Source organism: Dermacentor silvarum, chromosome 3 (assembly GCF_013339745.2).
Source record: "Dermacentor silvarum isolate Dsil-2018 chromosome 3, BIME_Dsil_1.4, whole genome shotgun sequence".
Taxonomy (NCBI): Eukaryota; Metazoa; Arthropoda; class Arachnida; order Ixodida; family Ixodidae; genus Dermacentor; species Dermacentor silvarum.
In genome coordinates, this window is record NC_051156.1 from 114,849,039 (window position 1) to 115,105,172 (window position 256,134).

The following is a 256,134-nucleotide window of genomic DNA, read 5'->3' on the forward strand; positions in this document are numbered from 1 at the left end:
TTCACCAGCTTCGAATGGATAGAACAGTAGGGCAACATGGGCTTTTTTTTTTCTCGTGGCTCATATTTCCAACAAACGTGTGAACCGGAGAAAGTTAGCTTTAAGTCGAGAAAACGGATAGATCTATCTTCGATTAATTCGTTAGTTAGGATCAACATACTCGGGCCTGACCTAAAGGTCTCCAGTACCTCAGCTACATCACTTGAACTGCGAGTTCCCCCCTCCTGCCATGACCATAAGAAATCAACCACGTAGCGGAACCATTTTTTTCACGTGGGATACCTCCAAAAAGTCGGAGAGGGTTCTGTCATATTGTGCCAACAGGAGATCACTCAATACAGGTGCTATGCACGAGCCAATACACACCTCTTGCTTTTGTGCATAGCACCTTTTGTATGCAACACAGTTTTGCGCATACACCATCATCATCAGCCTATAATTATGTTCACTGCAGGACAAAGGCCTCTCCCTGCGATCTCCAATTACCCCTGTCTTGCGCTAGCCGATTCCAATTTGCGCCTGCAAATTTTCCAACTTCGTCACCCCACCTAGTTTACTGCGAACACAAGCAAGTTCTTCACTGGCCACAATGAAGCCGGATTAGTGCTACTAGGCCTGCTTACTCGCAAACATACAGCTTTATCGCAGCCTCAAATGCCCTTTGGAGCACTGCCTGAGCGCTCTAAAAAGACCAATCGAATGTGCCGCAAGTACACTATTTCCCTGCTCAGAACGAGACAGTCGAAGGGGCAACTGACGCAAGAAGCGTCGTCCTAATGAATAGCAAGCACTGCGAAGATGTCCCGTGTGCATGAAAATAGGTGAAATTTGCAATGCAAGATTGCTGCCAGGAAAAGACGTCAGAATACAATGCTTTTGTCCAGATAAATTTGGTGCCCGACACCGGACCCGTGCTGCGGTGTTTTTGTTCGTTGCGCTGTTTAAGATTAGTTCAACAGGTGAACCAACTAAGCCCTCCTAAAGATGCTATAAGGAGTAATCATGTGTCTCGCACCGCGCTTGATGGCAGGGCAAAACTAATTTCGCGTCAAACTGAACACTCATGCAGAGGCGTGCAGTACATATATACAGGGGTTCTACGTCCTCAGTGACAGCTGTATCGTCACGCTTTCCAATTGGTGCACTCAAATAACCTTGATGTATGCCGATCGTTTTAGACGAAAGTATGAAAGTTCAGCGTCCGCCTACTTGTGAAAGTGACGTGCGAGTATACCACCTCCATCCCGTAACCCCCCTATATCGCACCGGAACCTTCAAACTAACATTGAAAGCAAAGACCATTGCCTTCGGCGGAGCTCGCAGATTTCAGTTATCATTGGTCTGAGTGGTCATTGACCTGCGAGAGGGGTACTGCCTCTTTGTAATCGTCACCCATCATGCGCCTCTTTCTTCCCTCTTTCTTTCCCTCTTCCCCTTCCCCCAACGCAGAGTAGCTGGCTAGAGGAATTTACCTCAGGCCGACCTCTCTGCATTTCGCATCATTAAACTTATCTCTCTCTCTCTTGTAGTCGCCCGACTCTTCCGTAGAAGCGACGATATGTTCACCCCTGGAATGGGAACAGCAGTGTACGCTGTAAACTAATTTACACCCTTGTGCTCCCTTAAGGGTGTAAATTAGTCTACAGTGTGAAAGATTTTGTACACGTACGTCACAGAAAAACAAAAGATTACAGTTACTTCTCTTAGAAATGTAATTGATTACAGTTACCAATTACTGTCCCACGAAAGTAGCTGAACAATTAGTAAACAAAAGTAATCGATTAATTTAACTTTACTTTTCTCCATACTTCGCGAACATTACACGAATACACTATAAACAGATCGAGCTGGTCTGGCTCCTTCAATACGTCATCTGCAGCCCTTCACACGTTGTTTACTTTCAGTAACAACGGGTTTTCGAACTTTTCTTCGGTAATCTTTCCTCGTTTTCTTGGTAAGTTGTCTGCGGGCAGCGACAATGAAAATTTGCTCGATTTACGCGCTCTAGTGAAGGGCTGTGTTGCAACGTAGCAAAACCTTGACCACAAGGTTGCGGTGACCGAATACAGCGCTTCCTTTTTGCTGGGGTTAGGGGAAGGCGCTACCGATAGGGCAAGTGAAAAACTGACAAAGTCGCTGCGATTCCCTGGCATCAGCGCTATCAAGCCATAGAAGAGCCGTTTATGTTTGTCGGCCGACATCCTGCGGACCTCCTCACGACGCCCTTAATTCGTCAGCCATTGAGACAAACTAATTGTGAGGGCGCCGGAAAACGTTCGTTTCTTGAAATGTTAGTCAAATGTGCAACGTAATTCGATATAAAACTACGTAATATTCAGTCCTGGAATAGTGCTCGTTTGTTGCGTCCGCCAACATAGGTGTATGTGAGTCACGTATACAGCGTGTCCCGGCTAACCTTTAGCCAAGCTGTTCAAAAAAAAATAATAATAATAAACGTGGTGCAAGGCACGATTTTAAAAACTATGGTGTTCGGTGGTCACAATTCTCACCACCGAACACCGAAGGTTCTATATTTGCATCTTGCAGCGTGTTTTTTCAATATTGTGTTTTGCGTTGACCAGCTTGCATAACGTTAGGTGGGACACCCTGTATATCAGACAGATAGCAGCACGTGGATATAACGGCCAAGAACTTCTTTCGATATCAGAGAAGACATAGAATGCACCAAACGAAGAAGAATTAAGAAGAAGCCCTTGCTGCTTATATGAAGGCTGCTTAAAAACGCTTTGAGGAGAGAAACTGAGAGGTAGAGGTAGGACTTCTAAGAGAGGTGTGCAAATCTGCAAGCCTGCCATGTTCAGGTGATTGAAGTGTAGTTGCAGGACGTTCATGGTTGGAAACAGGTGACCCAGGTACCTGGTTTCATCCCTTTGGACACCGTATAGTTAACGACAAATTAAAGTGCTCGAAGCAGCGTCGCCCGCTATAACTTGTCTTGCGAAAAATATAACTGGTTACGCGTAATTGTTTACTGAAAATTTAATTACTGCGAGCGTTACGGAGTAAGCACGGTGATCGTTCAATTACAAGATTAACAAAAGAAGCGTAACGGATTACAAATAATTACGTGTAATTCGTTACGTACAAGTCTGCCGGGTACGTATACACCAGTGGCCAAACACGCGCACCCCGCCCGACGGTGCACGTTCTGTTCGCCGAAGGAGTGACAGAGTGCAGACGTGGTGGGATGGGCGTGGAAATGACATGCGCATGATTTATTCTTTACGAACACAGCGATGAGGCATCCCAACTCGAGCACAAGAAGCGGCAGCGACAAAGTGAAAATGATGGAACAAAAGTGGGTGGAAGGAGGACGGTGGGGGCGCGTACACAAAGGGAACACACACTCTCTTCAGGCATGAATCTGGACGTCTTCGTCGTCTTGGGCGAGCTCCTGCTCCTTGGCGAATCCCAGGAACACCTGCGCGACAGGAGACATGCGCGTACATCAGGGGGCGATGTCGTCCTTGCTGCAGCGTCGACTGCAACGAGTACCGGTGAGTATGCTGGGAACGCAAAGAGAACTACGACGATACGGGCGTTTTAGCGTTATTTGGACACTAAATGTGAATATGCGGTTAACTTGTGTACAAAAACAAATCGTGAGCCATTCCACTCTGCGAAGGTGGATGACCAGCGAATTCGCTGTTTAGCACAGGACACAGAGGTGACACAGAATGGGGAGGTCGTGTATAGTCCGGACTCCCGAGGAGCAACGCGCCTATGCGAAGAGCGACGGTATAGCAAGAAAGACCAGAATGCAATCGTCACCGGGAGTGCGCACTACACGCGGCCTCGTCATAACGACGGGAGAAGTGAGATTGAAAATGGAGAAGGGCACCTTGGCCTGTATTTTGTAGCGATGCCTTTCCGATGCTAATGCTTTTTCGCGCTTGGTCAGTGGTCAGAGCGACGGTCCGCTCGCGTTGTCAACGGGATCAGCCGGCTGTGAGCGGTGGATGATAAGACTAGTATAAAATAAAGCGTAACGCATCGCTACAAAATACCGGCCCTTGTCTTGTATACACGCGCCACGGTGCCGCCGTGCGGGGAGAGTGGCAGGAATTAAACTAGGGTCGCAAGCGGTTGGAACGCCGACAAAGAGAGGGCGGTGCGAACGTAGACATGGCCGACACGGGTCGGCCTTTTGGGAGATGACTGCTTCCCGCGATCTGCTTTCCACGATCTTCCTGCGATAACTGCCTTGTGAGGGAGGTGGATAACTGCTTCCCGCGAGATCTACCACAGCCATGTGGCTCATCGGTAGATGCCACCCCGGTCGTTGCCTCGACTACCATCAGACCGGCGATGCCAACCATTTTTGAGCCCTGCTCGGCCCTTCTGGTGCCATTGCCTGTGGACTTTTTACCCATACCATCTATGTACTCTCACTCACTGTTCACTGCCTTCATGCCCTTTAGCGTTTCTTGCCCTTCCTGTTTTTTATGAACATGCGAATAAAACCATCTGTTGTTGCCCTTGTTCCTGGGACCTCCTTGGGTCCCAGGTGTGACAAGTGCAGTTCAAGGGTGCGTTACAGATCCGAGAGCCCACCACCTGGAGTCCACAGGGGTATGTTCCATTGCGCTTTGACCCTTTCTGCACTATATCACCAGGATCGGCCCACATTTTTGCACACGCATACGAAAAATGCACGGAAGCCTAGCCATAAACAGCTTCGCTGTTATAAAAAAAGACAAAAAACTACGAAGCGTTTGCAATAGCAAAATGGCCTCCTAGTGTGAAAGGAGCCTTGGCAAGCCGGAATAGCCGCAAAAAAAAAAAAAGAAAGAAAAACGGATGGCGGCGCCCTCCTATACATCTACCGCGCGAACTCGCCGTGATGTCACGGATTTTGACAGTATTGCCAAGTCTTGGCAGTTGTTTAGCGGTAATGAACTATGTTGCATTTAGAAGGAACTAAATACACCGCCATTGGCCAAAGTATGCCCAAAAATGACCAATACGTAGAAATTCGTGACGTCACACTGACGTAAGTGGCGCAGGGCTTTCGGAGCGCGATTCACGGAAGTTTCGGCCTTTCTGCGACCCTTTTCCGGTAAACGAAGGAAATGATAGTTGAATTTTTTTCTGAGTCTAAACAGTATGTAGCTTTTTTAAAAGAACGTCTCTTTTAAGGTGCGACAACGTGGCAGTGTGTTTCTGCTTGGCCAAACTAAAAGGGCCGTTATTTCGCACATTGAAGAGCAAGCGTGCACTGGCTTTTGCGTTAAGCTTTCTCCGCCATACGAATTTCCGCGAAACTCACGTTTTCCTGCTCAAAGCTTTTGCGGTTCGAAGAGGTCGATTAATAGCGACATTGCGCTGTCGTATTCAAGCTTACCAGTTAGCCCAGACGTATATACCGGGTGTTATTTTTTAGGTCCAAATTTTTTAAAAAATTGCCTGTGGCCGATAGCACAATTCTAACCCTCGATCTAAATTACTCGATAAGGCGGCCATTAGTTCTACGCGAAATCAAAATGCTTCATTGAAGAATTAACATAATTACGATAATAATATCTCATTAATTACTTTAGGGCACATATTTCAATCTACGAATTACAGCCAGTAAGTTCGCAAGGCGTATCCACTTGGAACGAATTCTCGGGACTGCACCAGTTTCTAGATATTAATTTTCAAAGTGCCCAACGAAATTCATTGACGTTCCAGTTACTTCTTTTAAGAAAATGTTGTTTTATGCATTGAAGCACAAAAGTAACTGGAACACCAACGCACTTCGTCGGACACTTTGAAAATGAATATCTCGAAACTGGTGCACTCCAGATGATTCGTTCCAAGTTGATACGCCTTGCGAACTCAGCGGCTATAATTCCTACATTGAAAGATGTGCTGTGAAATAATTTAAAAGTTAATTGGCGTAATTATGTTTATTATTCAATTAGGCGTTTTGATTTCTCATGGAAGTAATGGCCGCCTCATCGAGTAATTTTGATCAAGGATTAGAATTGTGCTATCTGACATAGGCAATTTTTAAAAATGTTTAACCTTTTTTTTTAAAAAAAAGGTCGCAGTTTGGCCTGAAAGGCGAAGCATCGATTGGCGATAGCAAACTAGTGGACAGCTATATGAAGTAGGGATAGCTGTTTTATCGGCCGTATAAAGTTTTAACATAGGCATACTAACTAAATTAACCTCACGGCGACGGCGATGGCAGAAATGATCCGGGAGGGTCCATATAATTGCTATCGCAAAAAAAAAAAAAAAAAACCTGTAATACAGCGACTGCTCAGTCAGGCTGTGGTTCCGGGCATGAATGCAGCAAGGTGGATGGGAAATTTTTATCTGTGTGAAAACTTTCTCCGGGCCTTGCCGATTTCCGCAAACCTCCTTTAGACATTCGTCTCGTCCGAATGTATCGTACAATGTCATGCTTCGGAAAAAACTTCTAATTTCATATAAAATTCTTGAGCGCAGCGCAGACGTGCGTGCTTTTTATAATGTCCTGCACTTTTGTGCTAACGAGTTCGAAGTAAATTTTGCGCCTAGGGATGGGCTTCTTGTCGCTCAAATTTTGCTTGCACGTCGCCCTTGGTGAAGTGAGCTGTTGCACAAACGTGGGCTGCTGCTGCCGCTTGTCGGCAACTATGAGTCCGAACGAACGAGCAAACAACTTTGTTATTTATCGAGCGACGCAGACTGAGAGAGGCACCCATTTTTGCGAAATTTGAGCGAAATAATGTATCGGTATACGCATAATGTTTTTGTCAAGTTGTTATTACGGGGAATAATAAAAAAAAAGAATGCAGGAATTGTACGCGTGAACACATATGCGAAGGCTGGGAAGTCGCATTGGCGGAAATGACCGCCTTCGCTGGCTTCACGCAAAAGTCTTGCTGGGTGGTTTAGTCGTAAAAGTACGCCCATAAGCATCTGTGATGGGAGACATCGTGTGACATTTGTGTTGCGTGATACCAACGGTCCACGACGCATGGCCACGAACTTAATGAGAGCACCGTGCTCGTTGAAGCCTCACTGCGGGCCTCCGTTCGGCAATCGCTACGAATAGCATCGGGCACACCTGCAGTATTGGCTTACCTGTTCTAACGTCGTTTGGCTGAAGCTGAACTCTTCTATAGAGAACTTGGCTTTGGCTGAAATGACAAGCAGACATGGGGACATGGCCGTGTAAGCGAGCTGCTTTGCCTGTGCTTTTGGGATTTTCGATACGAAACTGCCGCTGTAACGAGCGAATTTCGCTTTGCACTTAAAAAAAAAAAAAAAAAAAAAAGGTACACAGACTTGTGGCTATACAGTTTAAGTTGACCAGCGGACTAATTTCTGTCCGTTTACGGAATGTATGACGAAAAAAAAAAAAAAAAACACAACGCCAAAGAGATGCGAGACGAGAAACAGGAGCGAGAGGCCATCCCTGGTGAAAGTACATTTCTATGTAGTCCTACAGAAAACAACGCTTTAACGTTGCGCGTGTATAGCCCAGGTGCTTCGAAATGCAATTCATTCGGGGCAGGCATTAACTGGCTACCTTTCCGATTCCATTTCTACTGAACATTCTATTCTGCACTATCGATACCGTACAATTAACAACCGTTCGACCCATTGTCGTCGCAGTATAGTCGAAGGTATGACATTTGTACGCAAACATAGTAGGCAACAGCACGTGTATACTACAATTATGGCCGCCGTATATATATATATATATATATATATATATATATATATATATAGAGAGAGAGAGAGAGAGAGAGAGAGAGAGAGATGTATACCTTCGTCCATGGCGACGAACACGTTGGCCAGCGACGTGACGCCGGCCTGCGGTATGTCGTAGGTGAGCCGGTCCTGGAACCCCTCGCGTAGCGTGGCCGAGGGGAAGACCCGCTTGACGTGCCCCTTGAGGTCCCCCAGGTTCTTCTCCCAGGCGCCCTCGTGTCGCTGCATCTTGATGTCCAGGGTGTAGCCGGCGCCGTACTTGTTCTTCAGGTGCTGCGTGGAGCCCAGGCAGCGCAGGGCGCCCCGCACCATGATGCCCACCTTGGTGCACAGGGCGTCCGCCTCCTCCATCGAGTGGGTGGTGAGCAGGGCGCCCCGCTCGCCGCCCTGCGGGAACGTCGAGCAGATGGTGTCCCAGAGGAAGCGCTTCGACTGCGGGTCCATGCCCGTCGACGGCTCGTCCAGCAGCACGATCCGGGGCTTGCCCAGCATGCTGATGGCGTAGCTCAGCTTGCGCTTGGTGCCACCCGACAGCTGCTTGGCGCGCTTGTCGGCGTGCTCGCGGATGTTCAGCTTGTCCATCAGCCTGCATGCCGGTCGACGATTAGGTTTGTTTTGGCCCGAAAGGATGCGCCCCTGATGAGTGGCAGAAGGCTCTTTCGGCTGCTGTGTGGATAGTCCGGCGGTAGTGTTCAAAAGCAATAGAACCGCGACTGTATGAACATAACGCAACGTGACAAACGAAAGCCACAAACTAAAAAAAAAAAAGCTACACGTTGGTTGTGATGGAAGGCATCCTGAATAATATCTGACTAGGTAGGGTTCTTAATCTCGCGCCGGTCTCGTGCAATTTTCTTATTCCGCCGTTCACAGGAAGGTGTATACTGGCTATGCGTACTTGTAAATGAAAAAGGGAAAAAGAGCAGGCACGGTACAGACACGAAGAGTAGCAGACTACGTTAACGCTTCTGCGCTTTTCGCCAGTTCTAGCAACAATCGGTGACAAGTAACGAGCGGAAAACTTGACTCCGCGCCTGTTAATATTGGCTGCCGAGAAATTACACGCTAGTTGAGCCCGTCTATTTATTCTTTTGCCCGTACAGAATGTGACAGCACATAACGCTACGCGACGCTCTGCAGCTTGCCAATACACGCATTGTACAGCGATATATATATATATATATATATATATATATATATATATATATATATATATATATAACCCTTTGAAGTGAGCTAGTATATGGCCTTCTTTCAAACACGGCTGCTTTTCAGCGCATTTCACTCCACCCATTTACCTATTCATATACACATACGCTTCATCCGATACCGACATCTAATGCTCTAGTTGCATCCTTTCTCACCAGAGTGGCTATAGAGCATGGCGTGCGGGCTTACCAGTCAGTGACGGCATCGATCTCGTTGTAGCGTATGCCCCTGAGTGACGCGAAAAGCTGCAGGTGCTCGCGGAGGGTCAGGTTGTTCCAGAGGGCGTCGTGCTGCGGGCAGTAGCCGAGCATCTTGAACGCTCGGCACAGGTTGGAGGTGATCTCGAAACCTCCTACGGCGACCTGCGCAAAGCCACGGTAACGCTGTAGAAGCAGACGACCGCCAAATTTCGCCAAGTTCTTCGCTGCTCATTCCTAAACTGCCAAGATTATAGGTTATGCCCTGAGGCGGCCATTAGACGCGGCAGTGTGGTTGCGATTGCTGCAGTGCTGCTGGCGAGAAGTATACGAGGTTATATCCGAGGGGCTCGATTTTTTCGTTACTGACAACCGTTTGAAGACAACAGACAACGAAGCTATATATAGAGAAAGTGCAAGAAAAGCTAATTGCAAGGTTTAAATGAAATGTAGAAATCATAATGAAAAGGGAAATTAAAGCAGACTGATAGATCCGCAAGTTGAAGCTAGCCGAACCCACACCTTGAACAATAACGCTTGTGATGCTTTACCAATTCATATAACGCTGCGGTCATCCTTCCGTACACTTTCTTGAGTATTTGTGTACCTGTACAAGGAGATGGCCATTGGGGTTCCTCGGCCGCAAGAGGCACTGACTAACACTCCAATCGGAAGGTACAAGGTGGCAGTTTTGACAGTATGGCGAAACACTTAATGTCCTGGGGCCGGATTCCCAAAAACGTTATTACGCTAAAACTGTTCGTAGAAGCGAATCGTGGTGTTGGATATATCATTAGCGAATGCGGCTGGCCAATGGCAAGCAGCACTTCAGAACGAAAAGCTTTGTGACTTCGGCCCCTGGGGCCCGAATTCACAAAAACGTCTTACGCTGGAATTTTTCGTAAGAAAGAATTTTAGCCAATCTGCACGCCAGGCATACCATTAGCGAAGATGGTGAGCCGATGGTAAAGCGAACTTTTGAAAGAAAACCTTTGTGAATCTGGCCCCTGATTAGCAACCCCTGTCTATATATATAGAGGGTCTGGGTCCGCCCGACTCGATGCGTGCTCTGCCCGCCAAGCCGTGTCGACCCGCTTTTGTCAGATTCATGTAAACATCCTGATGCGCGAGAAGTGGCGGGAAGCAGCGCTCTCTTTCTTTTCTTTTCCTTTTTTTTTTTGAAGAGCGCGTGGCCTTTCCGTGCACGGCGTGCGAAGTAAATCAAATACAAGCGTATAAGCATGTAAACTTGGCGACCGGGCGAGTGGTGGTGGTCGTGATTACCCTTCCGCTGGAGGGGCTCTCCTCGCCCACGATGACTTTCATGGTCGAGGTCTTGCCGGCGCCGTTGGGTCCCAGCAGGCCGAAGATGTCTCCCTTGTCGATGGCCATCGACAGGTTGCGGATGGCGATCTTCACGTGGTTGCGTGGCCGGCACCGGGCCCCTTCCTCGTACACCTTGCGCAGCTCGTGGACGTACACCACGGGAGGCTGCGCGGAACAATGTGATGCCGCGCTCGTTTGTGCCAGCCACGGTGCCAGCACGAGCGCCGAGGAAAAGCGAAGGCAGCGCGTAGGACACATGGGAAATTTGGGAGACGCTGCTATGCGTTAAGCTCAAGCGGGCAGTGGTTCCAACTTCTTGACATCGGCACACGGTGTTCGTAATCCTCAAGAACTCGCCACGGTGAGTCAGAGGGTACATGGCGTTCTGCTGCTAAGCAGGAAATCGCAGATTTCGATCCCGCCCGTGGTGGCCTAAAAAAGGTCGCAGTTTCGCCCGAAAGTGGACACATCGATTGCGATAGCAAATTAGTTGACAGCTATACGAAATAAGGACAGTAGATTTATCGGCTGTATACAGTTCTAAATATTCGCTTACTAACTAAATAAACAAACACGGTGTCACGCGCGCGCAGGTAAACATGAACACATCTCGTTCGATGACCGCGGGAGCTCGTCAAAACGCTGGAGTGATAAAGCGCGCCAGCGGCAGCGAGAAAATTGACCTTAGCGCTGGCTCTCGCTTCAACGCGAACTAAACGTCGAAAGCGAAGCGCATACGAAGCTACCGGCACTCGGCGAATGCACTTTGTCCCATCGCAGATCGCTTTCAATCAAGATTGGCGCCCGCGCGGCAGCTCCCTGAGAAGCAGCCGCAAGAGCAGAACGATTCACAGCCATGTGAAGGCGCGTTGCTCTGCTGGCGACAACCGTGGTCAAAAGAGGAGCGCTTCTTCTTCAGTTGCAGTCATTGCGGAATAGGCGCGCTGATTTCTTTCGCTTCATCTACAAGTGTCCGTTTAAGTGTCGGCGCGGAGCGTCACAGGGGCGCGTCACTGTACGATCCGCTATGATCCGCCTCCTTGACTCGCGAAGTTACGTACGTTAGCAATGGCTAGAACAGGCGGACACTAGCGCTTGTCCCCGTCGCTCGTTGGGTTCTCCCGTGTCCTACTTCTGCGCTGTTGCTCAAGTGGAGTGGGAAATCAACTAACTCAACCCGTCACACTCCCATATTCAATCGCTTGTCGTCGAAACTAGCTACGACGATCGGCTTCACGCACTTGTACCAATAGCAGCGTATATAGCGTACCTTGCGCGTCCTGGGTTGAGTTCCTTGTGCCATAAAGAAAAGGTACGGGCGAGAGCCCAAAATTGTTTATGCATTTTGTAAATGCTTGTGCCGAAGCTGTACAAGAGGTTAAGCAGGAGCAGAGAATGCTGCGCGAACTATTGACCCAATATGCACGCGCGTTTCTGATGTGCCCTAACATTTTTTTTTTTAGAGCGCAGCTCTTAATAACCCGTTCCTGCGGCGAACGTTAGCGCCGGCGTAACCGAGCGAACGAGCACAAAAGCGAAAGACGAAAGAAAGACGCAAGCCGCGCAAGCCAATGAGAGTGACCCCTTCAGTGACGTGCGCCGGGAAACTGGTTTCATGCGGACCCGCCCGACTGCTCGATGCGTACTCGTATCTGGTCTCAGCCGGACCGCTAGTTTCGTACCTATCGTCTCCCCGCGTCGACTCTCGCTCGCGCTTGTTTGGTTTGCTTGGTTTGGTCTCGTTCGCGCTTGTTTCGATTGTCATGGTTTGCGATTGTTTTGTAATCCGATTGTATGCGCGACGCGAATTGTGCAGTACTTTCTGGAAGCCAAGCAGCACCATCGATTACGCTGGAACCTTCGACGAGTCACGTATAAAAGCCGACGCGTTTGACCCGCTGATCAGATACGCGACTATTGCCGACTCTGCGACATGTCTCTCTCAAATTCTTTTGCCTCATTATATCGCGAAATGAAAACACGTATAGAGCTGTGCTCAAATTTCGCATTAGGAAGTATCGTAATCGCCGGTGAAATTTTCTTTCGTTTTGTTTCTGAACAGGCGAAAACAGTAAGTTATTACGAACTGACAATAGTAATAACAACACACGTGTCTTGCGAACTTCCCAAAAGGAACAATTAGAGGCTCTCAGATTTCTGCGTACCTTTATCGGTTTTTGTTCGGGGGCCCCTGCGACCTCCGATGCAGGCTTTGGTTTTCGCAGAAACAGAGACAGCAGCCTTGAGTTAGGGAGCTATAAGGAACACAACAATGACAATCCGTTGCGGCGCGTACGCGCTGGAAACTTACATGCGCTGCAGTCGCGCAGTTTGCTCTCGAAATTCTTTCTACGTATATGAAATGCATTCGCGCAGGGCAAAAGTCATTCTGCTTGACTCTCCCTCTTTTTAGACTTGAAATTATTTAAAATTTCAAGATCACGCTCATTATTGTTGTGAGATGCGCGTCATTTGTTTCGAAGCACGATTTATACGCAAGTTAAGCTCTTGCTTACGGCTTCGCAGGTTGCGTTCAAAGCAAGCTGTACCGTTCAGCAAAGGCGAATGGGCATGAAAACAGCATGTCGACGAGGCGTGGTGTTCAGACGTTAATTACTAGTTATAACTGGCAGGCATACAGAATAATACTGTCGAAACATTAACAGTATGGGAATATGGTATTGTTTCGCGCCCGTAAGTATTGAAAGGTTAACCTGCCCAGTGCTCTACCCATTTGACCACGTACTACCTAGTGACCTATTGGCGGGAAACAGGTTAGGCGCGGACATAGCTACATAGAAAAGATACATGGAGATATACCGCAAACTAGGGTAAGTTCCAAGGAATGATAGTTGCATTACAAAAGTCCGCCTCCTTTCCAGTGAAGCTGGTGCGGACGTCAGACAAGTACCATCACCCCAACTGACTTTAGATGACGTCACGCAAGCACCACCACCACAAGCGACATACGTGACGCGCGCATGCACGTGTGTGCAATTAATGTTTAAATGTAAATTGCGTCAGAAAATGGGTAAAGTACGGCTTACACACAAGCTGCAGACACGATAGCTTCGGACTGTTACGCCAATGTACAAGAAAACATAACTCCGTTACCCGGAAACCGAAAGGCAAAGCCCTTTTGCAGCTGTCGTTTGAGGCCCATCCCCATTCCTCCTCATTCTTGTAGACCCTCCGCCTGGCGCAAGTGCGTTATTGAACTTATTGTATTTCATAAAGTAAGATGCGTCAGAAAATTCGTAAATTACGACTTGCACGCAATGTACAGGCATGATAGCATCGGACTGTAATTCGAACGTACGAAAAAACACAATTCTGTTACGCGGAAACTCAAAGACAAGCCCCTTTACCAGCTGCCGGTTCTTGGGTGAGCGCGCCACGAAAAATCTCCACCAACTAGAGGCGAACAGCTTCGCTATAAAATTCAAGGTTATCAAGGCAACAAACCAACAAAACTTGGAGTACGCTTAAGCTTCGCCTTTAAGAGTGGAACACGATAGCGTTATTGGACGCCGTTGACGCCGATACCGACACCGTATTTTCTGCGACATGGGGCCCGATCAAAATTGAGAAAGGCTCGGTTTTAAATATTCCCTTAAATGTTTCCTAGAACCAAAGTACAGCGAGACACCATCAGCATTGGAGGACGCTTAAGCTTCGCCTTTAAGAGTGAAACGCGATAGCATTCAAAGGTCCCTGGTTGCTTATTAGGCTTTTTTCTCGTATATTCAAATTACAATCCGACGCTATCACGTCTGTAGGTTGTGGTTAAGTCGTACTTTACGATTTATCTGACGAATTTTACTTTGAGAAATTCAATTTTTGTTCACTAACGCTTTGCGCCACGCGGAGGGCCTGTGTGGTCGGGGTGGTTCGAGATGATGTGGTTCGGCATGATTATTGCCGCCAGGCGCCGATGCTTAACGCCGACACCGACGCCGACGCCGGATTTTCTGCGACACGAGGCCTTTAACGCTATAGCGTTAAAAACGTGTTTCCACCACACCTCGTCGTCGCGTTGTTTTTCGCCTTCTGATGCGCGCGAGCATAATGTCGTGTAGCAGAAAGCCATAGAGCCAAAGCCGAGCCAAAGCCGAGAAAGCGCAGCGCGTACCTTGGGCATGAGGCTGATGTCCATCTGTGAGACCCGCTGGCGCTCGGCCTTGACGTCGGCGTCCTCTTTCTCGGGCAGGTCGCCGTTAGGCGTGATGTCGATGATTCGGCGCGTGATCCAAAAGGCGTCCGCCATGCGTCCGCCGGCCTTGCCGATGTCGGCCATGCGCAGCAGGAAGTAGTACACCAGCATGTGGATGACGCACGCCACGTACGTCACGAGGATGTTGCTGTCCCAGTCGAAGTACATCCACTTGTCGGCCTCGTAGCCGTTCGACAGCTTCGTCTCGATCGTAACCGACGTCTGCAACGAGAGCGCGAAAAGGCTGTGGGCGTCACGTCGCGAACATATATCCCGTACGGATGCTGCGCCGGGGTGAACTGTCGTTTGTTTGGTAGTCAGGAAATGAGTCGACTCCGGCGAGGATTTAATTGTCGACCAGTTTCAAAAGCTAAAGCGAGCTTAAAGGCATACTAGAGGGGAATACGGGGTTAAGCGGTATTAGGCTTAAGAGGAAGCTTTAGTTCGGCCCCAACACCGATGCGGCCTATTCAAATACATGTAAAACGCAGAAATGTTTTTTTTCTGAGAGAATTCCTGGACCGATTTTAAGAAATGTGTTACATTTGAAAAAGAAAGGTAAATTCCAGCGACTGCAGTGAGTACAGTTCTGATTTAGGGCCTGAATTGTTTATAACAATTGCAGGAAGTTGGTAACATTGAAAAAAAAATAAAGAAGCACGAAGTTTACAAATTCGTAGCTCTGCTGCATGAACAGAAATCGCAGTTTTGTAAACTGTGTCCGTTAGAGCATCTAAAGCGGACAAAATCGGTATATTAGTTATCAGCCTACGTGTATTTCATACAATGTTTATGAGAGCCTTACAAGCGTCCTATTCGCAAATTAGTAACATATTCCACAGGGATGCATAATGTGGCAATTTTGTCCGCTTAGATGTTTTAATAAATGCAGTTGGCAGAACTGTGACATCGTTTTTCATTGCTGAGCTTGAAAGTTGTAACAATTACCGTTTCATTTTTCTAAATTTTGCAATTTCCAACAAAAGTCTAACATATAGAGGGCCTAAAAAATCCACTTAAAATAGACACTAGGTTTAACTTTTTCTTTTAAATGTGACAAACTTCCAAGTTCGGTTCAGTGGTTACCGAGAAAAACGATTTCTCCTTCCCCATGTATATAGATAGGAGGCCCCGAGCTAAGGCTTACGCTTAAATTACGCTTCTTCAATAGCGAAATGCACACTATTACCTACATCAAAGGGTTCGAAAACCAGAAGACAAAAGAACAAAACACGGGTGGCGACGCCACACTTAATTTCTCGCACTGCCTCGCTGTGACGCCATAAATTTGGTCAACAGCTGCTCGGATATAGTTAAATGTTCATCGGTAATGGTAAAAACAAATTGCATCTCAATGGAACCTACGATAGTTGGTCTTACAAGTTTCGGGAACTATTACTGGACAGAAATTTCTCCAAATACGAGAAAATATTTCCGTGACGTTGCTCTGACGTACGTGCGCTGTCGTTAAGGCGGGGAATTTCCACGCAGGGAGATTCGGCCTTCATTTTACTCAATAATAATAACACTTTTTTAACCGTCAAATGAATGTGAAAATAGTTTTTTGAAGGTTACTTCGCTAGCTTGAAGTGGTTTAGTGCTACTAAGGACACCGGTGAACTCCGCAAATGAAGGCAAATTAAAGACGTATTTTTATCGTTTTCTCCATTTGGTACCTCATCAGCAGTGCAGCTTCTAAGCTCTGTTTAGCGAGCTACGAAAGAACCGACGAACCATTTTAGTGAAACAGTGCTACTCTGAATTATCAGATCCACCTGATGACCTGTAAAGCGTGCACCGCCTGCACTACAGCGCGGTGTGCGAAAAAGCCATCTTTACAAGTAGCAGTACTTCTTGTTGCGCTAGTTCGTGATGCATAGCTATTAGAAGAGGCTGCGCACATTAAACAAGCGACACACACTGAAAGAGACAGGCACTTGTCCTTCCTCTCTGTGTTGTTAATTTACGCTCCTCTTCTCTCCTCTTCTGATGGCTATGCATCTTAATTTCTGGCGCTCGTTTCTGTAGTTCCTAGAGTGAACGCACACGTATATGGAATTGTCTGAGCGGTGTTAAATGTGGCTTTTACATGAGCAGTCGCGTCCCCGCCGATTTGGTGGCAAACAATGCATTCATTTCGTTCATGGCGTCTACTGAGCTCGGGTTTTACCGTCTTTGCCAGGCCAGATACTAAAGGCTGGTGGCGCCAGACAAGCGCATATATATATATATATATATATATAATATATATATATATATATATATATATATATTAAACTGCGATTTAGCGGTATATGCGAGACAAATGCGTAAAAATGCGTGAGCATCACGTGGCACCTTTTTGAGGTCCCAGATCCACGATTTAAACCGCGTTCAAGAGCTCACGCGACACACGTCCTGAGCAGAACACTGTCAGTGCCTCTGTGGCACTATCCCCTATCTCTCCCATTCCCCATTTACCCCTACAACGTGATCGACTTCCCGCACCTCACGCACATACTTTTTTTCCACTTTGAGACTCCTAATTTAACGCATTAAAAAAATAACGTTAATGTGCCACGAGAATTTATCGACGTGCGTTTTGTTTTCCACCCGTTAGAGCTCGAGAATCACCCGAGTTTGTTCATCACCCGAGGCCAGCGCGAACATCGCGCAAGGTTCTTCGCTTAAGCGCTCTTTGCACCCAAAAAAAAGACATGGCCGATTAAAAGGCACTGGCCATATTCGAAGCTTGCCAGCGTTCTCTGCGTGCAGGTGTAGGCGCTGAACTCTGCACGTGACACCGTGGTGTCTGCAAGAAGTTCAACTGTTTTATATACCGGGTGTTTTCAGCGAACACTTTCGAAAATTTTTAAAGGTTGCCTGTGGCAGATAGACCAATTCTAGTTCAGAGGCGGACATTACTTGCGCAAAACACTGAGATGCATAATCGACTAATTAACAGAAATGCACTAATTAAGTTCTTAACTAATTACCTTCTGGGCCATATTGCAATTCACGAATACTAGCCGTGGAGTTCGCAAGGCGGATCCACTTGGAAGGAATTCTCAGGATGACAGCAGTTTCGAGACAGTAATTCCCGAATTTTGCGGAGAAATGCATTGGCGTTCCAGTTACTTTCTTAGCAAAACGTTGTTTTATGCATATAAGCAAAAAGTTCACGGGAAACATTATGCGTCGCGGAATAATGACAGTGAAAGTAGTAAAGACGGTTGCCGTTGCCGAGACGAGGGCAGCGAGGCATCACATCTCCTTGTCTGACCGAAAGGGCACGCGTCTTCACTGCACCGTCGCTCGACCTGCCGTTCAGAGGTTGTACGCACCTTGGTGATGTAGTAGAGGCCACCGTTAGGTATGTAGAACGGTACGAGCAGGCAGAGAGTGTAGTGCAAGGCCGTGGCACTTCGGGACGAGCCCATCATGTCCAGGATGGTCACCGGCACGGCTGGAAACATGGAGCACTGCGCAAGAGATACAGAGGGGATGCGGTTGGGCTCTGTACCTGTACCGTCACAAGCACGAGCTACGGCAACGATAAAATTTGCTTTATCATTTCGTTATTGGTTATTCAAGAACTCGACATAAAATTTTGGGGTTTTGTATCAAAACCACTATGTGATTATAAGGCACCCAGTAGTTGGGAGGGGGGGGGGGGGGCTTTGGTTTAGTTTTGACTCCCTGGGAGTTCTTTAACCGTGCACCTAAATCTAACTACACGAGCTTTTTTTTATTTTTTTCTTTCGCCTCCATCGAAACGCAGCCGCCGCGGTCGGGCTCGAACCCACGACCTATATCCCAGCAGCGCAACGCCATATCCACTGAGCTTTCGCGGCGGAAAACAATTTCGAATTTTACCCGTCGTGTTGAAGAGTTGAATCTTTAAGATTGTCTGAGGCGATGAACAAAAAAAAAAAACTTTCATCTTGCAGAAGCTACATATTCTTTAATAGAGAGAAGTGAACGAATGAGACAACAGCTGTAATCGCCGGTGCGATCTACCGGGCGCCTCCCTCACCAGCAGCGCGAGGAAAGGCAGCACCCCCTTGGCCGTCTCGTGCTTGTTGAAGAGGTGCGTGAGCACGTAGCACACGACGAGCGACGCCGGCACGTAGAGCACGAACAGCGTGATGATGGCCAGCAGGGCCACGGGCTCCGTCAGGAAGGGCACCTGGAGCGCCACCAGGGCCAGCACCGTGAGCAGCACGGAGAGCAGGTACAGCGCCGCGTGGCTCAGAAGCACCGTGAACCAGTAGCCACAGAAGAGCAGGCCGGACACGCGAAGCTGGTTCTTCACCTTGTTCTGCACCCCGACAGACACGGTGGCTTGACACGATCATACAGAGTACACGTTGCGCGCGATGTGCCGAAACACGACTTTTAAGGCGAAAGCCTTAGGTCTCTATACGTTTCAGGGTCGCGTTGTGAGGTACAGAAAGTCACGTGACCCAAGGAAGGCCAGAAGCGAACCAAAGCATGTCCAGCCTTGTATAAGAGATGATTAATGATTAGCAAAGTTGATTAATAACGGATTAGTGATTTAGCCCACTAAAGGTTGTTCTTTTGGCTTCAAACGACCTCGTGACTTGGCACGCTGATCATATTCAACAGAGTATTGCGTCATAAATGCAACAATGCGCAGTGATTACGCATGTGTGTGGTAGAGACCAGCGTCGATGCCGTGTTGAGAAAACTAGGAACGATTGGAAATTTTATAAGCGTAATAAATAACGTCACAAGAATGTTTGAAGCCGCAAGAACGGAGATTATGGAAATATGTACTAACCGTAATATTTATAATGGTGGAACAATCGCAGCGTCAGAGCTCCGTCTAGTGATTTTTTGTAGAAAACCGTGGTTGGTCAGAATTATGACGAATAGACGTGTCAAGCACGTGTAGACTTCTGTGGACTTGCAGCACATTGATCCAAGTTCACGAGCTTATACGATGGCAGCAGAGATAAGACTGGCACACGCACTAGCCCCTGTGTGTCGAACTAGCCCCGTTAATACGCGCTAATGTCTCAGACCCATCTTATTGGTAACCTACCAACGCGTTCCAGAGCTCTTGGAATACGACACAGAGTGTAAGTACTACACAAAGCGTAAATGCAACGGCGGACCTGCTACGCGGCTCCGAGACAGTAACGAAACAGTAACTGTTGAAATTATTAACCCTCTAGGCTAAAAACTTCGTTTGAAACCAGCATTCATCCTCTCGTTTGTGGGTAGTTTTCGTTTCCAACGCTGCATGTCGGCTACTGTCCTGTCAGAAGCTCTGTCTGCGTTCATAGCGTTCGTGTTCATGTTGTAACATGAACACTTGCTTTCGCGCCCAGCGCTAGCAGGACCGGCGTCGGTAGGCTAATCACCTCATTTTGTCCTGATCCACAACCAATGCATTGTATTTTCCAAAAAGGAATAAATTAATAAAACGTAAGGAAAGCATTAGACATGCCGCGTTAGACCGAGGAAGCGACCAAACTACAGTCCCACCCCGAAAGAGGAGAGCCTTCGCCAGACGGCCGCTCACACACAATCGCAGATAGTGTCGTCCGAGTGCGACCCACCTGCCTGTCCTCGACTACTTCGACGGCGATGAGCGAGGGCATGTACGCGAGCACGACGCTCATCATCATGGTCCAGGTGTAGAGCTGCGCGTCGAACACCTTTTCGACCCCGCGCTGGGGCCACGGGTACGAGGAGATCCTGAGCCGGCGCTCGTCGAGCACCGACTCGTTCTTCTCCAGGGCGGCGTAGAGCGTATTGAACGTCAGCGACTGGAGGATGGGCAGGGTGTGCACGTGCGAGTCGTTGATCAGCAGCGTCAGGGGGTTCGTGTACTGCGGACACAAGATTCAGGGTTACGGCGCGAATCCACGGACTGTACCCGTTACGCGGGCGAGGAGGTCGATACGTCTATACTTTGGCAGTTTACTCGCTGCATAAGCGGCGTTTCACGAGAAAAGTCAGTGAAGATCACGGACTGTCCCATAAACGCTCTTCTGGAATGAACTGTTGGTGTGCAAGATGCAGAGACATCACTGGCAGTTGTAGTTTAGTCGACCGAGTTTGACTAGTTTTGTGCGGGGCGGCTGACTCACGAGGGAGTTGGGCGTTGCGATGGTTTTCATTGAAATGAAAGCTGTACTCGCATACATGTTTGTCAGAACGAAGAAACACGCCCTGAATTACTAGCTATAGTAGGCCCACCTGTTCTTGCGAGAACGTGGTCCCCAATATGATGACCACGTAACTGTCCTGCGTGTCTATAGTGTCGTTATGCGAAAATGCGCGCGGAAGTCCTGCGCTGTGGAGCGACGAACGTCGTCCAGGCTGAGGTCCCTTCACCGAAGCTCCACTGACGAAAGTGGAGCGCGACCTTACACGGTCGTTTTACGGTGAGCAATGGATTGCGCCTATACTTGACACGTTACCGGTGCAGTTACAAGACAGGCAGTTGGGCTCGTCAGTCACACGTGATGGTCTTGATTCACTTAGCATAAATAGGGACGCTGTGCTCAGCTTTAAAGGTATACGGATTCTACGGACATGGATACACACAAGCTTGAGACTCCGTCACAGATAAGCTAGGGTAGATGTCTATGGGCCGGACGGTGCACTTCCGATTTTAGCCGTTGTAAAAATAAACTTGACCCGTATAGCTGCAGAACGATGACCCTCGACTAGACAGAGAACAAACAAAACAACGCATATCTTTATTTTCAATCTATAGCAATAACTAATTCACTAGTGTGAGCACATAGTCCCCTCATGCTAGAGTTCACTTTGTCTCTGGACCGTCTTCGTTTTCTAGAGGCTGGCATATCCTACGTTCTTTATCGTGTGGTAATATGGGAAGCGAAACATTTATTTAAGATTCACGTATACTAATACGTGTACTAGACATGTACTAAGACACGTAGTACGTACTAAGTACGCAGTACTAAGACGTGTACACTTAAGGAAGGCGAAAGGCAAGTACCTGAAGGTGCCCACCTCCCTACATACAGCCATAGTAGCTGAGACTCAGCAGCAACGCCACATCGCAACAACTGACGAAGTCTGATGCAAGTAATATTCTGCGCGGTGCGTTGCGCGACTGTCATTCAGAAGGAAACTTCGGCATGCATTACGTAATGGAAGCGCTTGGTTCTTGGACCGTCAGTCGATGTCCATGGCATGCGAGCACTATACGCACCTGAATGCCCTCGACAATATACGGAGGACTGACTCACTTTGTAGTCCCCGCCAAGGTTCTCGGGCACCGAGGCGTAGTAGCTGTTCGGGGGGATGTTGTCGAGCGTGACGCTGCCGTTACGCCAAGAGACGTTAATGTTCTGCTTGCGCATGGACTCCTCGTACAATCGAATCTGCTCGCCTGCACGGGTGGGGGATGGCGAATGGGAGAGAGGCAAGGCAACGAAGTATGGGATGATATAGGCGAGTTAATTGTAGTTCATGCGTGTAAACAGCGTGAGAGAGCCGGACATGCAGATAGGCGGCACAAGACAGCGTTAACTATCAACAACTTTTTTTGCAGATCACAAATAGATCTTCGCGTAATGCCCTACGAGCCGTCAAAAAAAAATGCCGATCTAACGCACAGGTAATTGGAATCAATGTGGATTGGAATCATCTTTCGTGAAGCGGTTAATTAAATGCTTTAGAACTAAATGTGGTGCTTACAGGCATCCTTATTGTCATCATATGCAACGTAAATTTAGGTAGCGCGCAAGTCACAACTTTAGTATCATATACTGTTTATGTTAATGCCCTACACCGTTCACAGGCTCCACCGAAATGCAAACAGCGGTTCACGCGAATTCGTTCCATAAACGTCGACATAGCGATATCATGATCACAAAGGCGATGTTTGATGTGAAGTGTATGGCAGAGTGAAATACGACGCGAGAGACAGTGGTAAAGTTTAATGCTATCCGCAAAGCAGTCAGCTTTGCGAAGACATAATCGTAGGGAAGAAAGAGGCACGCTACATTGTCGTTCCAAACAAGATGCCGGTTAAGAAGCCTCAAGTGCACGTCGCGGCGAGAGCATATATGTATATATATGGGCCTCACTCTGTCTGGGTGCCGTGCTGTAGGCCTCGATGACCCTGGCCTCCGGGTAGAAGTCGGGCGTGAACAGTCCCAGCTTGTTGACGGGCACCTCGCTCTTGCTGAGGAAGGTGTAGCTGAGCATCACCATGATCACCGGCAGCACCACCAGCGGCACCACGTGCATCGGGGCGCGCACGAACAGCAGCAGCCGGGCCTGAAACATGCATGCAGCGCCACCGCCGTGTAAGTTAATCGGGACATCCAAGCGTTACATCAAGGGTCCATGACTGTTAGATTTCACTTCCATAATTTTACTGCGGTAGCAATTATATGGACACTAGCGGCATTTCTGCCGTCGCCGTCGCCGTGAGGTTCCGTATAAAGTCCAGGGGCGATAAAATCGTCGCCGCGCGCCGTATGATGTATGTGCGAGTGAAAGCGTGCGAGGGTGAGCCGGCGATCGCGGCTCAATCACGTGCCCGCAAGTGAGGGAAGCAGGGAGGAAGCGCGCCGTCTTCCGTCGTGCACAAGGCTTCGGGGGGAAGGTAGGGAGGGGGGGGCGGTGTTCTACACCGGGCCGCGCGCGCCTGCCCGAGCGGCTGTATATTGAAAGCCATCTGCGACGGGGACAGAGTCCGCCTTGCGCTGTGTTTTCGCGGCTTAGTCCGCGTTGATGCGAGCGGCAGTACGAAGGTGAATTCGCTCACCGCTGCTGCCGCACTCACTGCAGCTTCACTGCTGCTGCATCACTCCTGCTGCCGGTTCTTCGCTCCAGCGATTTGACAACGAGTTTCCGCGGTCATCGAGTGAGATGTGTTCATGTTTGCTTATGCGCGCGTGCACACCATGATATTTAGTTTAGTTATATGCCCATGTTTACAAGTTTATGCCGTCGATAAAACTACTGTCCTTACTTCGTTTAGCTGTCCACTAATTTGCTATCGCAATCGATGCTTCGTCTTTCGGGCGAAGCTTCGACTTTTTTAAAAAGAAATTGGTTGGTTATTACCGGAGAAAGAAAAGGCCGGGCTCTTTCGCGAATTTTTGGGCCATAACGTCAGCGCCTGTACATGTGCGTGATGTCACGGATATGAAGTTACCACTTCGTATTTGAACCGGTATTTGGAGTACGAATAACCCTTCGAAACTTTTCTTCTCCTTTCTGGGGTTTTACATCCCAAAACCAGTTCTGATTATGAGGCACCCAGTAGTGGAGGTCTTCGGATGAATTTTGACCACCTGGGTCAAAATTAATTTTTTACTTAGTTTACTCTCTAGTTTGTGGCGGAATGCAATGTAGTACTTATTTATCGATACGTTCTATAAAGACTGACACCGGTACGTACACATTTACGACATAAACACTGGGTGCCTTAGTAGCTGTCATAAATCTTTTAGCTATGCTGCATTGCACCGTACGGTAGGTAATAGGATGGAAAGCTGGCGTTTTAGTCGCTCCTTCTGCGCGTTGTTGCTCCATGTGGTTTTCGAATCCCGGCACCTGCACAACGTCGCACACGGTTTCCAGACTCAACACACAGACAGGAGGACAGCCGGAAACACGTTAACAATGTGCACCGGGCCACCTGACTTTACGAGACAAACAACTCCGCGTTCCAAGTCGAGGGTTCCCGATCTGGCGCCAGCAAACGCATACGCCACCCCTTCAACAGGAGGAGGGCACGAATTGAGCGGAAACAAGCATCGGTGCAACATGGCGGCGGCCATTTTGTAACGCCGTATAATTTCGACAGCAGAAGTGCGCGCTTTGCTGATGTTGTGGCTGATGCTGTTGCTAATGCTAAGACGGGCTAGCTAGTTGCTTGCATTGTGAAATATCTTACCGGTATAACTGGACGGGACACGAGGATTCATAGATTCGTGGCGTTGAACGTCTCAAAGCCGCTCTGCGTCTATGAGTCACGCCGCCCTTACAAATATTTCTACAAAGCTAACTTCGATTTTTATCGAAAGATTGCGTGTAAATTGACTTTTTATAAAATTTTCTTACTGGGCCACCATGTATCATTAAAAATCACTTTTTTATGTTAGTTGAACGTCTGTTGACGTCAGTCAAACGAAACTTGTAGGCACCCTAATTAAAAAAATAAGGTGACGCTTGCTATATTTAGGAAGAAACGTTGATGTCCCGTATGTTCGACAATAAGTAATTTTTCCTAATGTGGCCAAAACTCGAAAAAACAAACCCGGCGGCGGTTTTTAATGCGTTAGCATTAGGAGTGTCAATAAAAAAAAACGTGTATGTGTGTGAAGTTTGGGAAGCCGGTCACGCAGTGTGCATATATATATATATATGCATGCACGCACGCGATACATACATACATACACACATACATACATACATACATACATAGATGCATACATGCATACATACATACATACATACATACATACACACACACATACATACATACATACATACATACATACATACATACATACACACATACATACATACATACATACACACACATACATACACATACATACATACATACATACATACACATACATACATACATACATACATACATACATACATACATACATACATACATACATACATACATACATACATACATACATACATACATACATACATACATACATACATACATACATACATACATACATACATGTATAGTGCAACTCATGGTGGTCTGTCCCGGACTACCGCCAGTTGTACTGCGCTCGTCGAGCTCCTGAACAACACCAACACTTTGCAATGTGGTGAGCGTGGTTTAAATCATTGATCCGGGACCTCAAAGAGGTTCTCTCGAATTTAGCGCTAAATAGCCACTTAATGCTTTCTTTTTTCCTGATTCACATTATGAGCCGGCCTCGGGTCACAAGTGCACTTTTACGTACGAACACTGTTCGCGCTACCTACACCAGAGACCTTTCGACCGACTTACGTAGCCATGGTGTTTCGACCTAGAAAGGAGTGCCAGCGGGGGGGGGGGGGGGGGATATCTCTGTTCTACGCAATTAAACAATAAATATAATAGGTACACAGTTCTATTAATTTAAAACCTCACTATTATAAACGCCTTTAGATTACGGCGACTAGCGAATCGAACGCCTTTTGATTTTCATATTTTGAAAGTGTTCACTAACTCTTCAATTAAAAGTGTATCGAGTGTGGCTTAATTGATTGTGGCTTAATTGCATTGTGGATTAACTGCGCTCGTGGTGTCGTGTGTGTTTCTTTCGCGTGTCCTCGTTTTCTCGCGCAGTTAAAAAAAAACGTCTAAAAGGCTTAATTGACGCTGTCTTAACTATGGTCAAATGAATCTGCATCGAGTGTGAGTGAATTTAACGCATTCTTGACTTGAATCACTCAAATGCGCATCGACTGTAAGTCAGTTCAGGCCTTCTTAACTTTAGCCAATTACATTCGTATCGAGTGTGAGTCAATTGACGCTTTCCTAAGTTTAGTCCATGTACATTTTGCGTAGTGGAGAGCCTCGGGTTAATTTCGGCCGCCTGGGGTCCTTAATGTACTGCTAGATCTAGCTGCACGGGTGTTCTTGCATTTCACCTCCGTCGAAATGCAGCCGCCGCGGCCGGAAAGCGAACCCGCGACCTTGTGCGAAGCGTGCACTCGCCTTGAAGAAGGCCATGAATGCCTGCAGCGCGTTCGGCTCCACCGTGCTGACGGGCATGGTCTCCTTGTTGGTCTTGAGCAGCTCCATCTCTTCGATCTCCTTCCGGTGGCTTGTCTGCACATGCGCCAGATGCAGGAAAAATTTGTCAACCATTATACTTACGACGTCGCATCCGTCGACTCCTACATTCCACATGTATTCGGAAGCTCAGAGCGCTTAAGACGACACAGACAGGTGACACCAGTTTTCAAAAGTTGCTGGGCATGACGGTGCAAAACGTGACGACGCGGGGATACGGCAGTGCTGTTGGCAGTGGCGGGGTTAGGCAAAAGAGGGCGACAGGAGACAAAACGGTGACAAAAAAAAAAAAAAGCCACTGACGCACCCAGAACGAAAATATCCGAAATGGCTCGGCCCATGCATGACAGCACTGCGTCCACGTTAACATTACATGAAGAAATTATAAATTTGTCGGATGTATAGATGAAGTGATTGGAACATCGACACCGAACGAGCAAACGACGCAACATCCCGCTGTGCGATCACGACGGCGCTGAAGCTGCACAATCTAGACTTTAATGGTATGACTACACCAAGAAGAAAAAAAAAAAGAAGAAAGGAGATTTAGCGAAGTGCCGACCTTATATATTTCGGCCTGTTCTCGCATTCCTTCCATCGCGCATTGACGTATTCTCGATCGAAAGATCTCCACGCAGATCTACGGCAATTATTTGCCCGCAATCTCAGTGCGTATACTTTGCTATATGCTGTCAGTCCAATCGTTTAAGCCCTCCATTTACAAACTTCCGCATGTTTCTGTGTACCTAACGGCACGTTCTATTGATTCGTTTCACAGAACTCTGGCAGTGTGAAAGATCGTGAAAACAGGCATTCGAGCTTCATTGCGAGAAAAAGCGGGTTGTAATGTAGCTAAAATCGCACTTCACTATCGCCGCTTCAGAAAGATCATGCCCTGTGTAAACATTATTCGCTGTTTCACGCGGCCTTGTTATAGAGCGCTGCCGAAACGCTAAAAGAACAACCAGTTGAAGGTGTCGCGGGTACAGAGGCATAGCTACGAGTGGAGCGCGCTAAGCACGCCCCCCCCTCCCTTTCCTACCAACCCCTTATAATCCCTTCCCAAAAATGTTACTGCAGACACTCCAAAGCAGGACTTTTTTTTCACGTTGCTAATAATAAATCTCTATACTCATCCGTATTCATAAGGCACTGTCATACATACGACCCCATGTATAGGTATATATCTATGGAGCGCATTGTGTCACATGTCACAGACAGACAGACGAACGGATGGAAGTATAGTGCTAGAATGCTTCCGCATTATCACATTCCTGGCTACGCCACTACGTAATTACAACTTCCGCTGGTATACGACGTCACACCAGCGAGATTTGTTGAATGTGCAACGTATCGTCCAATGAAAGTCAAAAACACGGACACGGGAAGACGCAAGTGTGCTTGTGCGTCACGATGCAGGAAACGAGTGAAGACAAGCCGGCAAGGTGAGCGCAGATGCAGTCAGCACACTGAAAGTAGCAGCGAGCGTCTTCGGTACTTTTACACGTCGACACGTGACATGAACAAACACATTTGAAGTGACATGCGAGAGAGAGAGAGAGAAGACGCATGCAAAAGTTCGCAGCACAGCATCGCAAAGCAGAAAAGCAGAGACAGGCCGTAAAGTATCGCTTTAATTCGAGCGTAGTACAGCGCACACAAGCAGCACCATCGAAGCTGGGACAGGCTCGCAGGCTCGCAGCTGTGGGAGAGAAAGCGAAACAGAGTTGCATCATCATCACGGAGGTACAGTTTTCGGGCGTAACACAATGGACGGCGTAATTAGTACGCTTGCTAAGGGGTAGTCTGCGGGGACATCTGAACTAGCGTACGTATTTGTACAAGGTTTCACATGTTAACGGAGGCACATTTATTACAGATCTCTTGTGGCACATTCTGTCACATCAGGTGGAAAACTTCAAGAGGCGGATGCTACTCGCAAGATAAATTCTTGAGTAATGTTGGCTAATAATGTTTCACAAATTAACAGCACTTATTTTCTTTAGAGCACACGCATTTTCGAAATACCCGCGTGAAGCCCTGTAGTAATGAAGCAATATCCATTTAGCAGAAACCCTGTGTATAACAGCAGTTTCGAGTATAAGTCCTCAAAATACGTGGCGAAATGCATCCGTTGAAGTTAATACTTATCAGCAATGCAAAAAATGGAGCGCGCATTCGTCTGCTGCGGGGGTCATAGTCCGTTTTGAAATATTTCCAGTACGCGTCGAATCAAACTGCTCTAGAAAAAAATTAGCATAGCTTGCACTGGAGGCGCAATGCTAAACAGACAGCGGAGCTGATGGGCACTTAGCTAGTCCTGTCTTTTGGGCTAGGCTAAGCACTACCAAATCATCCCCAGCATTTTCCGGAATTTATTGATTATTGATCGATTCGCTATTGATCGGCTATCCATTGGCTATCGATGACTCACTAAGCTTAAGTAGTCCCAACCATGCTTAGCTAGACTTAGATAAGCTTAGCTTTGTTAGTTCATAGGGGTATGTGCCATTGTGCTTGGATCCTTTCTACACTACCACCAGAATCGGCGCACTTTTTTTTTCCGACGCATCACGGACTTACGGCCGGCTTAAACAGATCCGCTGTTATAAACACAGTGCAGTGCGAACTGCTACAAAATTTTGCACCGCGTAAGCAGCCAGTTTCAGAGCGCAGGTATATAGATAAGGGCCTCCTCGCAAAATTTTACGCTTGAAATACAAGTACACGCGTGACGGAAAGCCCGCCAAAATGGACGTTTTTGATACCGAAATAAAACAATATGGTCGTTAGTACTGATCGCCAGAAGCGAAGCATTCACCCAGAACGTTGAGAACCAGTGCGGCTCCTAGGCGTGGCCTACAGGCTTCGGAGTCGTCGGCGGCTCGCAAAAAAAAAAAAAAAAAAAAAAAAAAAAAAAAAAAAAAACCTCTAAGGCCACGTGATGGGGATTAGCGTCGCATCCGCCTAACCACCAGCTGCACGCTTCACGTGCTTCTATTTCGTCTCAACTCCGTGTCGTGCAGCGAAAGCTACTACGAGCTGCGTCAGCCAATCATGAAATACAACCAGAAGAAAGGATATCCCGTCCACTGTCCGCCTGTAATCACCCTTCAACGCAACGGCGACGGAATGAAGCTTGGCGGAAGAATTAGCGCCACACAATGGCGTTCCTCCCTTCTCGGAACGCGCAATCGGCTAAATTGAAATTTCGTTGCCGTTCGACTTTACGTGCTGTCGTGCTGATCAACGTCAGTCTGCACCGTTCAGCTTTGCATGCTGCCGCAGCGCAGCTGCAGCCGAAAACGAAGATGAACGTGTTACTGTTCGTTAAGATCAGCCTTATTTTCTACTATTTTCCGAGAACTTCTCGTGCGCGCGCATTTTTTTTTATTTATTTTCCCCTTCCCCCAAATATATATTCTCAGAACAGGGCTGTCAGTGTTTCGAAGCTCCAGAACTGTGAACCTTTTATAAGTTCGTCATTGTTGTCGCAGGGATCTTGCGTTTCTCCGGTTGCATTTCTAACACCTCGTGCGGTGTACTACAACCTCGTTACCTTTGCTGTCGATATTGTGCGGAGCGGGAAAAGGCGCGCTGGCAGCGCGCACTGACAACACAATTGCGAGTGGCTCAGATTGGCATGGCTGCGTGGTTGGATCGTAGACGTATGTAGTACGTGTGAAGACGTTGCACGTATAGTACCTGACACCCGTTGGATGCCGCAGAGCTGGCGGAGGTACCAGAGTGCTGACTTGTTTCGTGCTGCAAGAAAGAAGGATAAAGGTTTCCTATATAAAGCCAATAAGGCGCCGTCGCTCGTGCCTCCCAAAGACACTGATTAGCAAAATAGTTAAAGTTAAAGTTAAATAGCAAAGTTAAAGAGACACTATAAAGAGAAACTCTAAGTCAGTCAAGAGTGGTTGCTCAAGACCCGGTTGCTCAAACACGCATTTCGCTGTAAATAAATGCAGTCTTGATAGTTCCGCAATTACCCAGCCGCAATCTTAGGCAATATTGTAAGTATAATGCCGTCCCTCCTCACCTTTTTTTTAACCATGCTAATATTTCTCTTGCATTACTCTTTTGGCCATTTTCCTGCTGGCCGATGTTCAGGCTGTTACACATATTTATGAATAATTACGTAAATTTCAGTTACGGTCACGTATATTTACGCTAGGGCCAGCACAAAATTTCCCGTCTCTCCGTTCTTCTACAAAAAAAGAAAAAAATTGATAAAATGAATTTAATGAAGTCAAAGGTGATAGTAGGAAAGAATGAACGTAAAAGAAAGAACTACGGTCATTGCGGTCACGTTTATTTTTTATCTTTCGCTGGTCCTTTCAGATTAGCCAGCTTCGCTGGCATTGCAGCAGCTCACTCTCTCTTTAGCTATACCGCCGTCGAAGTATGCGGATTCTAGAAGTCCGGGAGCGCGCCGCCTTGCCTGTGCCGTAGAAGAAGCTCTAGTTGAGCTACTGGTAGTCTTCCAAATTAAGAGCGCAAGAGAACGCCCCTCACATACACGAACGCACGCACTGACACACACAAACACCCAAGAAATGACTCCCTTTTCTTGGGTGTTTCGGTGTGTGAATGTATGTGAGTGTTCTTTTTAAATAGAATAGTCTTTCTTGGCCTACCTAAACTGTCTATCAAAAAAACTGTCTATCACTCGATTCAACCGCTCGGCCAAAACCAACCAAGCTACTAGCACTGGTGGCACGGGGTCATACACGTCAACATTATACAGCGCAAAGGAAACCTCAGGCCTATTTGAGGCAAAATGTATGTACAAAACTGTGATTCGCAGCTTTAATTCATTTAATTAAGAATACACATAGGACTGGTTTTACGTTAGTGCGTTAGAAATGGTGTCAAAGAGACTGAAGCCGCGCCTCTGTAGTCGGCTTTAAGCCAACAGTAATAAAATGTCCCAACAGATGGCGCGAGAGCAGGGCGAACGCGGGAAATTTGAATTGAATTCAGCAATAGCTCCATTGCATCAGACATGGGAGGAGTGAGAGGGGAGGGGAAGAGCGTGAGGGGTGGGATGGGGGAGAAGAGAGGGTGTTACGTATCAGGGGTGGCTGAAGACTATCGTCTTTCGACGTCATTTGCAGCGAAGCAAGCAGATATGCTGCCAATTCTTTACAGCGAAGCTGTTAAGGGCTCAGTCTCCGATGGTCGTGCCCCCGTATAGAAAAAAACTCTCATTGGCCGTATCCTGTATGTGCGAGTGAAAGCGCGCGTCCCTGGGAGCGAACGCATGGCGGAGAGCAAACGCGACTTCTTCCGTCGCGCGAAAGGCCGTGGGGGGACGGGAGGGAGGGAGGAAGGGAGGGGAGGCGACGTTTAGCTACGGCACCAAATGCGTATCTTGCGATCAGGCGCAAAGGTAACTGGCGACTCAATCACCCACACCAAAGGAGGAAAGCGAGAAAGCAGCGCGGGAGGAAGCGAGTGCGGCTTTTGCTCTGCGAGCGATTAACTGCGTACTTGTACTTTGCGCGGCGACGGGCGGTCGCGCGCCCCGTATCTTGAAAGCGATCTGCAACACGGTTCCTACCTTTGTATGCGCTGTGCTTTCGCCGCTCAGTTTCCGTTGAACCGATAGACCGCATGAACTTTCGCTCACTGCTGTTGGCGCGCTTGCTCACGCCAGCGTTTTGACAGCGGTTGTGTGCGGTCATCGAGTGTGATCTATTTGTTTGGCACTTTTGATATTTCAGTCTGAGAAGATTTAACGTAAAAATCATGCGCTGCCGGTGTTTTGTTTCATGACATTTGTTTATGGGCTGTCATTCTCAAAATTCTGAGGAGCTGTATAAACTTGAACATGTAGCAGCACCAGCAACGCAGCATAACTGTTGTCGGCGGCGGTGTTTCGCCCGCGTTGGCACCGAACGCGTGCGGCGTTGGTGAACTGTTTATGAAGAACGTGCCAACCTTTGCCGTACACCCCATGGCGGTGTACCGTAGCGAACATAAGGCCAAGGTTCCTGTGGTCACTATGTAAATGAAAACCACCGGATCATATATATTTCTCATTATTTAATAGCTTAAATAACCAATTACACCATCCCATCTTAATAGTCATAATTGGAAATACATAATTGCCACCATAATACAGCTTCGCTGGTCTTCCAATCTCCACCCCAGTGGAAGGGCTGACAGTTTTTTTTTCTTGCGTTCTTAAGCATTTTATACCAAGATCACTGTGCCGGCTGCGCTTAACAGATGTAAATAATCGGTTCATGACTTTACCCCGAATTCAGAAACGCGGCCAAATTTGAAGCCCATGCGTGACTTGATCTAGACGCCTGGAGTGAAGGTGACCAAGACGCTCATTGCGTTTCCTTCGGCGTATTCACGTCAGGCGGCACCTTTCCCTCCCCTCACTTTCTTCACGTTATTCACACCTCACTACCCTTCCCGTCCTGCCGCTTCATGCTGAGCGGCCGAGGCCAACCTCAACCACAGTATGTGGGGATGCCCTCAACACACATTACCCCCTCCCCTTAATTTAATAACTAGTGAGTAGCCGTGGGGGCTGCCTTGAGCAGCTCCAGGCCCGACGTTCAGGAGGCCATCCTGGGCTGGGCTGAGAAGGTAGCGGAGGACTACCTCGAGTAGACCCCTCCCTCCCGTCTACCCCGCGGCCCCTTTCCTTTTAAGAAGGATAAATAAAGTTGCGAAGACTACTACTACCGTGTCAGGCGTTATTTCCCCCAACTCAAACATGGGTTTCATTTCCGAATGCGGGAGTTCACGTCCCAAAGCAGCAATGACCTTATTAGGGACACCGTAAACACATGTAAAAGTCAGGAGTATTCTCACAAGACAACCGTTCAGCCAAGTTGATTAAGATATTTGTTGCACTCAAGAGGGAAACACCAATTCTGCTGCCCGTAATCAGAATTTGGATGTAGGGGCTCGTAGGTTGGATAACAGCTATCGAAATGTGGTAAGTTCTAAAAAAAATGAAGTACAAGTGCTGCCATAACTCATCCATAACATATCCAAAAACTGTGCATCTGACACAGCAGTGTGTCACGGACAAAAGTGATATATAAATTTACAGCCGGCGTGAAATTGCGACTCACGAATTTGTGGTCTCCTTTAGAACAGCGTACTAATTTGTAACTTCTGTACATTAATTAGTTTGCTTAAGGGCCCATTCACACTTGCGACTAGGCGAGGTCGCGCGACCAAGTTGGTCGCAAAGCGACCAGTCGCAAGTAGTCGCAAATGGTCGCTTTTCTCGAAATGCGACCGTTTCGGGCCAGTCGCTCACTGCTCGATTTTTCAGTAGCGCGACCGCAGTCGCAGAACAGCTGAACCAATCAGATGCGAAGGAACAGGACGTCCGTATACGCAGACGCTTATTTTACGCGGCGATGACATTTAAAGCAGACGTGAACGGCATATCGTGATACATTTCGGTTTAGCGACTCGTTGGTCGCATTTGTAAGTGTGAACATCGTTCGTCTTGAGTAGTTTTCTGGTCGCCAGTCGCAATTGGTTGCGCGACCTCGCTTAGTCGCAAGTGTGAATGGGCCCTAAATGTCTCAATAGGTGTACTTTATAGAATGGTCATATCGTTTTTTTTGTGTTGTTTTGTTTAGTCGGTGAGTCAAATTTAACTTCCTTTCCTTTAATTTTAGAATTTTCAAAAATTGTCAAAAAGATTCGCGGCTTATATAAAACAAAACCTACTCCATAAGTCGTTAGAGTTTTTTTTTATCCTCTTGAATACAACACACTTCAACAAATTCAGTGCAGTTAATTCTAAGTGAAACGATTTCTTTTTTCCCATATATTTATACATAGGGGCTTCACCCCTTAAAGCTTCCGTTGAACCTTCGTCTTGCAACTCTTATTTAAGCTTCCGCTTTACTACATCGGAACAGAGGAATCGCTTCGCTCAGAATCCAGCGCACCGCGATTGCTTAACTTTGTCGACTTCTGAAAAAAAGTTAGAAATCTACCGACAATACGAAGCAAAGAGAAAATTCCAGCCAATCTTCAGCCTGGACATAATATTATGGAAGGCGGCCAGCCAGTGACAAACAGCACTTGCGAACGAAGAGCATTGGGAATTCCTTCCTAGATTTTTGGTCCAGAAGACTAAAGCATTGAGTTAGCGCCCTGTAACTCAGAAATAAGCGATATCAAAATTTTGTAAACAGAACCTACTGAGACGTCTAAACCGGATAGAAGTGATATATAACTCTTAAATATACCATTAATTTGTGAGTGAGACATTTTAAGAAATTCCAGTAGCATTAGCACGAACACGGACACAAGCAGAAGAGACCAAATCACACGCACAGTTCTGTCTTCTCGAGTCTGTGTGTTTGCGCCTGCGCCACTAGAGTACATCACAATGCCGTACCAACGAGCTTATATTGCCACTCTGGTAAGAATGCCGCAAAAATTTAAGTGTGACAGTTTCACGTAATCTGTAAACTCGCCATCACATTTGTCCGCTTCAGATGCTCTTAACAAATGGAGTTTACGGAACTGAGGCACCTGGATTTTGGTGCTGAGCTACAGATTTGTCAACATTGAGCTTAGTTTTTTTTGTTTTAAATAAAACTCACCAGTTTTTCAACAATTCTCGTAAAAAGAATCAAGGGCCTAAATCAAAATGTTGCTAACTAGAGTCGGTAGGATTCAGCTTTCTCTCTTAAATGCAACTTATTTTTATTCAAATTGGTTTATTCAGGCTTTGTCTTGCCAGAGCACATCTGCTTTTTACATGTATATCTCTCTCAAAAGGCAAATCGAAGTTGACGCCGAGCTAACAATACTCCTGTTTAGTTGTATAGATAGACGTATAGAACCTCTTATCCGCGCTGGGGCCAGTTGTGCATCCATGACTCCAGAAAACTTCCGGTCATGCATTTCTGGCAGTCAAGTTAGTCGAGGAAAAAGAAGTATTTTGTCTCATGATATCCTACAGCCACATGTTCGTGATGCCTTCAAATATAAGTGCCCCATCCGTCGAGCTCTCATGTATGTAGCTTACTCACTTATCGAAAATTCCTACTCTGGAGCAAAACTGGTGCCAGCGAGAGAGTTCCATAGAGTTATAGTTTTGTTGCTGCAGAGCACTTGACCGGAAGTATTTGGGGAGCTCCGTTCTTAAACACAGAAAGGGAGTCTATAGACAGAGCCGGTGGCGAGCGCTATACGTACCCGAGGTGTAGACGAGACGGAGCCAGCTGCTTGGACCCGTGGCTCGCCTAGAGACAGCGCTTTCTTCGTAGGCGGGGGCGTGTGGCGCACGGCCGATTTGGCGATGTCCGTCTGTCGCGAACAAGCACATGTAGTCATACTTTCCCGGAAGCACGACAGTTGGCGACAACCTCGTCGGTTTTCTTTCTTTTTTTTTTTAGGCGACATGCTGGCTGCTCGTTGGGGAGGAGGGAGATCCTTGTCGTTCGGTTGCTTTGCGCACGGTTGTACGAATTCTTGTTTTCTAAATTTTTGAATTCTGTTACTGCTGTATGCCTAGTCTCCTTGTGCATGACGAAGCTACAAATGTCGTTGATAAATATTTTTTCCCTTTATTTTATGCATTTGCGTCTTAATTCACTGTGCAATTCGAGCATTCTCGTTACGCTGCGTGCCGCCCATTTGCGAACGATTTAGCGTTCAAATGTTTCTTTAACTTCTCATTTTTTCTAAATTACCTGCGCTGTACGCTTGGTCTCCTATTTGTGCATAACGAAGTTGTGGAAGTATTGATAAATGTGCCTTTCTTTACTTTCATTTCCATTTTGTATTTACATTCTACCGCTGCGTAGTTGCATTTGCATATTTTTAGGGGTGTGGAATATTCGAAATTTTGAATACGAATTGAATAGTCTTGGGGGTAGTTAAGGTCGCATATGACGCGATAAATGTATCCACTCGAAACTTGAGAACATTCATCTGTGGCCGAATAAAACGGGATCAGAATATTTGTGTATCGCAGGTCAAAAAGAAAGAACGCTGCGACGCAACCTCGAGTGTTCGCTCTTAATACATCTCTATATACCGGAAATACTGAGCCGATACTGAGAGGCACGAAGTCTAATACTTTCTTCATTGTAATGACGCGGAGTATTTTGCAAAAAACAAAAAAAAACAAAAAAAAAACACAGCCCAGCTTTTGACGTGCGAGTTGTGCTTCATATTCGCCGACGCATTTCGAACACGCCTTTTCGCAATAACCTGTAAGCGGCGCGGCGCCCCGTTCGCCATTGCACTGTGACCGGTTGGTTGTGCAGAAATAAGCTAAAAGAAAGCAGACTCACCGTGGCGCTTTCACAATACCGCCACAGCTAGTCCAAAACGCTGGTCTCTCGCTGGCGCAGAGAAAACGAAATTTCAATCTAGAGGAATGAAAGGAAGTGGTACGTTGTCGCAGAAGAAAAACTTGTGAAGATGCACACTTTCCCACATAAAGGGAACAACCATGTTGCTATCTTAAACAAGGATGGCAATGCGCTAGATTTGTTGTGTTCACCTTTCTCGGCCCAAAGATGACATCGGCGTTCCTGCAGAGGGCGCCTCGTGAGACTAGATTGTTCTCCATCACATACGAGATTCATGCTGCCTTATCTCCAGAGCGGCCCCTCTCGACCCACTTCCTAATGATCTTTGTTTCTCCGAAGTTAGGTCACAAGCAATCCTCTGCGAGATAATTCAATCAATCAATTGATTCATTCATTCATTCCTCGTCTTAAGGTAACGTTGATCGAAGCGAAATTTATAGCAACAGCTTACCAAACGTGAAGGCTGCTCAGGTGCGCGGGAAGTCAAGTTACAACAAGTGTTCATATGGCATGACCACTCCGTGAGCATGACGTCCGGCACCACAGTGACCTATTCATCTTTTCCTGTAATCATTACCCTGGCTCTTATAGACCTGAAGAATGATTAGCAAGACACCAAGATTAGCGCGGCTGTTACATTGCTAGCGCTCCTATCTGCTCACCTCCTGGTTAGCTGCTCACATGGTTGTCACAAAAGAGCGCGTAATCAAAGCGCGCGCCGTGTGTCACGCAAGCCAGCGAAAGAAGCACGCCCGCACCGCGGCAGCTTCAACAGAGGGGGAGAGCGCATACGCTTCAAACGAGCGACGTGACCAACGGAGTCTAGACGTCGAGGCGACGGTAACCAGAGAGAGAGAGGGGGAGAGAACGCGGGCGCCGAGACACCTTCTCACCCGGCTAGTCGAGATATTGCTACAGTGCGAGCGTGCGCCAACGCGATGAGTCATCACCCCCCCTCCCTCCCTCGACGACGCTCCCACGGCGGCGGTCGAAGTTGCGAGAATTGACTAGAAGATTCCCAGGCTTTGGCCATGCTACGGGATCACAACTCCGACCGAAAGTTCGAGAAGGACCGTCGACGGCTATATAAACGCCGTGCAAAAATCGGGAGCAGTTGAGACCGCTCCGCCTGTCGCGAACAAGCACATGTAGTCATCCTTTCCCGGGAGCACGACAGTTGGCAACAACCTCGTCGGTTTTTTAGGGGCGAAGCTCCTTAGGGCGTGGGTCTGTCCCTCCTCTGTAGTAGTAGTAGTAGTAGTAGGTAGCCACGTTTACGTGGCTACCTTCGTTTAACGATGTAACGTGAAGACTGACCGTCTGCGGAAGAAGGGGATTCCCCGGCAAGCTAGTCGACGAGTTCATCGAGCGTCTGCATTTCCGGAAGAAGTTCCTTCTTCGAGATTTGCCCCGAGCTACGCCGAGATCGTCTGACTCCAAGACCAACACGGGTGAATGCGATTGGACACTTACGTGTTCTTATTCATTTTGTACTTTACGTGTTGGACTCTTAGAGCTTGTCGTTAATTATTTTCTTGTGTTTTGTGAGTACCCATCTGAATTGTATTGTTTTGTGTCTAGCCTAAGTGTGCAAGTGTGTGTGTGTGTAACTGCCTTGTGTGAATAATATATTTTGTTGTGACAACTCCGGGCTCTGACTCAGTCTTTGGACAGCAACCGGCGTTCGCTGGCGCCCCAGAGGGCCCATTCTTAATTGTCCTTGCTTTCGTGGGATTATTTTTGGAAGCTGTTAAGTCGGCTTTGGAATTTGGTCCGGCGTCTGCGCCTCGTTCATGGGGTCTGTGACAATGGTACAGGGGAACGTCCTAGATACGCGTTGGTCCCCTACCATTCATACAGCGGCGCGTCCCAGTCAGCGTTCCTTACGAAAACACCATCCAGATGGCGCTTGCCTCCTCGGCAGCGGCGCGCCGAGGCGAAGGTGCAGAAAAAAGAAAGCTGCAGTTTCCGGGAAGCCTGACAGATAGTCAGGGATCTTTGAATGCTATCGCGTTCCACGTCTTAGAAGCTTAAGCGTCCTCCATTTTTTTTTTCAGTTGCGAAGCTTTCTTTTCAAGAAACCAGTGTGGCTTTCCTTCGCAGCTTCGTGCTATGTACAGGTGAGATACATACTTCTTATAAAGAACATTCTCCATCTTGCGGATTTGAGCAAAACTACCCTCCAACGTAAAAAATTGTGCACCTTTGACAGGGCTCAACTGGCACACGAGTGCACGTAGCAGGGTGTCAGCACCCACCTGGATGTCTCGCAGGTGCATCTCTTCGGGCCTCTCTACCTCGCCCATCTTGAGAAACACTTCCTCGAGCGTTGTCATGGAGATGCCATAGCTCCGCACGCCCATTGTCCCCTCGGCGATGGCCTCCTCGATGGCGGCGAACAGGTTGGCGAAGTTGTACGTCGAGTCCATGGGCAGGATGAAGGCCAGCTCAGTGCTCGTCGAACGGTACACCGTCGCGGTCGGCACAAACTGCTGCACCAGCTGGTTCATGTGGGCCTTGTCTGTGCCCTGGTCGACCACCATACTGCACCGAAAAGGAAAGACTCTTCCGTGACCACGCGGCCCTGCACCAGCGATGGCGCCGTTAAATTGCGCGATGTTTCCCGAAATCACGTTCATCAATTACATCCGTGGTCTAAGAGAAAGCCGTCGTCGCTTGTCACTTGTCGCCTTTGAGTGGTGGCTTTATAATGCACGGTTTGGAAGCGTGTTATGTTAACGTCTTATTCGTTATTTCGAGCCGCCGCTGAAACATTTGCAGGACAAATTGCGTTATTTTTCTTTCACTGAGGTGCTTCTGAGGGTGCTTTTCTCTTTTGTATTAATAAAAATCCATCGCAGTTTCACCTGAAAGGCGAAGCATCGATTGCGGAAGCAAATTATTAGACAGCTATACGAATTAAGGATAGTAGTATTATCGGCCGTATGAACTTGTAAACATTCGGTTACTAACTAAATTAACAAGCATGGGGTCACGCCGCGCGCAGGCAAACATGAACACATCTCACCCGATGACGGCGGACACGCGCTGTCAAAACGCTGGCGTGAGGAAGCGCGGCGGCAGCAGCGAGCGAGTTGCTCTTCTTGCTGCCTCTTGCTTCAGCGCGAACTAAATTAAGCGGCGGGATCACAGCGCACACGCAGCTATCACCCGTCGGCGCACCTAGACTCTGTACTCATCGCAGATCGCTTTCAAGATCGGCCGTGCTCAGACGTGTCTTACGCGCAGCTGCCGCCAGAGGAGCGCATGCTCTGAACAAAACAGCAGGGCAACTCTGAATAGAACATTGGTATTAAAGGTAAGTGCAAGCTCGCTCACGTGAGGTGATAGCCGATGCCGAACCGGTTCTTGAGGAAGAGCGATGTCCCGGCGCACCGCAGCTTGCCCTTGCACAGGATAGCCTTCCAGTCTGCGACATATTTAAGGGACAATTAAATGACAATTAAGCCTCGTAGTTGCTCGGTAACAAACTGAGCGGTAAGAAACTAAACTCAATTGAGCCACGTGCTCCTGTGCGCGGGTGCGTCTATCTATACGATCTTGAGGAAGCGCTGACATGCCGCCGTGACGGACAGCTGGAAGCCCAGTCTGTCACTGTATGTTGACGAATAAATGGTAGTGTGGCTGATTTGTAGGCATCTCTAAAGCAATACACATATGTTTGGCGTTTCATAAGCGCCTTGCCTATATAGATGCTGCCAGAGGGGAACGTCCATATTACAGCACAGGACAACGGCACCGACGAATCGAAGCTATAACAACGGTCTATATAGACTCGTAAGAGCAGCGGCAGTAACTTGGGAAGGCCACTTTCCTACGTAAGCGACTTTCAATTTTGTCGCGAAAGAAACGCGGTTTGTGCCGGGCAAACCATTACAAATGCGGTTTATCTTGATATGTTAAAAAATAATAATGCTTAAAGTACAAGGCCCATTGCTTGCATATTTTATGGCAAAGGCGACTAAACGAATAACTGCCGCCAATTAAGCTTGCAATCGGTGGCAGGCGAGTTGTATACATGCTTTCGTAGATTACTGGAAGCTGCCATAAAGATTTTTTCACGTAAATGACGCACGCAAGTCTCGTGGGACACTTGCTTCTCTAAACAGCTGGAGTGCCTCAGGGCATCTGTTATATTGGATAGGCAAATGAGTTTTGCGAATTCCGCAAAGCTTATTTGCTTATTTGGTGTTCCTTTGTTTCGATTTGTCGAATACTTCGCTCTCGGCCTGCCATCAGCTACCCGTCTGGTTAGGCCTGTTGGCAGAGCGACTGGGCCGGAAAAGCAGGGCTCAGATCTCCGGACCAGAACAAATTTTTCTTCAACTGCGAAGTTCTAAGGAAACCGCGTAGAGCTTTCTTTGTGGCCTCGCGCTGCTTGCGGGTGGATGACAATCATTCTCTTTCAGAGCGTCAATTTTCTGCGACCACGTCTGCGCCGACTGGCTAACACGCAGAGCGGCTGTACACTCTCTCCGATTCGCTCAAGGTCGTCGTGACGGACAGCTGAACGCCCAGTTTGTGACTGTATATAGACGAATGCGCAATTCAGTTAACACTCCGGAATATGACGGTGCGCGCCAGAATAGCGGCGCTGACGACACGCAACATTCAGCCATGGTTTCTTTTCGTTTCTCGGTCGACGGCACACACACCTGCGAGGATGTCGGCCTCGTCCATGAAGTGCGTGGTGAGCACGATGACCTTGCCCTCCTTGCGCTTCTGCAGCTCGCTCCACAGGTGGCGCCTCGAGTACGGGTCCATGCCGCTGCTCGGCTCGTCTAGGAACACAATCTGCAAACAACGTTGGCGTTGACTGATCGATCGCTCGATCGATTGATTGACTGGTGTGGTTTAACGTACCGAGTAATCACACGGGCTGTGAGAGCCACCGTAGCGGCGTAGATAGTAACGGGAGTGGGGGGGGGCACCTAGGGTGAATTTCTTTCAGTTCGTTAACGTTAACAGAAAATCACGGTATACATGACAGTTTCTGCAATGTGACGGCGGTCTCGGGCGGCTGGCAATCAAATCCGCGACCTCGTGCTGGACACGCAGAACGCCTTCCGCTGCCGTGAAGATAAGGAAACGGAGGGAAATGTGGCGACAGGCAAATGCTAGTGTGTTCAGGAGCGCGCCACCTGTTGCCAAAGGTGGCGTGCCGCGTAATTAATTTTTAGGAAGGACTGTCCGTTACGACACGCTCTCCCAGTCCAGTCGTGAAACTATTTTGACTTAACTTTACTGTCGCTCCTGCGGTCACTGCAGTGTTTAAGCGTTAAAAAGTTGCGCCCGCCGAAGCGCAATTGAAGCAATTAATATTGCCGATGACGTAGTCAGCCTCGCACGTTGAAGAAAGCGGCGTGAAGAACGTATAGGTTATCGTCGTTGGTGTCGATGAACGCAACTCGTGCTTCATGGTAAGCAACTCCAACGTATGCGGGAAAATCATTAACTTGTATTGCTACGTTTGAGAGCTACAAAACATATTGCGAGTGTTTGAGGCGAGCGTCCATGTTTTACAGGCGTAACTACTGTCTGTTTATTTATTTACAAGGTTTCTGCTAGCCTTAGAATAAGGCCGTAAGCAGGAGTGGGCAGTGAGACAATGTCTCTCTGGTTGAACAGAATACATTATAGCACACTGTAATGTTAAACAAAAGTGTTGAGAAAAAAAGAAAAACACTGAACACACAATTGGGAACAGATTTAGAGAAATACAAATAAATTACACAATGCAGAACATATACTGAAAGATGTGCCAAAGTCAGAACAGCAAAAGGATTAGAACAGATGCGATGACAAAAAAAAAAAAAAAGAAGGTTGTTACAATTGTTTCAGCTGCGCTACAAAAGAAGGCACTGTTGCTGCATCCACATCACTCGGGAGACCATTCCACTCACTTACAGTTCGCGGAAAAAAAGAATGCTTGTAGGTGTTAGTCCTGCAAGAAAATTCCTTTAATTTTTTTGAATGATACGCCCGCGTGGGTCGTCGCGTAACTTTTTCGATGTATGCACTGGAGGCAATGCCAAGCTTATCATGATAGAGCAAGTACATGTATTTTAATCTTTCGCGATGTCGTCATAGTTGCAAGGATTCCAACTTCGCTGTTTGAAGAAGAGCACTAACTGAAGTATGGCGACTGTACGAGCGAAAGATAACAAAAATTCCTTTAATTTTTTTTAATGATACGCCCGCGTGGGTCGTCGCGTAACTTTTTCGATGTATGCACTGGAGGCAATGCCAAGCTTATCATGATAGAGCAAGTACATGTATTTTAATCTTTCGCGATGTCGTCGTAGTTGCAAGGATTCCAACTTCGCTGTTTGAAGAAGAGCACTAACTGAAGTATGGCGACTGTACGAGCGAAAGATAAAACAAAAATTCCTTTAATTTTTTTGAATGATACGTCCGCGTGAGTCGTCGCGTAACTTTTTCGATGTATGCACTGGAGGCAATGCCAAGCTTATCATGATAGAGCAAGTACATGTATTTTAATCTTTCGCGATGTCGTCGTAGTTGCAAGGATTCCAACTTCGCTGTTTGAAGAAGAGCACTCACGGGCAGTGCACAAACGCGAACGTCGTATACTGTATTGCTGCTGCGCCCCAGACTCGTAATCGCATTATGGCTTGCAGCAGACCTATCAGGTATCTTGTCTTCATTACACGGTCTTACTGCGGCTCTTTCGATCGGTTCCTGGGCTGACCTAATACAGCGAGCGATTCTTGCTCGGTAGCAAATGGCTATTAATTCCGTCATCTGTTGCACCGAAAGATCATACCTCTTTAATGTTTTTTTTTCTTTTTCTTAGGAATCCGACACATTCTGCAACTGCGGCAATTTCACCGCAATAACCAGGCTGCGTTGGTCTGTTTTAAGAGAGGGATCGTTATAGCTACTACACCATTCCAGAGCTCACTTCCCACTGCCATATTAATTCCAATGTAGCCATCAAGTAACCACATCATTGAAGAGCTAACGCTATATCTAAAGATAGTGCAAGGACACACACTAGCCTCTCGCACGTTTTGCATTAATGAAAAAAAAAATCACGAATTAAGCCAGGCGCTGAGGAAAGACTGCGCCCTGTCTGCGTACCTTGGGGTCCCCGATGAGGGCGATGCCGACGGACAGCTTACGCTTCTGTCCTCCACTCAACTTGATGGCCTGCACGTCGGCTTTCTCCGCTAGGTCCAGCTCCAGCAGGATGTTCTTGACCTGCGTGTGCAACAGTGGCACATATATACAGCACACGATTATACGTGGCTGCCCGAAAAAGCAGGCTCGTATAGGCCATGCTCAGAACAGTTCTTAGAATCCTACAAACTTAATTCCTCGGCATCCAGCCTTAATGCATTTTTTTTCGCGTGGTTTACTGATTCAAGCGCACGCGCCATTCTATGCATTCTAGTCGCAGCAGCGCGGGAAACGCGCGGCATGGATACGAAGCTGGCGACACTGCGCCGACGCGTCCACGTCGGATTAACGCTCAGCATACATTGAATTCGCGGACGCCGCTTATTGTCACATCGCGCCGTAACATATGATGAGAAATAACAAATCTGTCTTAGCTGTAGCTGCTCTGTTCCCATCAAATGCTATAGGTTTAATGCGCTACGCTCGTACGCCCACCGCGAATTGATGTGTATCGCTCGTGGGCGCTTTCTGAAAGAATGGGCAGAGATGTCGCTTAGCGCACGCATATTCTTGTCACTCACGCAAACCCTGGGCGTCTCCATAAGCGGGCTGCAACACGTCGAACACTATGAGACAAAGATCCTGTACCGCTGAGATGTCGCGGAGTGCCAGTCCTAAGGTGCCCTGACCGGTAGGTATACGTAGTTAGTGCATTGATGCCGTCCATGTCTATCCGTGGTCTGTTCGACAAGGCGAAACCGCAAAAGCAAATAAGTAGTTCTATATATACTCTGGAAGATGGAATCGGTTAATAAGTATAACTATTCATCCACCCAGAACTACCGCCAAACCATACTGCCACGTTGTAGTGGCGGTGAAGAACCAGTCAGTGGCGAAACTGTATCAATATAAAGGAAACTTATTAAACGAGTTTCTCAGAAAGACGTCTCAGCAGTTGAAGAAAAAGTTCGTTCTGCTCTGCGATAATCGAACCCGATACCGGATATGCCTATACTCAGGGTTGCTGCGTTTTGAGTTGCTAGTTCATTCGCCTCGCGATGGTCTCCTGGTTAGCTCCTGGTTAGCTTGCTGGTTAGCTCAGGTACTAAAGTGACCGCTATGGACAGGCATTGGTCAACAGTTCGATATATCTGAACGGATCTTTTTTTTTTCGACTGCGAAGCTTCCAATCTAAGAAACCCCCGCACGTGTTTCCTTGGTTTGATTCATGTCACCTCCGAGCGAGTGACGCTTTTCTCTTTCCACAAAACTCTACTACAAGGTCCGGCGACGTATATGAACGGAATGCGCGTGCCTCTAGGTCGATGCTGGTCGCCGGGACGCCCTTCAAACGAGCGAAGAAGCGCAGGTGCTGCCGGGCGGTGAGCGTGTCGAACAGGATGTCCTCCTGCAGGCAGACGCCCAGCATGCCACGGATCTGGGCCACGTCGTCGGGGTTGTCGGTGTGCAGGTCGTAGATGCGCGCCGAGCCCGAGCTGGGCTTGAGCGTGCCCACCAGCATGTTGAGCAGCGTGCTCTTGCCGGCGCCGTTGTGACCCAGCAGTGCGGCGATCTGGCCCTCGTGCATGGTCAGGCTCACGCCGTCCACGGCCACCACGGGTTCCTTGCGCCACGAGGTGAACACCTTGCGCAGGTGCTGCACCCTGCGTTGTGTGGAGAAGGAAGCGGACGGCGCCTGTCACACGCGGACCTCGATGACCTTTTTAATGCGCTAGCATTCTTAGAGTACTTGACGCATTATCGCGCGTGCGCCGGCGCGCCGTGCATTTCGGAGGCCACGTCACGCGCAGGCTTCGCAGCGGTGGCGCTAGACCTCAGTGTCGCCCAAATGTACGTACAGTGCAGTAGCGCACCCAGGATCTCTGCCAGGGGGGCCAGGATCTCTGACAGTTTGCCAATACCATCTAAACAGCACTAATTTCAATTTCGTCACGGGAAATTGTCAAAAAATGCGCTTTTTGCGTACTCGCAGACGATTACGCCTCTTACATCTTAGTTGCAGTACTCAAAGGCGCAAGGAAAGAAAAGGGGTTATACAAAAGGGTGGGTTAACTCGGCCACAGGGGGGGGGGGTTACAACCCCCGAATCTCCCCCCCCCCCCCCTGACGCCGAGATGCGGGGAGCCTTGGTCTTGATGGGGCAGAGTTCAAGTTAGGCGTCAGGTGTGCTGCACACACTCTGCAACTGGCTGTTAGTAACGCTTTGAAGGACTCGGGTTCCAATACTCTCGTTGCACAATGTCGTGCACTTGCGAAGAAACTCCGCGCACTAAGTGCAATGGGTTTGATAAGAAAGCTAGGGCTAAGGAAGCTTATTATTGATTGTCCGACACGTTGGATGTCGACGTTGGTCATGCTGACCAGGTTGGTCGAATTGAAGGACTTTGCTAAAGACTTTCTCCCCCATAACGAGACCCCCAGTTGGGCTGAGAGCATATGGGGAAGAATAGAAATGCTCACAGAATCCCTTCAGCCGGCACAAGAAGCCACGGCTGAACAATTGACAATCGGAGATTTCTACGGTGCATGGTTGGCGTGTTCCATGAAGACAGCAACGATATGATCGCCACTGGCACAGGTCCTCGTTCAGTCAATGACGAAACGAGAGGGAAATCTCTGCAGTACTGATATCTTTTGTGCTGCACTGTACATGGACCACCGCTATCGCCTTCTTCTGACGCCTGATCAAAAATATCGAGCGAGAATGCATCTGTGCAAAACCTGGAAGTGTATTACAGGCCTTCAGCAGAACCAGTGTAGCACCTGCATTCCAGAGAGCACCGCTGCGCCAACTTCAGAGGAACCAGAAGATGCCCTTGAGGCGTTTCTGAAAACGAGGGAAGCTGAGGCTGGCGCCCAATAGCATTTGACAAGTGAGCCAGGATCAACGGACATCGGCCTCTTACTGGAAATGCTGGACAAGGAGCCGCGCCTTCCAAGAAGCACGAATGTGTTGAAATTTTGGGACGAGCGCAAATAGCGGCAACCGGAGCTGTACATGTTAGCACAAGTGGCCCTTGGTGTGCCATCTACACAAGTCAGCGTTGAGAGGGCATTTTCGGCACTCAAGTTCGTTTGGTCAGAGCAGCGATCTCGCTTATCGGCGAGTACACTTGATGACCTGCTGCTTCTGAAATCGTGTGCCCTTGACGAAAATTAGGGATTGAAACTCGAGGAAAAATAAATACCAAGTTTTTGTTGTGTCCTTGCTTCGAAACTTCTTGCGACTTCCCTCATACTCACATCGTGGCTTTGGGACGCAAAACCCTAACAATTATTATTGCATTTTTATGTATTAGTTCAGTATATTTTGTTGTTTTTAAAAGGTACTTGTGATATTAAGTATTTTGTTTGTTTTTCTTATTGAAAAAAAAAACGTTATGGAACCGTTACGGAACTTTTTTTTTTTCGTAACGAAAACGGAACGAAACTTTTTTCTGTCGAACGAAACGAAAACCGGAACGAAAAACATTTCGTTCCGACACCCTGCGTACGCATACCATCGACAGTCATCTTAAAATGCGTTCCGCCGAATTTTTTTTTTTTTTTTGTCTCCCGACGCAGCAAGCGAGGGCATGCACTGTTTTATATATAGCGGTAAACACTGCGGAGGCTATATTAAGCGACTCTTCACGATGACTCTGTTTGCGACAAAAACTGCGCATGTCACGTAACCGCAAGATACTACCTGTTACATGATTTACGTAACACTCACTAAAATTATAGTCGCAACGCGTGAAGATGTGGCGTGGAAGTATGAACAAAAAAGTATGAAAGTATGAAAAATATGAACAGATACAACGCGTTGATTTCTTCGTGGGACGTGTGATTCGCTTCAGTTATACGACCGAAAACGCGCAAGGTTGCCGTGCGGCACAGCGGATGTCAAGACGCGAGGACAAAGAAATCGGAAACGACGGAGAACAATACAACGCACCTCCGCTCACGAATTATGACTGCGAGCGAAGCTGTGACGGTTTTATATTCCGGAGGAGGAAGCCCTCCTGAAGCTTGAATTGGGCGACTCATAAAGACGGATACATTGTATCGAAAACACTTGCTCCTGGGCTAGTCAGCTGAAAACTAGGGTGAAAACTAGGTGAAACTAGTTTTAGTTTGTCCGTCAAGTACTTTTAGCGTTTACGGATTACTGGGTTACTGAAGCCGTGGACGGCAATAGAAAAGTTGTTAGCGACACCTTGTGGTGCTTTGTCCAACTACAGTGCTTCTGAAAATTTTGCGTCGCGTTAGTGTTCTCGTCTAAGTAAATTCATAAAATGAGTGCACGTTAACGATGGTGCCACTACCAACTCTTTACACTGCAGCTCTGTGTTAAGCTGTGCGTCGCAAGGTATCACTACCAGCGTTGCTGCTGCTTTACACTTCTCCGGGAGCCCGCAGTATTCCGTAAACGGTGATACGCGGAAGAGCTAAAGCTATCTATTACCGCCAGCTTCGACCACAACGATAGCCATGAATTGTCCTTCACGTCTCTTCTCAGCTCTGATCTCTGTTTTGCGCTATTTTTGTCTTCCCACACATGGACATTGTACCGCTCGAGTTCTAGTCCGTCCGCAAACGGTATACAAACGGTGTTTCACGTAACTTGAGCCAAATTTTAAAAATAGGCAAATGCCATGTAGCTGGACAGAACAAAGGTAATGTTGCTTGCCGTCGCTTGGAGATACTCAGATTATTATTTTTTTTTGCATTCCGCCTAATTACGCAAGTAGTCTGAATTAATTATTCAATTTCTAAAATATTATAATTATATGAGAAGTGTCAATGAGAAAACTGTAGAGAAACATGAGAAACTCCCGATACAGCTTTCTGTTGCTGAATACGGGCTACATAAAAGCGTTTTTCCGAGAGTGAAAGAAGCCCGCGAACACGCGCAAAATTACCGCGCGACTATCCGCTCGCGGTACTTTGCATGTATTCGCGGGCTTCTTTCGCGCTCGGAAAAACACTTTTACGTAGCACGTACTGAGCAACAGAAAGTTGAATCGGGAGTTTCTCACGTTGCTCCACAGTTTTCTCATTGACACTTCTCATCTAACTATAATATTTTAGAAATTGATTAATTACGACTAATTGTGTAATTAGGCGGAATGCAAAAAATAATAATCTGAGTATCTCCAAGCGATGGCAAACAACATTACTTCGGCTCTGTCCAGCTACGTGGCATTTGCATATTTTTAAGGTTTGGCTCAAGTTACGTGAAACATTCTGTACGCACATCGCGTCGCGAGGCCACTCCAGCGAAAAAAAAGAAGAAGAAGAAAAAAAAAAAAAAAAACGTCCGCTCACTTGATGGCTTCCCTTCCGAGCAGCTCCGCAGGTCGGTCCTCGACATCGGGGTTGGGCGTGTTGTCCGGCTTGACCAGGTCATCCGGCTCGGTCGACCTACCACCTCGGCCAAAGCCTAGGCAGTGGAGGATGAACCACGGGCCGCGGTGCTGGCCGAACTCGCCTGCGAGGGGAATTCAACGCCGTCTCGTGCATTCAAACGCGATGACCTGTTCGCGTAGGAATGCTGGTGCTCTAGAATACGTTACTGGACACACTACAAAGATGCTACAGCTATCATGTAATGCTTCACGCGAACAGCGGAAAAACACCCGATTCGGAACAGCGTCATGCAAGAAGACTAATTCATTTCGTGCTTTGAAAAAAAAAAGTATTCCAAACATTAGATTTGAAAGAATTAGATGCGATAAAAAAACTCAGTGCCATTCCACTCTGTGAAGCTGGATGACCAGCGGAGCTGTATATATTGTTACAAGCCATTCCCGTACATTGGAGAAGGCGCCAGCAAGTGGAGGAAGACGACGACCAAAGAAGCGCTAGTATGGTTGTTGTTCGGCCATCTCGACTTCGCTTTGTATATACATTCCGTTAATACATTGTCCCTTTTGTTTTGACTATTCTTATCCCCGTCACATTTTTGGTGGAGGTACGGGGTATCAACTCGAGACAACGGAGCTCCACAGCGGCCGGCGCCTGGATCTTTCCACTATGACCGAAGAGATGGTTCCCACCGCAACTGTGGCAACGTCAACGGTTGTCGTTGCCCAGCCAAGAGACCCAGGCACGTTTTGTGGGACTGATGATGTCGACATCGACGAGTGGTTGGCGATCTACGAGCGTGCAAGTAAGAACAACCGATGGGATGATACGGTCATGTTGGCCAACATCCTATTTTACTTTCAAGGGACAGCAAGGGATGTGGTTCCAGAATCACGAAGAGGAAATCGGAAGCTGGGATACCTGCAAGGATAAGACGCGTGCTCTTTCCGGCAGGACCCTCGGTCGAAAGATCGCGGCGAAGGAGGAGCTAGCATCACGTGCCCAAACATCAACAGAATCCTACCCGCCTTGCATACAGGATGTGCTGGCCCTTTGCCGCAAAGCGGATGACGGTATGGCAGAGTCGGCAAAAGTGGGACACGTCCTAAAAGGAATAGCGGAAGATGCGTTCAATCTGCTTATCTGCAAGGACTGTGACACAGTAGATGCCATCATAAAGGAGTGCAAGCGTTTTGAAAACGCCAAGAGTCGACGTATTGCCCATCAGTTCGCTCGACTTCCCCACACGGCAGCAACATCGTCGTGCGAAGACGTACCTCCGCCACAGCTGCCGCTAAACCGCGGAACACGTGACGAAGATCATACGACGTGAACTTGAGGCTATGTCACTTGCTTCCCCGTGCTCCCGCGCCTGTGAGTCTAGCTCTACCACGGTACCGCTGGTGCCATGGTAGCTGGTGCACGCAAATTATCCCGGTAATTTGCTCTGGCTAACGTCTATGCTGCCAACAAGCAAGCCATTTCTGCATTCGCTGTTGACTAAATCTTGCCTTCCTCTGTGGCCACCACCTCGTCCAATTCACCTGATGTCAGCTTTGACAAAATGATAGGGACTGCCCTCGTCCCAGCACACGCTGCCGAGCTCCGGCACCTGTTGCTGTCCTATCGCGTCATCTTTGACTTTGGTGACCGCCCTTTGGGCCAGACATACGTTGTAACTCATCGAATTCATACTGGAGACGCAAGCCCCATCAGACGACGTCCTTACCGCGTGTCGCATGCTGAGCGTCAAGTGATTCAGCGCGAGGTCGACAAGATGCTCGCCAAAAACGTCATTAAACCTTCCTGTAGTCCCTTGGCATCACCTGTCGTCCTAGTAAAGAAGGATGGCAGTTGGCGCTTCTGCGTCCACTACCGTCACTTGAACAAAGTCACACGTAAGGACGTCTACTCACTGCCGCGGATTGATGATGCCCTCGACTGTCTTCACGGGTCTACATACTTCTCATCCATTGGTCTTCGCTCGGGATATTGGCAGATTTCTGTCGACCACCTGGATCGCGAAAAGACCACATTTGTTACACCCGACGGTCTTTTCCAATTTAAAGTTATGTCCTTTGGCTTATGTAATGCCCTCGCCATGTTCGAAAGAATGATGGACTCTCTGCTTCGTGACTACAAATGGTCTACATGTCTCTGTTAACTCGATGATGTCATTGTCTTTTCGCCAACATTTGAGAGCCACCTGATTCGCCTATCGGAAGTGTTTGGCATTTTCCGACGAGCTGGCCTTCAGTTGAACTCTTCGAAGTGCAGCTTCGGCCGTCGTGAAATTACTGTCTTAGGTCACCGTGTGAGTCCTCGTGGCGCCCGACCTGATCCCGACAAAATTTGTGTCGTGAAAAATTTCCCTGTGCCGCGTTCGGCCAAAGACGTCCGCAGCTTTGATAGCTTGTGTTCTTATTTCCGGCGTTTTGTCAAGAACTTTGCAGACATTGCCCGTCCGCTTGCACAGCTCCTGCAGAAGGACATCATATTTTCATGGGGTCCTGAAGAAGCCGATGCATTCCGCACGCTCAACAGATTGCTTACCCCTCCTCCCATTTTGGCGCATTTTGACCCCACAGCGCCTATAGAAGTTCGAACCGACGCCAGTGGACACGGCATCGGCGCTGTTTTCGCTCAGCGGCAACAAGGCCAAGACCGCTTCATCGCCTACGCCAGTCGCATCCTCTCCCCTTCCAAGCGAAAGTTCTCGATTACTGATTGTGAATGTCTTGCTATAGTTTGGTAAGTCGCAAAATTTCGACCGTACTTGTTTGGCCGAACCTTTTCGGTTATCACGGACCACCATGCGCTGTGCCTGGCTGTCGCCCCTCAAAGACCCGACTGGACGACTTGGTCGCTGGGCGCTAAAACTTCAAGAATACAGCTTTGATGTCCTTTACAAGTCCAGCGCCATGCACCAGGACGCCGATTGCCTATCATGTCATCCCGTCGACCCTCCCGACGCTGCCGCCCACGATTCCGACGCCTGCGTCCTCGTTATCGCTGACTTGAGTGACATACGCTGTCAGCAGCTAAGCGATGCAAACTTGCGATCCATCATCGATCGTACGCGCGACTCACTCCGACCCATCCCTCCACCTGTTTGTGCTCCGTGATCTCACTCTCTATCGTCGCAATACCAAGCCCGACGGTGCCGAGCTCGTCGTACCTACGATCCTCCGTTCTACTCTCCTCCACCAGCTCCACGATGCCCCAACAGCCGGACACCTCCAAGTGTCCCTTACATACGACCGCGTGCGGCGTCGGTTCTTCTGGCCAGGCCTTTACCGTTTTGTACGCCGGTATGTTGCTGCTTGCGAGTCCTGCCAGCGAAGCAAGGACCCGTCCTTGTTGCCCGCGCGTCAACTTGAGCCTATCGACATTCCAACTGTCCCGTTTTACCGCGTGGTTGTCGATCTTGTTGGACCATTCCCGACTTCTTCTACGGGTAACAAGTGGATTGCCGTAGCTACTGACTACACCACAAGATATACCATCACCCGGGCACTGCCAACAAGCTGTGCCACTGACGTCGCGGACTTTCTGCTTCACGATGTCATTCTCCATCACGGCGCGCCACGACAACTGCTGACCAATCGCGGTCGTTCATTTCTTTCAAAAGTCGTTGACGACATCCTTCGTTCGTGTTCCACGCGTCACAAGCCAACCACAGCCTACCATCCGCAAACAAATGGACTTACCGTGGGTATTAGGGTGCATTCACACTTACACGACTAGACGACGTCCCGCGACCCATTGCGACTGGCGACCAGAAAGCTACTCAGGACGAACGATGTTCACACCGGCAAATGCGACCGACGAGTCGCTTAACCGAAATGTCTCGCGATATGCCGTTAACGCCTGTTTGCAATGTTAAAAAAATTTAGTTATGGTGTTTTACGTGCCAAACCCACGATATGATTATGAGGCACGCCGTAGTGGGGGACTCCGGAAATTTGGACCACCTGGGGTTCTTTAACGTGCACCTAAATCCAAGTACACGGCTGTTTTCACATTTCGCCCCCATCGAAATGCGGCCGACGTGGCCGGGATTCGATCCCGCGACCTCGTGCTCAGCAGCCCAACACCTTAGCCACTGAGCAACCTCGGCGGGTTTGCTTGCAATGTCATCGCCGCATAAAATAAGCGTCAGCGTATACGGACGTCCTGTTCCTTCGCACCTGATTGGTTCAGCTGTTCTGCGATTGCGGTCGCGCGATTGAAAAATCGAGCAGCGAGCGACTGCCCCGAAACGGTCGCCTTTTGAGAAAAGTGACCATTTGTGACTACTTGCGACTGGTCACTTTGCGACTAACTTGATCGCACGACGTCGCCGAGTCGCAAGTGTGAATGTGCCCTTAAGCCCAAACCGCATGAGAGCGATTTTGTGCGCGACGAGCGACAGCTTCGAGCGACGAAACGGGCAGTTGCGCGAACAGATCGTTCTTGTCGCTCGAACGCTCGGTTCTGGAAATCTAGAATTCGTCGCTCGTCGCCCGGAAGTGCTATGAGCGACTATAGTGAATAGCGCGAAGCTGGAACAGGATGTACATCTCGCTACTCTGGCCCCTACAAGGTTCTCCGTCAGCTCAGTGAAGTCACCTACGAGATCACTCCGGTTGACATTAGCTCGTCGTTGTCCGTATCTCCTAGTGATATCGTTTACGTCACCCGTCTGAAGCGCTACTTCTGCGATAACGACCCTTCCCTTTGCTAAGCACCGAGACAGCGCTCCCACCGGCGGGGTGTCACATGTTACAAGCCATTCCCGTACATTGGAGAAGGCGCCAGCAAGTGGAGGAAGTTCGACGACCGACGTCTACGTCACAATATGGTGATACATTATACCGATTTAAATAAAGACACACAACACATGAATTGTCATCTTATAGCGTCTTTATGATTTTGTCGCTAAGGTGACTATAGCTTTGTGGTCGCTATGGTAGGCGGCCATGCGTTCTGTAACGATGCTTCATCGCGAATACGCCTCCCGCCCGCCTTCGCGCCCGTTCCCGCTTCTGCCCACGCCTTCGTTCTTCGTAGGCATGCTGTTCTTCCTCGGTGCGCGCAATACGCGGCCTACCCATTACACGGCCGGATCGCAACTGAGATAACCTAATTATACAGTGCGTGACGTCACCAGCCAAAGAGACACACCCACTGGCTAATAAACGCAGCTGGGGCGCGCGCACACCGGCGATACGCGTTTACTTTGTATCGAGGCTACGGTGTTGGTGGTCTACGCGCTCGATCTACGCACTCAGCGTTCCTCTGGAAACTAGCGTATAAGAGCTCCGCTGTAAAACAAAACCACAAACGCGGATTGTCTCGGAAATCTGCGTCGTGCAGATGACATCGTACTGTTCAGAAACAATACGATGACGCAAAACAAACAATTGAAGGCCTTAACCGGCAAAGCTTCATCATCATCATCATCATCAGCCTATATTTAAGTCCATTGTAGGACGAAGGCCTCTCACTGCGATCTCCAATTACCCCTGCCTTGCGCTAGCTGATTCCAACTTGGGCCTGCGAATTTCCTAACTTCATCACCCCACCTAGTTCTCGGCCGTCCTTCGACTGCGCTTCCCTCCTCTTGATATCCGTTCTGTAACTCTAATGGTCCACCAGTTATCCATCCTGCGCATTACATGGCCTGACCAGCTCCATTTTTTTCTCGTAATGTCAACTAGAATATCGGCTATCCCCGTTTGCTCTCTGATCCACGCCGCTCTCTTCCTGTCTCTTAACGTTAGACCTAACATTTTTCGTTCCATCGCTCTTTGTGCGGCCCTAACTTGCTCTCGAGATTCTTTGTTAACCTCCAGTTGCTGCCCCATATGTTAGCATCGGTAGAGTGCAATGATTGTAGACTTTTCTTTTCAATGACAGTGGTAGGCTCACAGTCAGGATTTGGCAATGCCTGCCGTATGCACTCCAACCCAATAAAGGGTTAATTCTTCTCTAAATTTCTTTCTCATGATCAGGATCCCCTGTGAGTAATTGACCTAGAAAAACGTACTCCTTTGCAGACTCTAGAGGCTGACAGGCGATCCTGAAGTCTTGTTCACTTTCTAGACTACTGAACATCATCGTTGTCTTCTGCATATTCATCTTCAACCCAATTATTACACTTTCTCGATTAAGGTCCTCAATGATGTGTTGTAATCCGTCTTCATTGTTGCTGAATAGGACAATGTGATCTGCAAACTGAAGGTTGCTGAGGTATTCGCCTTTTATCCACACTCCTAAGCCTTCCCAGTCTAAGAGCTTGAATACTTCTAAGCATGCAGTGAATAGCATTGGAGAGATCGTGTCTCCTTGCCTGACTCCTCCTTGATAGGTAACTTTCTACTTTTCTTATGGAGAACCAGTGTAGCTGTGGAATCTTTGTAGATATTTGCCAATATATTCACGTATGCCTCCTGTACGCCTTGATTACGCAATGCCTCTATGACTGCTGGTATCTCTACTGAATCAAATGCCTTTTCATAGTCTATGAAAGCCATTTAGAGAGGTTGATTGTACTCCGAAGATTTCTCAATTAGCTGATTGATGACATGAATATGAGCCATCGTAGAATATCCCTTCCAGCTGAAGCCAGCCATGATCTCTTGGTTGGCTGAAGTAAGTGTTGCCCTGATTCTATTGGAAATTATATTGGGGTATATTTTATACAATACTGAAAACAAGCTAATGGGTCTATAATTCTTCAGTTCTTTAACGTCTGCCTTCTTATGGATTAGTATAATGTTGGCGTTCTTCCAGCTTTCTGGTACACTTGAAGTCGTGAGGCATTGCGTATAAAGGGCCGCAAGCTATTCAAGCATGATATATCCTCCATTTTATTGCGATAGCAATTATATGGACACTCCAAAGCAGATTTCTGCCGTCGGCGTCGCCGTCGCCGTCGCCGTGAGGTTCCGTATGACGTCAATGGAGATGAAATCGTCGCCGCGCGCCGCCGAACGCTGTATGTGCGAGTGAAAGGGCGCGAGGGACGCGCGCTTTCACGGGGAGTGAACGCACGGCGGAGAACAAACGCACGTTCTGTGCCGTGCTCCCTTAAGGGCTGCAGAAGTAGGCGTCTCTTTCCTCATTTACAATCACCATATATGTAGAGCAAACGCGAAAGGCCGTGGGAGGGGGGGGGGAGGGAGGGGACGTTTAGCTGCGGCACCAAGTACCTATTTATATCAGAGGCTCCGGCAACAGTCACCAACGCCGCACGCATTTTGTGCGAACGTGGGCAAAACGCCGACGGCGTCGACAACAGTTGTGCGTGTTGCCCGTGCTGCTGCATGTCCAAGTTTATACAGCTGATAAAGCTACTATCATTACTCCGTATAGCTCTCTACAAATTTGCTATCGCAATTGATGCTTCGCCTTTCAGGTGAAACTGCGACAACTTTTTTGATTAAATCGACTGTTATGTCATCTTAAGCAGCTTTTCCCCTGCTCATGTCTTGCAAGGCCCGTAACTTCATCCTTTGTTGTAGAAGGAGCGGCTATATCCTGTTCATCACTCCTTCGTATGAAAGTAGCTTGGCTGCTCTGGGTACTGTACAGGTTAGAGCACTGCACGGGCTCGGGCTTAACCGAAAGCCCGGGCCCGGCCCGGCCTGTGGGCCAGGCCGGGCCGGGTAGGGCTTTTCACCGGCTCGGGTCGGGCTCGGGCACGGTATGTGCGTTTTGACCCGGGCGCGGGCCGGGCTCGGGTATTTTCACGAGGGCCCAGGCCGGGCTCGGACTTTCTGGTGGTGTGCATGTAACGTGCTGCGAGTTATCCTCGCGCCTCTCGACTCTGAAAAATCTGTAGCCCCGGCGCAGTTGGAATCTAGCAGTGCGACTGTGTACTTCCCTTTTCTTCTTCCGCCGTGTTTTGCGCTGTTGGAACAGAATGTAAAAGTCCAGAAAGACCGAAGTCGCCTCAAACCAAAGGATGCCATTGTATTCCTTAGCTAAATCAATGTAATTGATGCTTTCAGCGCGGTGCAAGCGCGTTCGCGACTTGTTGATTCTTCAAAGGCGAATTGGTAAAACGATTACTGGTAAGATAAGATAATTCGTCACGCGGCTCGAATATGGCACTGCGTTCATCCACGATTGCACGCATGTTCTCAACCGGCCGCCTAGCAGCAGCGCATTACGCTGCACTATGGAGAAACGAGAAGCTTTCTTTCTCCATTTAATCCATCCATGCGCTGCGCTCACGACTGGTCGTGGCTGCGCTTCGACTAGAGCGTACTAGAATACGGTTGAGTGGGACGAGCGGCTAGGGCGGCGCATGCTTTGCAATGAGGCGTCCGACGTCGAAAAATACTGCGGCGCTGCGATTGGGCCGCAGTATTGGGCCCGATTGGGCCGAAGTGGATTGGGCCGCATCAAGGTCGCGCCGTTGGAAACTGCTGGCGATACTGCTTAGCAGAGTCATTCGTACTACTTCGCGTGCTGGTATATTTGCGTTCAGACCGCTCAAATGACGTTCATAATTGTACATGCATGACACGTATTTATGCCTTAAGAGAAAATTCCATTCATTCGCTTTCTTATTTTATTTTTTAAATGTCGCTTGATGATCTTTTTCGGTCTCGGGCCGGGTTCGGGTCGGTTTCGAGCCGGGCTCGGGTCGGGCTCGGGCCTAATGTAAAGGGGTGTCGGGCCGGGCCGGGCGGGTAACGTAGATTATTTCCGGGTAAATCTTTTGGTCGGGCTCGGGCGGGCAGCCCAACGTAAAAACGGGCCCGGGCCGGACCCGGGCTGAAAAAATCGGCCCGTGCAGTGCTCTACAGGTCAGTATAGATTTATTCCGCTGCTTTTACTATGTCATAGAAATTGCTGATAATCCGACTACCCCTATGGGTACTTGACCTAGATAAGCGTACTACCGCACAGTTTCAAGGTACTGTCTACTTAACACGTAGCTGCTACCTTAACAGGATAATAAGCATTACCTTATGGTATTGAATATTATTCCCATAACATGCCCGTAAGCTTTGTCCGTAGGTCATCATCAACGGGCAAAGCTTACGGGTATGTTATGGGAATAATAATCAATACATTAAGGTAATGCTTATTACCTTGTTAAGGTAGCAGGTAGGTGTTAAGTAGTCAGTACCTTGAAACTGTGCGGTCGTACGTTTATCTAGGTCAAGTACCCATAGGGAGAGTCGGATTGTAAGAAGAAAATTTTCAGTAGAATGAAAATGGGTTGGAGCACTAATGGCGGGCAGTATTGAGTAACAAACACATACTTACCTATATACTTGAAAAAGGAAGATATTTAGCCAATGGCAGTACAACATTGTAGGGCCGAAACTTGGAGTATAACAAAGAAACTTCAAAAGAAGCTAAGGACCGCGCCATCAGCGATAGAAGAAAATCTATTGTCTCACAAAAAGAGGAGAGCAAAAGAGATTGGCTGGTATTCTACAGTTAAAGGAATGTGCTGTTGGGCAGGCTATGCAATGCGTAGGGTGGATGACGGTTCGTCTGTTATTGGAGCAACAGAATGAGTGCCAAGAGAAGGAAACTAACGACGGCACAGGATTAGGTGGTGTGATGAGTAGAACATTTGCAAGCTTAGTAAGATGGAGTTGGTCGCACCCAAGAGACAGGGGTAGTTTGAGATGGATAGCCTTCGCTCTGCTGTGAAAATAAAATAGGTAGGTTGGTGATGATGAATGTATTGAGATAGCGTAATTTCGGAGGTCATGCAGCGTTACGCGCAAAGCGAAAAAATACGGACGAAACGTAACGCTAGCGAGTCATCTTTTAGTGTGTGTGAGGAAGAATATGAGCGGCCATTGCAACTTCATCGCCAACTGCTCGTGCGGAGCGTACGCCGAGCTACGAGATGACGCTGTTCAGTCGCGGAGCCTCATTTACCGGCTGCTGTTAATGCCCAGGCATCCCCAGCAAAATCTGTCCGTCACGCGAAAAAGTGTAATGCCTTGTATCTGCACAAAAGTACGTTAATTTGCGAAGTTAAGGCATTCAATTCATTTCAAGAAACCCCTAAAGGGGTTTTCTTTCTCGAAAAACAACAACAAACGAAACTCAGAGAGAATGCCCATAGAGGGATACATACGGCTCCTCAAAAAATAAATGAGGAAGCCTATGGGCCAGCATAAATCTGGGGGTGGGCCAATGTAAAATTTGGGGGATGACCAACATGAAATTTGGGGTTGGGCCAACTTGAATGGACGAACGCCGTATTTTTCACTTCATGCGGTATATAAGTCTTTCGCCTTAATACACGCTTCAAATTATCCCGAACTAAATTACAGCCGCTTTATCGCTCCTTTCGCATGCAAAGTGTGGCATGTCGCTGTGACTGTTTCCGCTGTTTGTGCTTGTTTGTCCCTAAGCACTTCTATTTCATTTTTTCTTTACGTATACTTTACACGATGCCGTATGGGCGTCGAATAAGATATGCATCCTAGAAGGGAATTCCGTGTAAATGAAGCAACGAAAACATACATTAGTGCAAGTGCGGAATGGGGGAAATGAAATATAACTGACGTTAAAATCTAACCGGTGCAAAGAGAAAGCAAGGAAGAGAAGTAAATACAAACCAGTCAGCCGAAACAAGAACAAAAAAAAAAACGCGCATGATTGATAAAAAATGTTGATATCTCACGGCTAAATATCGCAACCTCGAGAATGCTGCGCATATCGGCTAGGCACCTTAATAGAACTGCGAATGATTATTTCATCAGAAGGTGTTCCAGTCGACCTCAGACATTGTCCGGTGCCAATCGTACGCTGTATTTCGAACTGTATTCGAGAAGAAACACGGGTTACAGCAGTGCACGCTCTACAGAGTTTCTGCCACATGCACAAATCATCTGTTGCAACAAAGCTCAGATGATAGTCAACCTTGTGCGTGCTCGTCTCCCGCGTTAAGTGATAGCTGTGCTTCGCTGTGTTGAATTCAGTTGACACGAATGCATTACTTCTTAACAAAGCCGCTCAATTCTCGCACGAAAGCGCTTGCTGCTTCATATCGGCGGTGTTAATGACGAATAGGATGGACGGCCTGACATTCGTGGACTTTTCTCTAAACAAAGAACCTGCTTGAAATCATCGTCAAGCACGGGTCTCTCACCGGGCACGATGGCGTCGAAGTAGTAGGCGAGAAATCCGTACAGGAACATGTCCACGCTGAGCATGATGATGGCGCTGCCGACGGAGAAGTCGTCCTCGAACAGGTCGGCCCAGTGCATGGCGCCCCTGACGTCATTCTGGCTCACCTTCTCGATGCCCAGCGTGAAGGCGGCCGGTGACAGCAGCGCCACCACGTAGAACACCCACACGGGGACGCGTCCCTTGAGGAACACGGCGAACATGTAGAAGAAGCTGAACACGAGCATCAACAGGCCCAGCACAGAGCCGGCCACCTTGGACTTGTTGAAGAAGGGCGTCGCCATGAAGCTGAACATGACGATGGTCAGTCCGTACAGCAGCGACAGCACGAACACGATGAAGATGTCCGTGTTGGGCAGGATGTGGAGCACGTACACCATCAGGGTCATGATGGCCGCCACGTTGGCCACCACGATGGCCTCGACCAGGGACCAGGCGGTCCAGTAGGCGGACGGCATCATGCCCATCATGAGCATGCCCTCCTTGATCTTGCGCTCCTTCTCGAGCACGATGTTGACGCACAGCACGGACACGAAGGGCGAGAAGGCCAGCGTCAGGTAGAGCGGCACCAGGGTGCGCCACGTGGTGCCGGGGTCCACGTAGGCCGGCTTGGGCAGCAGCCGCACCACCACCTCGGGCAGCCGCACGTCGCTCCTGGTCCACAGCTGGCACAAAAAGGGGAAGGGAAACACGTGGGAAAGGAGAATTCTCTGCAACCGCTGCACCAAATTTGATGAGATGTCTTGCGTTTAAAAGAAAAACTCAGAATATAGTGACTGTAGGTCGCAAATGTTTTATTTGGGTCGTAAATTTTTTAATAAAGTTGTCAAAAAACGCAATATTTTTAGAAAACGAAACTATGAAGCTTATTACTCCGTAACTCAGCAATGAAAAATAATATCACAATTATGTCAATTGCACCTAATAGTACATTTAAAGCGGACAATATTTATGTATTATACATGTCTCTCAAGTAGACCACTAATGTTTGCGTAGAAGTTTTGCAAAACTCTTGTAAACAATGTGACAAACTAATGTAAGAAATAAACTGACATATCAAATTCGTCCGCTTTGGATGCTCTGATGGATGCTGATTACGGAACTGCGATATCTGTTCTTAGTACCAAGCTACGAATTTGTAAACTCCGTGTTTCTGTTATTTTTTTCAAACTTACCAATTTCTGAAAATTATCTTAAAACAATTCAGGCCCTAAATAGAAATTTTGCTTCCCACAGTCACTAGAATTTAATTTTTTCTTTCAAGTGCACCAAATTTAATTAAAATCGGCCCAGCGGTTATCTCAGAAAAGCGTATCTGTGTTTTAGATGCACTTGAATAGGCGGCATCGCAGTTTGGGCCGAGCTAAAGCTTCCTCTTAAGGGCGCGATTATTTCACAAGCGTGAAATGCGACCCTTTTTAACTCGGAAGATCTGATTTACAGCAGACTGCCATCATGGGGAACTTGATTGTGCCGAATGTGCACCGACCAATTCTCGCAGATGCTACGTCCTGCTGCCTTTGGTGGCGAACGTGCAGAAATATTAGATGTGAATCTTTAATTCCAGTTAGGAGTGCTCCAGTGTCTGTAATTTTTCGAAATGGGCGATATTCGAAGTGCTGTGTGATTAGTCGCAAGAGTCCATGATGAAGGCGAGCCATCGTTTTCTTAAGGTTCTTAAAAGGAGACATACACCGACTGTACCATGTTTTCGTACACGTTACACCTAAGTTACAGAAGGCTCCGTGCACTATGGCGCAAGTTGAAATAAAAGCCAATCAATCAACGTTAATTCGGCGTCCTCCACTAAGACGTCTATCCAAGATCAGATACCACTTTGGGGATGTTAACATCAATCAATCAATCAATCAATCAATCAATCAATAACTTTCAGGACATAACACGTAAGTTTACTCTGTTCAGTGTTTTCCTCATAAGCAGACCCTTCATAAGGTAGACGAAAAAAGGTCCACTAGAAAAATCCGGGCAGAACTCACCGACGATGATTCTTCAAGTACGCGAGTAGCATTTGTTTAGGCGAAAATTAATTCTGATAAATGTTAAGGCATCTTTTTTTTTCGTTGATGAGAGCCGTGAACGAGATTAGGCCCACATATTCAGACTGAACTACCTTTGGAATCGGCCCTCATGTTTAAACTGCACTATGTCTGGGATCGGCTCACGAAAAAGGTTAGGTAGCTATAGCCGAAAAGGAAGCTGGTCTGACAATGCCGAGAATGATATTCGCAATAACAGACCTCCTGCCAGGTGCCAGTTGAGAAGACGTACAACACTGCTGTGCTCGCATCACATCGATACGGTGGCAGGCGTATTCGTTTGTATACCCAACTCACTTTGATGAATGTGAAGTCGACGGCCGCTTGTAGAACGCTGAATCCGCTCGAGTAGTAGGCGCCGGCAGGGCACAGCGTCGTGTCAGACGAGTGCACGAAGTGCTTGATTCGGCACATTTCTGCCATTGGGAAGGAGAAAAAAAAAGATAGAAAACGCAATCATTTCACAAGCGCGACATTGGCCCTTGAACTGCGAAGATGGGGATTACAGTTGACTCCCGCTAAGACGCATCCGGTTACGCCAAATCTTCGCCCCTCTTTCACGGACGAGTCAGCTTTCAAAACGATAGTAGCAGAGCCAATTGCAATGAGCGCGGATATGATTGCTTTGTAGTATAGCAGAGCAGTGCACAATGTGCGGCGCTTGTGAATGGAAGAACAGTTAGACGGTAGTTCCCAAACATACGAGTCATTCGTAGCTTGGAAGGAACAGAAGGCCGTGTATAGCTTCGAAATAAAAAGAAAGCAGTCATGGAGCACACAGACAGACGGTGACACCTACTCTATGTCACGAAATTTGCTAGTTTGTTAGCGCTGTAGATATTTACAGATGCCAATTCGTTCAAACCCTCTTCCATTTCAATGATGTTGATAAGCGTGATCATCATCATCATCATCATCATCATCATCATCATCATCATCATCATCGTGATCATTTGTTTCCCTGCAGGATGAAGGCCTCTACGAGAGACTTCTAAATGCAAATTTATTTCGTCAGCCGACTCTGTCATACACGTAAAATTTTCTAATCTCATCACACTGCATCGACTACACTTCCCTTCAATCGTGCCAATCCTGTTACTGTCTATTAGAGGACCGGTTATTTGTTCTATGCATTAGACGGCCTAGCCAAATCCACTTCTTGCTCTAATTCTCAACGAGAATATCAGATATAGGCCCTGTTTGCTTCGGTAATCCTAGGCGCTGAGCCGTGCTCCCATAAGGGCTACACAATATAGCGTCTTTCCCTCTCACTCATTCTCATACTGGTCGGGCCTCTAAACATTCTGAGGGACTCGAGCCAATGGGAACACCGTAAATATTATCTAAGATGCCCAGACAAAGGCACATTAGTTCTACGTATACGGGAGGCCGATTCAGAGCGCTCCATTTTCCCCAATTTTCACTGCATGCTAGCTTTGCTGGACCGTAATGAACGCGTGGAAACCAAGACGCGCGACGCCCTTATATTCTTACCTATGCCGACGTTCTTGAGTTCCGGCGAGGGCAGGTGCCGAAGGGGGAAACGCAGCTGGTAGGAGCCGTTTTTGGTTAGGTCATCGCCTTCGAAGACCACGCCCACTGAAGACCGCGTCGAGTTTTGCCTGAATGCCTGTGTGCGTATCGGAAGCCGGCGCAGACATGACACAGGAGGGTGAGCGAGAGCGGCAGACAGGCAAGAAGACAGATAGACACACACACACACACACACACACACACACACACGCACACGCACACGCACACGCACACGCACACACACACACACACACACACACACACACACACACACACACACACGCACGCACGCACACACACACGCACAGACAGACAGACAGTAAAAGAGTGTGGCAGGCTATAATAATTCTGGAAATAGGTCGAAAGTCGCGATGCAATCAACTCTCTCCAGACAACTGATCTACCAAATGTTTGAGCAACGACACTTTCTCATAAATAAATACAGGGGACTCGACATACTTTTTTCACAGCTTTATAGCAGTGGCTGACATCAGACAAACGTTTACCATTTACATTTCTAACCAATAACCAGGAACACGTTGCCATTGCAGAACCAGAACTGCCGGTATGTGAAGCATAATCCGGTTTTCGCAACTCCGCCTCATTAAACTCAGTCCGTTGAAACGCGCTAAATCTGTAGCTAAAAGCAGTTCCGCTCTAGTCAACACATGTTTACGCACTGCGCAAAAATACATCACAAAAAATATTATTTGCTACTGTAATAACGACGCATTTTGAGTCCTTAACTCCGTATTTCTCGGAACTGATGCAACTGACCGGGGCTAAATCACTAAATCACTCCGTGAGAGCAAATGCCAGCCAACGGTGACGTCGGGCGCATTTTTAGCTTAACAAGGAGAGTGCACTGAGCAAGTTTGTATTGATTCATGTCGAAAATTTAGCACTAGACAAGACGAGGGAAGAAGAGAAGCGCTCGTGGTGTGTTTTTCCTTTGTCTTGTCTAGCGCTAAATTTTCAACATTATTATTAGCGTATGCAGCCGACCAACGCCAAACAGCACTTAAGGACGAAACGGTTTCTAAATTCGGCCCATGGGTTTCTGGCAACTAGATATGTGTTTAGTAGTAGCCGAATTCAACAAATCTGCATTCACAACAGCCCCCCCCCCCCCCCCCGCCCCTAATGTCACGTGTACTATGTGTGTTGCGAGAGGAAGGGATACGGACGCTACACTCGACTGCTTCCTAACGCGTTCCGACTCGGTTTGTAGCGCTGCGGAGCCGTCTCTAACGAATGGAAGTCATCGAAGGCCTACCTCGGCTTGACGTTCAGACGCTCCCACGCAATCGGAGCAGTCACGTGACCGAAACTGTCAGATCGCGGTCGCGCTGCCAACTGAACGCCACCAAACGCTACGAGTTTGCAGTGCAGCACTCTGGTTCTTCTTCTTCTTCTTTCTGGGGTTTTACGTGCCAAAACCAGTTCTGATTATGAGGCACGCCGCAGTGGAGGGCTCCGGGTTACTTTTGACCACCTGGGGTTTTCTTTTGAACCAAGCGAATGTAAACGCGCCTCCCGAGCGCCATTGCGTAAAGTGTTGGTTAGGGCTGGTTGGTAGCACATGGTAGCAGAGTAACGGGTAACCGCGCAAGCAGATGACAAGAGCGCTTTAGAGCGTTCGGAAGTGAATTGGATTTCGGTACGCGATCACGAAACACATATACGCGCCAGGAGCCTCGCGTTTCGCTTTTTGTTGTTGTTGTTAGTATATATATATATATATATATATATATATATATATATATATATATATATATATATATATATATATATATATATAGCAACGGAGATATGGGCGCACACGTACCGCCTCCATGTCCTTGGAGGAGTTGTACATGGAGAAGTTGAACCCGCTGGTGTACGTGTTGGCGTTGAGGAAGTTGACGACGTCGCGCATGAAGAGCGTGGTCTGCGGCGTTGTCGGCGCCGCCATGATCTCGGTGGTGAGCTGGGCGAGGTGCGACGGCGTCACCAGCCGCACGTGGCCCACGGGCGTGTAGTGCGGGGGCTTCGAGCTGGGCTTGAGCCCGCTCCGGATGCTCATCAGCGAGGCCACCATGAGCAGCGGCATCACCACCTCCTGCCGGGGGCAGACGGCGAAGAGAACGGCGTTTATTTTCTTTCTTTTCTCGGTGGAGTCGGCGACCCACAAACTCTGGCCGAAGAAACACGAACGCAGATGCATACAAAATGTGTTTTCTTTAAGCTTGCGCGTGTGCGCTGTATGGATCGATGAACGATTATGAAGATGTGAAGACGGGGCAACCACGTAGAAATCTGTTCCTTCATGCGAAACTCGTCCAGCAAAGTGTCAGAATTTTGTCCCGATGTCCCGAGTACACTGTAATTTAATTTACACCCTCAAAAGCGAAAAAATGGTGGAAATCGGTTTATAACACACATGTACACCGAAACGGGTGTAATGGTGCGATTTACAGACATACTTTACGCTCGTATTCACCTTCAAGGGTGTGAATTATTTAACAGTGTATGGGTTGCGAATAGTAATTTATGAGGTCGAACCGAATAGAATAAAATGCTAATCAAATAGTATCAAAAGCGAGGGAAATCGAATCCGACACCAAGTATTTTTCGAAGAGTTTTCGAATAATGAGGACCCATTTTATAAAACAATGTTCGCATCTCGGTGTGCTTACAACGTTAGCAATCTTCTGTCATTACATTGCACATTATAAAGGGTTGTTTCTTAAAACGACAAATCGGTGCGAGCGGCAGCGATTTAGCTGGAAACGTCTACGTACTTGAGCGACGTACAGCGTGCTTCGCTGCGCGACTTCTCGCGTTTTATGCCTACAATGGCCGCCAGGGTGAAATCTATCGCAAATTAGCTCCAATGTAATGTTTCATTGCGCACAGTCAACGATTTGAAATGTTTGAAAACTATGTAGTGACTATTAGATTCGACGACGGAGTCGAATCGGGCAATATTCGAGTCGTTATTCGAGAGCGTCGAATATTCGCACACCCCCAATTCCGAGCGTTGGTAATCATCTGAGGAGCTGAGTTTAATACGACGCCGAAGTGGACTGTCAAACAGTCATATATATATATATATATATATATATATATATATATATATATATATATAGGTGTACCGATACAAAACGCGCGCACCATATAATTTGACAGTCTATATATATATCGACAAGTTTGTGAAAAACAATTTGTGCGAAGACAGGAGCTTTGTCTACGTTTTCATTCCTGTGACATCTGTACAATTCTGGGGCTGAAAGCCTGTCATGGATTAATAATTCCATGTCACCCAAATCACTACCTTGTTCTTACCCTCTGCTCTTTAAAATTCCTACAAATACCTTAAGAGAACATTAAATGCAATAACTAATTAATTAGCGAAAGTTAGCGTCCGCAATGATGGCGGCAATTAAGGTGGCTAATTGGTGTCAAAAATTACTGATCGAGCGGTGACGAAAGTTACTGTACTGTGTACCCTGTGCAGCACTTGCACAAGGGCACGTGTGCAAAAAAAAAAAAAATCAGGGCCCGCATTAAAGAAAAAATCTCATACGCAAGAACTGTTCGTAAGAGAAAATTCCAGCCAATCCTGATGCTGGACGTACTATTACCGAAAGGCGGACGGCCAAATGGCGAAGGGAGCTTGCGAACGAAAAGTCTTGCGATTTCAGCCCCAGGATGTTTACATCAATAAGAGCAGGATCGCTCACGGGTGGAATGACGAACCGCAATTTCGGGAAACTTTGATGAGATATTTTTTAAAAAATTGCGAAACGATAACCGGAGGAGGCTTGTCGTCAATCGATCGATCGAAGTTCGCTCACCCAGAAGGTCTTGGCCTTCTCTGTCTTCTTGAGCAAGTAGTTTCGCCATATCAGGGCCAGGAGCTGAGTCCAGAACATGTTACGTCGTGGCACCGCCATCTGCAAAAAAACAAAACAAAAAAAGGCACACAAAGCGGTGAGGCGCGAACACCACGGGCGCAAACGACAAGAGCCCTGTCGGCACTTATCGATGGTAGCATTCGGATATAGTCGATCATCTCTATAACGAAGTCGAAGGGACCAGAAAATTATTAGCGCGTGAACTTGGGCGCTTTGATAATTCACTTTAACTTTCTTAATCACGTAGGTGACGATACTTGCGCCGTGTTTGTCTTCTATGTTTCTTCGCCCAAGTCCCGTGATTATAAAGCGCTTTAGCGAGATAAAATGGACCAGAAAATTATTTCGTTATGTCGAGGACTTCAGTGAAGGGGAGAACGTAGAGCAGCACCTGAGGGCGGAACTGTATACAAGCGTACGAAAAATATTTTAAGGTTGCTAAAGAAAACGTAACAGACTAAAAATAAATGATAATTTACGTTAGAATCTCCTCGGGCAGTTATCTGAATGATGCGTAAGCTTTTCGTAGTAACGACGTGGCGTTGAGTGCTCGCACTCGGCACCGCTGGCAATCCTAGCACTGCTCAGTGGCTGCGGTCGTCTTGGCGCCATTACGGTAAATGCGATGTCCAGCGCTGCGGCGACACTAAATGCAGCGGGAGGCGGCGCAACGTGAACTGACGAGGCAAGCAAACTGTTGCAGGTGGCGGCGCCAGGCGCGCTGATGACGTTCCGATCCGAAGCCACGGCTGCTCCACTGTTCTGGCTTACTAAAGGTGGGCCTAGTGCGTGCCTCATTGCACACGTCACGTGGTCACAGAGACAGCGCTCGCGCCACTGCTCGCGCGCAGGAGACGCCGACAGCCCGTCATCGTCTTCCACAGCTGGCGAACTTGAAAGCGATCGTCTTTACGCGTAGGACGCACGGACTTCGACTGTCGCCGTTTGAATCTCTGAGCACTGTATATACGTACATAAATAACTCGGTTCGAGAATGAAAGACAGATATACCGGGTGTCAAAAAAATTAAGCTTTACGGAATTTTTTAAAAATCGCCTGTGAAAGGTAGCATAATTCTTATCGTTGAGCTGGGTTATTCGAAGAGGCGGCCATTAGTAGCACGAGAAGTCGAAACACACATTCGACTAATTAACAAAAATTCATTACTTAACTTCTTAGTTAATTACTCTACGACACAAATCGCAATTTACGAATTGTAGCCGGTGAGTTTGCAAGACGGGTCCACCTGAAATGAATTTCTAGGATGACACCAGTTTCGAGATAATATTTCCCAAAGTGTGGGACGAAATACATGGGCATTCCAGATACTTTTGTGCTTCAATGTAAAAACAGCATTTTGGTAAAAAAGTAAGTGGGACAACAGTGCATTTTTACGGCGAGTTTGATGGTGCATATATCCAAACTGGTGTCATTCTGGAGAACCATTCGAAGTGGATACGCCCGACAAGCTCACCGGCTACAATTCATGAATTGCAACATGTGTCGTAAAGTAATTACCTAAGAAGTTCACTAGCGAATTTTAGGAGCGAAGCTCCTTATAGCGGCACCCGTTCCGTCCCCGTCGTCGTAGTAGTAGTGTGTAACCAGTCTCAGAAAAATGAGAAAAAAAATTCCGAAGTTGTGTCCGTAGCGCGGAATCGAACCAGGGACCCCTCGCTTCCGAGCGCGCGGCGTTAGCCCACTACGCCACGAAGCGCACATAGACACACGCACCACGATGGCAATAAATACCCAACATTAACGAAAGGCCGCGTTTCTAGCGCGTTTCTAACGCGTTTGTGCTAGCGCGTTACGGCCCGTGTAAGAAGCTGGTGTAAGACGCTGTGGCCTCTCCGCCTTACCTTCAACGCGTTTCGAACGCGCTGCCCAAAGCGGTGGCAAGTCAAGTTCAAGTCGAGGAGCGTTTATGAATACGGGGGGTATACTCTCTCAGCAGTCATGTGATGGCGTCGGCAAACGCGGTGCACGTTCCGGCATGTGTAAATGGCTGCGTAAGACGCTGTGGCCGCTCCCCCTTACTAGAGAGTACTGCACGTTTCTAACGCGTTTGTGCTAGCGTCCCCTTAAGCGGGAGATCCGATGATTCCCTCCGGAGCTTCGCCCACTCATCATCATTCACCCCGTGGATATGCTGTGATATTTTTGTTAATTAGTTGAATATGTGTTTCCATTTCTCGCGCTCCTAATATCCGTCTCATTGAATAACCCAGCTCAATGATAAGAATTATGCTACCTGCGACAGGCGATTTCAAAAAATTCCGTAAAACTTAAAAATGAACACGCTGTATTTAGTTCGTGACAGTTTCTGGTGGGATAACGATTTGGAGCGTGTCGAGTAGTCGTTCGGGAAGGCGTATCTGGATCAGTTTGAAGAGAACGCTGTAGTTTCAGTGACTCAGTGCTGGGTGGTTTTAAAAGAAGTAAACCCAAGCGGCGTTATAGACGAGAAATAAGATGGCGAGAAGTAGCATCGGTATTGATGAAGCGAATATTATTTGTGGATGAACTTTACTATGTTTAGTACAGCACGGCATTCCAGAAGGTGGCACCGCACTCAACAATTGGTCTTATGAGAGATTTGTAAGTTTAATTTGTGTTTCATTTGAATCTATTCGTAACAAGCGACCTATCAACATGCGAGCTTTCTCGGGGCTTTGTTACAAGCGAGGTGGACGCGATTAAACCAAGCCAAGTTAGTGGTGAAAAGGAGGCCGAGATTCTTACGTTCCGATACCCCTTGCAAACAAGAATCACTAAATGGGTAAACAGCAAAGACGACGACCGTCTGCGAACACCAATAGCAACTGTATTTTATGTTCATTGTGTTATGTTCAAAGTTTATGTACATTTGCCCGCTCTCACACCACCCGCAAAAATTGAAAACGTATTGTTAAGTAGGGGATTATTATTAATCGACTTGATCATGTTATCGAGAACGGAGTTGTCAGCCGAAGGACGTTTTTTATAACGGGGACTGTTTCTAGAAAATCATTAATGCACACCCGCACAGTGTTTACCATTTCCGTATTGTATACTTTTTGTTACCAATGAAGCACGGATGCGTGGGCCGCGGCAAAGCCTTTAATCTTCAAGGCACCAGTTCTCTTTGACGCTAACCGACTTTTCACATCAGCCCCGAAAGTATAGAGCTGCTGTAACCACCCATTACGATGATATCGCCACTTCCTAGTGAACGACGAGTACCGTGGCCATTAACCGTGTGGACAAACTGCGCTTTCCGCCCAAAATGGCGATTTTCCCGAAGCGTTCCACGGTTGTTAAATAAACCGCTTTCGTGCTAATGGCTGGCGCAAAACACAGCGGACATTGCATCGAGTAGAACAATTGAGATTGAAACGGAAGTTACAGTAGACCTTAATGTACAGCTTACTGTCTTTATGGCGCAAATAAATCGTGGATCCCACTGTGCACAGGCACATCAAAGGGAATTGTGTGGGCGGTCTCGGCGCATTTTATCGAAATCTGCGAGATTATTGGAAGCAGATTTGCGAGATAAATATGGCGGCGACAAAGTAAGCGATTCAGTTTTTCGTGTTTACACTTAGTCGGTGCATTTACGCCGTAGCGTTGAATCCAGGCACAACAAAATTTTCCGGCATTAGAAATGCATTCATTCGGCCTACAAAGGCAACGAGTGCATTTGCTTCCACATTATTCGCGAATTACGTCAATGACAAACGAATATGGAGATGTGCGCAAACCGACGAGAAGATTCGGAGCTTTCTCATCGTACCAAAAAAACGTTTAAAAAAATAAAAAAAACACACTTCCGACACCGGGAACCGAACCCGGGCCTCCTGGGTGAAAGCCAGGTATTCTAGCCACTAGTCCATGCCGGATCGGGACAAGCGTCGGCAATAACCACTTCGGACGGCTGTGTCTAGTGCGTGATACTTCGGTGTGCTGTGATGCCTTCACGAGTTCATCACCGAGTTAGGCCTACCCGAGCGAATAATCTCCGACCGTGGATCATGTTTCACCTCTCAAAGCTTCGAAACTTTGTCGTGAAAGAGGTGTGACTTGCACGTTGAACTCACCGCCTCAACTAAGGGCAAATGGTCAAGTAGAACGCGCGAACCGAAGACTGGTACAAAACATTATTTCAAAAGTTGATGATCCAGCTCACAAAGACTAGGATCAGCATATCACAGAAATTGAAAGCTACCTTAACATGGCGTACAATGCGTCGACTGGAACAAGTCCATTTGTAGTCATGCATGGGTATCAAACCAGAATGCATGACGCTGTCCTTAGATGGCTCAACACGGAAAACGCATACAAGCAGTGCGTTTGCACTGAGCAACTACAAGCAGCAGCTCGAAGTGACATAATGACGGGGCAAGAAAGATCAAAGCAGTACTTTGGTCGAAGACACTTTGCTGGAAAGAAGCTCATTGTTGGCGATGTGGTAGTGGCACGTTGGTTGCCTGGACATACAGGTGCTCCAACAAAGACTCAGGTGTGGTTCAGAGGACCACTAACTGTCACCGATGTCCTTCCGTCTGACACTGAGTCACTGATATCCACGGAAGGAGTGGAGCTTATTCGAGCACAGCCCATGTGAGTCAACTGAAGCGTTGAAATGGATGTAGTCGTCGGTCCCACGACGAGTCAAGCTGCGATGAAGAGTTGAGTAACGAAGATACCGTTGCTCCAAGACGTAGCAAACGTATGACGAAGAGACCAACGCATTCAGGACTATGTTTCGTGAATTGAAGACAGTTCACTTACAGAATAGCCAAGTGTTAGTGAATTCCAGGAAAGTTGGTCTGGCAACATGCTGGCGGCACCATTAAGAAGAATATGGCGTCCTGTGCATATGGGCGATTTACGTTCGTTCTTTTTTATAACGAAGTGTGTCTTTTTAAAATCAAACCTGTGTGGAAAGTAACGTCAGCACTACGGCTATAATCACGTGCACTGATGAGCCCGAGGTAAGGGTGACTGACCCCGAGGGACTCCACTATAAGTTTGTAGCTTTGGGGAGTAATAATCATCATCGTAATCGTCAACCATTATTTTATGTACACTGCAGATAGAAGGTCTTTTCTAGCGCTTCTTACGACTTTAAATCACCGTTTGCTTAGGGCTCTGTATACATACGCCTGCTAATTTTCTTATGTCATCACACCACAATATCCTCAGTAATCTACTATGTTTCCCGTTGGTACCAATTCTGTTGCTCTAATAGACCACCGGTTGTTTGCTGCTCTACATCATTACCCGACTTCCTCTTAGAATATGGATAGAATATAGAAGATCAGCTACACCCGTTATCTAATCCATACCAACGTATTCCTGTCTCTTAGCGTTACGTACATTTAGTTCCATTGCTCGTGGAGTGGTCTTTAGCTTAGATATGTAGTGTGGATCCCATGCATGTTGAGAATCGATGGACGGAATGCCCAGTGATTGTTTATATTAAGCACTCTATATATGTACGTATAAATGTCACATAAACGGCCAGAAACTAACATACACCACCACTTTCATGCATAAAATACCAGGACGCTGTTGGCCTTGCGGTACAGGCAGTATTGCAAGTACGGGTGTATGTACTGATAATTGCGAAACTTAATGCTTGATGTTAAACCATGTATATACCTGCGCACTACACCAACACCATTTTGTTACATATAGTTTTAGGTCAAATTCCGATAGCTCCCGATTCTTGCACCCCGAGTAAGTTTATGAAAGTCTGTTTAACCAACATTTTTTCCTGAAGTTCACCCCGAAGTGCATTCTCTAAATAATTGGTTTTTAAAAAGGTCGCAGTCTCACCCGAAAGGCGGAGTATTGATTGCGATAGCAAATTATGAGACAGCTATGCTCAGTGAGGTTAGTAGTTTTATTACCTGTATAAAATGCTGTAAACATTCACTTACTAACTAAATTGACAAGCACGGTGTCACGCGCGCACATGCAAAAAATGAACACATCCCACTAGTCAGAACGCTGGCGTGATGAAGAGCGGCAGCAGCGGCGAGCGAATTCCCATTCGTGGTGCGTCTCGCTTCAACATGAACCAGGCGCGCGAAAACATAGCGCACACTAAGACATCAGCTATCTCTGGTCGGCTAGCCTTCGAATCCAGCGCAGATTACGTCCAAGATGGGGCCGCGCTCAGCCGCTGCCGGAGCAGAAGCGGAGACGCACGCTACCCTTCGCCCCCCCCCCCACTCCTAGCGCGCGCACATCTCCCGGCTCCCCACCTCGCGCTCGAAAAGCCGGCGCACACCCTTCCCGCTTTCCTCCCTTGCACGCGCGAGAAGACTCCCACGGTACCAAGCCACCATCCTTCAAGGCTCACCTTCGCATGCTTTCCCCCGCACATACAGCACACGGCGCGCGGCCGCGATCTTATCGCACTTGGATTTTACACGGTACCTCACGGCGACGCCTACGGCGGGAATTCTCCTAGAGTGCCGCTACCCATACGTACCCCCCATATAATTACTATCACAATAAAAATATCTGCTACGTTGAATCCCTGAAAACCGCATTCATGTGCTGGTCTACTTTCAAGACACCATGCACCGCATGCTACCCCTACCTGGCAAACGCAGAACTGACGTTGCTCTGCATTGTAAACAAGTATAGTTGTGATCAGCGTACCTTGCAAGCACTACAAACAACAGTACATAACACGCTACGCCTCATAGGAAGGATCTCCAATAAACACGGAGGGCTTCGAGAGAAGGAGCTAATTCAGCTCATCCAAGCTTTTGTCCTAAGCAAAATCACCTTCGTACTACCACATCTCTCACTCTCTAGGAAGGAAGCGGATACTGTAAATTGCTTGACCCGCAAGATACACAAAGTCGCTCTTGGCGTTCCGATTAGAGCATCCACACAAAGGGTGACGGCCACAGCCACAATTAATACCCTTGAAGAATTAACCAAAGCACATCTATCATCGCAATATCACAGACTCTCCACCACTAAAGCTGGGCGTGGCATCCTGAGACAACTTCACTACGCTCCACCACTCAACGAGAACAAGCGACATCAACTTCCTCCGAAAATGCACGGTCCATACCACATCCAACCCCTACCCATAAACATGCACCCCGAATTTCACGTCGAACGCCGGAAACTTCGAGCAAAGGCGCTACAAAGCAGCTATGGACAGGCGGAAGGAGTCTACTATGTGGACGCCGCAGCCTATAACACTAAAGATCGTTATGCTCTAGCGGTCGTAGACAAGCAGGACAACACTGTTCATTCAGCATCAGTCAAGACCAACTCAGCGGGCGACGCAGAAGAGGCCGCCATTGCACTCGCATTGGGGGCTACCTGATTGCGATGTCATCATCAGTGACTCGAAGACTTCTACCCGGAACTTCAGTAGCGGCTACATTACCATCCTCGCGCACTCTCTACTAGTCGCTCACCCGCCGAAAAACTACATCGCTCTCATCAGGACTCCAGCACATCAAGGACTACCAGGCAACGAAATGGCTCATGCCGCTGCTCGAGGATTCACGGACCGAGTGGACGGAAATGTGGGCCTGACTCTATAACCCAATGACTCCCAACAACACCCCAATAAAGACGTACTTATTCATATTCCATGAAATTTGCACACATTACAAACACCAACGCCTAACGTATCCACCTCTCTCTGTGTCGAGCACGTGCCAGAGAAATATTCAGGCGCCAACCACAAACTCGCACTTTTCTTACCCCACGCACTTTGCACTTATTCTTTCCCGACACATGCCCGACACCCAATTGTCGCTTCTGCCCTGTCCAGACAGCAGAACTCTCCCATGCCATGTGGAAATGCCCCATCAAATATCCCCCCCCCCCCCCCCCCAACCTCAAACCATTAATTAGTAGCGAGGAACTGTGGGAGACTGCCCTGCGCAGCTTCAATCCCACCCTGCAGGACCGAGGGGCTGAGGAGGTAGCGGAGGCCTACCACGACTGGTAGGCGGACGTCTGGCAACATAAGATGCTTAGACTGGAACACACAGACCTCCCTCTCTCCCCCCCGGCCGCTCCCCTTCCTTAAAAAGGGAAATAAAAGTTTATTAATTCATTCATAGTTCTGATGTTGTGACGACGTTTTCCCAACTAAGGCATACGTTCGAAGCCCTGACAGGTGTAGGAAGGACGCAGAAATGACGAGAATAGAATTGATAAATGTAGGTCAGCAAGGGCTTGCAATTACAAGCATCACACCTCTGGCGAGGCATACCCGTGTGTAGTATTAATTGTGCTTCTTTTTTCCTTGTTGGATAAAGCGTGGAGAGATAATTAAGGTAGGGATTGCAAGCACGCCTCCACTGCAGGACGAAGGCCTGTCCCTGCGATCTCCAATTGCCCCTGTCTTGCGCTACCTGATTCCAACTTGCGCCTGCAAATTTCCTAACTTCACCACCCCACCTAGTTTTCTGCCGTCCTCGACTGCGCTTCCCTTCTCTTGGTATCCATTCTGTAACTCTAATGGTCGACCGGTTATCCATCCCATGCATTACATGGCCTGCGCAGCTCCATTTTTCCCTCCTAATGTCCATTAGAATACCAGCTATCCCAGTTTGTTCTCTGATCCATCTGAAAATTTCTTATATGGTTAGTTTATAAAAGTGCTCAATATGCCTGGCAACGAAGTTTGGCATAAAGAGTTTGGCCACGTGAATTTCAAGTAGCTATGTCAGTATGTATTCATGTGAGATATTTCTCTAGTTTAAATAAGACGTTTGTGTCCAAAAGGAGACTATTGCCTGCGCAATTCATCTATGAAAGTGCCAGGTTAATCCCGAACTTTGGGCTGCCAGCCAACAAAAAACCCAATTTCGCGGCGGCTTATTTATTTAAAATGAACACCCCATTTAAAGCCCCAGAATGAAAAAGAAAAAAAAAATATGTATATCAAATCCGAAAACGAAAGACCATATGCACAAACCAGCGCCAGCATACGCAAGTTCTTCCTCTCGAAACCCCTTCACGCTAAAATCACAGCTGTTCTTCGTGTTTTCTCCCTCTCCCCGCCTACAAGCCATGTGAGACGTTTACTCGGCGACACACCGACACCAATCCCGGAGACAGAGGCAAAGAAGCTGGGCCAACATGCCGCACCCGAGCTTATCGGGATCGGTCTAACCACGCCTTCGATGGCACTGCTTCCAACACCGGCCCGCGTTGTATACAAAGCCCTTGAAAGGACGCATATCGTGCAGTTTAGTGTCAAGATCGGTCCACCGAGTCACCAGCTTCGATTGATACAGTCTCCTGGATCTGCACAGTTTTGACTACACCCTCTCCGAGGTGGGCCCACTATACTATAGACGAGATTGGCAGCGAGTCCAGTAGAAGGAAGGTTGCCTCGCCTTAAAATTGAATCGTGGGGTTTAACGTTTCGTAGCAACGCAAAGGCTATGACGTAGGTCACAGTAAGGGCTCTCGAGAACTTGGAGCGTATGTTTTAGCATGCCGATAAATCCAAGTACGCGAGTGTCTTTGCATTCCGCCTCCAGCGAAATGTGGTCGCCGCGGCCTGACATCGAACTCTCGACCTCCTGCTCAACCGCCCGAACGCCGCAGCCAATCAGCCACCGTGACCGGGTTCTCAATAAATTCCGCCCCACGGGTCAGTAGTCGTAGGGTGCACCGCTATATAGAGTGCACCCCGCTGAATACCCGAGTGGTTGATTAGGGTATACGTTCTCGTTATACGTATACCGGGTGCTTCAGCGGACAATTTCAAAATTTTTGAAAGGTTGCCTGTAGCACATAGCACAATTCTAGTTCACGAGCTGATCTACTCGATGAGCCGCAGATTGCTTCACCAAAAATTGAAATGCATAATCTACTAATTAACAGAAATTCACTAACATATTTAAACTAATTACCGTATATGGCTCACATTGCAATTTACAAATTGTAGCCCTGGAGTTCGCAAGGCGAATCCACTTGGAACGAATTCTCAGGATGACACCAGTTTCGAGATATTAATTCTCTAACGTTGCGGAGAAATGCATTGGCGTTCCAGTGACTTTTGTGCTTCAATGCATAAAACGACGTTCTGTGAAGAACGTACTGGAACGCCAATGCATTTCTCCGCAAAGTTCGGGAATTAATATCTCGAAGCTGGTGTCATCCTTCGAGTAGACCAGCTCACGAACTAGAATCATGCTATCTGCCCGATGCAACCTTTAAACATTTTTGAAAGTGTTCGCTGCAACACCCGGTATACAAATTATGATCTGACCTTGTTGGCACAGGCTCCGCTCCGTGGCCCCGACCAGGCGGCTACACGCGTCGGCAGGGCGCCTACAGGAACGGCGACGCGGTCACCACCACCATCTCAAATATCTGTCGTTCCGTAAACAACGATCCACGTGCCAGTTAGTCCGCGGACGGCGCAGTGTTTGACACCCGCAGGCGGTGCAGTGGGCAGCGCGCGTATAGACTGACACGGGGTCGGTCGATGCGAAACTGGGCCGACGGCGTTCCCGAGGTAACCGCCTCGTCGGTGAAAAAAAAAAAAAAAAAGGCACGCGCCACGCGCAAGTTTATACGTCGATGTGGTGTAAGCGCGAGATTTCTGTTCGTGCAGCGGATCGTATCCATAAGTGTCGCAACTTGCGCGTCGAGTGATGACCGCAGGTGGCGCGCGTGACATCGTGATCCTTAGCCTGTGGTCTGATTGATGCGGCTGTAGCGTATACTCAAAGCATAGAGTTTCACACTAAGAATACTTCACTACATCTCACCCAACTCAGAGGAGCAAATTTTAGTGACACTTCGAGCGAGTGCATTTCACCTCGCTGAGTGTCACTTCGGCGGCGTGGTGCTATTATAGACGGGAAAACGAAGTGCCATTCGGAACAATGACGATCTACGAAGTCGTTGAGGTGATTCTCAGCATTCCAAGTTTTAAGAACAGTTACTGTTTTATTACGGAAAAAAAGATGCTTATTTAGAAGAACCTTCGCAATCAAAAATAGTGATACCGTCCGCCGCTGGCATGATTTGCGCTGGTTCCGAGGCCGACAATGCTCCCACCTTCCCTCCATGGTCGCCACGACATAATGTAACAAAACAGTAACTTGACGCAGTAGTGACAAGATCGTGGAAGGCTTGCAACTTCCGGCAGATTTCGTGAATGGTTCTCTTTCTTTTTGAAAACATAAAAGTGAAGACAGCATGATGAGCGGTTACGTAAATCACCGCCATTAATCTATGCCTCAACAAATTTATAAGCATTCACGTTTTGACATACCGAACTGACGCGTGTGATTGCAATGACCCTATGGCGTGTAACGCTAGATTTTTTGTTTGTAACGCTCTTATCCCGATCTTTTTCGTTTCTACTGCTTGTAATGCACCCCCACTACAATAATGTCATAATAATGTCACAATAATGTCGCATATGAGATAAAAAAGAATATACTACCCTGGCGCAAAACAAGCGAATGAGCAGAGCCCAAGTGGTTAAAGTGAAATATGGTTAACATATCATCATCATCATCATTAGCAGCCAATATTTATGTACACTGCAGGACGAAGGCCTCTCCCTGTGATCTCCAATTACCTCTTTCTTGCGCTAGCTGATTCCAACTTGCACCTGTAAACTTCCTAACTTCATCACCCCACCTAGTTTTCTGCCGACCTCGACTGCGCTTCCCTTCTCTTGGTATCCAGTCTGTAACTCTAATGGTCCACCGGTTATCCATCCTACGCATTACATGGAGCCTGTCCAGCTCCATTTCTTTTCTCTTAATGTCAACAAGAATATCGGCCCTTAACTTCTTCTCAAGCTTCCTTGTTAACCTCCAAGTTTCTGCCCCATATGTTAGCACCGGTAGAATGCAATGATTTTACACTTTTCTTTTCAATGACAGTGGTAAGCTCCCAGTCAGGATTTCGCGATGCCTGCCGTATGCACTCCAACCCAATTAAATTCTTCTGTAAATTTCCTTCTCATGATCAGGGTCCCCTGTGAGTAATTGACCTATAGATCGACGTACTCATTTAAAGACTCTAGAGGCTGACTGGCGATCCTGAATTCTGGTTAACGAATGCGCTACGAATATTCCGACAGAGGCACGCATTTTCTATATTTCGGACCTCTTCCCTGTATCGGATTATTTCCTCATAGTGGCGCGTAAAACCGTGGAATTTAATTCAATTCAATTCCTGTTATTGTATTACTGCATGTGCCGTAAGGAAACGCGGAGGCTGGAAATGTAACTAGATGGCGCTTTTTTTATTGCGATAGCAATTCTATGGACACTCCATCCCCAGGCGCATTTCTGCCGTCGCAGTGATGGCGCGGACCATTAAACAAAAACTACGATGATAATGGAGCCGGCGCTCTGCCACGTCAGGTATGCTTGCGCACACACTGTAACGAATAAACGAGAAAGAAACGAAGCAAAGAATAAAAAGAACAGCTTCCTTAGTTCAAATTACCACAAGTGATAGTGGAGCTGAATGCTAATCTAACCCCGTAACTAAGCACCTGTGCCAGTAAACAAAGCACATCAGTGTCGCGCGCACACTGGTTAGCGTGAAGAAAAGTCGCAGTTTCACCCGAAACGTGAAGCATCGATTGCGATACCAAATTAGTAGACAACTATACGAAGTATTGAAGGATAATAGCTTTATCGGACGCGTATTAACTTGTAAACATTCGCTTACTTACTAAATTAACAAGCATGGTGTCACACGCGCACAAGCAAACATGAACACATCTCAGTCGATGACCGCGCACACTCTGTCAAAACGCTGGAGTGAGAAAGCGCGATGACAGCAGCGAGCGAATTGACTTCCGTGCTGCCTCTCGCTTCAACGCGAGCTCGAGCGTCGAGAACACAGCGCACACGAAGCTGTCAGCGCTCGGCGCACTCTGTCCCATCGCAGATCGCTTTCAAGAGTTTTCAAGATAGGGCGGGCGCGGCCGCGCCATAAGCAGCCGGCGCTGGAGTAGACCCCCCCCCCTCCCCCCGCCTCCATTCCCCTCCCCCGGTGCCTTGCGCGCGACGGAAGACGACACGCTTCCTCCCGCTTTCCTCCCTTGCGCGCGCGAGATTCAGCCACCAGCGTCGGCGCACCCTCGCAGGCTTTCACTCGCACATGCAGCATACGGCGCGCGGCGACGCTGTTATCGCCCTTGGACTTTATACGGAACATCACTGCGACGGCGACGGCAGAAATGCGCCTGGGGATGGAGTGTCCACATAATTGCTATCGCAATAAAAAAAATGCGCCATCTAGTTACATTTCCAGCGTCCGCGCTTCCTTACGGCACATGCAGTAATACAATAACAGGAATTCAATTGAATTAAATTCCACGGTTTTACGCGCCACTGTGAGGCACGCCGTAGTGTGAACTCCGGATTAATTTTGACCACCAGGAGATCTTTAACGTGCCCCCCAATGCACGGCAGACGGGCGTTCTTTGCATTTCGCCGCCATCTACAACAATCGGAGATGGCAGTGAAAACGTATATTGTCTTTTTGCCGAGCGCATAAGCCCCCGATGGCTTCAGATTTACACAGGTTACCGTAACACGTTGTCCTTTGAGGTATTTCTCTAATCGGGAAACCTCCGCGAGTCGAGCGAGAACATACGGAACAAGACGGCCCTTGCTCTAACTCCCAGGCGCATTTCAGCCCTTGAAAATGAATCGGCCGTTACTAAAATAGAGACAATGGACAAGTATATGCTCTGATCGATTAAGACAGTTGTGCTGTGCCTGGAGCGTATAGGTTGTATTTGAGGGACCTGAGACTATAGAAAACAAGCTTCTCCGCATCCCCCCCGACTAGCCCGCAAGCGCTTTCCGTAAGGTCCCCAGAATGCCAAAAACAAACCCCCCTTCACTCACTCATTCGGACTTCGACGAGAGGCACTCGTTGACGAAGCCCGCGTGTCTCGCATTAGAAACAGGGTACGCAGGCCCTTCACTTCCGAAACCGGCACCAGTATAGCATTCCCTCACGATGAAGGTTTAAAAGTACGAAAGAGACAAAAAGAGAGAAATAAAGAAGTACGTAGCAGAAAGAAAACACTCAAGCTCGCTCGTGTTTCGACAGAAAACAATCCCCCAAAAATGTTGGACGGAAATATCATTATTAAAATAAAAGTTGACGACGATGAAAGTTAGTCCGTGAAGTGAGGCCGAACCCCTCCCCCCTCCCCATCTTCCATGGTTTAAAAAATTTTTTTTTTAGTATTTTTCGTCTTTCGACACACGCGCGCGGCTAAATACATTCCAGGCATGAGCGCACTTCCGCCGCAGCAGCGCCCATCAAGCGTGCGCTCTGCCAGGGAGTGCTGCTATTTCCGGGAGGAAAATGGCATGTGGGCGTGCGTCGTACGTACGAAGGAGAGAGAGAGAAAGAGGGGAGGAGAGGAAACCCAACGTCGGGGAGAGCAGCAGTGGCCAGCCGTGGCCTCGAGACAGAGAGAGAGAGAGACAGAGAGCGTTTTGGCACTACTCTCCGGAGCCACCAACTGCGCAACCGTCACTCGTCGAAGCTCGTTATGGGGAGGTGCAGCGGATGACGACGCACGCTGCCCGTGTTGTTCCTGCACCGTGCTTCCATCAATTAGCGCCGGCGCCGTGTTAAAACCCAAGCCGTCCACCTGTCCCTCCGCTATAGGCCAATAAGGTCGCGCGCCCTTGTTTGTATTCAGCCTGATATACGACTTCGCCATCAATCTTCGGCTCATACAACAAACGATTGAAGACCTTAACGGGACATATCAAAGCACTTAGGATTATTATAGGCTAGTTTAAGGTAATTTTTTAGTAGATTGGCAAGGTAACAAAAGTTCGGGAATGGCTGTCGGGCTCGTGAAGCTGTGAATTGCATCGGTAATTAAACTGCTGTTCGTGACTTGGGACTGCCTTCCATTGGGCACCCTTGCTTTATTCGACTAGGAAGTTCCTTCTCGTGAACAGGATCATCTGCTATTACGTGAGCTAGATAAGTGCACTCTCGGGCAAGAGATATAAGTTCAGTCGAATAAACAACGGATGGAGCGCTAATGGAAGGCAGTCCGAAGTCGTGAACAGCAGTTTACTGATGTCATTAAAAAGAAAGTATACGACCAGTGCATATCGCCAACTCTATTTTGGGGGGCCGAAACTCGCAGGATAAAGAAGCTTCACACGAGTGATGGAACAGAAAATGTTGAGTAACGTTAACAGCTGCATGAGCACTGGGGCAGAAACCAAGCGAACGTAGTTGACATTCTGATAGAAATTAAAGGGCAAAATATGCACCTGAACTGGTCATGTAATGAGCATACCGGAAGGTACATTCGGGTAACAGAGTGGGTGCCAAGCGAATGGAATCGCATGCAGTCGGCGGTGGCAGCGGAAATAGGTGGTGTGACGAAATTAGAAAAAAAAAAAAAAATGCGGACATAAGATGGCACACGCTTGCACCAGTCAGACGGAAGAGGCCTTCGTCCATGGTCTAGTGGACATAAATTGACCTATCACGATCGGCATGATTCGTCAGCGAGCCTTTATAATCAAATTAAGGCGTTACACGGGCGCTTGAATTGGCGACCATGTATACGCAGTGTGCTCGGTTATTCTATTTCCTGTACCACCCCCGAAAATAAACGTTCGCCCCGTTTCTTTTTACAATTATTATCATTCCGCAGTTCTTCACGGGTCTGTGCATTTCCTATTCGTCGTGGTCCCCGACACTGAACTTAATATTCAAACGAACTATTCTTTTCAACAACTTTTTACATCGTCAGGCTCTCCGACAGAAAGACACTGTGTGGGTACTCCTCTCTTCAATAAACTTTCTCCTTAACGAAAAAAAGAAAGAAAACTTAACAGTGTGCCAAATTTGTATGCAGGCTTTGTCTATACCGAAGCGGCTGCCGCAGACGTCTTCAATGTCAACACTATATAGCGTTGTAGAAAGCAGGAGAAATGCCGTAAAATCACACAAGTAATCCGCTTCCGTGCCTACAGCATATATGTTATGTGCGATCGCCGCACTTGTGGTGGCAACACGCGATGATAAACACGGCATTTGTTTCCGGTCGATCGAAGGCCTCCGACTGCGATGGCCCTCCGACACTCTCCGGTGACCGTGCTGCTGTTTTCAATACGAACGACTTCCGTGTCTTTATGACCTGCACGCACGACAGGCCTCGCCCTATCGTGCAGTTTACATCCGGGTGCATTTACCACGCCTCATTTTCCTCGCCCCTAACCGATGTCGCCTAAATTAGGTCCAAGGGAGTGCCAAGGAACAAACGAAGCCACCGTTATGAAACACTGTTACGGCGCTGATGAAGACGAAACGTAAACACGGAATGTGGTACTGAACACCTCGCGTTTTGTGTCTCGTCTTTCTCAACGCTGTAAGCATGCATGCAGTATCGCTCAGCCTTTAGCAGTTTGGTATAGCTCGGCTTACATAAACTCGACGCAGAGTCGAGCTGAGCCAGTCCGACGCGACCGCGTTTACACTTCATTGCCAAGCACGGCGGTTTCACCGAACTCGGTTCGACGGTCGCTAGACCCGGCCCTCTAGCGTTCACGTGAGACGGGATTTCAAGCCTACTCGACTTGACTTCATCTGGTTCGTGTAAACGTAGCTATATAGTATATGCTGAGGCTGCCGCTCCCAGCTTTTTTGAGGTTCCAATGATCCTCGGTTTGATGAATGCAGCCTCGCATCTTTTTCGAAACAGTTAAAACTGCCATAAAACATTGTTCAGCTTAACATTCTAAGTTCGCTGCCAATATATGAGTGACACTTTTTTTTTCTGTTCTGATCGGTGTGAAATGCAGAAACCGGGGTGCTATAGACGGATTACCCACTGCGGTGGTTCAGCGGATATGGCGTTCTTCTGCCGAGCACGAGGTCGGGGGCTCGACTCCCGGCTGCGTTGCGATGGAATACAAAGAAGAAAAAAAACACCCGTGCGGTTAAAGAACCCCAGGTGGATGAAATTAACCCGGAGCACCTGAGTTACAATGTTTGGGGACGTTAAGCACCATGATTTTATCCGATCTCAATTTCACAAATCAGGATATAGTGGAGCACTTACATAAAAAATAAGGTAAAAAGAAAATGCTAGGAGACTCTGGAAAAATAGGACATAAATAAAGATAATCATGTGAAGCATCGCCGCGGTATGACCCCCCTGCCACCCAGGCCCCCTCTGATTTAAAGGTGCGTGGCCTCCTGTTGCGACTGCAATGCACGTGCTAGTGATGCGAAGCTATCGATTGTACTACTGATATTATGGACAGTTTAGTCATTATCGAACTATCAAGAGTGCTAGAGCGATCGATATAGTAACGACGATAGCACACTACTGATATCGATAGTACTATTAGGCGCGCTATCGATAAAACACGCGAGCTATACCAGCCGTAGTTCGCGTGTGGTAGCTTGATATATATCGCGAAAAAAGTTGTGCTGATATTATCATTGTTTTGCGAATTGTTATCCCCCCCCCCCCCCCCCCCTCCACTGTGATGCCTTTTTTGGCACTGTGGGTACAAATAAAGAAATAGTGCGGTAAAGAAAATACAGATTTGGAGAAATGACCGCACTAAGTGGGAAGAATAGTTCGACATCAAACCTTTTGTGACTCGACGACAGCGCTTTTTTTTTTTTATCTTTCTTTTCAGAGTACGCCACCAGCTACACGTGAGCGGACTTAAGTGAGCTATGTGGGACAGTGTACCCACAAGCGCAATCAAACACACACAAGCGCTTGAGGTAGTACAAAGAGTGGCGCTCAGGGATTGTTCAGGTATTTATTGAACTTCGCGCCAAAAACGCTCTCAGCCGGTCGGTCAAGACCGGTTTTTCCTCCGAGCGAATGCATACGAATGCGCAGGTCGTGAGGACTTGTTTTCACACCAGTACGAACAACCTTCCGCTGTTCTCGTACTCCGGCATGGTCTAGTGGTTAGGATACCTGGCTCTCACCCAGGAGGCCCGGGTTCGATTCCCGGTGTCGGAACAATTTTTTTCTTTTTTTTTTTTAACCTCTCCATTTAGTTTAATCGCACCTTGCTGCATGCCTCAAATGTGATCGCCATTTTAACGAACGCGTGGTGCGCTTCATTCTTTCTTCGAAGAGATATATATATATATATATATATATATATATTTTATTTTCACCAGCCGGCACAACGTCTTGGCGGCATGCACTATGCTACGGGACACAACGCAAATCGCTAGGAAGCGTTTTTTTTTTTTTTTTTTTTTTTTTTTTTTCATTGTTCTTTGTGAGCCACATCCACTGTTATGTTTCTGTAGCAGACGACAGAGCAGACGTCACGGGGACGTGGCATATCCTGCCGAGGACACTTCGTGACCCGGTGTTGGATGTTCTGTTCGCCGAACTTTGAGCTTCTTTCGTGAGTGCACATTAAATATCCCTGCATTCCACAATCGTGCGGCCGCTTCGCTTGTGTCCGTCGTTTCAAACGGTGTCAGCTACGTCGGCGTGCGCCTGTAACCACCGTTCCTTGCTGGCTCTGACTGACGTGTGCGGTTGACGCCATTCTGATGAGAAAGCTCGGTTCGGCGCGCGGCTTGGGGTTCCGACCCTGTGCGCAGAGATGCCGTTGAGCAAGGCTTCACGCTATACTACGCCGTACGGTGATCGCTTATCCGGACCTCGCGTTGAATATTACAGAACTTCTTTAAGATTTGTATTAGATTCAAAATGGATTTCGATAAATAGTTTCTCAGAAGCCGCGCACGATGATGTAGTCGAGCAAACAAATGCGAATGCACATCACGGCGTCGGCGAAGTGGAGTTTACATACACAAATACCGGACCTACTGCGCAACGGTGTTGTAGTATCCATGATATGAGAAATTCGAAAGTATGTCATGGAAAGCAGCTTTGATGTGCCGCAAGTACACATACAATAATAGGTAACGATGATACATATCTTAATTCGAGTTGGGGCTAGATGAAGATCAAAAGCACAGTGGTACGCGTCCAACCGCGAATATATAATAGCATTATTTCTCACGTGTGCCACAAATATGTATACAATGCAGGAAGTCCTACAGACCGCGGAAGGGTAGCGGTACCTGCTGTCAGCCGTATTGCAACCACCACTCTGCCGTGTAGAGTTTGTTCTGTTAGGTTTAGTTCAGTCGATGTCGAAATCATTTTCATGCCAGTGAAATTTCTTCTGCAGCCTGTTGTGTAAGTCGTTGAGTAACAGTAAGAATTGTGTCGACACAATACCCGCTTCGCTCTCTCTACCAATAACACCCTTCTCTCCCCGTGCTGTACACTCAGCTCTACCTAGAACAAGCAATGTAGTACTGCGCGATTCATGTTTTGTGTCTCGTCTTTCTTCGTCGACTTGTAGACTGCAAGGCGTATCCATTTGAAAAGGAAGCCTGCAAAACTCAAAACAAGCAACGCCTGCGTGGTCGGGATGCTTTTTGCGCTGGGCGCCGTTCTTTCGCATCAGTAATGTCCCGATTACCCCGCGCTGAATCAACGTTTATATGCGCCCCGTGAGTCCAGCTTCCTTCAACGCAGCCGCATTTGGGGTGGTTGCGCCTATAGACGTTCCTTCTGACTTTGCATGCCTCTGAAAAAAAATGATGTTTAATTTGTATCTTTCATGGAATACGTTGCGTATGCATTCCAGTTGTTTTAATTTCTTCTTGCATAATTTTGATGTATGTTCACTTACTGTTATCCCGTTTACGTGCTTGTACGAGTATATATATATATATATATATATATATATATATATATATATATATATATATATATTTTTTTTTCACGAGTCAACGCGAACAAGAGACCACACGTTGAACAAGATGGCGGAACAGCTTAAGAATCACCAGCACAAAGACATCTTCGTCTTCGAATTACCCTGTCCTCCTACTACTCAGAGTCAGTTAATGCACATACTGTCATCGTCTTTCAAACGTCTAGATAGAGTACGCGTCAATATATATGCAGTCCATTTTGAAATTGCTGTGGCGTGCTTGTGCACCAACTGTACGCCAACTGTTTTATACGGATGATCAGGACCCCGGTCAGGCTCTTATATTTTGGTGCCCTCATTTCGTTGAAAATGAATTAAACTTCCACCTTCACTAAACTTATTGGAGGCTACTCTGGTGCACCGTTCAACTGCCACGGGAATGGTGGTTATTACACGGATTTCTCTGATCTTCGTGCTCGTAGATTCAGACGAAAAAAAAAAAAGAAAGAAAACGAAAAGTAAATGACGCGCAATGCGTACGATTCCAATAAGACACACTGGCGTCAATGTCTTCGCCAAACGTTTTCGATGTGTATATTAACGTACCAACAACGTGTGTTACCGATGCACTACACTAATTGGCGCATGCTGCACGACACGATAGCGTGGCCGCGTCATAAATGTGAATACCTAAAGGCCTTACACGCCATCATTTTCTTTGTGCTACCCGTTTCCAGTGCGCTCACGCTGTCACGTCGCCCAAGTGTTGACGCAAATTGGAAGGGTATGCATCAAACCGTCATCGCACGACTACAACCTATAGCTGCAACCCTGAGTGGCATAACCTTGAGAAAGAGAAGAGGCGAAGGGCGACGATCTTATAAATCGAGATCGAACAACAGAAAAAGCGGGCATTTGATACAAGCGCATTAAGGCGGTGCACACCGACGTCAATGCCGACGCGGGAATCGGATGCATTTCAGCTCGAAATAACTCCCGGACCCGAAACGGTCCTGCCTCCCCAAGGCAAGTGTGTCGTTTGGACCGGAGCCATGACACCCTGAGCTCAGCGCGAGCTCAAACCTGCTCGCAAAGTTACGGAAGTAAGCGCCGTTCCGAGCGAGCCAGATGTTGCTACTTTTTTATAGGTCGATTATGTTCGTCACAGCGTCATCCAGCAAAGTTGCATTTCAACAGGGAGTTTGTTGAAGGTAGTAAAATGCCCGTGCACTTATACTTAGGCGCACTTTAAAAGAACCCCAGGTGGTCAGAATTAACCAGGAGTCGTCTACTATATGCAGTGTCCATCGTCACCTATATGCACTGTGCAGTTGCGCGACGTTAAACACAACGATCTAATTAAATACCAGTTGAGTGACTAGTTCATTAGTTGAACTTCTTAATTACCAGCCGCGGTTGGGAGAAAAGCCGCAGTTGAGGTGTACCAATTAGATTCTACCGTATGGGTGCTCGCGCCAAACAAAGAAAATTGAACATCTCAGTTAGACAGCCACTGAGCGACCGTAGACTCTTACAGATGTCGAAGTTATTTTGCTACTACGTTCCATGCCAAAATGCTCACACGATTATTTACTTGCCGAAAGCAAACACAAGAGCTCAACAATAAAGCACGGAAAACTATAGACCTGTTTCAACATTCACATCACGAACATCCTCTTGCCAAAATAATGCGGGATATTTCAGCTACGTCTCGACATACATTCTATGGATGGCAACAGAAAGTCAACAGCAACACAACAGTACCTCATGATTTTCGTAAAGGCCACGAACGAACACAAAGACGAACAGAAAGCGAGACGTGGGATCAGCACAACTACCTACAGATGGATTCGAATCTGCGTTGAATTAATAAAGCAATGGGCGGAACGACAGAAAAACAGGCGGGGGGTGTCGACGTCACAGGGCACGTGGGGAAAAACGCAGTAGAACCGCACTAGTGATAAAAAAGGGGAGAAATACCAAGAGAATCGGCGGGGCTCGATTTATCATCGATAAATCGATCGACAACCGAATGAAATCTAAGAAAACACAGGAACATTAACCGTTCTTGTTCTTCGAATTGAGATGTGCTGTTAACAAGGAATAGGGAAAGTCAGGAAAAAAAGAAAGAAAAAAGAACTTCCCATGGTGCTACCAATTCAGCTGCGTCGGCGGTTATCAACCCCCCCCCCCCCCCTTTTCTTTTTTACTTGCTATTTTCTATGTGTATACTAAACCTAGCCTAAAAGTGTGAGTAATAAGATGTGTAGTAATGCAATTTCTTCTTTTAGTGAAGACCCATTGTATAGGGTTTAGTGAAGCACATGCCCTCGTGTTTTATTTCTTTGCTGTTACAATGCTTTGCTGTTATTTCTTTGCTGGGCAAACAAAGCTTTCGAGAGACAGCAAGCTGTGGTTGCTTATTATTATCGTTTATTTTTTAATGCGCTACCCACCGTGGTGGCGTGTTGGATTTGGCATTGCGCGGCTATAGGCCCGAGGTCGCGGGCTCAAATCCCGGCCGCGGCGGCCCCATTCCGATGGGAGCGAAATGCAAAGTCCTTGTACCTTGCAAAGGGTTCACGTTAAAGAACACCAGGCGGTCAAAAATTGTCCCAAGTCCCCAATTGCCTCATAATCATATGTCGTGGTTTTGGCACGTAAAACCCCAGAAAAAGACTAATTAAAAAATAAGAAAAATGTGGCAGTTTCTCCCGAAAGGCGAAGCATCAAGTGATAGCAACTTAGTAGAGAGCTAGCTATACGGAGTAAGGATAGTAGTTTTATCAGCTGTATAAACTTGGACATGTAGCCGCACCAGCAACGCGCAGAACTGTTGTCGACGCCGTCGGCGTTTCGCCCGCGTTCGCACCGAACGCGCGCGGCGTTGGTGACTGTTGCCGGTGCTTCTGGGGGCGGCTCGGAGGTTTTCGACGAGATCAGAACGGGACATTCGTCGAGCAGCGGCCGAAGTTTTTACCACCTTCTCGCCTCGCAACGTTTTTATATAAATATACATTTGGTGCCGCAGCTAAACGTCGCCTCCCCTCCCTCCCTCCCGTCCCCCCACGGCCTTTCGCGCGACGGAAGAAGTCGCGTTTGTTCTGTATATGGTGATTGTAGAGGAGGGAAGAGACACACTGCAGCCCTTCAGGGAGCACGGCGCAGAACGCGCGTTTGTTCTCCGCCGTGCGATCGCTCCCCGTAAAAGCGCGCGTCCCTCACGCCCTTTCACTCGCACATACGGCGCGCGGCGACGATTTCATCGCCGTTGACGTCATACTGAATCTCACGGAGACGCCGACGCCGACGACAGAAATCCTCTTTGATCGTCCATATAATTGATATCGCAATAAAACGCTCTCTCGACGTAGCGAAGCGCTGTAGTCCGAAGGATGGCATTACATAACAGTGGTATAAGTAAATGTATATTTGCATACATCCAACACCGTAAATATTACGGCACCATGTAGGTAAAAAAAAACGCACGTCAGTACAATTTAAGAGCAAAAACATGGAACTGCTGCATTCAGCAAACATTCTGTTAAAATGTGTAGCACTACAGCCTAGTGTGTAGTTATTCACGAAGTGCTGCTAACTGATCTTTCGACGTAGGGCAAATACCCGCCGTGGTTGCTCAGTGGCTATGGTGTTGGACTGCTGATCGAGCAAGAGGTCGCGGGATCAAATCCCGACCACGGCGGCCGCATTTCGATGGGGGCGAAATGCGAAAACACCCGTGTACTTGGATTTAGGTGCACGTTAAAGAACCATCCAGGTGGTCGAAATTTTCCGGAATCCCCCACTACGACGTGCCTCATAATCAAATCGTGTTTTTGGCATGTAAAACCCCGTAATTCAATTCAAGGTTTGGGCAAAGGTTCCCCTTTTCAGGTGTCGCAATGAATTTCAACCGCTGACCGAGTCAAGGTGTAAAAGAAAATGCACTTCGGAGCTTTTACAGGTTCCTTGTTCGCTAGATAACATTATTCGAGTATCAGTGCAGAAATCGCTCACGATGGCCTCTTATGCAAGCACGAGAAAGAAAGAAAAAGAAACAATCCATTGTTGATATGCTATCGCAAAAGAAATAGTGTCGGCAAGCAAGAGCAATCAAGAGACCCTTCTAATGCTGACACGTCCTTCACGTCACTGTTCTCCGGCATGGTCTAGTGGCTAGGATACCTGGCTCTCAGCCAGGAGGCCCGGGTTAGATTCCCGGTGTCAGAATTAGTTTTTCTTTTTTGTGTGTTCGGAAAAGTTTATTTGTACATTTATGTGTCTAAACATAAAACGTTGCCTACGAGCAACTGTGTAGTATTCGAAGAAAACCAGATATTTTTTTTTTTCATTTGCTTACCACCAATTGTGACCTTTTCCCCAGACTGAATAAGTTTCGTTCTTTTTCCGTAATTGTCTATAAATTATGTATATCGTATCAATTAAATACTGCGTACATTGTTATCGTATATCGGAATGCTATTGTTCAAGCGATATAAATATGTATCTTACGGATAGTTGAAACTTTTTTTTTCTTTGTCGGGCTACAACAGTTAGCCTTCAAGCCAAGGATCGATATCGATGTCCTCCAATACCAAGCATTTTCTTTTTATTTAATAAGTTAGCCGATTTGCGCCCTTAGTGCAATATATTTGCCCAGAACGGCCGTATGCGTTGATAAAGAAAAAACGGCTCGTTGATAAGACATTGTCCATAGCTAAGAGAAAATACGCTGTACCTCCTCGCACGTGGCGGGTACGTCAACGGTGTGGTGGGGAAGGGGGGGGGGGGGGGGGGGGGAGTGGCGCGTTCACTTCCACTGCACCTCTCTTAGCGGGATTCACGCGACAGGACGGATTGCATGACGGCTAATGAGTTACGTCATGCTTATTAAGCGTTAGGAGATCAGGGCATGAGCTGGACATACGCGCCTCGATATATGAGCGGTGAAATTGTTTTTGCGAAATCGCACCATGTGCTACCGAAAACTGTCTCATGCGCTCACTATACAGGCGGCGCAGCCAAAATTGCATGTTACGGCGCTTCTGTATAATATATAAGCACGCGAAGCTTCAGCACTGGTTGCCCCATATGGAACGTTGGTGACGTTAGCGTGACGTTTTTTTTTCTTCTTTTTTATGCGTGACTCTCCATGATATCCTACGCCTACATAGATGAACTTACTTTCAGAGCTCAGCCAGAGATTCTATATGTCCACTGTTGCCACGGCACTACCCCACGCGTATATATACAGGCCTCGAGTTAAGTAAATTCGAGGTTGTGTCTGTTCTATATCGTGGAAGAGTAACGTCACTGTCGTACCATGGTACTTCCACGCGCTTTGCGCAATCAAGATCAGCGCACTATCGCGAATATTTTTTTTACGCGCCGTTGTAAAAACGTTGCTGCGTCCTTATAACAACGCCTCCAAGATGACTCAACGCTTGAAAAGGCGAGAGTCGGCCGCGACCGTTTCAATTGCAGAACACGATGTGACGAAAGTCTGGAGAGCGCGATAACGTTTGATGCTCGCTTGTCAGCAGCCCCATGAATTTGCGTGCATCGCCGACAATCCAGGTCCCGCGTTATCTATATTGGCCGATGCCGTACGCATCACATTCCTCTCCCGCGACGTGCCTCCTCGGCTGAATAATGCCGCTACCATTTTCCAGCGATTGGTTCTTACTAGCGTCGACTGACAAGCTATAGCCAAGAGGGCTTAGGCAGCGCGAGAAAAAAATAGAAAAAAGAAACAGAGTCTGGTAAGCCTATGGAGGAAAATGTTTCAGCGCGCAATAAGGTGACGGTTCTCCTGTCCATTTACAGCTATGACGTCTCACGTTTTACTGTGTCGGATACCTCGTTTTTTTGTATTTATGCGGTTTTACGTGCTAAAACCCCGACATGATTAGGAGGCACGCCGTAGTTGGGGATTCATTTTGACCACCTTGGGTTCCTTGACGTGCACCAAATGCACGTCAAGGTGTTTTTGGTTTCGCCTCCATCAGAATGCGACCGCCGTGGCCGGGATTCGATTCTGCGCCCTAGGTCTAAGCAGTGCAAGGCCAAAGCCTATAGGATACTTTGCTGTCACCCAGGAAACCCGGGTTTGGTGTAGGAAGAACTCTTTGAACTGTTGTGTGCCTATAGTTTACGTGTGCACAATTATGGACTACGGATTAATACCCGGAGCGTTTGTCGCACAAAATTTAGACGTGTATTCCAAGTATATTAGGAGCTAAGTGAAATAAATTCCGGTGTATTACAGGCCAAATCCACAACACAATAATGAGGCACGCCGTAGTAGAGAACTATGGATGGATTTTTCACCATCTGGGGTTCTTTAACGTGCACCTGAACCTAAGTATACACGAGCGTTCTTGCATTTTGCACGCGCACGAATTAACGTAATTAACGAGACTGCAGCAGTCAGAACTTTATTGGGTATACAAGTTCCGGCCGGATAACGGCGACCGACCAGTGTTCAAAGGCACACGTAGTACATATACTAAAGCTTTTCTAGAATAGAGAAACCCATTTCCAAGTTATTCGAATGTTAAAGGACCGCTTGCTACGCTCTGCAAAGAAGCACCTGCCTCGCCCACCTGCTCCCACCATCCCAACTAATCCTTTATTTTGAACGTTTCCACCCCTCTCACCCAACAGTCGCCTAGCTGCACTTAAATGCGAGAGCATTCATTTGCCTATACCGCTACACACTTTGGCCTCGATAGGATGACTCAGTAGCCGTCTCGCCACGCTGTTCGCCATGAGTCACACAGCGGCGCACAGATAAGAGTGCGCGTTCTACCAGCTGACAATGAAGATAGAAATTCTAGACCCGAGAATCGAAATCCGTTCACACATCTACGACGTCATTCATTCGAAGTCAGATAAGCTGAACCACGGTCGGACTGGGCTGTGCGCGCGTATATGGCAAAAGATGGCTTTCGTGATTTTGATGCGTAAGCATTCTAGGGCGGCTACTAGCTGCCCTCGAAAGAATGTCCGTCTGGCTGTAACGCGTGACACGACGTGCTCCATAGGTACGTATGCGTGGGTTCCTATGGGGGTGTTACGAGAATGCCTTATGACTACGTATGACTTCTGAGATTTATGATTATGACTATTAGTCGGATACAACTTAAGTCTGCAGTGAAGCCCCGCCCACGCCCTCATAACCGCCAGCCACTGTTCCTCCGCGACGCTGCAAATAGTTCGTACTTCGAACTTTCCCTGTTACCTAAATAAGGCGGAAACCACGAAAATAAAATTATAAGCGCGTAATTTATACGTTTTCACTCGTCTATTATAGTGGAACGTACATGTACGACAAGTGCAGTCGTATCAAGTACGACGCCATTTTGAAAAGGTCGCATGGCGACGATTTTGTTTGCTTCTGGGATTGGCTGGCGGAGTAACACAACCTCGCGCGCTCCGTGTGCCTTTGTTGTCAGCTGTTTTTTTTTTTTTAAGTTGTGTCCTACTACATATATGCACATGTCCTTGCGCGAGGTAGACATCACGATAAACGCGAAATGCAGTTGTCTGTATAAACCGAAGACAAGTGCCCTTGTCAAAACTTTGGCTCTGGGCCTGAGGCTTCCCTAGTTCGCCCACTTAATTTATCCGCTAACGAAATGTGCGGTGAAGGTATGTACGCGACTTGCATGCGTTGATTATCCAGACAGCTCACTAGAATGTATCGTGCATTACCTTCCGGTACACTTCTGCTAGTAAGTTGCCGAAGGGAAAGAAAAGAAAAATCTGTTCTTCGAACTTATATTATTACCTCCCCTTATCAGCAGAGGCGAGATAAACGTCCAGGAGACGCACTGGTGGAGGACGATGCTTGGTCACGCACAACTCATCGGTCGCGCACCTTCTATCCCGTATATTCACCACATTTGTCCACAGCACACATATCACGACTCAAATGTACAGTGGTGAGCAAAAAAAAAAAGAAGATATTCCGCATTCGTGTCCTGCGAGTTAACGTGCTCAGAATGTTGCTGATGCGTTATCATGCGAGAGAGCTAGCCTAGGGGCAATAGTCCCACGAGCACGCACTGTCATCGTACTTCATTCACACCGCATAGCCCACCCACCGTGTACATAATTGGCGCATTCCAACGATGTATCGCAAGGAAATTTACATCAACCAGCCGAGAAAATACGGGGGCGTTGGTGAGATAAATTTTAATGATATGCGGGTAGGGCTATAGCCGAGCAATAATATATAAGAAGCGATCAAACGGACGAGGGACACGAAAAATGCGCACACGCATCCTACTCGCACAAAATCTCGGAAAGAGGCAGCATGCAGTGAGCAGCACCATAACACGAACAAAGTGAAAAGGGGAGCGTTATGGCACCGCCAGTAACCGAAATGTTATTATCCATCTGGGCGGTGCAGCCGAAAGGATAGAAATGGCCTCCGAGATTGCTCGCGTAGGTAATCTCAGAGGCCATGCCCGAAGCCACATATTTTCCTACAAAGTTTACCAGAGGGAACTCCGGCGCTTCGATCGTTCAGCTAGCGTAGAAATTATGGTTTTTACATGGATTTGCCAAAGTTCGTGCTTGTGGATTCGGACATTCTTGCGGCACTATTTATTATGCTTTGCATTACTAAGTTTCCAAGCAATCGTATACTTTTTTAAGCGCATGAGGGGCATTATGTTTCCGCGCGTAGGCATAATAATTGCGAATCTTTTTTGTCTGGAATGATGAGTTTGCTAAGACACAACGCCGCTTGAAGCCATGCTGAAGAATTATGTTAGGCAAATCTACTTATACAAACTATCATTGGAATGCTGACTAAAGCACCATACTTATAGAACTACCGCATTCGCGTCAGAGTACCCTCTAGTACTTTTTGTAGGAAATGATGTCCGCAAAACGCGAGGCGACTAGACGCTATCTTCTAGCGTATCACGTGGATACAGCCATACCCTCCCCACCAGGAACCTACTTTTATATTATTTTAATGATATATACAACCTTTAGAACCATCACGTGAGGCTACCTCCTCGCGTTTATTGGCTACGCTTTGCGCTTGCAGCGCCCTTGAGTCTAAATAGCAAGCCTCCAAAACAACAGCAGCAATAAGTAAGATTATATCCAGTCTTGCTTTAACGTTTTTTTTTCGCTGTTAATACCATCTCTGGTAATAACATAAATGATTGAGAATATGCCCAGTATGACTTCGAATGTGAAATCATTTGTGCCTGCTAACGTTAACCAAGCCATAAAAAAAAAACACGGTGCCAGACTAGCTAATAAAACCTACGATGTTTGACCGTCAGAGGTCTGACGACGGAACAACGTAGGCCCTAAAATTGTATCTTGCACCGTCTTTTTCATATCTTTTTTTAACAGATTGGCTAACGTTTTAACAGCTAACAGCTTAGCTAGCTGAAAACACTATGTATATACACAACAACGGCTGCACCTACCCATTTCCATTTAGGCCAATGAGATCTCAGAATCGACCACCTACCTGAAAAACGGCTGTAAGTCGAGATTCAGTTTTTTTTTTTTTGCGATTTACGTGATACGAGAGAACGCGACAGCCTACGCGTCACCATTCGTTGCTTACAAACGTTGCGAGCTGCTCGGAAATCCGATCGGATTTGGCGTGAGGAAATGAGAGCCGTCCTTTCGATGGGTGCCGCTACAAACAACGACGCAAGGTCATGTGGGAAAGTTATGGGCAGGTCAACTGAACTCGAAAAACAGCGCGCCCGACGCAAACACCAAACGTCGATGGTATTTTTCTCTCAAATCTCAATAATTTTGTCGTGCCTAGCACTAAACTCATTATCGTTGACGCGAAATGATGCCGAATTGGCGCCGGACGTTCGTCGACGACGCAAAAATAGTACAAAAGTCATACAAAATCATTTCAGAAGAGCGCTAAGCAGACGAAACAATATACAGAGGCAGTGAATCACATGGTACCTCTCATTTCGTGCCGTTAGCGTTCTTGTGATATGACAATGCAACAACTGCATTGTTGCATAGAAGATCAGTACGTATAGCATGCTTTACAGTATCCGTATCATACGAGAAAGGCCTGGTTAACAAAAGGCGCGGACGCTCTGACCTGACCTCAAGTCAAGTTACGTTTATTTTCCTGCATCAGAAGGAAGGAGCAGTCGCATAAAACCTGCTACATAGACCAGCTTGACGGGCGGCTGCCCCAAAGGTTTGGCAGCAATGTATAGCAGTATACGCTTGAATATTTGTTACTAGCAACAACAACAGCATACTTTCGGATGAGCACACAGCAAGAAAAGAAAACACAGATATACGTAGCGGTAACACGTGGTAGGTCTGCCAAAATTTGAAATACTCGTACAGCGAAAATACGACAATGAAACAAAACCAAATGTCGAACAAAACGGACTGAAGATGAATGTACAAGCTTCTCCGAGGGAGAATTAAATGCCCGTGGAAAACTTGGACATGTTTATAGGTACAATTCACGAAGAACATTGAAAGGAAATGAATTCGGGATCCTTTGCATATTTTTCAGAGTCCATTTACAAGTGTTGGTAGCCTAAACTGAAGAATTTGTGAGCCTTAACTCGTGCGACAAGAGCTAACATGCCAATGCACAGTGTGGCGTGTTTTGTATTTTGGTACTTTCTCTGTGAGCTTCGCGATGCCAGTGAGAGTGTTCTTTCATACTTTATCCTGGCTTGTATAGGAGGGAGAGTATAAAAGCGTACATTAATTTCACATTCACAATACGAAACTTTTGCAACATGTTTTGTGTGTGGGAGCTGTAAGGAACTTTCGAAATTAGTCGAATAACTGGCTTCTCTAACAATAGCAACTTATTGATATGTTCTGCTGTGGTAGTTGCCCATACAAGCGAACCAGAATTTAAAGTGGAAGACAGTAGAGATTTATATAACAGAAAATTGATTGATGTAGGAAACATTGCGCAGTATCGATCGTCGCATAATACCGACGGTACGTGATAATCTGTTGGTTAATCGTTCAATATGCACGTCTCACGTCATATGTGGAAATTAAACACCTAAATCTTGAAAAACTCATCAATTTGAATTTCTTCATCATTAAGTTCGATTGGGAGCAACTCATTTTTTTTGTTCCTTAAGTGGCACAATGACGATTTACTTTTATTAGCATTAGGTCTTAAATTGTCGTTCTATGACCAGTGTTAGATTAGTGGCAGAGTTTTATTAGCATGACTAGAAAGTTCTAAGCATGAATGACCAGTAAAAACAAAAGTAATGTTATCGGCGTAAACAATGCATTTTGCGGAATCATCAATTTTCACTATTTCATTTACGTAAAGAATCAAAAGGAAAGGACCGAGAATGCTACCTTGTGGGATGCCCTAAGGACCTGTTATGCAGTGGAGCAGTAAATAGCGATAAGGTATAACTAGCAGTAACTAGTGTTAAGTAGAGATTTGAACGAACTGCCTTCTATGTTTCAGGTATGATGAGAGCAGTGAGGAAGCTACTCCTTGGTTGTCATAGCGGTCGAGTTTTTAAAGTAAAAGCTGGTGATGTATACGATCGAATGCTTTCGAAAAGTCATAAATATGCCCAAGATTGACTTACCGGTTTTCTAGATTTTAATATATATATTACTTTTGGGTAAGTATAGTGCTAGCTCAGTTGTGTGTTATTCTGGAACTCATATTGCGCTCGAGATAAGATATTATATCGGTCAATAAAAGATGAAGGGCGCTTTAATGTGACTTTTCTCGAACCATTTAGAAAACGCAGGCAGGAGTGATATCGCTCTGTAAGATCATTTCTGTTGCCCTTTTTAAATAAAACAAGCTTTCGCGGTCTGCATATTGCGCGGAAATCCTCCTGCCGAAATAGACACGTTGAATAGGTGCAGCAATCAGTGTGTGATTTTGTTAATTGCATATTTCATAGGTTTAATCGGTAAATCGGCATGCACCTTCAGATTTACTGTGTTTCAAGCTAGTGAAAACGGAGACTACTTCACTTGTGGAAACTGGATGAAAAAAAAAAATGGTATGCTCATTTGAATGTCTAATGCACGGTAAATCGACACAGTTCATTGACGATTGACCGACAGAAAGAAAGAAATCTTTAAATGCATCGGCCAGTACAGGTCCCTCTAATTCTATGCCATCTCTAGTAATTTCTTGGCACCGATTCCTGCACATGTTTCCAAATACAGAGTTTAAACATTTCCACGTGTGCTCTGAGCTGTCGCTAGGGAGATTAAACAGACTATAGTAATACCGTTTTTTAGCAGCACAAATATCTTTAGTAAGACTGTTTCTAAACGTTTTATAGGCTTTTAAAAATATCATCGCGGCATTTGTAACAATAAATTTGGTATACAGGGTGTCCCAGCTATCGCGCAGCACGATAAAAAAAAAAAAAGAGGAACGGCGTTACGCGAAGCAAACCTAGTGCGTATTGATTCCAGTGCAGTGGAGTAGCCGCCAGTAAACTTTCCGTTACCGAGATTTAATTAGTTAATTGTAATTAATTCTAACTCGAGAAGTACTGTCCTATATAATTATCAAAGTGTCAATGAGAAAATTGTAGAGCAACAGGAAAAACTCCCGATACAGCTTTCTGTTGCTCAATACGTGCTACATGAATGTGTTTTTCCGAGCGTGAAAGATGCCCGAGAATACACGCAAAGCGCCTCGAGCGGCCAGTCGCGCGGCAATTCTGTGTCTATTCGCGGGCTCCTTTCACATTTGGAAAAACACATTTATGTAGCACGTATTGAGCAACAGAAAGGTGTATCGGGAGTTTTTCATGTTGCTCTACAGTTTTCTCATTGACACTTCGATAATTAGGACAGTACTTCTCGAGTTAGGTAATTAATGACAATTAACTAATTAAATTTCAGTAACGAAACAAATTACTGGCGGATATAATCCACTGCACTGGAAACAATACGCACTAGGTTTGCTTCGCGTAACGCCGTTACTCTTTTTTTTTTTTAAATCGTGCTGCGCGATAGCTGGGACACCTTGTATAGTCTGTCACGCTCCGTTACTTGGCAAGAGTAACGGAATAACTCGAGCACCATTGAAAGCTAGCGCTCTGTCATGCCACAGCAACTGCATCAACACCAACTATAGCCCAACTTTCTTCGTTAATTAGCCATCTATCGCTTGCGTGCTTTCCACGGTCGCTTGTAGGTTTTACAAGGAAAAGAGTCATAATAGATGTCCAGAAATTAGGCTTCATCTCAGTGAAATCATCGCTAGTGAGTATGCAAGACATATCGACTTAGAACGAATTCTGAGATGACACCGGTTTTCATTTATGCACCGTTGAATTTACGGTAAGAACGCACTGTTGTTCCACGTACTTTTTTAAGAAAACGCCGTGTTATGCACTCATGCACAAAAGTAAGCGTATACGCCAATGCATTTCGTCGGACACTTCGAAAATCAAATCTCGAAGCTGGCCTAGTCCCGAGAATTGGCTCTAAGTCGATATTTTTTGCATACTCACAAGCTACCCAATTTGTAGATTGAAATATGTACCGTAATGTAATTATTTAAAAAGTATACATTTGGCGTAATTATGGTAATTATTCAATTAAGTATTTTGATTTCTCGTAGACGTAATAGCCGCCTCATCAAGTAATTTGGACCAAGGGTTAGAATTGTGCTATCTACCACAGGCAATTGAAAAAAAAAATGTTGCAGCTAAAAAAAGCACCCTGTACAATGCCAAGGCAACGGCCTTCACATTCATGGAAGGTTGCAAGTAATACGCTAGAGCCTTTTGTCGCATCGGCAGACGCGCCCGAAGAGCGGTGAGCACACGATCTGACTAGCGGCCAAACCACATGGCGTGTGTTTAGGACGCATTTTGCTGCGAAAGCGTCAAATGGCCCCCTGCTCGAAAAAGCTGGCGTCTGTCGTCAGGAGCAAGGAAACGGCACCTAAATTCCCATTGGCCGCGACGCCGCGTTACGAGCGCGCCTCGACGGAGCAGAGCGACCGAAAGGGGACACCATCTACCGCGCTAGGGCGCCACGTGTTGCGTGAGGGGGAGAGGGCACCGTTGCGACGTCACACATCACCCTCGCTCTCGGATGCCGGCGCGCGGTCCGTATCTCTCTCTCTCACCCCCACTGCGCTTAGCTGCTGCACGCGCCTGCCGGGCTTGGTGGCCCCTGCTGCTTAGTCGGTCTCTCGTCGAGCAGGACGTCGGTGGCATGCGGCGGGCCGGGGCACTGCAGGCTGCTGCTACTTGCTGGCTCGCGTAGCACGTACCGCTATGGCACTTTACTCACAGCGCAAAACTCGAAGGACCGCTCAGAGGCGTTCAAGTGTACATTAATGCTTTCGCATTCATCCCAACACATAGCAAGTGCTTAAGCGTCCTCGGATGTTGTCTTCGTCGCGTGTCTGCCGGCGTAAGCGCGTCTACTTCACGTAACGCGACGCGACGACGCTCTTGTATGACGGCCGAAACGCGTTTCAATCGGTTGCACACTTTGAGCGGTTGCGACATAGGACAAATGTCAGCAAGGATACGAGAGAAATATTGACGCAGTGCAAATGGGCCGCGCGACGCCGTGAGACGCCGATCCTACAAAACCACGGAAATGCGCACCATCGTGTGTGTGCCGCTTACTGCACCAATTGCGTGTGCGCGGAGGCGCGGTGCGGTCCACTCACTTTAGGGTTTCCTCGCAGGTTTCACGTGTCTGGTAGTTCAGTGTGGCAGGCCTGCCGGCGAGAGAGAGAGCCCTGCGGGGTCGCGAGCACCGCCTCGTGGTTATGCATGTATATGAAGCAAGCAGATTTCGGACAGAACCAATGCACCAACAAGCAGATTTGGCGTTCATTTACTCGCACCGGGGGCATCAACGAGGGTGCATTAGAAAAGATGCGTTAAATACGCAATTATTCGGGTACGGAACGAAAGTTATTCGAAAGTACCGAAAGTACAGAACGCATTTTCGTTCTTCCAGCTTGCCGCATATGTTTTGGCAGCGAGCGCAACCTGTGCATTGCGGCCGCTGGTCGCAGGAATGCGTCACTGCACCCATTCGGTGGTAGATAAACTTATACTTGGGGCGCCTTTAACCTAATTGTAGTCATGTATTGCCGCATAAAAGCATGAGACCTAATGCTACGTTGGTTTACACGGCATACTTACACATATTACACATACCTATTTCTTTCATACGTGACGAACTAATTTTGTGGTCGCTAATATATGCGAGCAGTAAAAGAAGTCTCTCTAGCCTTCCTAGCTTTGCTGTCTATGAAACGGAGCGTAGAAGATTGGTACTCATACGCCAGACGCACGGCAATTACGCATATATAGGCGATGAAAATGAAGTTCCGGAAAGCACCAGCGCGCCACCGGAAAACGGTGGCGAGGCAACATCGAACGACCGGCAGCACTCTTACACTTGCTCTGACTATATACGGTGAGCCCGTAAAACCTACCGCGGAGCACCATACTTGGCACTGCAAAGACCGCGATATCGCACGCGAAAGTAGGAAAATATCGCCGACTGCATTCGAGGAGTGGGTTTGACCGATGTCTGGCCGTTCTGGAGGCCCATCGCGCGGCCTATATGACTGACTCTTGGCTTTCGCCGGGGAATCGGTCCTATATGCTGTGTATACCACACAGGTCGCAGATGGCACTCCAAAGGAGCAAGCTCACTCCTCATTTACATGTTTCTTCCCACTCATAACTTCCGAACAGCAGACCAATGCACCATCTTTTGTGGTAAACATTTTGTCATTATCATATATACCACACGTTACCTCTGCGGACTAGAAGTCGGTCATGTGATCGAGACATGTCCGCTTCGAGGCATGCCAAAAGGATACTACACTAGGCACCGCGGTATCGGTACACGGAAACCAGAATCACCGTTACCCGACAGAATGACCCGTTGAGCTATTACGATCCTATGTTTATAATTAACGACAAGCATCATACAAGACTAATTGTCCTGTGACGTAGCGGCATGAGAGTTTCCCACGCAGGGAACAGCCAAGTAATACGGTCATCGGTCAGTTGAAAACTACACCATTTTCACACGAGCAGTCGCAGTTGCAGAAGCTGTCGCCGTCGAATTTACCAACGTCTGTTCGTGCTAACGATAAAATGCGGAAGAGCGGGATTGTTTGCCCTGACAATGCGGGGTTTCGCCGATAACTTGTTGGAAGGGGTCAGTTATGCACTGCCTCTAAATCGAAGCGGCTTTCCATTCAGGTAACATACGTGAATGGACCGCACTTGGATGTTCAGCGATGGCGTTCAGGAAACAATGGTATTGCGACAACGGTGCATGACGGACTGAACAGTGTCAGCGGTGGTACAACCGTCCACTATAGTGAGCAGGAACGAAATCAGCGATGCAGCTATAGGAACATGCTAGCTCTCCGCTAGCTCTCCGTTTATCGCGTCGCGAACGTGCCCGATACAGGCATGCAGGCATCGGCATTCGAAACGGACTGCCCGGGTTCTTTTAAATATCTCGAGGCCCAGCCCCGCGTTGGACACTGGGCGCTGGAAAGGCGCGCGGCCTCGAGAGGCTCGAACCACAAGAGCCACTGCTCGCTCCCAAAGCATTATATAGTCACGCAGCTCCACAAACCGCGGTCGCCACCGTGGTTCGACATTGTATGTGGTGGCAAGCAGCGCTCACCTTTGCCCGGTCGTCGCCGGGTCTTGGGTCGTCGTCGACGGTTGCGCGCTCTCCCTACCGCTGCTTGTGCGGCTGCCTCAGAGGACGGCGGCCGCCATTGGCGCAAAGGGCGGCGTACGCAACGTGCTCGTCGCTGACGGTGCGCCTCTCTCGACGTCGCAGGGTGCGGATGGGGTTAAACCCGCCGGAGCCCGAGCTCTTGCGGTTCGAAGGCTGCCCAGTCCGATCCTGCTTCGCTGCAAGGGCTCGAGCGCACGCGACGCTCCTCGGCTTCCTTCTTTCGGGCGCTGACCGAGCCGCTAGGGGACGCTCGGTACACATGTAGACACATCCATACTGCCGATGATCGTTGTCGTTGGTGTCTTTGTTGCCTTTTCAGTACGCCACGTACGTACCCACGAGGCGGCATTCGACGAGGTTCGCAGAGGAAGCAATGTGCACCGCTTTTCGCCCTTCTATATCTTAACGCCATTCGCTTGTTCTCCGACGACACGTCTTCTTCGTTCTTCTCACCAACGCCTTTGTATTTCATGGTCTTTCAGTACTCCAATGGGCTGCCAAACGGCATGCGAGGGTAGTTATTTGAAAAGGCGAAGGCCCGCCTTGTGCAATAACTGTATAGAAGCGGCTCGTAGAAGTTGTGGTTGAGGCGATATTCCCACTGTCAGTCCCTATAGCTTGACTGTTTTTGGTGTCTTTTCGAGCTTAGATACACTGTCCTCATTACTGGGCCCATGCCCTAGCAGCTCGTTAGCATCGGCTGAGGTCGTTGAAGCAAAGCTTTTTGCGCAGTTCACCGAGTCGGGACCTGAAGTACACGTGGCGAGATGTTGAAGGGGCGCGCCGAAAAAGATTGCGGGGAGGGATTATAGACGCACGGGGGGAAGGGGGGTGCGAGTAGAGCGCGCGCGTCCCGTCCAAGGGATAATTTTGACCTGGAAAGATACAGCAGGGATGTCGCAGGGAAAATAGGTAAGAAGCACTGCTATTGGTGACGAGGTATACATGCAGCGTCGTGGTCCGCTATAGGCGACCACTTCTCGACGTGTTTTTGCAAGTGATTGATGAAACTGAGGCGCTCTCGAGGTAGAGATGGACAAGAAACGCACCGAATTCGCCTACCTGTGAGACAGGACAACGAGAAAGATTGGCGCTTGCTAGCGCTCGTCTTCTAGCACCTAAATTTTATGACGAGGCAATTTTCCAACGCCACCGCGCCATGACTATACCATTTCATGACTTGTATGCCACGGCGAGGGGGCTGCCTCGCAGGCGCTCGGGCGATAAAAAAACGACTGAGGACCTGATCATTGGGCGGCTGAACGTTATGCGCAGTTCGTTCAATAAGGCAATTGGAACTCGTTGCTAACACGACACTCGGTCTGCTGCGCCGGTATTTTGCGTAAGAGACAACGAAAATCACAAGGACTGTATAAAAAGAGCACTCGTTGTTCGTGCATTTCCTTTTCGTTGTCTTTTCGCGCCAAATACCAGCGCAGTAAGCCGGATGATGCAGCTTCTTCAGCACTGACATCGAGAAGGTCATAAAGGAAAATGATACAGTACATTTCTCCACGTCACCGAAAATCGGTAAGCTCAAGGATGTTTGATTACATTCGACAATAGTGTGATAGAGCCTGAAGAAACTAGAGCGGCAGATTGCGGTGCTATTGACCTATGGGGGGACATAGACAGCGGCATAGAGGCTCAAGTTTGAATCCGATATCTTTCGCGGTAAAACAAAGCTCGAAATCCGATTGGCCGAATTAGTACGTAGTATGGTAAAGCTTTATTGAAAGAGGGCTGGCTTATCGCCGAATAAGTAAATAAACCGTTTTATGCATCTGCAAAACTAAAAAAAAAAATTCAGCGAATAGGCCTAAACTGTGCTTTATTGACCCATATGGCTAGAGAAGGCCTGTCGATAACGAGGAAGCTAAAATAGACAGTTTAAGGAAAAACGCTGTAGGAAATAAAGAAGATGGGTTAACCGGTGAAATTGTCGCAGTAAATGGATGGACGCAAGACGCGACGGTTAGTTGGAAAAGCGCAAAAATCAACGGATACCTATTTGAATAATTGTGCCACAAGAGGGCGTTTCACAACGTGAAGGTTGGTCCTCGGTCAGTAGTGAACGTCTAGGTGATATCCACAGCTGTACTTTGACTGCAACTCATAATCCGCTCGACTTCGCTGGCCAAACAAAAAAAAAAAATGTTGAACGTGTGCCTCGAAAACAAAAGAAAGTCTTAGTTTCGCCCGAAAGGCGAAGCATCGATTACGATGGCAAATTAGTAGACAGCTATACGAAGTAAGGATGTTAGTTTTATCGGCGGTATAAGCTTGCAAACATTCGCTTACTAACTAAATTAGCCAGCACGGTGTCACGCGCGCACAAGCAAACATGAACACGTCTCACTCGATGACCGCGGGAACTGGCTGCCTGAACGCTGGAGTGAGGAAGCGCGGTGGCAGCAGAGAGCGAATTGACCTTCTTGCTATTCCTCGCTTCAACGCGAACTAAATAAACGTCGGGAGTACAGCCCATGTATACGAAGCTACCGGCGCTCGGCGTACTTTGTCCACATCGCAGATCGCTTTGAAGATGAGGGCCGCGAACGTCGCAGATCGCTTTCAAGAGACGGCGTCCTCGCGGCCGCGCCGTAAACAGCAGCCACCGGGGTAAGGCGCTCCCCTCCCCCTTCCCCCGGCGCACTTCCGCCCCGTCCTCCTTCCTTCGCACGCGCGAGATTGAATAGCGATCGTCGGCTGACCTTCGCAAGCTTTCACTCGCACATACAGCGTCGGCGCGCCGCGACGCTGTCACTCTCCCCCCAACGCGCGCGAAGGCGCCGCCCGCTCGCGACCAGATTATTTCCGGCTCGGATACAGCTCGGTGGGCGCCTTCGTAGAGGGCGCTGCGGAATGCGGTCCCAGCCTCGGCGGCAAGGCGCGTGCTGCCGCTGCTGCGTCTTCCTGCTTGCATGTGCGGCCGCGCTGTTTTGAAGGCACGCTTTTAAACAACGAAGCTGTTTAAGTCAGCCGTAATTTGTGGTTCGTATCAAGAAACTATCATCATCAGCAATGAAGAAGGAAATAACGGGAAATAAACTTCCTTGCCGAGGCGGGATTCGAGCCAGCGTACCCACGTTCCCAAGGCGAGCGTCGTAACCACTAGGCTATACAGCCACGCGTGCAAAATATGCATTTATGCGAACCATATGATTGTGTTCGAGCGTCGTCGTTTTCCTCTACAGCTGGCGCGTTCGCACGCGCTCGTGCCAATGCTCTGCGAGGTGAAGGTTTTGCGCGCTATGCTGTGTCTTGAGCTTTGCGCGGCCTGGTGCAAGCTTTCGCCTCTTTTTGTTCGAGTGCGTTTCATGAGATTGTGCTTGGGTATTGTCGCCACGGGCCCTCGACAAAGGTGGCAGCGGCGTTGAGGGGCGCTTGAAATGGGTAGAAAGTGCTTCTTTCCGAACTGCAATTCTGCATATCGGACTCGTGCGGAGCGTGTGCCGTTATATTCAAAGCGCCGTCCGACTGCGGTCGTCTATAGCAGTGGCGCCGTGCAAATCTGAGGGCAGACCGAACTCTAATGCCTACCGACCATGTCTGCGTCAACCATTTTTCAGAGGATACGATATCGACGAGGGTATGATTGGAATCAGCTGGCGCAAGACAGGGGTAATTGGAGATCGCAGGGAGAGGCCTTCGTCCTGCAGTGGACATAAATATAAGATGATGATGATGATGATATGATGATATCGACGGCATATTACACGGAGCTCGATAAAAGGGTGCTATACTTGACGCGCCAAATAACCCTGTTTTGTCTGCAAATGCAGACACCTTATTTCCCAACTGTCCAAAGAACCTCACACGGTCAAACAAACCTCGAAAGCCACTGCGGAAGAGAGAACCTCCTGTGTGCTCCAGCAGTTTGTGCAAATTTTGCTGCATGTATAACATATATACAGGGTGTCTTAACTATCATGCACCAAGATTTAGAAATATGCAGATGTCACGTAGCTGGACAGAAGCAAGGTAATGTTGTCTGCCGTTGCTTGGAGATTATTTACTTTTTCTAATGCTATAATTGGATAAAAAAGTGTGAGCGAGAGAATTGTACAGCAACATGGAAAACTCCCCATACAGCTTTGTGTTGCCCAATACGTGATACATAAAAGTGTTTTCCGAGCGTGAAAGAAACCCACGAATACACGCAAAATTGCCGCGCGACTGGCCGCTCGAGGTACTTTGCTCGTATTTGTGGGCTTCTCGGAAAAACACTTCTATGTAGTGTGTATTGAGAAATAGAAAGCTGTATCGGGAGTCCTTCATGTTGCTACAATTTTCTCATTGACTTATCATATATTTACAATATTTGAGAAGTTGATTAATTAATTAAGACTAATTGTGTAATTAGGTGTAATGTAAAAATAATTTGGGTATCTCCAAGGGACCGCAACAACATTACTATGGTTCTGTCCAGCTACATGACATTTGCATGTTTTAAAATCTTTGTGCACCCTGTATAAAACTGCTGTTTTCTGTGCCGATCTGTGCCTGATTTTCAAGTTTGTTTCATCCTGGCTACTGAATTTTTTTTTTACAATGTGCGTGTGGTGTATATTGCACGCTTGCATGTTTTTATTCAAAGTTTTTACGTTGTGGGAGTGTATGAGAGCGTAAGCTTCTGGGATGGTTATCCCCTATTAAAATTATCGAGCTGCTTCATGTACATTTTTTTTCTTATTTCAAATAAAAAATTTATTTTAAATAAAAAATCTAGGAGATTATTGTCTGTTGGGTGTAAGTGTATTTGTGGACAGGCTGTAGCATGCATTGTGAAATACGCTTATATTGGCACATTCTCATATGCAATTTAAAGAAAAAGAAAGTCACCTCTTTTTCTAGACTCTGCAAGAGTCACTCAGTCCTCAATGGACGAAAGCCAAATGAATAATATACACAGTCTATGGTAAGTGGAATTGGAATAAAGAAGGCATTTGCCCAGGTTTTAGTGATGCTGTAATCCAAGATAAGAAGCCTGCCTTCGTCCTGCCTAAAAAATTCCCATTTGAAAGAGTTTTTACATAGCGATGTGCATTCTCATCATAAGTTCTAGCCATGAACAGCCACTTTCCTTTAGTGCGTTGCATATCGCAAGGTTGCGCCGCTTCATTTCTTAATTTATATCGCAGCCACACTGAAATCGCGCAACCATCCTTGAATGGTTTTCTGAGTGTGAATGGAAGCAGCGATAAGCATGAAATACAACATTTTCCGGTGCAGTCACTATTTTGTTCTGATCGAGCGGTAGCACGTGGGCTAACGCTTTTATTATTATTTTTTTAATGCCTGGATGAACGGCTAGACCGCACGAAACAAATTGTGCGCGCGAGCGTAACTTCAGCGGGCCTTGAGTGCTGCCCGATCGATCCGTGTTCACGTCATTCACGCCCTGCATGAGGTACCTTCATGTTAGCGAAGCATTAAGCCTGGTACACTTATCAGTTTAATCTGAAATAACGAATTTCCTGCGCGCTTTGAGTTTTACTCGCTTCAATATGGACGAAAATTTAGCGGAGGCAGAGGAATGACAAGCCGCCGGCGCCGCTAAGCTGAGACCGCTGGCCGCGGCGTCATCTATCGGCTCGCAGCAGAGCTACTCGGCGCGCCCGATCGTTGCCGAACATACCATGGACGCTCGCGCGCGCGCAGTGTCGAATGTCGACACCTAAATGTTTTTACACTGTGCGTCCGACAGATGGCGAAGGGGTGACTAAGAGGAGCTTCGCTGCTAAAAGAAAGACCTCATTGAGCATTTAATGAGGGCCGCGGAAACGTTAGCCTACAGCCAAACGCCTCCCCTACAACTCCGGATTCAGGGGTGCGCGAATAGGGATTTTTGACACCGGATCTAATACTGACAGAATCGAATCGAACACTTTTCGAATAGTTCTGGAATAATGAACAGGCGTTGTCACAATTCATAGAAAATGATGTTCACAACCCAGTATTGTTAACAAGTTTCTGTCGTTACGTAGTCCGTTATATGAAGCGAGATTTATTAAAAGCACGAATGAAGCATTAGAAGCAAACAAGTTTCGTCGCATGCACAGGGCTCTTCAGAGAGCGCGAATGATCGTTATGCAGCCTGTAAAGTACGGCTACCTAAGTGACGTGGCCTGCTCCACTACGCAAGTTCTCATGCTTCATACGATGCCCACGGAGGCGAACATTTACCGTACTTTTGCTCTAATTTTATGTTTACTTGGTTGCAGTTGACGTTCGGAAATATTCCAAAATTATTCGAAAAATATTCGCATTTATGAATAGTGGCTATTCGATTCGAAGCAGAATCGAATAGGACACTATTCGATTCGTTATTCGAAAGTTTCGAATATCCGCACACCCCTATCTAGATTATTATGGTGACGGATGAACTAAAAAAAAATTCAAAAATCAAAATATATAAAACGCGGAAATAAGGAAGAGGAATAAGTAACAAGAAAAGAAATGCAAACACTCACTCGTGAAAGAAAGAAAGAAGAAGCGAACGCTCAAGTCGATGAAGGTGCACGGGTGGCGCAGCTTGTTTTGTCAACAGTCTATGCGCCAGCGCCATAGCAAATTCTTCCCGCCGCTGCTGCCATCTTGCCTAACGCAGATCCGCTTCCCCAAAACACAACCTCTAAAAAAAAAAAAAAAAAAAAATCCGGCGCCGACATTACATCTACCGTTCCCGCCCAAACGCAATGTTGTGCTACATTGTGTTCGGGAACTGTGACGCGACGCGGGTAAATAAAGAAAATGGCGATTCTAAACGTGTCCGCGCTCTCTGTCTCTCTCTCCCGCTCTGTCTGGAGCGCGGCGGCCCTCTCGTCCTTTCGGTGTCTGCTCTTATCGATCGCTTCGCGCGTGCGCCGGGAGAATGGGGCCAGACATCTCCCTCTACGGGGGAATGTGCGGGACGCACTGTTGGGACAGGCGAGGGTGTGGGGGGGCGGCGCCGTCCTTGGCGGCGACCCCGAAACCCGCTCGGCCGTGCCGCTTCTGAATTCGCCGCTCCCTGGAGGCGCCGACCTCGGAACATTGTTGCCGAAAGGGTGTCTCGGGCACCCGCCGCGGTGGCTCAGTCAGCTAAGGCGTTGCGCTGCTGAGCACGAGGTCGCGGGATCGAATCCCGGCCCTGGCGGCCGCATTTCGATGGAGGCGAAATGCAAAAACGCCCGTGTGCTTGCGTTGTAGTGCACGTCAAAGAGCCTCAGGTGGCCGAAATTCACCCGGAGCCCTCCACTACGGCGTACCTCCCAATCAGAACTGGTTTTGGCACGTAAAATTCGAGAAAGAAGAAGGCGCGTACACGCCTGCCCTTCGGCCGACCATCGTCGGCTTGGGCACGGTAGTTCTTTGACGATGGTAAGAGAGAGAGAGAAAAAGAAAAGAGAGTGCGGCGAAGAGGGAAAGGCCGGGAGGCTAATCAGGCACGTGCTCGGTTGGCTACCCTACCCTACACTTGGGAAGGGAAAAAAGTGATAAGGAAGAAATTCCGGCAGCATCGATCTCACGACGAATGCCTACGTTATAGTGTGAGAACAGATATAGAGTTAGAGATATATAGGTGATGTGTTTAGACCATATGTTACAAGGTATTTGCAATGCCCCCCCCCCCCCCCCCCCCAAAAAAAATGGGAAGAACATACTCGGATCAGTAGTCGGAAATAAAAGGGAATCTTTTTTTACAAAAATACATTACGAAGCGTTTTTTTTAGGTAAACGTTCATTTTCCAAGTGATACACCATTTGCGAAAACATGCCAACGAGTTTTTAAGGCGACGATCGTCATCAGGAGCGGTAATTATATCATACAAAACGCAATCGGAAGCGTGCAGACGGATTTTAGATGCGAGATTACGTGGTAAGTCATGAATATAAAGTACAGCTATAATAACGGACCGAGCATGCGGAGCCCCGTGGCACACCTCAAGTAACGCTGCCAATATCCGAGTTGGCAGAGTCAACGCAGGCGAACTGTGTGTACGTATATAGAAAGAAAGCTTTCGAAGTCCACGAGACCAACAGCGGGATTCTTTAAGACGGTATTAGGTTTATAGGGCAGGAAAATGCTAGACTGCGATAGACGCCGTAAAACCTGTTCAGCTCAAACAGACTAGATTCATTGGTCGCCAGGCCGTTTCAAAGGGGATGTCAGTGAGCATCATCACTATCGTCATCATCGTTGTTATGCCACGTGGTCGCGGGTTGTGTTACATGCCACGGCGGTCGCATTCCGATGAGGGAGGAATGCTACGACGCTCGAGAGCCGTGCTTTGGGTGCACGTCAAATAAATACTTGCGGATGAAATGAATACAGAGCCCTCCACTACGGCGTGCCTCCCATAATGCACTTCAGGCGCGTTAAACCCCACGCTGTAATTTCACCGTTTGACATTTTCTGCATAAAGAGCAGAAGACTATACATTAAGAGGAAACTTTAGCTGGGGGGCTACTATAAGTACGTGGTAACGCAGAAATCGTTTTTCTCGGCCACCACTGCGCCGAATTTGATGAGGTTTGCTGCATTTAAAAGAATTTTCAAAAAAGGTTAAAATCTAGTGACCGTAGGGCAGCGAATATTTTATTCAGGCCGTCAATGTTGTAATTTTAAAATGTTGAAAATTGCAAGATTTCAGGAAGACGAGACTATCAAGCTTGCAGTCCTATAACGCAGCAATGAAAATTGATATCACAATTGTGTAAAATGCGCGTAATAGGACATCTAAAGCAGACGAAATTAACGTGTATTATACATTTTTGTCTGAATTGCACCACTAATTTGTGAATGGGACTTTTGCAATACCTGCAATACCTTTGTAAACGTTGTAACAAACTCACGCAAGCTGTGCATTCATATAACAAACTTGTCCACTTTCAATGGTCTAAAAGATGCAGTTGTGCTTCAAATAAAACGACGGTCAGTTAAGCAAGTGACTGAAGCGCCAATGCATTTCTCCGCAAAGTTTAGGAATTAATATCTCGAAACGGGTGTCATCCCGAGAATTTGTGCCAAGTGGATCCGTCTTGCGAACTCCACGGCTAGAATTTGTAAATTGGAATATGTGGTATGAGGTAATTAGTTGAAAACTTAATTAGTGTCTTTTTGTTAATTAGTCGATTATGCATTTCATTATTTGTGTCAAGTAATGTTTGCCTGTTCGAGTAGACCAGCTTATGAACCAGAATTGTGCTATCTGCCACAGGCAACGTTTAAACAGTTTTGAAATTGCTCGCCCAAACACCCTGTATATATATATATATATATATATATATATATATATATATATATATATATAAATTGCAACTGAAGGTGGTCTGCTCCGGACCAGCGTCAGTGCTATATACACATGCGACGTGCAAATCGATCCGCAGCCAGCTTCCATACACGAAGCGCTATTCCGAGTCTGTTCCCTGGAGTCTGAATTAATTAGGCCACTGTTACGAGTGCAGGTGAACCTGGAAGCGGAACAACGCACTGCAGTGGCTCCGGTGAGCGTGACGCAGTTATACCGAAGAGGCCCTCTCGGCGGCGGTGTCACAATACGGCGAAACCCGCATGCATGCCGAAGCGAAAGCAAACTCTCATCGCTTCAGGCTTTTTCTCCGTTTTCGCCAGGCAATGCAGGGTGGTTTCTCGGGCAATTAACGAAAATTTCGAGGAAATGAATACAAGAAAACAAAAAAAAAACTTACAGCCGACGGATCGAAGAGGCACCATGAAATAGAAGCAGTGGGCACGTGTTTGCGACCAGCCGGCGGTGAGTTTTCACCTGGCGTGCGCGACAAGGTAAACCGCGGGAGCGAAAACAGTCAGCAGCAGTACAGGTACGCGGCACGACGCGTTGACGCTAAATGTGGGTGTGTGTGCGCCAGCGTCAGCGCGGAACATCGTGGGCGAAGAAAACAAAAAATAAAAAGCGATTCCATGAAACATGCGGTAGCAGTGCCGCCAGGGCAGAAAGCTGCAGTCGTTGTGAACTGTCGTCACACACGACCTTCCATTTCATTCGGTTCTGCTCTGTTCTAACTGTTGGTCACACCAAAAAAACAAAAACAAAAAACAAACTGAAGCCCAGCCGACTATAGTAGCCAGAAATATTGAGCTTGGAACTGAACGGCCGTTTTGTTACAAAGTTGAGTTGTCGTATATGCGGGTCGCTTTCTCGCCGCGAAAACACTTTAACAGGAAGCGTTAACTCGGGGCCGAACTCCGATTTCAGTATTCAAGTATACGAAAACGCGGAAATAACAGACAACCGCTGGAACGAGTTGAATAAACTTTGTTGCATTTGAAAGAGAAAGTGAAATTCCGGTGACTGTATAGGTAGCAGTATTTCGATTTAAGGACTGTAATTGCCTACAAAACTTTCCGAAAATAGAATTTCTTTTTAATGTCACGTAAAGCAATACGTTTACAAATCTGTAAATCTGTACCAAACACAGATGTCGCTCTTCTGTCAACTGTACGTGTTATTGCATTATTTTCCTGCTTTAACAGCACTCCGCTTACGGTGCTGTTTCTCGTATCCCAGAAGCGTAATTTACCAATCCAGAATAGCATATACATAAATTTTGTACAGAGTTCCTTTAAAGGTAATTACATAACTATAAAGGCTACTTCAGCCTTCACCTGACTTGTACACGTTACACAGAAAAAAATGCAATTGATTACACTTCCCAAATACAGCCCCTCGAAAGTAATTGACAAATTACTAAATGTAATCAATTATTTTTACTTTACTTTTATAATAACGTTAACTTTAATATTGACCGAATACGCCAAATATATAAAAAAAAGCTGGCCTGACTCTTCCAGTGCCCCGTTGCACGTTTATTTCATGTTTATTTCACAATAGTCATCGCCCGCCTACTTCCTTTATTTATTAATTTTTTTCTAAGAGCATGAGCAGCGATACTGAAAATTCGCTCGATCAGTGCGCTTAAAGAAATGGCGATGCTGCATAGCGTATATAAACACCTTGCGTACGAAACGGTGGTTGCACAATGCCGCAATGCTGGCGTCTCGATCCACTACGAATCGTAGTGTTTCATTGTTGTTAGAGCTTGGAGAAGAAGCTCTTGGTATATATAGGAAACAGCTAAAAAAAAATGGTCCGCAGGCGATTTGCTGGCAACAACTTCCACAGTGACCATCGGTGTATAGTCATGCATAGCAATAATGCAGGTTTGATTCGTCGGCCAACATCTAGAGGAGCTCTTGTCGGGCCCCCTTCACTCTTTAGCCATTTAGATCTAAACTGATGACGTAAGGGCCGCCAGCAGAAGTTCACGCTCCTCAAAACAGGTAGCTAAATCCGTAATCCAATTTAAAATGTAACCACTCATCATTCAGCCCTCAAATATACTCTTTGTGTTAGAATCGCAAAAATAAGTTTATATATGAGTCGCGTATCATACAGACAGACAGGAACATGTAGTACGTTTAACGGTCAAATATGAGAAAAATTACAGACTGCGCTGAGCAAATAATTGAGTAGCAACTCTTACCGCCTATTCATGCCGCTTAAAAGCGCCTCCAAGAAAAGCGTGCAAAACACGGATTTGCCTCTCAAAACAGGTCCATCCACGAGGCTGCCGCGTTGGACGACTACGGGCGCGCCCTGCTGTAGTTCCCGCCAAATACAAGTGCTAAAAGCCGCGTCTCCTGTTACAGTTTGTCCCTCCAATAAGGTAACCGCGGTCACTTGTAATTTGTTACTGAGAAATGTAAGCGAAAAGCTGTGACCGTTATCGAGCAAAAAAAAAAGTAATAGTTAAATTGCAATATATACCAAGAAAAGTGATTGATTACAAGTTATTAATTAGGTGTAATTCATTATAAGCAAGTCTTGTCTCGACTGACAAAACATTCCTGAAAAAAAAAAAAACTTTTATATTGTGGAGTTTTACGCGCCGGAACCGCGATATGATTACGAGGCATACCGTGGTGGTGAGCTCCTGAATAATTTTGACCACCTGGGGTTATTTAATGTGCACATAAATCTAATTGGACGAGCGTTTTTGTCTGCATTGCGCCCCCAGCGATATGCGGCCGTCGCGACCGGGATTTGATCCCGCGACCTCGAGTTCGGCAGCGCGACGCCGTAGTTATATTGGCTGTCGCGGCGCGCGTAACGCTATAATCACGGTGATTCCGCGGTAAGAGGCTGCTTGCTAGAAGAGAAAAATGCAATTCGACAAACTTTTGCGGTGGGCTAGTCGCTCGCAAAATAGAACAAGAATACTAAGCTATTACGAGAGTGATGACCAGACGTTTTTTTTTTCTTGTTTTTTTTTTCCAGCTGAATCTGGTACGTGAATATAGCGTCGGAGATTTCAAAGCATTTGCTAGTATCGGGTCATTGTGGTTCGGTAAAAGCTCCCGAAATTCTGCAATTCCAGTCTCCTGGCTCCTCTAGAATACAATACAAAATTAGAATACAAAATTAAAAAGAAAACAAGAGTAAGGTTGCCAACAACACAGGCCATGGACAGAGATTGAGAGAAAACATGAATTCCACCCGGTTTACTACCCTACATTGAGCGGTGAAGGGGCGGTCATCATAAAGATTATTATTATTATTATTATTATTATTATTATTATTGTTGTTGTTGTTGTTGTTGTTGTTGTTGTTGTTGTTGTTGTTGTTGTTGTTGTTGTTCATCATGTAAACATGTACAAACACCACAAAAAGAAAGAGAAACAGGCTGGCGACTGTGTCCTAAATGGGACATCAGACACTTTTTTTAAAATCCTCCTCATATAAAAGCTGAGGAGATAAAAAAAAAAACAGCGAAACCGGTACCTGCAAGCGCAAGGGGAAATATTGAAGTGCCGATCAATTTTCAGCCCCGAGTCTTTAGAGCAGCGACGATACAGCATCGAGATAATCGCTAAGCTTCAAAAATAGACGATTCTGAAAGAACAGGTGCACGAAGTACGTATACGCTCCTACACACACCCGAGTTGTGCATGGGCGCACGTGTACAGAGCAAACGTCGCAGCAACGCCCAGACTTATTCAACACGTTGAACAAACGCGGGGTGTTTAGCTTATACGCTCCTGCCTCCCAACGTGCACACGTACTTCGAACACGGAGACGTATATACGTGCGTTTCGGTATACAGAGCAGCCCGGTATAGCTCGTGGCACGAGCGTTTTTTTTTTTTTCTCTGCCGCACTCCGCTCCGGAAGCGCCCGGGGCTGCACTGACGATGCGACCCTATAGCACTGCTGCATATATTCACTCACACGGAAGTACCAAGAGCTGCACTCTAAAAAATAAAGCACATACTTAACTCCGGTTGACAACTACGTAACGCGAAGCATGCTTGCTTTGTTAGAGAAGTCTCTTATGAAGCGCATTAGTGTTCTGCAGCCAACGATTACTGCTCTTGCGGTGTGTTTATCATATGGGTCTGTCTGTCTGTCTCTCTCACTCGGTATACAGGGTGTCCCAGCTATCACGCAGCACGATTTAAAAGAAGCGGAACGGCGTTGCGCGAAGCCAATCTAATGCGTATTGTTTCCAGTACAGTGGAGAAGCCGCCAGTATTTTTTTTCGTTACTGAGATTAATTTAATTATTTGTAATTAATTATCTAACTCGAGAAGTACTGTCCTAATTATCAAAGTGTCAATGAGGAAGGTGTAGAACAACATGAAAAACTCCCGCTACAGCTTTCTGTTGCTCAATACGTGCTACATAAATGTCCTTTTCCGAGTGTGAAAGAAGCCCGCGAATACACGCAAAATTGCCGCGTGACTGGCCGCTCGAGGCACTTTGCTCGTACTTGTGGACTTCTTTCACGCTCGGACAAACACTTCTATGTAGTGTGTATTGAGAAATAGAAAGCTGTATCGGGAGTCCTTCATGTTGCTCTACAACTTCCTCATTGACACTTTGATAATTAGGACAGTATACTTCTCGAGTTAGATAATCAATTACAATTAATTAATTAAATCTCAGTAACGAAAAAATTACTGGCGGCTACTCCACTGAACTGGAAACAATACGCACTAGGTTTGCTTCGCGTAACGTCATTGCTCTTCTTTTTAAGTCATGCTGCGTGATAGCTGGGACACCCTGTATATATGCATATCTAGAAATCCACAGGCGCCTGCGGCGAAGCGAGTACAATGGAAGGTTTATTTACACATAACTTGCAAAGCATTCCAGGAGCGGCCCGCGGGCACAGCGGTACCGCACACTAAAGTGGACTCTCGCACTATTACAAAACCCACTTCAAATGTAGAGCAAGGGGGTTGCTGAGGTTTGCTGCAAAGCAGCTTCTTAAGATGCACGATGACATCATCGTCAATTATGCACTTCCACGCACTTTCTTTCAGGGCACAATGCTTTTAACGTAATTTGGGCAGAAGACGCGTGCACGATGACTATCCAAACCGCGGTTTGTTTCCTTTTACTGGCTGCTTTTTTTTTTAGACTGCACTGTCTTCGGGATCAGCTCACGAACACGGCCACATACACGCTAAAAGAAAAAAAAAGAGAGAAAAGGTTATCTCGGAGAAAAATGCGTCGCATTAAAGAATTACATACTTCGGCGATTATCTTGTTCCCAAACAACTTGCGTCGTGTATCTTGCGTGCATTTCCCTCGTGCGCGCCCAGCACTTCCAGATGACGGTGATCGTTTAGGGACAAGATACGGTGCTCTAACCAAACGTACGCGCCGGAATCGGCGTCAGTTCGCGTCTCACGAAAGGGAGATAATTGTGCTGGCCGCACCCACGACGGCTGACAGGTGAACAGAGGCCAGAAGGGCGGGTGCGACCAAGACGGCACGTACGTTTTGCAAGGAGAAAAAGAGGGTCCGCGAGCCATTGTGAATTTCTCTGTTGCTCAATACGTGCTACATAAAAGTGTATTTCCGAGCGTGAGAGAATCCCGCCAATACACGCAAAATTGCCCCGCGACTGGCCGCTCGAGGCACTTTGCGTGTATTTGCGGGCATTGTTCACGCTCGAAAAAAAAAAACTCTTTTTTCGAGCGTAACAATGCCCGCAAATACACGCAAAGTGCCTCGAGCGGCCAGTCGCGGGGCAATTTTGCGTGTATTGGCGGGTTTCTCTCACGCTCGGAAATACACTTTTATGTAGCACGTATTGAGCAACAGAAAGCTGTATCGGGAATTTCTCGTGTTGCTCTACAGTTTTCTCATTGGCACTTTTCACCTAATTATAATATTTGAGAAGCTGATTAATTAATTAAATGTAAATATGTAATCAGGCAGAATGCAAAAAGAAAATAATCTGACTATCTCCAAGCGACGTCAAACAACATTACCTCAGTTCTGTACAGCTACGTGGCATTTGCATATTTTGAAAGTTTGGCTCAAGTGACGTGGGGCACCCGGTATACGGTACTACAGAGCGCCATGCGAGGAGCCTCCCTAATCTTATATTTGACAAAAGTACTGCCACAATTCTACAATTAGGCTTTAAATTTCGTCATGAGAGAGAAGTTTGGGATTATTTCGCTCGTGGGTTCGTATCTAAATATATGGGAACGGAGAAACCATATGTCTCGGCAACCACTGCACCGAATTATTGAATGAGGTTTAGGGTTTTAATGAAAAAGTTGATATCTAGTGACTGTAAGAAGCGGTATTTTGATCTAGGTCGTACATTTTTAAAATAAAAAATGATGAAAATCGCGAAATTTGAATACACGAAACTATCACATTTACAACTCTGTAGCTCAGCAACAAAAATGATATCGCAATTCTGCAAGCTGCACCTAGTAATACATCTAAAGCGAAAACGATTGATGGATAATACACCGCCCTGAAATATACCAATAATAACTTTGCCGAACTGCGCTATCTGTTCTTGGGGCGGAGTGCACGGTTATGCAAATTTCGTGCTTGAATTTTTTTAAACATACCAATTTTGTTAAAAAATTCTAGACCCTAAATAAATATACCGATTTGTACAGTCACTAGAATTTAAGATTATCTCGTAAATGCAACGCACTTCATTCATATTGATTCAGGGGTAACTCCATAAGAGCGTTTCTGCGTTTTACACACATATATATTTGAATAGGCGGCATCGGAGTTGGCCCTGAGCTAAAGCTTCCTTTTATTGCAAACATTTCATGCTATTCATTCCGGTATCAACGAAAGTATCGGAAAAGTAGCATGTCCTTCAATGCTGTGACAGTGAACAATGTTCGCAATACTATCCGTTACTATGATCGTTTTTGCGCCACTTAAGGTGCCTTTCATTTCTTTCTTTCTTTGTATTCGGTGGTTATCCAATTTCGTGTTTTGTAATGGTCGCGATACTACTGACACGTGGGCTTAATATGTTGTTCCTGCGCTACTTGATCTGACCACGCACCTTCGCAAACGCAAGTTGTTTCGTGTTGATCCGCGTCCACAACAAGGTTCCAAAGTGTTTCGACGGGAGGCTATAGTTACTGCTAGGATCAATTACTGATGAACATAAAAATATAGTTATTCTGCATGTACTATATTCGGTTGACACGGATTACCATATCAATAACACTGGAAGTTGGCCCCTTTTTGGATAACATAGACATATTCTCCCTGCATGCCCTCTGCAACAGGTACTTCTTTTCAATAAATTACGACTGGACAAGTTTATTTGAACACTGCAAGGCAAAAATTTTTCTTCAAGATACAGTTTGGGGTCCCTCTTCGCCGTTAGCTCCATGCACGGCGGCACTGTTCGGAAGAAAAATTGACTCAAGGTCGGCCCTGTGTAGAAGGCGGCACTGCGATTGTCGTCCTCTAAGAATGACCACAAAACAGACCCTCGGCCGTCGTTCACAAAAGCAATTGTGTGCACGCTTTCGGCGAGGACAACACGATGAGGTCACTGCCTTAAAGGAACGCTGCAGGGAAATATTAAGACAAACTGCAGAGAAAGAGATAACGAGAACTGAGATGCGAAAGGTGGGGAGGTTTAACCGGAAGATAAATATCCTGTGCGCCACCCTGCACTGGGGAGACAGTGAATCCGTAGGTACGGAGTTCGAATCCTCAAGGTGTACTGTGATTCTTATCTTTATTTTTTTTTAAATAAAATAATCGCGAAGCGCCACTCAAGGATTCCAGCGACGGACCCCCACGGACGTCAAGACGATTGGAGGAGTGCAGCTCATAACGGCTATCTGCTTCTCGTCTTATCTCCGGTGCCTTTGACGAAGATACGTCCTCTATCGAAACGTTGGTCAGCCTTCCTGCGGCGCATCTTATCCCTGTTTGTAACTTTTATGCCACCGGTGTCCGTAGTTATATACAGAAGCTGTGAACACACGTACTCGTGCGTATAGAGCATGTTACACGCCGTTGCAAGAATATAATCGAGAGCAAAACGATTGCTTTGCTTTACCAGCTATGTACGATGCCACCTTTTACGATGAACGAAGAAGATCAGATACTAATAAACCTCGAGAGTCGGCGATTATTGACCTTTGATTCTGCAGCGCTGCATGCGACGAACGGGCACGAAGAACGTAACTTCACTTTACTTGAACCTTGAAAATGTTGTGCACCTCAGTCGATTGAGATGAACTGCGTCTTGCTCGTAGATGACGTGAGTTACTCACGCCATATTTTGGAGAGCGAATGCATAGCTAATTAGCTAAGTTTAACTATTCAAATGTTGAATATTCGTTATAGGTCACACGTTATTTGAGTGCGTGGATCGTTGCGCGTGTAGCAGCGTAGCAGACGAGCGAGTGCCAAAATGGCGCCGATCGACGCTTCCACGTGACCACCTTCTGCGTGATGACGCCACGAAGCACACACCTCCTGTGAAGCTAAACCGAAACTGGTTCGTAGAAAAGCTATTACGGCAAATTATTCAGGGCGCGCTCAGGCATACCAGTACTCTTTCTTGGGTCTCGAGGTCTATAGCTACCTTCAATAAACGCAAGAAAATAAAAAATCGAAGTCATTTCAGTCCCCCCCCCCCCCTTTTTTTTTTCGACTGCGGAAACCAAGATCACCCAGCAGAAGAGAAAAATAATGATTTAAGAGTTCTCCTGGGGAGGGGGGGGGGGGGGTATTCTGTAAATGTCCATCTAGTGGACATGTCCATTGCGTCTGCTGCTGAATGTCTGATTGGCTGGGCTGAAGTACACCTGAGAAGGATCATGGGCTGAGGTACACGTGAGAAAGCCAATCATCACTTGAGCAGCAGACGAAATCGACATGTCCACTAGGTGGATATTTACAGAATAGCCCCTCCTGCAGTCAGCTGCGACATTTCGGTAACCTTAAAAAGAAGGGGGAAAAACCAAAGGCAGAATTTGTGACGTCATTAGGATCGCAACAGTTCGCAGCATGACACGCACGCCAAGAATGAGACACGCTTACGTTGTCGCCGGTGAGCCGCCTGGGTCTCGGCTTCGGAGACGCCGCTGCCGGTCCATTTTCACGTGCTTGGGCCTGCGCACAGACGGGAGTAGAAAGTCCCGGTAAATTATTCGGATCTGCCCGGTTAAAAAGAGCTACAACGAGCTAGGGCTTCGACTAAAAGAGACCTAGAAATCCCCGCGTCAATACAGTCGCACCCAGATATATCGAACCCACTATAACGAATTATTGTGTATAACGAACAGCAGTAAAAATCCCCTTGAAAGTTTTTCTGTACAATTCTTATTTTATATATCAAAACACCTCTATATCGAACTTTTTTGTGATCCCCTTCAGATTCGATATATCCGGGTTCCACTGTATTTGGTTTATATTAGCTCGTGGCCAAGTACTTTAGATACCACTGTAAATTACCACATACTGTACGCTATAGAAATATACGCTAAATAGGGTGTTCGAATAGTGATATTTCTGAATCAAATCAAATACGAATTCTCGACAAAAATGACCACCGAATATCGATCCGAATGTCGAATATTTTCTAATTTCGAAAGCAACGTGAAGCTTGCTTAGAGTCAATGTTTTCCATTATCCATATTTTACATTATCCTGGAAACCATGGCAATGGCGCAGTAAAGAAGCAAGGGAACAGCATGTGACGAAATACAGGGTGTTCCCTTAAGGAGGGAAGTGTAATGCTACAGAATCGCACTCTGTTTGAAACGGATGCAGACCCGATGAGACTGGCCAAATAATGAATCGGTACAAATTCGTATATAGCATTCCTAAAAGCGAGCCGTTCTTATTAAACGAGCAGGAAATAATTCATCAAAAGTTATCAGACCCGTGCGATTAGCTGAGAAAACTCTGCCTCTGCGGCAACAACCACAGCTATCCTCCAGCAGAACCATTCGGAACAGCCTTCAAATCCATCGTTCTGTATCCCTCGAAACGTCAAGAAGTGTACTTATGCCTCACATTTTCGAAAGAAACCGAATGTTCGACGACTTCGAATAGAGAATTTTCGAATCCAATGCGAATCGAATAGCACGAACCATTTGATTCGTGTTGGAAATTTCGAATATTCGTAAACCCCCTAATCATAAAGCGAAGCTATCTTTATGACCCCTCCTGAACTTCGCTGATGGTGACCGCTGCTGCCTGCACGATTAGCTCGCACTGTCTCACACTTAAGAGAGCATTCCTATAACGTATCGGTTTATACAGGGTGCTATTTTTTTAGAAGGTCCAAAATTTTAAAATATCGCCTGTGTCAGATAGCACAATTCTAACCCTCGATCTAAATTAGTCGACGAGGCGGCCATTACTTCTACGCGAAATCAAAATGCCTAATTAAATAATTAACATAATTACCCTAACTGACATTTATACAATTATTTTACGGCACATACTTAAATCTACGAATTATAGCCGCCGAGTTCGCAAGGCGTATCCACTTGGAACGAATTCTGTGGACTGCACCAGTTTCGAGATAATAATCTCCAAAGTGTCCGACGAAATGCGTTGGTGTTCCAGTTACTTTTTTTGATTCAATGCATGAAACAGCGTTTTTATCAAAAGGAAGTAATTGGAACCCCCATGCATTTCGTCTCGAAGCTGGTGCAGTAACACCGAGACGGTTTCAGACCGAAATCACCGCACCGACCGGCAGTGAGCCAATGCCGTCAGCGCCTTTGCAGAGGGGGGGGGGGGGGGGGGGGGGCAGTACGGAAACGCTGGCATGATCAGCGGCATCGCAGCTGCAGCTGTGGAGGAAGACGACGAACGCACGAGCGCGTTCGCGCGGTTACGCCGAGGGACGCCGACACTCAAGCCAGGAGCGGTTCGCTCTAAGAGCTGCGCTCTCAAAAGGAAATCAGCGCTCTAATATATGTTGGGAGGCGGAGGGCATTTCCTGCCGATGACAGCCTAATTAAACGATAGCTGCTAAAGAGCTGGATGAACACACCGCACCAAACAGACTGTTCTCTTCTCCCAAGCTGCGCCGTCACGGATCGCCACTCTGAATCAACCAATATCGTGCAAATGCGGGGAATACAATGGAACTCTACCATGTATTGTATATAAGTCAGTCTTAAATGGACAAAGGAAAGTGGGAGACAGGAACTGGCTTGTTATTGCTTATATTTTGTTCGCTCGTTCATCGTCCTTGTAGTAACTATGTGATTTTTTTGCTCCCATATTAAACGCGAATAAGGTTCTTCAATACACGTATATAATGGGGAGTATGTTTTGTCAAGGGCCCGCCGCGGTGGCTTAGTGGCTTTATGGCGCTGTGCTGCTGAACTCGAAGTAGGTGGTTCGATTCATTCTGCGGTGCCCAAACTTCGATGGGGCGAAATGCAAAAAAAAAAAAAAAAAACTACCACTCGTGTGCCTAGATTTAGGTGCGCGTTAAACAATCCCAGGTGGCCTAAATTAATCCGGTGTCCCCCACTACTGCATGCTTCATAATCATATAGGGGTTCTGGCACGTAAAACCCTAAATTTAATTTAATTTTGTCCTCTCGAGTGCTGAATGCGTTCTTTCCGCATATCCGGAATGCCATTTTCTGAGTCACGTAAACATGCGCCTTATGAAAAGCTGAAACGTCCTCGTGTACGGCTGACTTTGCCAAAGTGTACTCGTGCTGACAAACTTGGCCGTTTCAGAGGTGTGTTACCGCACTGGATGGTCGCATAATGTTCCGTAATAATACCTAGCTCTTGTATCCTCTGCAAAACGGCGTCATCAATATACCCAAAAACTGAGATTTAGCGAGACGCTATATTCATGTATATGATATGTTGCCTATAAAGAAAGTGCCAACACATCGCAGTGTGCGAAAGCGCACAATGCTGTCGCTTCTACATCCGCGAATGCGCACTTAATACCTCATAACGCATACGCTGGAATGTAAACAGACAAGCTGCAGAGCGTGACATGACGAAGACCACGTCACGCTCTGCACACTTTTATTGTAGGCAAAAAAAAAAAAAAAAAAAAAAATCAGTGCACGCCATAACGTTAACTTTCGCAAAAAAAAAGAAAGAACAAAAGGGAATAAAAAAACACGTGGCCGAGTTTTTAAGTCAGAAGGACAGAAAGTTGAGCAAATTGGTAAGGGTGTACGGTGCAGAAAGTAGGGTTGTGTGTACCTCCGAAGTTTCGAATACGAATCGAAAAAATCTTTGCTATTTGATCAGTATTCCATTTGATATTTCGCTGTTCGAAATTGTAGAATATCCATTTCTGCTCGAGTATCAGGAATAACAATCCTAATTGCATTCCCGAGGGAGGGAAATCGATTCAGGTGAGCACTATTCCGAACGATTCTGCAGCAAGAGAGCCGCGGTTGTTGCGCACACAGGCACCGGTTCCTGAGCGAACTCACGGGGCAGATAAGTTCTGCGCCATATTGTCCAGTCATTCAATAAGAATGCATTGGTTTGCGAAAGCTTACATGAAAATTCGCTCTCTCGATTAAGGCCCAAGACAGTTTATTATTTAACCAGTCTCACCACATTTGCATCGCCTTAACTAAAACAACGTGCAGTGCTATACGGCATCACACTTCTCTCCTCCAACGAACATAACAATCTACGTGTATCCGGCGACATGCTGTTCCTTTCTTTCTTTCTTTCTTTCTTTCTTTCTTTCTTTCTTTCTTTCTTTCTTTCTTTCTTTCTTTCTTTCTTTCTTTCTTTCTTTCTTTCTTTCTTTCTTTCTTTCTTTCTTTCTTTCTTTCTTTCTTTCTTATTATTTCAGACATAGAAGGTATATACAATGAATAACACTTCGACATCACATGGCTGAGCAGATGAAAAAAAAAAAAAAGCCGGTGTTATGCGGCGTGACACCGCTCCAACCCCGAGAAAACAGGCTATGACAGAAAACTCACAAAGTAATAAGAACACAAAGTTGCATTCGTTACATGTTAGAAGCTACATGTCATTGCCCTGGTGAAGTACCAGATAACTGAAGGCATTTGTTCCTCACTTACAAGATCATCAGTTGACCGAACTTGTGCAGTTGCGAACGGCATTATACAGGAATATATGCATCAAATAATATAATTAAGACTAATTACCAGAACCCACATAAACATGTATATTTCGCTTAGTCTAGAAGTGAGAAACTATTCAGTATTCGATCCGATATCCGATGCTAATTTTTCTCGAATGCTCGCATTCGATACAATTCGTCAATTTCGCTATTCATAGACCCCTTCCGGAAATGCGTGCGTACACAACACGGACACAATTATTGAAAACGACAGCACAAACACCGGCTATCAATCGAAAGGTCGCACAGTGGCGAAGAAAGAAAAAAATATATATAGAAAAATTTAAGTTACGCGGCAAACATGAAAAACTGCTTGAACAAATTTCAATAGTTACTTGGAAAATAATACACGGCGGACACCCAAGAGGAACAGCAGACGTCGACGAAAGTCGTCTGCACTTCGTGACCGTATGCTATATAGTCTATAGACTACGCGCGTTTGCTTGAAAAACACGCAGCTTTGTCTATGTATGAACGTGAGCACAACGTTTGCACAACAACACCTGCACATTCAAACTGCACCTTGTTGACTCGGTCCGGCGACTCGCTGTGGTATCCCAACAACAGCGGCTGAAACTGCTCGTCCGTAACGCACTCTTCTCCTCCTGCGTAACGCCGCAGCTGCCGGCGCATATCTGCGACTCGCACCGAATGACAGCTCAATTCGTATGCGCTGTGTGCTTACAGTACACGCGGCTTTGCTTTCGCCCGGTGTGTAAGGCGTTACGCAAATGCTCGCGATGACGTCCTTCTGTTTTCTTGTTTTTTTTTTTACACTGTTTTTTTTTTCCTGCAGGCCGATTGAGAATCTACCTGTAGCATACACTATATGCGAGAAGCTAAAGAGAAGAGATATCTAGAAAAGGAATTGACTGTCGACACGGCAACGACCTAGCTGTGCACGTAATTAGGTCAAGACTGATTTTCTTTTTTTTATGTATGTTTTCCATGGTTGCCTTTCAAGACAGAGCGCGCCTGTTCCTTGCGTTGCTGGTGGCCGTCCTTTGACATCAACGTTGCGAGGAAATGTAAAGCCAATCATCGAAAAGTGAATGCAGTAAAATAAGGATCGCATGCTCGAGGTAAGTTACCACTGTCATCGTACGTTACCCGTATAGAGAAGTATTTTACTTGTTTATCCAACTAAGAAGCATATTATGTTCGAAGTGCAACTATGCTGGTTCAGTTTCTCTTGTGCTTCTTTTTTTCAAATTTCACTATAACTTTGGTACCATTATTCACCACATTCGCTTATCTAAACTTCTTCTTACGGCATTGACCGAACCCCTGTTACACTGTTTCATATTATAACCTGTCTAATCGTGAGCAACTAGTTGTCTTTTTGCTAGTCAACAAAAAGACAATTAGCATCGGTGTCCCACAAGGCTCAATTCTAGGTCGGGTGATATATTTACTACTATCGAAACGTCTAACCACAACGGAATGCATCCTATACACCGACGACACTATTCTTATATCTTCGGGTAATTATCTCAGCAACCTTATAACGTTTCTTAATGCCGATCTCGTAAACGTCACCACATGTTGCGCTAAAACTAAACTTCTCATTAATCCTTCCAAAACTAAGTTCGTAATGTTTAATTCAACGTCTATAATTGACACACAAGTTATGCCACTTTTTAATAATACGGATGGTATATTTGTCCCTCTAATCATTGTTCGTTCCATAGAATTGAGCTTGATTCACGCTTAAATATTAACTTGCACATCCAAGAACTACAAAGAAAAGCTTTTTTACGGAATTAGGGTGCTACGCAAGGCTAGATGGTATTTTGATATACATACTTTGATGACTACTACGAGTCTATCCATAGCCATCTAAGCTATTGTATAACTACACGAGGATAAACCTATCACTATCATCTTTCTTCCCTGCAACACGTCCAAAATCCAGCCATCCGCATTCTTACTATATATAGGAATAATCGTCGTTTTCGTGTTACTGAGCACCACCATTAGCTCAAAATACTCTGCAGTACAACCTACTGCAATTTAATGTTTACGTATTTGCATATCGAGCAATTAAAGATCATAACTTTCTCCAATTCGTTATTATGCAAGAAATTACTAATTCAAATGTTACACGTCTTTCTCTACGCATTAATTTTTTTACTTCCCAAGTTAAGTATGCTACCCAGAGTTGGTTTTGTTTTAATATGAATTGTGCAATTTCTTGCCTCATAATATTAAATCTGCTGTTTCTATAGTGTCGCCATTTAAACGCCAGCTTTACGATTTCATTTGTAACCAATGACATGTTATTAACATACGTTAATTTGTGAGATAAACCTGAGCTTTGTCACTTCGTGCTAATGAATTACTTAGCGTGTTTAAGTGCTATTACTTTATTATTGTTTGCGTAATATGTCAACTGCTTGTATTGTTATAGCAATATTTTTAATGAGATAGCAATTATATGGACGCTCCAAGCAGATTTCTGCCGTCGGCGTCGTCGTCGCCATCGCCGTTACCGTGAGGTTCCGTATAGAGTCCAACGGCGACGAAAGGCCGTGGGGGGACGGGAGGGAGGGAGGGAGGGAGGGGAGGTGACGTTTAGCTGCGGCACCAAAAGCGTATTTATATAAAAACGTTGCGAGGCGAGAAGGTTGTAAAGACTTCCGACGCTGCTCGACGAGTTTCGCCGTTCTGATCTCGTCGAAAACCTCCGAGCCGCCCCCAGAGGCACCGGCAAGTCACCAACGCCGCGCGCGTTCGGTGCGAACGCGGGCGAAACGCCGACGGCGTCGACAACAGTTCTGCGCGTTGCTGGTGCTGCTACATGTCCAAGTTTATACAGCTTATAAGACTACTATCCTTACTCCGTATAGCTCTCTACTAATTTGCTATCGCAATTGATGCTTCGTTTTTCGGGTGAAAGTCCGACATTTTTTCTTACTATATGTTGCTTTTCCTGTTTAGTAGTTTTTTTTTCCTTCTTTGTATCACATTTCAGAGGTCCCCTGTGGACACTATGGAACCTCTTTCTACATGACAAATTTGCTAAGTTCTGCATATGCCCTAAATCTGAATAAATATTCCACTTTGCAACCGGGTGCTTGACAGACCCAATCAGATACCCGAAGCAGAATGGACAGCTTGGCTATAAATAGTTAATGCTTGGAAATATAGCGTTAAAACGAGACTACAGAACGAGAGAAGAGGTAACGGGACCACGTGCAGTGAGGTCATATCGACGGGAGCGCCAGAAAGCTGAATTCTGGATTATCACGCGCCAAAACCACGATCTGATTACGAGGCACGCCGTTGTGGGGGTCTGCGGATTAATTTTGACCAGCTGAGGCTCTTCATATAGCGTGCACCTAAACCTAACTACATGAGCGTTTTTTTTTTCGTTTTTTTTTTAATTTCGCCGCGTCGCAGTGAGGCCATTGCGGTCGGGATCGAAGCCGCGACCTCGAGCTCAGTAGTGCAACGCCACAGCCACTGCATACGTCTGAACGAAAATGCACACAGACGGCATGTGTATTGAATCAATCAGATGTCTCGGTGTCTCGACTCAATTCAGATATATCTCATGCTTGAAATACGAGGTGGACTGTGGGTGGATATGGGAAGGCCAGTATACTGTCCCGTTCTATTTACTTTCGTCGTGTTTGGTCGTATTTTCGCGCTGTATTTTCAAGCGTGAGATATATATCTGAGTTGAGTCGAGACACCGAGGCATCTGATTGGTTCAGTGTACACCGCCTGTGTGTATTTTCGTTCAGACGTATATGCAGTTCAGGTGTACTAGCACCTGCCTGATGTATTTTCATTCGTTCCTTCCTTTAATATTCTGTGATATTGAGATTAACTTTTTGTCCGCGCATGGGTGACGTGTGTTGCGGTATTATAAAAAAAATAAACGAGACTGACCGCTATGGTTGCATGCATGTATACGGTGTGCGCGATAAGTTACGCGTTTTCTCATCGCCAAATACTTGTCGTTAGATGTAAAGTTGTCATATATATATATACTTCTCGAACGTTCTCACGCTGTCGCCATCACAATGTCATCGCATCTTGGCTATCGCCATGCAATATTTACATGCACAAACAACACGAACAGCGTTTTTTTTTTCGCACTCATGTCGTCACGTGTGACCGTGCTCAGACAGGTAGATACGATGACTAAACTGTAATGCAGTTTATCGCGCGAGCTTCTGCCCTCTAAACAGCTCGGTGGCGGCGATAGCAACAGGCAAGATCGGTAGTCGTCGAATCGCATGACGCGGCTATCACGATATACCCCATATGTAAGGGTGGCATCGAACATTCCGTATGTAGATTACTTCTCGATATATCCGCTCAAGTTCAATGCCGTAATTGGTTACCGCGCGGGCACTCTGATGGAATGGGCACGCCTTTCTGCAAATGTGGCTGCAACTTGAAACGGCTACCGGCAAAGCAGACTGGTAGGAGATGATACTCCGCAATTTAAAAATTGGTGTAGTGCATGTTCGCAACGGCGCACCCCACCACACCGCAGCACGCCGTACTGTGCATTGGTCCATATGGACGCGGCTCAGATAGAAGAAGAAAACCGGCTGAAGGCGGGATTCCCGTGTGGCCAATCCCCCTCGTGGGTACGAGCCATGTTTTGAGGCAACAACAACAACAACGACAGGCAGCGAACGACGCCAGGGAGACATAGCGCACTGCCCAGATAGAAGAAAAGCGCGCCACGCAGCGTGGCGCAATCTCTCGAGGCGACACAAAACCCGCGCCGCTGAACTCCCGGACCGCTGGCGTTCACAAGAGCACAGGCAACCCTGTCTCAGCGCCAGAAGATGACAATCAAGTGTAAGGTGCCCTGTATCTGCTTTGTGAAGGTTGCTATTGGAAATAACAAAATAAAACTTCGGCGTACCAGAAGTTACAGATTGAGTGAGATTGTGAACAAACATTAGGAAGAACTCTGAAGCAATCTTTTTTTTTTTTTTTGCAACTTGTTTGGGCAGTAACTAGCGTATTTAATGCGGTCCTGTACAAAGGGTTGGGGGCCAGAGACCGCATTTTCTTAACCTTTTGACTGGTTGCCCGGATGTTTTAGTTTGAGGACCCGGATAACGGCTCTGGCTTTTGGCTCAAGGTCATTTGAAGGTCGCCGACAACGGCAGCTAAAAGCATTTCATGCTTAAAATACAATTATATTTTCTTTCACTCATGATAGTGCAAAGGCGTGGACGCCACGGTTAATACGCACGCGTATACGCCAAAACAGCGCTTGAGCGGGCATGCGTGTGTGTGAAGTTTTATTCCGTAGTGTTTAGACGCAACCAAGGACGGAAAAAAATCAGGACATGAAACTGTCCTGATTTTTTTCCGTTCTTGGTTGCGTCTAAACACTACGGAATAAGATGAACCAACTATCCCAGCAACAAGTCCTGTGTGTGTGAAGGTTCACTGAGAGACTGCGCTAACGGCGATGCCGCGGGTGCTGTTGGCAAGGGCGTTGTAAAAGGTATATATATGCATATATAGCCGATATTTTCTTCTTCTTCTTTCTTGGGTTTTTCGTGCCAAAAGCAGTTCTGATTATGAGGCACGCCATAGTGGAGGGTTCCGGATTAATTTCGACCACCTGAGGTTCTTTAATGTGCACTACAACGCAAGCACATGGGCGTTTTTAGATGCGAAGCAGCTTATGGCGGGGGCTTTGTCCGTCCCTCCTGCGTCCCGCGGCATCCCACACCCCAATAGCGCATGCGCGTCTCCTCCACCTCTCTCTCTCCTCTCCTACGCTCCCCCCTTTCTCTCCTATAGGAATCCTCTACTGCATGGAGCGGCGCCCGCGTCCCACACGCCAACAGCGCATGCGCGTCCCCTCCCCTTTCTCTCCTCTCCTACGCCCCCCCCCCCTTTCTCTCCTCTAGGAATCCGGAGCGGCGCGCACGACAGGTGGTGCGACAGCTGCATACTCCGCTGGGGGCGCCACGGTAGTTCCGCGGTATGAAAATGACGGAGCGCGCGCGCCTCATTCTCTCTCCTGTGCAGCGCCGCGATGAGCGCTCGGGCCGCTGCCGCGAAGCCATCTCCCGCTCAAGCTAACCATCTCCCCGCTGCTTCGCATCCACACATGGTTCCCTTTAGCGGGAGATGGAGTAATTTTTTTGCATTTCGCCTCGATCTAAATGCGGCCGCCACGACCGGGATTCGATACCATGACCTCGTGCTCCGCAGCGCAACGGCTTAGCTAACTGAGCCACCGCGGCGGGTCGCCGATATTTTAGTTGCCATTAAAAAAGAGAAGGAAATAGAGAAAAGAAAAAGAATCTAGAATGTAATGTGAGGCCGAAAAAGAAAAGTGTGGAGCAAAAGGAGTATTATAGGCGCATGGGTGGAACTGGCCAGGGAACAAGTGACTGCCAACGCCATCGATAAATGGACAGGGCCTGCATCTCCACTGATGGGCGTGTTGTAGACCGAACATGACGACAGCGTCGACGAAGTGCAACGGAAAGCACGGACGTGCGTGTCACTCTGCGGCAGAGTGACAGAACGTGACTTTACGTCCACTTGTATTCGTTGTTTTTGCAGCCAAACGAACTGAGCGTCTCCGGAGTCCTCCAGACCATAAGAACATCTATACGCTTCTCACCATCCAAGCGGGGGGCCGCGCATAGGCCGTCGATAGTGTGACAGCACGCGCCTCGAGTGTTTTCGCAATAAAATGTCACCTGCGGACGCTGGTACCGAGGCAATGGAGTCATCCTCTGCTGCGGAGAAGGGTATATCCTCCTCACGCCATCACTTGGCAACACTTCAATAGCGCCTGTTCCTCTCTACAATCACACACACTCTCTCTTCTAGTCCCACTTATTATACCGAACCTCTTAAAATATTCTTACGGTATGCTACCATGGACGGCGCTTTACAACCTCCAGTGTAACAAGTGCGGGTATCACTCGGGAATGGTAATCGACAGCTCTTACTCTCCGCGTGCGACGTGATCAGTTCTGAAATGAAAAAAAAAAAAATCTCGATAACATATGTGGGGCATAGATGCGAAGGCCGGCCACAAGGTCATTTTTCTTCAATTCCCTTTGTTCGTTCTCTCGATAGCGAACTCGCTGTGTATAACCAGCCGTGGTTGCTTCTGTAACGCTGCTATATACACGAGGTGCCGCGGGACAGAATCCCGACAGCATTTCGATGGGCGCGAAATGCGAAAGAAAAACGCCCGTGATACCGTGCATTGAGGGAACGTTAAACAACCCCAAGTGGTCGAAATTAATCCGGATTCCCCGCTATACGGCGTGGCTCATAATCAGATCGTGATTTTGGCTCCTAGAATGTTTTACCTCGCTGTATAAACGGTTCAACAAACGTTTTATGGGGCCTGCGTTAAAGACGCTAAGAAAGCTCCCCTTTAATAAAACATTACATAAAACAAGCATAGCCTACAACACGATGTGACTATATAGTCACGCGTAGCATTATTTTAAGAATCAATGTGTACCACTGCGAGCTAAGTCCGGACGGTAACAAAAAAAAAAAAAAAAAAAAAACTTGTTATTTCAGCGCGATCATGCCAGCCTGTAATGGAAACATGCACTCTGCGCATTGATAGAACGCGTCGTGCGATCAACTTCAGACTGCACGTCTAGTTTCTAAAATAACTTTTTTTTTCCAGCGAAGGTGTTTATAGCTACGATCCGGGATTTTATGGCGTCCGCGCGGAAAAACTCTCCCCTAAAAAGTGAGAGTGAAAGAGCCAACAACAAAAGCAAACGCACATCGCCGCTCGCGTCGGAGCTAGGTTTAACGGCCACCTGTGTCTGAAACGATGTCTCTCTGTGAATGCATGACGTAGTGCGTGACGTAATGTGACAACCCCGCGAACGCGCTCGTGCCACTGCTCACGCGTTCATCGTTGTCGTCTTCCACAGCTGGCACCGTTGCCGTTCCCAATTCCAGCATAGAATTTCACTTCTCCTCTGTCGTCGTAATGGGGCTGCCGCTCCCAATTCCAGCATAGTCACGCGTAGCATTATTTTAAGAATCAATGTGTACCACTGCGAGCAAAGTCCGGACTGTAGCAAAAAAAAACTATATATATATATATATATATATATATATATATATATAAGATTGCGCTTCTTGCATACAATTTGGGTGACTCTCACCGTAATCTGAGTTATCACCGCTGTATGCTTTCGCATGCTGTGTTGCACAGTGCCTTATATGGTAAGATTATTCGGCCCCGCCCTCTCATTGATCTGCCCGAAGGGGCCAACTCTCATAATGTACTTCACTGTAAAATACCTTCCTGGTATTAGCGACAATGCAGTTCTTCGTGGCTCATTTTCGGTTGCGTCACCTTGTGCAAGCGATATTAAAATGATCTATACTCTTTACGACAACCTGGACTGCGCAAATATTAACAGCGAACTTGGCACCTTCTGCGCATGGTTCATCCCATCTTTCTCAGAGTGTTCCGCCAAAGATAACTGGCCTCTTTTTAAAGCTAGGATGCTCATGAACACTTATATTCCTGTCATAAATTTCCTACCCCTCATGTAATACCCCCTAAGTGGGGCATTTGAGGTACAAATAAATAAATAAATAAATAAATAAATAAATAAATAAATAAATAAATAAATAAATAAATAAATAAATAAATAAACTTAGTGCCCTTCCACTCTGTAAGGAAGGACGAGCAGCGAAGCTGTTATGTGTTCGTCTAAAATGACGAAATTAATTATAGGTATGACTATATATATGCAATTAAAGCAGCAAGACTAATGCGCCCTAATCCACCTTAATCCCACTTAATCAACCTTAATCTTCCCGAATCCACCTTAATCCACCCTAGTCCTGCTTAATCCTCCTTTATCCACTTTAATCCACCTTAGCCAACCTTAATCCACCTTAATCGCCCTTAATCAGATTTAATAGTACCCTCATCCACCGTAATTCCTCCTTCATCCACCTTTATTGGTGGATTGGTGGGTAGACTGTGACTTAATGGTCAGCCATCACTGGTTTTGACACTTATGTTAAGGACATACATAGGCTACTGTGGATTCAATTTTGTTGACGCGACTTTTTTCTACACACCTTGCCGACGCACGTACTTATGGTCACAACCCAGCCATATACAGATTCATTGTAATAAATAAATAAATAAATAAATAAATAAATAAATAAATAAATAAATAAATAAATAAATAAATAAATAAATAAATAAAATAAGTGTAGGCGCACGTAGAAAAGAAAGAACATTTAATTTCTACGTTTCGGCCAGTGTCCGGCCTTCACCAAGACTCTTGATAAAGGCCGGACCCCGGCCAAAACCTCGAAATTAAATGTTTGTCCTTTTATACGTGCGCCTGCACTTATGTTCATTTATACATTTCTCTCTCTCTCACTCTCTCTCTCTCTCTCTCTCTCTCTATATATATATATATATATATATATATATATATATATAGAAATGTATAAATGAAAAAATATATATATAGAGAGAAATCGCCTGTGGCATGTAGCATAATTCTTATGATTGAGCAGGGTTATTCGATGAGGCGGACATTACCAGCACGAGAAATCGCAACACATATTCAACTAATTAACAAAAATTCACTAATTAACTTCATAGTTAAGTACTTTACTACACATATCGCAATATACGAATTGTAGCCGGTAAGCTTGTCAGGTGTATCCACCTGGAATGAATTTCCAGAATGACACCAGTTTGCAGATATACGCCATCAAACTCGTCGTAAAAATGCACTGTTGTACCACTTTTCTTTACCAAAATGCTGTTTTATACATTGAAGCGCAAAAGTAACTGGAACGCCCATGTATTTCGTCCCACACTTTGGGCAATAATATCTCGAAACTGGTGTCATCCTGGAAATTATTTTTCACGTAGATACGTCTTGCAAGCTCACCGGCTACAATTCGTAAATTGCAATATGTGCCGTCCAGTAATTAATCCAGAAGCTAATTAGTGAACTTTTGTTAATTAGTTGAATATGCGTTTCGATTTCTCGTGCTAGTAATATCCGTCTCTTCGAATAACCGGGCGGCTCAACGATGAGAATTATGCTACTTAGCTGCCACAGGCGATTTATAAGACTTCCGTAAAACTTAAAAATGAAAACCCTGTACATATATACAGGTTGTCCCAGCTATCACGCAGCGCGATTTAAAAAAAAGAAAGAGAAACGGTGTTAGTACGCGAAGCAAACCTAGCGCGCACTGCTTCCAGTACAGTGGAGTAGCCGCCAGTAATTTTTTCGTTACTTAGATTCAATTAGGTAGTTGTAATTAATTACTAACTCGAGAAGTACTGTCCTAATTATCAAAGCGTCAATGAGAAAATTGTAGAGCAACATGAAAAACTCCCGATACAGCTTTCTGTTGCTCAATACGTGCTACATAAATGTGTTTTTCCGAGCGTGGAAGAAGCCCGCGAATGCACGCAGAATTGCCGCGCGCGCGAATGGCCGCTCGAGGCACTATGCGTGTATTCGCAGGCTTCTTCCACGCTCGGAAAAACACATTTGTGTGTGTGTGTGTGTGTGTGTGTGTGTGTGTGTGTGTGTGTGTGTGTGTGTGTGTGTGTGTGTGTGTGTGTGTGTGTGTGTGTGTGTGTGTGTGTGTGTGTGTGTGTGTGCGTGCGTGCGTGCGTGCGTGCGTGCGTGCATATGTGTGCGTGTGTGTACGTGTGTGCATGCGTGTGCGTGTGTGTGTGTGTGCGTGTGCATGTGTGTGTGTGACAGCGTTTTGACACTCCCAATGCTAACGCATTAAACGGAAAGCAGGCGGCCACTAGCTCCTCGTGACGTAATGGTCTTTGGCAGCATCTGGTAGAGGAGCTACATTATATATTTTTTTTTGTGAGAAAAAAGATTGAAAAAATTATGAGAGGTTTAGCGACATGCCTTTTCGGCTTCTCACTTTTCCTGCGGTTTCACAAACCTGGATGCCCTTGTTGCTTCATTTCGCAGAAAAAGTTTACTACGTGCTCAACTCCCTTATTGGAGTAACATTTACTCCCCTCATGACTGACGACACGAACAATAAAGGTTGACGAGTGTCGTCATGAAAAGACGACAAAAACACTCAAGGCTGGCGGCGACGCCATCTTGAAATTGACGCATCAGCTCGCCGTGACGTCATGGATTTTGACGTCGTCTGCTCGGGCCTAAAGTATTTATCGGTAAAGATGGGCTACTTCATATTCTAAAAAAAAAAATCCATGACTGAACTTATGAAGTTTCAATAGCATTTACTGAGCCGGAACGGGCAAAATGCTAAAAACATAAATACTTCGCCATCCGTGACGTCACACTGAAATGCCCGCGCTTGGGGCTTTAGCGCGAAATGTAAAAATCACACTTAGAGCGCCCCCGTCTCTTCCAGTAATTAACATATTCGCGCGAAATCGACGAAATCAGAGTTTTCACGAGAATATTTTATCCATCTAAATTGATTCATTGTTTCTCTTTAGTACTACCCTTTGAGTACTGAAACATACTTTTTGAAGTTGTAGAGAGCTTATACTGTCACGTAGTAGTGACGGTGAATAATAAAGCAGCAAAACTGTGAATGACGAAACTATACAAATTTTTATTGGTCGAACTTGTGCCCACCAAAGCAAGTTACACTGACAGCTCAGCTATAGCGGCGAACACAGTCGGCGATCGTCGAAAACTGATCAGCGAGTCAAGCGCGTCGGCTTTTATAGATGAGTCATCGAAGGTTCTACAGTAACCACTGGTGCCCGCGTGTCTTCAAGAAAGTACTACACAATTCGCGTCGCGCATACAATCAGATTGCACAAGCTTCGGTGGCAACATATTACGGATAGAACCATCTATAGCATTCGAGAAGTTTCCGATACATACAGACACGTCCTGCGCTGGGCGATAACACTTGTTAGACGGTGAAACATGGTCACCCGCGAAAGATAACAAGTACGCGTGTCAATACTACACGTTTCTAACACAATTTGACACAAAAGTCGTCTTGAAATACCAGACCTGGGGTCATCGTCGTGACGTCATGAGTCATGACACTGCGCAAAATTTGTTCACGTCGTGTAGCAATTAGGTAGGCTAGGTAAGTACTAACCGCTTAAACTCCAGTGGTACGTCTCATAACACGCATTATCACCCATGACATCTGCAATATCAACACTTCATTCATCCCGGACCCATTAACCCAAGAATAACCTCCCCGAAAAAAATTGTTCAATCATTCCCGGTAATGTTAACTTATAACCAACTTGTCTAATCTTTTGAAACGCACTCTTCCTCTACTCCAATTAACCCACATTACCTTTTTTTTATTGTTACCCTACTGACACAATTAACGTTGTTCTTTTTGTAATTTCTTTTTTTTCCCTCTCTCTATTTTTGATGTTGTGTTCGTTATGTTCTGATATTGTCACGTCGAATGGAGCCCTCCCCCATATATGCCTTCAGGCCTTTGAGGTGGAAATCAATGAAAACAAGTATTAAACGCGGTATTTCTTTACCAATTAATTGACCGACACTCAGGCAACTGGAAAGATATATTTTGCTGATCACCATGTGACCATAAAAGCACCGCATGCGAGCAAGCAACGCCGCTGCTGCTATATGTTTATACAGCAACACGCCGCTCATCATTGCGAAACATACAACCAAACAAGTTAACAACCCAATGCCGGCTTCACTGCACTGCGTCACACCCTTGCAGGTTATTGGAAGAGCGTCAAACGAGATGTCTAGGGATAGGAAGAAGACGGCGAACTGTATCCGACAACGCAGGCAATTTATCGTTTCAAAAGTAGCGGCGACTTTGGCCTTGCAAGGTCAATATTCGCACCAGCGAGTTTTTCTCTCGTTTTCTTTCTTTTGTGACGTCGCGAGCGCACAAATTAAACGCGCGCGCGAGAGAGAAGTGCTTTCTGCCGCATCATGTAGAAACCGCGACATTTGCTGTCATAGAAGAAACCGTTACAACTGCCAGCGACTGCTGCGATAAGAGACCGGCGCGCATACGCAAGACGAGCTCGAAATCGCTTACCAAGTCTTCCAGGATAATCTCATCCCGTGTGGCCCGCACGACGCCCGGCATCGCGTCGTTCTGCTGCTTTCCCGACAAGCTCAGGTTCACATGCGATAGCGGCATACCCGATAATGCTGAACTTTCAATAGCTGCACGATAACAGCCCTACGTGGGCGTGCTTGCGGTGCGCGTCATGTTATCGCGCGTATTGCGCATATCGAGCGAAACGACTGAAAGCTGCCACTCCTCCATTCCGCACCGGCGGTCGATAGCAGACAAGAGAGAATCGGAATCGAAACTGAACTTTTAACGCCAATTTTCTTCTCATAGTCGCTCAACTTTTGTCACCTTGCTAAAGTTTTAAAAGTAACACTTTTGCTTCAAGTAACAATTTTAATTTCTTCAGTGTTTACAGAGACCGAATAAACCGTAAATAACAAATATCTTCTAAGTAGTAGTTGCACGTCTTACCCAAATGGCGCTGCTGTGTTACTCGTAAAGACGCACGATTCAAGCGGTCAACCTTGGCGAAGAAAACGTGCTCGTGTTTTGGTTTGTGCACATCGAAACTTTTCCATTCTGCGAAAGCGCCTTGTTCAATGGCTCGTCCGCTAACTGTGAGTGGAGTTTGTTTCGAATGTACGAAACCTTTTTTTTTTTTTTTTTTTTTTTTCGATGGATGGCTCTAAACAAGGACTTCTCGCTTTTACACGTGGTTCAGAATTTGCGCGGCATCAATTCTTAACCACGTGCTGCTTTGTCCGGTTTTCTCCCGTTCCCGGCACCGTGAGATTTTAAAATGCCGTCTTTTTGTTCATACTTTCCTTGCGCTTACTTGTGTCCTTTTCTTGTGCAGGCTTGGATGCGAGGGTGCTTGAAGACGTCGTACCTCGGGCCTCGCCCCGTCTCGAGTGCTTGGTTCTCGCGTCAGTCTAACCCGGAAGAATGGGAGGCACTTAGCGGTGATCTCCTGTCCATACACTCGAAGCGTGAAAAGGACATACCAGTCTCCAAAAAGCGCAGGTACTTTAGCCACCTTAGCCTCAAGAAGTTTTGGGTGTTTGTGATTCATGAATTATAAAAACCGAATTGATTTGGATACATTACGTAGTCGCAGTACACCCCGCTCAACGGAACTTGAGGCGGAAAGATGTTCTAAATAATCTACGTCATAAAGGCGTTGAGATTTAAGGTTATTGTTATATCGATGCAAAGGAGGGTATAATTGGACCCTACTTCATTTGTGTTGCGCAAATTGTACGTTTAAGACCTGGAAATGTAGCTGAGGCTCAGCATAGCCGCTGTGTACGAAGCAACACTGCAGGATACCAACTCCAGCCCCTGCTGCTTGTGCGATATTGTAGCACACTGAATAACAACTTTGTAGGTTGTCACAATTGTCATGCTCGTCATGGTTTCACTTGTCACTTTGACACGATTAGTCAATTTGACGACATCCATTATCACTTCATCCAAATGCTTGACAATGTTATTTGATATGCTGCAGTTTTACTGTGCAGTAGAAAGTGCGCACTATTTAAGGGCCCCCTCACTAGGTTTGGGCATTGGTGGTAGACAAGTGCAGTGTGTAGATCATGCGCTGCAACCGAGTCTGCAAAGTATCGAACCATTCCACGCCTTGAAAACAGCTGGAATGTGTGGCAGTGCACGTAAGTGGTCGCACTGGCAAGTTTATTCACAGTGCAGTGATAGCAATGGCACACGCTGAAGCACGAAATTGTCCAAAACTGAAGTTACTGAATTCAATGGTAACAAATTTCATGTGCTAAATCTGCAGTGCACGCAAATATTTCAGTGATGGGCTACACTGCATAGTTTTTTTTTCGGGAGTGCAGGAATGAAGGAGCATAATCATGAAATGAGAAATTGCAGTAAGTTGACGTTTCATTAATGTCTATTTGTAATGTGTGTACAAGATCACAGAAGTCGTGTTTTACAGGTACAAGCTGTGAGTGTACTCAAGGACAAACAAAGCTTCTCCTCCACTACTATAAGCAATATTTCTCCTAATAGGTCCCATGAAAAAGTTCATATACATAAACTCTTCCAGTGCAGTTAACATGAAAGAGACATTGGGTGTCGTGAGGACAGGCGACCAATGCTGAAGCCGTTATAAAGCAGTAATGAGAAGGAAGTTGGATGCCATTGCTGAAAACAGCAAGTCTGGTAATTCACCAATTATAATGACCCTTATGAGGACGAAATAGAAAGAGTACAGTGGCTCGATAACAGTATTGAACCGTCCCAGCTGCGAGATAGCAATGGAATAGTGTCAAAGAATACACTGTCCGCGGGTTCAAGCACTCCATCAAGCGAGCCAGAGGAGCTGGAGGAATCGGTATTGGAGCGTACTTCTAAAGCAGGCACTTCTGCTGCCTCATCCTGAAATACGCCACCAGTTGAAGAATCGAAGCCAAAGCCGTCTTGTCCTTCAAGTACGAGATTACAAGAATTGAACTTTTTTTTTTTTTTAAGTAATGGTGCATGTACAAGCACGGAAACAAGCGAGAGCTGCAAGATTTCATGAAAAACAGCGCTGTCAAAAGCAATAGCTCGCTTACAATAAAGAACTATACATAGCAAAAGCAAAGCAACATAAATGAAGAATGTGGCTTTGAAGCGTGCTCTTGGGCACAGAGGAATCGAGGGCTATATGCTTGCAGATGCAACTGCCACATCCAGTGCAACGAAAGCTGGCAACTCTTCCATAGATATGCCAGCCACACACCTAAAGCCATTTCTGCGAAAACAACTTGGCAGACATTGGCAACAGATGTGGGACACTGAGTCTTCCATCAATAACAAAAATATGGCGAACTGAGGTAATTTTCTGTCGCCTTAGGATAGGCCATACCTATGGCACACACTCGTATCTGTTGACCGGTAGCGAACCTCCTACTGCTGTAAAGCTGGCCAGACACTGACCGTCCTCCACGTCTTGCTGGAGTGTTGGAAAGTGGAATCTGAAAGAAAAAAAATGCTTCCCTTTAGCCTACCGACAGTATTCCTTGTCATCCAGGAATGTTCCTTGGTAGTGACCCGTTTTTTCACAGAAAATCAGTTTTTAACTTTTTACAGGATGTTGGCGCATTACAAATTATTGGCCGACAAGTATCGTAGCATCGCCTCTCGTCAGAGGCTCCTGCTGCGATAGTAGCACTATGTAGAGCACTTGCCTCCAGGCCGTTGCGCTTAAGGACCTCGGTGAGGTAATAGTGCTACTGGTATAGTATATACGTTTTAGTATTTCACTTCTTCAGAGTTATATCTTTTTGGTTCACAGCACACCTCACGAGCCATTGTCATTAATTTATTATGTTTATATGTTGCTACTTGTTTTAGGCCCCTATACAGCTGCGTTATATCTTCAGTCAGCCACGTTACCCTTTGTGATTATTTGCATCATTGAGTACATAACGCCATTGCCCAGCGTTCTTTGGCCATTACTGGCCCTTGCGCCATGAAACACCACATATCATCATGAAGCGTGCTCTTGGTATTGATGTAAAGGGTGAATGACAGGGCAAAGTTTTCTTTTTGAAGTGCGCTTTATTACGTAAATAAAATTTCTCTCTTCAAACATGTGTCATAACCATACTTTAGGCTGCTGGTACAGGAAGGAAGTCGCAACAGTGCAAGCTTTGTTCAGGCACCCACAGTAGTTTACAGGTGCCACTTTCTTTTTTCAAGAACCTTTGCCAGCACTTTGTTGCACTTTATTTTGCCCAGCCTGTGCATTACTCTGTCTTAGCAGACGCATCGCTGTCATCGCATGTGCTTCGGTGCCACTGGATGTCATCAGGTGTTTCCGCATTGTTTGCTTCATCTGGCTCTAGATCTCCGAAGTCAATGCAAAAGTTGTGCAGTATGGAGCATGCAATCGCAAACTTGTTAATCCAGTCCACAGTGCGGAGTTCAAGGTACAGAGGGGTCCACTGTTAAAGGGAACACCGGAGCGCATGGTGTCTGCTCTGCGCCACCGCCGGCCGGCGGCTGCAACGAGTTTCGCGCAGGCGCAGTGAGCTTAGTGGGCGGTGCTCTTTCGTCATCTGGTGCCGCGCTTCGGATCGTCGCGGAAAAGAAGCTCGCGTGGTTCGTACTTGAAAGCAGCCACTTTCCTTCCAGCTAGAAGGAAAGTCACGGGATTGATCTATAATCAAACAAATGTCACCCTGGACACCAGCAGCAATGACGCTGCTGTCTTTTGTTCGCCTTCTTGATACATACATAAAGCACTGCCCGCTTCACAAAAGGTTAAGTGTGCACTTCGTTCGCCACTAATCCACGATTGCTCGAGTGCCATACGATGAAAGGCAGCGTATTGTTGAACCGTGGCAAGGGAAGTACAGACAACGCGCTATTGCAAAACTAACGCAGAGGCCGCTCAATACAGTTAATAGAATAGACAGTCATCGGCGTGTGGGGCTGCATGACAAAGGATGGCTGCGGGCCTCTCGTCAGCTTAGAAGGAAAATTCACGGCCGACAAATACTGTGATGTCATCGAACAAGTTGCGCTCCCTCATGCTGCAAATGGTGCTTTCCAGCCGCATGACTTCCTCTTCCAGCATGACATCTCCCATGTGCACACCACAAAAAAGCTCGATCACTTCTGCTGCGTCACCAAGTGGAAGTTCTGGGCTGGTCACCGCAGTCTCCCGACTTGATCCTAATAGAAAACGTTTAGGGTACCATGAAAAAAGGCCTTAGCAAGTCAATGCCTGCACGGGCTCTCTGCGGCCAGCCTTTGGAGCGCGGTCAAGGCTGAATGGGAGCGTTTGAAGCAAAATGCCTCATTTTGTGAAGCCTTGTATGCAAGTCTTCCTTCTAGAATGAAGGAAGTGCTGGAGGCAAACGGCGACACAACCAGATATTGAGCGACGCACGGGTTTTCTTTATTTGTTTTGACGCATGGTTTTCTTGAAGCCCATGATGACGGCAGTTTGTAGGAGCACATTTTACGTCAAGTCCTAATGAAACGGTTATAGCGCTCAGTGTTTTGGAGGCGTACCCAAAAATGCCTACCGTAATCAGAAAGGCACGATTTGTAAACGTAAACAACCTAAAGGTCTAGAACAATTTGGCATGCTGCTAAACTTCAACATCTACTCGTAACTAAAATATCTGCAACTGCGGGAGTTCAACATGTTACGCATGCCAATACATTTCTTCATCGATCTTACTGCTGTGAATTCTACTGAATGAGCTTCAATGGCGCTTGTGGATTCTTTGTTCAGCATATATACCCACAGCAGTGACTCCAATATGCCTTAGCGCGCATGAGATGGCCACTATACACGCAGAAATACTATCTATTATTGTTGTGTCCCAAAGAGACAGTCCGCCAAAAATTCTCATGTTTTCCTTGCGAGTTTGAACGGCAGAAGTATCTGCGAGGTAATATCTTGCCCCGTCTAATTGGCGTTCAGCCTTGCAACGGCTAGCTTTCCGAGTGTGACCATGCAGCCTCCGACAAGCTTTCAGAATGCGTGAACGGGTTGCTTTGCGACGATACGAAGCGCGGCTGCAGACGGTAGCAGACAACGAAATAGCACCGCCCACATCGCTCACCGCGCCTGCGCGAAACTAGTTCTAGCCGCCGGCCGGCAGTGGCACAGAGCAGACGCCACATGCTCCGGTGTTCCCTTTAACAGTGTACCCCTCTGTACATCAGATGTTTAAATTGGTTCTTCAGGTTACCAAATGCATTTTCTGTTATCACTGTGGTCGCTGAAAACTTGCCATAATTTAATCTCTCGTTTGGTTTTTGTCAGTCCACCATAATTTCTGAAGGGGGTTAATAGGTGTTCTCAGAGGATATGCTGCATCCCCAATAAGGTGATAATTGTCCTTGCGTATAGAAGAGTTTCTTGGCTAGAGGTGACAACCAGAACACACGAGAGTCGTGAATATTGCTTGACATGCCAATAAAGGCACCAATAAAATGCCTTTTGTTGTCACAGACCGCTTGCAATGTTATTGATATGTAATGATACGTGTTGCAGTATGTTGACAATCTTTCCTTCTGCACACTGTACTTTAATGTACAAGCCATCAATGCACTTGAGAACTCCAGGCATTCAGGACACCTGCAGAGTAGTAACGAAATTAATGTCTTGTAGTCCCGTATGCAAACTGAATCGCAAGAACCGAACAAAAGCGGCATTACCCTTACTAGCAACAACTACACTGATAAGGAGCACACCAACTTCCTGGAAATCCCTTTAGTTTCTCTCGGTTGCTGGAAATTCCACGACTGATGGCCCTAGTGTTACAATAAAATCTGCAACTCGGTGGAGAATTCAGTGCACTGAGCTTTCCAACAGGTCGAAGCGGCTTGCCACATTCCGCATGCAGGTTTTATTGGCTGCGTACCTGCACAGGAGGTTAGATTGCACTGAATAATGACCTGAACACAAGGAAGAATATTGTCAAAATAGGCATAAATACTGATGTTTGTAATTTTATAGTTATTACTAGTCAAACAATGAGTAATATATCAATTTCAACAGATTTAGCCGGTACACCACTCTGCCTGTTCGCTGAGCACATCGAAGTCAGCAATTAATCTCTCGGCTATTGGTCACACCAGCCTGATGTGCATATGAAACTGTGAGCATAATATATTTACTGCTAAGCTACTTTTTTAGCTATTGGTGTGTTAAAAATTCTGATACCTCTTTATTCGACTAGCAGTGAACAACATCCTTGACATTGCTGACGAATTTTGGTCTCTTGGCAGGGAAGTGAAACATGATTTCGAAGGCTTGCTTGTAATCGGTCGCTTCAGCCTCGTTGTCAGATTCAGCGCTACACGAGTTCGAACTTCAATTTCAACAGATTTAGCCGGTACACCACTCTGCCTGTTCGCTGAGCACATCGAAGTCGACAGTTAATCTCTCGGCTATTGGTCACACCAGCCTGATGTGCATGTGAAACTGTGAGCATAATATATTTACTGCTAAGCTACTTTTTTAGCTATTGGTGTGTTAAAAATTAAGTGTCACATTCAGCGCTGTCGCTCTCAAGCAGCGCAAGCAAAAGCGCGTGACGCGGCATGGCAGCGTCGATACCGGCGTCCTGGCATGAATGGAGGCGTGCTGGGAAGAAACAGGAAATGTGTCATCCAAGAGTTCCGGTTTGCTCCGTCTACTTTGACGGAGCAGTTTCGGCTGCTCTGTGGAATGATCTCTCCTCCGCGTGTGCTCTTAAGCTGCCATTGGAACAGTGTTGCTCCAAAAAGAGCAGAAAATGTTGCTCCCGAAGTGCTCCTAATCTGCCATTGGAGTTCACTATTAAATAAATGAGTAAACTACGCCTATCATTTTCACATTGTGTTACTGTCTCTTTTAAAAAATGAACACAGACAGTGCTGTATGCCTTACGTCGCACTCCCTCGCGTGTGTTCTCAGAATCGGAAGACCAACTCTGAAGGCAACGGAGCAACGTTCAAGCAAAGAGCAGGCGCCAAAAACATGCCTCGGCAGTGAGCACGTGTTCGGACTGCACCCTGTACTGCTTGCACTGCGTGCACGCAAGCGAATCCTGTACGAGCTGCACGTTGATGCCGGCAAGCTGTCCAGTGTGGGCAGGCTGGAGCAGAGCCCGTTGCTGCTGCAGATACTGGACCTGGCCAAGAAGCAGGAGCTACCCGTCAGTGGATGCCCACACAACCGCCTGCAGCAGTTATGTGGTGGAGCGACCCACCAGGTGGGCGAGGGCTTCACGTGGCGCATGCGAAAGTGCATTTGGCACATTAAAGAGGGATGGTGTTAACAACCCTTTCTGGTCCAAATTTCTTAAAAGAAGTGCCTCCCGCATTCTTAGCTATATTGCACAAGCGTCCATCGTGTCATTTTAGCGCCTTAAGCGGTGATAATCAGTGAGACTGGCAGAAGTACTCTCAAGTGCATTAAGCACTCTCCTGTGAAAGAGTTGTCTAATGCGATGTTCCCTTCAGGGTGAAGTACGATCATATTATAGTGTTCTCGGGCAATATAGCTAAAAATACGGGAGGCTGTACGTCTGAATGACAAAAGTCAAGGGAAAATAAAGGGAAAATTTCCAGTAGGGGAGTTTTCAACAATGCATTGAAACTTTTTCTCATGAACTGTCAAAAACTCGGATGTTGTGTAGTAAGCAAACTGCGGTCTTTCTTCAAACTTCATTCACAATCAGAATAGTGTGAAACATGGCCACAGATTACTCCATTTACTCGCATAATGAATACACCCCCCACGTTTTCAATCAAAAAGTGTTTTCTTTTCCTCGCATAATCATCGCACCCCGAACTTGCTGCCGCGAAGTAAGAGACATACGGTACGATTCGGTGTCTGATACAGCGTCTGATATGCCAGAACGCCAGTCGAATCCAAGGCGTTTGGTCGTGCCGTAACGCTGGATTGGACGCTCGGCGTGTGATAAAAGTCTTGAATCCAGCTGCTGTTCTGGTGCGTTTCTCACTTTTTTAGAGAATGCTGTGGGAAAAATTTCACTCAAAATTTTACCTCGTAGAATGAACTCACCTCCCAATTTAGTGCAATTTTTTAGGGAAAACATGCGATCATTATGTGAGTAAATATGGTATTTGAAGACCACTTTTGTGTGCCCAAGGCAGGTTACCATATTTACCCGATTCTATCATGCCCTGAATCTAACATGCACCCAATTTTTGCGGGCATAAAGTAGGAAAATAAAAGTGCACCTGAATTTGACATGCTGCCGATTCATTAAAAAAAATAATATAGGCATGACCCCCCACGTTCGTAATAAAAAATAACGAGACGTGCAAAATTTAACTTCACAGACGGGACCTTTTAATTAGCTTTCACGATGAAATGTCGTCATCATTTGTGCTTCATTGGCCACTGACATCAAGCACACAGCGCCCCTGTGTGCTTGATGCTTGTTCTCGAGCGAGCACTTGAGATACCGCTATCACTTTTGCGAGACTCTGCATTGGACTTGTCGAAGTATGTGGCCGACAACATTCCTGGCATTGTGCAGATAGCGATATTTTCACAGTGCCAGAAACGCTGGCAGCTGATTACGCTGATGGATTTGGTGATGAGAGCAGGCCAGAGAGAGAAAGCGCTCTGGGACGACAACCAAGGGACAACGGCGGTTTAGCGACACGAAGAGGGAGAAGGGAAATGAACAATTGGAGGGCAGCGAACGTGAGAGAAGGAAAAAGGAGGCTAGGAGAGAGCCGGCAAACTAGTTGGAGACTTCCGCAAGCGAAGGGCCGCGCTCCCCTTCCTGATGAAGGGGATGGCACTGCTGGAATCTAGTGGCGCTTCTCACACTTCCGCCATTGGATTCGTAGTTTTATGCAGGCCATCATTCGTAATCTCGCATCGTTTAATTGAGGCTTTTAATGCATTGTCTCTATGGCGAGAAATTAGTATTCCTAAAGTTATTGGCCAAGAATACCGGTCTGGATCATCGTCGAGCGAAATATGATTGGATTCAACAGCAACATTGCAAAAATGTGTTCTGTCGCCATTTTGTGATGATGATGACGCTGCATGTGACTGCTTTGACAGTAGGCGGCTACCAACTCTGCAAATGCAGTTTTGATGATTTTGCATTCGATTGTAACGTGCCGGCAATTTTCGGACCTATTCTCTAAGAAAAAAAAGCTGGCCATTACATTCGGGTAAATACGGCATATGCATGAGACAGTGTGCTCAAAATATGGAGCGCAGAGGCCTAACCTCAGTGTGATGCGACTCATGGACATTGGGGAAATTTCAGGAAGAGCCATATTTACCTGTGGCAATAAATTGACAAATTATGCAATTAGCATTGCTGACGCAGACGCTTCTGAAGATAGTTTCTTTGTTTTACTCGGTGTCGAAATATTGCTGCATAACTATGATACAGGAATCATGGAACCAGAAATGGTTAAGGCCAACTGCAACGAAATTTCGCTTTGAGTGAATCGATTACTAATGAATAGTTCTACGTACCGCCAAAGTAATCTTGGAAAGTTGCAGGGCTAGCAATTTTATAATTTTCTTATTAGCAGCCTAGTGCCTAAACTGATGGCATGTGAACGAAGTGGTTAGTGGGCACGGCCCAAATCCGAGCACTTCTGAGACTTTCAGTGTGCTGCCTAAGCCTGAATCCGAGATCTTGCCAAGGTGTCCAGCTAGTTCCTAATCTTTTGGTTTCTGCGTCATTTTCTGTGAGTGGTAGTTGGCATTTTTCTCAGTTTTGGCAGCAGAAACATCTTATTCTTGTGAGCTTTTCGTCACATATCAAGTGTAAAATATTACATAAGGGCTGCCCCATATCTACATTATCGGAAGCAATGCGTTTCACGCATTGCAAAATTTCGTTGCTGTTGACCTTCAGAGGGATGGTAAATGCGAGTGTTAAATATGTTTGTAGAGCATTGTAAAAACTAGGGCTGCGTAAATATTAACTTTTGAATAATGAAACGAACACTGTCGTACTCAATTCGGTCTTCGAATCGAACAGCCACGATGCGTAAGTGCGAATATTTTTCTAATATTTCAGAACGTCAACTGTGCCCAATTAAACACGAAATTGGATCAAAAGGTATGCTAAATTTTCACGTGGGCATAACATAGACATAAAACATAAGAACTTGCGTAGTAGAGCAGGCTACGTCACTTGGGTAACAGCGATCGTTCGCATTTTCTGAAGAGTCCTGTGCATGTGAAGAAACTAATTGTTTGCTCCTAATGCTTCATTTGTGCTTTTTTTTTTGTAAAGAACGCTTCATACCGTACTATGTAATGACAGAAACTTGTTAACTTTAAGAATACTAGGATGTGAACATTGGCTTTTTTATATTATTGTGGCAACGGCTGTTCATTATTTGAAAGCAATTAAATATTTGATTCATATTCGATTTGGTCTCAAAAGTCACTATTGCCAAACCCTTATTAAAAACTTAAGTATAGTATGAACCTGAATATAATAGGGGTAATTTTACGTCCACACTTGCAGCACATCGACAGCATTCTTTATGAAAGCCATTCTGCCTGCTCATTCACCCTCACTTTCCTTAGGTGACGCGCTGCCGGAGGATTCTAGGTGCTGATCTGTGCTGTCTGCAGTGTTCAATAATCGGTGCTCCTTACAGGTGCACACAAGTGTGCCTATGTAATGAGTCCAGCGCGGCTTAAAACGACTCATCCAGTGCCTACTGGTCTGATCGGCGCATCGCAACTTTGTGATGCCCTAAATGAACGAGTACACCAGAAGGGTAGTGAAGAACATGAAATTAACGCTTGTTTTCGGTACCCTAAGTACTACTAGAAAAGAGCTGGAAGTAGCTCGCTTGCGGTGAACGAAGGAAGGTGAGAGCAGGGGCTGGCGGGGAGCAACGCGGTCTATGTGCGACATTGTGTCGTCATGCGTATAGCACGTTTTACTTACAACGTTGTGGGAAGTGCAGCGTAATATCTCAGCATTCACTACAAGATGCAGGTAGCATTGCTGCTTTACGTAGGCGTAGGCCGTCAACTCCTCGATTTCAGAGCCATCTTTTTTCAGGACGCCAAAGACATTCTCTTGCCGCTCCATGAAAGAAGTGCTTTTTCGTTGCCACCAGCACCAGCTCCGATCGCTCCAAACTGCCACGCTGTGGCACTGTTGCTGGTATTTTTAGCAGCCAAAATCTCTTTCCGCTTGCTGCATTGGTGGTGATGTCGTCGTGCGCCTCAACATCGGGGAAAAGGAGTGATGGCTCACAGGGTATGCAATATGCAGTCCTTGGCAAATGTATCGTCATGGTGAGCACGGGCGTTAGTATTTTTTATTTTAAACTTCCGTCCGTTGCAACACCAGTGATGATGAAACGATTGATGGATGTAGCTTACAGTGTTTCAAAACTGAAGTTGTGACTAGGTTCACGGAATAACGGGAAAAGTCTTGAGACCTGAATATAATATGAGCAGGAAAATGCACGTCAAAACACACACACACACAAAAAACTTGCATTATGTGCGGGTTTTTATGGTATTAGTTCAGAACCATATTTCAACAGTGCCACCTTTTCGGTGTGTTGTCAGATAGCCAAAAGCTCATAAGAGTTTGGAACTCCTGCACCAAGCGATTTACCGACAGCATTGTGCAGCACCAGCTGACGTTGACACGAAATCATCAGGGAATGTTAGTTTTAAGCTAAATGTGGTTCATTATATTGATTTTTGTGAAATTTTTGCGTTGTCAACATGCGAGGTTCGCATTTCATTCATTATATGCCTTAGCTTGTTACAACCTGTTTTTTGTAGAACAAGGTTTGACTCTATCTTGCAGGGCGTCTGCCTTGATACATCCCAGCTTCCTGTTCTGCCAGGTGAAAACTTGTTGGGCTCCTTGGACGAAAGGTAAGGTGCTTGAAATGAACCAAATTGCTAACTAGGTCCAGGAAAAGCTTAACAATGCACTGACCGGGTTTTAACATTCTTAACCCTTTCTGGTCCCAATTATTTCTGTAGAATCAACATTTTGCAGGAATGGAAGTGTCAGTAATGCTAATTACATAATTTGTCGACGTAGTGCCACACATCAGGGCTGTGTTGGCTGTGCTTGAAGGAAAAAATTGTGTACGGCGTAGTGTGTCTCCCTGCAGACACCTGCAGGGAGGTTCGCAGGGGTTCTTGAGACCATTGAACTCTCTTGAATGTAGAACTGCCATTTTCAGGACCTTGAAGGAGTTTGAAGTTTCACCAAGTGCTTGAACTTGAATTTTGCTTTCAGCTAAGCTTGGTGGATTTTGTGTCTCTGACTACGAGGTTTATGCAAGCCAAGAGTAGCTGATCTGATTAGCATCTTTGTACTGAAGACGCATCTTGTTTGTGGTGGTTGGTGATGTTTTATGCGATAAAGGCTTATCATTCCGTGTGCAATAAAAAAAGGTGTTTGCTTATTGCCTAAGGCGGTGTATAATTTTTTAAGATGTCGATCATTGTAGCGCTTTTAGTTATCGAAAATGCTTTGTCAGGGTGTTGAAAGACTTTGAAAAAAATCTTGAATTTTTCTTACAATAGCTGCTATGAACCCTGTGTACTCCTTCAGAAGGAATGTGCGTGTTCTTGCTGGTGCCCTCTTCAAGCAGAGATTAAGTGCAGTATTTTCAGTCTCTTTAAAAAGTAGACGGACTGCGATGCCTGTGGTTGGCATGCTGAGTACAGGCTATTTAAGGAAGTTCCTGTGGTATGTCAAAAGTTCCAATGCCCTCGAGAATGAAAAGAACTCTCGTAGTCATCATCCAAAGGTCTAGAGTGTCGGGAGCGTCACAGAAACCGCACTACACAGCTGAACGGCACGTATGGTAAAGGCGCGGAGTAGCCCGTATACTTTTGAAAAAGGCTGTACATGCGATGACTGTGTGTCTATTGCTGCATACGTTCAAGTAGATAACGTTATTGTATGGTTGACTTCTGTTAATTTGATCCTGATGGAACCGATGAAACTGGTCGAATTAAACAGAAGGCAGGAAAAAAAAAAAAAAGAAACACGCCGTTTATTCATTTGGCAATATTTGCCTTTAAAGGTAGCTTCGCCACAAAACAGCCGTGTAATGCAGCAAAGCACACTAAGAGGCGAAAGGGGCCACAGTTGCGGGGTATAGCACGTGTTCCTTAATTTGCACATGCGCCGTGCCGTCTCTGGTCACAGTATGAACACCAAGATGCCTACCAAGTTTGCCGGCAGGCCTTCAAAGATTTAGAAAGACCCCCACTTCGTTGTTACCTCTGAACGTCTCCTCGACTTTCTGAGTGCTTTCATCCTACCACCTTCCTTTTCGCTAGCTTTACCAAAACACAGATGGTCTTTTTCTGCTTTTTAGTGCATGCCGCGCGAGCGCAGGTATCGTTAACGAATGCATACTAGGCCCCGTTAACAGTGTCCTATGTGGGACACGCATGACAGGCAAAACAAGGCAGTGATGTGATTGCTGCTCCAATTGCTCCAAACTGCTCCAAAAGGTCAATCCTGCTACAGTGTAGACCGCTTATAACGTAAGTCACCGGAGTCACGAATATCCGCACTATAAGCGGTACTGCACTATAACCAAAGCAACAATTCTCGAGGCCCGCACATATGCAAAACATGTGCACCGAGCCGCCACGCGTATGCGACAGTCGAGGAATGCGGCTAGAACGTTTGCATTCAATTTATAGTCGAATCTCGTTAATTCGAACCAAATCACGCGGCGGCGCCTCCGACCGGCATTGCTCCGGCACCGCCATAGAGTAAAAGCTTAGGAGAGACCCCTCAATGTCGCACGCGAAAAAAAAATAAAAAATAAAGCGGTGGAAATTTCATTCTCTCTCAAATAGCAAGGTCGCCTGTTCTGCATTGCTCCGGAACATGCGTGTACGTGCCGACGTCTCAGCCACACCACCGTAGCCACGCGTAGAAAATGGCAGTGAACCCTTCTTTCTCCTTTATGCTTCCTCTACTTTCTAGTCACCCGCCGTGGTTGCTCAGTGGCTATGGTGTTGGGCGGCTGAGCACGAGGTCGCGGGATCGAATCCCGGCCACGGCGGCCGCATTTCGATGGGGGCGAAATGCGAAAACACCCGTGTACTTAGATTTAGGTGCACGTTAAAGAACCCCAGGTGGTCCAAATTTCCAGAGTCCCCCACTACGGCGTGCCTCATAATCAGAACTGGTTTTGGCACGTAAAACCCCATAATTTTTTTACTTTCTAGTCGCGTGTTGACCTTGCACGCTGCGGCTATGGCGCAGAGGGAAGCAGCGGCGCTGTCCCAGGCCGACCAACAAAACTGCCCACGCCGGCAAACGCCCGCTTCCCGATAACGGCAGAAAATGAAACTTCAGGGAGCTGGCGCCGGGCCGGCTAGAGCGGCGGCGGGCGCGCACGGTGACAGTCGAAAGTGAGGGAGCTACGATGGAGGGCGAGGGGAGCCACCGAAGCGGCGGAGTTGCCGAGGTGAAATCCGCTTCCCTGCCGCCCTCCTCCCTCATATTCCACGGTCTCCGCGTGCACCCTTCGCCGTGCCGTGCCGGCGCCGCCTGCTCCCTCTGTCGTTATCGTGAAGCGAGCGTTGGCCGGCGTTGGCAGTTTTGTGGCCCTCGCTCACTATGCGCGCCGTGATATTTCACGACTCGCACTCAAGATTCTGGTTTCAGCCTCACTGGCTGTTCGTTCGCACCACGTGCCCTTCTCCTCCACTTCGTCTCTCTTCCTCGAGCACTCCTTGGGGCGTCCATTTGAGCGGAGCGTGTTGTTTGTGGTAGTTGGTAATTTTTTATGCGAAAAAGGCTTATCATTCCGTGTGCAGTAAAAAAAGGTGTTTGCTTATTGCCGAAGGTGGTGTGTAATTTTTCGAGATGTCGATCATTGTAGCGCTTTTAATTATCGAAAATGCTTTGTCAGGGCGTTGAAAGCTGAGCATCGCAATGTAAAAATAATCAGTCACATATCACAGTTGCCACAGCAGTTGTTGGTAACCAGTATGAGATATAATTTCCCAGCGCCGTTTTGGAACAAGTTCGAAGCAGTTACTAACAAAAATGACAGTTTGGAACAGTACGTAGTAGCATTTCTCTTTTGGAGTAGTTTGGAGCAATTGGAGCAGCACTTCCATGACTGCATTTCTACTGCAGTACGGAAGTCAGCGGAAGTTTCCGCTGACTTCCGTACTCCCAGGCAGCCGCACTGAAACCGGTATTTCGTTTCCTGCAACTGCACTATAAGCGATACGTGTATACATGGAGTGCTCTGGGAAAATTAATGGGAGTCTGAAAAGACCGCACTATATCCGGTCCTGCACTATAAGCAGTTACGTTATAAGTGGTCTATACTGTACATCCTGATACATTTTCGATAAAGTGCTCCAAAGCTGCTCCAAAAAGGTGTCTTCTGCTAATTTAAAAACTAACTAATTTAACAAGCGACATCATTCATCCCACGCACTCGTCATGTGTGCACATGGAGGAAGTAAAAATTGGGTGGAAGGGAGAGTAGGGCTTCTACTTGCTTGAAATTGTGGTGGGTTCGACCATTGCTGAAATGGCGCTTTCAGAACTAAGGTGAGAGCACACAACTTTCATAATAACGCTATATGGAAAAGCGTTCTGCTGGTACAGCAAAGCCTTTTCGCGATGTGACTTTTCAGTTGTTAGGTCAAGTGGGTGCACGATAGCTGAAAATGTTGTTAAATGAGGCCAAGTCGTTGCACATGCTGCTGAGCTTGTTTCTCTTTGTTGCACTGCTGCCATTTTGCTGTTTTCGGCTGGTGTACAAGTTGCGCACTCCTAATGCTCTTCCGCAGTCGAGTTGCCCAAATTTCTATCTCTGGTGCACTTCTACAGTTCCCGCCATTTTGGTACCCAGTCTCTTGCCAACTGGTAAGCTAAAGTAGAGATTAGAGATGTTTGGGGTCATACTATCGTCGTGATGCTGTAGTGGTCATACTATCGTCATCACAGCTTCATCCTCTAATTTCTTCATTACTTCGTCATGCATGGGATTCGCATGCTTTACTGCCACAACTTTATGTTGAGCTTAATATTTTTTGGTAAAAATGGGCTTGTTTCCCATGAAATTGGGCTCCCTCCTTCTGTAATCTCTCTTGCCTCTCTCAAAGGAAAATTTTCCACTTGGAAATATGCATTTAGATGCTCCAAGAGGTCGCTTTTCTGCTCTAAAATGCACGTTTGGTTGCTTCAAGAAGCTGCTCCAAAATGGCCTCAGCCAATCACATCACTGCAAGGGCTCAAATCGCCACAGCAATGTCAGAATCAGCTCTGAATGGCTGCCAGTATGCTTATTAGACGTCGAGGTTTTTGTACTGTGACCCGGAGATGGCGCTGTGTGCCTATATGATAAGAAATGTGTACTATAGTCCCATGACAGTGGCCCCTTTCCATTCTTAATATGCTTTACCGCAATAAATTAGGTATGCTTCACTGCGTAAACAGCTGTATTGCGGTGAAGCTGACAAGTTCAAATTATCTGGCAAAGGCCAATTTTGAGATGGAAGTAATGGAAGTTTGGACCCGTAGAAATGCAGTCTTGCAAGTGCTGCTCCAATTGCTCCAAACTGCTCCAAAAGAGAAATGCTGGTACGTGCTGTTCCAAACTGTCATTTTTGTTAGTAACTGCTTCGAACTTGCTCCAAAACGGCGCTGGGAAATTATATCTCATACTGGTTACCAACTACTGCTGTGGCAACTGTGATATGTGACTGATTACTTTTACATTGCGATGCTCAGCTTTATCGGCTTTGATATCATTTCTTCCACAGGAACTGGCATTTTCAATATATAGCACATTTACCTGTATTTTTGAACTTGACATGCAGACTATTTTGGTGAAATGTGAAAGTTACTGAGATTACTTCAATCTCATACCTATTATCAACTGAACAGTTATATGTGATTATTTTTATAATGTGGTGCTAAGCTTTACTGGGTGATCTTGTTTGTTTCTGGCAATATGGGTTGATTATTGTAGGTGCAATATGTTTCATAATAAATATAATATCTGTGAGATGCTTCGGTGATGCTTTTAACTAGGGATGGGCAAATAGTGAATTGAGATTCGAAGCGAATAGTGATTTGGTCAAATAATTTCGAAACGAATAGTTCGAGTAGTATATATCGCATATAACAGTAAAACCTAGTTAATTAGAATTTCACGGGACCGAAAAGAAATGTCTGAATTAACTGAATGCCGAATTATCAGGGTATCCAGAAAACAATAAGCAAATGCTTACTACGTCAGCACGATTTTATTAGTGTAATGGATGAGCAAATCCTTTTGCTATTTTGGACAAAGGCAGTGCGGAAGCTGCAATTCTCTTCATCTCATGGCTGATTGGCTCTCGCAGCGGCGATCGAGGCTTCGCGACTTTCTTCGCAGCATGGCCATGGCGCGCGCCATCATTTCCGACACGCTTTGCACTACCGCGCGCACATCGCTATTATTTTTAACACGAAAGTGTTTTATGCCGGGGTCCACCAAGACTTCACTGACGTATTTCCGTCACGGAAATACGTCAGCTTACAATGTACACGAACATAATACAAAGAAAGAAACCAGAAGAAAAAGTTCCACAAACATGCAAAATTTGGAAATCGAACCCACGACCTCTCGGTCCGCGACGATAGATCGCCGAGCGTTTAACCCATTGCGCCACAAACGCATTTGCAGAGAGCTACACAGACGCGCCTTATATATCTAACACTCCTCCGTGTACCCGCGCTCTTGCTCGGGGCGGTGCCGCCGCCTACGAGCAGAAAAGAGGTACTGCATTATGACACTAACGCGCACCGACAGTGAACGCTTCGGTGGTCTCAGCACTACGACGCCTCGATGCCAGCATTCGAAGGGACGCTGGCATCAAGAAGCACTACCAACGCCACCTAGGTGGCGTTCACCGTACTCAGCACAGCGGAGCGTGGCCTCCGCAATTAGCTCTGAAAATGTTTCTGAAGTTGATCGCGGAGGCTGCAATTACGACGCGCTGTACGCGCTGATTTGACTCGGTGACGATTCAGTTACGTGCTTTGTCTTGCGCGTTGTATTAGTGTGTCAGTTACGTGCTTCGTCTTTCGCGTTGTGCTAGCGTGTGCAGCGTAGTGCAGCTTCCATATGCACGACGGTTGCTCATGGTCATCGACGTTGGTAGTCGTGATGGAGGAGACGTGCCACCAGGCGTCAGCGTGGGTGCATCAACGCCTAAGGGCGCTTTAGCCACAAAACACCAATAGACATTATATATCAATGTGCAATAAACATTACACTACTTCTGTGAAGACATGTTTCACTTTCGTGTTCTATACCGATTCCTATATAAGAGGGATCAACCACATTTTTTTCGCCAGTAAGCTGACCGCCAACGAATAGCATGTCCATCGCGATGTATCCGGTGCTCTTCAACCTCGACAGCTTTGCACCGAGCACGGCCGGACTCGACTCTCCTCCGCGCTCCCTTACGGCCTTTGCAACGCAACGGGAGTCAATGTAATTTTTTCTGACGAGCTGCTCGATGGCACGCCGCAAGAGGTCGCTACCACCTCACCGTGTTCGTGGGAGCGAAGGGTCGCGCGGGTAGTCACCGTAGCGCGGGCACAGGACACCCATACGAACTTGCGCGGGCTTGGTTTTGCTGCTGCCATTTTCTTCAGTAAATGCTGTCAAGTTTGTTCTTTGTTCTATGCTGGTGTCCCGACTGGTGAGATTCTTGTGCGCACAACGTTGGTTAGAATTGTCCGCTGATGCCCACGACATGAGTGTGGTCGGCTTGGTCTGCTTTTGTGGGCGCAATTACTTCACCACTTCTGTTCTTGACGGCGGCATGTCTATGTCGCCGATCCCTCGTGTGCTGCCTACTGTGTGCCAGGTTTTGCAGCTGAATGCATAAACTTTCTCCGCGGGATCGTTGCAAGCGTGAAAGCGTCGTTCCTTCCTTCTGCCTCAAACGCGATCACTGTAGCCATGGTGTACTGTTGTGTGCCATTTTGCAAATCTCAACAGGGGAAGACGCCGGGTGTTTTTTCATTTCACCAATTTCCTAGCGATGCGGAACTGTGTTCTAAGTGGCGAAAAAACATGTCCCGTGAAAATCTCGTCATCAACGACAAGTCCTCATCAACGGTAAACTGTAGTGTGTAGCAAACACTTCAATGAGAGTGATTATGTTCCCCGATGCCGAATACGGAAGTTGCTTGTGGGAGCTGTGCCGATCATCTTCGAACTCTATCCGTCCTACATAATGCCAGCTGCAAAGAGACCGCTTAAGGACCCTGCGTGTCGTGACCCCCCAGCAGGAGTCCTGGGAATTCATTAAAGCGAAAAGCAGAGTCGCTGTTGCCTGCTCATTAATATTTTGGTGCCAAGGAGGAGGTAACCGAGGAGAGACAAAGTGCTTCAACACAAACCACCAGTAACAACGCTTACCTAGCTAGTCACTATCTGGTCATGATGAAAAGGCTTCGGGCTCAAGTTGCCTACCAGCGCTCGAAGGGCGGGGGGCTACTGAGAAAGTTCTCTATATATAGAAAGAAAAGATGAAAGAGGACAACGACGACAAACACTATATTGCCCTCAAAAAGATCGTTGGCGATTCCCAGAAACGTGAGAAAAAGGCTGTTTTTCTCCGTCACCAGATACAAGTCTATGGCAGTAAACGACCTTGTTATTCAGAAGTTGTCAGAGAGTGTGAGATTTGGCGCTTCCTTTCGTCAAAAGGTTATGATCACGCTCGAAAATCTGACCTCTTGACACTGCCGGCGAAGTGTACGCTTCACCAAAGTCGCATGTTTTTGGCACTTTTGGACAACATTGTGGCTTTCTTTGAAACGGCTGCGAAGCACTTTCCGCGAATAAAAGTGCATGAAGTGCTGCAACTTCTCGTTGCACTCTACTATGAACAATCGCGCATCTTGAACTGCCCAGATGTTGGCAATTGTCACGCCAGGCGCACAGCTGGTGTGATTGCTGACAAATTTGTCCGACTACTTTTAGTAAATCACACAGATTAACGAAAAAAATGAAAAGCCAGTTGCTCATGTGCATAAGCCACCCAGAAAATATTTTAGGCTTTATTGTACACGATGTGAAGGTTGTTGGCACCAAAATGTACAAGAGTGCACTGTATTGATCAGGAAATAAATAGTTTGCACCTGTAAAATTTTTACCTTTGTTGTAGCCTCACAGTATTTGCACCTCTCTTATAAATTGAAGTGCATGTACTGAGATAATCATTTTTCCTAAGTAACGACATCTGTATTCAATATTTGTGGATGTTGGCTTAACCTTCCCCTTTAATCTTTCGAGCGTCGTCTGCTACAGGCGTGCGGCTTCAAACAGAGGCTGTAAGCCGTTTATTCACATCGTATGAGGCTATGGTGTTGACTACTGGCACTTAAAATAAATATTAGGCTTTAAAATTTGAGATAACTTGCGTCTGACAGCCGGAATTGCACAGATGTTGCTGGTGCCTGAGCGCATCTGTGAACGCGCTTTGCGGAGGCGGCAACGGTGAGCTAACAGCGCCACCACAGAGTTGCGGCGACAGGTGGCAGCATCCATCATTGCAAAGGCCGTAAGGGAGCGCGGAGGGTGGAGTCGAGTCCTGCCGTGCACAGAGTCAAATCGAAACAACTGTCGCAACCGCGGCTGCTATTGATGCGATTATGAACGGCGACTTTGCGGTGCTTAAGGCACGCAGCCGATGCATGCACCGAGTCAGAAAACTACCGTTCGCTGTTACAACTGCTGACGAAATCGTGGTCGCTATCTATACAATCATGGATGGCCACTACGCAGCTTTTTAGGCACATGGCCGACGTGCGTATTGAGTCAAAACGAAATTACTTTTTGCCATAACCGCTGCGGAATAAACCGCGGCAGCTATCGACAGGATCATGGATGGCAACCATGAAATCCTCGGCCAACGCGTTATGCGCGGCGGTAAACGCAATAGAGGCACAAATGGGCACGAAGCGTTCTGTTGTTGCTGTCATTCACGTACGATTTTCGCTGATGACTATGAGGATGCGGACTCCGCCGCTTCGTTTCGGTTGTACGCTAGCGCCGTTTCTGCTCTTCTGTCTCGCACATTTCCGGCTCTTTAATGCAAAAACATAGCCTTCGAAATTTATGGTTGATGTATGGCAGCCATGACGTGAAGCATATCCTCCGAGATGTGTACCGGCCGTCCGTGGCTTCTGGCTGCCTATTCAACATTACCGAATATTCGCTCATCCCTACTTTTAACTCCAGGATTCATGTGGCATATTTTGTCATCTGCTTCGAAAATATCATAGCTGCTCCAAACTAGCATTTTTTTCTGCTCCGAAAACACTTATGGCTGCTCCAAAGTGGAATTTTTTCCATTCTGAAATCTGCTCCAAAAAGTAAAATGTTGCTTCCATCATTGGAAATGTATTGGCATCGGCCTGGACTTTCGGTCGGGATCGAATTAACCAGAGTCGAATTAACGGAAGTATACTGTGTTATAATGTGTTTTATTACAAGTTCAAGTTAATAACATTTTGCTGGAGTAGAAGACTGAGCAATATTCGAAACCTAATTTTCAGGCTTCTGGCATTGTTAGTAACGAACATAGCCTAATTTGTCGTGTGAGCGTAATTTTCTTTTATTTGTTTGGATTATTTAGGTTGTTTGCACATTTCAAAGGCCTCCTCTGAAAAATAATTGGACAGTGACTATATGTCTGGCCATAATCAAATATCAAATGGTTGAATTGAGATGTCGCAAAAAAATGAGTCTCCAGCATATCCTGTATGAAATATGAACCTGAGCAATTTACAGGAGGCAATTTTATTGCCTTCAAGTAAAAGTAAGCAAAATATATCTATGTGTAATACGTATGGCCAAAGAAAAATCTTTTTCCCCTCGTAAGAAGAAATCCCACGTAAATTTAAAACTTTGATGGCTGTGTATAACATGACAAGCAAATGCGACATTCTGAAATCTAGAACAGAACCTGCAGTATTTCATGGTGAAATATTTATGCAGTATTTTATGGTGTTTAATTCTTATTCTTCATTTTAATTATTTACATATCTCTAAACACTGGTTAAGTTACTGTGCACTATTGAAAGATCAAAACAAGGTGGTCAATGTGTTTGCTTTCATATATTGCAAAACGTAAATTGGGGAGATGATTTGTGCTAGTCCTGTACTTTGTGCTACATCTAATGAGTATCCCCCCCCCTTTCTCGTTATGTTTCAGTGACATCCGGAATGAGCCTGGTAGGCCGCTATGGCTCTTCATGGATAGGATACTGGTAAGAAGAACTAAGATGTTGCACTACGTCTTGAATACAGTAGACTTACACTGCAGAGGTTATAAGCTAGTAAGGTAAAAATGTTTTCTGATCGCCATGCACGCCTTGTAAAGGGAGACATTGATTTGGCCTAGTTGTTCTGTCATATTGGAGAGTGGAAGTGCCGTGTGTTGTCATATTTATGTCTGCCTCTGTCTTTTGAAGCGCTATTGGGGATCCCATTATAGAGGGAGGTTGCATGCACAGTTTTGATGCAGTGGGAGTTTGTGTAAAATTGCATATTATTTGTGCACCTTTGTGCTTTCAGTATGCGATGCACTACGTTTTGGTCATGGGCGATACATTGCAGTCTCTGGTCACAGAATCATGTTACTCTGCTCGTTTGGTGGTAGATAGGTTCAGATCTGTGATGCCTTTCATGTAAAAAATACTGTAGGGCCTCGTTGATACGATCCCATTATGTCCTGGTGCCAATGTTCATGATCCAGAGAAAAAAAAGTTATTGAATACAGTTAAGCTTCTTTTTTACCGGTTCATAAGCTCCTGGAGATTATGATCTTTCGGCACCAACAGTCACACAACAGTCATTACGAAGCACGCACGTGAACTGTAGCGGCCCGCCGCAGCAGCTTCCCCGCAGTACTCGCCTGCCCGTTTCACATTAAAATGCCGGCGCGCTCTCAGTTTCCTATTCTGGTATCAGGAAATCTCTTCCCCGGTTGTTATATGCCACACTCACAGCTATTGCCGATAAGCATCATCACCTACCGTATTTACTCGATTGTAACGCGACCACGATTGTAACGCGAGGAGTGACTTTTTCTTGCGTCCAGCAAAAAAAAATAAAAATGAAGAAAACCGCTAAAGTAACGCGAGACCACCGGATGCATGAAAAAGTCAGTTTCGCCCTAAGGGCGAAGCATCAATTGCGATAGCAAATTAGTAGAGACATAAACGGCGTAAGGATAGTAGTTTTATCGGCTGCATAAACTTGGACACATTCGCTTACTAACTGAATCAACTAACAAGCATGGTGTCAACGCGCACAAGCAAACATGTATAGATCACACTCAATGACTGTCAAAACGCTGGCGTGAGCAAGTGCGGAAACAGCAGTGAGTGAAGGTTCGTGTGGTCTATTGCTTCAATGGAAACTGATCGGCGAAAAAGGAGTGCATACAAAGGTCAAAGCCATGTGGAGATCGCTTTCAAGATGCGGTGCGCGCGACAGCCCGCAGCCGCGCAAAGTACAAGTACGCTAGTAGAAGCCGGACCCCCTCTCTCCCGCGCTGCCTTCTTGCTTTCCTCCTTTCGCATGGGGGATTGAGTCGCCAGTTCTTCTTGCGCCCGGTCGCAAGATACGCATTTGGTGCCACAGCTAAACTTTGCCTCCACTCCCTCCCTCCGGGAGCATTCCCCCACGGCCTTTCGCGCGATGGAGACGTCGCGTTAGCTCTCCGCCATGGGTTCGCTCTACGTGAAAGCGCGTCCCTCACGCGGTTTCACTCGCACATTTCCCTTGTTGATTAGAATTGGGTGCATCATTGCACTTTTGGACAACTTGAATTTCGGTACAGTAAAATCTTGTTACTTTTCAGACTTTTCAGATTTAGGAACTTTTCACAAATCCCCTGCTGACTTATAGTTTCAATGTAAAATATTTCAGTACTACGAACTTCAGAATACCGAACTTTTTATAATAACGATCGCTATTCAGTTTCCGTGTCATGTTAACAGCACCTCAATAGTACGAACTCATATTCCAGAATCTGGGATTCTTAGGTTTTCGTGTATCCCAGTCACAGCAGCCGAAAGATGAGGCTAGCAGACGACAAGGCATAGAAAGCGGATGCTGCATTGGCGCGTTGGAAAGCGCTGCCTACTGAAAGGCCAATCGCCCACGATCATCACTCCACGAGTTCCGAAAAAGACTCGAAAGCAGTGCGACGATCAAGCGAATTGGTGACAGCGGCATGTCACAAGGGAAGTGGCTGTCGCCCGTGCGCACATACAGGTCATTTTGCGCACGCCTTTTCTGTACCACCCAACCCTCAGATGACACGCCGGCGCGTGTTGCAATGGATCCGTCTCTGGTTTAGGACGGCGCCCTTGCACTCTACAGCGGCGCAGTGTGCGCGAAGGCCCCGTATGGATGGATATTCTAACAGCGCAGCTCAATAGAGCAGTGGAACCAGCAGGGCCAGAAGGTGCGCATGGGCTCGGGCATCACCGCAAAATACTTTTGCTCTCGACTCGCGCTTTTTCGTTCCGAGGCAGGGTAACAGTGAGTGAGCTGAACAGTCAGGCGAGCCGTTCTTTCTGAGAAGGTCCCGAAGTGGTGATCATCACGCGCAGGACCGTTCGAACACTAGCTGAGGTGACGACTCATCAGCTGGTTTTGCGAGCGCATGTTCCGCCCAGACAAGTGTCGCCTAGCAACGGAGGCGCATCTCCTCCTTCTTTTGCCCTTCCTTTTTTTGCCCTTCTTTCCGCGCGCCTCTTTCGCGCTTTCTGCGGCCGTAGTAGCCGTAGTAGCTACGCGTGCGGAGAAATGTAACCTCTGTACTGGTGGGGTTGCCACACGATCACACTTTGTACTTTCCGAGCGGTATCATTTACGCGCGCCTGCGCTGTCATAAGTTGAACAATGACCTTACGCGTCTCGGCAGCCCACCGTTGTCGGAGGACGTTATTTTAGGCCCTTGTCCAGACGCTCAATTGAGTTTCAAGGCCATCCAGGCGTTACTGAACTTCTAAAATAGTACGGGCCTGGACTGTAAGCTTTGAGCATGCAAAATTGCGCGCGATATGTTTTACATCCTCCTTCTCTTGTCATCGTCGCCCATCATGCGCTTCTTTCTTCCCTCTTTCTTTCCCTCTTCCCCTTCCCCCAACGCCGAGTAGCTGGCTAGAGGAATTTACCTAAGGCTGACCTCTTTTCGTATCATTCGTATATAGTTAAGGGGGGAGACGGGTCTTTGGGACCGGAAAATGGCGAAAAAGACAATTTTTTTTATATGGCATTTTAGGGTTCTGCGAGCATTTTTCTATCTGTATGCCAATTTTCACACTCCAGGAATCGGTACTTTATTCGTAATAACATTTCAAACAGCACAAGCGAGTCGAGCTCGCGCGGAATCCGGCGCCAAAACGGCAGTTTTCTTTCGACGCAGAGCTGTCGTTTCGCGAACGCCATAGACGCCATCTTGGTCTCGTTTGAAAGAGCATTTCTTCATTTTGAAATTCTCGCTGCTGCCACTTCGTTTTGCTCATTGGTTGTTCACAAAAAAGGCAGCGAAAAAAAGCAACATGCGCGACGCTATTGGCTCTTGGGTGCACGTGAGGTTGCGGAGCCATCTCATTGGCAGAACGCGACTCGCGTCGTCTGCTTGGCGCGTCGCAACGCAAAAAAAACGTGACAGTTGAGCCGCCATTTTGCCAGTACTTCAATCTGCGCGCTTACGACAAAAGCTCTCGCGATGCCTGGTTCAGCGCGAAAGTTCCATTCGCGGAATAAGTTTGTCAAGAAAAGGAAGGCGGCCAACAACTTCAAGGCTCGTCTACCACCGGGAAGCGTCGACGAAGAACGAGATGGGTCGCCAGCCGCCGCCGCCGATGTAAGCTTGTCGGGCGTCTGCGATGCTCCGACAGATAACAGCCGCGTCTGCAACCAAGGAAAGAAGCCACTGCGCGTCGATCAGCGGAACGTGCAGATGAAGATCGGGGCTCCGTGTCACCCACCCCATCCGCCGACAGAGCGATTCGCGGAGTCGCCCGAGGCCGCTGACGGAGAATTAGGCCTCGCTGGCCTGCCGGCCTGTGTAGTTCCGACAAACAGCGGCCGCGAACGCCGCGATACATTTATGCTGACACCGTCATATCTGCAAGCAAGGCAGACAAAAGCCGATATAAAACTGCGGGAACTTGCTTTGACCGCCGCGACAAAAAGAAAATTTGATTTTTTTGATGACAGCAACGACGCACCGGCCAGTGCTGCTCCGACTCAGCCGAGCAACAAGGAGAGTTTTTTCATTGCCGATATCCAGTCAATGCCTCCTATAAAGAGGCGTTGATTCAGTGTTTGACTGGCTCGCATTCTCAAATGCAAGTTTTGCGGCGGCGGCAACGTCAGCATATACAAACGCGAGAGAGAGTACGGCCTTGCCGTGAAAGTGTGTGTCAGCTGTGAAAACTGTGGGGACATCGCGGAAGGATGGAGTTCTCCGCGCGTTGAAGGCGATCAAAAAGTGAATCCGTTCGCCGTGAACGTCCTTGCCGCTCGAGCCATGCAGTCTACTGGCAATCGTCAAGCAGCTATGCATGACATTTTTTCGACTATGAACTAAGCAGCAGTCGGACTATATCCCTGGTGGCTTTTAGCACCGGCATCATATACAAACGCGAGAGAGAGTACGGCCTTGCCGTGAAAGTGGGTGTCAGCTGTGAAAACTGTGGGGACATCGCGGAAGGATGGAGTTCTCCGCGCGTGGAAGGCGATCAAAAAGTGAATCCGTTCGTCGTGAACGTCCTCGCCGCTCGAGCCATGCAGTCTACTGGCAATCGTCAAGCAGCTATGCATGACATTTTTTCGACTATGAACTAAGCAGCAGTCGGACTATATCCCTGGTGGCTTTTAGCATCGGCATTGAATAATATCCACATTCTACTTGTTATTTTTTAAATAAACTGTGTGCTATTTCTTTTTTGCACTTTTCTAAAAATGTAAATTTATGACTCTTAAATTTTGAGGCCTACATATCTCGGCACCTAGGGCAGGTACAACAATAATTCTTTTTGCGATGGAAACCTAAATGTGTACACAATACAAGTATGCAAGCAGATTTTTGAGCACAAGCCTTCATAATTAATTAATCGTTAAAATTATAACTGCATGGCAGGTGCTTTTCAAAGTGTAAAGTTTGTTGTGTTGTAAAATAGCTAAGAATGGCCAAATAAAAGAAAGTGCTTGCATAATTTCAATCTTCAGTCATTAGTCTCTTCAGCCATAGCTTAAAAATAGTTTTTAATTAAACACTTTTTTTTCCTATTGTGTCCTGAAACAATGGAAGATGAACTTCAGTTATATCAGGAACAAAATAACTTACTGGAAAAGTAATTACATATTTGAAATCAGCAGAAAAAACTGCACAAGCCCGTACAGTTTCATTAAAATTTATGGATAAATAAAGTGTCAAAAATGAGTCTCTCCTCTTAAGGTGTCCGCCTCGAACGAGACAGTTGCGGAGTCTACGGCAAGGATTGTGAAAATAAACAAACAAGAAACATTGCGCTTTGGAGGCAACATGGAGCTTCCTTTTTATCGGTAGTTCAATCGGCGTCAGCTCCTGTTTTGAGCGCGTCACTATTACACGGCACTTCGATGGTGCGTGGCGCCGGAATCTATGGCAAATAGCAACAGCGCGCGCCAAGAGCCAACAGCGACGCCTTCGTGGATATCTCATATGGTGACAACTTATGAACTGATAAGTTAATGGGCGGAATGTTTAATTTCAGGGCTTTCACTATAACGACTTTTAAGAATAACGAACCATTTACCGTGGCCCTCTGAAGTTCATTATATCAAGATTTCACTGTATGCGATTGTAACGCGAGGATCGACTTCAGGTAGCAAAATCTGGAAAAAAAACATGCGTTACAATCGAGTAAATACGGTATCTGTTCCACAACCGCGTATGACGCCATGCCATTAGAAGCGTACTACATGCTTTTAACAGGCAATAATCCAAACGCGCTGCCGTTCCCTGCTGCAGGTGGCGTGAAGTGAGCGTCATTTTTCGCTAGGGAGCATCGTAGGCATTGTATTGCAGTGTCGCCCACAAGCTCGACTTCGTTTTGGTTTCGCAAAGGAAAATGACAGCGTGCGATTGAATGACAATAGTCGTTCTGTAAGAAGCCAACAAACAATCACACCAATAACAACATAGGGGAAATTACTCGTACTTACTAATTGGATTAAAAAATGATAAATTAATGGAAATGAAAACAGATGAAAAAACAACTGTCTGCAGGTGGGGAACGAACCCACGTCTTCACATTACGTGTGCGATGCTCTCACCATTGAGCTACCGCAGAGCCGTTTTCCCATCTGCTTTCTGGGGTATTTATGTTTTATAACTAGAACTAACCCTGGGAGTATTAAACAGCGCCACCACTCGCAAACCTAGGGGCGGATGTGGAACATTCTTTCTGCCGCAGGCGTCACGAGCACTAGACGTCTGCGGGGCACTTAGTTATCTCTATGTGGATGAATGCGAAAGCATCGTGACCACTGTGCAATGCGTAGACATTATGCCGCAACGAAAGGTCGTGGTTCGACTCCCACCACAGGGCGTAGCTTCAAGTGCCTTAATTAACTCTACGTTAATTAACTTTGCCTTAAGTAACACCAACGCTTGTGGGTATGACGCCCACCAAGGGCCGTGGGTTCGAGTACCCTAATTAAGTATATCCTAATTAACTGTGTCTTAACACCAAAGGGGGAGGGTTCGTAGCCTTTTTGTACCATCGTTTGGTCGCGCCGCTCATGCCGGATTTCCTGCCTCATGATCCATTTAGTGCTTTCGCATTAAAAGTTGGTGACCCAGGCCTAATTCGAGAAACACATACGTAAGCTTCGCCAAAGCCGCAAAAACGACGAGCGTCTCGGGCCGCTCGGCCTCCACCAGCCTTGTGCTGCAACGATTTGTGCAGTGCTTTTCATTACGTGGGGGTCAAGTAATTTATGTCTGCCAATTTATTTAATGACTTCGGATCGTAGGTTTTCTCGTTTAGTGTATCTTTTCCCATGTTTTCTTCCAAAACGTATAAATGAGGTTCTGCTGTATTTGGTAAATCGCAGCACATTAGACAAGCGACGACCACAGAAAGAAGACGCTGCTTTCTGTAGCCATCACTGCCAATGTTTCTGCAGTCGTCTCTTGTTTAATGCATTGAGATTTACCTATTATGTAAGATCAACTAGTCTGAATCTTTGTTTCAGTGAAGTCTTATGTCATTTTATTTTGTGACGTAAAAGTATGAGACTTTCGCTACATGCAATTACATGATGCATACCTTATCTTTCTGTCGTATGTGACACACTTATGTTTGGTTGCAAATGCAAGCAGTGACAGAAGTCTCTCTAGCCTTCATATATGAAGCAGGGTATGGTGTCTTCCAGTTTTGTGCGTCCATCTTGGTGGCTTAGTAGCTGTGGTGTTCTGCTGCCAAGCGCAAGGCTGCTGGTTCAATTGCCAGCTGCCGTGGCCGCATGGCCCGCATCCCGAAGTGGTCGAATGCAAAAACACATATGTGCAGTGGAGTCTCATCGATACGATCTTCACGGGAACTGGAAAATAAAATGTATCGTCAAAAAATCGTATTATCTGATCTAATGGTATATAAGAAAAAGAAATGGTAAATGGTATCCAAGAAAAAAACAAATTATTTCAGGAAAGGTCTTATGCAGAATCGTATCAACGAGATTCCACTGTACTGTGTTTTGGGTGGGCGTTGAGTAAACCCAGGTGGCCAAATTTAACCTGGAGTCCTGCACTATGCAGTTTGTCATAGCCTCTGTGTTGCCTTAGGGTGTTAAACGTTGTCACTTTATTCATCAGTCAATTAATCGTCACATGTTAATCAGTCATTTGACCAACGAATGAGTAAATCAGTAATTTGGTCAATCAGTTTAGTTTGATCAATTGGTTAACTTGTCATTTGATGTATTTAGTCAGGTAATTAGTTATTGAATCAATGTGTCAATCAGTAACTTAGCTTAGAGGGTGTGCACCCCCTCATTGCCACAATGCTTTGCTGTGAAGTTATGCTGTGCTCCTTCTGGCTTTCCTCCTAAGAGCCCAATAGTAATTTCCATGGTGCTTCGTGCAAATTGTGATCGGCCCCTTCTTACTTCTTGTGCAGGATCCAATGAACTTTGGTGCTGTCCTCCGATCGTCTTGCTATTTCGGTGTCCAGAAGATTTTCATGCCCAGCAAGGACAGGTTAGTCTTTTTCTGTTGTACAGCATTTGTTTCTTAAACAGCAATTTCTTGCTGTAGCACTATGGAATGGCATTGTAGAAAAAAAAAAACCATTGCGATCCTAAAGACATACACCTAACAAAGCTTGGGCTGGCACAGTACTTCCAGTAGGAATAAACTCAAGCAATGGACTAAAAGGCTCATTTCCCATTCGGCATTTACCACTGCGACTGTGATGCCAGTGCGATTAGTTGACGGATAATCGCTTAGCATAGTCAGTTGCGGTGCTCGCTTGTATCCCGAGTACCTTACTCGCATAATGAACGCACCCCCCACTTTTAAAATGAAGAAGTGTGTTTTTTCTTTTCCTCGCATAATAAACACATCCTGAACTTGCTGCCGTGAAGTAGGAGAGACACGGTACGATTTGGCGTCTGATAAGGCGACTGGCGGGTACGATTGTGTTGGACGGCCGTATCAGATGCTGAATCGGGCACCGAATCGTACTGCTATCTCCTACTTTTATTGCGATAGCAATTATATAAACACTCCAGGTGCATTTTTGCCGTTGGTGCCGACGATTACCCCTCAGTCTCCCGCGTTCAAAGGAGGAAAGCGGAGAGGAAACGCCGTATTTTGTCCGCGCTCGTCGTGTGCATGGTGCTGTAGGTAGCTGAAGGGCGGCGCAGCAACTGTGCATTGCGCGGTCGGGGGCCGAGTCTAGTAGTGCGACGGCGCCTTTTATCTCTGTGCGTCCCCCGTTCTCGCCGCTCAGTTTGCATCAATTGAAGCGATACATAGCACGAAGGTCACTTCGCTCACTGCTGCTGCCGCGGTTTCCCACGCCATCGTTTTGACAGCGACTGTGCACTGCTGCTGCTGCGGTTCCTCACGCCATTGTTTTGACAGCGAGTGTGGTCATTGAGTGTGATGTGTTCATATTTGCCTGTGTGTGCCGACACCATGCTTGTTAATTTACATAGTTAGCGAATGCTTGCAAGTTTATATGGCTGAAAAAACTATTATCCTTACTTCGTGTAGCTGTCTACACATTTGATCGTAATTGATGGTTCGCATTTTGAGCGAAACTGACTTTTTTAGAGGTGCCCATGGAAAAAAAAATTGCTCGAAATTTTACCCCGCACAATGATCGCGCCCCTCAACTTTGTGCATATTTTTCGGGAGAAAAGGTACATTCATTGTGTGAGTAAATAGGGTACTGGTTGCCCATTCGCATTCTGTGATTGACAAAATTCTGAATAGTGCAGAAGTGGGGCAGCATGTATTTTTGGTGGTGGCAGTATCTGATAACGCTTGAAAGCAGCTTTATAACTAGGCTAAGGGAGCCGCACTCAACATGGCTCCAGATCCGCATTGAAGTTGCGCATTGCAGTCGCTTTCATGTGCTTTATGTGGGCTTGGGATTTTGATATGATCTGCTAGGCGCTAGCTGAATGTTGATCAATAAAGAATGCTCACCCTCGCAACTTTTCGAAGCTTGTTGTGAACAAAAATGAAAGTACAGTTAAACCTCAATGTAACGAAGTTGGTAAAACCCGCAATTGCTTCATCACATTGAAATTTAGTTATATTGTATTCAATCTTTTATGCAAGTAAGTACAGTCGCCGATAGATTTTGCTTACATGGAAGGGGCCGCAAAATTTTCCAAGTGATCAGGCAATCGGAAAAAGTAAATTTGTTCAATGTAAGACTCAATGATGAAAGATACGGTTTCATGCCGTGTGGACAGTATCTTTACATCCGTGGTACAAAGTGAAGCCAGCCACGTTTTCGCGTCCACTCCACCTCTGCAGTTGATACTATTGCTCGTAGTGGGACGACGCTATCACAAAGAAAAGTGCTGAAAGTGGGGAGCGAGTTCTTTGTCTGCCTCTCGTTTCAACGTGTCTCCGAAACTCGAGATTATGCAACTTCCAGTACTAAATGTGCGAGAGCACAGCACACATGATGCCACGCCATCTTGGCATGGCCACTATTTGCACATGTGGCTGATTATTGTATTTACTCGATTGTAACGTGAGGGGTGACCTTTTCTTGTGTCCTGCAAAAAAAAAAAAAAAAAAAAAAAACTGAAGAAAATCGCCAAAGTAACACGGAAACCACAGGATGCATGAATAAATTGCAGTTTCACCCGAAACGCGAAGCATCAATTGCGATAGCAAATTAGTAGAGAGCTGTACTGAGTAAAAATAGTAGCTTTATTGGCTGCATAAACTTGGAAACATTTGCTTACTAACTGAATTAAAAAGCATGGCTATTCATGTTTGCTTGTGCGTGCACAAGCAAACGTGAATAGATCACACTCAATGACCGCAGACAACCACTGTCAAAATGCTGGCTTGAGTAACCGCGGCGACAGCTGCGAGCGAAGGTTCGTGTGGTCTATCGCTTAGCGGAAACTGTGCCACGAAAGTACAGTGCATACAAAGGTCAAAGCCTTGTGGCGATTGCTTTCAAAATACGGTGTGCGTGACAGCCCACAGCCGCACAAAGTACAAGTACGTAGACTAGAAGCCACACCTCCTCTCTCCCGCGCTGCCTTCCTGCTTTCCTCCTTTCACGTGGGTGATTGAGTCGCCAGTTCCCCTTGCGCCCGGTCGCGAGATATGCATTTGGCCGCCGCAGCTAAATGTTGCCTCCCCTCCCTCCCTCCCATTCCCCCACGGCCTTTCACACGATGGAGACGTTGCGTTTGCTCTCCACCGTGCGTTCGCTCTCCGTGAAAGCGTGCGTCCCTCGCGCGCTTTCACTCGCACATTTTACTTGTTGATTAGAATTGTTTGCATGGTTGCACTTTTTAGACAACTTGAATTTCGGTATTCGATTGAAACGCGAGGATCAACTTCAGGTAGCAAAAATCTGGGAAAAAAAAAAGCGTGACAATCAAGTAAATACGGTACTTCTAAAATAGGGCGCTTGTGCTGTGTATGCACTCGGGCGCGCTGACAGCCATGTGCAGTCACTTTCGCGCTATAAAAGGAGACGCGCGCCAACCTGCCACTCCCCCCTTCTTGCGCGCACTTGATCGTGTTACAGCGAGCTCACTCCCCTTCCCGGCTATTTTCCCTGCGCTCGTGCTGGAATATGGAGATCACCAAGCCACCAGTCTTTTTGGCTGACCCTTGAACGCTTTCACTCGCACTCAAAGCATACAGCACGCAGGGCGCAGTAGCATCTTATTGCATTTGAACTTTATATGGAACATGGTCGCGTGGCGCACGATTTGAGAGGTGCATGGACAAGCAGCCACTTGTAATTCACCCATTAAACCACGTGTCTGTGAAATTTCATTAAATTGAAATTGTGCATAAACGCACCTCGTTATGTTGAGGTGCTAAATACAAGGTGTTCTAAGGACAAGCAGTTCTTAAAAGTTACACATTTCCTGATATGAAGAATTTCGTTCTATTGAATTAACTTTGAAGTGTAATTAATTAACAACCTTGCACCAATGTAAAAGGCACTTTCGTTGCTTTTCTTGCTTCTCATTAGTGTGAGAATGCCTGTAGAATTCCCAAATTCACTAGTAGTGAAAAGAAGCAGCGAGCTGACATAATGTATTCCTTAAAATTTTGCTTCTATCTGTCCTTTCTCACATTTCGCAGTTGCCGTCTGTCGCCAACAGTGAGCAAGGCAAGCTCGGGAGCGCTGGAATTGATGGACCTATACGTCCTGCAAACGCCGGAGCGATTCATGGCGGTGAGAGGGCAGGGGTTGTCATAGAGAAACGACTAAAAGATAACTTTATGCAGGCGTACATATGCTTGCTACCGAGTAACTTGCTACAGAGTTCAACCTTGCCTTTTTACTGGCTTTCCGAAATGTTTCCCGTCTCCTGGCTGTGGCTGCAGCCTCGCAAGCAAACAAGCTCCCTTATGACTTTATTCATTCATTACCTGCATTTCGCCTAAGTACATGGGTTGCAACGAGATTTGGACGGTACCAAGTTTGAAGTTTGAAGTTTGAAGTTTATTTTGCTTCCATTACAGAAACAAGGAGCAGGAGCAAAAGGCTACAAAGGCCTGACAAAGGGCTCCCGCTCCTGTTGACACTCAGCGTCAGCGGTACAAATGACAATACGAAATACATGTTCATATCAAATTAAATGTCACATAAGCAGTATACAGATCACATGATGTATGACATGTAGATTAAATCAAATTAATCCGGATAAGTGGCCCGGAATACAAAAGAAATATGCGCATTAAACAGTAGTTAAATACAGATGATTAAGAATCTGTAGAATAAATTTCCTGTGACTTCAGTAAAAAATAACATAGGAGACGAAAGTGAATTGCATAATTCAGTTAAAAAAAATTAAAAAAAAGCATAACAGTATGACACGAAAATGATACACATCATGCATATTCCATTTGATGCTCTATAATATACAGTTTCATAGATTTTTTTGACAAAGTACAAAAATCAAGGGGACTTAGGCGATTTAGTAATTGCGGAACCTGGTAGCCTATATGTTGCCTGCCATAAACTGTTCTGAACTTCGGTATTACCCTAGTTTCATTGCGTAGGGAATACCGACATTTTGATTCGGATGATTTAGCTGTGTAGAGTTTGTTCGTTTTTATATGTTGGAATAGCCTATAGTAGTATATCTGGTTAGCTTTCAGTAAAGTGTGTTTAATAAACAAATCATGCGTTCGCAGATCTTGAAGCCTACCTGTGTAGTTTTCAAAGCATCTAAGGACTCTCTTTTGTAATATTATCAATTGTTGATAGTTTTTTGAGTATGTCGTACCCCAAACGAGCAAGCAATATGTAAGTCGAGAGTAGAACATGGAGTAATATAATACTTTTTTAAGCCAAAGCGGAATTAATTCCCGGATTCTGTTAAAGCATCCCGTGATTTTACTAAGTTCTGCAGATAATTTTTCTACATGTGTTGTCCAGGACATATCGCTTCTAAACCAAATGCCCAAGAACTTATGAGCTTCTACTTGTTCTATTTGCACATCTTGATACAATATTGTTAACTTAAAATTCATTGGTTTGTTAATAGGTGCAAAAATGATGTATTTAGTTTTGGTGATATTAAGTTGCAGTTTGTTGCTGTGCAACCACCACATAAGTAGTTTTAGGTAATTATTTATTGAAATCTGTAACGTTTGCAATGACTTTCCGGAAAAAAATACATTGGTATCATCAGCATACATAATTACACTTTGAGAATATGGTATGTAAGAAAGATCGTTTATGTACAGGTTAAACAACAAGGGTCCAAGTATAGATCCTTGTGGGACGCCCTGTAGTATCTTTAATTTCGGAGATTTGGAATTGTTAATAGATACATACTGATATCTGTCTTGTAAGTAACTTCGAATCAAGTCATGTGCTATCCCTCTTATTCCACAATCATACATCTTAGTCAGCAAAATGTCGTGGTTTACAGAATCAAAAGCTTTTCTTAAATCTAAAAAGAGACCAATGGTGTATAATCTTTGTTCAATGTTATTTATTATTTCATGCTTAATAGAGAGTAACGCTTCTTCACAGGATCTTTTTTTTCTAAACCCATATTGCACGTCAGACATAATAGAGTACTTTTGGACAAAACTATCAATGCGGACGTTTATGATTGTCTCAAAAATCTTTGACATCACCGGTAATACCGATATGGGTCGGTAATTATTAAAAGTGTAGTCTGTGCCACCTTTGTGCACCGGGCACACTCTAGCCAGCTTGAGTGCTTCTGGGAACACACCCTGTTCGAGCATACAGTTAATGACATGAGTTAAAGGACTGCAAATTATGTCCATTACGTGTTTCACGGCAGCTGGTTTGATATCGTCGTAGCCTGCAGCTGCATTATTCTTTAGGTTACGCATGATGTCTGTCAGTTCGTGCTCCGTAGCTGGTGTCAGTACAATAGAAGTAATTGAACTGCTTTTGTTGTACGCATCTACACTTGGATGTTCATTGTGCACAGTCGGACTATACTCTCCACTACGAATGAATTGGTGGTTAAGCACAGTAGCAGCTTCCTCATCATTTAGGATGCCTTGATTTGTGGTTACAACTATGGGTGCTGCATCATTCTTTCTTTGAGCAAGACTATTAACTGCCTGCCAGAACTTCTTTTTGTCGTTTGAAACTTGGGAGAACAAATTCTCATAGTAACATATTTTTGCATATCTAAGTTCCGCATTAAGCTTGTTTCGATATATTTTGAACTCAGCAAATTTCTGTGGGTCACGCGTCGTAACGAAAGAATGATACATGTTATTTTTAGCGGCAATCTTATTGAAAAGTAGGCGCGTAATCCACGGCTTTCTAATCTTTTTCTTGGAGGTACGCTTAGTTGTTTTAATAGGAAAGGCTAGCTCGTAACATGGCATGAAACTGGCATAGAAATTGTTATATGCTTGATTTACATCACTTTGCTCGAAAATCGGTTCCCAGTTTGTCTTTTCGATAAGAGAGCGGAAGTGAGCTAAAGAATTCGGGTTGATATTCCGATACGAGCACACGCCCATTTTTAAGCTTTTATCATTCGTCATTGGCAAGAAACAAAACGTCGGCAGATGATCACTTATGTCCACTGACAAGAGACCAGCATAGCTACTTGGGCCAGGTGCATTCGTAATGGCGACATCTAACAACGTCGCGCTATCCGCCGTAATGCGAGTGGCAAGACTGATAAGATTTTCACAGCCATAGGCATTTATAGTTCTCTTAAGTTCACGCGCATTAGTGTCATTTCCTAACATGTTAATATTCAAGTCACCCATTATCAGAAACATTGAACCAGTGTTATTTAGGTAGTTTAGTAGTTCATCAGTGAATTCAAAAAATGGTGTCTTATTTCCATTCGGAGGCCGATATATGACACATACGTAATAAGATTTCAAACACACAGTAAGACATTCTACATGTTCATTAATAGTGGTGAAACTTGAAATCACCTCGTATGGCCGATGTTCTCTAAGATACATAGCCACGCCTCCACCGCGCCCACTAGTACGTGTGATGCCTTGGTATATGTACCCTTCTAATTGGGGTGGCTTTTCACTTTGCGTTAGCCATGTCTCAGTAAACATCAACACATTGAATCTGATGTCCAGACTGCCAAGCAATTCTCGCAGGTCATCTCCTTTGCCTCTAATACTTCGTAGGTTTAGATGCAACGCTGCTATGAATTTATTTGGATTTAACTTAGAAACAGAAATATTAAATGAGTCATGATCGTGATACGTACAGCAGTTGTGACCGGGATTAGCCATGCCTGTCGGTATTAGTACACAGACTTGTGTTCAGATAAATCAAGGCATTCACTCGACCATTTTATCAACATCATCCAAACAGACGAGACGAAGGACAGGTGAAGTTTCATTTCGTGTAGCGAAAATTTTCCCACCAGCTGTCCACACAAATTTCCAGCTAGCAGCTCTTTTCTTTCTAATGGCAGCCCCGAGCAGCTGCTTTCCCTCTTTCGTCAAATGTTCATTGATGAACACTGGATTATGCTTGTCAAATCCAAGCATTGTTGTGTCAATTCTAGCCTTCTTTGATTTAGCAAGAATGGCATTCCTTTTGTCCCGCCGGACAAAACGAATAATAATGTTGGACTGGTCATGCCTAGCAGTAGGAACTCTATGGCAGACGTCTATGTCTTGCTCTTCAATTTCCTCTTTTATCAGTTCTCCAATTTTTTTTACCACTGATATTGGTTCACTGTCAAGAGGTATTCCCTTGATTTCTAGATTGTTTAATCGCTGGTATTGCTCCAGTTCTTCCAGCCTGCGCGTCAGCTTTGCATTCTGTGACTTCAGTTCCTTGTTTTCACGCAGAATTTCACGCAAATCCTCTCTTATAAGCTTGAGTTCCTGCATATCATGCCTCAGTCCTTTAAGTTCATTCAAGGTATCCTTAATTTCATGCAACTGTGACAGCTCAGTGCATTGAAGGGGCACATACAGTAAAACCTTAATAATTTGATCTGAGTTTGTTTTAAAATTCTGTCAATTTGTGCAGTCCCATAATTTGCAATGCGAACTATACCAGATAATTTGAAAAGCCTGTGCACGTTCATCTGGGTAATTTGTAATTTCCGGTTGTGGCCTCCGAGACGGGCATGCTGCTACACACTTCAGGCTTCGCATATCTTGGAGGCGGTGTTAAAGATATCACGATCATGATGTGTTTCCGGATCCTGCAATTGCTTCTATCTAGTAACGTTCGTTGCTTCTCCCACTTGCATTACTTAAATGCATGGCCTTAGAGATCAAACTCCGAGAGCTGTCGCTGGGGCTGCGATTCTGACACCACTGATTGAGCAAGCGCTAGATTCTGCGTGTGGGCGCTGATTAACGGTACAGCTGTGCAAAGTGCCTACGTTGTGTGGTGGTGTGCGTTAATTTTGTATGTTTACGCCTGCTATAAGGAAGTGAGTCTGAAAATTACCATCATCAATAAATGTAACGAAATTTCTAGGTTTTCCTGTGTAATGCATCTGTTGTGATGTTCTCTCCACTGCTGGTGTGTTGTATGCATACAATCCATGGTACGGTTCCCAACCGTGTGAAAAATCTCGGCCGTGTCTGTGCTTACACTGTCACAAAGACTGCAATGGACTAGACCGACTAGGTTTTACCGACTACTTGAACATGTAAGCGGACGTGCAGACATTGTCCTCTAATGTGGAAGATGAAGTCACCAACGTTGTAAGCGATGGCAAGGGCGCCTGAGCCCAGTCATTTGCCCACTTTAGTGAGCTTCTAGGTGAGGGGAATCTTGAAACATTTTGGATGGCACAGAGGACAATGAGGTTTGGGAGGGTGCCGATGAGGTGAGCTTGTCAAATGATGACGGTAGCGGAAGCCACAAGGATGATTATTTAAAGTGTTAATATTTGGCTGCCAGTGGTTGCATTACTGTGGATAGCAGTTGGTGCGCAATTTGAGTCTACAGTGAGTGGTCATAGGCTGTCCTCATGTAAGGCCTGCACACCCTTTAAGAAATCCGGAAAGAAGTGTAGGCCTTTACACGAGTAAATAGACAAGAACAGTGATGGTGAAACTCGTTTCGCTCTTCGATGATTATTGAAGGTAAAGTGATGGTGTTTCTCTACCCAAGTGGTTTTATTTTGTCATGCTTATGAATCGGATTGCAAACCTCTTTTAAGGTCACATTATTCATGGGTGTAATATAATTCAATACAGTTGAACCCACTTGTAAAGATACCAGTTTTAACAATATATCCGATATAACAGAGCAACCGATGCACCATCAACTTCTATGTGTGTTCTGTGCTAAAATAAACTGCTTACTACAATGCTTCCTTGCCATGTTGTCAGTTATAACAATTCAATCTAGCTACTGGGTGTGTGCGCCGGAAAAAAAAATATATCCGTGAGAGTCACTTTGTCAGCGAGAGTCGCTTTGTCACAGCTACCTTTTTGTCGCGCACCCCGCATTGCACAGGGCGTCAAGGCATCACATTGCTGGCCTCGTGCCCCCCCTCTCCTGTCTCCTTTTCACCCTCTCGCTGATGTCGGAGGGGGGGAAGGGAGACGGTAGAGGGGCGACCAAGGGGTGCCGTGCGGGGTGTCAGGCACAAAGGCAAGTGTGGCGAAGCTTGCATTCTTTATTTCTTTTTCAGTATTTTACGTTCCTTTTCTTTTAAGTGCAGACACCCGCTAGCCAGATTTAATTGTTATAGCCAATAATTCAGCATGGGAGAATTGTAGTGTCACGTAGTAGCGACGGTAGAGAAAACAGTCGCAAAACTGTGTATGACGAAACTGGTTGTTTATTGGGCGAACCTGTGCCCACAAAAGCAAGCTACACTCAAAGCACAACGATAGTGGCGAACACAGTCGGCGATCGTCGAAAATCTTATCAGCGGCGAAGCGCGTCGGCTTTTATACCTGAGTCATCGAAGGTTCCAGATTAATCCCTGATGCCCGCGTGTCTTCCAGAAAGTTCTAGACAATTCGCGTCGGTCATACAATCAGATAACATAAGCGTCGGTGAAAACAGGCAACGGAAAGAAGCATCGATAACGTTCTAGAAACTTCCGATACAGGCGCGTCCTGCGCCGAGCGATAACGTTTAACATTTGTCAGCCGGTGGAAAGCGGCCACCGGTGAAAGATAAACATGTATACGTGTCAGTAGGAGCCGGTTTATTCTGTCATAGAACAAACATGAGAGTTGATGGAGCAGCAGCTGCTCATTGTTACATTCGAGTATTGTTAAAACCAATAAGGCAGTTAGACTGTACTTCTTCCTGTCTAAGTAAAATGTTTGTCCCCTCTGCATATTTTCATGCAACCCGGTTATAACCATGGGATTTTCTTGGCACTTGAATATTGTTATAAGTGGGCTTGACTTTATGGAAAAGCAGAGTGTGAGATAAAGGTTATTTACAAATGTAGCATTGTCAAGCTGCAGCCCTTGGAATGCCTTGCCAGGCTGTTGTGTTTACGAAGGAAAGAGATTTTAGTGATTAAATAGCGTTTCAGCCTCTGCTAGTTAAAAAATTCTGTATCATATTGTTACGGGGATGTTGGCAGTATAGACTGGATGTATTTACAATATATACACAAGTAGGGTTAGTGTAGTCAAGATGGCTGACCAGCAACAACACGCAGCAGCCAGTGTCTGTCGATCTTCTTCTTTTCTTTCCTCCTATCCTCCCTTGACGACATCCTCCGCTCTTGTGCCACAGAGCATAAGCTGTCCACCGCCTACCATCCACAAACGAACGGTCTTACGGAACGTCTCAATCGAACACTCACAGAGATGATGTCTATGTACGTCTCCAATGATCACCGCGACTGGGACGCCACGTTGGCCTACGCCACATTCGCGTATAACTCGTCCAGACATGACACCGCAGGATATTCGTTTTATCTTTTGTATGGTCGCGACCCTACATTGCCATTTGACACCATCCTACCTTCTGTGCCACGTGTTGCAACTGAGTACGCTCGTGAAGTCATCGATCACGCTCACATGGCGCGTCAAGTCGCCCGATCGCATCTGTTGGCATCTCAGGATATACAAAAAGAGCGGTACGATCGGTGCCATCGCGATGTTAAGTTTGCCCCAGGTGCTTGGGTGCTCCTCTGGTCACCATGTCGTCGTGTCGGTCTCTTCCAGAAGCTTCTCTCTCGCTACACAGGGCCTTATGAAGTCTTAAGCCAAGTTAACGACGTCAATTACGAGATCTCGCCGTTACAGTTAGATCCGTCCTCAAGTACGACGCCAGTTGACATCGTGCACGTTTCCCGGTTGAAGCCATACTTTGCTCGCAGTTCTGCGCCTAACATGCGTCGAGACGGCGCTTCAGCACCCGGGGGTCCTGTTACGGAAGGATAGGAGGAAAGAAAAGAAGGAAGATCGAGAGATACTGGCTGCTGCGTGTTGTTGCTGGTCAGCCATCTTGACTACACTAACCCTACTTGTGTATATATTGTAAATACATCCAGTCTATACTCCCAACATCCCCGTAACGATATTGATATGTTGAGACTGCCTGAGCAACAATATGCATCAAGAAATTAAAAAAAAAATACAAAAGGCTTACAGCCAAAAAAAAAATGTGTACAGTACTTGGTTTTCAGTCACGTGTGCTTTCCTGCATTGCTAAGACATTTTTGGCCACAATAAAAACTTATCTGTGTATGTAAGCGATACGACTTCTATGCTAAAAATATAGTTATGCCCATTATTATGGTGTTCGAGATATAGAAGTGTCACGTTGAGGCTATGCTTTTGTGTGACAATGGTCATTTGTGAACGTCGTACAGGCGCTGAAGGCGAAGGGCTGGTGGATTGTGGGGACATCAAGCTTTAACGACTCAACAAGGCAAGCGTCGGGCAGTGAAAGTCGTAAGCTCACTTGGGACCTACCGCCACCTGACAGGCCTGTGATGCTGATTGTAGGTGAGTAGTTGCTTGGATGGCATAGGAGAGGAAAATTATTTGAGCTGTATGAGTGAATTGCCTTCCTACGAAACCCAAAATCCACACTTACAATGAAAGGAGGATTAGTATGCCAGGAAAGACGGCATAAGTCAGTGACACCGCTTTGAAGTTTCCGCAGCTCACTGTTACACGTGGAGTGAACTTTTTATGCTAAAGATGGACCACATTGCATTCTAAAGGAGCCAAAGAGTGGACTTTGCGAGTTTCAAGAACTTTTACGGTGCCGCAACGGCCAAAATACAAGAAAATAGTTCCAAACTCAAGATGTCACACTGATGTGAAAACTTAGCTTGCGTGCAAATAAAAAGAAAAAGTAATAGGCAATCACATATTTGCTGTGCTGCATTGGGTATACACTCCAATTCCCTTGTCCGTGGACATCATCACAGGGGCAGCCAGTGGTGGTCAATTGTGCCATTTGTGCCATTTTGCTACAATTCTACTTGTCTGCACCTTGCTGCGCCCACTTAAGTGCAACTTGCGCCAAGTGCGCCAAAGCGCCACCTCTGCCTTGGGCGCTACGTCGACATCGCAGTAGCATGGCCGATCGCTCCGTTTGATGACAGACCCGTGGCTAAGCATTCCAAACATCGGCGACGCGGACTTCGCTACTAAGCTTCGCTCATGGAATCCTCGATCGGACACGCACTTAAGCCTTTCAACACTCGATGTTTCGGAATTCGCGACTAAGCACATCGAGCATCGACTCCTCAATCCCACGGCTAGGCATTTCGCGCTTCGGCACTTTGGACTGCGCGACTAAGCACATCTAGCGTCGACTCCTTGAGCCTTCAGCTAGGCATTTTGCACATCGGCACTTGGACTGTGCGACTAAGCACATGGAGCGTCAACTTCTCGAGCCTGCGGCTAGGCATTTCGTGCATCGGCACTTCGAACTGCACGACTGAGCACATCGAGCGTCGACTCTTTGAGCCCGTGGCTAGGCATTGTTGCACAAAATTGTTTTTCTGCATTTCTAGTCTCTTTTGTATTATCATGTCTGAGTGCATAAAAACTATTCTCAGTAGTCTACAAGTGCTATTTACATGGGCAAATAAAGTCTGCTTGCAACGTTTTCTGCTCTGGGCACGCAAACTAAATGGCTACGTCAGTCTGTTTTGCTTATGTCCCTTTAATTGCTCTAAAGAAGTACTTAAAAATTGTGTAGTAGTAATAAGCTGCACCAAATCTCATGCACTTGCTTTTCTCCTGCTACAACTGATCCAAAACGCAAAATTTTGTGCTACGGAACTGCTGCAAAACGCTAATGTGGCTGCTCCTAAATTGCTACAGTCGAATCTCGATAATTCGAACTCGAAGGGGCCCGAAATTTTGTTCGAATTAAAAAAAGTTCGAATTAATGGAAAGACGTATTTTTGAAGTATTCGAGCACCATAGCAAGATGAACGAACGGTGCGAGTCGTGAAATTTCGCGGCACGCAAGCGCAGAGCGAGTTGCGCCCACGCCGGCCAACGCTCGGTTCCCGATAACGGCAGAAAACGAAACTTAAGGGAGCGAACAGCGCCGACATGGCGACGGGCGTGCGCGGATACCGTCGAAGGTGAAGGAGGAGGGCAGCAGGAAAGCGGATTTGGCCTCGGCAACTCTGTTGCTTCGGTTGCACTCCTCGCCCTCTTTCTCAACTCCCTCTTTCTCAACTCCCTCTCCGTGCGTGCCCGCTGGCACCGCCGGTACAGCCGGTTCGGCGCAAATTAGCCTCCTTGAAGTTTCGTTTTCTGCCGTTATCGAGAAGCGAGCGTTTGCCGGCGTGGGTGCCGACGCCGCCGGTCATGCAACTCGCGCGTCATGCCGCGAGGCCACCGTGGCACGCGCGTCTCGCGTCTCGCCGCGCGGCAGTGCGATAAGATCTCCCGCGCTCTCCGAACGCGCGAGCAACATCTCGAGCCCTCGTTGTTTCATGCGAGAGACGACGATCGTCGATTGAAAACCCGGCGCGGACCGGCGGCGGTCCGGTTTTGATGGCTCCGTGACGTCTCCCTCATCGCTCTTGATTGGTTCATCTCGCAGCATGTGGCATTTGCCGCAGAACTCATTTCGCGCGGCACGCCGCAAAACCCCCGGTTCCTGCCGCTTTTGCCGCCCGTGGCATGACGCGTTGCAGCGCGTTATTGACGCGCGTCTTTGCCATGCGTTTTTGCCGCTAGCGTGGCCGTACCCTTAGGCCGCACCCTTAGGCCGCACCCTGAAGTTTCGTTTTCTGCTGTTATCGGCAACCGAGTGTGCCGGCGTGGGCAGTTCGTTGGCCGGACTGGGCCTCCGCCGCTGCATGAAGGGGTCTCTCCTAAGCTTTTGCTCTATGGCGGTGTCGGAGCAAGGCCGTTTGGAGGCGCCGCCGCATTATGCGGCGCGCTGCGGAGAGCATTGTCGGTCCACGGTATGTTCGAATTAACCGTCGCAAATGCTTTCACGTTCGAATTACCGAGCGTTTTCGCCCATTGAAATACACATAACTTTGACGGGACCAGAACTTCAGTTCGAATAAACCGGCAGTTCGAATTAAGCGTGTTCGAATAAACGAGATTCGACTGTACGAAACAGTTTTTTTTTCTGCTCCAAAAATTGTTCCATTTCTTAAACTGGCTAGACCACCACTGGCAGCATTGCCTTATTTGCGGAACCAGTGAAGGATACAAGTCGGTTTTAATGTTAAAGCATTATACGGCTCCTGAAGCGGAAAATCCGTCAGTGTCCCTGGAGATGGTACAGAAGGTCACGTGGTCACGGCCGATCAGCGTGAGGCGTGCGCCGCCACGTGATCGCTGGGTGCCTTGAAGCACCACCAGTTGGCACTCACCTCCGTGGCAGTGGTGGTGCGGGCCCTGCAGAGAAAGGGGAAAAAAGAACCAGAAAGCTCGCCTTCGTGCATAGCGTTCACCGCAAGTGTTTGATGGTAAAGATTGCGGTTGCATAAGCTGCTGTTGCCGGTAAGCGGCAACTGTGTGTGCCCAGTCTAATATAGCGTTGCGGCGCTGCCCGTCTGTGCGCTGATTTCGGTGAGTGCTGTCGTGCATTACGATGGACACACTTTCGACTTCTCAGTCAGTAGCTGTGCACGGCTCCTTTGGACATCCACGCAAGTACGCGAACGAGGCTGAGGCGTCATCGGAGAGATGTCGCAATGCTTTCGCATTCATCCACTTAGGGATACCCAAGTGCCCTTGATTTTTGTCAACTAAAATATTGACTACCTCTGTTTGCTGTCTAATCCACACCGCTGCCTTCCGGTCTGTTAACTTCAGGCCTATCATTTTTCGTTCCATTGCTCGTTGCGTGGTTCTTAGTTGATGTAAGAGGAAGAAATGGAGTTTGGCGGGTCGTGAAATGCACTGGGCAGGTAAGCGGTGGACTATTACGTTTTCAGAATGGGTACAGCAGGACACCCATTTACAATTTTCTCGGGACCACACAAAAACGTCGTATCATCTGGGTGTCGTATAATCTGACCAACAAAAATTATATCTATGATGCACAGTTTTGCACGAAAGAGTTGCGGGGAGCTTCAATTTGAGCTATAGGTTAATACTCTGCAGGACTCGGAAACCAAAACCACCAAAAAAACAAACGTGAAATGAATGCAGCTAAACCTCTATATAATGAAATTCAGTGTAACGAAATTCTTGATATAATAAAATATTTAATTTTTATAACCAGCAGGCCCGCGAGGCGGCGCTGAGACAAGATCTCGACGTCCCGTCGTCATAAACCTGAGCCCGGGTCGTCAAAACTGCAGGACAACTCAATAAAGTTATTACCATCCATATAACTTCTTGTTCATAGAACAAATGTATTAGAACCTCTATTAGTCAAACCTTGATACAAGAAAATTCGCTACGTAATGAACTGTTTTCATTTCCCTATCTTTTTCATTGAAAACAATTGTTTTTTCTTAGTTTAACAAAGTAATTTAATGTCCTGTGGTTTAGATTTAACGAAGTTTTTGTTCATTTGAAGCATTTACAGTAGAACCTCGTTCATACGTGTTGGAAAAAAACACAATAAAAAACGTACTAACCGAGATTTGACTAACTCAACAGTAGTTCACATCTATGCAACGTGAAGCGTCTTGCAAATCATTGCGGCATGAGGCACGAGACGCTGATGCACATCCAGCTGGTCGGGCTTCGGTGGCCACGAGACGCATTTTGTTGTTTTCCTATTGCGTACTGTTCTCTAAGACAGCAGTGGGGAAACTGAAACGAAATCGAGCTGATGGGTGACGCGGGCTGCCGCTGGAGCAAGACGTGATGCTCACATTGCGCCGCCTGCAGCAGAGAACGGTGGCACGTTTGGGTGGTCGTCTTCTAAAAGCGTGCAGTGTGCTTCCAGCTGCACTCCACCCCATGTGCTGTGAAACAGATAGGTGAAGATGCTTATCGCGTTAGGATTGGCGGGGGTAGCTCTGACTGCAGCATTCAACAACCCGGGGCAGGATTTGCTGGTACTGGAAGGGGAAAGTGATTGTGCTTCGGCATTTTCACGTGAGACGGGCGGGAGAGTATTTTGGTGAAGCTGCCGCAGTGGGCGGCTACCGCTCTCGATCACGTGCCCATTTTCTTGTTTACATGGGATCTGGCAGTTGCAAACCATTTCACACAGTTGCAGTTTGGTGGTGTACTGAACGTTGGTGTCGAAATATTATGTTTTCCGGAAACGTATGAACCGGTAAAAAATGAGCGTAACTATTGCGTAATTTCTTGTGTTCTTGATCACGAACGTTGGCACCAGTAAATGTTACCTAGTGCGATCGTATCAGCGAGGTTCTGCTGTACTTGGAGCCTGTATAGCTAGTAAGTCTAGCAAGAGACTATGAAAATGCTGGCGGAGTCAAAAAGTTGTTTTAAGCGTCCTTCTGCATTAAAAGATCGAGTGTCATTTTTTGTGTACAGCTTGCGGAGACCTCAGGCGGCGTGGAAGCTTGCAGCGCTCAAGAGGGAATTCCTTCAGAGAATTCTTTCAGCACGTACTGTGCGCACTCTGCACGGTACGTGCTGGTGCTCATCATGGCCGAAGCTTGTTACATTACATCCATTGCTTAGCTGATATGCACGCTGCCAACGTACTTGCACGAGCAAACATGAAGATGGAAGTTTTTTGCTCAGTGGCTATGGTGTTAGGCTGCTAAGCACAAGGTCGCGGGGGTCAAATCCCAGCCACGGTGGCCTCATTTCAGTGGGGGTGAAATGCGAAAACACCCGTGTAATTTTGGGTACACGTTAAAGAACCCCAGGTGGTCTAAATTATTTCCGAGTCCCCACTGCGGCATGCCTCATAATCAGATCATGGTTCTGGCACATAAAATCCCATAACTGATTAATTGTTCAACCCTTAAAAATTGTGTGATTGTCGCAGAGAAAAGTATGAAAAGAAATGTGCTACTCAGGTCACTCGGTGCCGGAACAGCCATGCTTTGTAGCACAGCAAAAGGATGAGACACCGTGAACTCAACTGTAAGCCAAGGGATAGCTTCCGAGTTTGGTACATTGTAGGCATCAAAATCTGAAATAGTGGCGTCTATGTGAACATCCAAAATCAAATTTAAACGGTGTGCCACGGTGATGTTTAGTAGGTGGAGCGTTGTGGGCAACACACCGCTCCACCGTCGCCTTCGCAGTGCAAGGCATTGAAGAAGGACCGGGATCACCGCGAAGGGAAGCAAAGGCGATCTTTGATTACCAATAACTCCACTTCTGCTGAATGCATTGAAGTACTTTTTGCTCCAAAGTGTTTCTGAAATAGTGTAATTTAGTGTCAAATGCATTTCACGACTTCTATGAAAAGTGGTTCAGGGCCAGGCGCGGATCCAGGGGGGATGTCCGGATGTCCTGACCCCCCCCTCAGATTTCTGCATCGCCCCCGCGCTGACAGGGGGATGGCCCTGTCGCAAAAAATATGGCCACCAGCATTCTTCAAAAGTATTTTTCGCGAGTACCAGTGGTATCAGCCATGTAGAAGTAAAGCTAGCTCGCTCACAAGCTTAGTTGTATTCCGTAGGGGTGTGGTGTCGCGAGATTGCCGTAGTTATTTTTTCTCATGCACACCTTGGGCCTCCTGGCGCCGGCCGTGCCTTACTCGTACCGTCGGTGGCGTCAAATGAACGAGGGGACGTCCCTTTTGCCAAGCATGCCGATGTCCGCGCGAGCGCCTTCGCGCCTGATCAACTTAGTTCCCCATTGGGGTGTCAACGGTTGCCTCATTGGCTGTCATCGGTTCCGCGACCAACCTGCTCAATGAAAGATCTCTCTCGCTGAAGTGTTCATATATAAATAATAACAACTAACAGCTAAACTAAGGACTACGCATAGGCGATTTTTTTTAACAGTAGCACCAATTGTGATCACAGTTACACGTTGACAATATCCAGTACGAGCACAATACCGTTCGTATGCTACAAGTTTTTCATTGTAATTTGGCAGCTGTATTGTCCTACATTAAGCATAGGAGGCTCAAAGCCGCCAGATCCGTTTATCTGAGTGGCCGTGCTCGCGGAGCGGGGCGAAACCTCGAGCAGCGGCTACGAAATGGGGGAGCATGACGTCAGCGGCCAACACCAGCGCGCGGGTATAGAGAAAGGAATTGCGCGGGCATAGGATGGCGTCGCGTGGTTAGAGAAACGGGAGCAGATGCGCGCCTTGTGTAAAAGGATGACGTCGCGTGGGAAACAAAATATCAAGATGCTAGCTGGCTCGCGCTCACGGCTACTACGCCACATCGTTCTTCCTGTAGGTGCCGTCGTGAGTCTTCATACGCGGTGATTCGCATATCGTAAACAACCAGCGCAGTGGTTGCCGCGTTGGAGCGGAGCGTTGCTCCAAAGCAAACGAAGGTGTCTCAGCCGAACACAAGGAATCTTCTTAAGGAAATCAAGGTGTCCCAACAGAACTCCAAAGATGGACCCGTGCTTACACGTTTATAACGAACCTGCGACAGATCATCCCAAATTTTATTTTAAGAAACAATACAGGCTAGATATACCGGGTGTTCAAAATTAAGCTTTATGGTTTTCTTAAAATGAGGCACTGGGAGGCACGTGAAAGCCACCTGCGCAAATAAGTTATGTGGCCAGGGGGACACAAAGTGAGATGATAATTATCGCTAGTCAGCAGCCGAATTGACTAAAATTGAATAATTAACTTTTTATTGACTACAGTAAGTGTGTATGTTTGTATTCAAAAGTTAGAGGCAGTCGTGTTTCTACACAGTTTCACTTCGAAGAATCCTTCTTTACTCGCGGACAACTTTCTGTGGCAATGAAGGGAAAGCTACGGAGGCAAAGCGCTCACAAGTGAGGGTGCTTCTGAAAAGAGTCCCGCGTTTTAATCCATGTTGGTTTATGTTGGCAAAGAGTAAACATAAACAGCTTATTAGTAACAGTTAAATAAGACAGAACACACCACTGAGTGTAAAAGTTTACTCATTTTGCGGCTTTTCCCTTCCGCGTCTGGGCAAACGCGAAATCGTCGCACGTGGAAGTTGCGTCGATTCAGCGTCTGTTCCGAGCAACCAAAAGCACTGTCAAACGCTGCCGGACTACTTGGCGCGGTAACACATGTGCAGCATCCACGCGCCCGTAGCTTTCCCTTCATTGCCACCGAAAGTTGTCCGCGAGCATAGCTGTCTATGCTCCGAGATATCCAACTACAAATTTTAATTGTCGTTCACATGATTACGCATGCAAGAGAGTGAGGATCGGCGCAAAGCTCCTCCCTGATGTGACGCGGATGTTGGGTGCGGCGTTTACTCTGACAACGCGGCGGAGGCATTGGCAAAGATAATAACTGTCCCCCTTCCCCTCACGGCTGGCGAAATAAAAAAAAAATCGAAGAACCCGTAACCGCTGTCGTAACACGCGACCGCGCAGCCTGTAAAGATGGCGGCAGCTGCCATGCCGAGATAATGGCGCGCGCAGAGAAGCCGGAGGGCAGTGCGCGTGCGTAATGGTGACTAGACGACCGGGCATGGTCCTTGCCTGGGCTACGCAAATAAAGTGACTGCTGATTTCCAAGTATTGTAAGTTTTATTGAAATCAAGAGTAACAACGGCACCATGAACAGCAGAAAACTTTTTAGCTATGCTAACGAATATTTCATACTGCCGCTTTAAATTTGGTGTTGTCATGCACAAATTTCATGACAACACTTCACCCATCAAGATGTCAATGCCCTAAAAATGTTCAAAATGACTCCCTTCCACAGCAACGCAAAGCATAAACCGCTCTCGCGTCGAGTCGATAACTCTGCGCAGTACAATGGAAATTTGGAGTCGGATATCTCGCAGCACGAACACGCTAGAACAATTCTTCCGACTGATACTGTGTAGAAACACGACTGCCTCTAAGTTTTCAATACAAACATACCCACTTACTGCAGTCGACAAAAAATAATTGTTCAATTTTGGTTAATTGGGCTGCTCACAGCGATAATTATCATCTCACTTTGTGCCCCCCTGGCCGCATAACTTAATTGCACAGGTGGTCTTCGAGTGCCTCCCAGTGCCTAATTTTAAGAAAAGCATCAAGCTTAGTTTTGAACACCCTGTATTATCAGGCACAGCCGCCAAGCACATGGCTGTATTGGGTAATGTCATTTTCCTATAAGCTCGGAGAAACCGATACCTGGCTTCGCTATAGGGCTTCTTCATCTTTCTGGAGTTTTACGTGCCAAAACCAGTTCTGATTATGAGGCACGCCGTAGTGGAAGGCTCCGGATTAATTTTGACCACCTGGGGTTCTTTAACGTGCACTACAACGTAAGCCCACGGGCGTTATTGCATTTCGCCTCCATCGAAATGCGGCCGCCGCGGCCGGGATTCGATCCCGCGATCTCGTGCTCAGCAGCGCAACGCCTGAGCCATCATCATCATCATCGACAAAAGCTGACCCCCCCCTCAGAAAATACCTGGATCCGCCCCTGTTCAGGGCTTAATGCTTCTTTCCTCCCCTGCGTGATATGCAGGTAATGAGGGCCAAGGGGTGCAGCCAGAGCTGTCTGCCTTGTGCGACTCCGTCCTCTGTGTGGCCCCTTTGGAGGAAGACAGCCCCATTGGCAGCCTGAATGTCTCCGTGGCAACGGGTGAGTTTATTTTTCTTTTTTTACTTGTCTCTGGTATTACCTGAAGTTACCGTAGATGCGATCAAGCCCAGAATGGGACTACTGCCAGCTGCCTGAGATGCCAGAACATGTACCTTGTTTGCATGAATAATAATGTCAGTTGTTGCTGCACTAAGCACTAATGTTCTAGCGAACAGAGTTTGAGCATAATGCTGGCAATGTGTCCCTGTTGTGTAATGCACTTTAAAACATTCTCGTGTAGTTGTTAAAGACACAGACAAGATTTGGCAATACAGTAAAACATGGTTAATTCGGCCTTCTTTAATTTGGAAAATCGAATAATTAGGCCATGTGTCTTCAGAACCGCAAGGTCGCCGTCCATGATCACGTCGATAGCGCCCATACTTTCTTCCACAGCGGTGACCAGCTCACCGGAGAAAAAATAATTGGGTTGAAGGCGCGTGCTGCGGCCGCACTGCGAAGAAAGTTGCGAGATCTTCGCCACTGTGAGAGCTAATCAGTCACGAGATGACGAGAATTGCAGCTTCCACACTGCTTTTGTGCTAAATAGAAGCAGGATTTGCTCATTTATTCAGTAAATAAATGCGTGTTGATGTAGTAAGCTTTTGTTTATTCTTTTCTTGGTACCCTCGATAATTCGACAATGAGTTTTTCGATCCCGTGAAAGCCGAATTAACGAGGTCTTACTGTACAGTAGACTTCTGCTAATCTGATTCCGGTCAATATTTCTATTAATTTGATCCCAACCGAAGGTCCTGGCCAGTGCCTATGCATTTCCATGGGCCCAAACTTTGGTTATTTCGATCCTAATATTGGCCTTCGCTGTATAATTCAAACTTGACCAATCAGCATGCATGCACCTGACCCCTGTGGTTGACCCTAACGGCGGCCCCTTTACTGACAGCGTTGGTCTTGGCAGAGCTTAGGCGACAGCGAATGCATTTAACACGTTGTTTCTTGTCCAAAACGCTGATTTTCAACCTGCCCTTAGGAAGATTTTCACGCAATAATGATAGCTCACAATGTCTGATTACGGTATTTACCTGATTGTAACACGCCTTTCCTTTTTTTCCATGAAAATTGGGCCAAAAGCTGCATTCGCAGCATTTGTACGCTTTGCCGCATAATACAGCTTTATGGCGGCGAAGCTGACCTTAAAATAATGTGCGGTGAAATTGACTTTAGGAAAACGCCAACCACTGTGCAACATCCTTGCCCATTTTTCTTGCCGAAAAACTGGGTGCGCGTTAGATTTCCACTTGTTTAGAAGCTTTAATGTTATCTCAACGTTAGTTTTCTACTCTGAACACATATGAATAGGCGCGCATTTGATTTGGGGGTCTGTTAGAATTGGGCGAATACTGCCAAATAAATCAGCGGCGTGTTTTGAAGTTTTTTCTGCGCCTTGTTTAATTCAACACGCCAGATAATTCTATCAGTTTCGTTAGTTCCGTCAAGATCTAATTAACGGAAGTTGACTGTACAGTCGATCCGACATATACCGAACCATTGTAACATCCCCTTGGAGATTCCATGGGAAAGTATAGCACTGTACTACGGGTATATGGTACTCCCGTTCATCACCACATTCACTGTTTCGAACGCTGCGCCCCTGCAAGTGCTCTTCTCTTTTCTCCACAGGGATAGTTCTACATCATCTTTCCTTGGGTCAACGATCGTGAGGGCGACACAAGAGGCACTACAACCGAAGCCATCGCATATTCTCGTGTCTGGGACATCACTTGGACAAGGTTCAGGTGATGTTCTGCGCACACCCCTTTCCGGGTGACTTTGACAGCCAGGCTGGACCCAGCTGGACTGACTACTGCGACTTGCGCAACGTACCTCCTGGTCTTTGCTTTGTCCTGGAACAACACTTGTGTTACATGTCACACCGTTGATGCGAGAATGGTGGGCCATGTGCAGTTTTTCTCCGCAGGTGCGGGGATTGTGTGAATAGCAAATTTTAGGGACCTAGAGAGTTGCCCTATTGGTAGTTACAGTAGCTTCAGAATGTTTTAAAAGACGGAAAAGTACGGTCCTTTTGCTAAACAGTGCCTGTTAAGGAAGTGCTCTTTGAAAAGTCTCTTTTTTAAATAATTTTTTTATTCGGACTTTGAAAGAAATGATCATAATATGGTCTATAAATAGATGGTCTATAATAGTCATTATAGCCGGTGACAACCTAAAAATTTAGTAGCAAGTACACTTCTGTCCAACTCAAAGGAAATTCATGCAGATGCGCCAGCCATTTGCATTTGTTCATTTATGTGATGTTGTGGCGAAGTTGAGCGTCTTTCAATGGGGGTATCTTTCGAAGAACTGCCGTGTTTACTTGCATAATGAACACATTCGTGCAATGAATGCACCCACCACCTATCCAATCAAAAAGTGCCTTGTTTATTTTCTTCGCATAATGATCACACCCCGAACTTGCCTGCGTGAAGTAGGACACACACGGTACGATTCACGTCCAATGCAGCATCTGAAACGCCAGAAGGGCAGCCAGATCCAAGGCATTTTGCCTTGCCTTAGCACTGGATCAGACCCGACATGCGAAAGAAATTGGAGATACACGGTGCAATCGGCGTCCAATATAGCGTTCGATGCGCTGGAACCAAAGTGTTTTGCTCTGCTATAGTGCCAGATCAGATGCTGGTGCATGCCAAGCGTTGCAGGCATCCGATTTGGCGCTATGGCACGGCAAACCGCCACGGTTCTGGTGCTTTGGGCGCAGTGTCAGATGCCACATCGTATCACGTGTCTCCTACATTTTAGAGGTGGCTGCGGAAAGAAATCGCTCAATATATTACCCCACCTAATAAATGCACCTCTGAGCTTTGCGACAATTTTCCAGGAAAAAAAGTGCGATCATTATGCAAGTAAATACGGCATGTTTTGAACCATATAGGTGTTAAAAATTGTAGAGAAAGAAAAAGTCAAGAATGCGTGAGGCGAAGGCTTGCGCTAGGGCCATCTTAGCAGTTCGATCAATAAACTGCAGCGGACGGACGTCAGTCTCTGTCTCCAACATAGTTTATGGTGCCGTGAAACCCGGGAGAAGACTGGTGTCCTGAACTGACCATGGACCGACTACGCCATCAGCGCAACACCATTAGAAGTGCCGCTACCCATGTCATCGCCGCTGCAACCGAAGCTTTGCAAGAAACTGAACCGACGCATACCGACTTGCAAATGCTCCTGAACGAACTTGGCGACAAAGACCATGGCCTCGCTAAAATCAATGCCAAAATCGAAGAGCTCGTGATCGATGACAACGAATTTGAAGCCGAATTTACTGAGGCCCTTGAATACCATGAGATGATCTGCCACTCCATTAGCCGGGTTTGTTCCAACATGAATTTCCGCGCTGTCATTGGATGGCTACTGACTGTCGCCAGCCCTTTGCGAGGACAGGAGGCAGTACACACAGGAGGCCGATACGGCAACCAACCGAGTGTGAGCGCGAAGGCCACAGCATCATCACAGTACGTACAACAACTGAAACTCAAGACCAAAGGAAGCGTACAGTGTCCACTCTTCCTGGAGAACGACAAGGCGATCGCTGCTGAGCCTCGAGCAAGGTGATCAAATACAAAACAGTGAACCGAATCACCATCCCTCTTGCTTCTCGCTCAACCGCCACCGCAACGTGGAGACCGACCATCACCGGCAAATCAGTGCTCAAACCCGTAGCCCAGAGACCAGCATATCGGCAGCATGAAGACCTCCTTAGACCTTCAACAAAAAACAAGACACAAGCTACCATAACAACTGCCATAAGAATGACTGTTCTGTCATTGAGGAATACTGCTACGTGCAGCCATCCTCAGGATGGTTCAGGTCATCCCAGCACGAGCACTGTTGTATCGAAGACATAACAAATCCAACCAGGTCTTTTGCGACTGCACCGGCATCTCCTACTGAGCTAACCTTCATCGACCAACAGGGCTACATCGCGCCGACAACAGCAAGTCCACCACCGCCGGAGACGCTTGACGAGTCGAAGTTCTACAAGTTCAGCCAAGGTTGAGTGAAAGTGTCCAACTTTCTTGGCACTGCGGCTCCACTCGTTGCTTGGGCGCCGTCGGGTGATTCATGGGCTTCCGTTCCATCCTGGTGGGACGCCAGCAGCAACCGCAACCACCGCAGCAGCCAGCTCGTCAAGTTGTTGCAGACTCGTAAAACGACAAGAGAATGTACCTGTTGCACCGATGAAAGCATGCCACGAGCGCGACAAAAGTGCGCCCCAACGGCTCTTCTCCATCAAAACTTCAGCAGCGAAGCTGGGCGCTCCCGGACTACAGTAGCCTTCCGACGAAGAGGCCCTTCGTGTCTAAAGACCCCACAGAGCCCTCGTTGCAGTCCTCGCCGCGTGAGGTTCATCTGCCGCTACCCTGACCGACATGGCCAACTCATTCATGTGTTTCCTGACAAACTTCGGCTACAAGCTGGACCGAAAGTGGGGCAACTTGAAGGCTCGCGTCAAGAAGACCGACAAAGGGGGCGTGCTGGTTCCTGTGGGTGCAGCGTTCGCGTATCATGCTTCAACACTGTGCCTGCGTCTGTGGACGCCATTGTATCTGGTTCCGCGCATTGCTGTGCCCACTCGAAGCATCACAACCGCCGACAGCAACCATCGTTTCCTGCAAGTGTGTTCTCGTCTCTTTCCTATAAGACCGGCTTCTATAACCTCCGCCACGTTCGTCACGCTTCCAACCCTTCCAGCGTCGTCTGCTAACTCCAGTTTCTATGTGCCACCTCTCTTCACTGCACTGAGGACCGAATGTTTTCAAGTGCCCTGAAAAGGTCATTCCTGATAGTACTGACGATCAGCAGGTCCGACGTACTGTGCAGCGTCTCTAGACCTTCTGGATTCGCACACGTGCAACGTGGCTGCGGGAGTGTGTTGAAAACTGTAGAGGAAGAAGAGATTAAGAACGCGGGAGGCGAGGGCTCGCGCTAGCGCTATCTTAGCAGTTCGATCAATACGTCTCAGCGAACAACTGCAACCGCAGACGCGCAATCGCTTCGTTCCTTACAGATTGTAGAAGCATGCTCTGAATTCTTAGGTTCTCACCGATTGTAGTAGTTTGTGATGCTGATTTTAGAACTGTCATTGATATTAGGGGTGTGCGAATATCACATTCTTAGAATACGAATCGAATAGTATGAATATCCAGCTTCAAATATTGAATCAAATATTGAATAATCCAAGACAGAAGCTTTTTTCACGAATAAACTTTCATTTCACCATATATTTATGTTGAAAACTATGTGCTATTAGAACACGATGTGTGATTGACAGAGTCATGTCAGTCATGACAGACTGTCGCTGTTATGACAGACTACCGAGACTAGCTTTTCAAACCACAAATGTATCGCACACAAAATTTCGCAGTTTAAGGGGGGATGCTACTCGGAAAAACGTTTTCTTTAAATGTCTGTGACAGCTCAATGAAACTTTCACCATTAACAGATTTTGAGCTCCCCTTTTCAAATCCGCTTTTAGTTTCTTGATATATCACATTTGGATTTCTTGCGCACCATGCATTTGTAAGAACAATGCATTTTTGTGAAAGCTTAGGCGATAACAGTGAGCACACAAAAAACACTAAGACAGGGTGCGCACAGGACCTTGAAATCTTGAAAACCCTAGAAATTGAAAGTTCCGTTTCCAAGGCCTTGAAAGTCCTGGAATTTCTTTTCCATCCTTGAGAACCCTTGAATTCGTGGGGTTTCCATGGGGTCCGACTGTGCGACTCACATTATATGGCGGTTCAGGGTGGTCCCGGCAAGCTTCGTTGCTTTCCGCAACGCCGGGACCACGAAGTCAAACTTCCTGCGCGAGGAACAGGCGAGCGCATGTCCGCCGCACAATTTTTTTTCCCCTCTTTATTGCTTCGATTTCGGGATTGGCCAAAAGCCATAAGTTGCTGGCCACAATGAAGCTAGAGCATCTCGATCTCCTCGGAAAAAATACAAGTTGTGCCATCATGCTTATTTGTAACGAAAAAGCAGTTACATGAATCTGAACAGTTGAATTTGGTAGTATTTCACTTTTTTGGGGGAGTTCGCCTTGGGCTGAATTTATTGGCAACCCACTAAAAACAGGTACAGCCTCATAGCCTGAGCGTTGTCTGTTGGCGACATTGTGCTTTGTTTATCTGTGCGTGTGCACTCCAATGCCGTCGACGCTTTGTTTGCTTTTCCCCCCATTTCGGTTGTGGTGCGCATAGTTCAGAATAATGCCTGGGAAATGTAAATTCCGAAGCGCCTGGCTCAGCAACGACGATTAGAAAGTGCTGTCCAAGTGGGTCACAAGCTCCATGAACATTGCCGACGGCATCCAAGCCTTCTTGTTAGCATTGTAAGTACAAGGCAGACGACCAACATGCTTGAAGCAGCGGGGTTTCCGATACCGGCCTATAACAGCAATATTTTCTCTCAGCCGTCAGCATTGCAGCTGAAGAAAACTGTCACGCGCTGCTTGCGTGACAGGTTTCCGATACCGGCCTATAACAGCAATATTTTCTCTCAGCCGTCGGCATTGCAGTTGAAGAAAACTGTCATGCGCTGGCCGCCTTGCAAGCATCGCTCTTGAAGCAGAGGCTTTTCTCAAGCTGGACATTATAATATACACCGGCCTCATCGGCATTAAAAATATTGCGAGCTTCATAGCCTGCAATGAGCGACGGCAGCGTGCTTCTCATCCAGTTGCTAACGGCCGACTCATCAACCTTTTTTCCTTCACCGCTGACAGTTTTGTAGCCAAGACCATGCCTAGTCTTGAAACGGTGAATGCAGCCGCTGGAGGCCTGAAAATCGTCCACCCTGAGCAATAATGCGATGTCGGAGGCCTTTTTGAGAAGAATCGTGCTGTCAACGTTCACCACAGCAGCAGTAACCTCTCTGAACCATGTTAAGAGGACGTCCTCTACCATAACATAACGCGCAGTCTTCGCCTTCCTTGCGTCTGCACTGAAGCGTTGCACATTTTGGGTGATGTCACGCTGACCAACAGTAGTGGACAAGGTCGGTGACGCTAGGCCTACTTTTGCAAGATCAGTGCGTTTCCTTTTCGGGTCCTCATCGACCATTTAAATTTTAAGATCCCCAGCTTCTCCTTAAATGAAAGAGCTCTTCGATTCCTGGACATGTCGACCGGCTTGTAGTGCACGTATCCATTCGGGCGGCTGCGAAAACTTCACAGAACTGGCTTCACGAGAACGTTGGATACAGCACAGCATGAGCCTCACGAGTGGCAAGACGGAGACTCCGGGCTGTTTCCACTCCATACAGTTGCGCGCATTTGCCGCTGTGTTATCTGCGGCCTTCTGCCAGCCTCCCCCCATGCTGCGAGCATGGAAACGGTCCGCCTGCCGACCCGCCTCGGCATGCTCGGCTCAGCCTTCTCACCACTTTGCTGCCGGCGGTCGTGACGGTCACGGCTCACTCATTCGTATCACCCGAACTGGTGTAGGAAAGCGTCCGGGCCATCTGAAATGTGGCTCATAGCATGGTGAGAGTCAGTGGTTAGTGCGCTTTCGCCGGGGAATTGTGTGAATTTGTATCACCCTGAAACCTGAAATTCATACCAGCTGTGATCGTATCACTGAGGTCTTGCTGTACAAGCCGGTTGGTTGTTCCGTACTCAAGCAAACGCAGTAAACGGGTCAGAGTCAGGAGTAAAAAAAAAAAAAGAAAAAAGAAGAAACAAGATATTTATCAACTGACCACGATACACAAATGAATTTTAGAAAATGGCACAAGAGAACACACATACACGTAATATGTATCAATGATGATGACAAAAGAAATATAACAAGCAATAAACAGTAGATGTAAAAATTAGACAGAGCGCATATTTAATCTCACTGACACTACACAAGAATACACTTAACAGCGGTCCACTACAACAAAGTTCAAAAGAAAAAAATAACGATGGCATACGCATGGCCGGGTAGCAGCAGCAAGTCCATAAACTGGGAAGTCGACTGCAGAGCTTTCCCGAAGAACGCTGGCAAACCGATCTTGTTGAGGTGGATGCGATTGCTGGGCTGGGTTTCCGGGAAGTGTAGATCTGACGACTTCCCTCTAGCAGGTTGAGCTGTTGCAAACGTTGGTTTGTCACCTCTTACGTCAAATACTCTATTTACTCTCGTAATGAACCCACCTTTTTTTCAGAAAAGTTGTCAATTCGGGGGGAGGGTACACTATGCAGGAGAAAAAGAAAAAGTTATGACAGATTTATAAGAGTTGAAATTTCATCTCACGATGTAGATAAGAAATTGGCCATTAAGGGAATATGTGGGCTTTTTAATTATTTTCTTTAATATTTGAGCTAGAATCATGAAAATTTCAAGGTTTATGTAGTTTTATGTGCAGGTCTTAAATATAAAGCTTATTTTAATGGATGTCATACCATTCTTTCTTTCTTCACAGACACATTTTGGTGAAATTGTTTTGTCATGTTTCTAAAAAAATATACTGCATATTTTTTTATGTACTCTTTACCATTGCAACCTACACTAATCAAGGAGTGCCGTAAGACGGGCTTTGTCATTCTAGCTTGTCCCGCAGACACTTTAAATCCCCTATACGAAGTTTTGTTTTTCGATCATACAAGTAGCGGCAGCGTAATTAAGAATTAAAATCGCAGCTATGCTCCACCCACCGCGGCTCGCGAAGTCGGCCCGCGGCGTAAGGGGAAAGCTAGCGGAAATGACGTCAATATAGGGGTCCCAGGCGCCCGCGAGGAAAGCGTGTGCAGGTTTTGCGCATCAGTCGTGTTGTATCCGTGGCCTTTGTCGTAAATGATCAAGATCTCCACCCTGCGTTTCCGGCTTACGCTTCAAAGGACTGTTACCACAAGGAGAACTCCCGTCTAATACAGTGTCACCATGCCATCTTTTTGCGCTGCTTACGGTTGTACAAGCACCGGCGGCCGAGACGACGTTATGTTTCACAATTTCCCACGGCAGAAAAAACAAGCTGCTCAGTGGATTGCAGCGGTGAAACGAAGTAATTTCAAGCCTTCAAGAACCACTCTTCTCTGTTCAAAACATTTTCGGGACAGTGATTACCATCAGAGTTTATCGCTGATACGTGCAATGGGCTTTTACCTCTAATCGTTTCAACACAACCGGGAATCGAGGGCCAAAAACCATAAAATGGAACTACAGTAAACCGTATAGATATGCTTAACAAAGTGCAGTGGCACACTTTTTTGTTTTTCGTCAAATTCCCGCACGACATTGCAAGCAGCCCAAGCACGCCGTCGCGGCGTCGAACGCTGCTTCTAGCACTGTCGTTCACAAAACCACACAGCTATACTGCAAAAATAAGAAAAGTTCACTTCCGTGCGGCGTATATTTTTCTGGCACGTCTGCACCTTGTATTGTTATCTTAGTAACTTGGTAACTGCAAAATGCATTGTGCTGACAGTGCGTCTCCGCATTCGCTGCAAGATCGAATAACGCAATGATTGCACGCATTGTTTGTTGCGGTCACAGCACAGCACAATGCATCTTTGGACCTAATATCTACACTGAAATAAATTATATTGCAAATAAAATAATTTCCATGTGATGTGTACCTGCAGGGCACTTCGGCAGTCGCACTTCATTCCTTGCAAACCAGTAACAGTAGAATGCACTGTGTACAAAACGAGTCTCTCTTTCCGTATTCTCTGTTATAAGGATGCCCAGTGTGAAATAATACAATCTCACCCTGACTGCCAAGGCTATGTAGGATGGTACAGCTTCAAAAAAACTTACGAAGTACCAGGCGATACTTCCAAAGCGGGTAAATATTGCAATTAGGTCCTCGGATCCGGCGGGCTCCATTCTAACTTCCGCGCTGGCGATCGCGCTCGCGCTTGGCGTAGGTGTTTCTCGTTGTCGGGCCACTGGTTCAAGCGCGTATGGTGTCACGCCAATCACCCCTAAGTGATCAAAATGATCCATAACAGCGACTGAACTGTGCGAAATCGTCTGGAAGGTAGTCGCAGTACCTGGGGTGAGAAGCTGTCACATTGCGGCGGGCTCTCGTGGACCCATGAATTGACGTCACGGTGCGCTCCACCAATCATCGATGCGAGCCGGATTCGCTGCGTGCTGCCCAGTCGCAGCTCGGAGTTTTTTTGCTAATAACGCGTTTGTGGTTGCGCCATGTCAAATTTCTTGTCGATTTTTGTGTTCAGGGTGTTCAAAAGTATCAAAAAATGGTGCTTATAACCCAATTTTTTTGGAAACCTGTTCAGTTTGCCTTTAATAGCTAACACATTAATATGCCCCAGGTGAATAATTGGTGAATTGTTTTTCATGGTGTCGCCACTTTGCTGCGTGAAGGAAGGCAGCTGAAGCTCTTTCGCTCTGCACTATTTGAGACGGTGACAGTGTCTCTTCTGCTCTTTGGATGCCCTTTCTGCTTTGCTGTATTTGCATTTCTCATAGAATATGAGACGAGGCTTTTTTCGTCCCTGCATTGTACCTCATTACTGCTTCTGTGAGCGCAGTTTCTACTGCAAATAGGGAGGCATGTTTGGTCTTTGCATTAGGGACCAGATCACAGAAAGCAGTCACTCGTTTGCATTTTGTGTCTTTGCCTCTGTGGCAGCGCTGTAAGAGTTCTTTGTCAGCAAGTCGTTCATAGACAGGCAGGAGGGCCTTACTGATATGCTCTGGCAAGCTCCGGTGCTTTTGAAGTGGTTCTCCTCTAGCAGTAGCAGCATTCTGTTTGCGCCATGAGTTGGCACCCTGGGGGCACAGGCTGTGATATGGGTGCTGACCAGTTGAACATATGTGATGGTAGGTTGCCAACACTGCTTTGTACATACCATCTATGTTGCTCACTGGGCACAGCTTCAGTGCCCAGCCGTTATAATTGGTGAGCTTTGTAATCAGGTCACCTGTCAGTCGACCTTTGCCACTCAAGACTCTCACCATGCTCTGTTTTGTGCTTCTGGATGAGGTTGCAAAGAGCAGTGCCATCCGTTTCTGCACATGGTTAATGCAGTCTTCCTTCTCTACATTTATGTAACCATAAACTTTGGCCTCTTGGAGACCTGCTGTCTCCATCGCAAATCATTGTGGTGTAGCGCAAACCATGGCAGGACAGGGAGCCCTTAAAGAGGGCAACAGCTGCCTCTGGTTCCATCTGGCCCGATTTACTATTGGTATTTTTCTGGCACACATGATTTGTTTTCCAGGTGCCGTACCCAGTATCTTCCTTTGGTGGTGCATGTTTGCAGCCAAGACAGAAGCTTGATAGTACCTTGAAATCTAGCACATGTCCCGAAAACAACTCGATTACTACACCCACACCAATATGAGACAGATGGCCCCTAGTCATCCATGTGCCATCGAAACAAACTGCAATGTTTCCAGTATTTTTGAAATTGAGCACATTCTAACGTTCCTTTACTGCTGAAGCAGAGTTAGAAAGCGCCTTTGCACAAGCCTCCATTGCAGCTGGGTTTAGTCTTCCCTTCAAATGTCCTTGGTGTGTCTTGATGGTGCAGGCCTCTGTGGGATATTCCCATAGCAGAAAATAAGTCGTTGAGCACTGCTTGCCCGTTTCCGGTACTTTGAACGCACGGGCCGTTCCCGATATGCGCCGTGAGCTCAATTTCATTTCCAAACAGCCGCAAAAGTTGCATTCCAGGCTTAGTTGCACCGCGATACCATAATCATTTGCACCTCTGGAGATAGGAACACTAGCTCCGCACTTCTGGCACACAGTCTTGCAAAGCAGTTCGTTCAAAACGTCAATGTCGACAATCGTGTACGTCGCGCGTCGTTGCGAGCATTCGCAGCTTCTGTTCGATGGCCGAGAGAGACAGTAAATCAGCAAGTCTTTGTCCGCCTTTTGTTGGAGCTGATCATGATCATCCTTGCTTAGGAACGTTGCGTCAATTCTCCGTCGCTGTTCTTGGCCGCCACTTCCAAGGGAGTCAGCAGCAGGTACTGCGGAACGCCCGGCATTGTTGAGCCGGTCATCAGCTCGTCCAGTGATTCGCCTACCGATAGCGCACCATTGCCCAATGTTATGTCGGCGAAACGGAGGAGTCCGCTATCCTTCTAACGCATTTCTCAAACTTGTGGACGGTGCCGTTGTCAGATGGGAAGAGGACTTGGCACCTGTACGCCGTGCCCCAGAGCTTACGTGTACTCATCAACCCAACATCATTCGGTACATTGACCCCGGCAACCTCCCCTACCTGGGTTGACTGGGTGGGGGGCTTTGGTTTGGACCAATGGTCCTTCTCTGACAAGGGGGCCGCTGTGGAGCGGCACAAACTGTGCTATTTCGCTCATCACACAAACAGCCATGTTGGTCATCAGGGACATGATCCCAACAGACCCTTGGATTACCTCAGCGGAAAAGGTGTTAAGGCAAACAACCATCCAACCGTTTGCAGCGCAGCGCACTCCGTTGCGCTGCCACCGGTTCTGGCTCTATCTTCCACTAAGACGAACGGAAGCACGTGGCTCGACTGGCACATGCTGTCAAGTCGAGTGACTTTGGACGCATGCATTATAACTTAATGGACAGCTTCACACCTGACTCGTCAAGAATCACAGCAGGGCGAGCCCACACCTCGAGAAACTTCTCGCCGAAGTGATGCCACTTCTCGGTGAGATGTAACCAGACTTCCTTCCATGCTTTTCCAAGCACATCGTGAAGACCCGGCGCCCGCCTCCCGGAAACTGCATCACAGCGTGCTAACCAAACTTGGTATGAGCACTCGACAAGAAGCACGAACTGATTGACCGCCTGCTTAGGCAAAGGGTGCAGGAAACGAACAATCTGAAATGGAACGCCTGGCAGACAAAAAAAGACTAGCTATTCATTGTAGGAAAGCCATGGAAAGTAAACACTGCGAAAAGATATGAACTGTATCCTCTTGACCACCACAAAAAGGGCACACTTCACGAGCCGGGATGGCTGTGAAGTGTCTGTAGCTAATCGGCAGACAGCCCCTTGCCAGACGGTACATGAACGCAGCTTGCCTGGCGTCAAGGAAGCCAGCCGTAATGAGCTTCGGGCCTGTGGAAACACAGGTCATACCTTTGGCAGTGCGGGGGGAGACCAGGGGTTAGAATATAGACTAGATTCCTGAATTGGAGTTGAAACTACATCGATGTCGGAGTGGAACTTGCGGAGGTGTACCAGTGAATTGGCAGCCACTGCATAGAATGTGGACGGGGATCCTGTGTGAGGCACACTGTGAGAGCATGTGCTTTGCGAAAACAAGCGGAGTCTAGTGCTGAGAAAGAAGGAAGTAAAGCTTCCAGTCAGGAGCATCTTTCCTCTAGTGTTCCTAGCCCTTTGAAGGTCGAATTATTTTGAAAAAAACTTTCCCAGATGGTCAAATTACTTTATTGCGGATATTGAATGTACAAAATGTATAAAGTCGGGAATAAATAGTGAAAAAAAATTAGAAACAGTATTTTGATGTTGGCATCACTCATAACTCCAAATGTTCAATAATATTTCAGAGTGTGGTATTCCTTGAAACACGGTTCTACGCACAGCGCCTTATCGCAGTCTGCACACCAAAAACGCGAGTCTGTTCTCCTCTTGGGGCGACGAGTTGTGTTGGCACACACGACATCTTCTCTGCGTGCGGCTGCCTTGGGCAGAGGTCTGAGGCACCCTCTCTGGGAAGTGGTGCGCTGTCAGTCGCAGCGGGTTGTCGGTCGTTCGTCTTCCGTGCCTTGGTCGTTGGATTTGGGCCTGGTACAGTTCCAATATTTGGGTAGCGACTCTCTTTCTAAACACAGCAAGCTTTACCGAGGTGCCAGTTTCTCTGCGGTACAGAATAAATGCGTTCAGCAGTGTCATGTCGAGCAGGGGAAAAAAGAACTTCTTGTTCCACTTCAGAGTTTTCCTGATGCTTTCACTGAAGCTCAGCTGCATGTCTACTCTGTTGACGAGTCCCATTTTCTTCGTGTATTCAAGTACACATGCAGGCTTTTTCTTTTTTTCTCCGGTCGCTCTGTCCACCTTATCGGAATCTTGCATCTGCGGTCCATGCATTGATGTCAACATAGTGACTTCGCGCTTGTCGCACCATTTCAAGGCAAGCAGAGTGTTTGTGTGGAAGCTTTGCATTTCACCCTTCTTCAACTTTTTGAAAGAGGGTAGGCCCTTCCTGTTGATACGCACAGTTCCGCATGCATTTGTGCTGTTGCTCTGCAGAAATTCAAAAAGCACTGTGCTTGTGTACCAATTGTCCACAAACAGAGAGTGTCCTTTCCAAGGAAGTCTGCCAGAAGGTCAGCAACAACAGAGCCTGCATAACCAAGCTCCTTTCTTTTGGCCAGGCTAACTGTAGCTCCTGTATAAACTAGAAACCTTAGTACATACCCGGTTTTCACGTCACACATCATGAACATCTTCACTGCGAACCGGTGTCTTTTTGATGGTATGTACTGCCGGAATGAAAGGCGGCCTCTCCAAGGCATCGGAGATTCATCGATGCATAAGTCTTGGTATGGAAGAAAAAGTCTGGCAAATTTTTCCTGAATGGCCTCCATGACCGGTCTGATGGCCCTTAGACGATCTGATTGCTCCGTTATTGAACTGAAGTGCAGGACGCGCAGCAGAAGAACAAAGCGGTTCACAGAAAAAATCTCCCGAAAAAACGGGGTCACCAGCATCGGGTCCGTCGACCAATAGTCCCGCAGGGTGTTCTTCCGCACCAGGCCCATAAGCAGCACTATTACCAAGAAGCAGTAAAGCTCCGGGAGGTCCACGGCCGCCCAGGCTCTGAGCCGCGATGCGCCGGAGTGACATGCGCCTGCTTTTTCACTCCCATACTTGTTCATTTCTGTGACGATGAGCTACACAAGTTCTTGATAGAAAAACAATTGGAAATAATCCAATTCACTTGCTTCTGGCGGGAGCAGAGAGGCCGCCACCTGCCCTGATTGCAAGTCGTCAAAGGTGAAAAGAGATGGCGAAAAATCACCTGTGTCCCACTGGGTGTCGTCGCGTCTTGCCCGCTTTCAAGATGTTGCGCCTGCGCTGAGGTCGGATGTCGAAATTGTTGAATGCAGTTCGTCGTCCGAAGATGAGCTGTCCTCTTCTGAAGAAAAACTGTCTTCCGATTCAGACTCGGTGAATGGAGCAAAATCAGAATCGGAAGAGTCATCGGTGTCGGTGTCAAGAGAACGGGCAGTGCGTTCGGCCATATCGCCGCTTTGTCGTGCAATTTAAGAACTCCACGGAAACTCAGTAAACAAGGAGAGCGAGAATACCTCGTGAGCGGCGGTGATAAACAAGCTAAGAGCAGCGCCAATCAAGGTAGAAATCAGTTTCCGCCGCATCTGCAAGAGAGTGCCGACAAAAAGAAAACTCGCGTTTCGCGCGCCTCCGTTGCGATCATTCGGCGGAACCGAAACCGTGTAAGTGCGTTGCCGCAAGAGCGAGAATACCTCATGAGCGGCGGTGATGAACAAGCTAATAGCAGCGCCAATCAAGGTAGAAATCAGCTTCCGCCGCATCTGCAAGAGAGTGCCGACAAAGAGAAAACTCACGTTTCGTGCGCCTCCGTTGCGATCATTCGGTGGAACCGAAACCGCGTAAGCGCGTTGCCGCAGAGAGCGAGAATACCTCGTGATCAGCGCCAATCAAGATAGAAATCAACTTCCGCTGCCCCTGCAAGAGAGTGCCGACAGAGAGAAAACACGTTTGACGCGCCTCCGTTGCGATCACGCGGCGCAACCGAAACCGCGTAAGCGCGTTGCCGCAGAGAGCGAGAATACCTCGTGAGCGGCGCTGATAAACAAGCTAAGACATTAAAGGGAAACTGAGACATCCACCCAAATGTAGCAATTGCTACAATAGAAACCCAACCGGGTTCCTCGAAAGAAAGCCTCGCAGTTGAAGAAAAATTCGTCCTGGTCCGGGACTCGAACCCGGGACCACCGCCTTTCCGGGGCAGCCGCTCTACCCCCCGGAAAGGCGGTGGTCCCGGGTTCGAGTCCCGGACCAGAGGACGAATTTTTCTTCAACTGCGAGGCTTTCTTTCGAGGAACCCGGTTGTAGCAATTGCTACATTTGGGTGGATGTCTCAGTTTCCCTTTAATTACTTATCTTCACCTAGCGGATTTCCGCTGAACTATTACGTCACCCAAGCTAAGACAGCACCAATCAAGATAGCAATCAACTTCAGCGCCACTGCAAGACAGTGCCGACAGAGAGAAAACTAATGTTTTGCGCGCCTCCGTTGCGATCACGTGGCGGAACTGAAAGCGCATTGCCGCAGAGAGCGAGAATACCTCGTGAGCGACGGTGATAAACAAGCTAAGAGCAGCGCCAATAAAGGTAGAAATCAACTTCCGCCGCCCCTTCAAGGGAGTGCCGACAAAGAGAAAAATCATGTTTCGCGCGCCTCCGCGGCTAAACCGAAACCGCGAAAGGGGTGTTGCCGCAGTCTGCACGACGCACGCGCTGAAACTAGAAATCAGTTCTGTTTATCTCCGCAAGAAGGTAGCACAAATGTCAAACGCTTTTTGTAACTCCTAAAAGGTGGCAGCACCTCCCGGTGAGCATGCATCGTCATTATGGCGCGAAATTTCAAACGGAGGATCGAAACCGTACCCGTACGGCGAAGACCTTGCGGGACAGAAAACCGCCGCCATACAGATACGGCAAAAACCTTCAAAGGGCTAGAATCGATGCCGTAGTTGCCATTTGCTTACTCACCAGCCTGCTTTTTCCTTACTTTTGCATTGAAGTCGCCCATCACTACAGTATACTGAGTTTGCACTTTTTCATTGCTAATTCAGCATCTTCACAAAACTGTTCTATTTCTTTACCATCGTGACTGGAGGTTGGGGCGTAGGCTTGTACTACCTTCATTCTATACCTCGTATTCAGCTTTATTACGGCGACTGCTACCCTCTCATTAATGCTGCAGAATTCATCAATGTTGCCCACTATGTCCTTATGGACTAGAAATCCTACCCCGAATTCTCTCCTATCTGGAAGGCCTCTGTAGCAGAGGACGCGGCCAATAGTCAGCACTGTATAAGCCTCACCAGTTCTTCCAACCTTACTGAGGCCAATAATATCCCAGGCAATAAGCTAGCCTCACTTGATAGAGTGCGCATGCTGAACGTTTCCAGGTTCAGTTTTCAGTAGCGGCCTATCCGGACAGAGAGATTCTTAGCACCCTCTGCCGCGTCGCAGGTCTGACCGCCGCCTTGGTCAGGTGCTCCGCAGCCGCTGGCGACTGAGGGCCATGGGTTAATTGTAGGAGTCAGGGAGGTAGTGGCCGAATACTGTACCAGGGAGGCAAATTCCTGTTCTGGTGAGGGAGTTACTTTGTTGAAGCTTTGTGGACCTTCCTGATTTGGTTGCACCTGGAATAGCATAGCCCCACTAGCTCTCAGCAATACATTTTTTGCCGGTGTCAGGCGCCACTCCATGCCTGAAAATGTAGTGGACTGGAGGAGGATTCGAACTTACGACCTTCAGATTAGAAGCTTGGTGTTCTACCTCTGCTCCACGCCAGGTATAGGCTAACCTACACCTGGCGACAACTTTCTGTGGCAGTGCAGCGAAGGCTACATGGGTGGAGCCTATACACATGTATTACTGCGCCAATAGTCCGAACCTTTCGCTCGAGGTTTCAGTTTCGGTTGTGCCAGTGCTTTCCGCAAGTGAGCGTTTTCGATAGCTGCTTTGTGCATGCATTTGGTGGATATATATTAGTTGTGTTAAGGCACTGTAAAGATTAATCGTAATGTATATCGCATCACATTTATGGAAAGCAGATATATATATTTTATATATCAATACTTAAGAATTTGTTATTTCGCGAGCAACCTTAAACTAAGAAATCGCTATTGTAGCTAAGTACGAATTGACTTTCGGTTAAACTCTTCTGCAAAATACACTGTTTCTGTAACTTTTGGAAAATGTCTCCGACCATGCGCTTTGCCGCGCATTTTATATATACAATGCACGGCATGCCACGCTGCGACATGCCACGCAATGTGTTTCATTGCAAGGAGCAAAGTCGTCTGTACTTACACAAACTTTTTTTCCAGATGATTGCAGCATTCCAGAACTATTCCAGAACATTCCCATAACTGTTACGTCCGCCATTGAAATGCACATGTCCTGCACCCACCACGACTGCTTAGCAGCTATGTGCTGCTAACCGCGAACTTGCCGGTTCAATCATTGCGGCCAAATTTTCATCTGGGCAAAATGTAAAAGCTACTGTACATTAAATTTTGGTGCACATCAAAGAACGCATTTGTTCATGTATTTTTCACACCCACTTGGTTAAGCCTTAGTGGCGTCGCCAGAAATTTTGTTTGGAGGGGGGCTCACGTTGCAGCGCGACCTCCTCCTTATAGAATTTGCCGAGGGATCAAATACCCGAATAACTGCATTGCCATTGCCAATGCCATTGTATATTAGATGCTGCAAACGAATTATTCAGCGCTACGCACTGTCTAGTAAAATACGTCTTTTTTTCACAAAAGAATATACTCGTATGTCCCAGAAATTGTGGCAGAAATAACTGATATCAATGCTTCCGCATTTTTGTGTCTATTTAATAAGTAAAGAAAATATCACACGAAGTTTAGAACTATATCAGTTCGAAACCAGCAAATCAATGCATGCGGCTGATATGAAAAACGTAAAGGCCATGAAAAGATCATCATCATCAGCCTATATTTATGTCCACTGCAGGACGAAGGCCTCTCCCTGGGATCTCCAATTACCCCTGTCTTGCGCTAGCGTATTCCAACTTGCGTCTGCGAATTTCCTAACCTCATCATCCCACCTGACTTTCTGCCGTCCTCGACTGCGCTTCCCTTCTCTTGGTATCCATTACATGGCCTGCCCAGCTCCATTTCTTCCGCTTAATGTCAACTAGAATATTGTCTACCCCCGTTTGTTCTCTGATCCACACCGCTCTCTTCCTGTCTCTTAACGTTACTCCTAGGACCTTCATCGAGAAAGTGCAAGAATTGGGTTGAAGATGAATATGCAGAAGACAAAGATAATGTTCAATAGCCTGGCAAGGGAACAAGAATTCAGGATCGCCAGTCAGCCTCTAGAGTCTGTAAAGGAATATGTTTATCTAGGTCAATTACTTGCAGGGGACCCTGATCATGAGAAAGAAATTTACAGAAGAATAAAATTGGGTTGGAGTGCATACGGCAGGCATTGCCAAATCCTGACTGGGAGCTTACCACTGTCGTTGAAAAGAAAAGTGTACAATCATTGCATACTACCGGTGCTAACATATGGGTTAGAAACTTGGAGGTTAACAAAGAAGCTCGAGAACAAGTTAAGGACCGCACAAAGAGCGATGGAACGAAAAATCTTAGGAGTAACGTTAAGAGACAGGAAGAGAGCGGTGTGAAAAGAACAAGTTGAGGACAAATATTTTGATGACTGTTTGTCATTCAAGAACCTTGTTTACATTTTTGTACATATGCAACGGGCAGGGAAAAACCTTAATGACGCTGTCCTTTGTTGCAATAGATTGCACAGGAGCAGCTGTTACCGGTCGTGTATTGTAATTACACCGAGATTATAGTCGCAACAGTGAGTACATATAAAAAGCTGGAAGTCTGCAAAATATACATTATAAATGCGAAGATAGAATGGAATATACAAATGTGAAGATACAACTTGATAAAGTGCAAAAAAGTGCCACTGGAAACAGTTCACTGCTTGTATGCACGAAACCTCGCAACAAGATATTTAATATACGCATAAGTCTCCAATAAATCTACGTATTAAAGCAAATGTCACTGTATATAATGCATCAAACAAGAGAAACATGTTGCGCAGTCACAGATAATAAACTTTACGCATAGAAAAACAGACAATCCAGGCAAGGACAAAACTATGATCGCAGGAATCGTGATAGGTACTTAGGCCATGCGGCGGTGGCGACAGCACCATATGGGTAGAATAATAGAGGAATAATGCAGAAATCAGTACGAAAATGTGTAATATAACTGCCTGCAGAGCGCAACAAATATTCTGCACCCAAAATTAAAAAAGGGTATTGCTTCGGTTCAAAAAAGTAAAAGCACGTAGCCAAAAAGGAAGGCCAAACGAAAGCCACAGATGATGCGGCAAGTAGAACTACCCAATATCTGAGTTTGTTGGGAATCGCCGCGTGGGCCTTGCTTTCAATGAGCAAGGGCAGTCAAAATTGGTTATTGATGTCCTCGTAATTTTCGTATTCGCATGATAATTTTGATCACGATGCTAACTTTTAGAATAAACGGTGAAAATTTCTGCGGTTTTAAAAGCTAATGAAGTCATACGTTCTCATAATTACGAGTTTATAGACCTGAAGGAACAGAACTCTTTAATTTGCATTGATTTTCGCTGCTTCGCTATGTAAAGGACAAACTTCACTCGGCGGGGAAATTTAGCGAAGCGCTCAATGACTGCCGACACATTGATGCTGTTGCGCCCGCCGTGGGTCCGAGCGGCCACGAAGCGTCCATGAATCGTGTCGTGCCAGGCACGGTGCAAGAATAGTTTAGGTGAGAGGATGCCGCCACTCTCCGCTTCGCGGCAAAGCTCTGCTTCTCAAGGGCCCCAACAGAGGGCACTACCAACTTATGCCCGGTGGCCCGATCATGGTGTGGGCCCAGTGATGAAGAAGCCTCGCAACGGCATCGAATGCGGCGGTCACAAAGCAAATTATTCAGTAAAATACGTACTTTGACCTTACCACCTTCATGCTCTGCCTTATAAACGCGCATGATTTATCAAGCACGTAGCGTTCGGATTTATGTGCAGCGAAGGCGAAACAGCGTGTTTGGGGCGATCTCCCGTGTGTACGTATGGCTAATGTGCGCGCATGTGTCAGGTAGTTTCTCTGATACTGGCTATCGCATGAATAAACGTGTGCAATGTTTTCACTTGCCCCGATCGCCCCATGTAGGCGGTCAAGGGTAGCTACAGTTAAAACACCGACTTTATTTTCCACCGCTCATGAGTGGCCTGTCATGGCGATAAGCGCGAAAGAAAATAAAGCAATTGAGAGAATTCATATGGAACAGTTGCAACATCCTGGTCCAGAAAACGGCTAATTACTTTTATAACACTTGCAAGCCTTATTCTGCTGTGAACATATGCGTCTTTGACAACTACAAATTCGATTCTGTGTGCCATGTATAATTTTGTATTCTGACTTACAATTCATAGTCCTGTTGAAGAGAAATATGCATACATGTGTGTGGATAGTTACCCGCTGACTTCCTAAATGTCATTTATTTGCGATACAGAAAAATTACACTGGTAAGAGTGACAGTGTACATACACCACACACACAAACAAACAAAAGAAAGGTTACAATCACATAGCATACATAGGCACTATATTACACATTGCGCTCGTCCCTGATAAAGGAAATCACACAAGTTTTGACAATTTACGCAAGTCCTGATTTTTTTTTTACATGCTTATTCTTTAACTGTCGGCAGTACTGATGCATGCGCAGGCACACATAGTAGTGTAAGAGCTTAGCAAGCATTTCTTCTTTATGAGCAGTACATGGAAATGTGAAGCTGAAATTTTCTAGCACAGCATCAGTCGTGCGATCATATACATCCCTTTCAGCCAGCATGTTTTGCGAAGTGCTCCTCAGCCTTTTTAAAGAGAAGGAACAGATGCACATTCGGATGCTTGAGCCGTCCTCTCGTTTTACAGTTTACCAAGTCGGCTTCAGGTAGCTTTGAAATACCCTTCTGCCCGACCAGAGCCTCCTTACAAACTGTACAGGATGTTTGAGTGCCAAGCTTTCATGACACAATTCCAGTAGCATAATACACAATGCAGTCAACAACTGCAGCGTTCAAATAGTCATGCTGAAACACGTCATCGCATTCCCAGGTTTCCTCACTGATAAGGCCATCCAGCTTCTGCTTAAGGTCATGCATTTTATCAGTATGCTGAATAGCTGCAGATTTAAACTCCTCTCTGAGGTCATTGAGGGTGAGAAAAGCAGATTGCTCTTTCTCAGAAGCTACACAGTTGCGAGGGATCGCCCATCTCCATGCGTCAAGCCTGGCTTGGTCGTGCGGCGGCAGTAAAAAGTGATAACTTCTCTTTACACGACTTATAACCCGTGTTGCAGTACAGTACAAAGCACTTTAATTCCCATCGCGAAGCACACCAGTAGATGGAACAACGAAGAACATCGAAGCGCAAACACATAGAATAAAGGCAAACACGTGTGCGCGATCGGAAAAGCAGGCGCAGCGACAAGGGCGGGCTCGAATGGAGCGGGCGCTAGTCACGCGCGCCACCTCTCGAGTGGTCTCCTAACGAGAACTTCATTCGCCTCTCCCCACGAAGCGCCGCCTCCGCGTCGTTCCCTCACCTAACCTATTCTTACACCGTGGTGCCAGGTGCCAAGAGGTGGAGATATCCAGGGAGATCAGAAAACTGTTTTATCTACAAATGTACATATGGTATTTTACAAGAAGGGCTCCATGATATTGGAACCGTCTACGTGCTAACATCTTTGCATGTAGTCGAGTTTACATCTCCGAGCGTTCTCACAACACTCAAGTCCCGCTGTTTTATTCCTTTCGTTTCCATTTTTCACTCGACGAGGGAATGCACTTTATTTCTTCTTAGCCAATGGCCACCTCCGTAGCGGTCAGTTCGTGGAAGTCACCATTTCCAGTCAAGAGTCGCCTCTCCGTAGCGGTTAGTTCGCGGGAGCCACCATTTCCATGGAGGGCGGCTGTTGTCTTGAAAAATCTCCAGGTTGGCGCGTCACAGTCGGCGCCGGGCCTCGTTGTAGTTCGGGCGGCACTGGTAATTTCTCGGAAACGCACCAAAGGGCGACGTTGCCGTTTAGCGACGCATGAGGCAGCCTGGAGACTAACTGCTCATCCATCAGTCCCAGGTGACACTTCCCGGCCGCGAGAACCGACAAGCGTGAAGAGCACTTGATAGCTTCCCCGTATGTCGACGAGGCCTCCTTTGTCCCGAAGGACCGCCAGATGATGCATCGGGAGGTCGAGTTGTTCCATGCAGCTCGGCCGGTTTGATGCCTGCTTTGCTCAAAGCCATGGGGCCGCTGCTTCCAAGAATGAGGATCTTCCGGCCAAAGGCCTCTTCATAGGTGGGCTCTGACTGTACTGCCGAAATGCAAGATGACAAGCTCCAAGGAGTGACCTTTGTCGGCCACACACAATGCTACAAGCGCCACTGCAAGCCACTCTCATCGCCAGACTTTACCAATTCCAAAAATCTGACAGCCCCCTATCTAAAGAAAACCCTGAAACACAAGGTGCGCGTTGATCCGGACAAGTACCAATAAACTTCCGATGATGTCTCTTCGCAAATAGACACCGACTGGGTTTATGTAATGAAGCTAAGTAATTATGAATCAGAGCTTCCACAGATTAGGAAGGTGAAGGGAGAGTTGGCCTTCACTTATTCACATTCTGTAACACTTAGCACAAGAGAGCTACATAATCATTACATAATGCCGAAAATGCCAAATCAACAAATGGGCAAACCACCTACGACTTACCACGTGCCCAAATTAGCTCACAAGGCCTGACTTATTATTCGGCATTTCCCTTAGTGCACTTCGAAGTTGCACTGTTTTAATGCTATGCACCATCTGAGCAGGTGGCCGTATTTATGTGATATACCCCTTTGTAATATGTTCAACAGAAAATAAAGACATCGCTAAAGGCGATCCGCGCCACCAGTTTCTAACGCGTGGTCCTCTCCACGTGCGTGCGGGAACAACCATCCGACGCTTTCCAAAATCAGCTGTCACGTTTTCATGAAAGCAAACAAAACATGACACGACCTTAACTCGCGCAAAAGCTTAGGTCATCAACTTGCGCAACCTGCTTGTAACCTTTCGAACTGTACGCGACACTCACACTATTTACACTCCAAGTCGTCGCCGAAACCTTCCACTTGAAATTGTGGGTCTAACCTAAGCCGAAAAGTTTAACAACCTAACAAAAAAAAGAAACTGCGGTATTCCCTATGCCTGTCAAATGTTCAAGACAACTAATCTCCCGCAGACGGAATACAAAAGAAGAAAAAAGATGCTACCCGTCTTCCTTGTTTCCTTATTTTCGGGCCTCAAACGCACCCCTTTCATTCAACCGCACTCGAGGGGGTCGCGCATTCCGGGGATTTGGCAAGGTGCCGTCGCGAAGAAGGCAAAAGCCAATTATTCGCCTTTCCTTCGGCATCTGCTCTGACCTATTTCACAATAAATAGGGCACCTTGTCTGGCAGGCTAACCGAAATTGCCGCCGTACACACTTGGCCTAAAGGGCCTTCCGTTTCTGGTGCGGGAAAACCACCGCTCTCTTCGCTTTGTGTGTGTGTCACTTGCATCACACCTTTTCCAAAGCTTTCTAAACTAGCCGTTTCAGTGCTAGCTGTACCTTCGACAGGGTCGGCTTTTTCTCTCTCATTTGGGCCTTCGAAGTCGGCCTGCCATGCTACACCAAAGCACCTGAACAAAGCCCTCTTAGCCCTGCTGTAGTCGCGCGCTTTCTCCTCCGACAAGCAATGCATGAAACACGCACAGATACTAAACGGGAGAAGTGCTCCTAATCGCTCGGCCCATGAGTCCCGGCTAACACCCTCTTCCTCACACTCGCTCACAACGGGCGAGGAAATTAACTATGCCCTCGTCTGTCCTGAAAGTGTAGAGCTGGCGTCGTGCTGTCTGCCATCTAAGCATCTGGCATTCCCGTTCAAGCTTTGCATCTGAAGAGCGTGTTCTCGGGCAGCCTCATGCTTGCGCTCTTCGGCTTCACGCTGGCGCTTCTTGCACTCGTCTGCCTTTTCCCTTCTGTCAACAATGCTTTCCCAATCCTCGTCAGCGTCCTTGACTGTCACATCTTCTGCCTTCATGACGTCGAGAACTGCATCTTTTCTTTTTGCGGAGTCAGCCGAAATGCCTAACTCCTCGCAAATTAGAAGGAGGTCCTGAGAGAGAGAGAGAGAAACATTTATTTACGCATCCGGCGTGCGGGAAGTCACCGGCCACGCAGGGCGCGGGTGTTCCCTATCTGAGGACTAAGGCTAATAGAGTCCTATAGTCCCAGGGCCTAGATCCTGAGGACGTTGTGCTCCGGCTAGGCATTGGATACTCGGGCTCCTCCGCTCCCGTCGTCCGGGGCGTCGGCTCCCTTTCTCTTCTGCTTTGCCAGAGCCTCCTCAAGCCGCTGGATGGCCCTTCGTTGCGTCGTTGAGTCTTCGGAGCGTATCCAAGCTCCCACCTCTTTGGGATACGTGGCGTCCTGGCACTGCCCGTTCCCGTTGTGCACAGCACTGTTACACCCGCCCCACATGATGTGGCGGAGGGTGGCTAGTTCACGTTCGCACACGCTACACTTTGCGTCCACAAACATGTCGGGGCATACGTGCCGGGCCAATGCTGGCGTTAGCACGCATTCTGTTTGCAATTGTCGGAGCTGCACTGCTTCCGCACGTGACAGTTCATGATGCGGGGGCGGAAAGGCTCTCCTGGCCTCTCTGTATGCCGCCAGGATCCCTCCGTAGTCGGTGAGGGGGTCGAGGTCTTCTTCACGTTCTTCACCGCTGGTTTCGGGGGGTCGGGCTGCCGCGGTCCGGCACGTGATGAGATCACGGGCCACAGCGTCCGCCTCCTCGTTGCGGTTCTCGATATCGGGAGCCAGTTGTCGTCCCATGTGGGCTGGGAACCATTTGAGAGCGATGGTTGGCCCTGCAGCGGCACCGCAAGCAGCCCGCGAAGCCACGATGGACCTCACTAGCCGCTCCGTGCCCCGCCAGACCACGCCTCGGGCAAAATTCTTGATTGCCTGCTTCGAGTCGCTTAGCACCGTGCGCGTGCCCGGCCAACCTGTGGCCAGGGCTATCGCCGCCTCCTCTGCCTGGCCGGCTGTTCGGGCGCGCACGGTGCATGCCGTTAGTAGTTTACCGGTAGTAGCGCTGACCACCACCGCTGCGAAGGCGTTGCGTCTTCCCGGATACCTTGCGGCGTCCACGTAGACTGCGCCCTCGTCTCTCTGATGTTGCCGGGCCAGCGCCGCTGCTCTCGCCGCTCGCCTGCCCGCATCCCTTTCCGGGTTCGTGTTCTTTGGCAGCGGGTAGACGATGATCTTCCTCGCTGCCTCGTCGCTCAGGGGGACTTGTTCTTCTGGCTCCCCGTCCGGTCCTGCTCCCGGGCGTTCTCCGGGAGGTAGTAATCCCACCCGATCGAGTAATCTTCTGCCCGCGGCTGTGCTGCTCAGGCGGCTCAGCTGCGAAGCTCTCTGGGCCTCGCTGATCTCCGAGAGCGTGTTGTGTGCTCCCAGAGACAGCAAGGCTGTTGTCTTTGTGCCTGGTAGGAGCCCGAGAGCCCCCGCGTAGGCCTTCCGGATGGCGGCGTCGATCTTGGCTCGTTCCGCGCCGGTCCAGCGGTGGAAGGCCCCCGCATATGCCGCGTGGCTTATAACGAAAGCCTGCAGCAGACGCAGGAGCCCCCTCTCGTTCATGCCCCGGTAGCGGGACGATACTCGCTTGACCAGGCGCGCCGCGATGCCCATCTTGGTTGTGATGTTCTTGATCGCCGTGGCGTTGGTCTGGGTGCCGTCCACGAACATCCCCAGGACTCGGAGCCCCGGGACGTGCGGGATCGGCACACCGTCACTGGTGCGCACGATGATGTTCTCGGCTGCCTCTTGGCTTGCCTTCTTTCTGTGCCTCCCAGGTGGTGGCAGGATGAGTAGCTGTGATTTTTGCGGCGAACACCGCAAGCCCGTGCCCGAGAGCGCAGACTCCACGGCGTCCACCGCCGCCTGCAGGCCCGCTTCGATGTCTCCGTCGCTTCCACCCGTGGCCCAGATGGTTACGTCGTCGGCGTAGAGGCAGTGTCGGATCCCCGGGCCCAGCGCCTCCAGGCGTTTGGCCACCTCGATCATGACGATGTTAAACAGGAACGGGGAGATGACCGAGCCCTGTGGGGTCCCGACACTGCCCAGCTCTCGTTCTTCGAGCTTCGTTCCTCCCACCTCCAGCCTGGCCGTGCGGCGAGAGAGGAAGGCTCTGATGTAGTTGTATGATCTTGCGCCCAGCCCCAGGCGGGACACCTGAGCCAGGACCGCCGAGTGCCTGACGTTGTCGAAGGCGCTCTGCAGGTCCAGGCCCAAGATCGCTCGGTTGTCGTTCTTCGGAGTCCCGCCCGGTGGGTCGAGGACTTCTCGTTGGATCAGGAGCATGGCGTCTTGCGTTCCCAACTTGGCCCGGAAGCCAAGCATCGAGTCCGGGTAGATGTTGTGCGCCTCCAGGTAGCGGTTCCACCGGGTGTTAAGGACGTGCTCCAGCACTTTGCCCACGCAGGACGTGAGCGAGATGGGACGCAGGCCCTCTATACCCGGTGGCTTGTTTGGCTTTGGCAGCAGGATGGTCTTTGCCGTCTTCCAGGCCTTGGGCAGTTTGCCGCCTCGCCAGCATTCGTTGTAGTAGCGTGTCAGCGATGTGATGGCTGAGTCGCTCAGGTTGCGTAGGGCTTTGTTAGTAACTCTGTCGGGTCCGGCTGCCGAACGACAGTTCAGGTTCTGCGCCGCCAGCCGCACTTCCCATGCCTCTATATCTCGGTCGAGGTGGGGGTTCGGCTGGCCGGCGTAGTCCGGGTGGTCTTCGCGACTGGTGATGGGGAGGTAGCGCTCGTTGAGTCGCTTGAACATCTCCTCTTCGCCCAGTTGACGAGCGGTGGTGTGTAGGATTTGGGCCATGCGTGTGCGGTGGTATTCGCAGCTCTTGGTCTCGTCCATCAGTTGCCTGAGGAGTTTCCAGGTGCCGCCGCGGTGAAGCTGCCCATCGGCCTGGCTGCAGAGTGCAAACCATTGCTGTGAGCAGAGCTGCTTGCTGTGTCGCTCGATCTCTCGGCCGAGTTCTGCGATCTTCTTTCGTAGCTTTTTGTTGTGACGTTGCCGCCGCCAACGCTTTTGGAGCGAGCGCCTGGCTTCGAGGAGATGGGCTAGTCTCGGGTCCATGGTTTCGATTTCTTCGGGCGCCTCGATCTCTTCTGTGGCCCCATCTGTTGCGGCCAGCAGCTTCGCTGACCACTCGTCGATGTTGTCGACTTCGCCGAGTTCTGTGTTGCGGAACTTGCTCCAGTCGACGAGCTTGTGCTTTGATGTTTTGCCGCGGTTCGGGTCTCCGTTGAGATGAGCCAGCGGTAATTCGATTTCGATTATGAAGTGATCGCTGCCTAGGTTGATTCCCGTATTCCTCCACTTCGCGGTGCCGCCTTCGGGCAGCATCGCAAAGGTGAGGTCCGGATTTGTATCCCGGGCAACCGATGTTCCGATCCTTGATGGGTGGGCTGGATTGGTCAGTAGCGTGAACTCGGCTTCGCCGGCGTCTTCGAGAAGGTCCCTTCCCTTGGACGTGGTGGTCGTGTAGCCGAGCTCTCGATGTTGGGCGTTGAAGTCGCCGCATATTATCGCGGCAGCATCTCCTTTCTTGGCCAGGTCTTTCTGTGCTTGTGATGTGGCGCTCTTGATCTTATGGAAGAGAGTCTTGAATTTCTGCTTTCCATGTCTTGGATTGCTGTAGATGTTAGCTATGAAGACGGTGGTCGATGTCTTCTTCTTTCTTTCACCCCGGGCTCCGCGTCCTTTGCCGCTAATCGCTAGCTCGGTGACGCACAGCTCGATGGCGGTGTCCCTGCTGCCCAGGAACTGTTGGTGTTCCACGTGGGCGATGCCTTTCCGGATGAACGTGCACACGCCCTGCGCCGCGCCCTTCCCGCATGTGCGAGCGGACGGGGGGCAGGCGCGTGCCCGATACCCTGGCAGCGTCGGCGTGTCTTCGGTGTGGGTTTCTTGGACCGCTATCACGTCCGGGCGAGCCGTCGGTTCTAGCGATCTCAAGTACTGTTGTAGGATTGCCTTTCTGCACCGGAACCCGTTGGCGTTCCAGTGCCAGATCTTGATCTTATTGTTGCTGTCCATTATGAGGGAGAGCCTTCTGTGTTTGGCAATATTGATGCACCGACCTGTCTAGGAGCGGCTGCAGCTTCTCGGGGCTCAGGGCCCTCTCTAGCGCTTGCTCGATTTGGAGCTGAATCGTTTGCGCTAGTTGTTGTTGGATGACTTGAGTGCATTTCGTGAGGATCCTCTGCTCGAGGCCCTCGAAGCTCTTGCCCCATTTCTGTATAGCTCTCGCGTTCTGACCGATCTTCTTACTGAGACTCCCGTAGCCGAGAGGTTTGGTCTTGTCTCCGTTGTTTATAGCTGCCACCGAGGTGACCGAGGCGCTATCGTCTTCTTCCTCGTCGCTTTCACTTGCGCTTTCTATTTCCTCTTCGGGTTGTTCTTCCAACCCTCTTGCCGCCGCAACGATGGATGCCCTTGTCGGGATCGTCGCTTTGGCGGTGAATTGGAAGGTCTCAGGGGTTGTAGTGTTGGCAAAGGCGTTGCCCGCGATGTTCGCTAGGGTTCCGTTGTCTTTCTCATCGGCGTCTGTCGTCATCTTGTTGTCGTTGGCTTCGTCCCTTGCTTCCCCCTCTTGAAGCCTTCTGATGGCGTCTCGTTGTTGGTCGATGACGCCTCGTTGTTGTTTGATGGTGAGCTGCATCGCCGCCATCGCCGTCTGGAGTTCCTCCATCGCCTTCTCCATTTTCTGAACTGTAGCTTTCAGCTCCCGCGTCTCTTTCTTGCATTGTTCGCTGCAGCTGCTGCCGCTTGGCATCTTGCCAGGCTCCTTCGGCGTTGCAGCTGCTGCTCCGCTCGGGGCCCCGCTCTTTTGCGTCATCGCCGCGCGATTGACGTCAGACTTGTTTGTCGGGCTCGGGTGCGCTTGCACCTGCGGCTCCGGTCTTGGCGGGCGCGCTTCTTTCGGTCTTCCGGAGGTGACGTCAGCCCACGGCGCGTCCTCCGGTTCCGCTCTGCTCCTATCGCGGCTCGCCACGCCGTTTTGTTCGTGACGTGTGCCGCTGGCTCTCAGCTCCGGGAAGTCGAATCTTCTAGAAAGCGTAACCTTCCCGGGCTCTTTCGCGGGCGCGGGCGCCATCTGGGGGGGCGCCATCTTGGTTATAGCTTCGGTGTTCTGTTTCGCCCACTGCCGCTGCTTGATTTGTAGCGGCGTCTTAAATTTGTTCTTGCAGCTGCCCGCGCCCGTGATGTGGGAGCCGCCGCAGAGCTTGCATCTTGGTTTGCAGTATTCTGCATGGTCTTCTCTTGGGTTGTTTCTACCGCAAGCGAAGCACACTTTAGCGTTCGGAGTTGGGCACACATCTTTCCTGTGCCCTATCTGGCCGCATGTAGTGCAGACCTCACGGTGCTGCCTGTACAGCGTACACTTCGTGACAAAGCCGCCATACTTTACGTAGTGCGGTACTTTGTTTCCTTCAAATAGGATTACCACCGACTCGGTGTTTCCGAGCCGGTGTGCGGCCATAACGGTGGGGTTATGCTTGTTCACTAGGAACCGAGTGATCTGTTCCTCGGGTTCCTCTCTGCCCACTCCACTTATTACGCCTCGTGAGGTGTTGTCTGGGGTGCTCTTGTACGCAAACGTTTCATACGTGCGTTCCTCCACCGTGATACTGCGGATCGATCCATAGCGGAATGATCTCGCTTCACTAGGTGTGCTTAGCACTATAATGTTCTGGGCGGCGTTCGGCGCAAACGAATCGTCCTCCGCTTCTTCGATCTTAATGTTAGCCGCCGTTATGATGGCAGCGCGCAGCACGGACATTTTGGTGGCACTCACTACGAGTCCCCCGCGAGGCCTAACGACTACGCGGTGCTCGTCTTTCTTGGCGAAAGTGGGCATGCGGGCTGACTTTGCCATATTAGCGTTCACTTTGGCAACGTACTGCGCTTTCTGCTCGCGCCTACGCTCCTCCTTCAATTTAGCGCTCGAAGCCGAGAGAGACTTGCTCGGCTTACCTGCGGTTTGGGTGTCCCGCTGCGATGGGTTTCCCGCTTCCTGCCGTTTCTCGCGTCGAGAGACCACTACGGTCCAGCCCGCACACGAGTTCGGTGGATCACAATCACTGTTCGCCGCGGTAACACACTGTCCGATGCCGGTGGCGGTCGAGGAACCGCCACCGATCGTCGTCGAGCAGTCTCCGCTGGCGTCGAGTCGCGATCCGGTCGGTTGTTCGGCGGCTTTCTTCTTCGCGGCGGTTAGGTCTAGCTGACCTTGCCGCCTCTTGCGAGCAGAATTCGCACCTATATCCGCGTCCGAGGTGTCCACGGCTTGGGATTCTTCGTAGTGTTGGTCGTTCTCGTCGTTCTGAGGCCCGGCGAGCTCTCAGGAGGTCCTGAACTCTGAATTTCTCCATAGCGATCTCGTTTGCCTTCAAAATTCACCCTTCCTTAAAACGAAAATTCGCTATTTAATAAAGGTGAATTTCCAGAATGATGCCCGCCAGACAACACTTACTCTCCTAGCAACTACGTACTTGTACTAGAGAGAGTTCTGGCGACATGAAGGGCAAACTCAGGCACTACCTAGCCCGTCCTTATCGCTATCACATCGGGAGATTGCAGAATTCCTCGCTCTTCATGCTCCTTGCCCCACGAAACAATTTTCCTGGCCTCACCGGTCTTCTCCCAACTCACTTCCTCATTCTGTAAAAGCTCCAATTGCTGACTTTTGCCTACCTGCAGGGCTAACCAAAATGCCCATTGGCTCACAACTTTCGAGCAGTTCCTGGATTTTACACTTATCCGTGTTTACAGTGCACCCTGTGTTTCTTCCCCCTAGTAATTCAGCCCACGAGACACTATATTCTTGGTCTGCTGAGAAAAATTACAAATAACACCAAACACCACTATTGACTACCTGCGCTAATGAGTCTGGCGAAAAGAGAAGCAAACACGTAGCACTCACCACACTGACGTAGCCAACTCCAGCCGATCCCATAAGCTGCCAGCCACTGTTGCGCACGCCGTGGGTCCGAGCGGCCACGAAGTATCCATGGATGGTGCCGTGCCAGGTGCCAAGAGGAGGAGATATCCAGGGAGATCAGAAAACTGTTTTATATACAAATGTACATATGGTATTTTACAACAAGGGCTCCATGATATTGAAGCCGTCTACGTGCTAACATCTTTGCATGTAGTAGCGTTTACATCTCCGAGCGTTCTCACAACACTCAAGTCCCGCTGTTTTATCCCTTTCGTTTCCCTCTTTCATTCGACGAGGGAATGCACTTTATTTCTTCTTAGCCAATGGCTACCTCCGTAGCGGTCCGTTCGCGGAAGTCACCATTTCCAGTCAAGAGTCGCCTCTCCGATGCGGTCACTTCGCGGAAGCCACCATTTCCAGTCAAGAGTCGCCTCTCCGGTTGCCAATTTTGCCGATTTTGTCCCTGTGTGTGTAGAACAAGATGGTACGTACTAACAGTTTGGTGGACAATGAGCGACTATGGCTTAAGCGGTCAGCCAATAAATCTGGAGTTCAATGGGGGCTGCTAACATCATGCGCGCTGTCTTCCTTGCCGGGCTGTCTTTCTGCACCCCTAGTGTTGCAGAGTTAAGAGACAGAGGTCATCGCAGATCACTCACAGAGGCCGTCAGTAGTGGCCATAAAAATAGGCAGATAATGATGATGAATCTAATTTTCGGAGTTGCGGTGAATCGCGTGGTTGTACGAACCGTTCACCTCCGCTGCCGGCGTTCTTCACAATGCTTGCATTGTGAAAGCGATTGCTCGAGGTCATTCAGTGAGGTATTTACAGGTTTCCATGGTTAGTGCTTAAGATGTCCACTATGTCCACTACGTTTACTATTTTAATTTTAGGTGAATCTTTACAATTTATATGGCCACTATAACTCGTGTAAGGGCCACACTTTTCCGTTGCAATTTTGGCGAGCCTTTCATGGGACCGGGCCATGTGACCTCATTTTTCCAACTACGCGTATGAAATCCGCCATAAACCTCCGCGATCGCCTCCTCTCGACATCCAGTAGCGACGCGCGAAAGTACGCTGCGCGCGACAATTCGCTGTTGAGCGAATTGAGTTGAGCCCCCCCGGGGAAATTCCAAGGGGGCTCGAGCCCCAGAGCCCCCCCCCGTAGTCGGCGCCTATGGTATGACACTCACCGGTTGAAATGTTGGCACCACTCCACCGAATGAAAGCATCTGCCGACGTACAATTTATACCGTATTTACTCGATTGTAACGCGACCACGATTGTAATGCGAGGGGTGTCTTTTCATTGCGTCCATCAAGAAAAAATAAAACCACGAAAGTACCACCTGAGCTGTGACTTTTTGTCACACGCGAGCTGTAAAATCATGCGAGCTGTGACTTTTTGTTGCGTCCAGCAAAAAAAACACTAAAGTAACGCAAGACCGCTGGATGGATGAAAAAGCACATTTATATTTCAAACACTGCAACTAGAAGCCATTACCTGTCTCAAAACGTAGTGTTCTTGCTAGTTGTCGTCGTTGGACGAGTTCTCGGAAATAGTTCTCCTTATCACTTTCATTCTCCCAGAGAATGTCGTCCTCAGAGCCGTCGAGCGCATTTGATGTAGAACACTTCTTAAAAGCATGAACCACCATGTTATATGGGAGGCCGTACCAAGCAGCAGACACCCACTGGGCAATCGGCGAAGTGCTCGGCCGCTTCATTCTTCCCGAGGGTTGCAGCGCTTGAACTTCACGAATCCAGTCGTTTAGAGCTTGCGCATTCTGTCTTAAATGGTTTGTTTAAGCACACATCGACTGGTTTCAGAATCGACGTCATCCTGCCGGGAATGACAGCAAACTGCGTTTTAGTCTCCGCCAGCTTCTTGACCTGTGGGGGCAGGTGTCCGCGAAAGGAATCCAATACAAGCATTGATGAAGGGTGAAGAAGGGCACCTGGGCGCCGGCACCGCACTGTGTCAATCCAGTGAAAGACTAAGGATGCTTCCACCCATACCTTTTCCTGGCATCGAACAACGCCGTTCCTAGAAAAGGTTACCTTCGGAATTGTCTTGCGACGAAAAATTATGTAAGGCGGCAGCTTGTGCCCATCTGCCAAGCACGCCAGTATTACTGTTATCCTGGTCTTCTCATTACCAGTTGTCCTAATGCAGACTTCTGGGGCAACAATGCTGTTCACAGTCCTGGTCATAGGCATATCAAGATACACAGCAGTCTGATCGGCGTTGCTGATATGCCCCAATAGCATACTTGAAGAACGGCGCAAATCGATCAGAAAACGCTGAAATTTCAGTAACTTTCTTAGAAAGCCCTGCGGCAACTTTTGCCGGATAGAGGTTGTCCGTCGGAGCGAAAACCCGTTCCTCCTCATAAACCTCTGCACCCACCCACGTGACGCTTTGAACTTCGTCCGCGGGATGCCCATCTGCCGAGCGACATCGCTTGCTTTGAACTGTATCAGTTCAACACTGACCCCATGAGGCGGCTGCGCTGTTCAGTGATGAAATCAGCAACACGCTGCTCCAATTTGAAGTGGCGGCCGTGGCTAGGTCCACAGAAACCTTTTCGGCCGGGCTCGCACATGAAAAGGTGCTCCCGCAGGAGCCGCCATCCGCGGATGGTCGACCCGCGAATGGTCGACTCATTCACGTCGAGACTTTGGGCAGCAGCTGAATTGCTGATTTCTTCAGCCATCAAAATAGCAAATAGCAGCAAAATAGTGAAAAGTGGTAAGGCATAGTCACTAGTCTTGTGTTTTGCGTCCAGGCAAACTACTGAGCCTCCATACTTTTTAAGCATTTCTCTCATGAATTTTGTCTGGAAGCAGAACAGCAACGTGTCTTCACACTCGCTGGCAATGCTCTCTTCCATGTTGTACGAGTCGCTGCTACCCACGCAGCTGCGTGCTGCATACGGCTGATAGACAATGGAGGATTCGGGTTGCTCACCCCTGATCTTTTCAATAAGGATGCTAGCATTCTCTTGATCAACTGTGCTGAAGTGGTCTTTCTTAAGAACAGCCGAAGGCGAGTCGAAACACACGAGGGGCAACCAAAGCCACCGAGACCACCACACTCCACGACACAAGAACGAACGCACGCTGCGTGCGCTGTCACAGAAAAACAAACAAAGAGAACAGTTATTGGCTTGTAATGGATCCAAATGGGATTTGGCTGGCACATGTTGCCAACATAGGTCACGAAATGGCCAAAACTGTAGTTGTTGATTAGAATTGGGTGCATCATTGCACTTTTTAGGCAACTTGAATTTTGGTATTCGATTGTAACGCGAGGATTGACTTCAGATAGCAAAAATTTGGAAAAAAACTTCCGTTACAATCGAGTAAATACAGTAATTTCTGCAATTATTATTTCAGTGCCGCTTTGAATAACAGCGCGATCCCCATTAGGCGAACGCAGCTTCACACTGATGCGCAGTAACATCAAAAAGCAAGTCCTCTGTTGATGAATCTAACACGCACCTGTGTCGCAACTCCATTGTGTTGTCCGATGCGTTGCCGTAGCTTGATGGCCAGGATCCAGGGTGACATCAATACAGTGAAATCTCAATATAACGGACTTCAAGGGACCGGCAAAATGTTTGCTATTCTGAAAAGTCATTATATAGTGAAAGCCCTGAAATGAACCATAACTGTTACAATTCAGTTACGCGAACACCCTACCTTTGCAATGGTATGACCGTTAACTAGTTTCTCATGAAAATGCACATATGATCATCAACCAACGCTCGTTTATTCGAAGTTTGTCCGTAGCCTTTTTCTGACGGGTGCAGCGCAAGCTCTGCAACACAAGTGATCCTGATAGTCCGTATTCTTATGGACTGCTTCGGTCGCTGTGCAGCTTTTGTCTATGAATATGTGAAATTTCCTTAAAGGGATACGGACACAAAAGTTGGTGGGTGGTTTTTTGCGTCAGACCAAAAGTTGAACTGTTAAATATGACAAATACAAAAAGCTGCTTTGAAAAAAGAACGAGAAACATCTTTTTTTTTGCGATTTTCTGTTGCACCTTGCTTCTAAGTGGCCGCCGGCAGAAGCTGAAATTTGACGTCGTAACACCCACCTGCGGCCAAGGTCGGCCACCGCTGTCGCAGTGTTTCCAGGGGTGTTGGTCCATTGCAGCGTTTGTTTAACCCCTTTCGGCGATCTTCGCACGTGGTTCGTCGAAATCCCATCCCTGTCGGCGTTCCACGTCCACGCAGGTGGTGCGTCTTACATGAGGCTTCCCACGATCGTCGCTCGGTATTGACGTGTTCGTCGCGGCGGAAGGAAATGCCCAGACATTGTTGTTATAACAGCATCGTCGATCGTGACACGCCGTCGCACACGTTTCCCAGAGACAAGAAGGGGCGTAAACTTTGGATATCTGCCTATTAGAGAGCTTTAGCTTGTCCGGTAATCGGGTAAACGCAGGTGTTGGGGCGTTCGGGCGGAACCGTAAATGTGAGCGGCCTGTGTGGTGCTGCCACCTGGTGGTGCAGAGCTCAAACAGACAAAAACAGTTAATATTGCAGTAACCAAGTGTATTCTACTTCATTGCTGGTGTACATCTTCCGCAGCAACACGATTACGCCACTGCTGAAAATTTACACCAGGAAATGACCAATAATTCTTGCATAAGTGTCTGGTGCAGAGCGAAATATTCGCGCTACGGTTCGCGAAAACTTGACCGGCACTTCCACGGCCACCTGCTCTTCTTTGTTGCTTGACGTGGAAGGCTCGTAACCGTAAACGGTAATATTTTTTGCCTAGTTGGCATGGTCCTCGTATTCAGACGTGTACTCATACCTGGTAGACGCACCAGAACTCGAATCCATGCTCACGATGGCGGCGTCGGCACGCTTCGAATGACTGTGGCCGGCCGGCTGGCTATCCGACGAGGGTGTCGTGACGTCACGCCTTCCAACTGCCATGGGTCAGGCGGCGAGGTGGGTGCTCACAAAAACGGCAAAAATAAAGCCATCGGCTCAAAAATGAGCTAAGTGACTACTTCTTTTTGGTGTAATGACACACTGAGGATTCATTTTCAGCATTTTCGTAAAATTTTCAGATTTTGTGTCCGTATTCCTTTAAGGAGCCCAACATATTTGTAGTGTACACGGACTCGTTGGTATCTTCGAGTGCTACCGCAACATCATAGTCCGTGACGTCGTTGTGTATGTCGTCATTTCTGCTTTCCTCATCCCGAGTTGCCTAGCCCTGGATGCTCTGCAGGATGTCATCTGTGGTCAGCTGCGCTGATGTCCACGCAGCCTCATCACACTAGACATAATTGTCAAATGGGACTAAGAATCTACGGCTAGCTGCTCGGCAACCTCACTTCCGAGCTCGCTCGAATTACCCTCCGCTGCCTGTTCATCGTTTTGTGGCTGGCCATCGGTTTTTGTCCAGGTCAGCTTTCTTCCAGCAGTTTTGGATGGTGGTCAATGTGACATTACACCGTGCGCTGGTAAACATCTCCACAGTCTGTCGCTGCTCCACCATTTGCAGGGGAACACCTTTTGCAGACGTTACAGGTTCCTTTATTTGTCCAAGATCTGACTGAAATGCAAAACACGAGCGTGCCCGGAGGGGGCCCTGCTGTGCGACACTCTTGGGCAAATGCACAAGCTGATCCACATTATGAGTCATTTCTGTTTCACCCACCAAAAAGAAACTGAACATGAACTACAAACTTTACCAGAGAATCTGTACTCGCAGCAACATCCTCACTACTGACTGTATCTTGAAGGAGCAGTGAGATGCCTCTAACGAGTAAAGCAAAGTGTCATAAAAACTTGGCATCTGAGTTTCCATCCATACATGGCATTGCAAAAAACAGCAGCGATTCTTGCCACTCACTCACTTTCCAGTACGTTCTTAATGAAAGTGAGCGTTGCAGCTGGTGACAATGGCCAAGGTGGCTTCGCTTTGCAATGTCGCTCACAAGCAAGTTCAGGTGGCTTGGAGAACCAATGTAGAATTTCTCGCCCACTTTCAACAACTACAACTCGGTGATTTGTCGTGTCACACCAAGCAGCACACAGTGCATGTAATTGGCTGTGGACCCCCAAATTAGAATAGAATTCGGAAGGTTCATTAAGGGTGTGGGACCTTCCACGCCCTTCACGGCTGTGCGTAGTAGTGCTGCCTTTTTCTTGTGCTTCACCATTTTGTCGTGGCTTCTTTCCTTCACCAGTTCTTCAATGGTACGCTTTACTGCTCCTGTTTACGAAAGCAAAAATAATAAATTTATGCTGGATAAAGTTAGTGAATATTAGATTACATAATCAAATTTTGTGGCAAGAAACTGGAAATTGAAGGAAAGAAGCTTACAGAATAACAATTAAGAGAAAAATTCTGGACAACAAAATGTCATTTACTAACCTCTGTGACTAGAAGCGCAATATTATTAAGCAAAATCGGTAACTCGCTCAACATTAATAAACACCATGCTTTACGTGCTGCCAAAATCAGCATGCCACATAATGTTCCAGGCTCATAGCCATTTTACTGGCACAAAAATGACATTTTTACGAGAATAGACTTTACATTCACAATATTTTTATCGTGTCTGTCACAAAGAGAGTTACTCACCATCAACATGGGCTTCTTTGTGTAAGCACCAACCGCAACCAAAGTATCCGTTAAACTGTACCATGTTTTGCATCAATGCCCTGGCAGGGGCATCAGCACAGCAGCTGAAGCAGCAGCGAATCTGCAATCTGATGATAAGGATCAGACATTCAGTTACATGTGGGGTCTATCACAAAGCTACGTGTTGCTGCACATGCACATTGTTATTACTTGTCTGATATGAACGTGAGCTGGCATAAAAGAATCTCCACAGTCCTTTTTCCCCAGAAAAATCACTGAATTTCAAAATGAATTTAGATACAGGAAGAGGCCTTTGCCATTACCATTTTGCCGCTACATGGCTGTAAGGGAACATTCATTTGCTGGTGTGCGCACAAATACTCTTTTTCTCCTTATGTTTCTTCTCCACATGTAGACTAGTGAACTGGGTGAGAAGTACCTTGGTTAAAATCCCTGCCTTTCTTTCTTGTCTATCTCCACTACTTGGCATATTTCGCATTATACCGACCTTAAATTGTAATCAACTGCAGTTTTCTCTAATGTTGCTCTTAATACTTGCATACTTTGTGTTAGGTAGGTGTGAGATTCCATTGCCAAGCAATGTTAATTGGTACATCCTGCTGAAACCCTGAAAAGCCATGCATTAATCTTGGCAGTACAGCGTACAGGATGCTAACAAGCTGATCTTTTTCCCATACTGACTGCCATACGTAAAACAACCACTAACATTATTATTTACCTGTGGCAGCCTTCCAGGTCAAGCCATCAGGTGCACATTCTCTTATTTGCAGCACAAATCGGTTGAGCAGCAACGTCATCTCCGGCTGTGTTTGTCTGTACCAAAGCATTGCCACTAGTAAATTTTTGTGATGGAGATGTGGTGGCAGCTTGTTTATCGTCACTTGCACTGGCCATACCGCATACAGTAAAGAGATTGTTAATTCGGATATCTAGGGACCTGAAAGAAACGTCTGAATTAACTGAATGTCTGACTTATCGAATGGACAAAATAGCAACAATAAATGCACGGGTTTCGTCAACATACCTTTACTGCACAAAGTAATCACGTCTGCTCTCGCTCAGAAATCCGTGCAGACCCTATTTTTCTGAGTCCGTCCAAGTGCTCAGCAGCTCGCATGTTGTCTGCAGTGTCGTAACAAGATTCTTCCAAGACAACGAGGGCCTCCACGGCTTCCTTCACAGTGCGAGAGCGCCGGGGCTGGTCCTCCCGTGGACCCTCTTCCTCCTCAGAATCTTCGCCATGTAGCATGTCCCTGACAATCTCCTCATCAGTAAGACAGCCGAATGTAGCAACGCCGTCATCAATGCCGACGTAATCGGCGAGTGTCGCTGCATCAGGCAGAACGCCTCCAAAATCCTGGCTATCATCTGCATTGTCATCTGGCAACACTTCGGCCACTGTAGTATCACCGGGCTTAGGCACAACGAAAGCACTGTGTCTAAAACAGCAGTGATGTGTGCAGGTGTGTTTTTCCACACATGTGCAAGAATGCTAACTGCACTCTGAAGGCTCACGTCGTACTGTCTGCCGACTTCATGACACAGGAGCATACACGTTCTAGCACGTGCCTGCGGTACTTAGTCTTCACGTGCTGAATTATGCCCTGGTCCATCGGCTGGAGGGCCGACATTGTGTTCGGCGGCAGAAAAACAACTTCATTGTTCAGTCCAATGGCACTGTTAGTTGTCTAGCACGACTAACACGACCTAAACGGGCTACCATCAGAGCTGATAGTCAGTGTCAAGTCATGCTTGCCCAGTCTCTGCTGTGAACCTTTGTATTCACTTCCTTCACTAACGTCTGACATTTCACCCATGATGCTCTGCCGACTCCTCCCTATGCATTTCAGCCATTCAAAGATGGCAGAAGAAACATCCTTCGATGAAAGCTGCTGCTGAATCGGCAAGCTCAAGAAAAAAGTGTCCATCAAGCAGCATTTTCTGGATGCTGTACTCCTCATTGCAGTTTGCACAGACATCCCCAACTGCATTCCTTTTGCGAAGGCTGCCGGGTGCTTCCGCAAGAAGTATTATGCAAGAGAGAGAGAGAAGAGACTTTATTTGCACCCAGTCAACTAGATGACGGGGTAGAGGCTTCAGCCTAAACCCACACTCATCCTCCCTAACCGTCGACCGGGATCCCTTGGGACACGGCGGCGGTCAGGGCGAGACCGATGACTTGCCAGTTGTGCATTTTCTTCTTCGTTGAGTAGCAAGGACTCCCAGGATTCTCTGCATCTATCTGGCTCATCAAAGTTAGGACAGGTCCAAACCATGTGGACTAAGTCCGCTATACCATTACAATGCGTACACCGAGGGCTATACACCGAGGGATGCCATTTGCTCAACAGTTGTGGGTTCGGAAATACCCCTGTTTGCAGTTTCCTCCACATAACTTCCTCGCTTTTGGTAAGGTTCTTATCCGCTCTCGGGTAAGTCTTACGCCCCAGCTTATAATGGTTAAGAATTTCTTGAAAAGTGCTCAGATCGTCAGCAATCTGTAGGGGTTCCTCGCTTGGGGGTGTTGTCGAGACAGCGCTAGAATCCCGGAAAGTGAGACCTCGGGCCAGCGCGTGCGCCTTCTCGTTCCCTCGCAAACCCTGATGAGCCGGTGTCCAGATTAGCGAAACCTGCTCCGCCGGGGGCTGTCCGATGGCTAATATGTGTACAGCTGCGGCGGAAATCCTGCCCGCATCAAAATTTCTGATTGCAGATTTGGAATCACTAACAATAACTCTCACATTCTTTTGAGTCAAAGCCAGCGCAATGGCGACTTCTTCCGCCTCCGTTGCTCCTAAATATCCGACGCTGCAGCACGAGATAGGGCCTCCGTTTTCGCGTGTAATTACGGCTGCGTATACTTTGCCTTGCTTGTATTCGGCCGCGTCCGTGTATATCACATCCTGCCTGCCTTCCAGCCTTTTCTGCAGCGCCTCAGCTCTGTCCCTTCGCCTGCTCTCGTGATGCACCGGGTGCATATTCTTGGGCAACGGGAGTATTCTCAGCTTGTCCCTGACTCGCGGTGGGACTTTGCCCGTCTGCTTGGAACATGCCTGGGGCTCGAACCCCAGCCGCTCCAGGATCCTTCTACCAGTCTGAGTGCGTAGCAGTCTCTGATATTACGATACTGTCGCCGCTTCAATGAGCTCGTCTAGGGTGTTGGACACCCCTAAACTTAAGATTTTGTTCGTTGATGTGTTCGGGGGAAGACCGAGAGCCGTCTTGATCCCCTTCCTAATAATGATCTCGACCTTGTCTTTCTCTGCTTTGGTGAATTTCAGGTAGGGGGCTATGTATACGACCCTGCTAATTACGAAAGATTGCACTAACCTTAGGAGGTTCGCTTCCTTCATACCTGCGTGTTTGTTTGCTATTCGCTTGAGTAATCGGCACGTCTGGCTGGTACTCGCTTCCAGTCGTTGGATCGTCTCGGCGTTTTTGCCGTTTGCTTGAATCTGCAAACCCAAGACCCTGATACTGTCGACTGTGCGAATAATGTTACCGTTTACCCTCAGCTCGATGCCGTGCCCCGGGTCCTGTCCCCTTCCCCGTCGCCGCGTCTGTGATGTTAGGAAAAGGACCTACGACTTCTCCGCCGAGCACCTGAGGCCATTCGGCTCCAGATATTCCTCGATAGCTTTGATTGCCCTCTGCAGCGTCTCTTCGATGTGCCCGTCACTGCCTCTGTTCATCCATAGCGTCAGATCGTCCGCGTATAGCGTATGGTTCAGTCCTTCTATGCTTGCCAGCTTCCCGGGGAGACCCATCATCACGACGTTAAACAAGGTGGGTGACAGAACTGATCCCTGCAGCGTACCCTTGCTTCCCAGTTTAATACCTTCCAATGACTGCCCTCCCAAGCTGATCGTTGCCGTTCTATTCGTAAGAAAATCCTTTACATAATTGTAAGTCTTCGTGCCCACATTGAGAGCTCCTAGACTCTCCGATATGGCCGAATGCTTCACATTATCGAATGCTTTAGAAACATCTAATCCTACGACTACCCTGGTGTCTACTGTTTTGTTTTCTACCACCTGTTCTTTGAGCTGGAGCATGATGTCGCATGCCGATAGATGAGACCTAAAACCAATCATGGTGTCGGGGTACAGTCCCTGATCTTCCAGAAACCTATTCAGCCTGCTCTGAATAACATGTTCCATTAATTTGCCCACGCACGAAGTAAGTGAAATGGGCCTTAGATGTTCAAAACTAGGTTCCTTTCCAGGCTTTGGAATGAAGACGAGATTGGCATCCTTCCACGCCGGCAGAAGCTGCCCTCTGTCCCAACAGTCCTGCATGTACGCTGTCAGATTTCTGACCGACACATCGTCCAGATTTCTGAGCATCTTATTATTTATCCTATCCGGCCCTGCAGCCGTCTTCGTCCTCAGACTGTTTATCTCGGCCCTGACCTCACCTACCGTGATCAGGCTGTCAAGATCTGGGTTCCCTAAACCCGAATACTCGGGCAGGGACCCAGACCCCACACAGCTGAGATATCTATCCCTGACCTCAGCGATGAGCTCATCGGTCGTTCCTTCATATTTGTAAACGAGCTTTTGTAGCTGCTGCCTAGCCTCTAGCTTGGATTTGTCCGGGTCTAGCAAGTGCCGCAGCAGATGGCAGGTCCTTGCACTACCAATTTTGTGGTCCATTTGGTCACAAATGCTGCTCCAGTTCTGCTTGGTGAGGGTCAAAGCGTATTCTTCTATCTCCTTATTCAACGCAGCCAACTGCCTGCGGAGATTTCTATCGCCTCTTTTCTGCGCGAGCCTCAAGTTGAGCTCGTGCTTTTTGCGCTACAGGTTTATCATGTGTCTGTCAACCCGTTCCTGGTTCTCATCCACCTCGATTTCCTCAGTTGCATCTTGGACCGATTGCATAACTCCCCTGCTCCATTCATCTATGTCTTCTATCCCATCCTGGCCGGACCGTACTCTCCCTGAAAGCATGCCAATTCACAGTTTCTAGCTTCTTCGTGCGAGCTACTGAAGGACCGTCCTCTATGACTATCTCAATTATTCTGTGGTCGCTACCCAGATTTTCACCCGTGTTGCACCACGTAGCCGAGATCCTGCCTCCAACCAGAGTGAGGTCCGGCGTGGTGTCTTGCGAGACACTGCTACCCTGTCTCGTTGGCCTCAAGGGATCCGTCAAAAGAGTGAGACCGTTCTGCTGTATGCTATTCCATAAATCCTTCCCTTTAACCTGCGCAAACCTGTATATCCCCACGCGGGGTGATGAGCGTTGAAGTCACCCACTACGAGTAGGGGGCTGCCCTTCGCGATCATCCTGACTTTGGCGAAGAGATCGTCAAAACCACAGTTACGCCTTTGCCTAGGAGAGCTGTATACGTTTAATATAAAAAGATTTTTATCCTTCCGCTTACGAGGGACTAGCTCGATCAGTACATGATCCATCTGCATCGACCCCGTCTCGTGCTGCAACACTGTGACATTGCGTTTGACCAGAGTGACAACCTGAGTATTGTCCCATCATCCCACATACGATTTGTAGCTAGCAAGCTTCGCGTTCTTTCCACATTCCTGTAACGCTATGCCTTCCGGCTTATCCCCGTTGGTCAGGAACGACTGAAGAACGGCTCGTTTGCGCGAGAAACCCCTACAGTTCCACTGCCAGATCGTGTTACGGTGCTGGGCCATCTTTAAACTTCTGAATTTCTTGGCATAGCCATTGCCATTGCCCGTCTCTGTTCGCGGCCTCAGCCCTCATTTGCTCATTCATCTGCTGAATCATACCATGAAGCAGCTTCATGTCTTGTTCAATTTTATCGAAACGTTGCTCGTAGTTGTTTACAGTTTCTACATCCTTCACCCGCTTCTTTTTAGGAGGAGGATCTGCACGTGGTGTTTCCGACACCGATTGTGATACCTCTTTCTCGTCCTTCTGCGCTCCCTCATCTATGCGCTTATTTAGCAAAGTTATCTGCTCTCAGAGCTCTCTATTTTGCTCCTGCATGTTGTTGTATTGTGCCTGCATGGTTCTTATCTGTTCCTGCATGAGCCTGTTCTGTTCTTTGAGAGCCTTTACTATTGCGGAATCCTGAGAGCCCTTGTCCACCCAACCTACCTGTGAGTTCGGTGGCGCACTCTTCTGTGAGCTCTTGGACTGTTGCTCGGGACGAGAAGAAGCCTCTTCTCGCGTCGATGGTGTAAGCCTGGGGAACGATGCCGAGCGGTCCCTCGGCGTGCTCTTGGATCTGTCTCGAGCACCGTCATGACGGCTGCGTCGCACCTGTTGTTGTTGCTGCAGCGCTGTTTTCGACGCTTTCTCTTCTTCTGGTTTCGCTGCAAGGTTCGCCTCCCACTGTCGTTTCTTGACAATATATGGCTTGCAAAACAACATCGTACACTTCTTATCTCCAGTCAAATGTTCTTTGCCGCACAAACGACACTTTGGCACACACTGGTGGTCCTCCGGCGGTGATGACATACCACACCCGCGGCACTTGGCTTCTGGACTGTTGCAAACGTCCGATCTGTGGCCCAGTTCGCTGCACCGATAGCACACTTCGTAGTGTTTCTTGAACAGGAAGCACTTCATGATCATGCCGAAACACACGAGCGTACGCGGCACCTCTGCTTCCGCGAAGGTGATGACGACCGTGGTAGATCGGCCCATTCTTCTGATCCCAAGGATCTCTGGGTTCTGTTCGTGACCGGCGAAACCCTCCATTATCGTCTCCTCGGTCATGCGTATGTCCATTCCATGCACGACCCCTTTTCCACAGTTTTCAGGTGCCACCATGTATGCGGTCACCTCATGGTCCTTATCTTCGATCTTTATAGTTTTGATACTCATGACCTTCTCCGTACACTCAAAGTTCAAGGTATGGAAAAGAATCGTACCTTGTTTGTCGTTCACGAAGAGAAGATCAGACTTTGCCTTCTTCCACTCAAGGGACGCGGCACGACGCACAGCTTCGTCGAGTATCGGTTGTGAAGTGTTTTTGATCACTGCTAGACCCCCTTTTGGTCTAATAATCACTTTCCATCCGTCGTCCGGGAGCTTCGGGAGACGCGATGCCACAGATCGTTCAGCTATCTTCCTTCCCACTGCTTTGTACGAGCGAACGCCGCCACTGTTTTCGGCTCCAGCCACCTTGCAGCCGGCTTCTTCCCCACCTCCGCTGTGCGACGCCGTCTTGGCGTCGCCGACGCCTTCTGGAACTTTCAAGCCTCGGCGCTTTTCAACACACTTTTTGAGTTTGACGACCCATCCTTTTTCTTCCATCTCATTCGGCTCGATGTCAGTACCTTCCACAGTAATCTCCATCGTCATCGTGATACCACCACGGCCGTGGTGGACCGGCGACGGGGCCCCCTGGCCGCCCTCCTGGCCGTAGACGTCGCTAGGCTTAAAGAAGGCCTAGCGGAACGCAAAACGCGTCAGCACGAAAAACGATGATAAAATCCTCAAAAACGCACCCACACCCTGGAGTCTTGTATCCACGGGTTCCTCGAAACTTCGGGAACAGGATTCCACCACCAAATCAGGTGTCCATTGACTTCTACCGCCACAAAAGCAGACATTCGACGGAGCCGACGCGACACACGTCCGCACCTTCCGGCCCCCTGGCGGCCTTTCCTATTATGCAAAGAAAACTGCTTCCACTTCTTTGCTTTAGGTATAGTTGAACTCGGGGGAACATGAATGCCAGAACTCACTTCCAGCACTATAATATACAAAAACAGCTACAAAAAAAAGATGGAGATGGAGATGTTGCTGACAGCCTGTGAACATCTGAAAAAGCAAGCAAACAAGAAAAATCTGATGCGTCGTTGCCTTTTTAGCAAAAAAAAAAAAAAGCAGTAGAAAAGGTGCAACTTCTGCTTTTCTGTTTTTCTGCTAGATAGCTGTAGCTTAAGCAGCCGCACACCAATGAATAATGACACATTGTTACTGCAAATTTTTTTTATTGTAAAATATTCATTTGCAGGTTATGCTGAAGGGAGGAAGAAGTTCCTAGACATTAAGTCTTTTATTATTTAAGTTATGATGTCGAAAACACCAGTCATGTATTTTCATGTGCTGTTGTCAAATATGAACTCGGTTTTTACATGTACACCATGTCATTAATTTCCAAGTTACCGTATATATCCCGTGTAAAGGCCGCAGGTATTTTTTCAAGATTGGGTGAAAATTGGGGGTGCGAGCTATTACACAGAGAAAAAAAGAACTCAATCTTTTTAGAGTGCAGCTGTTAGGCGCCCGTTCCTGTGGGAAGCGTCGGCGTTGTCCCTTGTAACCGAGCGAATGAGCGCAGCGAAGGATGAAAGCAAACGCGGAGCACAGTGGGAGATGAAAGACGGCAATAGCGAAACAAAAGTGATTGTAAGGCCGAGCGTGCGTTTAACACTAGGCATGCGGCATGCGTCATTATAAGGCCCAATGACTGACAGCAGTGACGTGTTGTGCTCCCTTAAAAAGGACGGCCCAACCCAAGTTAACCCCTTGGCTTCTGCGCTCTCCGCGGCCGTTCCTGCCTGGTATTCCGCAGGCAAATGTTTCGTGTCAGCAGGCAGCATGGGGCGGTGTATGGAAATCGCAATAAAGTCCGCAAAAAACGTCAGAAGAACAAATCTTGCTTTATTCTGTTTGCAATGCTTCACTGCATCAACTCTTTTAGTACGATTTTCGTGTGTGAAAAGCTTTGAAGCACACAGGAATGTGAAGTGCAACTGCGCATTTTTTGCACTCCCATCGGCTCTCGGACTTTTTTGCCGTGTGCCTTGCAAACTAAGCACAGCCTTGCGGGATTCTCCTTTACTTTGGCAGGATCTGATGAGGAAAATGAGCCTACTCGGTGGCTCGCAGGCACATTGGTGTAGCCGTGACAGACTGGCTTGTTTGGTCGTGGTAAAGGGGCAGAGTGACTTTTTCGAAAGTGGCATCTGCAAGATTGACCTTTCAATCTGTGTAGTAGAACCACTTACTGGTTGCTTTTACAAATAAAGCATAGCTGTTATAAACAGAAATGTCCGTAATGTAAAAGAAGATTTTCTTGTAGCCTTTTGCATATCTTCTAATGATGTGAAAGGAAGCAAGTTGTTGGTCCTCGCGATCAATTCCTCCCATGCCTCGGTTGTAATCTAGTACAACTTGCGGTTTCAAAACTGTCAAGCCGTTTTGCCTACCCTTCTTGCCTGAATCTGTCACATTAGCTTCATTGTGCAAGGTTGAGAGCATAGTTACCTGCTTTTTATCTTGCCTTGTCAGAGCCATGATGCCTCGCGCAAAGAGAGCTTTGCATTGACCTTTTTTCATCTTGAGCTTCTTGAATTCTTTTGGCATTTTCTTGCGGTGTAGACGAACTGTACCCACTTTGTTTGAACCAGCTTCTTTGAGGTGAGGAAACAGTATCGCCGAAGTATACCAATTGTCCGTAAATATTGTGTGCTCATCAGGTAAGCGTTTTCCAACGAGGTCTAGAACAACGGTCTCACTGCGCAATAGCATATCTGTTGCTGATGTCTTCTCACTTTTTCCAGTGTAAATTGAGAAATTGAGGCAGTAGTCAATAGACGACTCACACAGTTTGTAGAATTTCACTCCAAATCTTGCTTGTTTTGAGGGGTTGAATTGCACATAGGACAGCCGACCGCGGAACTTAATCAGATTTTTGTCCACTGCAAGACTCTCTTCAGGGTGATACGCTGCACCAATGGACTTGAGTGTGTGATCGAGGACAAGCCATGTCTTCTAGAGCCTATCTTCACTTTGGGGAAGGCTGTTGTCGCAGAAATACATATACCATGATAGTGCCCAAAAACGATGCCTTGACATCACAGTGGCAAAAAATGGTGTGCTGATAACAAATTTTATTGACCAGTAAGAAGAATGCTAGTCTTCTTGACTCATCAGCACGCACAAGGTGAAGTAGGCTTTCATTTCATCTGGGGTTGCTTCATGCCATGAGGGGTTGGGATGCAAAAGCTGCTTGTCGCTTGCAAAGGCGTTTGTGTGCAATGCGATGATGTTCCAAATCTCCTCTCCAAGAAGCGCTTTGAACACTCCAAGAGCACTGCACCTACTTGACGCTCTATAGATTTCTTGATGCCTGGCTGACTGCTGAAAGGTGCTTGACAATTTTAGGTGGGAAGCACCTAAAATTGTCAAGCACCCTTCGTTGCATTAGTAGGACTTGCCAGCTCAAAACCAGCACGCACGTGTAGCATCTCTGGAAATTTTGTGGATACCCGTACGTTCTGATTGAAATCTCCCACAACTATCAGCGCATCCTTTCTAATCCAGGGCTGCAGTTCCCTCACAATTTTGCCCTAGCGCTGACGTTCTAGCTCCTCCTGTCGGCATCCTTGAGCAGTGGAAGCTTTCCGCTCCTACCTAAATGTCACGCGCACAGGCGTTCGTTCCGTTAAGCCCCTGATATATACAGCTACACGCGTTGGCGACGTCGCCACGAGCTGGGCAACGGACACAGTGTACTACAATTGGCACTGGCTTCTCTGACGCTACGCATTGCTATGCAACCGCGACGCGCTATTGCAACATTCTGCCTGCTGCGCGCGAGGAATGCTGGGATGCGTGGCTGGCACGGCTTGATGCTGCATGTGAAACCCGTTCCCCTCCACCACGGTGTGAGATATATACTCTACATATCTCCCATAGTGGCCTCCGCGCGGCGCTGCCGAGGAGGTGAGCGCCATCTGGATGGGGTTTACACAAGTAAGCCACCCGAGCGCGCCGCTGTTGTGGTAGAAATGCTGGAAAAGGAGTTTGTGTTTGAGTTTCCTCGTAAAAGAATAGATCTTTTCTCGTACATTCAAATTACAATCCAGCGCTATCATGTCTGTAGGTTGTGGTCAAGTCATACTTGACCATTTTTTTGACGGATTTCACTGAGAAATTCAATTTGTGTTCACTAACACTTTGTGCCACACGGAGGGCCTGCGCGGTCAGGGTGGTTAGGGATGATTTGCTTGTTCACTAACACCTTGCGCCATGCGGAGGGCCTGCGCGGTTGGAGTGGTTTGGGATGATTTTTTCCGCCACGGACGTCAACATCGACGCTGGATTTTCTGCGACACGGGGCTCTTAACGCTATTGCGTTAAAACAATCATTTTCTAAGCAACTGGCAGTTCACGGGCGAAAGCACTTTTGGCCTCTTCCGTTACGGCCGTGGTAGCCAATGGGTTAATGTTCGGCTCTCGCTCTACAAAGCTAAGCACAAAACTCGTCGCCGGGCACTGAACCCTTTCTTTCCCTTGTCATATGGGAACAATGGACTACGAAACCGAATGGAGCACGGAACTTTGTCGGTGTCTACACCGTTGGCGGCTTCTGCTGCCTCCGCATCTGATGCGGCCAGTGCGGCTGCGGGTGTCTCCTCCGAGCAAGTCTCGTTCACGCGTGCGCAACTCCCACTTGTCGTTTCGCCTCTGGCTCCTGGTTGTTTGGGCTTCAGTATGCCTACCGACGCGCATTCCTCGTTTTTGTTTACGTAAGCCGCGCCCAATGCCAGTTCCGTGTGGCTGCTTCTCATGTCGGCGAGTAGCTCCCAGTCTTCTTCAGAAAGCAGGCAATTGGCATCGGTAAGCTTGTCTGTTATTGCGCAAATTATCTGCACAACATAGGGGGCATTTACGAATGCTGTCTGCCTAAGGCTAAATGACAGAGCCACTATGGCCTTGACCGTTTCACCGAAAACTGAAACGAGCTCTTAATTTTGCCCAACGATTCCTGAGCTGCGTTCGGCCCAAGACTCTCTTTAATAATAGTGACCTCGCTGCCAGTATCGAGGATGGCGACTATGGGCATGCCGGCGCACTCTAGTTCAATCTCCTGTAGTTTAGATTTTCGTACCTCTCCAGACGACAACGGCAAGTTTACGCGAGCCATGAAAGCTCTGCTTTCATCATCTTTCGAGAAAACCATCGTCCGCTGCCGGCTCTACCGTGACACTTTTTGTGTGCGCGCCCGTTTTTCTGGTTTGTGCGCCGCATTTTGTACCGTTCGGGGGCACTCTTTTGCCTGGTGCCCTTCAGTTCAGCATATGTAACACGGTTGCCGTTTGCCGCTACTGTTAGCTTGTCATGGGGGGACCCTGTCCTGCAATGCTGGCACCATTTGTTGCCGTGTTGCACGGCCCTTGCCTTTGGCCTGCTCGAAAGTCTGTAAGACGCACGTGATCTCAGCCGGCCTTCGCGTAGACGTATGTATTCTAAACCTTCCGAGCTCAGGCTAGCCTTCATATGGTCGGCAACGACCAGCTGTATGACCTCGTCTTTTGTTTTTGTGCTCTCTCGAGCGCAAATAATAGTCGAAGTATGTCCCGACATGTGAAGCAAACTGCGCCCATGTTTCATCTTTCTTTTTGGCGGCCGTCTTGAATCGATCAAGATACTCTGAAGGAGTAAGCTTGAGTTCATTGAGGATGGCCACCTTAACCGCGTCTTAATCGCCGCACTCGTCCTCGCTGAGTCCGCGAAGCAAGTACTTCATCTGCTCCATAAGTGCTGGCTTTACCAAATGAATGCAACTTTCCGATGGTACGTCGTAGACAGTGAACACTCTCTCCCCCTCATCAAACCACAGTGGTACGTCTGCATCGCACGGAAGCTCGAGTCCTTTGAGGACTTTTCCGCACTGGGACGATAGGGTCTAGGCCTGAGCGCAGTCGGTCCCCTCCCCTGTCCGTGCGTCACTGGCTTGCAGACATGTAGCATGCCGTTTTGATGCTCATATAAGCAATTTCCCATGATTGCAGACAGTGAAGCAATAGATCTGGTCATGAAATCATTTATTTACAAGTGAGGAAAAAAAAATTGGGAAACTTTACCGCACACAAGGTTTCAGTGTTTGCCGTTTCTTCTCACTTAATTCCCTGCTGATTCACGCCTTTAAGCAAAAAGTGCATCCTTGTGAGGCAATAAAAACGTATAACTGATGCTGTCAGGGCAGCAGAATGGTCTCGGTAACCAATTTTTGACATATCACCAATTGACTGCAAAATCTCGGCCACAGCTTTGGCATGCAAGCGTGTTACACTGAATGTACGAGTGAGTTTGTTTTCAAGGGCGTTGACCAGCTTATAGAACGATTCCGAGGGATATAAAAGGCCCCCAAGGTGCCACTCTTTGGATGCCTGTGATGGAAGTTCTCTGGGGATATTGCCTTTATCGCTAATACATGCTGTTTTGCAGTCTTCACAATGTGTGGGCAAAACACGCCTTCTCGCCACATAACCTGCAATGTAATAGACTAGCCGTGCGTCACTGCGGTGCTCAACATAACTTTGGTGCCAACATAACAAACTGCCGAGTTCTCCTGCAATGCTTTGTCGGTCCTTGGGATCGCTCGAGCCCATTTGGCAAACGCTTGTTTGCAGGCAGGGGCACGGAAGAGAGATACTTTTCCTGAGGTTTTCCTGTACCCAGTATTCCATGCAGGCACAAAGCACCAATGCTCTGTCTTACTTTTCGCTGACGACTGCATCTCGCCCTCGAATGACGGAATGTCGTGAGGAACGCTCCAAAACAGGCGACGAGACCAAACTGACAGCGGAGGCACGGAGGCGCAGACCAGCGTGGCGTTACCGCGTCGCGAGCGGCAATGCCACATTCCCCCTGGTGGCATAGGTGTGCAAGGGGGTCGCGCGCGCCCGAAGGAAAACGCCGCTGGTATTCACACCTCCCCTTCTAGCCACCCTAATTCCGGCGCGTTGCTCGAAATTTTTGCCTGCGGGACCTTCCTCTGTCTCTTTCTCATCGGTTTGTCCCTCGACACTATGGAAAAGAAACTTTACCAGTGATCAAAATTGAGTGCACCAACGCTGCGAAAAGCTTGACAGAAAATTGTAAAGTTAAGTAAAAAATGGAACTGAGAAAATAGCAGCAAACAAAATTTGGTGTACTCAAGGATGGCTCCACGAATAAAGAGTGCTGCACTTTGCAAATAAATGCCTTAGAAAGCACAAGGTGAGTAGTCTTCATCACGTTTCTGTTGTTGGCGCCGCTTTGCTTGTTGCCAAAACCTGGCCGAGGCTGCATGCTTCTTCTCGGCATATCCTGGTTCAGCGAGAAGCTTTCTCTTCTGCCCTTCGCACACTCTTGGAGTTTTGTTCCAACTGAAGTTTGCAAAAAATGTTTGCAAAAAACTAGCTTGAGTATAGACGGTGTCATCCCATGAGGCCAGCAGCTCTGACCCTCAGGTAGATCTTGCACTACGTCAGCCTGCACATTCATGATATTTCATTAGCGTGTAACACAATCATAATTGCTCATGCACATGCAAGCGTGTACACTTTTCAACAAAGTGAATATGGGCGATTTGACAGTGCCTTGCAATAAAAATGGCTGACTGCAACTTTAACGGCATGATTACACTCAATCTGGTCACATGCTCGCCATTATATTATTACCACTATGAGCAAGATTTTGCAATGCGACGCCCTTCATGTTCGGTGTACCATTTTGTATGGTGCCTGAGCTGGACATCGGCCAAAATTAGTGATACAGCAAGAACAGTGCTGCATTGAGTGCTGAGATTGCTAGCGATGTTTATTCAGAGTGGTAAACGGGTGGTAAAGATATTCTAACTTTGTAAACGCATGATACCTGAAAACTTTCTTCGACCAACAGGTCGTCGTTAATCGCCAGGGCACCCAAGAACTTGTGTAGGTTCCAGTAATGATCCCACTCAATGCCTTGTGATCCAGTTGACGTGCCTTCTCGCCTGATTTTCCTACAGAAATGAAACATATATATTAGTGCACATTCAATGCACTGAGGAAAGATCGGCACATTGTGAACAGCTAGACATGCTTGCTGAACATCATGCGTGAAAATATGTGAGAACTGCAGCAAAAATGTGCCGCTATAATCTATATAATCTTAACTACGACAACGAGTTTCCTTTGTCAACATGCCAGATCTTCCATTAACCTGTGCACGCTACACGAACGTTGTCAGTTTATCAGCAGGCAACTGGATAGCGCAATATAAATTGCCACAACATTGCTTAATATCTCTTTAATTGCCTGTGCGCGCCACACCGACCAGGTCAGTTTGTCACTGGTTAGCACAACATAAATTGTCACAACACTGCTTAATAAATTGCTTTACCTATCTGCGCATGTGCTATCGCAGTGACCGCTTCGCCTTACGGGCGAAAGAACCCTTTTTTTGTCAGCGACAGCCTCGTACCATGCCTTGTTCTGCCGTGGTCAAAGATGGGGTCAATATCTTGGAAGCTTTAGCTCGGCGCCAACTTCGATGCGGCCTATTCAAATGCATGTAAAACGCAGAAACGCATTTGAGACTGTTGAAAGCGGGAGTTTCGATTTAGGGCCTGAATTTCTGAAAACAAATTTTCAGAAATTCAAAAGCTTGAAAACAATAGAAGCACAAAGTTTACAAATAAATGGCTCTGCGTCAAGAACCGATATTGCGGTTCTGCAAACGGCATTTATTAGATCATTCAAAGCGAACAAATGTGACATGTCAATTTATCTTACGTGAACTTGTTACGTTATGTGCAAGGGTTCTTCGAAAGCTATATTTCGGTATTACAAAATTTTTTGAGATTCATGTGTAACATACAATTTTGTCCACTTTAGATCTGCTATTAGATGCAATTCATAGAATTGTGATATATTTCATTGCCGAGTTAAGAGTTGTAAACTTAATAGTATTGTTTTCTGAAAAGTTGCGATTTTTTGCAATTTTTAATAAAAAATGACAACCTAAATAGAAAATTCGAAGCCAACAGTCTCTACATTTTAAGTTTTTTTTTTTTAAATGCAACAAGCCTCATCAAATTTGGTGTAGCGGTTGCCGAGAAAAACGAATTCACCTTTTACATGTATTTATATGGGAGCACCAGAGCTAAAGCTTTTCTTAAGCCTGGCGCAAAAGCAAAACATCCAGCTGTGCATGTTTTGTTGAACGCTTAAAGAATCAGCTCCTGGTGTATGTTAATTGCGAATAGGTACAGCGACAAACAGCGAAAGATGCCATATGTGCCATTGCATTGTACTTACCTGTACTTTTTGTTCAAGTTTTCCATCTTCAGCCGGACTTGCTTTGTTGTGAAATGCTCTACGTCGGATGGCAGTCCGGCATTCAAATTTAATCCAAGCGTACACTTTTACATTGTGTGTCGTGCCATGCCGGTGACTCAAGTTGTCTTCCCAAAGCTTAATGAGGCTCGCTGTAGTGGCAGCTGACTAGATAATCCGTTTTTCACGTACCGGCGCCGGTGTGCAGCCTTCCTCCATGGAGGCGGCCATTTTCTCTGTTGTCCAGTAAACCGAGGTTGCCAAGCGCGGTTGACGGTAGCCGCCGTTAGCGGCATAACCACGGTTTCATATGCCGTGTAACATGCGTGAACGTTTAGGCTGCCTGTGTAACAAGGGTATTAGTGGAGGGGGTTATAAACCCATCAAGGTTCGCTTCTTCAACAGCACAACAGGATCTGCAGTCCCTTCATACAGCATCACTGTGTACTGCAACCCATGACGGGAGATTTAGCGCTCAAAGAGGGTGACCGTTTCTTCAACCTCTATGTGACCCGTTTGGCACTGTGTTTTAAATTGTGTAACTTGGGTGCACGGTGGTAGCCGGCACAAAAATTTGATAAGACAACGAAGTCCAAACGCTTCCCAAGAACAGCTCTATAACAACATCCACACCAATGTGTGACAGGTGACCTCTGGTCATTCGTGTCCAATCAAAACAGATGGCAACGTTACCTGGGTTGTCAAAACGACACTCTCAGTATTAATTTATCAGTGCCATGGCACAGTCAGAGAGGACTTTTTCTGCAGCCCTTGTTGCAGAAGGGTTCAACTTGCTTTTTGGCTGGCTGTGGTTGCTTTTGAGAAGTCCCATGGGGGAGATGCCCATTGTAGAGAAGACGTCGTTGAGAACTGCCTGGCCATTTCCTGTGCTTTGCATGGCACAAGCCGCAAGAATGTTCACTTCAAATAGGGTGCATTTTGCCACGCCCGATGCCCGTCGAGAACTCAACTCACTGTCAACAGGCCCTCAGTTGCTCCACTCTAAACACAGTTTCACCGTGATTCCATAGCGACACGCACCTTTTTCGATGGAAACACCCTGCCACATGTGAAATTCCATCTTTATATACTTTAGGTTTTTCATTTGTCCTTGCACAGCGCAGTTGTCCACAAGCAGTGGAATGTACCTTAATAGAATGTGTTGCTGGGATAGTTGATTCATTCTTGCATAGAAGAACCGCCAACTTTAGATGGGACAGTGAGACATACGGAAAACAGGTGCTCACTCGCGGCTGAATTTTATTGGAAGCTGAAACAGTGGAAGAATGAGAACTTCATTGACTGAAACGTGAAGGAAATTTTGGGGGAGTCTTTTGTCTGAGGTCCTCTAGTCCAGGGCCCCGCTGGCCTTAGCCACCTGCTGGACCTGGCACAGGAGTTTTGTTGCTCCTCCAGGTCCGAGCTGGAAACTTGTGCCTCCCAATGTTCAGGGCTGAGAGTATTATGTATGTTGTTATATCTTTGATTTTCTCAGGTTTTTCGTTGCATCCCCATGATATATAGGGTGGGGCTGTCTCCACACCAAGGGCAAGTAGCTTGCCTATATTGGTCAAGAAACATGACATTCAGTCTTTTGAGGTGTGGATGTACACCTGTCTTTATCTTTCTTCAATATTTGCCCCAGTTGCACTAAGTTTATGGTGCAGGGAGGCATATCTTTTGTCTTTCAAGATGCTGATGAGCCAATATGTACCTCTCTTTTTGAGGAGGTGTGACTATGTGTGACACACCGCCCGGTGTGACACAGGAAGTGTGTTTGTTTTCTTCAATATCCTTCTCCGCACTCGCTCCTTAAGTTTGGAAGCCTAAAACACAAGTCTCCCATGCCTTCTTCATAAACGTTGCGATTACATTGCTCACGTCAACACTCTCTCTAGAGCGACTTTAGAGCCAACCCATTCAATCGTTCCTCAACAGAGCTGTTGCAAAGGTAGGTTTTAAGGCGCTTCAGCGTCGAAAAGCTTATCTCAGCTGCTGCTGTGGTGACAGGAAGCGTGGCAAGTACTTTGAGCAGAGTGCTGATATTTGGAAACAGGCTGGTGTTGCACTGCAGTGATTGAGGGCCTCGGTCGCATACTTTGTCAGTTCTTCTGGAGGTGTTGCTTGCCACTTCTGCTTCCATATCTCCCACTGTCCTTTGATCACTTAAAGATTTTTGGGTTCTATGTCCGCCATGTAGTATTCTATCGCCGGCTGTAGCAACTCAAAGCTGCTGTGAGCGGCGTAATTCGGCAGCAGAGAATTGAAGACTGTACAACATCGCCCTGTGACCAGTGAAGCGCTTGGTCAATGCAGACCACAGATCGTCCAAATACGGGATGAAGCAAGCACATCTGTAATATTCTTCAGGATAAGAGGAAGTGTGTTTTTTTTGTACTTCTGAGAACCGATTTTTCTGGGAATCTCTGGCCGAACGTCGAATCCTTTCTCCATTGCTTCACATGATTCAAACATCTCGTTGAACTGATCATCAGCATCTTCTCTGATCTCGCTAAGCTGTTTCAGCACCAAGTCTATCGGCTCGAGGGTGACGCTCATGTCCACGAAATTGCCTTGCATGTACTGAGACAAACGAAGCATTAGACTGAGAAACCTTTTGCTCACTGCAAGAGAGACGGGAAAGTTGAAGCTGCACAGACAACTGTGAAGTGTGGAAGTAGTCTCATTTCTCCCAGTTTCACTCTCCATAGGTACTTCCAGCAACTTGACGATGTCAGGCAGTGCTTCACTGAAGGGAATCACGGCTTCGTGCCACTCAACCCACCTGATCGAGTACTTATGAAGGCGTGAAAATGTGTGCGACGAAGACTCGGCGTGCTTCTTGAGAACATCGGTTCTTTTTGAGGAGCTTCTGAAATAACAAATTTCGCTAATCGTTGCAAAAGTGTTTCAGATGTTGCTTACCTTAGACACATCGTTCAAGCAAAGGTTTAGCGAATGCAAATAGCAGTGCGTATGCACTGCTAAACGATACATTCACGAATTAGGGCCTGGACTCCACGAAATGAACCACTCATGGCAGCGGCTCCATCATAGCCTTGACCTCTCATACAATTAAGATCTAAACTGAGGCGAACAAGCTCAGTTTTTAACGTTTCTGCCGGACCTGATTCGTTGAGATCTGAAACTGGCACAAAAGTGAGAAAATCTTCTTCGATGTTTGTTTCATGCTCCACGTATCATGCACAGAGGGAGAACTGCTCAGTTTGTGTGCCGTTAGTTGTGCCATTGGCGAGAACAGAGAAAAATCCTGACTTGTTCGCACCTTCAACGATTCCGTCGTGTATTTGCTTGCCGATTATCGCAATCAATCGTTGGGCTGGCTTGTTTAAAGGGCATTTCCACTTTACATTTTTATGTGCTTGGCAAGAATCACCTCGATGATCTGGGCACAAGGCTTTGAGCGGTGTTTGTAGTGTCCTGTACATAAGTATTCCTTTGTGTGGTGTTCGTAGTGTCCTGTGCATAAGTAGTTGTGCTGGGGTTCTGCCAGTGAGGCTGTGAGATATTGTACTGTACTGAAATAGCATTCGGTGAATCTAGGTCTAGAAGTTGCCAGATGCCAACTTCTTCAGCTTGTTCTTTACCAATTGAACAACATGCTCGGCAGCACCGTTTGATGCAGGATGGTAAGGTGGCACTCTGATTCCTGTGATTGGTTTCTCGGCAAAAATTGCTGGAATTTGATACTAGTGAACACTGTGCCATTGTCTGACACAATAATGTCAGGAATGCTATGAGTGGCAAAAACTGCTTGCAGACAGCTGATTGTGGCATCAGAAGATGGTGAGGTCACTGGAATTACCTCAACCGATTTTGAGTAGGTGTCTACATGAATGGACCTCCGAAATCGACAGTGTAGACGTGACCATGGTCTTTCAGGAAACGGCCAGGGTGTCGACTGCACTGATCGGTGCACTTGCTGATATTCCTGGCACACCACACAGGATTTCACTTTGTGTGCAATGTCATCGTCGACACCAAGCCACCACACATGGCCTCGGGCATGAGCTTTCATTTTTTTTTGATGCCAGGGTGACCCTCATAAAGGAGTTCTAGTACTTCTCGTCTTAGTGAATTGGGAATGACCACTTTCATTCCCCAAAGAAGGGAACCATCCTGCAGGCTGAGCTCATTTTTACGAGACTTGTAATGTCTCCATTCTGGCTCATGGGGCAGCTGGCCACCATACAGCAAACTGTCAAGAATCTTTGACAAAACGGGATCTTTGTTTGATGCCTGGGCAATGGCTGTGGACGACACAACGCGTGGATATTTGCCTTCCAACTTAGTGTGAGCATTATTAATACGCTTCATATTCTCGTCTGTACATACTCATCATCACCATTTTGGGCCTGGTGGTGGGGCTCTCGCTTGAGATAATAAAGAAGAGTCTGACAGCCTAAACGTTGTCTCGAAGTGGTGGAGTGTGCTGTCCGGTTCCTCGATCCTCTCGCTCCCGGTCTCTCTTCAGCTTCACCTACGCTACATCCCTGGAGCTCTGCTCGGGTCGCCTCCTCTTTCAACTGCACTAGACCATGTCTCAAGACCAGCAGGCCAATACCGCGACATCTGCCTGGCCTCCTCCAGTGGCAACCCCTTCTTGGACCGTCACCGCCTCTCAAAAGAATCCACCGGTGTTTGCTGGACTTCGCGGTGACAATGTTGAAGACTGGTTGGAGCAATACGAGCGCGTGAGTGACTTTAACCACTGGGACGAATCTGCAAAACTGCGGCACGTCGTCGCCTTCTATCTCACCGACATCGCAAAAGCTTGGTTTTTCCATCCACGAGCTCAATTTCGTCAACTGGAGCATGTTTAAGCACCACCTATGCCAGATTTTCGCGAACTCTTCTGTCCGCTCGGATATCGCCAAGAAGAAGCTTGCTGAGCGTGTTCAGCACACGGGAGAGTAGTACACTTCGTACATAGAGGACGTCCTCGCCCTATGCCGCCACGTGAACACATCGATGGCAGAGAGTAACCGTGCACGCCACCTGCTCAAGGTTATTGCAACTGTGGCATTCAATGCTCTCGTCGTGCTGAACCCCATTACCATCGCAGACATCATCAGTACGTGTCAGCGCCTGGATGAGCTTACTATGATCCTTTGAAGTGCTCCTTTGGATACCCATTCGTACACCCTGTTTGTGTGAGAAGTTTGAATCGTGCTTCCTTGGCCCCTACATTATTAATGAACAAACATCCCAGTGAACTATTGTGTTACTCCCGTCGAGGTTTCTTCAGACCATCGTTGTCGTGGTTCAGAGATCGTTCACGTTTCGCGTCTCAAATGATTCGTTCGGCGTTTCCCTCCTGGCTAAATCGCAGTCTGGCTGGCCGCTTGCGCGCGCGGGGAAATTAGTGTAAGCATTATTCATACGCTTCATATTCTCACCTGTAAATACTCATCACCATTTTGGGCCTGGTAGTGGGGCTCTCGCTTGAGAGAACAAAGAAGAGGCTGATGGCCTAAACGTTGTTCCATGTGAAAGTTATTAGTTTCCAAGGGCAACCGGCTCAGTCCGTCCGCATGACCTATAATCTGTCCTGGGTGATAGACAAGGGTGTAGTTGCAGGCAGACAACATGAAAGCCCACCTTATAATTCTTGGGGAGCTGCGATCTGGAATGGCTCTGTCATGGCCGAACAGTCTGAGTAAGGGCTTGTGGTCAGAGACAGCTTGAGAATGTCTTCCCCAAAGGTACTGCCAGAACCTTGTGGCACCAAAGATGAGCGCCAGGGCTTCTCTGTCCAGTTGACAATACTTTTTTTTCGACTGGCTGTAGGCTCCTGGATCCAAACACAACGGGACGCACCATACCATGAGCATCACGCTGGGATAGCACACCTCCGAGCCCAAAAGGAGAAGCATCGCATGCGAGTACAAGTTCTTGCTTGGGATCATAATGGGCTAGGACTGAGGCTGAAGTGAGAAGTAGCATTTGGCTTCAGCTACTGCGTCCTCTTGTTCTTTCTTCCATCACCACGAGGTTCTAGCTGACAGCAGTTGATGCAGTGGATGAAGTACAGCAGAAAGGTTGGGCATAAACCTCCTGTAATAGTTTACCAGCCCTAGGAAACTGTAGCTCCTTGACATTGCTTGGCACAGGTGCTTTGATGACTGCTTCAACCTTGTGTGGTGCCGTGTGTAGTCCAGCGTCAATGATGTGACCTAGGTACTCCACACTATCCATCATTACACTTGTATTTCAGCTTGAGTCCTCTTTCTTCCATTCTTTGGAAAACCTTGCCAAGGTTGTTGAGGTGATCTTTGTCATCCGTACCAGTCACCAGGACATCATCAAAGTATACCACGACGTGATGTAGGCCCTGCAGGAAAGTCTCCATCTCTCACTAAAAAATGCATGGCATTGCTGAGACTCCGAAGGGCAGCCTCTTGTATTGGAACAGCCCCTTTGGTGTGTTGATGGTAGTGAGCTTCCTTAAAGTGGGGCTCCAAAACTAATTGCTGGTAAGCATCCTTGAGATCAAGTTTGGTGAACTTGATTCCACTCGAGAGCCTGGCCCACAGTTCTTCTGCTTTAAGGATTGGGTACTTATCAACAACAGCAACCGGATTAACTGTCACCTTGTAATCCCCACAAATGCGAAAGCTACCATCCTTTTTTAACACTGGCACAATTGGTGCTGTCCATTCAGATGAGGTGACTGCCTCCAGGATGTCTTCTCGCTAGAGTCTCAACAGCTCTTCCGACACCTTGTCCACTCAACAATCTCACCATGTTGCAATCTCAACACGTACAACTGAGACGCGCAACCATACTTGCTGTCAGTGAAGCTTTGAGGACCCGTCACAGTCCTACATCTCTTTATTGCGTGCAGAAGGCTCGCACTAGGGGGGCGCAACCATTCGGCATATGTAGCAGGTTGCAATTGCATCATTAAGTCATTGTGCTGTTTTGGCATCAAAATCTGACAATGAGGCCTGCTGTTTCAATCTAGAGTTCTCAGAAACATCAGGACTCCTTTTTTTTTCTATATTGTATGCTACACGCTGCTTCTCTTATGTGGTCGGCCGCAAGCTGGTTGAACTAGAGGCACGCAGAGCACTTTTAGCTGCTGTGCAACATTACCATTCATGAGAGTTTGGTCTGTTACTTTTGCAAAAGCCTGGCACATCTTTTGATCATGCAAGACTATTGCAAAGTTATTTACATCTTCTAGGTCTTCTGAATTATCTGCAATGCAGTCTTGTTTGGTGGTGATAATTTAGTCTGCAGAGTTCACTCATTTGGGTCTACCTCATTCTGTAAAATGCTTAGTTCTTTATTACTTTCTACATCATTTTCCATGTTCACCAATTTCTTCTTTGCTGCTCTGTGCCATTTCTGTAAATGTTGAATGTTCTTTCTTATTTATAGAATAAGTTGCGAGGTTGTGAAATAATTCCTCACACGCGCAATTTTTGATTACGTTCAGTTCTACACTGTGCTAGTATATTTGCTGCTCTCTTTGAGAGTTCTCAGAGCCGTGCATATATACCCGTATATCTAGCGTCTTTGTTATCCCTTCCCTGCCCAAATGATAAGTGCGTCATAAACGAATTCTTTTTTCTGCAATTGTGTCTCTCTGTGGCCCTCTGAAGGAAAGCCCAGCGTCACGAAACGAAAATGTTCACTCTTTGGCTTTCAAAATGAACCCACACATATGTGTGGGCTGGGCTTTTATTTGAGTGACTCTCTCAACCGAAAAAATAGTGGCTCATGTGGAATTTCCGCCCCTTAAAATGTGGTATGAAACATTTTTAAGCAGTTTCTGTCACTTGTTAAACAAACGTACACGTCGCACTTGATGCAGCGTGTGCAGCTTCTTGATGGGCACCCTGGCAGCCTGCAGCATCTCGCATTTTTGATAGAATCAACCGTTGGGAAGTGGTAAAAACCGTCGATGCGGATGTCAACACCAGGAATTTTCGCTAGCCTGATGGCTTTGTCGACATGCACATCAGGAAGGCAGAGTGATTCACCGTTGTCAGACCTGCTCCTTTTAGGTGAGGCACAAAGGGCTTCACCAATTGCGAGGCGGAATTGAAGGAGGTCTATCGTGTCACGACGTTGGGCACCATTCCTCCTGCAATTCTCATGGTACTGCATCCAGGCATTCACAATGGACAAATACACCATGTGAAGGCTTGTGAAGGAGTCCATTTCTTGGTTTTGATGGCGATGCGGTAATACCACAGAACACCCATACAAACTTAGAGAAGGGAAACTGTACCTTCCACAGTGCAACGAAAATAAGCGTAGCGGTGGCGTTGTGAACTAAAGTATGCGACCGAGAGATGGCGCTGGCAGAATCTAAACTAATATCATCATCATTAGGTAGTGAGCAATATGGCCGCTACGGTAGCGGTTCGTAGGGCTGGTCGCGCTGCTCGCTCGCTGGTTTGGGGCGTTTTGTTACCGCTTTCGGGGAGGTATTCGTGTGTACTGTACTCTAACATGACTACAGATATCTTCATTATGTCGCCAGGTGACCGAGAGGCCTCAACTGGCAATAAAACACTTCAAACAAGTAAGCTCACATTGTTTATTGTCAATGGTGAATGAGGCAGTACATGATCACAATTTTCGTACAGCTCAGGTGGACTTAATGTTGTCCGTCACTGAGTTTACAACATACAGAAACACAGATAACCATCTATTTATTGGGACCCAAAGCTGAAATCGAGCGAAGTTTTCTCATCGTGTTCGGCGTGCCGTAAAGCAGGGAGAACGAAGGTTCAGACAGTGATATTTATGCCGAGCTGCCCTCGTACTTGTATTGCGTACAGTGCTGCTTGACGTTTTATATTCTCTGCGTTCGACGATTTCCGGAACACAAACACAGAAAGGAACACAAAAAATTACTCGGCAAAAATGTACTGTCAGCAAAATAAGCTCGAGCTGCAATGTCTCATTGCTCTCATAACACATTGGCGAGAGGCACGAAGTGTAGGAGGGGGGCGTTATGCTAAATTTTACATCACATTTTCTGCTCTTGATATTTTTCTGCTGCACATTTAGTTAGTGTTCAGGTGCGGCAGCAAAGGCTTTGACACAAGTGGAGTACTCGTAGGGAAACGGTTCAGACTAAAGATAAAGATAAACCGAACATCATTGTCCAGTTTCAACGCCGCGAAAAACGTGACAAGGTTCTCAACGTCGCTCGAAAAAAGAAGATAACGAATGCTACCATCGGATTGCAGAACGACGCTCCAATCTATATAAATGAGCACTTGTGCCCGGCAATGAAAAGAATCCTAGGGATGGCAATTTCCCGAAAGCGCGAAAATGGTTGGAAGTTCGTTTGGACAAGGAATGGGAACGTCTTTGCCCGCCGCACGGAGACGTCACCAATCATTGCTATCTGTCGCGAAAGTGATGTCGAAAAAATTAGCAGCAATTAACAATTGTAGTTTAAGAAGCATTCGATGATGTCTATTCTCAACGTGATGTCGGCTAGTTATATCGCCCCTGAGGACTTTCAGCACGTTGTGAAATCGAGAGCAAACGTCATTAAGTTGTTCAAAGTGATGCACTTAAACGCACGGTCACTTGAACCAAAAAAAGATGATGTCACTTCACTGTTGGAATCATGTGGCATAAACTTTGACCTTTTAATGTTCACGGAAACGTGGTATACGAGTGAGTCAGAACATTTCATGCTGCCGGGGTTCAACCATTTTTTTTTAAACTGCACGGAGAGTAGAGGGGGTGGCGTTGCCATTCTAACAACACTTGAGTTTTGTGAAGTCATTGAAGAATATAGCCTAATCACAAAAAACTACGAAGCCTTATGTATCAAGAAGGGTACAAAT

General features: G+C 47.1%; 2 protein-coding genes, 1 non-coding gene and 1 pseudogene across 14 annotated transcripts; 2 read left to right on the forward strand and 2 right to left on the reverse strand.

Moving 5' to 3' along the window:
• Positions 1-3,204: 3,204 nt before the first annotated feature.
• LOC119445722 (ABC-type organic anion transporter ABCA8-like) lies at positions 3,205-140,112 on the reverse strand. 12 transcript variants are annotated; one of them, XM_037710005.2, is made up of 27 exons: positions 139,896-140,112; positions 122,786-122,857; positions 67,871-67,969; positions 65,860-66,132; positions 63,993-64,128; positions 62,796-62,914; positions 60,404-61,106; positions 49,246-49,408; positions 45,230-45,578; positions 43,876-43,995; positions 41,427-41,565; positions 40,090-40,180; positions 39,009-39,294; positions 35,627-35,737; positions 30,128-30,187; positions 26,345-26,458; positions 22,737-22,929; positions 21,894-22,036; positions 20,226-20,498; positions 18,674-18,958; positions 17,982-18,119; positions 14,578-14,880; positions 10,404-10,610; positions 9,112-9,284; positions 7,770-8,299; positions 7,081-7,136; positions 3,205-3,442 (listed from the first exon to the last, which is right to left on the reverse strand). In XM_037710005.2, the coding sequence occupies exons 1-27, from the start codon at positions 139,998-140,000 to the stop codon at positions 3,374-3,376; spliced, it is 5,310 nt and encodes a 1,769-aa protein (XP_037565933.1). In that variant the 5' UTR covers positions 140,001-140,112; the 3' UTR covers positions 3,205-3,373. The 12 variants fall into 12 exon arrangements, with proteins under 12 accessions (XP_037565933.1, XP_049519505.1, XP_049519508.1 ...); XM_049663548.1 differs by lacking the exon at positions 139,896-140,112 and adding an exon at positions 127,374-127,519; XM_049663551.1 differs by lacking the exons at positions 122,786-122,857; positions 139,896-140,112 and adding exons at positions 102,356-102,427; positions 104,353-104,621.
• Positions 85,872-85,943, forward strand: Trnae-cuc (transfer RNA glutamic acid (anticodon CUC)). The gene has a single exon. It is a non-coding gene; the product is annotated as a tRNA-Glu (tRNA).
• Positions 140,113-140,195: 83 nt separating the features above from the next.
• LOC119445728 (rRNA methyltransferase 1, mitochondrial) lies at positions 140,196-199,479 on the forward strand. The gene is made up of 10 exons (XM_037710015.2): positions 140,196-140,494; positions 140,734-140,900; positions 147,310-147,607; positions 152,192-152,262; positions 162,619-162,673; positions 170,597-170,676; positions 174,283-174,376; positions 182,448-182,583; positions 191,599-191,715; positions 193,357-199,479. The coding sequence occupies exons 1-10, from the start codon at positions 140,477-140,479 to the stop codon at positions 193,395-193,397; spliced, it is 1,077 nt and encodes a 358-aa protein (XP_037565943.1). The 5' UTR covers positions 140,196-140,476; the 3' UTR covers positions 193,398-199,479.
• Positions 199,480-238,779: 39,300 nt separating this feature from the next.
• On the reverse strand, positions 238,780-239,629 carry LOC125944519 (piggyBac transposable element-derived protein 4-like; annotated as a pseudogene).
• Between the last annotated feature and the right edge of the window lie 16,505 nt (positions 239,630-256,134).

Excerpts from the sequence above, each read along its gene's own strand:
- LOC119445722 (XM_049663548.1), bottom strand. The coding sequence starts at position 127,484 with ATGCGCCGGCAGCTGCGGCGTTACGCAGGAGGAGAAGAGTGCGTTACG. Across the intron at positions 45,579-49,245 it reads CTCGGAAGGGAAGCCATCAA|GGTGCAGCACCTGCGCAAGG; the intron begins GTGAGCGGACGT and ends CACACAACGCAG. Across the intron at positions 14,881-17,981 it reads GCCTCTACTACATCACCAAG|ACGTCGGTTACGATCGAGAC; the intron begins GTGCGTACAACC and ends CTCTCGTTGCAG.
- LOC119445728 (XM_037710015.2), top strand. Across the intron at positions 140,901-147,309 it reads CCAGTCTCCAAAAAGCGCAG|AATCGGAAGACCAACTCTGA; the intron begins GTACTTTAGCCA and ends GTGTGTTCTCAG. Across the intron at positions 191,716-193,356 it reads GAATGTCTCCGTGGCAACGG|GGATAGTTCTACATCATCTT; the intron begins GTGAGTTTATTT and ends TTTTCTCCACAG.